This window comes from Urocitellus parryii, chromosome 9 (assembly GCF_045843805.1).
Source record: "Urocitellus parryii isolate mUroPar1 chromosome 9, mUroPar1.hap1, whole genome shotgun sequence".
Taxonomy (NCBI): domain Eukaryota; kingdom Metazoa; phylum Chordata; class Mammalia; order Rodentia; family Sciuridae; genus Urocitellus; species Urocitellus parryii.
In genome coordinates this window covers 97,012,316-97,300,673 of record NC_135539.1, presented here as the reverse complement: position 1 = coordinate 97,300,673, position 288,358 = coordinate 97,012,316, and the positions used below count along the sequence as shown (strand labels likewise).

General features: G+C 36.7%; 1 protein-coding gene and 1 pseudogene across 2 annotated transcripts; both read left to right on the top strand.

Annotated features, from left to right (window-relative positions):
* The first annotated feature begins 47,839 nt into the window (after positions 1–47,839).
* Disp1 (dispatched RND transporter family member 1) lies at positions 47,840–238,747 on the top strand. 2 transcript variants are annotated; one of them, XM_026407162.2, is made up of 9 exons: positions 47,840–47,896; positions 119,743–119,819; positions 187,854–188,379; positions 216,463–216,492; positions 222,310–222,433; positions 223,289–223,416; positions 224,066–224,163; positions 226,671–226,768; positions 235,133–238,747. In XM_026407162.2, exons 1-9 carry the CDS (start codon positions 47,850–47,852, stop codon positions 238,745–238,747), a joined length of 4,743 nt encoding a protein of 1,580 aa, XP_026262947.2. In that variant the 5' UTR covers positions 47,840–47,849. The 2 variants fall into 2 exon arrangements, with proteins under 2 accessions (XP_026262947.2, XP_026262948.2); XM_026407163.2 differs by lacking the exons at positions 47,840–47,896; positions 119,743–119,819 and adding an exon at positions 172,633–172,776 and having other exon boundaries at positions 187,841–188,379.
* Positions 189,623–189,793, top strand: LOC144257056 (NADH dehydrogenase [ubiquinone] 1 beta subcomplex subunit 1 pseudogene; annotated as a pseudogene).
* Positions 238,748–288,358: the final 49,611 nt, after the last annotated feature.

The following is a 288,358-nucleotide window of genomic DNA, read 5'->3' as shown; positions in this document are numbered from 1 at the left end:
CAAGGACCTACACAGACACTTCTCAGAAGATGATGTATAATCAAACAACAAATATATGAAATATATGAAAAAATGTTCATCATCACTAGCAATTAGAGAAATGCAAATCAAAACTATTTTAAGTTTTCATCTCACTCCAGTCAGAAAGGCAGCTATTATGAAGACAAACAATAATAAGTGTTGGTGAGGATGTGGGGGAAAAGGTACACTCATACATTGCTGGTGGGACTGCAAATTGGTGCAGCCATTGTGGAAAGCAGTATGGAGATTCCTTGGAAAACTGGGAATGGAACCACCATTTGACCCAGCTATCCTTCTCCTCGGTCTATATTCAAAGGACTTCAAAACTGCATACTACAGGGACACAGCTAAATCAATGTTTATAGCAGCACAATTCACAATAGCTAAAATGTGGAACCAACCTAGATACCCTTCAACAGATGAATGGATAAAAAAAATGTGGCATATATACACAATGGAATATTACTCAGCAATAAAAGAGAATAAAATCATGGTATTTGCAGGTAAATGGATGGAGTTAAAGAAAATAATGCTAAGTGAAGTTAGCCAATCTAAAAAAACCAAATGCTGAATATTTTCTCTGATATAAGGAGCCTGATTCATAGTGGGTTTGGGAGGGGGAGCCTGGGAGGGCCTGAGGTTGGAAATGATGGTGGAATGTGATGAACATTATTATCCAAAGTACACATATGAGGACATGAATTGGTGTGGATATACTTTGTATACAACCAGAGATATGAAAAATTGTGCTCTATATGTGTAATATGAATTGTAATGCATTCTGCTGTCATATATAAATTAAAAATTAATAAAAAAGAGAAAGAGCAAAATAAGTGATTTCAACATTAGTAGATACAACTATTAACTCGGCATTTCTTTTAGTGTTATCCTTAGAATATTAGTCCCATCAAGTGCTCCATAAACATACACATACATGCACACACATATACCACTTCCACCACTTTTCTACCTTTCATTTGACCCATAGTGTCTTAAACTTATTTGACACAGATAATAGCTATTGTAATACTATGGAACTAGTGTTCTAAAACAATGGTTTTCAAACTCTTTGGTCTCAGGGCACCTGTATCAAACTAAGTCTTGTTAGGAGAGAGAAATCACATAGTAATTTGAATGGGGAATTAAAAAAAAAATTTTATTTATTTATTTTAGTTAGGTATATATGACAGAAGAATGTATTTTGATTCATTGTACACAAATGCAGCACAACTTTTCATTTCTCTGATTGTACACCATGTAGCATTGCACCATATGTGCAATCATACATGTACCTAGGGTAATAATTTCCAGTTCATTGCACCATCTTTCCTGCCCCCAGACTCCCTCTCTTCCCCTCCTCCTCTTTGCCCAATCAGAGTTTCTCCATCCCCCCACCCCCAGTATGGACCAGCATCCACTTATCAGAGAGAACATTTGGCCTTTGCTTTTTTGGGATTGGCTAACATTGCTTAGCATGATATTCTCTAACTCTATCCATTTATAGGCAAATGCCATAATTTTATTCTTTTTTAATGCTGAATAATATTCAGTATTAAAGGAACCACAGTTCCTTAATACGTTCATCTATTGAAAGACATCTAGGTTGGTTCTACAGGTTAGCTCTCGTGAATGGAGCTGCTATAAACATTGATGTGGCTGTGTTACTATAGTACGCTAATTTTAAGTCCTTTGTATATGGTCAGAGGAGTGGGATAGCTGGGTCAAATGGTGGTTCCATTCCAAGTTTTCTAAGAGAGCTTCATACTGCTTTCCAAATTGGTTGCACCAATTTGCAGTCCCACCAGCAGTGTACGAGTGTGCCTTTTCTCCCCACTCCTCGCCAACACTTATTGTTGTTTGTCTTCATAATAGCTACCATTCTATCTGGTTTGAGATGAAATCATAGAGTGGTTTTGATTTGCATTTCTCTGATTACTAGAGACGCTGAACATTTTTTCATATATTTGTTGATTGAATGCATATCTTCCTCTGAGAAGTGTCTGTTCAGCTCCTTAGCCTGTTTATTGGGTTGTTTGTTTTTTTGGTGTTAAGTTTTTTGAATTCTTTATATATCCTGGAGATTAGTGCTCTCACTCTTTCATCATGAGTGGGAAATTTTTAACATAAAAACTATTGCTACAACTTGGGACTAGCTAGTAAAACATAAAGAGAACTCGAAAGAATATAAGAAGAGTGGGCATCAGTAGCAGTCACCAGCTGCTCTAGAGATGACCCAGGGTACACAAGGAAGAGCTCTTATACCTCAGTGCTCAGACCTTGTTGGAGAAGGAAAGACCCTGACTCACTAAATGGCAGAGCAAGTGCTGTGATGGCATGCCAATAGAACTTACTGGAAACTTCTCTGCAACCTGCTGGGAAACTCTCCTCCAAGATGCTGGAAAAAGCTGTTTATGGAGAACGGTCTCAGTGGAGACATTCAGTTACAAAACCACCTCAGAGGAGGGGTACAGGACAACTGTTGTCTTTAGGATGCTGTCGATTACACATCAGATACTGGAGAAGCTGCTTGTATTGTTGGAGTTGAGTGCTGGGGAAGCCTTGCTTGTGCTGCAGGAGTAGATAGTGGCAAAGCTGCTCACAGGGCAGGTGACAGAAGAGATCCTATCAGAACCAGGAAGGAAAACCCTTTCTTTCTGTGATGCCTCTTCAGCTTCTTTTATTGGTGAAGGTGACTGCCAACTAAACAAAGGTTAAAATAAAATGTAAAGGGTCCAAATCCATTTTCATAGAGCAGGCAAGGAAGGGTTAACATGAAAATGAGGGGTGATGAATTGATAACTAGCACATTTGCAACAATTTGAAGTTATATATTCATTTATTACTTAGAAGCTAATGTGAAGCGATCATTTGTTATCTATCAGGCACTGTGCTAAGTAATTTGCATTGGTTCATTTAATTGTCTCACAGATCTTTATAAAAAGTACTATTAATATCCAACAACTATTTTACACATAAAAGAACCAAGAAATGTAAAAATTAAAATTTTTACCCACTGTCATAGAGCCAGTGGCAGTGGCAGGTCTAACATCCATATCTAGGCCTGTGAGTTTAGAGTTTCTCTCTCACCTGAGAACAGGAAACAGTTTTATCTTATGCAGTGTTGTATCTACAATCCCCGCACAAAGAAAAAATTCACAAACATTTATTGAACATATGGTTCAATGTTTCTCAACCTTTTTACATTATTGTCCCCTTAAGGAGCCTTTTAAAATATTTTTTTTTTCTAATTGGCCTCCAATGTGAAATTTTAATGCCACAAATACACTTTATATATATTTATGGACTCTCTGTGCTTTATACATGAAATGAGCGAGATTTCTGCCCCTCCCCCTGAAACCATTCTTGCTCCTTTTGGGAGTGATATCACTCCTATTGAGAATGCTTAATAATACCTACAACAGGTGACATTCTTTCATTCTCTGCAGGTATACACAAGGCAACAGAGGTGTGAACATGAGTGAATCACTTCACCTCTGGGCCTCAATGTTCAGATCTATTTGGGATGTGAATTCAAATATCCAGAGGGTCCAAATTCATAAGATAAATATGTGAATTAGGCCAGTGTAACAATAATGTGTAGGACAAACAGTGGTAAATTAGAGATAATTAAACCTGGTTGGAGTCATACATACTACAGTTTTTAATGACCCTGTGCCTGCCAAGCAAACACTTTTGTGGGCAGGGCTTATCCCCAAAGGCTACCAGTTGACATCCTTTGAACAAAGGTCCTTTTTAGTTCTAAGATTTTTTTTTTGTCTTCAATTAAACAAATAAGTAACACATGGTATCTTTGCCACTATGGAGGTCTTAGTTGTGTGGTTTCAAATTTTGTTTCATTTTGGTATGAATAGTATTATCAGAAATATTCTTTGGCATTGCTATGGTTTGGATAAACGTTGAAGGCTTGGTTCTCAACCTATGATGCTATTCAGAGGTGGTGAACCTTTAAGAGGTGGAGGCTAGTGGGAGAGGTAAGTCATTGAGGCATGATTGTCAAGGGGATTGGGGGACCTCAAACTCTCATCTCTCTATTTTTGCTTCCTAGCTGCCATGAGATAAGCACCTTGTTCAATCATGGACTCCCCACCATGATATAGTGCCTAGACACAGGCCTGAAAGCAAGAGCCAACAGAGTGAAACCTCCAAAACTGTGAGCCAAAATTTTCTTCTTTTCAAGTTGATTGTCTTGGGTATTTTTCCAGAGTGATGAAAAGCAGACTATTACTTGATACTTGTAAGAATTTCTCTTGGGTGGTGTTGTGGTTTGGATATGAGGTTTCCCCTGAAATACTCATGTGTTAGGCAATTCGGGAATGTTCAGAGATGAAATGATTAGATTATGGGCTGTGACCTCATCAGTGGATTAATCCATCTGGTAGATAAACAGTCTGAATGAGTGGAAACTAGGCAGGCAGGGCATGGCTGGTGGAAGCAGTTCACTGGGTCGTACTTCTGGACTCTATCTTGTCCCTGGGTCATCCCTCCCTACACCCCCTCCATACTTCACTGTTGCCGTGAGCTAAACTGTTTTCCTCTGAAATGCCCTTCCACCATGATGTACTGCCTCACCTCAGGCCCAGAGCAATGGAGTTGGTTGATGGTGGGTGGAGACCTCTGAAACCTTAAGACCAAATAAACATTTCCTCTTCTAAGTTGTTGTTAGATATTATGGTCACAGCAACAAAAAGCTGACTAACACAGATGGTGTCAGTTGACTGCAGGAAGCCAACACTAAGACAAAGTTAGAGAGGCAGGAGATTTATTGAGGTCAACACCTGTGAAAGATACGGAGTACAAGAAGCAGGAAGTCAGGGAGAACCTTCAGACTCCGGTGCTAGTCTGACCTGTGAAAGTAGAAGAGGAAGACATGATGATGGGATGGGAAAAGGCTCAGATATTTCCTAGAGTGCAAGTGTTGGCCAGCCCCATGAGGAGCTCTAGAGAAAAGCTCATCCACAGAGGAATCCCTTGTTGGCTACAAATACCAGTCTCCCAGACTAGTCCTTGATTAGAGACTTCCCAGGAAGCATGTGGCCTTGGCTTGAAAGCTGAGGCATATAGAGTCACTCACAACTGGAGCCTATCTGTTAGTTGCATTCCCTGTAACAGCATCTCTCTTCAAGGGAGTTAAGAGCAACGAATCTCCACATTGGTATACATTAGCAGTGGATTATGACTTTTTGATCCTATTAAAAAAAATAGTGCATCTGGGAGAAAGGAGTAGAGGTTCACCAGATAGATAGGATAGGGAGGAATGGGAATGGGAAAGACAATAGAATGAATTGGACATAACTTTCCTATGTTCATAAAGTGAATACAAGATCAGTGTAGGTCCACTTCATGTACAACCACAAGAATGGGAAGTTATATACTCTATGTATGTATGATATGCCAAAATGTATTCTGTCATATATAACTAAAAAGAACAAATAAAAAAGAAAAAAAATAGTGCATCTATTATATTGATGAAAAATACATATAATTTTAAAAAATCGATGAAGAAAATAATCACTTAAATATATGTGCATACATATATTTTTTTTCCAGGAAGGCAGTAGACTGAATATAATACCCTGATACCCTCCTTTGGAACATCTATTCAGCTACGAACCACCTGGATAAAGGAACCATCTCAGGGAAATACCCAGGTGGGATCTGTAAAGTATAATCAGGACCTTAGATTCTGGCATATCAGGGACATGGAAAGTCTCGGAAAGCCTTATTTTCCCCTCTGGATCTTACAAAATGTTGGAGATCTACAGCAGAAAGCACTAGGGCAGAGAGCAGAATGTGATTCATGAGCTCGTAGAGGAAGGGGAGCCACAGCCTGTGTCAGTGTTCTTGAGGGCATCTGCTGGCTTCTCTGGCTCTAAGGAGCATGGAGAGAAATGAAGAAGCCGGCTGGCTCCTTACCACTCACTCCTAAGGCTGGCAGGGCTCCACCCTCTACAGCTGAAAAGACTGCGAATTGAGAGGTTTTCTCCTGGAGAAGGAACTGATGACTCACTGCTGGTACATCTTTTCTCACAGTTCACAGAATGACTACTGCTGAAGACACACTTAAGAACCAGACCCAGACTGTCATGTATAACCAATTAGAATAAAAAAATATAACTAGACCTGGATTCCAAGGGTGTATAAAATCACGAGCAGGCAAAGATATGTAGCATTACATTTATGAAGACTAGTAGCCAGGGAGAAACCAGAAATAGGGCAATTAGAATGTACAGGTCCTACAGAATAGAAATGTTTGAATAGGAACACAATGACAGTATGCAAGGTACTGTCTGGAAAAGAGGATCTCAGAAATTTAAAATGTATAGATAAATTGAAAGAAAAAAAGCATTCACTGTAGAAATCCTAATGCATTTCCTGGATGATCAAGTGAAAGCAATATCTTGAAGTATAATTAAAAAAATGCAAAGAGATGGAAAGAAAGAACAAAAAATTAAAAGATTTGTAAGGCCAAAAGACAATACCTGTGAAAAACAGGGGTGCTGGGAGGGAGGGCTGAGCAGGCAGAGCACAGAGGATGCTTAGGGAAGTGAAACCACTGTGTATGGTACTATAGTGATGGATTATATTTTTTCATTATATTTTTGACCAAATGCACAAGAGCAAGAGTGAACCCTGGGGCTGAGGGTGATAATGATGTGTCAAAGATACGTCGTCTGTTGTAACAGACATACCACTCTGATGCACAATGCAAAATGGAGGGCGGGGTGGAGGAGGTTGTGCATGGGTGGGGATAAGAGTTAAGTAGTCATCACTGTACCTTCTGCTCAATATTCTGGTGGACTTAAAACTGCCCTAAAAATTATATATATAATTTTTTTAAAATAGAAGAGTAAAAAAAAAAAGGGTTGGCAAAATAACAGATGGGAAAATGGAGAAGAATGTCCCTGACCTAAAGATATTCTTAAAACTGAAAAAATGCTCAAGTTCACCAATTTTTATATAGAATTTAAGGGGAAAAACCCCACATACACCTAGACATACACCAATTAAAGAAAAGTCTTATTTAAGACATAAGACATAAAAAATTATTTTCAGAGGAAAAGAAATTAGATTGGCATTTGCCATCTGTTGAACTAAAAACTGAACTACAGTGAAATAACATCTAGTTTCCTGACAGGAGGCAAATGATACCCAGGATGGCTTCATAGCCAGAACTTACTGGCTTAGCCACATCTTTGGTTAAAATATTGAAATACTTCTACATCAGATAGGAATAGCTGTGGCCCCAAGCACCTTCACCCCTTCCCATCCCTCCCTGCAGGATTCAACAACTGAAAAATTGCTACCCACCTTTGCGAGTGATTGGCCAATGTCTGGTTAAGTATTTGAATATCAGTTCTGCTGCCAAGGAATCACCCGACAGAGGATTGAAAGTTATCAGAGAATAAATCAGCCATGTACCCCATCTGAAGTAAATGTTTGAGAAAGAATTCTTGACAAGTTGGAAAAGACTCCAAACAGATCTTAAGAGAGAAGATTAAGAAAAAGATAAAAATAGTGATGAAGAATGAATCTTGCAATATACACTAAAATTTAAATAAAGAGTGGCTGGGGTTATATAGGGAGAATTTGGATTTTTGAAAGAGGATATTTTCTTCAATGAAAATATCTAATAACATGTTGAAATTAAGGCATCAAATTACCTCAGCAAAACCTATGGATGGAGGAAAGATAAATAAGGACATTCAAAGCAAGAAGGGGGTCTCATAGCCTTGTCTTTTGTGGTGGAGGGGTTGTATGAGGCATGTGTAATTAATATCCATTTTTTTTAGTTGCAGTTGGACACAATACCTTTATTTTATTTATTTATTTTTATGTGGTGCTAGGCAAGTGCTCTACCACCGAACCACACCACCAGCCCCTTAATAACACTCTAGAGACAGTCTTTTTGAAGAGCAAGAGCAATCACGAGTATAATACCTGAGTGGGGGCAGATAAGATCTTGTTTTCACAAAATTGTCAAAGAATATATTCGATCATAAATGTCAGGAAAGAGACAATAACTATTAGGGATGGGAAAGGAGGGTGAAATTTTTCAAATTAACCAGAAGTCAAAAAAATTATTACACCAACAAAAAACAATGAAAAGGACATGAAGAAACCACAAATCAAAGTAAATAGTAAAGATAAAGATGAAAGTGATGAAAAGGAGTACATCAGCTATTTGATTGTACATGAAGAAGATAATTTCATCCATGAAAAGATAGAAACCTCTGATACAGCCAACAATAAAAGTCAACTCAGATATTTATATATCAGTCCTAAAGTCATGAAGCTACTAGACAAAATGCAAGCAAAAATACATCAGGAATGGCAAGGACAAGATCAGACAAGGTAGAACAAAAGTGTAAAAGCATGAAACAGGTTTAAGAAGAATATCCTGCAAGAATAAGAGACAATTTACAAAGGAGATATGCAATAATTATGTATGTGAAGTAGCATTGTTTTAAATATGTGAAGCCAAAGGCAATTAAAAATTCAAGAAGTTGATAAAACACAACCATTCTGAGAAAGTATAATTCACGTTTTTCAGAGCAATATATCTGGTCAAAAGAAAGGTAAGGACAATGATTGAATCATGCAAAAGTCAATGGTTTTATGTTTAATAAATGAAGAATTTTTCTGTTGTCCATGAAGCATTTTCAAAATTGTTCTCATCTCAACCAGAAAGTCATTAGCAAATTTTAGAAAGTAGAGATATCTTGGCCAAAATTCTTTCATCAAAATTTAATAATATTAAATATAAATAAACAAAGGATGGCAATTATGTTTCTTCTACTTTGAAAATTTTAAATGTCCTACTAAAAAACTCCTGAACTAAAAGGAATTAAGTGGAAAAACTATATTTTTAATGAATTAAAAATACAATATCATAAAATATCAATTTTTCAAATGTTAATTGACAAACATAATATGATTCACTATTTATTTTCTTTAGTGAGAAAAAATGATCCTAAAGTATCTAAAGAAAAATAAATGTTAATGACATTTAAAGAAAATTATGAAAAAGGAAATTAACAAGAGAGATTTATTTTTTCAGATATTATAAGACCTCTGTAATGAAACGTTATGGTACTTATCCCTTTAACATTATACATTGACCCTCTTTATTCCTGGTAATGTTTCTTGCTCAGAAGTATAGTTTGTCTACTATTAATTTAGCTTCTCCAGTTTTCTTTGATTAAGGCTTATATAGGATGTCTTTTTCTCTATCCTTTTAGTTTTAACTTGTATGCGTATTTTTACTTAAAGTAAGTTTCTTCTTAAAAAATATATTTAGTAGGATCTTACTTTTTCAATCAATCTGATTAGTAGAATGAAACTGAAAGTTTGTACCTGTTGTCCAACATCTCCCCAATTCTCCCACCCCGAAACCCTAGAAACCACTATTCTACTTTCTGTTTTTGAGCTCAACTTTTTGAGAGTCCACATACATATAAGTGAGATCATGCAGTATTTTTCTTTCTGTGTCTGGAAGATTTCACTTAACATAATATCCTTTAGGGTCATCCATGTTGTTACAGGTGACAGAATTTCCTTCTTTGTAATGGCTGAATAATATTCCATTATATCTATGTCTATATCTATATCCCATATTTCCTTTACCTCTCCCTCCATCAGTGTACACTTAGATTGTTTCCATACCTTGGATATTATGAATTATAGTGCAATAAACACAGGGGTAGAGATCTCTGCAAGATACTGATTTAAATATATAGCGAGAGGTAGGGTTTCTGGATCATATGGTAGGACCCTCCACACTGTTTTCTGTAATGATTGTACCAATTAACATGATTACTAAAAGTGTACAAGACCTCCCTTTTCCTTGCATTCTAAAGGACACTTGCGTGTTAGTCAGATTTTTGTAGCTGTGATCAAAATACCTAACAAAAGTAATTTAGAGGAGGAAACAGATTTATTTTGAGCTCACAGTTTCAGAGATTCAGTCCTTGGTCAGCTGGCTCCATCATTTTGAGCATGAGGAGGCAGAACAAATCATGGTGGAAAGGGGTGACAATGGGAAGCTTCTCCTGGCTCCCAGGAATCAGAGGGAGAGAAAGTGAGAAACCAGGGTCAAAATATAATCCCCAAGATGGAAAGACCTCCCATGTTCTTGGATAGGCAGAATTAACATTGTTGAAAAGATCATTCTACCAAAAGCCATATACATATTCAATTAGATCCTCTTCAAAATACCAATGACATTCTTTACAGAATTAGAATAATCTGTCCTTAAATTCATTTGAAAGAATAAGAGACCAAGAAAAGCCAAAGTAATTCTGAGCAAGAAGACTGATACAGGAGGCATCACACCACAGTACCCAATCTTGAATTATGCTACAGAGCTATAATAACAAAAACAGCATGGTATTGGCATCAAAACAGACATGAAGACCAATGGGATAGAATAGAAATGGCACAGAAACAAACCCACACACTTAAAACCATCTGATACTTGACAAAGGTACCAAAAATATGCATTGGAGAAAAGATAGCCTCAGGTATTAGACCAGAAATTTTGCAACTGCTAGAAGAAAGCAGAGGGTCAACCCACTATCGGAAAGGTACAGGCACCAACTTGCTCAACAAGACTCCTAAAGCTCACAAAATAAAACCAAGAATCAATAAGTGGGACAGCATCAAATTCAAAAGCTTCTTCACAACAAAGGAAACATGAAGAGTATAAAGGGAAAGCCTATAGAATGGGATTCAATTTTGCTTCCCTGCAAGGGATTAATATCTAGAATATATAATCAACACACACACAAAAAAACAACAATAAAAACCAACCAATAAATAGGCAAAATAAACAAAAAGATATTTTTCAAACACAAATTGCTGACAAATATGTAAAATAACATTCAACATGTCTAACAATCAGGGAAATGCAAACCAAAAATTAATCTAAGACTTCATCTTACTCCCGGTCAGAATTGCAGTTATCAAGAATACAAATAATAATAAATGCTAGTGAGGTTATGGGGAAAAAGTTACTCTTGCATTGTTGGTGGGACTGCAAATGAGTACAACCACTCTAGAAAGCTACATGGAGCTTCCTCAAAAAACTAGGAATGAAATTACAAGACCCAGCCATCCCACTGCTTGGTATTTATCCAAAAGAACTAAAATCAGCATACTGTAGTGGAAGAGTCACATCATTATTTGTAGCAGCACAATTCACAATAGCCAAATTATGGAATCATCCCAGTTGCCTATCAATAGATGAATAAATCAAGAAAATGTTGTTTATATACAAAATGGAATTTTACTCAGCTATAAATAAGAATGAAATGATGGAATTTGCCATTAGATGAATGGAACTGGAGAAAATTGTGCTAAGTGAAATAATACAGACTCAGAAAATCAAGCTCCCAAAGGGAATGTCATTTTTACGTATATGTAGAAAGTACCAATCAAAAATAAATAAATAAATAAATAAAGAAAGAAAGAAAGAAAGAAAGAAAGAGTAAAAGGGAAATCAGTAGTGTAGAGGGAGGGAATAGGGGAGGGAAAGGGGAAGGATGGGGATTAAAATAAAATTCCAGCCATGTATGATTTTGTCCAAATGAGCATAACTACTATGTATAAATAACTATGATGCTCTAATAAAAAGCAATATATATTCAAAAATATGTGTCTATTTAAATGTGTTATCCACTAATGAGGTTATAGCTATCATAATCAATCATTTTATCTCTGAACATTCCTGCCTTGCCTAACATGATCTTTTGGGGGGACACTTCATATGCAAACCATAACAATTTGTTATCATTTATCTTTTTGATAATAGTCACTCGAGTAACTTTCCATAAACCTGTTGGTGATTTGTATGTTATATATATATATATATATATATATATATATATATATAGAGAGAGAGAGAGAGAGAGAGAGTTGTAGTTGGACACAGTACCTTTATTTTATTTATTTATTTTTTATGTGATGCTGAGGATCGAACCCAGAGCCTCACATGTGCTAGGAGAGCGTTCTACCGCTGAGCCATAACCCCAGCCCCTGTATATTTTCTTTGAAAAATTTTCTATTCCAGTCCTTTCCCATTTTCGTTAGGTTATTTGCTTTTTGTTTTGTTTTGTTTTTATTGAGTTATGTGAGTTCATTATTAGTTGTGAAGATTAACCTCTTGTCAGGTATATGATTTTCCATTCTGTATCTGGTCTTCTCATTTTGCTGTTTCCTGTTTCCTGTGCTGTGCAGAAGGTTTTGAGTTTGATGTAGTCCACTTGCATGTATTCGCTATGTTGCCTTTTTTTTTGTGCCATATCCAAAATGGACAGTAAAAATTAACCAAATGACAGCAGTAACTCCTTGCTTTTCAATAATTACTCTAAATGAAAATGAATTGAATTCTCTAGTCAAAAGGCAGAGTGGCTTTGTGTGGATAAAACAAACAATATTCCCCAAGATGCTGCCTATAAGAGACTCACGTTAGCTACAAGAATACATGTGGACTGAGAATGAAGAAATGGAAAAAGGATATTTCATGCGAATGGACACCAAAAGAGAGCAAGGATGCTGTACTTACATAGACAAATTAGACGTTCATTCAAAATCTGTCATAAAAGAGACAAAGAAGGTCACTATGATGATAGAGGAGTAAATTCATCGAGAGGATATAGCAATTGTAAGTATATCTGCACCCAACACTGGATCACCCAAATACATAAAGCGAATGTCTACAGAATTGAAATGAGAAATAGACAGTATATAATAAAGCTAAAGGACATTAGTATCACACTTTCAACAAGGCATAGCTCATCCAGACAGCAAATCAATAAGAAAACAGTAGGCTTGGCTAACACTATAGACCAAATTAACCTAATAGACATACAGAACATTCTGTAGAATGACAGTGAATACACATGCTTTTCAAGTGCACACAGTCTACACATCCAGATACATAATATTTTGGGTCACAAAACAAGTCTTAAATCTTAACAAATTGAAGAGGTTTGAAATAATAAGAACTCTCTTTTCTAACCACAATGAGGTAAAACTAGAAATCAACAATAGGAGGAATCTTAGAAAATTCACAAATATGTGAAATTAAACAACACACTCCTGAACAACCAATGGATCCGAGAAGAAACCAAACAGGATATCAAAAACTATCTTAAGACAAATAAAAATGGCAACAACATACCAAAACTTATAGGACAGAAGAAAAGCATTACTAACAGGAAGTTTACTGATAAGTGCTTATATTAGGAAAAAAGAAAGATCTTAAGTAAACAAGTGAACCTCACACTTGAAGAAATTATAAAAGAAATGAAATAGAGATTATAAAGGCAAGAGGAAAATCAGTGAAACTAAAGGTGTTTTGTTTTTGATAAGATGAACAAAATTGATAAAACATTAGCTAGACTGACTATGGGAAAAAAAGAAGACTCAAATAAATAAAATGATAAATGAAAGAGGAGACATTATAACTGATACCACAGAAACACAAAGGGTCAAGAAGACTGCTGTGAACAATTATGTACCAACAAATTGGGATAGTTTAGAATAAATTAATATATCCCTAGAAATATATAATATACCAAGACCGAATGATCAAGAAATGGAATCTCTAAATAGGCTGAAACAAGTAAGGAGATTGAACCAGTAATCAAAAATCCTCCCGACAAAGAAAAGACAAAGATGGTGTCATGAGTAAATTCTACCAAACATTTAAAGAGTCCATGCTAATCTCTCTCCCATTCTTTCAAAAAAAGGAAGAGGAGAGAACAGTTCCCATTTCTTTTTAAAATAATAGCTTGAGTGCTATGTTAGTCATCTTTTCTTTGCTGTGACAAACTACATGAAAAAAACAACTTAGAGGAGGAAAGACTTACTTTGGCTTACAGTTTTAGAGTCCATGTTTGGCTCTCTCTGTTGCTTTGGGCCTGAAGTGACGCAGGACATCATGGCAGAATGTCAGAGCAGAGGAAAGTTATGATTAACTCATTATAGCTGGAAATCAGAGAAAGGTCCAGGGATGAGATAGGGTCCCAAAGTGGATGCTTCCAAGGACCCACTCCTACAACAGGTCCCACCTCCTACAGTTTCAACCACCTCCCACAAATGCCATCAAATTATTAATCCACTGATGAGGTCAGAGCCCTCATGACTCAATCGCTTCCCAACTGCCCCACTTCGGAACATTGCTTCAAAACTTCAGTCCCTGGGGAAACATTCCAGATCCAAACCACAACAAGTGCCTCTCAGCAGGACTGTAGGAGCATGTGCAGATGGTTAACCTGGAAAAAGCATGTGCGTGCTCGCTCGTTGTCAGCTCTCACTTGCCCAAATCTTGATGGCTAGGATGATTTTGACCATAATATAGCTTAAATTAAATTATTTTTGATCTCTATAATGTTTATACTTATGATGAATCACTCAAGAGGAAAGTACTAAGGAAATCTGATGGGAAAATATATCAAAATAAGTTAGATAATAAAACAGTTTAGTTTAATAAGTTTTACTCAAGAAAATGACCAACCCCTGGTTTGACTAGGATAGCTAGACCAGCACAGCTCCGAGAGTGCGAAGTAGAGATGACAATAATGCCCAAGGGAGAGAAGAATCTTATCCATCAAAGCAAGATGAGGACCAGCAATGATAGTTTCCAGTGTCTGGCAACTGGGGCTGGCGACCAGATGGAACAGGAGGCTCCAACCACAGGATTTCCTCTTCCTCTTGGGAGTTCTCCATGGTGGGACAGATGGTGTAGGGAAGATCTATAGAAACCTTGGGAAAGAAAGGAAAGCCAGCAGAGGAGGACTAAAGAATCTGGGCTTCTACAGGAATGTGTTGAGGAATTTCCCACCTAATTGTGTCAAAAATGCAGGCAACATATGTTTCAGGTCAAGACATGGATTGATATAAGTCTTTGATTCCATTTGACTATTTAGATGACTCATAGCTGTCTTCCCAGGGTGCAAGGAATAGGAAGTCTAAGTATCCAAATGTCACTTCTAGTGAAGGCTTTTGGCAGGGGGTTGGGGGGTGGGATTCTCCATCATTCCAAGATGAGGAAATTAAGGCAGTGAACTTTAGTGTTCTGGCTAGCTGCTGGTTTCCAGTGTACCTACATAGAATTCAGTTGGGGATAATAATTCCTTCCTTCTCTTGAAAAGCAAGGTAAAGACTGTCTGTTGGCTTATAAGCCAATGATCCTTTTTTATATATTTTAAATCTCAGTTTTCGAATTCTTAAATGTGTGAAAAGAGAAAAATAGAACCAGACCAGAACTGCTGCCTATGGTGGTACCTAACAAGGACAATTCTAAGGAGGCACTAAGAATAGGATATAAAGGAAAAGCAGACTCCCAGGATGTGGGCTCTGAACATCAAGTAGGAGATAACTATTGCTGTGGATACTGATTGTTATACTGGCATTCGTTAAGTGTCTACTGTGTGCCAATGCACAGTGCTAGGAACCTGTGCTGTTGAATCATCAGACCACTGTCTGTCCTTTGTCCAAAGCCCCTATGGAGCCAAGAACCCATAAAGGTCCTATTTATTTCCATTTCAGTGTTTTGTTTCTCCATCAGAAAGATGCATTTGTAAAGGTAGTCATTTAGTTAAGAGTTTCTCTAGTCCAGGTCAGGACCCAATACACTTTGAAATGGATTAAATAAATCTCCAACATCATTTTTTTAAAAATGAAATGGGGTTTTAAAAAAGAAAATATCAGAAAGCAGGCAGTCAAACAGATAATTTCGTAAAGCGTTTGTTTCAGTTTTGTAGATGTGTACTGGGTCTCTGAAGAAAATGTATTTCTTTCTCTGGGTCAAGGTTAAAAGGTTTGCAGAGCACTGATCTATTTCACTGATCTATTTGCACTGAAATGTACAGTAGTTTTCATCCAATGGACATACCAGAAGTGAATTATGTGTGATAAAATTTCGTTAAACGAAGGGGTCTTGCTCTTTAGGGATATTGCCAAAGACATTCTCAGAACAGAGAGAAAAGGACAAGTAGATTGAAAGATTTCTGATCAGACTGAGTTTTTATGAATAATTATTTCCCAGAAGGGTACCTATCATGTATCAGTTGCTGAAGCTCAGAGTAAACTATTTGTTCAAGCATATAGCTTTCTTTCATTAATTACACCCATTCTTGTGTCATTTGTTACATTTGGTGGTCATAAATCACTTTATTCCTCTTCTCCCAAAAGACATCTTTGCTATATTTCTTAAGCCCACATGCAATCATCTGAAAACATATTTTATAAATCTCTGGAGCAAGGAATATAGTAGGGACAGATGATAGAATTGTGTTATGAATTATTTAAGGCAGCATACATTATGAGTGCCTGAAATGAGAATTCAGTTGGCAGTTTAAAACCAAAATCCCAAGAAAGGTAAAATGTAAAGAATGATACAATTCCTGTGCATGGTATTTTCAAATATAATGCTGACTTGGTTGTTTGTAGAAATCATTTTCTGACAGGGGAAAGCAACAGAATCTTGCAAAGTGTGCAAAACCATTTTTTTTTTAGTCTTTTAGCGTGTGTTTTGGTTTTGAAGAAGGGAAGGAATGGTATTTTTGCAATTTCAAACAGATTTTAAAGCTTACTTTGGGAGCTCCAAGATGATAAAGTGAGCCCATTGTAAGTAAAGGGGTCAAAGACCCTACCGTCTCAGAGAAATGGACGAGAAACATAAGATCTAAGAATTGAATTGTGCCAGATATCTGACAGTCTTTTTCCCCCCTCTTAGTCCTTTAATTTATTATTTGGAAAACTATCAAACCTACAGAAAAGTTGAAAAAAATAACACAATAAACATCCACGGAGCCTTCATCCATCTTGGATCACTGATCATTAGCATTTTGTCACATCTGCTTTCAAATGTATGTATAAAGTAAGTTGCAGACATTGCCAAGTACTCCTAAATACTTCAGAAACTATCTCCTAAGACAGAATAAGAATACTCTCTTCTATAACCATAATATTTAACGTTGATTCAGTAATGTCTCCTAATTCAGAGCTTAATCTAAATTTTTCCAATTGTTCTAGCACCTGGTATTTTTGATTCTGTGCCAAAATTGCATTCCTCAGCACTTTCAAATCCCAAACTGAGCAATTCACTTAAGTCAGCAATACATCTTCCTTACTCCATATAAGAGGCCAATTCTGTAGCTAGAACTATACATTAATATTCCACTCACAACCCCCCTCCAGCATTAAGGAATGGAAGGACCATGACTGACATAGCAGAGGGGCTGTGGCCAGTCTGGAAGTCCTCCTGGGGGAGCAGTGTACTTCCTTTAACAATGAGTAGAGGAGCTTGGAAGTTTTGAGATATGGAATTTTCTTTCCAAACAAGCCCCTACATTAAAGGTCTACTGCATTGAATGGGAGTATGCATCTAGTGTGAGATCAAGTCCATTCATGGCCACTCAATATGTACTGCTCTTCTTGAACTGCCTTCTGCTTATCTCTCCAACCACATCTTCCTCCCCTCCTTACAACCTACTTTCTGACCGCCCTAACAAATGAAGTATTTATTCAATGGAGATCCATCTGGTGAGTGAACTCTCCTTTGTTGAGAAATTAGGTCCCCTGTAGTTTACACATTCCTGGACCCCTGTTTCACTATTAAGTGGCTATTAAGTGGCTATTAAGCATTGTGTAACAAAATGCCCACCCCCAGGAGTTATACTCCAGATAGGGAAGTAAGAAATGATTATCATGGTTGAATCCTCAGATCTGATTGTGCATCAGAATCACCTAAGGGAACTTGCTAACTGTACAAATCTCATTCAGATTCTCAATATTGCTTAGAGGTTTTAATTGAAAAGATCCAGGGTTCTCTTGATATTAAGCAATGCAGGGAATTCTGGTGCATGTGGACCATGGACTGATCTTTTGTTTTTTATTTGTTCTTTTTAGTTATACTTGACTGTAGAATATATTTTGACATATCATACATACATAGAGTATAGCTTTCCATTTTTGTGGTTGTACATGATGTGGAGTTTCACGGGTCATGTATTTATATATGAACATAGGAAAGTTATGTCTGATTAATTCTACTGTCTTTCCCATTCCCATATACACTCCCTTCCCCCTACTCCTTCTTGTCCGATCTGGTGAACATCCATGCCCCTGCCCACCCCCATTGTGAGTCAGCATCCACATATCAGAGAAAACATTTGACCTTTGGTTTTTGGGGATTGGCTTTTTCACTTAGTATGATAACCTCCAGTTCTATGCATTTACCAGTAAATGCCATACTTTCGTTCTTCTTTATGGATGAGTCACATTCTATTGTGTATATGTACCACATTTTCTTCAGCCATTCATCTGTTGAAGGGCACATAGTTTGGTTCTATAGCTTATTTATTGTGAATTGAGCAGCTATAACGTGATGTAGAAAATTTTGATGTGTCCAAGTCAATATAGTATGCTTATCTTAAGTCCTCTGGGTATATGCTGAGGAGTGGGATAACCGGGTCAAACAGTGACCATTTGACCACTGGGTCAAACAGTGGTTCCATTCCAAGTTTTCTGAGGAATCTCCATACTGCTTTCCATAGTGGTTGCACCAATTTGCAGTCCCTCCAGCAATGTCTGAGTGTACCTTTCCCCCCACATCTTCATCAACATTTACTGCCACTTGTGTTCTTGGTAATTGCCATTCTGACTGGAGTGAGATGGAATCTCAGTATAGTTTTAATTTGTATTTCTCTAATTGCTAGTGATGTTGAACATTTTTTTCGTGTATTTGTTGACAATTCCTATTTCTTCTGTGAAGTGCCTGTTCAGTTTTTTTTTTTTGTCATTTATTGATTGGGTTATTTGGTTTTTTGGTGTTAAGTTTTTTGAGCTCTTTATATATCGTGGACTGATCTTTAGGAGTCGTTGTCCTAACTATGCATTAAAACTTTATTGATAGAATATACACAGTTATAGCCTCTTTACCAGACTTTTTGGTACCTTTGTGTGAATGAGAAAAAGGGACACCCTTGGAAAGATGCACCCACTGGCATGCAGTCCTGTGGCTGGAAGCCATGCTGCACATCATCCTTGCTTTACCTCATGACTGGGTGACACTTTAGAGGGCACAATCTGTGTAAATGTACACAGAGACTCAACATAGTGAGACAGGAGGAACATAAGAGGGGTAAGAATTCATTGGGGCTTGAAGAAGGTGAGATGAAGACAGCATAGCAGATACATGCAGGCCCATGTTTATAACAGCACAATTCACAACAGTCAAACTATGGAACCAGCCTAGGTGTCCATCAATGGATGAATGGACAAAGAAAATGTGGTATATATACACAATGGAGTTTTATTTGGCTGTAAAGAAAAATGAAATTATGTTATTAGCAGGAAAATGGATGGAACTTGAGATCATTATGTCAAGCAAAATAATCCAGACTCAAAAAGTCAAGGTTTGTATGTTTTCTCTCATATGTGGAAGTTAGAGAGGAAAAAAGAAAAGAAGGTGGTGTGTGTGTGTGTGTGTGTGTGTGTGTGCGCGCGCGCGTACATGTGTGCAGGAATCTCATGAAAATCAAAGGGAGATCAGTAGAGAAAAGGAACCAGGAGGTAAGAGAAAGGGGAGGGAGGGGGTAGAGTTGGACTGTGATATTGGACAAATTATTTTGTTATATTGTATGCATGTATGAATATGTAAGGAAAAAAATCCCATCATTGTGTACAACTATAATACACCAATTAAAAAATGTGGAGAGAGGAGGGAGGGAGGGAGGGAGGGAGAGAGAGAAAAGAAAAGGAGAGAATAGCAAGTTGACTAGCCTGGCTGAATGCCAGCGTCTGGTACTGGTGCTTGACCCCATAGGTAATCTTTTGATGGATATTAAGCAGGATCCTTCCCTGATAAGAGAACACGATGTGTGGAATCTGACAGCACTGAGTACAGATGTGGGGAGGGGGAGATTCTTTCAGGCAGAGAGGATAATATTGTGAAGGCCCTGGAGTGGTGAAAAGTAGGACATGAAAGAAGACAAGTAAGGCTGGAATGAACATATAATTTACTGTGCAAACCAAGAAATGTGTGTTATTAACAATTATGCCAGGACAATAAGTACAAACCAAGACTGTCCTGGGCAAACAGGAATGCGTATAAACACAAAGACGAGTAATGCCTGATGATTTGGGACATGGAGATAGGGTCACATCATGCAGGGCTGATAGCCCATGGGAAAGAGTTTGAATCTTGTCCTAAAACCGATGGGCAGGAAACCTCTGAAAGATTTTAAGTCAGGCTGTGTCATGTCATGTTCCATTTGATGCCTGTAAGAGAGTCTCTTGTGAATGCACAGACTCAAAATCTCCAGAGCTGGAACATGAGGTGCTAATGTTAATCATTGCCTTGTTTTGGATGCCCCTGAAACAGCATTTAAGCACTTCTTCACATGTCTTCAAAGAGTTCTATAGCTGCACTGAGGGAAATAAACAAGGGTCATTATAGTATATCGCTGCATCTCAGAACATGTAAGAACAGTTTTCACTTTGGTTTGCTTGGCAAATCCCAACACAGAAACCACAGAAAACAAATGAATAAGACATTATGATTTGCCTTTTACTTCTCACTTCAAGGTAGTTAAATTCTGGGATGGAGTCATCCAACAGGGAGAGATTATTCCTGATGTAAGAGCCCTCAGTGAGCTGAGTGAGCTCTCTGGGATCACTACATTTGTAGCCCTGAAAAGTGAATATCTGATTTTCTGATGTGTATTTCCACAAGGCTCCCAAAGTCACACATTGTGTCCCAGGGTAGCCAACTAGCCACTTTCCAAAGAAGCGAATCCTGGTGGCACAGAGTTCCTTAAATAATCCCCAATGTTCAAGTCCATCACAGTTTACTGAGTACAATAGTATCCAAGGCAGTATGCTCAGTGCTGGTGGTGGGTATAGATAATGAATTATGATAAGTTTTTATCCTCAAGGAGATAAAAACACAGTAAACAGGAAACCCCACATAAGTAAGATGGTGTTGTCTTAACTCTAAAAATGGTCCAGACACAGTACAGAACAGAAAAAGAAAGATACTAATCTACATAAGGAAGAGTGACAAAGGCTTAATGAAACAGGTGGAATTTGACGGGGAAATTGCACTGAAAAAGACATCAGCAGTGCTGGAATCTTGACTCTGCAACCAATTAGCTGTGTAACCTTAGACAAGTCACTTAATCAGCTGCATAGTGGGGAAAAAAACGAAAACACAAGATACTATAGTCTGAATGTGTCCTTCCCCAAATTCGTAAATTGAAATCCTAATCCCCAAGGTGACGGTATTAGGAGGTGATTAGGTCCTGATCATTCCCATAACGGGATTAGTGCCCTTAAAAAAGAGGTTCCAACAAGCTCCTTTGCCCCCTCCATCCTGGGAGGAAGCAAGAAGACACCACTCTGTGAATCAGAAAATACATCCTCATCAGATACCAAATCTTCTGGGCCCTTAATCTTAGACTTCCAGCCTCCAGAACTAAGAGAAAGAAAATTTTGTTGTTATAAGCTACCCAGTCTATGGTGTTTGTTATAGCACCTGAGTGGACTAAGACAAAAGGTTGTTGTGAATAAAAAAGGAAATGGTGTGTGTGAAAGCTCCTACTGTAGTGTTCAGCACCTAGCAGGTGCACCCAGACGTCTGTTCAGCTGTTTGTGTATTTAAGAGGACGAAATAGAGTTTCCAGGTTCTAACACATTGCATCGCCATTGCTCTCTAATGCCAGCACTACCTCTAGCTCTGGAGCTCCAGGCAAAGGAGAAGGGGGGTAAGTTAGGAGGTCTCTATGCCCTGAGGGTAAGTAAGGAGATCTTTCTTCCAGGGCTCCTAAAGAGCAGACTGCACACTAACCTACCAATGAAAAAGCACTCAGGAAACAAATAGCTACAAAAGCCAAGAGTGTACCTTCTATTGGAGGGGTAAAAAAAATCTCAGCATTCTGGGCCTGGTTCTGTGGCAGAAAAGAAACCTCAGCATTACAGGCCTGGTTGTGGAGCATGAAATTTGATGTTATCAGAAGTCCACCAAAATTCTTATTCTCAATTCCACATCCAGTGTCTGGTGGGAAAGTTTGCTCAGGACTTTAAAACAGGCAAGTGAGGCTAATCTGTTTGGCCTTTTTTTTTTTTTTTTTTTTTTTTTTTTTAAAGAGAGAGTGAGAGAGAGAGAGAGAGAGAGAATTTTTAATATTTATTTTTTAGTTCTCGGCGGACACAACATCTTCGTTGGTATGTGGTGCTGAGGATCGAACCCGGGCCGCACGCATGCCAGGCGAGCGCGCTACCGCTTGAGCCACATCCCCAGCCCTCTGTTTGGCCTTTTTGAAGACAACAATCTGTGTGCTATTCATGCCAAATATATAGAAATTATCCTGAAAGACATGCAACTAGCATGCCCCATGCATGTCACATAGATGGAGAATTCTGGCACTTGCTATAACATGGAAGGACCTGGAGGACATTATGTTAAGTGAAAGAAGCCAGGCACAAAATGATAAATATTGTATGACTTAACTTATATGAGGTCCAAGTCGTAGAGACAGAAAGTAGAATGGTGGCTGCCATGGGGTGGGGGAAGAGGATAATGGTGAATTATTATTTAATGGATAGAGTTTCTGTTTTACAAGATGAAAAGAGTTCTGGAGATTGGTTGCATAACAATGTGAATGTACTGAACGCTGCTGGACTACTACATACATGGTTAAGATGTAACTTTTATGCCAGGTGTTTACCAACAGTTAAAAAGAAAAAAGAAAAAAAAGACTTAAAAGTTTGGAAAAGCCCTGCAGAGCTAAAACTTGAAATTGAAAGTGTTGATATCTCTGAGTTCACAGGAAGGGGCTGTGAATCTGCATGCTGAACCATGCAGGGCTTGGGAGGAATGGACTGGTTGGTGCTGATGTCTCTGAAGGGGCCATAATAAAGCTGGCTCTTTAAGTGTCAGAAAAGGGCAAACTGGGATCAGGAACTGATATAAGAACTAACGGGAGGCCCCCACTGGCCACTGAAGCTTGTTTGCTAGGGTGTGTGTGGACGCATAAAGAACCCTTTGTTCTTCAGTTTCTCTCTCTCGCCCCCTGTTGGCAGAGCTGAGCTTGGAGCCAGGCCACAAAAAGAACAGGTCGTTTTTTGCAAAGTCCAGGTTCTCAATAATGCAAAGCAGGTTATAGAAAGGCAGGCTTGAAGCTGAGACAGTGGCTGGCACAGTGTGCCACAGAATGTTCATGAGCAAGAAAGTGGTATAATTAGAGTTTAAAAGCAAACTCTGAGAGCAGTGTGAGAAAGAACAGGAATAAGAGAGACTTTGAAGACTGATGAATCAGTTCAGCAAATTTGCAGTGAGAGTCCAGCCTTGGATTTGCTCCAATGCTGATATCAAGGTTGCTGCCCTCTTCCTGAAACCTGAATCTTATTGCTCACTTAATCCTTAAGTCTGGTAAGTGGAACCCTTTCCAGGTTCCTGTCACTGTGCCTAACTTTTTCACCCTACCCCACTCAACAAATTGGGGACAGTTCAGAATTCTAAACTGACAGCCTGCCTGAGTCCTCTGACATGTCCTGTTTAAATAGCTTTGTGTTCCAGAAAACTGTTCAGACAGCATGCTATTCTGAATGCTCTGAGGCTAACTATTACCTGGACCCACTATGTGCCACACAGAAGTGCTGCAGCTTTGAAGATGAATGAGACTTTAATAGTTGAGAAAACCAGAGTCCAGGGGAAGAGCCAAAAAAAACATAAATACTTAGCTACAAAACAGTGCTAGAAAAAGAATTGCTAACATTATTATAGATAGGTATTTTTAACTGTGTGAGATATATTAACTGACATAATCCTTATAATAAACCAGGCGTTATTATTATTATTATTATTATTATTATCATCATCATTATTATTATTCCCATTTTATAGAGGGTAAAACTTAGATACTGAGAGATGAAGCAACTTTTCCCAGGTCATACAATATTGGAACTGGCATTCAAACCCCGAAGAAGTCTGCCTCTGCAATTCAGACGAGATCGGGCACGTTCAGGGTGGTATGGCCGTAGACTGCCTCTGCAATTCAGCATTCAGAGTTTCAGAGTGGAAAAGGTTTAGAAAGGTTGCTGAGGGAAATTCAAGTGGAAATCAATAGAGGGATTGAAAAACTGGATACAGTTCCTACCTGAGTTTGGGGACTGCGGTGTGTGTATGTGTGTGTGTGTGTGTGTGTGTGTGTGTGTGTGTGTCCGCATGTGTGAATGTGTGTGCTTGGCTCTCCTTGGGACTTTTTTCTAATAGTGGTGAGAACTGAGTGAATTATCTCTCCCCCTGCTTGCCACTTCTTATGGCCCACCATTTCTGCCACAGAGGGCAGAGATGGAGAACTGGTCTACACTCTGTTCCAATTCTTCAAATAAAACTTGTACAGAAATCAACGTTCCTCTCTGGCTGCCCTGATACCCTGCCATATTGCATCATGCCAGACCGCCCGGACCCCAACTCTCTTCTCTATGTCAGCTTTAATTTTATTTAACAACATTATTCATCTTGGTTACTAAATGAGATAGAGTATAGGAGAGTGTCTTTCAAATTGTTAATATTCGTTATCAAGGTTGCTACTAGGATAAGAACTTGGGAATAAAGGGAGAGTTGCTGAGACTCAAAGAAAACATCCATGTGCCATTGAAATGCAGAAAACACCCATGCACAATCCCAAATCCTGAGCTACAGGCCTTAGCCCATGCCTTTGATCAATGCCCTTGTAACCTGAGGGCAATGCACAAGCACAGGGAAAATGGATATGAAATTTTGTAGTTCCACCCCACCAGACCCCAGCAATCATCCCTTGATAGTCATTAACACCCCACACCAACAGGTTGCTTTTTTTCCTTCTGAGGATAGCCTGTATTCTTCCTTAAATACTATATTCCTTGGTTTATCCCAAAGGTGTCTCTCTTGAGGTCACCCCCATTCGTTTTGAATTTGTATCTACTCTCCTAAATAAATCTCTGTCTATGCCTTTGACATACGTGTGCTGAAATCCTTCGACACACATTAAGAACCCTGCTGATCCTGAGTCAATTTCCCCCTTCTCTCTGGTAACTCCCTGGACTCTTCTTTGGAGATATCTCTTCTCCTGTGACACAACCACAGCAGAACTGCTCAATTTCTAAAAATTTCCTGCCTCTCTAGTTTGAGTACTGAGAAAATCTTAAGACATTCAAAAGTCCCCATGTGGTTTTGGAACTGGTCACTAGGTGCTGCTATTTGATTACACATTTTTAACATCCTCCCCAAGCAACATCAAATAGGTGTATTTTCTTGTAGATACTGAAATTGTTTTTTCTTTATTTGATTTTTAGGATTATCTATTGTGTTTCACATAATTTACTGTGAGGTCATTTAAAATTAAGTAAGACTAATTGGTCTTCCTCTTTGCTTCCCTTCTTCCTCCTCTTTCATGCAATGGAGATCATTCTTGGATCTTCATTTCATCCATTTGACAAATATTTGTTAAACATTATACATGTGCCAGGCCTTGAACTAGGAGCTAGGGATGTAGGAGTGAATAAAATAGATAAAAATCTGGCTACTGTGTCACTCACTCTGCTGTCTTTTTCATGGACAACAGATTCACATTTCCAATACTCTGCTGTAAAATAAACTAAACAAACTCAGGACCTTTCTCTACCCCACATTGGAAATCACCCCAGGGCAGCATCCAGATAGCCCACCTACTTGTCAAGCTCATCGGCTTGATTGGAAACTTTGCCAATTCTGTCAATTCACCAAATTCAAAAACCTCAGTTTTCTTTCGTTGCTTCCTGTCCTTGTCTCCTAATCCTAATCTATTGTCACATTTTAGCTTTGGAATAGGTCTTCCCCTTCTCTGTCTTCTTCCCCAAAGCCACCACTAACATTCAAATCTTTAGTACCTTTTGCCTGAGTCACAGTACTAGACTCCTAACTGGTTTTCTTAACTCCTGTTCTTCTTGACTCCAGCACACGGTCCACTTTGCTCACAGAGTAATTCTCTTAAACAGTACTTCTCACCATATACCCTCTACTCTCACTCTTCATTCTAAAATATTTAAATACCTTTTCTTAGCATTCATCATTTGACTTCAACCTACCTCGTTAGCACGCTACCTCTTCAATCCATAAAAAGAGGATCAAGAAATATTTATGTGTCAGGCTTCAGGGTAAGGCTCGTGGAATCCGAGACTAGATCTCTTCCTTATGATAAGCAGAAGAAGGTTATTTAAGTGGTAGGGATTGAATTGTGTCTCCACCCTGCCAATTTCATAGGTTGAAGCCCTCACTGCCAGGATGGCACAATGTGGCTGTAGTTGGAGATAAGTTCTCTAACGGGGTGATTAAGGTTAAATGAGGTCTTAAAATCAGGCCTCAGAAAGACTGGTGTCCTTATAAAGAGAGGAAGAGATGCCAGGGATGTACACACACCCAGGAAAGGTGATGTGAGGACACAAGGAGAAAGAAAGCAGTCATCTGCAAGGCAAGGAGAGAGGTCTCAGGAGAGACCAACCCTGCCAGCACCTTGATCTTGGACTTCTACACTCCAGAACTGTGAGAAAATAATTTTTTGTCTTCTAAGCCACCCAGTCTGTGATAGTTTGTTACGGCAGGCCTGGAAAATGAACGCAATAAGTAAGTGCAATACATTTTTGGAGAAATGGTCCAGTGTACTCCAACCACGAGGAGGAAGAGTCAAACTATCTCTCCTTTATAAGCCTAGTGATGCATTATTATGGGATGCATTATTTATTGTTCTCCTCCTAATAAACACAGATTTGCCTAGTCTCCATGGCTTTGTCTTGGCCGTTTTCTTTACTGAGCGTATCCTCCTCTCCATTTTCACTTTACTATCAAAATTCTGTTCATTCCTCAAAGTCAAAGCCATAGCCAATTTCTCCAACATCTTTTCTCTGTTTAGAACTTTATGCAGTTGGTCTTTTCTTTTGGTTCTCATATGTATCTATTTATTTATGTGTGTCTTTTTTTTTTTTTGGCAGCTTTATTTATTGTTTTACTTTTCTTTTGGTACTGGGTTTGAACCCAGGGGTGCTTAACCACTGAGCCACATCCCTAGTCCTTTTTATTTTTTATTTTGAGACAGGGTCTCAATAAATTGCTTAGGGGCCTCGTTAAGTTGCTAACCCTGGCTTTGAACTTGCAATCCTTCTGCCTCAGTCTCCCAAGCTGCTGAGATTATAGGCTTGCACCACTATGCCTGGTTACTTGTTGTATTTTTTTGTTTGTGTGGTTTGTTGATTGGTTTTGGGGATTCAACCCAGGGACACTCAACCGCTGAGACACATCCCAGCCCTTTGGTGTATTTTACTTAAGAGACAGGGTCTGAGTTGCTTAGGGCCTCACTAAATTGCTGACACTGGCTTTGAACTCTCAATCCTTCTGCCTCAGTCTCCTGAGCTGCTGGAATTATGTGTGACACCACGCTCAGCTACCTTTTGTATTTTTGACTCATTCATTCTTCCCAATATGAAGTAACTCAGTAGAAGAAAAATTCTCTGATTTATTTAGATATCCATCATAACATCTATTATTAAGATTTATATATAGTAGACACACGATAAGTATTTAATTTGAACAAGGGTGGAGAAACTCTGCTAAAACAAAGAGAATTATATATTTTTTTCTTAAAATTTTAATGAGACTATATTGTGTATTCTCTTCTGAAAAATGATTACTGGGTTCTTTTTTATTCTCTTGCAAATTATGAATTCAGAGTAGGTAATCAGGAAATGCTGACCATCCAAATTTTTAAGTCTTCAAATGCCAATTTATTTATGGGTTAAATAGACACACTCAGAATCAATCTTCAGTATACCACACTGTATTGTGTGAGCTAGAAAATAATTGATATTGAAGAGTCATCTGGAAGTTTAACTTTTAGAGAATGGGACACTTTACTTGAAGTTTAACCTCATCTTTTCTCCCATCTTCCCATCATCTTCTTCTTTTTTTTTTTTTTTCCTGTCTTTTGTTAAACTTTGTTAAGATCCAGGCTTGTCCTTAAAACTTCAGGGAGGGACTGAGGCTGTAGCTCAGTGGCAGAGCGCTTGCCTAGCATGTGTGAGGCAGTGGTTTTGATCCTTAGCACCACATAAAAATAAACAAATAAAATAAAGGCATTCTGTCTATCTACAACTACAAAATAATAATAATAATAATAATAATAATAATAGCAACAACAACAACAACAAAATTTTCAGGGAGCCCAGAGAAGAGCCTTAGAATCATCCCCCACCCCCACTCTTTTAAAAAAATTTTTTTTCAGTTGTACATAACATAATACCTTTATTTTATTTATTTATTTATATGGTGCTGAGGATCAAACCCAGTGCCTCATACATGCAAGGCAAGCACTTTACCGCTGAGCCACAACCTCCCCCCCACCGCCAATCACTCTTGATTACAAAATACTCTCAACCTCAAAAGTTTAAGTTTTCCTTTTCTATCTTTTGGCTAAACCTTAATTTTTATAGTGTAATTAAAATATCCCTAAAGAACTTCAGTAACTCAAGCTTGAGTAATTCTGGAACTAAATAGGAAAAAAAATATGTGGTGTTTTCTGTCTACATATACACCTAACCTAGAAATTCCTGTTCTCATTTTCTCAGTTGAATGCTACATATCAATGAAAAAGAATGAAATGTTGTTATCAACAATTTGAATGAATCTCCCTGACATAATAAGGGGGAGCCTGGCAATAAAAAGCAATAGGAGCCATTTTCTGGCTTAGGCGAGGGGTCCCACAGGTGATGGCTAGCAAGTTATTTCTGAGAGAAGGACAAGAAAGTAGGAGAAACAAGAAAGCATGTATAATAGAAGCTCCCGAGAGGAACTTAGGGCATACCCCACACAAAAATTTCCATAAACTTATCTAAATATTTCAAATAAGTACAACCTATGACCAATGCTTTTTATAGTTAAAAAGGCAATCACAAGCTTGCTTTGGGAAGAGCTTCAAGAAAAGTACCTTACTCCTATTCTAACCAGATTACTGCAAGTCCCCCACCCCCACCCCATTCTCCCAAATATGGAGCAACCCTTACATCTTTGGTCCCTTATTCCCTAAGACAACAATCTGATCATTCATCCTGCCTGAGATGCTCTGATGAGGCAGATGTGAGATTTAGGCACTCATCCCTTTATCTGGTTCCAGCATTATGTCCCGCAGCTGTAGACTTCATTGTACTCAGTCTGGATATATTTTGAGCCCACAAGTATGCTCTTGATGCTTGGATCTCTTTTCAATTTCTGTGGGAAGAATGCATGCATGCATCCTCAGAAATGTTGAACACAAATACTTCTTTAAAAAACAAATTGCAACATATCTACTTGTTTCTTTCCCTTTCCACCTACTCTCTTATTCAGGAATTTCCACATTCAAAGTAACATTAGTAATGGTTTAGGGGTTTATAACAGATGTTATAGTGCTTTGAAAGTGCTTTTTAAATACTATCATCCTTATATTTCAATATATAAATGCAAAAGTATCTCTTTAAAGAGCCAAATTGCACTTAAACTGTCATCATCAAATTAATGGACAATCATAATCCAAAAGTAATTATAATCCTCAGTAATTATAATGACACCATTAAGTTCTTCAGGTCTCAAGATTTGTTCTACATGAGAATAATTGTAACTCCATTATGCTTGAACAAGCTAAGTTGTTACATAGTCTCTCTCTGAAACTCATGAACAATGCCACTGTAGATATTTAACAAATGCTATTTTATTTCCACATTCTTTCTTCCCCACCTTTAAAAAAAACAAGATGTAGGGAAAATATAGGCATGTCAATGAAAGCATAGACTATTTGTGTTTTCTTTTTCCTAAAGAAAGGATAATTCAAATCATGTTTTGGGTAATGGAAAAATGGAGCCTTAGGCAAAAATTGTAGTCTAATTGGCATTCTTCCAGCTAAAATAAGTGAAGCCTGAATCTTTGACTATATAGATCTCGAATGTAGCGTAAGATGAGGAGATATCAGTAATAGTGTGGGTTTCCAAAGACGAGTCCCACGAAACTTGTTCCCCAAACATCTAAGCTGAGCTGTACCATATATTTGAAATACTTGATAAGTTTAGGGTATTAGAATTTAGATATGAGATGTCCCCCCAAAGCTCCTGTTAATGTGAGAATATTCAAAAGTGAAATTATTGGATTATGAGAGCTGTAACCTCATCCTAGTTTAAATAGACTGATGAGTGGGATGTGGCTGAGGTGGGCCACTAGGGGAATGCTTTGGAAGGGTTCATCTTCCCTGAAGACTCTCCCCCTTTTCCTTTCTCCCTCTGCTTTCTGGTCACCATGAAGTGACCAGCACTCCCCTGCTATGTCCTTCTGCCATGATGGTCTGCCTTACCATAGCCCCAGAGCAATGGGGGTAGGCCCACCACGGACTGAACCGTGGAAACTGTCAGCCAAAATAAACTTTCCCATCTCTAAGTTGTTCTTATTAGGTGTTTTGGTCACAGCAACACAAATCTGACTAACACACAGAGTAAACTTTGTTTTTAATAGATAGGGCTAACTTTTTCTCTGTAGTTTTAATCAAAGTTTCCTAATATAAGGGTTCTTAGACGCAAACAGCAGAACCATCCATGAGCATACTGAAATGGTATGTAAAATCGTGTGTGTGCATGCACAAATCCTGTGACAGAGATAGGTAAGAATCACTGACATCTGGTCGGGCGGGTGTCACCAGCCTGTAATCCCAGCTACTCAGGAGGTTGAGGCCGGAGGATTGAAAGTTTGAGGCCAGCCTTGGGCAACTTCACAAGACTCTGTCTCAAAACAAAAGAGGGGGGCTGTCTCTGAGCATGTGATTCAGTGGCAGACTACTTGCCTAGCATGCACAAGGTCCTGGGTTCCAATCCCAGTACCATCCACCCAAACAAACAAACAAAAGAGCAAAATGCTAATCTAATACAGCTGAAGTGGTGGGTGGAAAAGAAGATATAGGCAATTGTTCTGAAGCATTAAACTCAGAAATAACTGTCCAGGAGCAGAGAGAACCCGCCATCACTGAAAGATAGGGTCTATTTATTGTAAATACTCTGATCTCAATTTGCCAGCATTGATTTTTTGGGGGGTGAGGCTGGGCTCAGGCATATCATTCAGGTAAAAAGACTATCTACCCACAGTCTTTGAAGAAGGTGAAAATGCTCGATGTGGACTGAAGATGGGTGAATACTTCAACAGACATGCTGTGAGTCAAGGAGGAGGAAGAAGTAGACTGGCTGAATTCACATGCTTAGACCCCAGCTAAGGACAGGACAAGGGGCTCATCACTTAAGTGGACCATTTCAGGTCTTTTCAGTTTATTTGTGATTTTGCCAGAAGTCATTCTTTTCCGAAGTAGCAGTCTTATTAGCAGTTTATTCATCGAGTGTTGGTAGGAATTGGAAGGCATGGTGACACTGGAGCAGCTTCAGGGACATAAAGGAAGAGAGGGAGGATGGAGGGAAAAGACAGTGTTGGTAGATGTCAGCAGCTCCATGGAGCTTCATATCTCTAAGTAGGAAAGGGGCAAAATCCTGGGCAGGGTGCCAGGCTGGTAAATTGAGGCCTTTGTTTTCCAATATATCCACTAGTATTGCTTCATTTCATGAATTCTTAAGCCTTCCAAATTTTTAATGGACTATTTTCCAAGGAAATAAAAATATTCCTGAGAGGATCAATGGCGAAACTCTAGAGCTAATATCTTGATATAATTTAATACCATATCAAGAGGGAGGAACAGAGAAGAAATAGGAAAGGGCTGACGATTATGTTTCATAATTTTGCCTAAGGAATCTACTTTTCTGAAAATTTCTGTCCCAGCAGCATTAAAAATCATTAGTAGAGGCTGGGTTTGTGCCTCAGTGGTAGAGCGCTTGCCTAGCACTTTTGAGGCACTGGGTTCAATCCTCAGCACCACATTAAAAAATAAACAAATAAAATAAAGTTTAAAAAATCATTAGTGGCCTACATGTCCAAAGCTCACTGATCATGTTTACAAAATAAAAATATCCCCAAGTGATCTGACAAATATAAGTGTACTTATACAGATATAGGCTCTTTGAGATTATAGGCTATTTGAGATTATAATGAACTTTAGCCAAAGTTGGCTGACTCTCATTTCTCTGATGGAGTTACACATTTTCCAACTTATAATTAGATCTGCTGGGCTTATGCCACATAAAGTGTTAGGCAAGAATTTTTCTTCCCCTTGAAAAATTGTAGAATAATTTCTGGTCAAAAAATTTGGGTAATATTATAAGTTTTATATGGATGCCTGCATTTAAGGATTTTCATTTTTTTTAAAACTCTGTATTTTATTTTCATATATGTTAGATGTCAAGAAAAATTATTATTGGTCACAATGAATTTATTTGGGTGGCTAGGGATAAGCTTAAAGCCTAAGTAAGTTTGCATTTGAGATTTTGAAGGATAACTGAGCATCTGGCATTATGGGGGATTCTGAGGGGAGTCTGTCTTTGAAGATAAACTGATGCTAAGATGGTAGAGAAAAATGTTATCTCTCTTTGTAAATCAAGATCTCTTTGGAACCTTCAAAAACAGCAGGAAAGTTATCTTTCTCTTTAATCTATGAATAACAAGGAAGAAGAAGGTAAAAATGAATGAATTAGATGGCTCTCCAGTATTTTAAATGTGTTGAGTTGTCTAAACAGTTAATTGTTTTTTTTTGTTTAGCAAATCAACATTTAACTTGGAGACTGAATAATTTTAATATTTTAAACATATATTTGTTTTGTTAAAATGACTAAGAGTGACATTTTTTTCCAGAAATATTCTTTGACCTCCATTTCTAAAAAATGTTTTCTGTTACACTGACATGTAAGGAACTGGAGTCTGAAAGAGGAAGAAACTTCTTAAATGAAAAGAGGTATTATTTTGAGATAGGTATGCTACATATTTGTTAAGAAAAAAACAATAGTAATTTTGCTGCTTGACTTTGTCAATTTTATATATTACTGAAATAAACATTGCAATTTTTAATTTGAAGTTGTTTGGACAGTTAGCTTTTCTGAGTCATCTAGGCCCTCTTCATCTAGGACCTCTCACTGTTCATCTTACTGTTAATTTTTTTACTGCATTTTTTAGTCCCATTGGCAGTTCCTTTATTTTCCTGTAGCACCCACCTTTCTTCACCAATCACTTTATCATGCTTTCTCTGTTTGACTTTCTTTGGTAATAGGAATAGCTTAAGTTTACATTTTTCAACTTGAGTAGCAAAAGATTAAATCGGAGTCCAATTTCAGTTTATTGATGTCCTGCAAAGTACACTAACAGCTACACACAAACTTTCTCCCAGATTCTCCTGGACTCATACAGTCAGAAGACAAGACATGTGGTCCAAACTCTCACCTACTTCTCCTTAAAAGCAATGATGAAAGATTGTCATTCAGTTGTCTTTTAAGGTTCCGAATAATGGACAACTCCATCTTCACATTTCAAGTGGCTTTTTAAATCATTGGCTTGTCTTTTGGTTCATTTATTCATTATTTATCATACACAACTTCATTGATCACTGAAAAACATAGTCATCTGTTTTGGTGTATTTCCTGCCCTCCAGGGAGACTAAATTCCTGTGAGAAGAAACAGATACGTAAGTATGTGGTATTGTGTGTACTGTGATCATGAATATGGCAGAGACACGCAGTCGTGTTTAACGCCAGAGGACAAGACTAGGTATGTCTTCTTGGAAGAGCATCAGGAGGCTTCATAAAGTCAGGTTTGACAGGTCTTGAAGGATGAGGAGGAGGTGTCAGATGATGAAGAGACAGAAGGAAGGCATTCCAAGTGCACGAAAAACACAAAGACATTAAGACCAGAAAGTGGTAGCGGTGGCAGTGACAGGTGGTTTGAGGTCCATTTCATGGGATCTTCCAACAAAAAATAGATTTATATTAGAGGGGGTGAGGAGACAAGGGATTTGGGGAGAAGTAGAGTGGGAAAGGTGGAGGATGAGTCTGGAAAGGTCACTAGAGGTTTGAGTGGGAAAATCATATCAGCTATTGGATTTTTATCCATAAGCAACATGAAACCAACTGGTATTACAAATGTAGTAATTGCAGTTATCACTTATATTGCAATGTCTTTGGGGGTGTTTGAGCCTTCTTATATCTTTCCATTTATTTCAGCAATATTTTGTGGTTTTTCAGCAAAGAATCTAACACATCTTTTGCAGGATTTATCCTTTTTGGTAGGTTGAATGCTGTTATTGATTCTATTCTTCATTTAATTTTAATTTCCAACTTTTGGTGATAATATATTGAAATGCAATTAATTTTAGGATTTTGATTTTATGTATAACAGTCTTACTAAGTCATTTATTGATCCTAGTATATTTTGGTAGATGCCCTGGGGTTTTCTATATACACAATCACATCATCTACAAATAAATACATTTATTTCTCCATTTCAAAACTATGTGCCTTTGGTTTCTTGTTTCTGTCATATTGGCTAGGTTATCTATCTATGTATCTATCTACTTATCTATTGATCTATCTATAAATACATATAGGTAGATCAATAGATGTCCTTCTATATGAGTGAAAAATTACAGAGTCAGGGTGGAGAAGAGTGTCTCCCCCCACCCCAGACCAAATACACATATAAAAGGGGGCCATGGCAGAGGTGCCTAGGAAGGCGATTGCTGAAGGGAGAGGAATGAAAAATGCATGATCAGAGCAGTCAGGAGAGTCGGTGACCTTGACTGCAACTTCCTGCAGAGTGCACTGGCTATGCCTCACTTGTGTGGGAAGGACAGTGTTCCCCAAGAAGCTTTTGAACTTGGCTCTAGTTGGGCATAATCAAAAGCTGGATAGGGCTGGGGTTGTGACTCAGTGGTATCGTGCTTGCCTAGGGTGTGTGGGGCACTGGGTTCAATTCTCAGCACCACATACACATACATAAAATAAAGATCCATCAACAATTTAAAAAAATATTTTTTTAAAAAAGCTGGATAGTTCCACAATGACGGTTTGCAGGCTAGAGACCTGAAGGAACCAGAAGTTTCTCAGTCTGAGAAATTGGAAACTTGGAACAGAAGGGATCAATGATGCAGCTCCAGTCTGGGACTAGAGGCCTTGAAACTCCTTGGAGAATCACTGGTGAGATTCCACATTGGAAGAGTGTTGGAGCTGAATGTCCTCCGGTGATGGCAGCAGCAATAGACTCATTCACTCAAAAAGAATTGAGCTTGCATTTCTATATTACACGTTTGCTGTGTCAAGCATTGTCCTAAATGTTTTAGATGCATTAACTTACTCGGACTTCATGCCAGCACTATAAGGTAAATACAATTATCCTCTGCATTTTTTAAAAAAGATTGAAACCAAGTCACAGAAAGGTCGAGTAAATTATCTAAAGCCATGCAGTGAGTGATGACAGAGTTGGGATTGAATGAAGCAAGGGATGTTTGGGAGAATATATGATAGCAATGTGGAATATGATCTAGAGCCAGTAGCAAAAAGTCAAGTCTATAGGCTATTATAATTGTTTAAACAAGAGAGTTTATATTGAAACTGTGGCCAGGGTGGAAAAGTACCTCAAAAAGTATCCGTGTCAAATGTTCTCTCTCACCTGCTTGCTATCGGATCCAAAGCAACCAAGTTCTCTAGGATAATTTAATCACAGATTAGAACTTTGGTAACAAGTGTCCATAGAATAATTTAACAAATATTTATTGTATGCTCACTACATGCAAGGCCCTGTGCCACTCCGTTTCTACTTTCATTTGCTTCATTTTTATTACAACCAAATTTCCTTGCAGGAATACAGCTTAGCATTTGAAATGTGGTTTGGTATTTCCTCAGTGCACAGGCATCCCCAAAGAGATGCTCTTTTATATTTTCTGACCAGACTAAAATAAGCTGCTCAGTGTCTTGCTATGAATCCCTGTCAGTAAGTGGCCCATGTTTTGGCAGAGCTTGGGTGGGCGGTGGGCCAAACTCTAATGATTTTAGTAAATCATTTTAAGCCAAACACTCTCTTTTTGTTTCAAAACCTCTGTGGACTCATGGTAGCCTGCCCAAGGACTTGGTTATTCCTGACTGTGTTCTCCGGGTGCACCCTCTTCCCACCTGGCATAGACTCCCTCTGTGTGTTGGATGGGAGCAGAGAGTGGGGGTTGCTGTTCATATTCACTCCCTCCATTTAGGCACTCTTGCAAGGCAAACGAAGGGAATTTTCTGAATGCTTTATGGGACAGTGGAGGTCAGGAATCAAGCATGGGGGAATTTGTCTTACTTTACCATGCCTGTGAGTAGATATGACTTTGTTCATTACTCATTCAACAAACCTTCATTGCGCACTAGGATATGCTAGGTTTTCTGCCAAGTGTTTAGAGTCAGAGATGAATAAAATATAGCTCGTGATGTTAGGAAGGTTACATACTAGCTCCCTGTATCAGTCAAGTTCCAGTCAAGAAAAAAAAAAAAACCCACTAGTGACCTTGGCAGAGAGAATTCAGTGTTGGGAATTGGTCAAATGTGTGATGGACAACTGAAAAGGCCAAAGAACAAGGACACAGGGAGACAGCAGGAGCTGCAAGAAGCAGCTCAGGCCTCAAGGGCAGTGGGAACAAAGGGATAGGCAGAATTAGCAAATGTGGACTGCGGACTCTGAGGTGCAGCTGCTCTATGGTAGCAGGTATTCCAAGGGGTCCGATGGGGCTGGCTTTGGAAATAAGATAAAAGCTGAGACCTGATCCTCACACCTAGTTATGATTTGGATGTGAGGTATCTCCCAAAATCTCATGTGTGAGATAATGCAAGAAAGATTAGAGATAAAATGATTGGATTATGAGAGCCTTAATCCAATCAGTGAATTATAGTCCCCCCCCCCATAGGATTAACTGGGTGGTAACTGAAGGTAGGTAGGGTATGGCTGGAGGAGGTGGGTCATCAGGGTATATATTTTGTATCTGGTGAGTGGAATCTCTTTCTCTGCTTTCTGATCCTCATGTGAGCCACTTCCTTCCACCATACCCTTCCACCCTGATGTTCTGTCTCACCTCTGGACCTGAGGAATGGAGCTGTCAGACAATGGGCTGAGACCTCTGAAACTGTGAGCTCCCAAATGAACTTTTCCTCCTCTACAATTGTTCTGGTCAGGTCTTTTAGTCACAGCAGTGAAAAAGCTGACTAAAACCCACCTATTCCCAACGTGAAAGGTCATTCATAGGTGATGCTGACAGGAAAGAGCAAGTAGCCAGAAAAGAGCAAATACCTTCTCTGCCCCTTGGCTTCCAGACTACTTCTGTCACCCCTGTTGGCAAAGTCTTGCAGGGAGCAACTGGCAAAGGAAAAATATCTGCAGAGCTGACACGTGGAGCCAGAAACACAAACAATTCAATCATCCTAGAAGGGGGTTCAGTCTAGATCTAAAGTGGAATTGAAATGTGGTTAGCATGTTGCATGCTAGAGAACTAGAATTAGATTTAGAATTAGAATTAGATTTGCATGTTTCTGCCTTGGGGCCTTTGCCCCGGCTATGCTTTTTTTTCCTGAAACACCTTTCCACAGACATATTTCTCCCTCTATCTTCAAGATTCTGCTTGAATATCACTCCCCCCCACACACATTTTTTTTTTTACTGGGGCATTTTAGTTGTACATGATGGAAGGATTTGTGGTTACAAATTCATGTATGCACACAATATAACAATATAATTTGGTCAATATCATTCTCTAGTATTTCTCCTTTGCCTCTTCCCCACCCCACCATCCTTTTCCTCTATTTACTATTCTCACTTTGATTTTCATAAGATCTCCACCTCATCTTTCTTCTCCTTTTACCTCTCTAGCTTCCACATATGAGAGAAAACACAGGACCCTTGACTTTCTGAATTCGGTTTATTTCACTTAACATAATATTATCAAGTTCCATCTATTACAACTGTCACTTTTTTGTAGGGGGTGGTGTTGGGGATTGAACCCATGGCCTTGCACATGTGAGACAAGCACTCTACCAACTGAGCTATATCCCTAGTCTCTCAACTGTCACTTCTTAAAGAATGTAATCACCACCCAATCCCTGCTGCATGCCCATTTATCAGTTCCATTTTCTCCAAAATACTTACCATGATGTCAAATAATCATGTTAAGATACAATAAATAAATATTTATCATCATGTTAAGTACATAAAAATGTTAAAAATAACATATTCATATGTTGGTTTATTGTTGATTTTTTTGTCTTCCCCTAATAGGATGAGTAGTTGTATTAGTTTGGCCTTTTCAGAGAAGTAGAACCAATGGGGGTGGGGGGAGGGGAGAGAGAGAGAGAGAGAGAGAGAGAGAGAGAGAGAGAGAGAGAGAGAGAGAGAGAATATGAGAATGAGCTAATTATTAGGGAAAATGGCTCATATAATCAATTTTGGAGGCTGAGAAGTCCCACATCAGGCCATTTGCAAGCTGAAGACCCTGAAATGCTGTTGTTGTGATTCAGTCCAAGCTTGAAAGACTCAAAACCAGGAAAAATGTGACTCAGTCAGAGGCCAAAGGCCTGAGAATCTGGGGGAAAGGAGTTGGTGCAAGTCCCACTCTAAAGGACAGAGAATCTGGAGTTCTGATGTCTGAGATCAGAGGAATAAGGACATCACAGATCCAGAGAGAGAGAGAACATGAATTTATATTTCTTCTGCCTTAATTGGATGGTGCCTACCCATGTTGAAGGCAGATCCTCCTCAGTTATTCAGTCGACTTGTATACCAATCTCCTCCAGAAACACCCACACAGATAACACCCAGAAATAATGCTTTTACCAGCTATCCAGATATACCCTAACCCAAGCAAGCTGACACCTAAAATTGACCATCAACCTGGAATCTGGATCAGCAAATTCTCTCTTAATATTCATTGAATGATCTGATAAATTAGGGTATGCTTAGTTGAAGAAGCATAAAGAAGATCTTTGGCAAAAGACTAACATAAGTTATAGACTGGATCATCAGTGTACCTCAAAATCTTATGTGTTAAAAGGGTTGGTCACCAGCCTGCTGCACCAATGGGAGGCTGTGTAAATTTAGGAGTTGGGGCAGAGTACAAAGATGTTATGTCATTTGGAAGGTGGTGACCATAAAAAGGATATTGGGACCCCAGCTCCTTCTTCTCTCTCGTTTTCCTTCCTGGGTGCCATGAGATGAGAAACTTCCTCTATTATATATTCTTGCCATAACATACTGCCATCCACAGGCCCAAAATAGATTTGGATAATCATGGAATAAAACTTTAGGAATCATGAGCCAAAAAAAAAATTTATATATACACACATGTGCACACACACACACACACACACACACACACACACTCCTTTAAGTTGTTTTATCTTGGGTATTTTGCTGCAGCAATGGAAATACGACTAATGCACAAAGCTAATAAGGATAGGATGGCATCTGCCTTAGATCTAGCCATCTCTAGCCTATGTGGAAAGAGGAGCTGCAGGAAGAAAACAAAGAAGGTATTTTACAAACATAGGCTTCATTAGAGGTTTGTTGTGCTCAGGTGAGAAGATGTCATCAGGTGGGGAAAAACATTTGTAAGTACCTTCACTTTGGAGACTGGAAACTTAGATGACATATATAGACAGGACCATGGGTCTGAGAAGCAGTGATGTCTCAGATATGTGCTCAGCTTGACCCTGCTGGAGTGAATGTAGAAAAGGATGTGAAGAGGAGGTCTCTCCATATGTATTTGTAAATGAAGGCCCACGTTCCATTTTCCAGAAATGCCATATAAATTCCTCTTATATTCTTTGGGTTGTACTCCTCAATTGCCAAAATTCTACATGACTTCCAGGAGAAAAAAAATGGGTTAAGAAAAAACAAGATATATCCTTAAAAATATTAAAGAAAAATTCTGTGAAAGTAACAATGGTGAAGATGCCTATTTCAAATCACTTGTTCACTATGAGAAAGCCAAATAAAATTCTAGACTATACTAACTAAATAACATCCAATCCATTAGTTATTAATCTTATAATCATATGGAAAATTAGATCAGTTTCTCTGGCTCAGTCTTATTCACTTTAGGTTTAGTTCTAATATCCTCCAGAGCTCTTTGGTTTTGTTTCTTTTTTTTAAATTTCAAAATATTAATAAAACCATACAAAGGTAGATAGATTTTATACAGTATTCTGTTAATCCAATGCCCCTTTTGTACTTTTGTCAATTGGGAGGAGTTGCATTAGATGTATTTAAGGAAACTTTCCTTTAGAAATATTTAAGAAATCTTGCTGGTGTGCAACTAGGGTCGCCAGACTCTAGCAAATAAAAATGCAGGATTCCCACTTAAACTTGAATTTTAGATAAATAATGAGTAATTCTTTACTATAAATATGTCCCATGCAATATTTAGGGCATAATTATTCTTTAAAAAAACCTGAAATTGAAATTTAACTGACTGCCCTTTATTTTCTCTGGTAATCCTATGTGCAGGAAATTTTTCTGGGCAGTGAGTATTTGTATTTTTAAAAATTTATTCTAATTTATTATATATGACAGAAGAATGCATTTAATTCATATTACACATATATAGCACAATTTTTCATATCTCTGGTTGTGCACAATGTAGAGTCATACCATTTGTGTCTTCATGCATGTACTTAGAGTAATGATGTCCATCTAATTTCACTGCCTTTCCTACCCCATGCCCCCTCCCTTCTCCTCCCTTACCTTTGCCCTATCTAGAGTTCATCTCTTCTTCCCATGCTACCCCCCACCTCCATCATGAATTGGCATCCTTATATCAGAGAAAACATTCAGCATTTAGTTTTTTGGGATTGGCTTACTTCACTTAGCATTATATTCTCCAACGCCATCCATTTACCTGAAAATGCAATGATTTTATTCTCTTTTAATACTGAGTAATAGTCTATTGTGTATATATGCCACATTTTCTTTATCCATTCATCTACTGGAAAGCATTCTAGTTTGGTTCCACAGTTTAGCTATTGTGAATTGTGCTTCAGCAGTGACTATTTGTCATGGGGAGGAATCAGAAACAACCCATTATAGTTCTATCATGTCTATTCAAGGTACATATAATTAACCTGTACTATATTGTGTGATTTTAAAAGTTCTTAATACAGTTTTAAAAACAAAGGAAGTGACTTCTCACTAACCAATTAGAATACTTTTGTAGAGAAACTATATCCATCTTAAAGGCACAGAATTCTTGTTACTATAGAAAAATAAAATTCCTAGCCTTTAATTGTTTCTTAGGAAATATGCAGGGTTGTTTTTGTGTGTTGCCAGCACCTTACTCATACTAGGCAAGCAATTTACCATTTAGTTACATCCCCAGCTTGGAAATATGTTTCTTATCATTAAGATTCAGAGCTGAAAAGTCAAGCTATTACTTGCTTAGTAGTGAGATTTTTAAGTTAGTAGTAGAGCTGTGGTTTTAATTTAGTTACCAAGCCATAGAGTGAAATTTTTACTGGAGAAGAAAGGCTCATTTTATTAGTTGGAACTTAGCAGGTGAAGCTTTCCCTGGCAGAAATATCTCTGCTTAGTTTTTATTTTGTTGGGAAGAAAACAAAGTAAGGCTGTGTACCAATCAGACATGTGGAAATGCCCACTGTTTATGCAAAGGGACAAATGGAATTTGAGTTTAAAATTATTAACTTGGTGTTAGGAACCCACCCAAACTTTCAGTTAATGAACATCAGACCAAGTTTCCTTGTAGTGTTTCTCTTTTACACATGGAATTTCCATTGGTTTAGGTCTTAAAGAAATCTGAAGCAGAAATATCTGATTATTATGCAATGTGTCCCCATGGAAATCACGTTTCCTTTGAATTCCACAGGAGAAAAGTGTTGGGTAAGGCACTATTTTTCTTTCTACTTACTAATTTGTTTACTTCAAGAGGATGTGAATCAATGTTAAAAATGTTTTTATGTGCTATACAAACCTTCTCATTTGGATCAAAATACTGGAGGGTGGGGAGAATTACTGTTTAGTAGATATAGTTTCATTTGGGGAACATGAAAAAGTTCCAGAGATGGATAGCAGTGATTGTTGCACAACATTGTCAATGTATTTACTGCCACTGAAGTGTGTATTTAGAATGATTAAAATGGTACTATGATTTGAGTCTTGAATGCCCTGAAAAGGCCCATGTGTTAAAGGCACCCAGCCTGTGGTCCTATTGGGAGGTGGTGGGACTTTTAGAAGGCAGGGATGAGTGGGAGTCAGTTAGGTCATTGGTAGCATACCTTTGAAGAGGATATTGGGACCCCAGTCTCTTCCTCTCTTTTTGCTTTCCAGTCTTTGTGAGATGAACAGGCTTCCTCCACCAGTGCTCCCTGCTATGATGTACTGACTTTCCACAGGCCCAAGGGCAACTGGCTCAAATGACCATGTACTGAAACAACTGAAACTGGAGGCAAAACAAAACTTTTATTTTTTATATGTTGTTTATCTCAGGTATTTTTTTCTCCCTAACGCAAATTGAATATTTTATGTCATAGTTTACCACAACAAATAATTAGACCAAAGTATCAAATATCATGTTGTAAAATGTTTCAAGTAAACTATTTCTGTACCAGCTCCCCTTTTAGGAAGGAAACAACATCCTAAATCTAGTAAGATCATCTTTCACTTCGGTCTAAAAGACAGTAGATCACAGAAAATTGAGCTCTTTGTAGAGGATACCTTATCATTGGAAAATGAGTTTGAAATTATTAATCATAGAACACTAGCTGATCTCAGTTCTCAATCAATTTATAACCTGTAATTAATGCAACTTTTCATCAAATGATCACTATAGCCAGAAATAATAGGCTGTTGATTTTGCCACAAATTATTAAGTTATTGCATATGCAAATGAAGAGGATGTGATTTTATTTTTTTCAGAAAATTTGTCTTAATGAAGGGAAAAACATGAAAGTTATTTATGCAGAAAATTACAAATTATTCAGGTTATATTATGACAAACATCTCAGAAGACTGACTGCTCAACTTGTGCCAGTTACTTTTTCTTTGGTTAAAACTTTTAATTACATTATTGTAATTGTAAAATTTTTATTACTCAGTATTTTTTCTAAAACCACTTTCAATGCACAATATTTTCAAGTGCAAGAAGATGTATCAAACTACATATATATGCAATGTTTATAGGCCATTATGAAGCTGTATCTTAAAAATACCTTTAGGAAAATAAAGATTCAACCAGTTTGCTCAGCTTTAGAAATATGATTAGAATAGAAATAGGCATTTTAATGAAAAAAATCAAAACTAATAGAATGCTTATTAATCAGTTATGTTTAAAAACTTTTAATAATCTCTACATAAGTGCAGGTTAGATAAAAGTCTACAGGTCATTAATATAAGATTGCAGTATTCTAATCTGTCTGTTTTATGAAGTAATAACATGTACTGGATAGTCTCAAACCAGCTGGATTTCAACTGTGAGTTCCCAGATACCAGACTTTCTTGTCTAATGGCTTCCATGCTTTTTATTTATTTATTTCATGCATAGTTCATAGATGTCTTTCAGCAGCTCCATCTGACATGCACTGCTTCATCTTTCATAGCAACAGGGATTTTGACCAGTCTCCAAGTTAAAATCCCAGAAGATCTATGCATTTTGTGGTTTGGGGTAGGATGATGTTTCTTCTTATTCATAGGAGAAAAAAACTTTCCAAATGTGTGACCCAGAGACTTCCTGGATCCTATACATGTCCCCAGTAAACTTAATCCTGTTGCCATTAAATTTTGCTGAGGCCCTAGCACTACTCATCTGTGCATCTCAAGGAATATGTTTTCAACAAATCAAAAGTATTCTCTAACTGATTTCAGTGAGCTAGTTACATAGAAAAAATGTCAGCAATACCCACAGTGATAGATATTTTAGCTGGAAAGTTGAGCAGCCCAGCTCAGATGCAGCTTGCTTCTTGGCTTAATGAAGGCACATCAGGGCCATGATTATTTCCCAGCACCTGCAGAATCCCCAATAAAGAGTAGGTTTCTATAGATCTCTAACATCACATCTCCATATAAAGTCTGCTGAGAAGGGTCCAGGCATTTCCATTCCTCTTCAGAAAAATCAATGACCACATCCCTTAATGTCAGTGGTTCCATTTCCTGGCTTTCAGCATGCTTACTTCCCCCCCCCCGCTCCCCCCCCCCCAGCTTTATTCAGCTCCTGTGTAGTACAGAAACCTGGGTCTCCTGAACAAGGACTGGAAGCATAGAAATGGATTCGAAGAATGGCAGGCTCCAGAAACCGAGGATATGGTTTTAGACATAACTGATAATGATACAAGTATTCATGTTGGTGATGAAAAATAAGACAAATGTCCATGTATGAACTAAAAATACTGTGTAATGTGTAAATGGCCTTATAAACAACTAAGCTTCTTGGCTCTGCTAATTAACCCATTCACCTGTCTGAGCTAGTTAGAACTGAAAAAAAAAAAGGGAAAACTTTTCATTAAAATTTTCTCTTACGGTTCAGAATAACATATCTGTGTCTGTTATCACTCATAAATGTCTCCTGAGTGGTTCTTACAATTCTGTAGTTGGCTGCTGTCATGATATAGATATGGCTAAACTCTGAAGTCCAGGAGGTAGGTGGGAGGAGGCTGAAGAGTAAGTACTGGGCTAAGGATTTCACAGTAACTTCCCAGGGCACTTCACTTTTTCCACATTAGAAGATCCATTAATTGGGAAGATCAGGAAAGAGGGAGAGAGAGAGGGAGAGGGGAGAGAGAAAAGATGATTTTATTTTTTCAAAATTTCTTACAGATTCTCTCTCTGTAACTATTGAGCTGTTAGACCTAAAAAAAAAAAAAGAGGAAAAAACCATTATGATTAGCTAACGATTATTTTCTCCTATGTTGTAATATATGGTTTCCAAAGTCTGTCTTTAGCTTTATTGTCTGCATGATTCTCCTTGCCCACGACATTTGAACACTAAATTGATCAAACTTCTCGGTAATTGTGGAAGGACTGGGAATAAAATACTGGAAAGATGGAAACTATGATTGGCATCTCTTAGAAAATTCTTCTCTTCCCCTTTTTTTCTCTCTTCTCTATTTCTATTTTCTCTTCCTCCCTTCTGTTTTTTTTCCTTTTTGCTCAACCAACTTTGAACATTTTGCTTATACTTAACCCAATTCTAGATTGGCATGACTTTTCTAGGTAAGCATGCAAAGAGAGACCAATTGGAGTTCTGCATGTGAACTCTAAAATCAACACATAAGAGACCCCACACACACCCAATTTGGATGAAGTGTTAACACATGGTCCAGCTTTGCTGTTAGAATGAGTATGTCATTGGCTCAGTGACTATTCAGTTGAGCAGACTGTCTTAAACAAGAATGTGATCTAAATACATTCCTTACAATTATTATGGTCACAAATAGCTGAAATGTTTTGCCTCTCTGGCTAGCCAGATGTAGTGGTATATGACTGTAATCCCAGTGACTCAGGAGTCTGAGGCAGGAGGATCCTCAGTTCAAAGCAAACCTCAGCAAGTTAGTGAGGCCCTGAGCAGCTTAGCAAGACCCTGTCTAAAAATAAAACATAAAAAGGGCTGGGGATGTGGCTCAGTGGTTAAGCACCCCTAGGTTCAATCCCTCGTCCCCCCCCCAAAAAAAATTGTGTAGGAAATATACAGGGTTACCTCCTATAATCAAAGAACATAGGTCAGGTTCTATGTCCTTAGCAAAGGGTATTAATAGATCTTTTCTTTAGGGTACTGGTATTTGTATAACTCAGGGGATAATGGAGGTCTCCTCCCTGTGCCACATTTAAAATTCCTGATGAAAAGTCTAAAATTGTCTGATTTAGGTTGTGCCACCTTTGGAGGGGGTATGGTAAGGAGTATGCCAATTTAAGCAGCAAAAGTTTAGTATCCTGGGATCCCCCTTAGGCCTGGAGCAAACCACATTAGCTGGTTACTCTAGGATATGGTCACTGGTGCATATATGACCTTCAAGGGGCTGCCTCTATGTATTTCAGCCATTCATATAAACATTTTTTTTGATGAGCTATAGGGAAATATTTAAGCGTCTTGGCAACCCAGTGTACACACTCTCTCACCACAGGCATCACACCACAGACTCTTCTTTCTCTTCTCTCAGAGACATATTTCCCACTACATGATTCATTTATTTCTTGTACCACCACAAATCGACTGCTAACCTTCCCAATGGGAGAAAACCTGATGCCATGTCCTCCCACTCCATCTAAAGGTGCTGTCATGCCCTCTATGCACAGACTTTTTACATGAGGCCTTTTGCTCCTTTTCTTCTACCATAATCTTAACTCCATATAGTGCAACATATCCTGTTGCTGACAAAAGGGAAAAGAAAATGAAGGCAAAATTATACGATTTTGTTTTAAAAATGAAAAGGGGGTGTTTGATACACAAAAGTGGGTTTACTGAACAGTAGCAGCAAGCAAGAAAACAGTAATAGATGCAATGGTCCTCATTATCCTGGTTGGTAATGAATTCTTCTCTTCTGGGCCTTTCCATGGTTCCTTGTGACCTTGGTTGACACCTCGGTTGTTTCAGATGACTTGCCAAATGAGGCAATGTGAAGGGTATGAACTCCGTGGTTCTGCCTTTATAGGGTTGTAGAAGGCATCCCTTGCCTTCGCTTTTGGATATGACACTTTGAGAAAGCACCAGCCAAGAGTGAAACACATTCTATTCATGGCATTTTCAGGTTTGTATTTTTGTTTGATGACTAGGACAATCACCCTGGTCACTTTCAGGACTCATTATTTATTCTCTGAAGTGATCCCACTGATTATATGATATGGAGTCTGAAGTCAAAATTCCTTAGCACAGGTACAGCAGTCTTCACTATCTGGCTTGGACTCCTCTTACTGTGCTTGTTCTTGCCTCCAGTGTCTTGGACTTTGTAATTTTGACTGTATCCCCGCCCTGCTGGGTGTACAAGCTCTCACTCCCAGACATCCTTCTGCTCTGTTCCACTTTGCCTGCCTTTTAATCCTATTCATCCTTTATTTCAGTTTCAACTAAAGTGATTATTCCTAGAAGGCTTTCTCTACCTACTGTCTACACCTCACCATTCCCTATAGCACTGCCACAATTCCTCCAATGATTGATGGTTTGGTTCCACTTGTTTGCTCATAAACCCGTATCCCTGTACTAGACCAAGCTTCTGGAGGGACAGTCCGCTGTTTGGTTTATTCCATGCGTAGTTCATTGCCTTGAATTTAAGCTCCAAGAGAATTTAGGGTTTTCCTGCATTCACTGTTATAGCCTCAGCATTCACAGCAGTGCCTGGTTGTTGCATAAGTGATATATACATAGCATAAACATCTGAATTAATGAAAAAAAGAAATAGTGCCTTGCAGTGTGATTAACCTGTGTTTTTGTTTATATCAACTTTCAAGTAGATTGTGAGGACAGAGTTCAGTGAGTCATCTCGCTCCTCAGAGGACCTGAGCAGAATGACACGCTTGGTCCTCCTGCTTCGCAGATCGGTTAACTAAAGCACTGGAAACTGCAAGAGCGAGAGAAAAAGGAGCCTTTCGCCGCTCGCCTAGGCCTTCCAGGTCAGGCTGAGGTGCCCTCTCCGCGAAATCCTTGCCACGCTCCCACCGAGACGCAGCGGTGCGGGGCCGCGGAGCCGCAGCCTGAGCGGGCAGGGGCGGGACTTCCGGTCCCGCTTGCTAACGCCGACCGCGCCAGGCGGAAGCCCGGCTCCCGGCCAGGATCCGGGAGCCCGGACTAGAGGTGAGTTCGGAGCCGGAGCGCCCCGGGCACTTGTCTTCTCAGTGGATGCTTCTTGCGCGCTGTCGCGCCGCGCGGCGGGACTGGGAGACCGGGTAGGGAAGGGAGAGTCGGCGCTCCCCGCACGGGTGGAGGGACTGCTGGGACCTCTGGCTTGAGGAGGGGGGCCAGGACTGGGAATGGGGATTCGGGAGAGCCCCCAAGGGTAGCCGTGAGAGTCTGGGAAGGAGGCACCGGGGACCCTGAGGCGAAGAGGCCTCGAGACAGGGGGCTGCAATGACACTGGACGGAGATGCACGTCGGAGAAATGTGGGGGTGTGTCCCGGGTCCTGGCGGATTGTCTGGGATGGTGGCAGGATATGGCAAAGGTTGGCTTCCAGCGAGAGATTTAGAAACGGGGTGCGGGGTGCGGGGGAGCTCGCTCCTTTTCTGAGGGTCCTAGATGAGAAGGACGTCTTGACCTAAGGAATCAAGAGAGATGACCGGTTACCGATTGGATGCTGAACTCGTATTGCTTTATTTGCAATTAGTCCTGCTTTAAAAAAAAAAAAATGTATTCCCGCCCACCCAGGTAGATTTCGGGAAAATATTTTATATTCTTAGGAAAAGCTTGAACTCGTCTTCACCCAGATCCAACTTTGCTGCCTTTGTCAGACTGATAGTATTTTAAATCTCTGTTCAGACAAGTCAACCAAAGTTTTCCTTTTGGACTCCTGTCTACCTTGCAGAGTTTAGTTTTTCTTATTTCCTTTGTCATGGAATGAACTTCTAAATGTGTTTAGGATGACTGTGATAATCACCGGAGGAACCCGTGCTGTCAACATTACAACTTAATTGTTTTTCTGCTCAACATTGTAACATATTTTTGGATGTTAAGTGACTTGGATTTTCGCCACCAACGGAGCAGCTAGGGAAAGCTAGGGAAAGTCTTTGATGGAGGGTGATAGTTGATAATAGCATCAGGTATTTCACATTTCCAACGTTAGTTTTTTTTTTTTTTTTAAGTTTAAAAAAACGACTGCGTTGGTACAGGTAACTCTAAGATCTGATTTGCTGGTCAGATTTGAATTATTTCAAATAAACTAGAAAATTTGTATTTATTAGTACCCTGGTGTCTTGCTATTTTATATATAAATTCTTGATAGCCTTGAAAATCTATATACTTGAGTGATATATACAAGTCCTTATGTTTAGGAACACAGTTGATATTAATTAGTGTAAATCAGTATCTAGTCATAAACCAATTGCTTTAACATGTAGATGAGCATATTGAATAAATTTTCAAATTAGATAATGAAAAGATGACAGTCATCTCCAAAGTTACTGCATTAATTGCTATCTTGGTTACTAAATGTATCTTAATTTAATCTCATTTCTTTAAGTAGACTGTATGGTTATCTGATGAGGCTTGATTTTATTTTTGCATTCAACTTTGGTTTAAAAAACTGTGTTCCTTCCCTTGTGTTTTAGAGAGGTGCACACTTAAGAAAGCATGCAAGTCTTCACACTTTAGTTTATGGTTGGAGGAAGTGCTTCTTGTTGAAACAGAAGAGCATCTACCTTCTATAGCAAGTTTCTAGTTATATTTCTGAATGTTTTGAAATTTGATTGTCTGATGTTTTGGAAAATCTTTGGAATGTTTCTTTGTTCTAATTGTTGAATAAATCTCTTAGCTTACTCTTTAGATAAATTGTTATTCTGTAGGATTGAGATGTATTTTACAGTGTAAGCAATAATGGCAATTTTTGATTAGATGCAGCAAATTGGTTGGTTTACCTTGGATTCACTGTTTAATTTTTTCCCTGCTGCAATGGAATATGTATCTGCATTGTAAAAACTACCAAAGCAGTGCTAACCTGAACAGTGTCTTTGTATACACATACTTAAACATTTTGTTTTTCTTAATCACCAGTTTGTAATATATCAAATAATTTGTTATATTTAGTTCTTTGGTTTCATGCCCTCTGGTGATCAGTTTTATTATTATATAGTACCTTCTTAGTTATCTGCTTCCCTATAGGAAGCTATTCCCTGCCGATTGGTAGAATCAAGAGAGTTTGATACAGCTGAGGAATATATATCTTTTGACTAGGGAGCTTCCAGAATGCTGATTTTGCCAACTTACCATGCAGCTGCTGTACTGCTAATGATACAGAGTGTGGCCCTCATCCCTTCCTTTAGGATCACTTTCTGTCCCTTTTTCTCTTCTGAGTTAGACCTTTTCTCTCAGTGACTAAGATGACCTGGGCCTCAGGGTGACTCAAAATGGGATCAGAATGGTCAAATAAGACAGCAGTCCTGTTAGAAGGATCCTGTCTATTCTGTTCAATATGATCCAATAAATCTTGGCAACTTTTCCTGCCTTTTGGAAGGAAGTTATGACTGTGAGCCATGGGTTTAGATAGTTATTGTTTTAAAAATGATTTTAAATGCTAAATCATAATTTTCTGATTATATAAATGGACTCCATTAAGTTTTGCTTAGAGGGATCACATTAAATTATACTTTAACTTTCATATCAAAGTAGTAACATGTCTCACAATTACAAATACTGTAAAAAAATACTCCCATTCTTTATTGCTATTATTAGTTAATTTTTTTTTCTCTGAGATTCTAAGGAAAAAAAAAAGAGCTATTGGATAAAAGATTTGGGCGGATGTAGGAAAATTGACCATTACAAGTTACACACTAGAAGCTGTCTGCTATGATTTTAAGGGGTAATTTAGTAGTGAAGTGGTTTAGAATTGCCAGCTCCTTGTGATAATATAACAGAAAGACTTAGAGTTGAATTTTATTATAGTTTTAAAATAACAATAATATCTATGTGTGTATATGTGCACTCTTATTTATTGCCTGCAGGTGATGGGTATTATCTCCCAGGAGAATGAGGGGGCAGAGCTTTTGAAGTTGAAGTTTATGTGGTTATTGGGAATCATGGAGAGATTTGAGGGAGGGATTGAGACAGTGATAGTTTATTTTAGCACTAATATTTTCAATATTGAGAGGAGGAAGGCATGGAAACTAGTGAAAACATTATAGATGGGATAAATCAGAGGACTGTATATATTATATATCAGTTAACTTGTTTTTATCTCAGGAGGGAAGTGAGAGCAGGCCCTAGAAGGTGATAAAAAGTTAAATTCTCAACTTTCCCATAATAATGACTATGCAGATAGTATCAGAGTCAAGTCCAAATATTTTAATCCCAAAGTAATTGAAAAAAATTGCAAAAATAAAAAAATAGTACAAGGGACCACGTATATACCATTTATTCAGATTCACTTATTAATATATTATCCCATTTGCCTTATCATTTGAGAACAAGAAATGTACTTTTTCTTGTTTATTTTTCACAGTGCTGGTAATTGAACCCAGGTCTTCACAATGTTAGGCAGGTGCTCTACCTTTGGACTTCACTCCCAGCCTACAAAAATAAAAATAAAAATTGATTAAAGTAGAATGTTCATATTAAATATACTCCCAAGTTGAATTGCTAAGTTTATTTCTTCTCTAATAAATATTTATTAGCTCTAATTTGCTGAGTTCTGGAGCAAGAAAATTCCTTGGGAATTAATCTGATTTAATTCTCTTAAAGATTATATATATTGACCAATCGAGGACAGGTGAGTTTTGATTCCTGAACTCCCATAGACACTGTCAGTCTTAGCATCCTCACAGGTAGGAATAATAATTTCTTTGTCTGTTGTTTCATGCTTACACATTTTTATTTGACCTTAGAGAGGTATGTAAATATTCTTCATTGCGCCTACTTGAAATCTTACTTACATTCATTACAAAGACCACCTTATAATCTCTTTTTAGTTATAGAAAACAACAAAACAGCATATTTTTTAACGGGTTTCATTCACTTTATTATTATTATTTTTGTATAAAAACCCTATGTTGTAGCCACAGCAAAACAGCATCTCTTTTAAGAACACTTAACCTATTATGTATTAAGTATCTTGCTAACTTATCTATGATGAGACTATTCCTTTAGGATTTCTATCTGAAACATAGTTTTCTTTAGTCTAATTACAAGGTCTTGACTGATCTTTTAAGATTCTAGGTTTTTATACCCTTTTTAAGTGGGTTGAACAAAGCCTAAAAGAGTCTAATGTGTAATAACAATGATAATTTATGTATAAATTGTTTATGATATGGTTTTCTTATGTAGTCATAGGGCAGGAAAGGTGGTTTCTTTACTTCAGAGATGGAAAATCCTGAGTTCCAAAAAGGTTAAGAGACTTCCCAGTGCTGTTATGGAGCTCCACGATATTGGACTAAAATGCCATCTGCCCTGAGATGATGATCTGGCGCTATGCTGTTTGGACTTTCAGCCTCTAAAATTGTACATAATCCCATGTCTTCTGACCCTAAATCTAGTTATCCTTTTGATTGAATCTTATTTGTATGTCCTTGTAGAATCTATCTACTTATCTAGGAGATAGACATATAAAATGCATATTCAGTAATAATATAGAATTGTGTTCACCTTATAAGAAGTAATGGTCCAACAATGCCTTCATCAGACATGTAAAAGAGTGCAGACAGTTATAAAAGCTATACTAACAATGTAGTGCATCCAGAATATGATTAGAATGGTGAGAAATCTATGTACTAGTATTATGTAACCCAGAGAAGAGACAGTTATCTTTAAATACATGACAAAATCTTGTGTAGGGAAGAGAAAGTAGATATTTTGGATTGCTGTGGATGACACATTTGGAGAATGGATATATATATCTCCTACACTACCTATCTGTATCTATATATCTGTATCTATAATATATCTATATCTGTTTTTTTCTTTTTTTTTTTTGCTCTTGGAGATTAACCCAAGAGCATTCAACCTCTGAGTTACATCACAGTTTTGTTTTTTATTTTGCTTTGAAATGTGGTCTCACTAAGTTGCCCAGGCAAGCCTCAAACTTTGTAACCTTCTTTAGCCTTTTGAGTAGCTGGGATTGTGAGTGTGTTCCATCATACCTGGAAAACATATTTTTAAACCTTAGAATCCATTGACTTTCTTATTTCGTCTCCTCTGTTACCACCCTGACTTGTTATTAGGGAAATAGATTATTTGCTGACTGAACTTGTTCTCCAAACAGGCTTGTCATCCATTTTCTGAATTTGTTATCCATAGCAACACAAAATATCTGTTTTCTCTTTGCTATGCAAGATTCTGTCATATATTTAAAGATAACTATTTCTTCTCTGGGTTAAATAATGCTTTCTCATCATCCTGATCATCTCATTTTGGAAGCACTAGGTTTTAGTATGGCTTTTGTAATTGTCTTCCCCCCTTTACCTGTCTGATGAGGTGACAAATGGTTGTACCATTATTTCCTATAAGATGGATACAATTCTATACTCTTATTGAATATTCATTATTATTGAAGTTCCAAATTGCCTTAACATTTTAGCAGCCCATCTTGTTCCTATATTAAGTATTTGGTGAGCCAAAGCTTCCCCAATTTTTGTGGGAACTCTCCATTAGTCTGACCCTCAGGTGCTAGTAATACTGATTTTTAGGTTGCAATGCAGGACTTTTACATGTATTCCTGTTAAATTTTATCCTTCCTGTGTTTTAAAAGTTTATTATTTCAGCCTGAGAAAGATACTTTGGTGTCAATTTCTTACTCATTTATTAGCAATTCTTTTAAGCTTTGTCTTCTATATTTATCCCTTAAAGCTTGTGTTGAGTCAAGGCTGGTTTTGGATTAATAAGGGTGATTAATGATTATAATGAGAAAATAGTATTGCTAGTTTGTTGGCATTGTGTAGAAAGTACTAACCTAAAAAATAACAATCTGGCATTTATTTAAAATGCTGCAATATTTTAAAGAGGTTATAACGTACAGGCATTTGTTAACCTTTAAGGAAAAGTACCTATTGGACTTTTACTGTGTTAGTATTTCAACTAGGCTTTCCAGAAAAACAGAACCAATATCATATACAGTATATCTGTGTATTTTTAAAAAAGATTTATTATAAGGAACTGGCTCAGGCATTTTTGGTGGTTGGCAAGTACAGAATTTGTAGGTCAGGCCAGCAGGCTGGAAATTCAGGCAGGAGTAATCTTGAGGCAAACTTCTCTGGGAATCCTCAGCTTTTGTTCTTAATGTACCTTCATCTGATTAGATGAATCCAACCCACATTGTTGAGGTTAATCATCTTTCCTTTCAAGGCAACTAATTGTAGATATTAGCCACATCTACACAGTACTTGCACAGCAACATCTAGACTAGTATTTGATTAAATAACTGGGTCCTGTAACCTAGCAATGTTGATACATCAGACTGACACAATTAGTATTTAAAATTTGTTGGTGTATTAAACAAATAATGTGGCATATAAAATACTGCATAATGATTAGCAAACAGAAGAGTGTATATATCCATAACACAGTTAGCCTTTAATGGATTTAAAAACAACAAAGGCCAAGTTTTCATACATGTGTCAAAGAATGGAAAATGGACAAAGTAAAGGCCCTTGCCAGTCTTTGAAATTTGTTATTCTCTTTTATAGGTTACTATATTGTATTTTTTAAATTTAGGGAGCCTTAAATTACTTTAAAACTTTATAAGTTTTTCTGTTCTTATAATTCCATGCTCCTGCTAATATTTTTGCATAAAAATTCTTAGAGCTGGGAATTAGCTTTGAACTTAGTCTAATAACTCTCACTTATGTTTGAGAAACTGGTCTCAGAAAGGTGAATGATTTGCTCAGGTGACACAGCTAGTAAAGAACCAGGACTAGAGTTTTGAGATTTCTTGGTTCTTAGTCCTAAGCCCTTTCTGTTATAATAGTGATTACAGTTAAGTGAAGCCAATCAAGGGCAGGCTTTATGAGGAGAGGATGATTTTGAATCTCAACTTCAGAGGATATAATTGGTAATTAAGAGAATGGAGGTGATTATTCAAGCCATTTAGTGATATTGGTGGGAGGGAGGATGAGCAGAGAGAAGCAGATGTGTCATAAAATATCCAAATGAACCACATATTTACTTGGGGAATACAGTGACATGATACCCATGGAGCTTAAAGAAATTTTGCAAGTAGCCAGACATTGGGTGATTCATAGGGGATGGGAACAGACCTTAAGGATATGAACATAGGTCCAAGAGATGTCACCAAGAGAGCTTATTTTCTGGAAGAAGTTAAGGGTAGATGGTGCTGATTTGGAAACCCTTTTGGACAAAATTATAAGAAATTTCTGGGACATCAAGAGAACATTGTAGGATGTAAGTGGATTCTTTAGAAGGTTGCCTGGTTTCAGGGATTAATTTGAGCTGAATTTAGGTAATAACAATAATGTCATTTGTTGATCACTTGCAAGCTCAGGAGAGTCCTTGATCAAATTACCGCACTTTTTGCCTTACCTGCAAAATAAGCACAATAATGGTCATTATAGGGAGTAAACATATTGAATATAGGATGTGCTGAGTATAATGTCGTACTCAGTAAAGTGTAGCTTTTATTATACTCTACATAGCAATTGGCTGAGGGTCTTATTAGAAAGTAGCACTAGAATGAGATCTTTTTTCCCCTTATTTTTGCCACTTCATGCCACCTCCACAGATCTTTAGTATATTGTTGTCTTCACATTTACTCTTTCCAGGCAGGTGCCTGTCTCTGACGTATGTATAGTGCTTCTCTATCTTTGTTGTTAGAGGGCCTGATCTTCGAATAAACTATGCAGTTTTTTTGGGGGGGGGACACATTTCAACTGCAAATTCCATTTCATCAAATTGAAATTACAGTACTAATTCCAACTAATTTTATAACCTTTCTCCTCCTTTTTTTTTCTTTTTTTTTTCTTTCTTTTTTATTTTTTGCACTTTGGAAGATGTAGCTGAAAAAAGGAATGGAGAACACAATCCTTTCCAAAGGGTTCTTCCCTTCAGGATTGGAATAAAAAAATCTATGAATGTCAGCTCTAGAGATAATTGGTTAAACAAAAAAGACATTTTTCCATGATAACTGCATATTAAGGCAGTAAAGCACTTCAGTATGTGACAGATTTTTTTTCTTATGTATAGTCTCAATATCCAGTAGTGAGATTACTAAGTATGAAGCATAGACTATCTGCCTCAACTTTGTAATGCAGTTATTTCTGAACCAGACTAGGAAACCATTTAGCTTATATTCAGAGGGTTGGTAGAATTTGCATTGACTCAGAGTGATTTGGTGATTAGTTATCATTTTTCCGAACCTTTGCCACATTTGAAGATCTGTTAAGAAAGGTTCATTCTGGAGCCATTTCAGCTGGAAGACAGTGTTTTTGCATAGCTTTGTATGCCAGCTTTTAAGTTGAGAAATTCATGAATTTCTACATTTGTAAACAGAAGGAGTTCAGAAATGCTTAAGCTTAAGAAACGACTTTTAACTTTTTTTTAAAGAAGTAAATAAACATTAAATTTTGAGTGATATTTTGAGTGATTTGTGTTTGAAGTGATTTAATAAGATAAAACAATTTATTTACAGACCTCAGTGTTTCATGTTACAAGTTTTCTACTTCACAGTCCTTCAGTTGATAACTTTCAATAATCTATAGTAACATTTGATATTCAATGAGAAATGCTGGCCGTTATTACCTCTAAAAAATCAGAGTAAGTTGTGTGTGGAACATTGTATTTGTTCCATAGTCCTTAGTGCATACTGTCTTGCAATTTCCTTTTTTCTTCTGCTCTTTGACTTCCTCCTGGATAATGATACTTTCTTGTTTTACAAATGCTGATGTATTAAAGTCATCCATTTTTCTTTCTTTTGTCTTCTAATGCCCCTGCTCCATGAAATCTTTATTTTTCTCATGTTAGTCTGAATTTTTGATTAAATAAACTCAGTAAAGTGTGGAATTCCTTTAAAATACACCAATTCCAAAGTGTATTTTATAAATTTTACATGTATACACTCACATACATCACACATTTTATATATTAATATTATACATGTACACACACAATTTTTTTCCATTACTGGGGAAAAATTACTGGGGATTGAACCTAGGTTTTTGTGTGCAAGAGCTCTACAGTGATCTATGTTCTCAGCCCTTTTATTTTTTTGTTTTGAGATAGGGTCTCACAAAGTCACCAGGCTGACTTTGAACTTTCAATCCTGTTTCAGCCTCCTGGAGTAGCTGGTATTACAGTCATACAACACTGCACCTGGCAAATTTTATGTGAAAAAAAAATATTATATATATATATATATATATATATATATATATATATATATATATATAAAGTGAAACATGTTAGCCCAAAGAATTAGTGGGCGACTTAATATGTTTACATTGTTACTTCAGATTTTCTTTTTTTTTTGGTGGGGGGACTCCCAGTATCTAAGAGAACATATTTCTTCCATATAGGAGTTGAGAAGAGCAGCAAGAATAATGGGAGGAGACTGGACCTTTTCCAACTTGACAAATAGATATAGCGTGAACTTTTTGCTTCTGCAAGTCCTTAATCTCATTATATCCATCTATCTATCTTATCTATCTCTGTTTCTATTGTTTGTTTAGATATTCTTCTTATGAAATATTACTTGCCTCTTAGTTGCAGTTTACTATCTCCCATCTTGCCATAAGATAAATGTTCCTAATTTATATATTGTCAAGTTACATGTTCTTCCATGAAACTTGTGATTTTGCTTTGCTTTTCACAGAGTTAATAAATTTTGTTGACAGAATGAATTGTTTTCTACCAAGGACTAAATGCCACCCATAAGTGTATACCTTTTGTTGAAAGTGTCTCTAATGATATTGGCTTCTATTTATTGGTCCTATACTATGGTCTAGACACTGGGATTTTAATATATTACCCAATCTTCACAATAACCCTAGGTAAGGTACATATTTATACTTCACGTTAGGAGAGATTAAGTATTTTGTCTAAGTTTGTACCACTTAAAGATAGTGTAGTTGATTTTAGCCCCTTTCTGAGTATGCTTTGTTTTCTTGTACATTTTAGAAGCCCCTCAAGTGTTTTGGTGCCCATACATAAAGTACTATTTAGAGTTTGTAGCATGTTGATTCTAGATTTTTTTATCTGTACACTCCAAAAATGTTTTATTCTACTTGTTTTATTGCAATTTAAATTTTTTGTTAAATGCAATCAGTTTGTTATCGACCACTATTTTCCCAAGGATGATACCATAATTAATGTAGCATTTAACATAGTTGAAAGTAGTATGTGCTCAAGAAATATTTGTTGCATGGATAAAAACAATAGCAAAAAGAGAGGTGGCAGTTAATGTAGAAGGACTGTTCACATAAAAACTCATTGCTATTGGAATGTGAGGCTGGAACATTTCTCATATTACAGCATGCTGCAGGGCAGGGCTAGAATCCAAGCTTTGATTAAAATCACCCCAACTCTTTTTTCCCCTTGCTTTACTGCCACAAGTTATTGCCAGCTGAAAGGGATAATGGAGGGTAATGATGAATTCATTTCCAACTGCTGCAAAAAAAAATTGTTTTTAAAGACAGTTTTGTTCTTTAAACATAGATAAAAAGACCACTTTGAAATGAAGAGAAAATTAGTGGCTCCAAGTAAGTAGTTATTAGATTCCTGCTCTGGAGGCCTATTCAGGTGATGCTGATGGCAGTTGCTGCCAGTTAGCAGCTCATTCCCAAATAGTTTCTCTCCGGTAATGGGAGTGGTATAAGAATTCAAACATTCTTGGGTCTTGACTTTTCATTCTCAACTCTTAGGTTTTAGACATTACTTTCTCAGAGACTGCTTAGATTTTCTTATGCTGTCATTTCACAATGCATACATATTTCAAAACATCACGTTGTAAACCATAAATTCACACAATTTTTATTTGCCAATTTTATGTATGCACGTGTGTATTTTTGAGTATAGGAGTAGGATTTATTCAAAGGGGACCAGGCAGGGGTTTCCTTTATTTGCCAATTTAAAAGCTAATTTTAAAAATAGTCAAATGCAAATTGAACTTTCAGAATTATCTGCAGTAGATTCTTACTTTACTCAATGGAACCTGAGAAAACTAAGCTGTTTTGAACTAAGCCTGTATCTCCAACATTTTGTCACCCTGTTTGCTTCTCTCCAGCAATCAAGCTGTTGGGGGGCAGATTAAATTACTGTGCTTACCAAATAGTTGGTATTGTTTTGTTTCTTTTTTGACTTTAACTGTGGTTGATTAACTGTAATGGTTATCCTCAAGATCACTGTAGCAACAAATAGTATTTTACAGAAATATTTCATTAGTCCCTTAATACGGTAACCTGAGTTTTATTAATTAGAACACTGGGCTCAATTGCAGAGATTAGTAGTCCTCTTTACACTAATATTTTTTTAATGATTTAATTTGTGGTCATTATTGGCTTCTAGGCTATTGTTATTTGCTGAATGCTTTGTGATGGGCATTAGGATTTATTTACTTCTATCAGGGAATGTGTAATTAAAATGTAATTTCTTTGTTTAACCACCATTAAGGTGCTTTTTGACATTTCTCCTAGAGTCTTGTTGTAAAAAAAATTCAGAGAATAATAATTATAAGATTACTAACAATTATTAAATATTTACTATGTTTTTATCACCATGCTAAGTGTTTGATGTTTCTTATATCTAATTTAATCTTCACTATAATTCTTTTCTTTTGTACTAGGGATTGAACACAGGGTGCTCGACTACTGAGCCATATCCCCAGTCCTATTTTGTATTTTATTTAGAGACAGGGTCTCATTGCTTAGCCCCTCACTTTTGGTGAGACTGGCTTTGAACTCACAATCCTCCTGCCTCAGCAGGAGGATTTTTTGTTTGTTGAACATACTTCAGTGTCATGAAGAGGGAAGAGAAAGGTTTTTATATAGCTTTGTGCCAGGCATTGCACAAGGTATAGTGTATTTACATATCAGTTTAAATCATAGGCTAAAAACTTTCTGTTATTGTCCCTTTCTTGAAGATGAGAAAACAGAAACTTTAGAAGTAGATGATTTGTCTGGGGTTAGAAAGAACATACACAAAACTGGAATTTCAATCCAGGAGTATCCAACTGTAGGCCTGAATTCTTTCCTACATCATATGCTTTCTTCTCTTCTCCTTTTCTTTTTTTTCCTCTTCTCATTTCATATTTTTTTCCCCTTCATCTATATTGGAAGTTTTCAGGTCTGTTTGTCTGTCTCTCTCTTTCTGTTGGTGCTTATCTTAGAAATGTTATATATGCATTCTTAAAGTCTAAATATAAATACTATCTTTACATTCCTCCTGAACAATAAGATTAACCTCTTTTTGACATTATTTAACTGTTTTTGCTCTCTGAGCATTCCCACATGCTTCTCAGCAGAAAGATGAATTATTGTTTTAATTTACTTCATTGTGGAGTTTTATGTGGGGTGGAATCTAATCTCACTTTCCATCTTGTATAAGATCTGAAGTTTGGCTTCCTTTTACCTTATTTTCTATAGCTTCCTCCCTATCAAATTCATGCCACCAGGACTATGTAGATGCCCCTAGGCATGTTGACTTCAGAACTAACTCATCTTTTTAGATTTGTGCTTTCTTATTATGTATGCCCTTGGAACATTTCTTTCACTATATTTCTGGCTCTGACATACATTTAAAAACGATTTTTGAAATATTTAACCTAGCATTTTTTAGGTTATCTTCATCCGTGAATCCACATTGCCAGAAATATGTCTACTTTGTTCTTGTGTTTGCCTGGGGTGTTTTGCATTGAACCAGTGGGATGTGAATCAGCTGGCCAGAGTACTTTTTTGATTTATTTTAGTCTAGTGTGCTCATTCCTAGTAACTGGCAAAATTCTTTCGCTGAGTGTTTTTAAGAAATAAACATTTGTTTCAAGGGGAAACAATAAGTGCCTTCTAAAAGAACTTCTTGACAAAGTGGGGGGGGGATGAGAAAGAGAACACATCTTTAAATGGGATATGAAATAGTCTTTTTTTCTTGCACCTTATTCTAAAATAAACAGGCTCCAAGGATTACTTACTTTGTGCCTGGTATGTCATGTTGTAAAGCTCAGGTAGGAGCAGATGCTCTAAGAAGATTTATGACATTAAGGCTAAAATTACCATGAGCATGTCAAAACTTATTTGTAGTAGAATTTTGAAAAGTTTGTTCTGAGGACTTAGCTTCTTAAAGAAGCTTTAAAAAGATGATAACCTTCATCAGTTCTCCATAAATGGGGTTTTAAATGTGTTTCTTGGGGCATCTTAGGCTTAAATATCCTTTTCCTTGGCTATAAAAAAGTTTCTACCAGAGACTTTCTCCATGTGTGTCTTCATTTTAAGTGAAGAAATTGTTATTTGTTATTGAAAATGGTGCCTGTATTATTATTTTTTCTTATTCTGCTAATTTAACAACAATTTTTAGGACATTCAGAGATAGAAAATAACTTCAGAGCAGTGTTTCCTGTAATCTTTTTTTTTCATATAATCTTATAATACGATTATCTACATAGCATATATGTGTTTTGCTTTTGTTACTAATTACTGTTTAAAATAATATTTTAGTTGAAAAGATACTTAGCACACATTTTTAAAGTGGGTTAATGTTTTGAGTTATTATTTTCATAGTAGATGATGTTAATTTGTATTTTGGGCCATAGTTTTCAGTTAGTGATGACAGAAATGATGAACATTTGAAGGGAATCAGTTGCTTGCTTTGTAAGTAGTGACATTGAATAATGACTAAGTACATTCATTTGCACAGCCAGTATAAACTCCAGATAGGTATTTCTATGCCTTTTTCTTAAATGGCCCATTTTATTTGGTGTGTATCACTGCTTGATCTTCACACATAACATGCATGAAATCAAACAGCTATTCCAAAGGTAGATTTAATTTTTAATTTTTAATTAATTTATTTATTTGGGGGTAACAAGCCCAAAGCCAACATCATACTGAAGGGGGAAAAAACTGAAAGCTTTTGCTCTGAAATCAGTGACAACACAAGGATGTCTATTCTCATTATTTCTATTCATTATGGCTCTTGAAACTCTAGCCAAAGCAATCAGGCAAGAGAAGGAAATTGAAAGGATAAAACTAGAAAAGAAGAAGTCAAACTGTCACTGTTTGATGACAACATGATCCTATATCTAGAAGACCCAAAAAGTTCTACCAGAAGACTTCTAGAGTTGATGATGAATTTAGCAAAGTAGCTGGATACAAGATTAACCTTCACAAATCAGTAGCTCTGTACTCCAACGATGACTGATTTAGTTGCGAAAGAAATCAGGAAAACACCCCTTTAACAGTAATCTTAAAAAAAGATAATTAATGTAATCAAGGAAGTGAAAGAACTCTACAATGAATACTATAGAACACTAAAGAAAGATATTGACAAAGACCTCAGAAGATGGAAAGACCTCCCTTGTTCTTGGATAGACAAAATTAATATTGTCAAAATGGCCATACTACCAAAAGCAATAGACACTTACAATGTAATCCCCATCAAAATACCAATGACATTCTACACAGAACTAGAAAAATTTGTCCTTAAATTCTTTTGGAAGAATAAAGAGACCTAGAATAGCCGAAGCAATTCTGAACAAGAAAAGTGAAACAAGAGGCATCACAATACCCTATCTTAAATTACACTACTAGGCTATAGTAACAAAAACAGCATTATATTGACATCAGAATAGATATGAAGACCAGTGGAATGGGAGACACTGAGTATCATCTGATACTCAGCCATAGAGAAGAATGAAATAATGGCATTTTCCACTAAATGAATGGAAATGGAGAAAATCATGCCAAGTGAAAGAAGCCAGACTCAGAAAATCAAGGGTCAAATGCTTTCTCTCATATGTGGAATCTAGAGCAAAATAAGCAAAATACCTGGGTATTTATCCAAAACAACTAAAATCCACATACTGTAGTGATACAGCCACTTCAGTGTTACACTGAAGTGGGTAGAAATATGGAATGAATTTAAAAATATCATGTTATGTACATATATAAATGTACCAAAGGGAATTTAACCTATATGTATGTATTTTGGAGAGTTTTCCGAGCACCACTTGTTAAAAAGACTGTCTATATAGAGAATAATGAAATTAGATCCCTATCTTCCATCCTGCACAAAAGTCAAATCAAAATGGATCAAAGACTTAGGAATTAGGCCAGAAACCATGCAATTGTTAGAAGAAAACAGTGCCAACATTTCATCTTATAGATGTAGGAACTAACTTCCTAAACAAGACCTTAAGAAATAAAACCAAGAATCAATAAGTGGAATGCCATCAATTTAAAAAATGTCTGCATGTCAAAGGAAGTGATCAAGAGTGTGAGGAGAGAGCCTACAGAATGGGAACGAATCTTTGCCAGCCACTCCTCTGATAGGGGATTAGTAACCAGAATATATAAAGAACTCAAAAATTCAACTATTCCTTCCCCCCCAAAAAACCCCCAAACGACAAAAAATACTATCCAATCAATAAATGGGCCAAAGAACTAAACAGATATTTCTCAAAAGAAGAAACACAAATGGCCAAAAAATATATGAAAAAACATTCAACATCCCTAGCAACCGGGAAAATGCAATTCAAACTACACTAAGATTTCATTTCAGTCTAGCCAGAATGACAACTATCAAGAACACAAGTGGGGCGCTGTGTTCGATCCTCAACACCACATAAAAAGAAAATAAAGATATTGTGTCCACCTAAAAACTTAAAAAACAAAACAAAACAAAACCAAAAAACCAAACTACATGCTGGTGAAGATGTGGGGAAAAAACCCCTTGTACATTTCTGGTTGAACTGCAAATTGATGAAACCACTATAGGAAGCAGTGTGGAGAATCCTCAAAAAACTAGGAATAGAACTACTGCATGAAACAGCTATCCTGCACCTGGGTATTTATCCAAAAGAACTAAAATCAGCATACTATAGTGATACAGATACTTCAATATTTATAGCAGCACAATTCACAATATCCAAATTGTGGAATCAACCCAGATGCCTCTCAACAGATCAAGAAAATGTGGTATATATACATGATGAAGTTTTACTCAGCCATAGAGAAGAATGAAATAATGGCATTTGCCAGTAAATGAATGGAAATGGAGAAAATCATGCCAAGTGAAATAAGCCAGACTCAGAAAATCAAGGGTCAAATGTTTTCTCTCAAATGTGGAACCTAGAGCAAAATAAGGGAAAGAAGGGGTGGAGGAGGGAATAGAATATCATAAACACACAGGGCAGATCAGTGGAGTAGAAAGAAGAAAATAAGAGGTATGGAGGAAAGAAGGGAAAGGGGTGGAAATATGGAATGAATTTAAAAATATCATGTTATATATGTATATGATACCAAAGGGTATTTCACCTATATGTATATGTAGAAAATATTATAAAGAAGTAAGGAAGATCAGTAGAGGAAAAGAGGTAGAATAAGGGGAGGGAAGAGAGTAGGGAAAGTGGAGAAATGGGGGTTGAAATCAAATTCCTTGTGCGTATTATTTTGTCAGAATGAACCCAAATACTATGTATAATTATAACACTCTAAGAAAAAGATAGTTTCAATGCAAAGATTTCTATAGTATTTTTCGGTTGATCTTCATAGGGTTCTTGCCATCAGCAGTAGTTTTTTAGATAAAGCTAATAGTATCTATGATATTTAAGCAGCTATTTTTCAGAGATGAAAGGCAGCATCTGTGAGATGGTCATCTCTGCATTTTATTTAGATATGGTCTTTGTCCTTTAGTTTTAAGGTAATGGGGAAAGAGCCTAATCCCTAAAGAATGCTATCAAAGTTTACAGAAAATCTGCCAAAGTTGTTATGGAGGCACCTGTGATTGGAGGATCTTTGGTTCTGGATGTTTGGAATGTTTTCTTTTTTTAAAATTAAATTAAATTAATTAATTAATTAATTATTTTTTTTTATTGGTTGTTCAAAACCTTACAAAGCTCTTGACATATCATATTTCAAACATTACTTTCAAGTGAGTTATGAACTCCCATTTTTACCCCAAATACAGATTGCAGAATCACATCAACACATGTTTACTATTAAAATTTTTCCTGGGTCTGGGGATGTGGCTCAAGTGGTAGCATGCTCGCCTGGCATGCTACTGGGTTCGATCCTCAGCACCACATAAAAATAAAATAAAGATATTGTGTCCACCTTAAAAAAAAAACCTAAAAAAAATAAAAATTTTCCTGAGTCCATCTTTCTTTGGAAAGACATGTATAAATATTAGTTGTATAGAACCTTTTTTTCCCCTCTGTTTTCATTTCTTAATGATACCATGTTGTACATTAGCTTCATTGTATAGTTTTTCTATAACCTATATTTGTGTGCCATACATTAGGTTACAGGACTCAATCTTGCAATTTAAGAAGACATTAATAGAGTTTTAAGAGGCTCAATGACTATGGATATATGTTGGGGTTCTGATTCAGAAGCCTGTGCATTTTAGTTGTGTAGAATCTTTAATGTGTTGTTCTCCTGTTGTGCAAATGTGAAATGCTTCTCTGATGATTATTTTAAAAAGTGGGTGGTTTTGGGTTGGGGTTGTGGCTCAGTGGTAGAGTGCTTGCCTGGCACGTGTGAAACTCTGGGTTCTATCCTCAGCACCACATAAAAAAATAAATAAGTGAAATAAAGGTATTGTGTCCAACTACAACTAAAAAGTAGATATTTCAAAAAAAGTGGGTGGTTTCAACATTGAGAGTTTCAGCATTATCTGGTGAGAAATATTATCCATTTTAAATATTGCACAGTTTATCATATATATATACACACACACATGCACACAGACGTGGAATAATGGATTAAAGTTTGACGATGACAAGTAAAAATGGGGAGTTTATGTCACAGATATATAGGCTTATTTTTGGTGATGGAAGTATCTAAAGTTAATACATTTTTTTTAAAAGAGAGAGTGAGAGAGGAGAGAGAGAGAGAATTTTTAATATTTATTTTTTAGTTCTCGGCGGACACAACATCTTTGTTGGTATGTGGTGCTGAGGATCGAACCCGGGCCGCACGCATGCCAGGCCAGCACGCCACCGCTTGAGCCACATCCCCAGCCCAATAGTATGTACTAAATGCCTTTTATGGTAAGAAACTGTTTGATGCTAGGTAGAATTTATAGCCAGGTGTAAGTTCTTATTTCTTCTTCATAAAGACCCTATAATCTGTCATTGTATAAGTATTGTAATATTTCAGATGAGAGAGAGATTATCACAGGACAAAATGTTAGAGAAAACTTTATGACATAATGACTTGGGGTTGGATAGGATTTAAAGAGGCATAGAGGTATAGAGGAGGGTATAACCAGTGGGGGAGCCTAAGAGAAAGTGCAAAGTTACACAATATGTTTGAGGGGCTGGTTTGGTTGCAGTTTATGGAATACTTGTTAGATTGGGGCTGAGGAAACTCTATAAATTAATCATTCATTCATTTGATAACCAATGAATTATCAATTGTGTGCCAGATACCACATAGGCTGAATAGTATAGCAGATAAGCCCTGGGGGACCTAAACTTCCACATTTAAGTTCTGGTTTGCTGTTTGATGGCTGAATGACTTTGTTTAAATCTCTTTAATACTCTGATAGCTCTAGGTCTGTATGTTGATAATTTTTTCAAATCACCCATTGATTTTTATAAAATTTTATAAATTTTCTAATGTAAGGTTTAAGAAGCTTTTATAAGAACTTACAATTTTGATCATAAGATACTTAGAAAACTATTTTATCATTACTAACAAAAATTTTAGTGTTTCACACAGAAGTTTTTCAGCTGGAAGACTGTGTGTGTAGTTCAGTGGTTGGGCAATATGCTAGTACATGTGAGGCTCTGGATTCAATCACCAGCACCAAAAAAAGAAGATTTTTTTTTCAATTAAGACTTTTCAAAATGCAGCATTGTTTAAGCTATTATTATTTTTAGTTTTTTAGATTTTACTATTGAATTTAATTTTAAGTTAAATTTGAACTTAAAATTTAAATAAAAGTAAGTTAAATAAGATTAAACATTTTATGTTAAATTAGAATGAGTTAAAATCCAAAAGCATCCCCCCCAAAATCACAGTTAATTCAAACAACCTTATACCCGTCTCTGTGGCTTGAGGATGGAATGGAGGCCTTGGGATTTCTGTGTTCAACAACTATCCCAAAGCAACATGAACTAAGGGATGATTTCTACCAAGATAAGGGGAGTGTTTATTTGTTGTTGCTGTTAATTTCTTAATCAGAAAAGAAGTTTAGAAAAGCCTGCTGGGTAGGCAGGATTGTAGCTTTCACATATTATTAGAGTCAGGGTGGGATAGATCACTGATACTCTTTAAGAATAGACTTTTAAACCATAAAAATAAGTTATAAATACACCTCACAGTGATTCATAATAGTGTGGTAAAAGGAAGGGTGTAAGTAGGTACTTGTGGATACTGTACATTTTTGTTCAGGGACACTTCTATAGGTTTTGGTCTTGGGTTGATGGTATTTAATATTCAGAGTACTCCATAACTACCTGCTAGGACCTTACTTATTGCCACAAACTATCTTTTGATATGTGATAGTGTTGAAAAATTTAGTTTTATATTCAAACACTATTGCAACATTTGTAATACAGTGTGGGATCAGGGGCTGGGACTGGGCAGAAGGAAGTGAGAAAGGCTAGGGCCTGTTGCTCTGCCTGGTACTTCAGAGTCTATTTATTAAATAGTCCCTTTATTTGCTGATCACTTTCCTCATGTGATACTGATTTTGCATGACTTTATGAAACTGTGATGTGATATATGGGTTATGAAGGGTTCCTTTAAATTCACTTGACAGAAATCAGACTTATTTTTCCTCAGAGATTTTGGTGTAGTAGATGAGGAGCTAGAAAACCCTGGCTTGAAAAACAGGGCTAGAAAATAGGGCTCTTTATCCTATTATTTGTGTAATTTGGAGTAAGAAACAGTTTTTCTTAATCTGTTTTCTCATTAGTAAAAGGAAAATAGAACATTGCAGGTTGTTGCAGTGAGGCTTAAGTGAGATGCTGAGAAAGCAATTTATAACATTTTGAAGAGGTATTTAAATGCCAAGTGTCATTGGAGCATTGTGATTGGAAGCAGCCCCTTGTATTGTATCATTTGACATTCAGGTTGAGTATCCCATATCTGAAATGCTTGGGACTAGAAGTGTTTTAGATCTCATTGTGTTCTTTTTTTTGTCTGATTTTGGAATATTTGCCATAAACTTTACCAGTTGACCATCTCTAATCCAAAAATCCAAAACCTGAAATCGAAAACTTTTTGAGTACTTAATCTGTGCCTACAATGCTAAAGCACAGATCTTGAAGTTGTAAGCTCTATGAGGGCAAGACCTTGTCTGTATCACTGTATCCCCAACATTTCTAGTATTTTGCTTGTTTCATTTTCTTTATTTCTAAGTTGAAAAACTTTAATAACATTTTTTTCTGTTCACAGATTTTTCTTAGAAGCTTGATTATTCCTTCTCCATCTTAGGAAAAAATGGTATAAACAGAGTATCCCTATCTTATAGATAAGTCAGCTGTTTGTGGACTTGTCCTTAAAATTAAAGAAGGAAGAGGTTAGCAATGGGATTCTCTTTTAGTTCTATGTTGGCCAAAAAGGAACAAGATAATAGTTAGAAATATGGAGGACACAACTACTGAAAAGAAAAATGTTTGGGTAAAACATTCCTGAGACAGCCAGCCAGGAATTCAGGCATAGCTGTTTTTGTTATGCAAACATCATAGAGTGTACTTACACAAATCTAAATGGTATAGCCCACTCCATGGCGAGGCTATGTGGCATATAATATGGTTACAGATATGTAGATATATATGGTGTACATTATTGCTCCTAGGCTATGACGAACAAAACAACCCAGAGAAGGAGTTTGGCTGGGTACAGGGCAACATGATACAGACCACATGGGGCACATGAGGTTTTAGGGTTGAGACATTCTGTTGCAACCAGGTAGTACACGAAAACACACACATGGAACATGCCATCCAGAATGTGCTTTCAAAATATAAAAATATTTACTTTTTTATATTTGTAAGTCAGCATTCCTATGATGACAGGTAATAGTTAGAACTTCACATTTTTTGATAATATCCCTGTAAGTATTTTCAGTAGGTTAACTTTTCCTTCAAATTTGTTTTCCTGGGAGAACTATTTTGACTTTTCCTGACTCTTTTATTTGATTTTGGGCAAGGTAATTAAACTTATTTATTTGTTATATGGGCAAGGCATCCAACTTCTTTTGAAAAAAATTGTTTTGGATCAGCTGTGAAGTAGGAGAATACCTTGCAGGGTTGTTATTCTAAAGGAAAATAATACACATAAAGTACCTCGTACAGTGCTGGGTATACAACCTGGGTTCATTTAATGGGGGGTATTATTTTTTTATCTATTTGCATATCACTTGACAGTAAGTTCCAGTGGTATAATATGAACATTCCAGGTTTCATTCTTGTCAGTTTCAGTATTTGTTTTTGAACTAAATATATGTTATATTTTCCTTTCAGAATTATTTGTAATCACTTATATATCAGCTGTCAGAAGCAGCTTTATTGAAAAAAGGTAATTTTAAATTTTGCCAAGCCACTTATTTTTTAAATTTTACGTGGGCGATATTTGTATCCTTGGCATAGATAAATAATAGTCCTCTTGAATCAAGTTGGAGTCATCCAGATTGTATTTGTGTCCTTTGCATAGATAAGTAATAGTCCTCTTGAATCAAATTGGAGTCATCCAGATTGAACAACATACCAATTATATTATATTCACTCTTTAAGTTTTTCTTTTGTGGAAAAAAGTTAATAATATAGTTGATGTTTTAGCCCCCAAACTACAACTATACTATGTGATATGGACATAGGAAGTAAAGACTGTTATCTGGGCTGGGGCTGTAGCTTAGTGGTAGAGTGCCTGCCTTGCATGTTGAGGCACTGGGTTTGATCCTCAGTACCACATATAAATTAGGAAAGATATTGTGTCCAACTACAATATATATATATATATATATAAAATATAAATGTTTTAAAAAGGACTGTTATTTAATAATTATATGATGTGGACAAAGTGAATAAGTTATTGACTTGTACACAATTAAAAATTTTCCCAAATGACTTTAAATATACATTTATGTGTTGTTTAGGGCTAGGGATACATTCTGAGAAGTGCATAATTAGGCTATTTTTTTTGTTATGCAAACATCATAGAGTGTACTTACACAAATCTAAATGGTATAGCCCACTCCATGGCGAGGCTATGTGGCATATAATATGGTTACAGATATGTAGATATATATGGTGTACATTATTGCTCCTAGGCTATGACGAACAAAACAACATGAGATTAAATCAAGCACAAGAGAAAAATGATGTAATAAGAAATGTGATAAACATAAGATGTATGAGGCTGCTGCCAGTGTAACATGGCATCCTGTTTTACAGTATATAAGTAGAAGAAGTACACTGTAAAGTAATGATGAAGTGATAATATGATAAATGTATAAACTAGTAACAGTCCTTTGTTATCATTATCAGGTATTATATAGCATACAAAATTATGTTATAACTGTAAACTACTGGCAATGCAGGTTTGTTTATACAAGCATCACCACAGACATTTAAATTATTCATTGTACTACTGCTTTGACTTATGATGTCACTAAGCAAGAGGAATTTTTTAGCTCCATTATAATATTATGGGACCACTATAATATATGTGGTTGGTTGTTGATCACAATGTCACTATGTGGCACATGACTATTTTCTGTTTAGTAACAGAATACCATGTGCATTTGGAGTGATCTCTGTGGGGAGTTAGGTGCTGGGGTGTGAAAAGATACAATAGAAAGAAGTTGTGTGCAAAAGTTGTGTGCAACTTTAACATCAATGTAAAAATTTAGCTTAATTCAATGGGTTTCTTAGATATCTTTTTGTATTTGATATGGTACTAGCAAATGGAGCTTGAGTAAACTATGAATGTTTTGACTCTGGGTATAGAAGACATTAAGTGTTTTGTTTTCTGAGTGCAAACTTGGTACTTGGATATTTTAATGACTCTGAAGGTAAACATAGTGAGAAAAAAATTGGTCTTAAACTCCTCTATTTTTGTGATGTTTGTAAATGAGCATGCTAGATTTTAGAAATATTCATACAAAGAAAATATGCCTATAAAGGTTTCTTCTTTTAGCATTACATTGGTCCAAAGATAACATTACTTGATGAATTTTCAATAAAAGTACAGAAGTGATAATTTATGACCAAACTTTAATGTCTACTTGGGACTAGTGGTTTATTATCACTTGGAAGACCGTTTTAAACCATTTAACATGTGGGAATGACTCTTGTTATGGCAGAATAAACTTTACTTTCACTAGGAGATAGACTAGGATAATGAAAAGAACAACACTGGAATGAAATCAGGAACTTAGAATCACTAACCCTTTTTTTTTTTTTTTTATACTAATTGACTGTAGGACTTAGGCAACTCATCTAATATCTGAGTTTTTGTTATTTTACCTGTAAAATAATAAATTTAAAATTAAATATCAAGAATTCCTTCCACATATGAAAGGAAGTTTTGTGATAAAACAAATAGTTTTAAGAAAGACACCTAGGCTGAATCTAAAATCAATTTCTTCTTGTGCTTTACAACATTGGATGGTGAGCTCATCCTCAGGGAGGAATTCTTTTTTGGTGGAATTCTGTAGGTCTAATATCTATATATGTAAAGATATAGATTAGAAAAGATTAAATCTTAGGGATAAATCAAATAGAATTTTAGGTTTACTCCATGCGTGTTGAACAGACTGCTTCTAGTTGTAAATAACAGGAAACCTAACTATTTAAAACAACAAAGGTGATTTACTTATGCAAATGGAAAGTTTAGAGATAGATCAGTCTTTAGGTGTTGTTTGTCCATTTCTATGGAATTCTCTCAGTTCAACTCTAATCTACATATTAACTTTGTTTTTAGTCTGGCTTCCCTTATGGTTGCAGAATGGCTACAGGAGATCCAGGTAGCATTGTTTTAAACTACATCATTTTCTTTCCCAGAAGTTCTCAGAAACATATCCAGCATTTATTGACTTGAATTTAGTCACATGATGATTGCTGATGCAGTAATTGTGTGGGACAAGATGGGGGATTTACACCAAATAGCTTGCATCTAAGCTTTGTGCTCCATATCTAGGAGCAACCAGGGTCCTTCCTTTTCAGGGTGTTAAATATTGTGTCATAAGAGTGTGCCCCCAGTTGGATATACGCTCTATTTCTTTTTATCTAATGTCTTCAGGATCCCATCCTAAATATACTTTTTTGGCTTCTGCTGGTAATATTGATTGAGCTCTGCATCTCTTTCAGCATAAATAGTCCCTTGCCATCTTCACAGATTCAGCATGTTCCAAACATGGTTACTATGATTTAGGATGGAGATGGAGATAGATCCTGGAGGACACAGGTTGTATTTTGAGGTATTGGCCTCTGTATTATCTTCAGGCAAGGGAAAGGCTAATTTGTACAAAATCAGATAGCTCCTGGACTGGGGAGATTGAAGTCATTTAAATGTTCTCTTCCCAAGTCTCAGGGTTCCATGTTTCCCAACCATAACTTTGCTTTGACGTGGCTGACTTAGGGGTTGAAAATTCAATTTGGAGTTCAGCTACCCTTGCATTAAGTCCTGGGCCCAAGTCTCAGTTTTTACTGCCCTTTGGTTGTTGGAGTTGAGTTTCTATATGCTGCTGACAAAAGACTCCCCTACTTCACCTTAAGTTGGTAATTATCATCTTCAGCCTTTTACTACCTTTGGCTGTTGCTTTAATAGCATTCAGCAAGGCATTCAATTCCATTGTTCTTTTAATTACTGCTTTGCCCAGACTTCTTAAAGTCTGAAATGTAGCCACTAGTGCCTTCCCTTTTTACCAGTATTTCATCCCAGCTAAAAGTTTTAACAGTTATACTATAGTGTACCAGGGGCTTTTAGTACTCCATTTCCTACGTGATGGAGTGCTTCTGGTGAGAGCAATTTGTGGTATGAGTATCAGTTATGAGCCACCAGTAGCTGACAACCTCAAGCAGCTGGGGAATTTGATTCTTAGGGGCCAGATCCGGCCAGTGCACCATAGTGACCACTGCAGGGGATTTTCAGGTATTCTAGTGTGCTGTATTGCCAGAAATAAAAACTAGCCCAAGCATGTAGGATATGAATTCTTATGTAAATTCTTTCCTAATAGGCAGCAAGTTTGGATATGTTATTTTGAGTCATTCAAGTCTTTATCTTAGCCAGAAATGTCATATTCAAAGAACTACATGAATTATTATTCATGACATGGAGAAATCGTGACTTTGATATAAATCTGGGCATTATTGATTTGTTACTTTAAGGGGAGGATAAGACTTTTTGGTAATACTGATAAAATTTCTGTTTTTATTGTCATTAATTTATTTTTTTTGTGTGTGTATGTGTGTGTGTGTACTGGGCTTTGAATCCAGATCTACTCTCCTACTGAGCTACATTCCCAGCCTTTTTTTCACTTTTGAGACAGGATCTCACTAAGTTGCCCAGGTTGACTTCAAACCTGTGATCTTCCTGCTTCAGCCTTCTAAGTAGCTGGGATTATATGCATGTGTACCTGTACCTGGTTCATATTTTATTTATTTTTGTGATCTGGAAATGGAACTCAGGGCTTCACAAATACAGGGCAAGCACTGTATCACTGTGTTAAATGAAAAAAAAATACTAAGAGAACAAAGTCCAATGACTTTACTGTCATTTATGAAAAAGAAAAGCCAAAATTGATTGATCAGTCTATTTATAGCTTTTTTGAGATGTATTTCACATATCATAAAATGTTTACCTATTATAAACATACAGTTTAGTGGATTTTAGTATATTCATGGAGTTGTGCAACCACCATCATCACATTTGATTTTGAAAAAGTTTTTAACACCAGTAAAAGAAATTCTTATCCATTAGTAGATACTTCTTTTCATTCCTAGGCCCTCTCATCTCCTCCCTACCTCTTCAATCCCCACAACAAATAATCTATTTTTATCTTACAGATTTTTTTATTCTGGAAATTTCACATGACTGGTTTCTTTCACTTAAAACTAATATTTTTTATTATACTTTTTGTTAATTCTAGAAATAATTTTTTCGCCTATAATAAAGGAGAGTTAGAACATTGCAGAGAACAAAGGTGAAATGCTTCCAGTCGTATCTCTGCTTCCTGTTGCTCCATCAGTTCTGGCTTTTGAGAATTTTCTAGTTATGGGTGGAAACCACATTATGTTGGGGATATGGCTATATTTCAGTAGTTGGTGAATTAATCAGTAATACATGAAGTGATTTCCATGTTTGTTTATTCGTTCACTCATTTGTTAAAATTGTCTTTGTGGTATGATAGGAATGGTATATCATATGTTTTAAGCAGTTCTCAGGGAGAACTCCATTCTATGTAATAAATTATTATTAGTTGTTGGTGGTTTTTACTTTTTTTTTCCAGTAAGAAATAAGAAATAGAGCATCTTGAGCCCATCTCTTTTGTCATTCAATTGTAAAAGAGGAAGTGCCTTATTATCATTTATTGTCTGCTTAAATTATGTTGGACATGATGCTAAGCATGTCACATTAATTATTTCTTATTATTTTAACAGTCTTGTCAGGCAAATGATATTACCCCCATTTTAGAGATGTGGAAAATAAACAGAGAGAGGTTGCAACATGTTCATATCTGTCTACTAAATGACATTTGTTTTAGTCGGCTTTTTCGCTGCTGGGACTAAAAAACTCTACCAGAACACTTTTAAAGGCGGAAAAATTTGAGGGCTAACAGTTTCAGAGGTCTTAGTCCATAGAAGGCTGACTCCGTTTCTTGGGACTTAAGGTGAGGCTGAACATCATGGTGGAAGAGTATGGTGGAGGGAAGCAGCTCACATGATGATCAGAGGGCAGAGAGAGAGACTCCACTCTCCAGATACAAAAAAATACAAGAGCCATGCCCCCAGTGAACCATTTCCTCCAGCCACACCCCACATGCCTGTAATCACCACTCAATTAATCCCATCAGGGATTAATTACTGATTATGTTAAGGCTTAACCCAGTTATTTCTCCTCCAAACCTTCTTACGTCGTCACATATGTGAGCTTTTGAGGGACACCTCACATCCAAACCATAACTTTCCATCTCGGCCCCCAAAAGCTCACACTCATCTGACAATGCAAAAAAACTTTAGTCCACTTCTAAGAGTCTCCATAGTTTTAACTGTTCCGAGATGGCTCAAAGTTTAAGTCTGAAGTCTTCTCTGAGGCTCAAGGCAATCTCACGTTGTGAGCGCCTGTAAAATTAAAAGCAATTTCCAAGTATCCAGTATATAAAGGTGCAGAGTAAACATTTCCATTCACAAAATTAGGGGCATAGAAATAAGGGGTAGAACCAAAGCAAGGCCGAAATCCAGCTGGACAAACAAGTCCTTTAACTCCAGGTTAGTCACAGCAACAATTCCACTTCTTGGTACCAGTTTCTGTTTTAGTCACTTTGCTGCTGTGACTAAAAGGACCTGACCAAAACAATTGTGGAGGAGCAAAAGTTTATTTGAGGGCTCATAGTTTCAGAGGTCTCAGTCCTTGTGGACAGCAGGCTTCATTCCTTGGCTTGAGTTGAAGCCTAACATCATAGCAGAAAAGTATGGCAGAGAGAAGCATCTCACATGCTGACCAGAAAGCAGAGAGAGAGAGAGGGACTGTACTTTATTTATGCAAATATATATCCTATAGCCATGCCTCCATTCTGGGGTCCTCCAGCCACACCCCACCACTTTAGTTACCACTCAGTTAATCCCTATCTGGGGATTAATTCATTAATTGGATTAATATTTTTAGAACCCATCATTTCTTCTCTGAACCTTCTTGCATCATTTCACATGTGAGCTTTTGGGGGACACATCACATTCAATCCATAACAATGTTCAAGTTCAGATCTAGAGAAAAATCTAAAAAATAAGAAAATTAAAAAAAAATTGGATCTGTGCTAGTTTTACTGTTTATACAGTTCAACATTCATGTTATAGCTGTCTGCTTGTTGATTATTCTTTTATATTCCATAATATTAGTGTTAGTCAAAAACATTATGAACAAAGCTTCTGTGTGAAACATTGGTCATGGTTTAAATAGTTATCTTCATGAAAGCCAGTACCGCTTTGTACCTGCATTCCCTATAGCTCAGCAGTTCGTACATGGGAGTGGGACTGAAGAGCTGTGCAGGCTCAATTTATTTCCACATATTAATATTATATCTTTGTTTTTAAGCTAACATTTATTGGGTGTGTGTGATGTGCCAGCTTCTTGGCTAAAGGCATTATCTCATTCGATTCCTTGAACCTTAATCTTGTGATGGTGACTTTCAGTATCCCCATTTTCCAGGCAAAGGTGCTGAGTCTGATGATTAGATATTTGCCTAAGTTATATAACTAAGAAAAGAAAGAGTTGAGATTTGAATCCATGAATTCTAGCTCTCTAGTTCACATGGTTAAGCTATAGTTGTATTGACTTTCTGTCCTTGAACATTGGTATATATATATGTGTGTGTGTGTGTGTGTGTGTATACACACACACACACACACACATATGTATATTTATTTTGGTGAACATGGTGTTTCTTTTTTTTAAGATTTAAAAAATTTGTTCTAATGAGTTATATATGATAGTAGAATGCATTTTAACACAACATAGATAAATGGAGTATTACGCCTCATTCTTCTGGTTGCATGTTAGAGTCACACTGATCATGTAATCATATATGTACATAGGGTAATGATATACCAATCACTCTACTATCCTTCCTTTTATCCCTTCCCCTCCCTTCACTGCCTTCTACCTAATCCAGAGTGCCTCTATTTTTCCCTAGCTCCCCCCATTTATTGTGAATTAGCATCTGCATATCAGAGAAAACATTCTGCCTTTAGTTTTATGAGATTGGCTTATTTTGCTTAGTGTGCTGTTCTCCAGCTCTGTCCATTTACTGGCAAATGCCATAATTTCATTCTTTAAGGCTAAGTAATTTTTCATTGAGTATATATACCATATTTTCTTTATCCATTTATCTGTGGAAGGGCAGGCATCTCTGTTGGTTCCATAGTTTGGCTATTGTGAATTGAGCTGCTATAAACATCTATGTGGCTGTGTCACTGTAGTATGCTGATTTTAAGTCCTTTGTGAGGAGTGGGATAGCTTGGTCTAATGGTGGTTCCATTCCAGCTTTTCTGAGGAATCTCCATACTGCTTTCCTTAATGGTTGTACCAATTTTCAGTCCTACCAGCAATGTATGAGTGTACCTTTCCCCCCACATCCTTGCCAACATTAATTGTTGCTTGTATCCCTGATAATTGCTATTCTGACTAGAGTGAGATGAAATCTTCCAGTGCTGTTTCCACTTAATAATGATTTTTATCTTGCCACTAGTTTTGTCTTTTCAGTTTTGACTGAATGATGGATTGATTAATTGTATTTTAGTAAGAAAATTAGAAAGATTTCAAATGCTTGATTAAGCCAACTTGAAAAGTATTTATTGTATATTTTCCTTTTTAGAAGCAATATTTGGTAAAAAAATATAGGGAAAAGTTAGGCTGTTAAATCTACTGATGTACTAAAAAGTTCTATTTGACATGTTTCCTATTTTTTTCCTTAAATAGTTATTGTATGTTTTAGATAGATTGGGCTTGAGAATAGAAGCAGTAATGAATGGTTCAGGAGTATTTATCCAAACCTTTTTTTTTTCCTTTTCTCTGGATTCTTGTTATTTACAATTTATAGTATCCTCTATCAAACTTTAGATGGGCTGATTAGAGGTAAGTACATCTTTTTGTTTCTTAAGATTTAGGAAAAATTAAAGTATGTTATATATATTAAAATTAAAGTATGTTATATACATGTATGAATATGCTACAATGAAATCCATTGTTCTGAATAATTAAAAAGCACCAATAAGAAAGATTTAGGAAAAAGAAATTGCAATTTAGTCTATGTATGGAGGAGAGTGATTTTATAATAATATAAAAGAATAATGAGTATGATTGTGGTATTACAATTTCATGGACCCAGTTATCCCACTTTCAGGCATATACCCAAAGGATTTAAAATGCAGCCACATTAATGTTTATAGCAGCTCAATTCACAATAGCTAAGCTATGGAACCAACCTAGGTGCCCTTCAACAAATGAATGGATAAAGAAAATGTGGTACATATACACAATGGACTATCACTCAGCCATAGAGAAGAATGAAATTATGGCATTTGCTGTTAACAGATGGAACTGGAGATTATCATGCTAAGTGAAATAAACTAATCCCCCCAAACCAAAGGCCCAGTGTTTTCTCAGGTACGAAAAAGCTGACTCACAATAGGTGGTGGTGGGGGAAGTGGAGGTTTACCAGATTGGACAGAGGAAAATTGGAGGAAATGGGCGGGGGGATAGGAATAGGAAGGACAGTAGAATGAATTGGACGTAATTTTCCTGAGTTCATATATGAATACATGACCAGTATAAGTCCATACCATGTACAACCAGAAGAATGAGAAGTTATACCCCATGTATGTATGATATGTCAAAATACATTCTATTGTCATGTATAACAAGAACAAATAAAAAAAAATTACGTGTGAGTATAATTAGGGAAAAAAATGTCCAGAGAAGCACCTTAGGGAGGTATGATGAAAAATTGTATATAAATATCTAGATATAGATAACTTTTACTATGGTTTCTAGTATTTAGGTACTAACAAGCAGGAGCACCTGTGCAGGATATCTCTCGTTTTCTATATACTGTGCATTTTTTTATTCTGGATGCTAGCTGCTGACATCAGTGGCAGCACTGTCTCTTCCTCCTCCCCCTCCCCCTCCTCCCCCCTCCCTTCTCCCCTCCCTCCTCCCCTCCCTCCTCCCCATCCTCCCCTCCTCCCCTCACTCCTCCCCATCCTCCCCTCCTCTTCTCCTCCTCCTCCTCATCCTCCCCTCCTCTCCTCCTCCCCTCTTCTTCTTCTCCTCCTCCTCCTCTTCTTCTTCTTTCTCCTCCACTCCTCCTCCACTCCTCCTCTCTTCCCTCCTTCACCACTCCTCCTCCCCTCCTCCACCCCTTCTCCCCTCTTCTCCTCTTCCTCCTCCTCCTCTTCCTCCTCCTCCTCTTCCTCCTCCTCTTCTCCCCTCCTCCTCCTCTCCTCCCCTCCTCCTCCTCCCTACTTCTCCCTCCTTTCTTTCCTCCTCCTCCTTCCCTACTCCTCCTCCCATCCTCCACTCCTCCTCCCATCCTCCACTCCTCCTCCCATCCTCCACTCCTCCTCCCATCCTCCACTCCTCCTCCCATCCTCCACTCCTCCTCCCATCCTCCACTCCTTCTCCCATCCTCCACTCCTCCTCCCATCCTCCATTCCTCCTCCCCTCCTCTCCTACTTTTCTCCTCCTCCTTCTCCTCCTCTTCCTCCTCCTCTTTTCCTCCCCCTCCTCCTCCTCTCTTCCTTCTCTAACTCTCTTCTTCCTCCTCCTCTTCCTTCTCTTTTACAGTACTAGGGATTGAACTTAAGGGTGCTTTACCGCTAAAGTATATCCTAACACTTTTAATTTTTATTTTTGTTTTGAGACAGGGTCTCACTAAGTTGCTGAGGCTGGCCTGGCACTTGCAATCCTCCTGCCTCGGTCTCCCAGGTTACTAGGATTATAGGCAAGCACCACTGTGTCCAGCTGGATGCTAGCCTCTATAAATGGCAAAATAGCTCATTGAATGAAAGACCTGCAATTTCATGCCTACCTTGATTTCATCTCCCAAATCTATATTAATTGTGATTATTTAGAGTTCTGAACATCTAAAAAAATTGTTTCTCATAAAAGAAATACTTATTATACTTTTTTTTAAGTTACCAATTTTCATTTTTATTAATTGATAGACTGTATTTTTAGAACAGTTTTAGGCTTCCAGGAAAACTAAGTGGAAAGTACAGTGTTTGCGGGACCTTTGTTGCAATTGATGAAACAATATTAATATATTGTTATTAATTAAAATTCGTGGTTGACATTAGGTTTCATAGTAAGATTTGTGTTGAGAAATTGTTTGTATTTTGACAAATATAATGCCATGTATCTATCATTAGAGCTCATAAAATAGTTTTGCTACCTTAAAAATCCTCTTTGGGATTTTGAAGTGAAAATAAAGTCTTTCTCTGTCAGCCTTCCCAGTCTAACCCCTTTGAGAAACTACCATTAGTATTTTCTTTCTTATCTTTTCAGAATTGTTTTATTTTTCTAACAAAACAGTGATTTTTAAATTCCTGTCTATATAAGTACATGGAGATAATTTTATATATATCATATTTCCCACATATCAGATGTCACATTTTTTTTTTTTTGTGACAGCTTGGTAAACAATCTTGAAACTTCTTATAGGAAGAACTTTCATCCTTAGATAAATGTAATGGCTAGGCCCATAGTGTATTTTTATGAGCAGTGCTCTGAGAAAAGGAATACTATAAGGTAGCATATCTAATGCTATACAATAGCAACACTTTGGTATGGAAATTGAATATTATAACATATAATTTAAGCTTTTGGGATTATTGAACACATAATAACATATTATTAACTACAAGATGAAGCAAATGCTCTGACATGGGCATATGTATATATTATGTTCATTTCATAAGTACTTTTGTTCAGATAGAAAAGCTTTTATTTAGTATTATAGAAGACTTAATAATTCCTCATCCTTGATATTTTAAACCTTTAAGCGGCTTTATTGATTTTGTGATTAGATGCTCTTAAAAACAGGTATATTATGTTTCTCTTTGAAAAATGGAGTTTGGAAAAAAATGTGAATTAGTGAAGTTGTAAGGAGGTTTTGTGAAAAAATCAGGCATAGTTTAAAGCTTTTTTATAAAATTGTATAATTATTTGCCATAGAAAAACATTTCTAGAAATTCCTATATAATATAAATTTTTTTTTCTAAAATATTTTTTAGATGTTAGTGGACCTTTATTTTATTAATTTATTTATAGGTGGTGCAGAGAATCAAACCCAGTGCCTCACACATGCTAGGCAAGCGCTCTACCAGTGAGTCACAACCCCAGCCCCATAATATGAATTCTTGAAATGTATTCATTTTAGGAATAAAAACGAATTACCACTTAATTGATGTGGAAGAGTTTTAAACCTCTTGTGAAAGAAATAGAACTTAATGACAATTCAAATAAATAAGTGGGCTTTTTTGTGGTTTTTTTTTTTGCTATTTTTCTTTCATTGCATGGAAAATATCATATTTTATTATAAAACCATGTGATAAAATCTGTTTTCTTGCCTTTTCCTATTCATTATCAAAAAATTCTGATATTTTTAACTTCTGATGAATTCTTTATAAAAATCAGTTTATACCCAGATTATTCATAATAGCCCAAATGTAGAAGTAACCTACGTGTCCATCAGTGATTGGCTAGATAAACAAAACATGACACAGTGGAATATTATTAGCTTTTAAAAGGAAGGTATTGTGTATAAACTGAAGAGTGGGATAGCTGAGTCAAATAGTGGTTCCATTCCAAGTATTCCAAAGAATCTCCATACTGCTTTCCAGATTGGCTGTCCCAATTTGCAGTCCCACCAGCAATACATGATGAGCCTTTCCCCCCACATCCTCGATAACACTATTGTTTGTATTCTTGATAGCTGCCATTCTGACTGGAGTGAGATGAAATCTTGGAGTAGTTTTGATTTGCATTTCTCTAATTGCTAGAGATGTTGAACATTTTTTCATGTTTGTTGATTGATTGTATATCCTCTTCTGAGAAGTGTTCAATTCTTGGCCCATTTATTGATTGGGTTATTTGTTTTTTTTGGTGTTAAGGTTTTTGAGTGCTTTATGTATCCTAGAGATTAGTGCTCTATCTGATGTGCTTGTGGTAAAGATTTGCTTCCATTCTATAGGCTCTCTATTCACCTCACTGTTTCTTTTGCTGAGAAGAAGCTTTTTAGTTTGAATCCATCCCATTTATTGATTCTTGGTTTTAATTCTTGTGCTATAGAGTCTTTTAAGAAAGTTGGGGCCTAATCCAACATGATGGAGATTTGGGCCTACTTTTTCTTTCATTAGGCGCAAGGTCTCTGGTTTAATTCCTAGGTCCACTATCCCACTTCTGGGTTCATACTCAAAGAACTTAAAAATAGCATACTACAGCACAGCCATATCAATGTTTATAGCAGCAAAATTCACAATAGCTAAATTATGGAACCAACCCAGATGCCCTTCAGTAGATGAATGGATAGGGAAACTTTGTATATATACACAATGGAATGTTACTCAGCATTTAAAGATAATAAAATTATGACATTTGCAGGTAAAAGGATGAAGTTGGAGAATATAATGCTAAGTGAAGCAAGCCAATCCCTAAAAAAAGGAAAGGCCAAATGTTTTCTTTGATATAAGGATGCTGACTCATAATGGTGATGTGGGGAGCAGGGGAGGAGTGGAGGAACTTTAGATAGTACAAAGGGGAGGGAGGGGAAAGGAGGGGCAAGGGGGTAGAAATGATGGGGTAATGAGTTAGAAATCATTACCCTAAGTACATGCATGAAGACACGAATGATGTGAAAATATTTTGTATACAATCAGTGACTTGAAAAATTGTGCTCTAGATGTGTAATATGAAATGAATTGCATTCTGCAATCGTGTATAACAAATTAGAATAAATAAATAATTTAATAAAAAAGAAAGGGTGACACATTCTATAACATGAATGAACCTTGAGAACATTATGTGAAATGACAGGCCAGTCACAAATACTGTCATTCCACTTATTCAAGGTGGATTAGTCAAAACCGTAGAAACAGAAAGGAGAATGGTGGTTATCCAGGACAGGTGGAGGGAGGAAATGGAAAGTTGTTTAGCAGGTATAGAATTTCAGTTTTGCACTGTGAAAAAGTACTGGAAATTGTTTGTACAACAGTCTGAATATACTTTAAAAAACTGGATTAGATTCTAAATTTTACATATGTGTGTTTAAATAAAAATAATTTAGTAAAATTTATAGTATATAAATTTATATATTACAAACTTATAATTTATAATAATAATTTAATAAAAATTATGAAAAATCAATTTAAAGATAAATTAATGGAACTAATTTTGTCCACTGGAATAGCTAGCAAGGAATGGATAAGTCTGGAAGTTTGAGAGTCTTTTCCTAAGAATGTATTATCTCATTTCCTAAATATTTAAATTTATGAATATGCTGCTGATTCCAACTCCAAGACCTTGAAGAGGAAGAGTCATTTTGGTAATTATTATTTGCTCTTAAAAGGATCATAGATTTAAAATTTTTGGTTTCTAGATAAAAGTTTTCTTTTAAATGCCATTTGGTCATTGATTTATATTGACTGAAGTTTTGTGTATATGATTCCTACTTTTGTAACCCAAGTTAGAGTTTATGAGCCTAGGTAGATTAACTGGCAAAGTTAGAAAGATGATATCTATATCATAGTGCTAAGAGGCAGGTTGAAAATTATGTCTACCTGCAACATGGAGGAATGTGAGAGCCTCCATGGATTTGCCTTAAAGTCAAGAGGCAACCACATGCTTAAAATTACTTCTGTTTATTTTTCTCAGAATGATGAAATTTTTTGATATCAGAGAACAGCATTTGTTTCTTTTTAAGTTTAGCCACCAAACCTAAACTATAGTTTCCAACATTCCTTAGTTAATAACTGAGTTTTAAGCAACAAAATGACTAGCTTATGCTTGTACCTCCCTATCACCAGCCATGGTGATACATGTTGCAGTATGTTTAGGAAGGTTCTTAAAAACACAAAGCCAAAAATTATTACAAAAGCAAGCTGTTGGCATTTCTATACATAGTTTTACTATTGACTTAAATAGTATATTACACAATGTATTTTCATTAAATTATTAATAAATGTAAAGGTAAGCGGGGTCCTTGATTCATTTTGGGCAGAGATCTTATTGATCACTGTGACATTACATAGCACAGTGTCATGCATCTAAAATGCTTTAATAATTAAATGAATGAATGTCTAAATGAATGAATATGTTTCAGTTTATGAAGTGAGATAAATAGCATTTTCATCTGTAGATCTTTCTTATATGATCTTAATGTTTTTTGCTTTCTCTGCATATTTGACTTTTAGAACTTGCTAAGCATTATTTTAAGAAGTTTTCTTTTTAAGTAGCATTTCATAACGAATAAAGGTATATTTAACATACATTAGTATAATGCTTCCTATGTGCTTGGTACTGTTCTCAAATCATTTAATCCTCACAAAATCCCTATGAGGTGGTTACTGTTGTTTTTCTGTTTATATAAGGAAACAGGCACAGAGAAGTTAGGTAACTTACTAAGGCTTATTCAGCTAGTTAATCACAGCTGGGATTTGAACCCCTGTCTGGGTTCCAAAATTAATTTGTATAACCACTATACTATTTAGACTCCTACTTTAAACAATTACCAGCATACTACAGCAGTTATCTCCAGAAAACTACCCGAGTAAAGTGGGGCTTATCTTATTATTTAAAGTAAACTTTGTTAAAATAGAATTTTTCTAACAGTAATATTCACTGTTATTTTGTTTTATCACTAAGTTCTTTAATGAGTATACTGTTTTATTTTAAAAGTAATATTTATTATAAGCATCTTTGATATTTATATGCTAATAATTATATTGATGAAGTGTTGATATTGGTAAAGTTTGGAATCATTTTAAAATATAATGGTGTAGTATGAACAACTGTTGGGGTACTTTTACTTTTCATTGGAATTGATAAAGTGTTTGTTGTGTTTGTAACATCTTTTAATAACCAAAGAAAAATGGCAGGTAAAATGCAAAAGAATTGGATTTTTAGATGTTTCACTATTAATTTTTGTATCTGTGCTAGGTAACTAAATGTGTTTTGAGTCTATTCCTGTCCTTGCTATGCTAATTATTTTGGTACCTGAGGTTTTGAGTGTTTTTTGCTCCTTATTTAATTCTGTGGTCCAGTAAAGAAGTCTAAAGACTCAAATCTACTCTATTTGAGTTTGATACTTCAAATATTGAGGCACAAAGATTCACATTTATTTACTTTTATATGCAACTCTTCTTTAAAGTCTTTAAGGATATCCCTTGATTGGATTATTTACATGGCCTATATGAAAAAAAACAAAAACAAAATGTCTAAAATCACTGAAGCATTTATTATACAAAATATGTCATATAAAAAAGACGTTATATTCTATAGTTACTGTGGAAGAGTTGAATATGAACAGAGCACTGTTTGTCCTTTCAGGTGTTACCAATTTAGAAAGAGATTGTAACTACACTTTCTTTTTATGTGTACTGCATTTCCACAAATAACTAGTTTTTTTTTTCAAATGCAATATTAGGTGGAAGTTGCTTTATGTTAAAGATTAAAAACTGTAACCAACAGTGGCAGTGTTTTCCCTATATGTTAGTATTTTACAAAGTATATTCCATGGAACTCTAGTCTTGGTAGATGCCTTGCTGGAATATGCTTTTGTTATCATAAACTGAGGAAAAAATAGATAAATGTTTCCCAACATATATGCACATATATGTGTACACACATGTTTGGAGAGTTATAGTATATGCCATGGTTAAAATAAAACTGTTTTATTTTTGTTTCCCATATTTATTTGACTTCAGAGCCTCTTTTCCTTGCATAATCCTTTAATTATCTGAGGTACTTTGTGCACCACAGAATACTCTTTGGAAAATAAAGCTGTATACTATAACAGTGTAACATTATATCTGCTTGTCTGATGAGATTTCAGAATAATGTACCATTATTAGCTCATTCATAGTAAATGGATTTCAGGGAATGCCATTTAGAAATGGTTACAAATTTAAAATGCAATGAATTTGCCTTGATTTTATATAACATAGAACCTTGTATTTATAGACATATTACTTACAAAGGACTTTTAGTCTCTACTTGATAAATAAGAGTAGAATGATAAACCTCATTAGTTCTAACTGATTGGAGAAACCATCAAAATCAAAGATAGTGAAAAAAAAACTAAGAATTTTTTTAAGTGTAAATTATTATTGTTAAATAATGCATATAAAATTATACTAAACTAAATAGTCCCAAGAAGTGGTGGAAATTCTTTGAAGAATAAATAGCAGTGACTGGTAATTTTTTTAGTTGAAAATATAGGTACTTCTGAAATAATTGAGATATTTAAAAGCATTTCTTTCAAAAAATTTAGCTTTCATTATAAGAATCTTATTTACATTGTTCATTTGTTAAGCCATTTCTTTATGGATTAGTATCTTGTAAATTTGTAATATGATATGCTTATAAAACCTTAGTTATTTAGTGATCTATATTCTAATTGAGAATAGAATGAAACTTCGAAATAAGGCACAGGAGAGATCTGTAAGTAGAAGGGGGAAAATTCCCTTTTGCTATTTTTAAATAGCAAACTATTCAGATAAAGAACCAAAGAATTGATTATTGCAGCTAAAAGGAGGGATTAGTAATCAGTAAACCAAAAGGAAAGACATCTGAATGTTGAATTCTGCAAAAGTCCAGATTGAAGGCCAAGAAATGTGAAATCACAATGGTAATCCAAAGACAAGAAGGAGGAAAATGAAAAGATGCTGGAAAAGAAAGATGAGATTGACAATGATGGGCAGCCAGGAACCAATGCCATTGCACAGAAGAATCAACATTGGAAGCAAATACAGCAGCAAAAGTAGATAAATGATGTCATCATTGTTGTTAACACTGAACATATTGATAATGCCCTATTGGGTTATGGTGCTAGGGCTAGGACAGGCACTCATAGATTTGAAATGGCCCTTAGTGCCACCTTTTTTCTTTTACATGCTTAGAGTTTATCTCTAGAATATGTTCAGAAGAGCTCATTTTCCAGTCTTTGCTTTTGTATTTTAAAAATAGCATTCCCTCTACTTCTTTCTTTTCTTCCTTCCTTTTTTTTTTCTTTTTAATATTTTTTAGTTTTAATGCAATGCTGGAGGTCTAACCCAGGCCTTATGCATGCCAAGCAAGGGCTGTACCACTGAGCCTTGTCCCCAGCCCTAAAAATAGCATTTACTTTGTTTCCTAAAATCACATCTAATCAATAGTTTTTAGGAACTCTAATAGATCTGATGAGTTGAAGTTCCTCTCGCCCACTTTTTGCTTCCAAAATATTTGGTACTCCTTTGTGGGATAAGAAAGTATAGTAGTACCACTTCATTTTAGGAATAGAGAAATAAAGGTGAAAGTTAAGTGGCTTGTGCAAGGGATGAAAGGAAGGACTTTTAAGTGTGGCTTGGAAACTAGGAGTTGGTATTTTTATAGGAAAAATAAGATGACTAATTGATCAGACTTTCTGAATTAAACATTTTTATGCTTGATTGTACACTTAAGCATTAAATCTTTCAAGTATATCTATATCTGTACTGACTAATCTGCCTTTAGTTGTATAATGGATAGATGATCTAGCCTTTCCTTTTAAGAAAATCCTTGATGTACTAGACCACTAAAACAAATTCCAGCATTTGGTGTTCATTAGTGTCGCAACCGAAACAAAAACATTTTGATGGTTGATCCCAGAGTATTTTGAAGTTAGTGTAACTTTGCTGGGAAGGTATTTAAGCTTGAGTATCAATTGCAAATAGGCCACAAGCCAATTTTCAAAGCTGTTTCTAAGTAAGACATTGAGTTTTTCTGAATGCAAAAAATATATTAGTGGCATGGGGCCATGTGGCAAGGAAACAGAATGAAACAATTGGGATTTGTATTGATAATTGTATTTCTAAGTGAATAGTTTAAGATATTATGAAGTGGGATTTAGAATCCCTCCCCAGTTGTTAAAAATTGCTTAAATTTAGTTGCAGATCATGAAGGAGGTATTTCACGTATAAAAAGAATGAGAATTGTTGAATTTCAAACTCAACATTTAGAACTTAGTAATTGAATTCACTAAAAATGGGATATTTAAGCTTTTTGATTAAATTTTAACAAAATGACTGTTGTTTATTAAAGTAAAGGACTTTTCATAATCCAGCTATTAATAAGGTAAAATCTCCACTTAAGATATAGAATTGTTTGTTCTGGGCAGGTCAAAAGAGTTGAGTGAAAATGATTTGTCTTTTAAAGAATATCCAAAGTATTTACTTTGTTTGTGGTAAATGCCAAAGGAAAGGCACAGTGAAGTACTACTAATATTTTATGTGCATTCAGAATTGATTCTGTGGTTCATTTGTCATTATAAAGCAAGACAGAAGTAGAAAATGAGATAATTAGATTGATAGTAAATATTGCCTAATAATTTACATGTTTATTTTGACATTTAATCATAGACACTATTGATTGCAAGGATTTTCTTTTTAAAGTCTCAGTATAGTTTTTATTCAGAGTTGTTTTGACTTATGTAATTTTTCAATGTAAGATAAAACACAAAATTCACACAAATATTAGATCTGGTTTCAGCAAGTGTTTTTGAAACATATAGATTTGTAATGCAGTACACATTAGTGAAGTAAACATTTATTAACCATGTTTTATAAATGGGAATTTGAATAATATGTTTTGGTCATTTTAAATTATTTTTGTTTTAATTTTGAACTTACTTATTTGTGTATATTTATGTGTTTTAGCTCTATCTGGACCTCAATAAGACAGTTAAATGTCAATTCTAAGATAAGGTGATAATTTTGAAGACTTATTACCTTTTTCCTCTCTCCATAATATACAACTTTGGGCAAATTTGTTTTGGTAATGTATTCATCATGCCTAAATGTTCAGAATAATTCATAATGAGTCTGAATTTTCAGTAACTAGTCAATGTCCTTTATGGGATAGTGGCTTTTTCAAAAGCAGGAATTGAAGTAAAATTTAAATTCATTAGGTTTAATTTAAAGCATGTTTGGAAAATATATTTTAAATGTTGGTTTCCTACTAGTTTAATTTTTAACATTTGAAAAAATTCAATTAAGAATAAAATGTATTTTTTTAATTGATTAACTTATTTTTGTTTTGGCCTATATTTTGTTTTTGGCTTATTTATTTTTTTCTAAATCCATATTGTAGAATCTTGCTATTAAAACAAATCATCATTTGATCCAAATAGGTTTAAGTAACTTTTAAGATTATTCTAGTGATATTTTTATAATTTTGTTCTGTTTTTCTTGAGCCTATGTTTTTGAGACAGTATTGTCTTCTGATTTTTTCTGATTATGCCAGAATAGTTTGTATGGTAGAATAAGCTGTGGTTGTTCATTAGGAAGAAGAGAGAAGATAGGTAGATTTGTCTGGATACTGTGTCAGTGATGTGAACAGCGATGTTCCATAAATCCAGATGTCATTTTATGTGATAAGTATAGGTAAAAGTATAATGATAGAATTTAAGTCTGTTTTCTGCTGCTTATAAAGGAATATCTGTGATTGGGTAATTTATAAAGAAAATGGATTTATTTTGCTTATTGTTCTGGAGGCTAAGATTGGGGAGCTGCATCTGATGAGAGCCTTTGTGCTGTGTCATCACATGGCAGAAGGCAGGACATTCCCTCATTCCCTCTGTGGTAACTGAGCCACTCCAGAGATAACATTAACCCCTTCATGACCTAATCATCTCTTACTAGGCCCCCACTTCCCAAAACTGTTATATTGTGGATGGATGACATTTCCAGCACATGAGCTATAGAAGACATATTCAAACCACAGCAAGGATTAAGTTTCAGTTTTTGACACTTTTTACTCAAAGGTGTAATAAAGTTGAAAATCAGTAAAGTTATAAGCAAATATGATCTCTTAGTTTTCTTTTGCTTTGCTAAAGTTCATTTTCTATTATCATTTCACATATAATAGCTTATTTACTAGGTTACTCTTAAAAATGGATACCACATGCATATGATACAAAATTCAAAAGATATTAGGGATAAGTCCCTCTATGATTTCCCTTTACCCACCCAATTCCTATACCCGAAGGCAACTTTTGAGACCAGTTTCTTTATTCTTTTAGAGATTTTATGCATATATACAATATGTATAATATGTATTTATTGTTCAAATATATAGTGCACTAAAACAGTGTTGTATGTGTATCCCATTTTTCCTATTGAATAACATATCCTGGAGACCATTCATTAGAGAGGTTTATTGAGTACCTAGTCAATGTAGGCCTCAGGAATACAGCAGTAAACAAAACAGAAAAGGTTTCTGCTGGAGTTCAAATTCAAGTAGAGATAGACATGAGGTAGGACCAGAGAGTGGGGAGCCAGAGGGAGAGAGAAAATGGAAATGGGAATGGAGGAATTAAGGTAGAATTATGTGGTAAAAAATGACTAGCTAGTCTTTTGAATTGGGTGTTCAGGCCTCTGAGGAACTGACCTTTAAATGGAGACTTGCATGACAAGAAAGGCCCAAAGGAGAAGACATATTGATTCAAGTAAAAGAGAAGGTCTCTCAAGTTAGTCAGACAGAGGAAAAGATTCAAGTAAAAGAGAAGGTTTTCCTGAAGAGCTGTGTGGTTTGGTGTGTGTGTTCTAAAAATAAAGTTCGTTTCTTTTGACAAGTGGCTCCTGAATTGTGCCCAGCCAGACTGTGGCACTCATTAGCCTAATGTCTCCCTCTACGGCATCATGGGCAAATACCCGGTATTCTACTCTGTTGATACCTAGTTTTGTTAAACCCTCCTCCTATGGGGCAATTCCTTTTAAAATGTCCTGTTTGTTCACAATTGTAGCATGTTTTTGGCCTGGCATCTAAAACCTGTTGTACTGCAGCTGCCACAACTTGCCCTTGTTCATTAATGTCTCTACATAATTTAATATATGTATTTAAATCTTCATGTTTCCATGGTCTAATGACTTCTCTGCACCAACGATTCGCTTGCTCATAAGACAGTTGTTTTATTAATGGCATTGCTTGTTCTGTATTTCCAAAAACTCTGGTAGCTGTTTGAATAAGCCTATCTACAAATTCAGCGTATGGTTCATTAGCTCCTTGTATTAACTTAGATAATTGACCTTGTAAACCTCCATATCCTTGTAAAGTCTTCCATGCCCTAACCACATCTACAGCAATTTGTAAGTATACGCCAGGATCATATGCAATTATTTGCTGCTGATCCTCATAAGGTCCCTTTCCTAACAACATATCTAGATTTCTCTGAGGATAACCAGCTGCTGCATTTCGCCTAGCCGACTCCTTGCAAAATTCCTCATTGGCAACCTTCCATAATAGGTATTGTCCTCCATTTAGCACAGCTTTACACATATTAGCCCAATCTGCTGGCATCATGTTCAAGTTGGTAATGGATTCGACCATGCTTACAGTGAAGGGTGCTTGAGGACCATAGGTTGTTACAGCCTCTTTTAGCTGCTTCACTTTTTTGAAATTTAAAGCATGGTGAATTCGTTGCCCTCCTGCCTGCTTAAATACAGGGCATGTTAATATTTGAGATCCTGTCTCAGGATCCCAACTATCAACTGCGGTGGTTGGGAGCCTCCCAGCATATGGAGGTAGCACTGTTGGTTGGACACTTATGCCCTCTGGTGATAGAAAGGTGTTAGTAGCAGTGTCCTGTAGAGGTGGCGCTGTTGGTTGGATACTTACACCCTCTGGTGATAGAAAGGTGTTAGTAGTAGTCTCCTGTTGTAACTTTTCCCCTGATGGCTTTTTCTGCTCTAAACTTTCTTCCTCTGTCTGACTAGCTCAAGAGACCTTCTCTTTTACTTGAATCAATATGTCTTCTCCTTCCTCTACCATTGTCTGAACTACCAACCAAGTCAAGATCTGGGGAAAGAAGTTACAGAGACCTAAAAAGAAAGGCCACGATAGTTGAAGCACAGAGGGATAGAGGGTGAAGGGATAGGTAGGCAGGGGTTAGGTCTGAGTACAGTTTCAGTTTTTTCTTTAGTGTGATGAAGGTTGCTTATTTGCTTATTTTATCAAGCAAGTGATATCTGTTTCAGTTTCTTTAAAAATTACTCTGGCTGCTGTGAAGAGTGTAGTGTAGGGCTGGGGATGTGGCTCAAGTGGTAGCGCGCTCACCTGGCATGCGTGCGGCCCGGGTTCGATCCTCAGCACCACATACAAACAAAGATGTTGTGTCCGCTGAGAATTAAAATAAATAAATATTTAAAAAAAAAAAAGAGTGTAGTGTAGATGATTCTAGATCAGTATATACAGAACTGCATTGTATGTTTGGACAACAATTTATTCACTTAGTCCCTTTTAATGGACCTTTAAATTATTTCTCATTGTTGGATTTTGTAAACAATACTGCAGTGAAAATCCTTATATACAAATATTTAAAGTTTTTAAAAAATTTGAAAAATGTTGAAGCATGATGGCTCTTAGAAGGGAGAACTAATGATATGCATCTAAACTTTGTACTGCAGAACAAAATTTTGCAGAAGGCCGAATGTCTTAAGTATGAACAGTGGGGAAAGAATGTCACAAACATTGTATGATCTTGGTAATCAGTGTTCAATAAGAATTTTTGTGCCTCTCAATTTTAGTTTCTGTTTAAGTTAACTTTATTAAAGTTTAATTTGTGTCTAATAAAATATACTCATTTTAAGTGTACAGTTTTAGGCATTTTGACAGATCTAAACAGCCATTTATCCACCATCCCAGTCAAGATGTAGAACATATCATCCTCCCAGAGATCCCCTTGTGCCCTTGTTTGTGCTTCTCGATCTCCTCACATTAGCTTCAGGTGACCACCCATCTTCTTCATTCAATATCAATTTTTTTTTTTTGGTAACAGGAATTGAACTCAGGGGCACTCAACCACTGAGCCACATTCCCAGCCCTATTTTGTATTTTATTTAGAGAGAGGGTCTCACTGAGTTGTTTAGCACCTCGCCATTGCTGAGGCTGGCTTTGAACTAGAGATCCTCCTGCCTCAGCCTCCCAAGCCACTGGGATATCAATTAGTTTTAATACAAATGACATCATACAGTATTATTGTGTCTGGCTTCTTTGCTTAGCATATATATATGCTTAGAAATATATATGTTATTGCTGTGTAGTATTCCATTGTATGGATATTCCACAGTGTACTTATCTATTCATGTATTGATAGACATTTGGGTAGTTTTCTGTTTTTTGGCTTTTATGAATAAGGCTTCCATGAATATTTGTATACCAAGTTTTGCATGGAAATATGTTTTCATATCTCTTGGGTTAATATTTAAGAGTGGAATTTCCAAGTCATATGGTAGGCTTATGTTTAATTTTATGAGAAATTGCCAAATAATTGTCTGAGTTGTAACTTTCACATCCCCACCAGTACTATATGAATGTTCCAATTGCTCTACCTCCTCAACAACACTTAATACGGTATTCTAGTGGATTTGTAGTGGTATATCATTTGGTTGGAATTTGCATTGTGCTCATTTACTATTCGTATAACTTCTTTTGTGAAGTGTCTATTCAAATCTTTTGCCCACTTTTAAATTGAGAAGTATTTTTGTTATTGATTTTTTATAATAATATTCTAGATATGAGTCCTTCATTGGATAAATGTATTTTGAATACATTCTCCACTCTATTGTTTGTCTTTTCATTTTCTTCATGGTATTTTTGCAAGTAAAAATTCTAATTTTGAAAATCAAAGTTCAGCTTATCAATTATTCTTACATAGTAGTTTGTGCTTTTTTGTACCTTGTCTAAAAAATTCTTTGCCCAGCCTAACGTCTTGAAGATTTCTTTCTAGATTTTTTTATAAATTTTATATATTTTAATTTTTGCTTAAGATCCTTTGTGAATTAATTTTTGTTAGTGCTTGAGTATGGATTTTTTTTTTTTTAGTGTGTGTGTTCAGTAGAAATCCAGTGAAAGTGTGTGTGCAGGGAGATAACTTTCACGATAGTGTGGAGGTTGCAGTGAAAGGGTGAAAAGACAGAGTGAGTTGATGATGACCTGAGCTAGGACAGCATCTCTGCATATGGAGAGAGCAGGAAAGAGGACAGATTTGATGGCATTTTGAGATAGAATGTGTTGGATGGAAAGTGAGCATGAGGATAGAAGTAAAAATGAGATTAAGGCTTATGGTTCCAGGAAATAGTATGGCCTGTGACCAGGACTGGAATATAAGACCAAGATAAGATTTATGATGAATGGAGAAGAGTTCTGTTCTGTTTTCAAACTGTTAGTTTTTATGATAGCAGGACATTCCATCCTCCTCCACATGCACACATTTTGGGACATAGCCAGCTTTTAAGTAAAAACATTTTTAAATTTAACTTACTGTGACTAATTTTCTATATTGTAATATAGTCTCCATTATGATAGTCTTTATTACCAAATTTTGTAGTGAAACTATTATATCTGCTATACAAAAGAATCGCCAAATGATGATACCAGAATGGTTTCCACTGCATTTCCCTCCCATTTCCATCAACATAAATATTAATAAGGATATTCTTTCAGTTTTTGTCAAGATATGCAGACATATTATTCTTTCCACATAAAATTTTACTGTTCTTATTCATTTTGATGCCCAAATTGTCCCAGGCATAGTTATAAACATTGCTATGAAAACATCATGCCTTTCAGGTCTTGTCAATAGACAGAGGTTGGAAATTATACATTCACACATATAAATGTGTGTGTATACAAATATAGTTATGTATATATTATACATGTATCTATATTTATTTCTATACCCATCTGTATCAGTAACCATAAGTTCACTTCTGTATCTCTAATTCTAATTAATTATGATAGTTTTTTTCCTAGCCTTTTCCCTTTTCATATTTGTAATTTCTTTATTTTATAGTGAGAAAACTGTAAGCTTAATATTATTATTATTATACATATAATATTTTACTTTATCAGTTCTTTTTGTATAACAAATCTCTTGGCTGCAACTTGCCAAACTCTTGTTGTAGGAAACACTCTGCACCTTCCCCAACAGCCATGTTCAGCTCAGAGGGAATGGAGAAGGATGAAAGGAAGAGAGAGGGAGAAAGAGTTGAAGTTTTGACTGAATTAGTCCTTTGGTTGAAAAGAATAGAAGGAAGGAAGGAAGTATATAGGATTTTAAACTTTTGAATAGTTGGGTTTGGCAGTCTCCCTTTTTTTGTAGTTTTTTTCATGTTACAAGTAAAGGCCATTAAAATACTTTCTTATAGTACTTGCTCTGCTTTTTGTTTTGCTTTATATTTTTTAATCTTTAGTCCACCTGAGGTTTATTTGAAGGGCATTAAGTTATATATTTCCAAATGCATAGGTAGTTATTACAGTATTAATATTGACTAATTCAAGGTGGGTGTGGTCGTGTGTATCTGTACAGATCCATCACTCAGGAAGCTGAGGAGAGAGGTTATCACTTGAGCCCAGGAGTTAAGAGTCCAGCCTGAGTAAAAAGAGAGACCTCTCTCTCAAAAAAAAAAAAAAAAATGATTAATCCATCTTTTCTTCACTAGTTTGAAAGACAATCCTCCTTCTGTCCTGTTCTACACCATTCTGTTTCTATGCTCTTTTTTACCCCCATCTAACTATTTTTTTCTTTTACTGCATACCTGTTAGGGAGCAGTGTAGCATAGGGTAGTTATGAGCCTAAAATTAAAAGTTTATATAAGATTATTACTATGTTGTCAGCCATATGGCATGAAGTAGTCAGCACAGTAGCTATTCTTACCATCTTAATGTAAAAAGAATCAACTTTTAGAAGAGTAAATTACAAAGGCAACACACACACACACAAACAAATATATAAAGTATGAGTAGTGGCATTTTTTTTCTATTAAAAACTTGAAGCTCTTAATATTTATACTATGCTTTTGTACTGGCAAGAGTTCAAATACTTTTAATACACAGATAAGTTATGTTGAAAATATAGCCTAGATTAGATAAAGTTCAGTTATTTAGAAATACAGATGTTCTAGATTATAAACTCTTTGAAGGCAGATATTATGACTTATTTCATTTAACAGATACTGTTTTGCACCTCAATGTGCCAGACACTGAACTTAGAATAAAATATAGTATCTTCCTTGGGCACCTCACAGTCCATTTGGGGAAACAGACATAGAGACAAATACAGATAATGGGCAAAGGCCTGACATATATACCAATATACTTAGTTGTCTTCCACTAATGTGGAACTATTTGAATTAGAACTGTACACATTCACTGAGGTATTGTCAAACACAAGAATGGGATAGGAAAATATTTAAATAGTGTTTTTATGCTAACTTCTCATGAACTATATCTCAAAGTGCTTGTTTGTCTTTTAGGATTTTTTTCTTTTTTTATGTTTTCTACTTTTAAAGATGTTAATTCTATGTACAACATGCTGGTAATTTAAACACTTTGTTCTAATATTATTTTTTTGTCTTTTAGCTCTGTGACTAAAGTCAGATAATTTATATTTTATAAGATCAAATTAATGCATTTTTAATCCAAGCATCTTGTTTTGTATTTGTTCCACACCTGTGACAAGATGTTTTCAACCATCTACTTTATAAAAGAGAAACACGTTTTCAAGGGTACCCCAGCTTTGAAGTACGCATTCTATTTTTTTGCCCATTAGCCATGTGAAAAATACCAATTACTGAAACTCTAAGAAGAATGAAGTTACTTGTAAATCTAGTATTCATTCCAAAAAGGCCTTTTAAATGAAAACCATACTGAGATGCAATAGACCAAATCTGTATAACATAAACCTTTCAAGATCAATGTAGCTAAAAAAACGTATCCATGATTTGGAAAGACAGCTTTAACAAAACAGTATTGTTAAACTAAAGCGAAACAGCTGGCAACCAGTCTGACAGATATGTTCTGTGACAGGAAACTGTGGAACTCAAAGTGCTTAACTCAAATATTTCTAAGTATTAGTGGACTGTTAAAGACCATATTTCTATGTATTCTCTTAATAATATTCTAATGCACATGAAGTATTTTGACAAGTGAAATTGTGAAATTTTCAAAAATTGAAATCCTGAATAAAGGTACCATTTTAGTTGAAAGGAAAACCATGATAACACTAGATCTTAATTGAAAATATAATTTAGATTTTTGGAACAGTATTTATTAAGAAAGACAATATATTGCAGTGTCATTTCCATTATTAAGAAATTGCCATTAGGACTCCTAAAGTGCAAGAAGTAAAATCAAGAATCAATAAATGTGATGGTATCAAACTAAAAAGCTTCTTCACAGCAAACAATCAATAACATGAATAGAGAGCCTACAGAATGTGAGAAAATCTTTGCCACCTGTATCTCAGATGGAACATTAATCTCCAGAATATATGAAGAACTCAAAAAACTTAATATCAAAAAACAAACAAACAAACAAACAAACCAGCCAATAAATGGGCAAAGGAACTGAATAGACACTTTACAGAAGAAGAAATATGAGTGGTCAACATGTATGAAAAATGTTCAACATCACTAGCAATTAGAGAAATGCAAATTAAAACTATACTGAGATATCTATCTCACTTTAGTCAGAATGGCAATTATCAAGAATATAAATAACAAGAAATGTTGGTGAGGATGTGGGGGAAAGGTATACTTATATATTGCTTGTAAGACTGAAAATTGGTGCAGCCCACTCTGGAAAGCATATAGAGATTCCTCAGAAAACTTTGAATGGAACCACCACTTGATCCAGTTATCCCACTTGTCAGCATATACCCAAAGGATGTAAAATAAGCGTATTATAGTGATGTAGCCACATCAATATTCATAGCAGCTCAGTTCACAGTAGCTAAGCTATGGAACCAACCTAGGTGCCCTTCAACAGATGAATGGATAAAGAAAATGTGGTACATATATACAATGGAATATTACTCAGCCACAAATAAGAATGAAATTATGGCATTTTCCAGTAAATGGATGGAACTGGAGGCTTTCATGCTAGGTGAAATAAGGCAATCCCCAAAACCTCAGATATGTGGATGCGACTCACAAAAGGTCATGGGGGGAGGGAGGAGTGGAGGTTCATTGGATTGGACAGGGGGATGGGGAATGGAGCGATAATTTGAGTGGGAAAGACAGTGGAATGAATCTGACGTAACTTTCCTATGTTTATGTATGAATGAATACATGACCAGCATAACCTCATATCATGTACAACCACAGGAATGGGAAATTATACTATATGTATGTCTGATATGTCAAAATACATTCTACCGTCATGTAAAACTAAAAAGAACGAATTAAAAAAAAGAAAACTTCTTTCAGTGGAAATACAAACATGATGTCTAGAGATGCCTTTAAGGGTTTCAGGAAGGCAGATCATATAGTGGACTTTTCTAATAAAGTTTGAGAGGCTGGCTTTGTTTGAATCCTTTCTGTCACGTACTGAGCTATTGAACAGTGTACCAAACATGTCTCCATCTCCGTTTGTTGTGCTATAACACATATAAGACAGGCCCTATTAAGTTTTTGTGAGATTTGAGTTAATACATGAAAAATGCTTTAACATGAGAAATATTTAATAAATGCTGGCAATAAATTTCAATGTAAGTAGACATTCTCTCCTCATGCCTGGCTAAGAACCTTTGCTCTGTCTATAGAGTGTAACTACCCTTCCCTCCCAAGTGATTCGTTGGGCTTCTTTGTCATTTACCTCCTTGATATTACAGAACCTCTTTATCCTTGAAAAGTTGCTCATCATTACTGTCTTTACTCAGAGTATACTCAAGATATACACCATTGTACTATAAAATAACTTACTCTACCCCAGGTAATTAATACCTTGTGGCATCATTGTGTGTGCTTTTCTGTTTGCATGCAATAGCTTTTTTTCCCCTTATTTTTAGTTTCAGAGATACAATGGTAACATTTCCTAAAAGTTATTTTTCTCAGTTTCAAATATTCAGGCCAGCTCAATTTAAAGCAAGGTACATATTTCTCATTTTAATTTTGTTTTTTATTTTTCCATTCCTGTGTGAAATGTTTAGCCAACTTGGAACCAATGCATTCAATATTTTAGAAGCTAATTGTCCATTGAAAAAAAATGTTTTGGAATTAGTTATAAATTCACTGGGAAAAAAATCTACATTGACAGCATTTTGGGTTTCTTTTAAGTCTTTGAAGGCAGGCATGTCAGCTGTAACAAAACAGTCATGTAGACTTTCTAGTTGGCCAAAAAGCCAGTTGTTTCCTTAACTAAAACCATCATCCACATGAATCATCATGACAGCCTGAAAAATATAGCATTCCTCTAGGAAGAGGAGATAACCAAGTAAGGAATTCTTCAGACATCTTATCATGGGTAAAAGACTAGAGAGGGAAACCATTCCTTTGAAAGTAGCACTGCTATGAAATTTATCTCTGCACTGATACTTCTGAGAAATAAAATCTACATTCTCAAGGGCTTAGCCTCTGCTAGGTACCAATCAAATGAATATGTACAAGCCCCATGTCTGATCAACTGAGTTAGGGTGAAGAGCACCAATGATACAACAGCATATTTAGCAAAAATGACTGAGTGCCTCGCATGTGCTGGGCTCTTGGTGTAAATAGTAAATACAGCATCAAAGGTCATTGCCTTGGGAAAAAGAGATAAATCTATGGATATATACTGTATGCATTCCTATACAAATAGGAATAAATTCAATGAAGGAGTGAGTAGGGTCTGATGAGAGAGTAAATTTTGCTTTAGAGGGCTGGGGTTGTGGCTCAGTGACAGAGCGCTTGCCTAGCATGTGTGAGGCACTGTGTTCACTCCTCAGCACCAAGGTAAATAAATAAAATAAAGGTCCATTGACAATTAAAAATTTTTTTAAAAAAATTTGCTTTAGAGTGCTATCCACAAGTAGTTATTGCATAGACAAATTAGAGCCCTTCATTTAGTCTCTGTTAATCTGTTTAATGAAGTTGATGGTAGGCTATGATTTTGGCTGTTCATAAAAGAAGCAGCTCTTGAAGTCCAAAATTTTCATACCTTGAAAAAAAATTTGCTGTAAAATGAAAGCATAGCAGTGTGTGCAAGAGAGGTTAGCTACTGCCTATTAAAAGGGAGTACAATGAAAGAGTTCTATTTTTTGTAATATTTTTCCTGATATATAGATCCTTTAATAAGATGGAATCATAGAATTAGAACTCCAGAGTCCCTTGGAGATAGCTGTTATGTCTGGGCTGTTAAGAAAAGCAGTTTGGATGCTAGGAACTAGTCTGACTCTTTTATTTTAAATATTATGAAATGGAAAGCTTCATGCCTTTCTTTCAGTTGGCTATTGAAGGATTCTATAGTTGGCCGTAAACTTTTCCATCTGCTGTTTTGCTTTTTTCTTCTTCTTCTTTTCATTGTAAACAGCTGATATTATGCATGCCTCAAATACCATGCTTTAAAGATTGAGTGGTTGGGTTAATGGGTGTACCTAGCTGCTTGAGATGAGCAAGATTCTGGGGAAAAGGAGAGCCCTAACAGTTTTTTCTGTGTCTTGGGGAAGTGAAATGAATAATTTTCATTCTTATCCAGGGAACTTAGGGGTCTTCAGAGAAGAGGGAATAGGGTTGCCAAAAAGGGAGGGGTTTGTAGCCTGCTACTCCAACTGCAGAGCTCCTACTGGATACAAAGCAAAACAGAGAATTTCGAAATAACAAACTAATTTTTGCTTCTTTGTCGTAGAACCTTTCTGAGCTAGTGTTTGTTTACTATCTCCTGGAAGTTCCATCATGTGTGACAAGAAACTGCACCACGTTCTTTTCACCTGTGTTCTCCTATGTTTTCCTTCTATCATTTCCCCTCTGTCTCTGTTTTCGCAGGAAAGTAGGGAGAAATATGACATTTGAGTTTTAGGCTTTGGTAGTTAAGATCTATTAGAAATGATATTCAAACAATTAACAAGTGTTTGAAAACCCTGCATGTTATTAAATCTTCTCCCTAAATGGAAAGGTATATTGTCTTTATTAGGAAGAATGCAAGGAAGTAAACAAACTGAACTATTCAGAAAGCAACATTTTAGCCAATAATGAACCTTCACCTTTGCAGGGTTAACACATGGAAATCATTATTATGGACCAGCAGATAGACCTATGTCATTATACTTCTTAAGTCAAGGAACTTTGTTATATCATGGCATGCTGATTTTTATAACTAATTTTATTTGGTTGCTAACTGCCTTCCATACTTAATGAAACAATATGAAGAAAGACTAGCTTAATTTTGTAGCCTGAAATGATTCTTTACTTCAAAAAAATTATTCCCCTAACGTTTGAAGATTTTTGATTAATTCAACTTTCACTTAAAAGTACCATAATTTATACACAAGCTATAAAGATATATGATTTAAATGCTTCCTACCTAATGCAACTGGAATTTTTCTCCAATTATAGGCGAGGCAAGATCATTATTCTCTAGTTTCAAAAAAAAAAAACTGGATTGCAGCTGCTTGCAAGAGGAGAGCTAAACTAAAATAACAGAACATTTAATATTTTGAAAAATATGTCCTGGAGGAAAGGATTTTTCTGCTCAAAAAGATACTAAATTATTCAGTTTGGCAGCTCCAGGGTGTGCATATTTTGAGTCCCATCACTGTCATTTATTTTCTATCAAGTTCAAATAGAGAAATTGAAAACTTTATTTTGACATATAGTCCTTTATATAAACCTTTGACTTCAAGGGCCTACATGTTACTGTGATCTGCATAGGCACATTCCACTTTTAGTGGATGCGTGTTTAATTTTCAAAATTGTTAGCAAATAGAGCTGCAGCCAAAAATTCCTGTGTTGAGATTCCTTCCGGCCCAGATGAAACTAATAGTTTCAGGCTGTGTTGCTGTCATTCATTACTAATCCAGGTATGGCTGGTCACTGTTTTTAATTTTCTTTTTCTGAACTTAAAAAGGCATTGCTTGCCCTTTTCCCATGAGAAGTCAGTGATAATATGCCTGAGATTTCAGTAACCGGAGATAGTGTGTCTTTTCCACACTGACACGATTAGGCTTTGTTGTAGGGCTAGTATAGATATGAGATTGATGCTAGACATAAAACAGTGGAGAATAGGCACCTAGTAGATCATGAAGGGAAAATAAGAGAGTATTAGAAATTTGCTCTAAGTTTTAGAAATTGACATCCTGGGAAGCAACTATTCCCTACCACAAAATATCTATTGATGTCACTCACCATTTTGGGACAGACTGTTAAATTAAATGGACAATATATTTTAATGTTTATTATAATTTTATGTTTAATAATAGAACTTCAAGAAACATTGAAAATGTTGTCACTGATTATTTATTCTGTTTAAATTAGACCATAATGGTTTCATTTACATTTTAAATTGTTAATTGATTTGAAAGTATGATTATAAGTGACAGAATAAAGGTCATAGACCTTGAAATTAGATGGTTCTGACTTCATAATTCTACTAGCTCTGTGACCAGAAGTCAGTGATATAAAATCTGACTCTCAGTTTGTAGTTTTTAAAATGGAATAATAAATTGTAGAATTGGTGTAAGGAATAATACTATGGTAGAGACATTAAGTGCTTTTCACATATTTGTTGCTCAGCAAATGATAGATTTTATAGTATAAGTTACCTGCTTGCCTGCTTGACTACTGATCTTTTAGTTTTTTTGAGGTCTCCACCTGTTTTGCCAATTCAGTTCTATTCTGTTGAAATTGAAAGTATGAAAATACTCAGCATAATAGATAGATGAATAAAAAAACTAAAGATTTGCTGACTAGCGAGACTTCTAAGTTAACATTAATTTACTATGACCTTCAGTCTGATGGCGTGTCAGCATCCTAAGACTTGCTCTTTTTCTGGGATATTGGATCTACCAAGGTAGACTGATGTATATACAAATTCTACCTGCTAAAAGGAACAAATACAGACTGTCTGCTAGCCAGCACTAGTATATAACTACGCACCACAGTAATCATCAGAAAGTTTCTTGGAGTGTATGGAAGTATAAAAAAAAATGAGGTAGTTACAGGGTTCTAAAATTTAACAATGTTGGTAAATATGGTAGATTGATACAGACTTCCTTCCCTGCTTCTCTTTGAAATTCCTCTGAAATTACTTTAATAGAATGAGGAGATGAGAATAGTGGAAGAAGGCTGAACAAAATTTTTGAAGCTGGAAAGTTGATGTTTACAGGGTAAAAAAAAATAAGGACATTTGGAAAACCCTGGAAAGCCACAGAATTTGGGGCACTTGATATCCCTGAGGTAGGCATGTTAGAAGAGATAAGAACTGAAGGAGAGTCAGAAGCCTGGATTCTCATTCCTACTCCATGCTGCCAGGTGATTGCCACACTGTAACAGAAAACTGGAGGTTCTTTTCTAGAATTGTTGAGGTACAGTTAAGGACAGGTGAATTCCTATTATGTACTTAGCACTGTTATAGGTATTGGGAGTACATCAGTGATGAAAACTTACCAAAAAAGCTCCATTATCATGGAAGTTAGACAACAAACAGAAGACGAAATAAAGTGCTTTATATATTATGTTGGTGACAAACAGGGAAAAAGTAGATAGAATAAAGTAAGGGAGATTGGTCATGCTGAAGGGAGTGTCATAGTTTAAAATGAGTTGATAGAGTAGACTCATTTTTTTAATTTTTAATTTTAAAATTTGTTCTTTTTAGATATACATGACACTCACGTGTATTTTGACATATACACATGGAGTATAATTTATTTTAATTAGGATCCCATTCTTGTAATTTTATGAGATGTGGAGTTTCACTGGTGGTGTATTTATATATGAACACAGGAAAGTTATGTCTGATTTGAGCAGTGACTTGGAAAATAGTGAATAAACTACAGAGATAGAGATGCGGGTGTGCCAGACAGAGGAATGACTGGCGTAAAGGCCTGGAGAAGGAAATAGGCTCTTGTGGTTGGAGGAGGTGAGATGATGTCAGAGGTAATGAAGGGACTTGAGTGAGTGGTAGAGATCAGGTTGGCCTTTCTGGCCATTTGTAAGGACTTTTACTGCGATTTGAATTGGGTAACCTGATCTAACCAAAAATTTAATGGGTACAAATCGGAGTTTGCATACTGACTTTTGGTGTTCTCTATCCTTTTTATAGCACACAGAAGGATACCAGGCTTGTTACTACTGCACCCCTCTATCCCCACCCACCACCCCACAACCAAATATACAAGAGAACAGAGGATCTCTCTCTTAGGGAAATAAAATAGCTAAAGGAAGAAGGAGAAAAAAAGAAAATACAATTAGAGTACAACTAGGCTCTCATTTGACTAATAGGGGATGTTCCAATAAGAGTTTGGAATGAATCAATGTTCTTCCAGTTACTTACATAATTTAGACTCTATTCTGTGAGGTTGGGGAGCAAGTTGTTGGTCCTACTCATTATTCAGTGCAGAGATGCAGAGAAAACTAAGCAAATTTAAAAGGCAGCTAATTAGAAGGAAACTTTTTTTAAGAATGGTAATTTAATCATTCTTAAGTGATTTAGTTGGGAATAATATCTAGATAGTCATAATAATGGAAAACACTAGATATTGATTTAATTGACAACTGTGATGTGACTATATTGAGAAAAGGGGGAAAAAGAATGCTCTAAGCGAGCTAAATCCAGAGTGCTTTCAGCAAAATGTCAGCATGAGAAGTTTGAGCTATTAAATTTTAAAAAGCAGTTATAAACATATTACCTAGAAATAGCTGAAATAATTGAAAGTGATTGCTGGAAAATAAAGGGGCAGTGAACCATTTCTCCCCTTCTTTTTGGTCATATAGAACTAGTTTTAAACTATGTAGATGAATTATTTTGATAAAAATAAAAAATTCAGATATTAAATGGCACCAGACAACCTCCTTCTCTATATTAAGCCATACTTGTCACTGGAATATGGCTGTCTTCAGCCAGGGAACTCTTTAGATAGGCCTTCTCCTTTCTCCTTGTTTCCTTTGCCAGCTCACCTGTCTTCTGAATTGCTGTGCTCTTTATTCATTAGTACAATGAATCGAATCATGGCCAAGTATCTAGGAATATTCTGTCTCTTTGTTCTCTAGTCTATTTTGTGGTGACTTTACATTTTAACTTGGATTTTTTTTTCCATGCGACTTTTAAGTTAGTGATGGTTACTTTATTGTAGCTGCAAATATGGAAAACACACTTCATTATAATGAAGGCTTCAGTATTGTTGTAGTTAGTTCTATATTCTAGACTCCAAGTTTCATCAGTTAAGGATTCTTGGTTTTATTCATAATTTATTTAGTAGCCATTACAGTTTATGCATATAGTAGTTTCTTAGGTATTTGATTGATATTAACTTTATTTCTCATTGAGAAGGAGATTATGTAGTGTTTAAGAGTGTGGCTTTTGAGTTAGACAAACTTGGATTTCAAGCCCATCTCTACCACTTACTGGCCATGTTACTCAACCTCTTTTGTGAATCCATTTCCTCATCTGTGTAATGGGAATGGGAATTGTTCCTATGTAGTGGGGATTGTTGTGCAGATTAAATGAAATAAACCAGATAAAGTGCTCTACACTTAGTAAATGCGTAAATATCTTCATGGTGTTATTTCTACCTTAGATTTGAGTGATGTCATTGCCATTGCTAGCCTTTCAAAAATCCATTCTGATTATGAAGAATTTTTCCTGTTCATAAGGATTCAACAAGTGTAAATTACTCTTGAGTATATTTCTTCAATTCTATCCTTGTAGTCTATATAGCTAGCTTTCTCATGTATTATCTCTCTTTGCTTCCAGTTAACACCTAAAGACTCCCTACTTTACAAATGACTTTCTTATAATCATCTTGCTGTGCTTTCCAATCACCAAATAAATTATTAATTTTACATTAAAAGTAATATTTGGCATTAATAGAGCCAGTAACACTTTTCCCCTGAAATCTCTGGTAATATTATCACACTATAGATCATATTAAAACTCACATAGTTTTAAAGCAAAAATTTTATTTCTAAGAAGACAGAAATATTTGTTTTAAACAGTATTTATTGTAAACTTCCAGTACAATGGGAAAAATGTTTATGTTCTTCACAATACATTTCTTCATGAAGTAATTGGGCTACATTAAAAGAGAATAGTGATAAGATAATTCTTGTAATTTGTGTATTCTGAAAGGATAAACGACCCTTTCAAAACTGGATTGTCCTCAAAAGTAGGGTTCTGTTTTAGTCAGCTTTGGGTTGCTTTGACTTAAAATTAGGAACAATTAGAGGAGGAAAAGTTTATTTTGGCTCATGGTTTTAGAGGTTTAGTGCATGGCCAGCTGACTCCATAACTCTTGGCTTAAGGTGAGCAGAACATCATGGTGGAAGGATTTGGAGGAAGAAGGCAACTCAGAACATGGCAAATAGGAAGGGGTGGGGGAGGGGAAAGAGAGAGAGCGAGAGAGCGAGAGAGAGAGAGAGAGAGAGAGAGAGAAAGCGAGCAAGAGCGAGCTAGCTCTGCTCACTAAGGGATACAATATAAACCCCAAAGGCACTCTCTTAGTGACCTATTTCTTCCAGCTACACCCTGCTTGCCTATAGTTACTGCCCAGTTAATCCAGATCAGTAAATTAATCCACATCAATGAATTAATCCACTGATTAGGTTATACCTATTATCTAATAATTTAGCCTCTGAAAATTCTTGCATTGTGTCACACATGAACTTTTGGGGAACACCTCCTATGTAAGCCCTAACAAGATCTTTATTCTGCTCATCTCATTGTTCATTATCTGGCATATAGTCAGATTTTAACTATGACTGACTGACTATAGACATGAATGAATTAAATATATTATTGTTTTGTTTGTATCTTTTTATTTTGAAATAATTTCAAACTTATAGAAGTTATAAGGGCAAGCAAATTTCATATACTGTTTATCCAGATTTACTAAGCTTTATATACATATGCTTTTCTGAGCCATTTGAGAATAAGTTGTTGACATTGTACTTTACTTCTCTTATCTGGAACAGTTCTTTCTGTAGTCTTTTCTTTTTAGCTTTAACATTTTTTTAAGAACTTAGGTCAGTTTTTTGAAGAATATCCCTCTATATGAGTTTGCATAATGTGCCCTCTTAATTAGTTTGAGGTTTTGCAATTAGGGCAGGAAAGCCTATATCAGTTTGTACAAGTATTAGTGATCGTCCAGTTGGTTAAGTTGTATCCACCAGGTTTTCCTACTGTGAAGTTACTGTTTATCTCTTTGTAATTAATGTGTAATTTGTAGAGAGATACTTTGAAACTGTAAATATCTTTTTCTTCATTAAATTTTCATCCATTAGTTTTGGTGGTCATCATTCCATCCTTTCGTATTTATTAGTTGACATTCTGCTAGGAGGAAAATATTCCCTTTCTTTTTTTTTTCATTTGTTGGTTGTGAACTCATGGATTCATATTTTATTCAATGAGTTATATTCCATTAGTGTCATTAATTATTTTGGTGCTTAAATTATTCCAGATTTAGTCAGTGAGAGTCCCTGTAATCTGCCTCTGTTCTTTTGGTATGTTTTTACCATTATTTGAGAATGTCTTAACATTTTTTGCTGTATCAAGAAGATCTAGGTTCTTTTTGTACTTCTTGGCCCCAGACCTGAATTCAACCTTTTTCAAGTGCCTAATTTCCTTTTAATGGAGAATGGTATTTTAAAACCAAGATCTGAGTGCTTGTAATGTCATTACTAATAATATGTCATTGGTTGTAGACCCTCTCAGATCTCAGATTTTTCAGGGACTAAACTAAGAAATGTGTGTGTGTGTGTGTGTGTGTGTGTGTGTGTGTGTGTCTGTGTCTGTCTGTGTGTGTCTGTGTGTGTATAAATAATCTTTGTCTCAATTATAGTTCTGTATCTAAATTCAAGGTTCATATTGATTAGTTCAGTTCTGATCTAGCACTCAAGTATTCGTTCTAGTTTCTGTCCATGTTTATAACTCTCATCTCCCACAGTGAAAAACTTGGCTCTATAGCATTTTTTTTTTATCCCTAGCATCTTGTCCAAACTTTGGCAGTAAATGATAAATATATGTGTTTTAAGCATTTGAACGAATGGGTGAGTGAATAAATAGTTATGGTGCTTTGTATTCTCACTGCATGACCAATCCTTGGCATGAGGTAGATATGGAATGACACTTGGTTGAACAAATAGTTTTCTTCTTGCCAGTTTCTTAATTTTCACTTTGAACCACATGAGGTATAAATGCTCTTGTTTTTTTCCATTTACAGCATGAATCTTATAAATTATTCAATTAATATGAACAATTTAGCCTTTTTCCAATAAGAAAAAAATCATAAATAAAAGTAAAATTGCTCTATAAGGAAAATAGTTCCTTTGTTTTTACTTAAAAAATCTTGGACATGGACGGCACTATAGAAAGATTTCAGCATTTCTAATTACAAAAATTGTAGCTTGCAGGGTTTGTCTGGCACATTTTTCACATTTGTCAGCTCTAGTGATGTGAAATATGTTCTTCATCTGAATTCTCTTCCTATGCCTCCTGCTGCCAGACAAAAAGAATTTCCACTTCACTGCTGCTTGTTATTAAGCTGCTATAAATAAGAATGCATGAAGGTAACTTATGAATCAATGACTAGAAAATTCTGATAACTTTAAGCTCATTCCCAAATTACATTATTAACTCTGTGAGTAATCTAGGGGAAAACAGTAGGGTTTCATTCACCTATTCCCTCAAAGGTTGTAGATTTACAACTTAGGATAGCCATTAATGACAATACCTCTTGGAGTTTTTCTTCAATCTTCAGGAAATGTCTCCTTTTTTTCTCTGATGTAATTAAAACTCACACCTCTGTGCTCATAAACTGTTATTTTATTTGTATAAATATGCTTAAAATGACTCTATGCTTTTCTATATTTGCTTTTTCTATTTACCCAAGTATGTTAAATGTAGCATATGCATTTTAATATCTTGTACAGAATTCATAATGGATAGTTTCTTGTAAACTACAGAAAAATAGCAAAGGGAGTTGGTTTTATATTCAGTAAGGCTTTTCCACAAAATTGAATGGAAATTGATTATTTTTTGTTTCAATAAGTTTTTCTCCAGCATAGCTTCTTTTAACTCTGTATGGAAATACTTATTTTAAGTTTTCATCTCCATGTTTACAAGAGGGAGTGGGTTTTTAAAAAATATGAATAGAAAAATCAAAACATGTAAAGCATTCATCTTAAAAGCCTTCCCTGTTTAAACAGAAATTTAAATGGCCGTTCATATACAGAGTCTTCTTTTCCTAGATTAAATTTGAGGACAAAGCTCTACTTGTAGACATTTAAAGCTAAATTTCAAAAAACATTACTTACAAATGTGTTTTTGTAGGACAAGATGTTGTTGTAATATCATGGATTCCCTGATTCCTATTTTGGTTTATCTCTACAAATAGAATTTTTCCAGCATCAGCCCAGTATTCCTGATTTTACATACACACACCCCTCCACGGGCAGGAGAGAGGGATGTATAATTGGCATATTTCCAAAAATGTCTTGGTGCTTTTAGCCAGTTATGGCTTTGTTTTCTCTTTGAATATTCAGTTAGGTGCCCCTGCTGGGTTTTATGACAGTGCAGTAATTTCTTAGAGGAGTACAGGCACCCCAGGAATATGACCCAGATGAGGACTGGTAAAAATTACTAGGGGAAGGGAAATTCCAGTGACTCTAGGTCATTGAGGTTCAGTGTTGACCTTTATGGGTGTTGTCTGATTCTCCCTACTTACCCTTTCCCCTTAAAAAAAAAAAAAAAGAAAGATGAACGTAGGAAGGGGCAAGCAGAGAACACTGAGGTACTCTTCCTCCAGTTGTTCTTTTGTTTGGAGCGAGTGACATTTTCTTCCCTTCATTCCCTTCATCCTCACCCTCATTCTTTTCTGTGTCTTCCTTTATTTTTGCTCCTTTCTTTTACAGGAAAATTGAGCCGTAGAAACATGACCAGTAGTTGGATTCCTTGGGATAGTTTCACATCTCATTTCTCTTTTCATTCTTTTAAGATGAAGATTAGGCAAATTAAAATGCAGATATGTTTTAATATCACTTATAAACTAAAGGTAGTTATGGATATTAAATAACTCATTGGATTTCCTGTTTGCAGTTACACAAGCTTCTTTACCAGTTGAAGTGAAAACTGATATTCTTTTCAGTCTTTTAAGAATGCAGCAGAGGCCTGGCGCAGTGGTGCATGCATATAATCCCAGCATCGGGGAGGCTGAGGCAGGAGAATTACAAGTTCAAAGCCAACCTCATCAAAAGTGAGGTGCTTAGCAACTCAATGAGACCCTGTCTCTAAATAAAATACAAAATAGGGCTGGGGATGTGACTCAGTGGTCTAGTATCCCTGAGTTCAATCATTGGTACCCCTCGCCCCACCCCCACTCCCCACCCCCCCAAAAAAGAAAAGAGCGCAGCACAATTGATCATTGTAATCCCTGCTATCTGGTAGCTGAGGCAGGAGGATTGCAAGTTCTAGGCCAGCCTGGGCAATTTATCAAGACCTCGTCTCAGAATAAAGAAGTAAAAAGTAAAAGATCTGGGAATGTAGCTCAGTGGTAGAGCAACACCCAGGTTTAATTCCTAGTACTTTAGAAAAAAAAGAGAATGAAATATGCAAAAAAATTATATATGAATCTTTTAAAAAACACATAGTAAAATTTAACTAAATTTAGTCCAGTTACTGGGAGGGTCAATTTGAATTAGAAAACAATCTGAGGTACAGAACCATAGAATTATACATCCTCATAATAGAAGACTAGAGTAGTTTCTTTTTCTCAGTTGTATTCCTAGTACCAAGCACAGGGTCTGTCTGTCATATTGTAGATGCTCAATAAAGATCTGTTAAATGCATTCATGAATCTTTGAAGCTTTTGACTTCTTCATTTTACAGATGAGAAACCTTAATCTAGAATCTGAATGGTTAAAGCAGAAGTAGAGTCCAAATTACTTTATGGACCATTCATCATTTACTACATTTTTAAAAGAAAATATATTATTTTCAAGATATATAATAATTGGAACTTAGCAGAGCACTTAATAACTTGAGATGTTTTTAGACAAATCCCTTCAGTGAATTGACCATTATAGTTGTGATTAATATATTCTTTGTCTCTAAATAGCAATCAAAATATTCCTATGGAGGTAAACAGTTGACTTTCTTGAGTTGTTAAAATATTTTTTTCTTTTATGTTCTTACTGTTAGTTGGTTCATAAACCCTTTGTGCAAATAAAACAAAGGTTCTTGTAGGAATCCTCTGTGGGCTGTCATAAAGTTTGCATTTGTTGAACAATACAGTGTCATTGACTTCAGGGTGAAGAGACTTTAGACATTATGTAGCTCCAGTGATTCATGGTTTAGAAGAGGAAATGGACCTCCCAGCAGTTAAGTAACTTGTAAGTGTCACATCAGTTGTTAGTGGCAAAGATAGAAATAGAGCCTAGGTTTTATGGCTCCCTTTTCAGTGTTTTTTTTTTTTTTTTTTGTAAATAATTGACTTGTTACTGCCATACAAGAGTCAGTGTCTTGGTGCAGATTTTTCTCGAAATGATATATGTTAAATATAGGGCACTGAGGGGCAGCCTTATAAACAAGATTGTTAAAATAAGTTTTTTGTTTTGTTTTTCCCCGTCTTCTGTATTGCTTAGGCCTTGTGCCTGTTGCAGAGTTAGTGACAAGGGGAGGGAAAGGGGAATCTTACGGTGTCAGAATTGGAGCACACATTCAGAAAAGATTTGAACCTCTATCAAGGGCAATGGCAAAGAGAATGATTATGAAGAGAATAAATTATGGTATGTCCATACTGTGCAATGGTTTTGCAGATAACAAGAACACTGGCTTAATTCTGTGTCTACTGAGATGAAGCCATAACCATGATAGAAAAGTCAAGTAGCAGAGTACTATGTATTATCCCATGAAAATTAAAACCTGTATCCATATGTATACACACACACACGTGTTGCATATATGTGTTTATGTATAGCTCTATATGTGTTTATAGATGTTGTTTGTATATATTTGAATGTGCCTGGAGGAATCAGGTTAGCCACATAGATTATCTAACAGAATGGGATTTGTGGCAGAAATTAACTTTTTCTTCATTTACCTCTGTATTATTTAGTTTGTTAAAATAAGCATCTATTACTTTTGTTATTAAAGAGATCTAATATAAGGAAATTAAAACTCACTTCTAGATTTTTATATTTATGACTTGTTTTTGAAAGTGAACATAAAACAGTGATGCCAGTTAATAGAATTTCCAACAGGAGAAAAATACAAGTGATTTGGCTACTGATTCTGCTAATTTTCTTATATATTGAAATTCTTCAGTAATAACATGTATATAAAAAGGATCATCGTGAAGTTAATTTTTAGATGTGCTTTCCCTGAAATGAAAGTTTTAGTATGCACATGTTTTTTTCATCCTATTTTATTTCAAATTTCTTGTACTTAGCAGTGAGCTGGTTAAAGTTAGTATATTCACCAATGAAAGAGGAATATTGTTTCCATGCAAAAACAAGGTTAATAAATTCTCATCCCTTTGATTTAGTTAAGACTTGAACCATTCTTTTGCCTAGAAATGAATTGCTTGAGTGTAATTATACTTTTTATTTAAAAGAGAAAAATACACTCTTTGTACCTTGTGGGTTTTCATAAGTTCTAATGTTCTTGAGTCTTCTATAACTTCAAATAAGAGTAAATGTCTTGTAATTTTCCTAAGTTAGGGATGCCTCTGGTACTTAGAGGTTGTTTGTTTGCTTTAAATCATAGGTACTAATAAAAGAAAAATATTTTTGGATGTAAATATTTACTGGGAACCTGTTAGTCATAGGCTTCACATAGCACTTACAAAGCTGTTCTTCATATAAAATGAAAACTGGGTAATTTAAAAATTGTGAGAAAATACTGGTAATAATTTGAGTATATTTGGAACAGAAAAAATATAAACCCTTTTCCTGGTTGAATTATATGTTATAATCAGATCCTTTTGTTATAAGCTTTTTTCTTCCATTACAGTAGCAACAAATTAATATTTCTAGTTTGTAACCAAGAGCAGATCCAAACACTGCATTTTAACAAGGAATTCTTTCATTCTGAACTCAACTTTGAGGAGCTAGTGAAGCTTGTAGAAATCAGGAGGATTTTCTACTGTAAAAGCTCCTGATAACTTTAAGATTAGCTGATTCAAGCTTCAAAAGGTCAAAACAAATCATGCATGATGAAACAATTATAAAGAAAAATAAAGGGATTTTATTTTCCTCTTACTCTTTTCTGTGTTTTAAAATGAGATTATGAAAGTTGATCCTTTGTGAAGAATTCTGATCCCTCTTACACCTACTATTATTATAACTCTGAAGGGAAAGTTAAATAATTATCACATCAAGTGGAATTATTATTATTGCTTTAGTTAACTAAGTTTGTGGAGTCAGTAGGAGAGGATAGAAAATTAGAATTCTGGGCTTGTAATGGGATGGAGTTAGTTGGTTATTCAGGTTGATTGAGCCTTTATATTCATGAAGGATCTTAAATTTAGATTTTAAAGCATTATATACCCAATTTTATTTACAGACACTGTTATATGTTTTCTGCATATGTTCTAAAGAAACTAAACTTTAAGAGTTACTATAAATTATTTTAACTCCTCCTTCTCCCCTGTTGCCCCAATCAATATACTGGGAGCTTAAAAAGATTGAAAGTAGCCAGTACCTTTTTTGATCTCTTGGAGGGACAAAGAGTATTTTAAGTAGAAACTGCATCAGAAAACATTTATTAGATGTCTGTTATGAATTAAAATTAAAAGAGTTCTTGACTCTTGCTATTGTATTTTAGATATGTACATGACTCTGTAAAGTTTTCCTGGGAGAAAAAAAAATACGCAAAAACAGCTTGGAAAGTTCTGAAAAGCAGAGTTACTAAGGGAATTTGATGTATCAGATGGCAAAACTGAGTATTAACAATATCTACCTCGTGGAGTTGTCATGAAGATTAAAAGATATTATTTATTTCAAGGTCTTAGGATATCAGTGTTTGACATAGAACAAACATTTAATAATATTTTCAATTGCTGTTCTTCTCTGGTTTAGACATTCTGTTTATTTCTTGAATATGAGTCGTGCATATGGAGGTCTGGCTGCTGTTCATCAGGGTGTTAGAAGAGAAGTTTCTGGAGTATAGGCTAGGGATTTTCTTCAATCTTTAATACACAGGCCAAAATGAAGACTGTGCACCAGTACTTTGGTGAGCAGTTGCGCATCATCTATACACATATCCTTCTTCCCAACAGATATCTACTTAGTGAAATATATGGGAATAATTCCCACCCATGTATAAGGAGACAGGCATCAAAAGGTTTACTGCGTACTGTATGTAATTGGAAATTATAAAAACTGGCTAAATGTGCATTAAATAAGTATAGGTTAATCTTAGTGTCTTTATACTGTGGAACAAAAATTGGCAGTTACAAAGGATGAAGTAGGGCTGTGTATGACCCTTTCTCAAAAACAGTGTTGAGCAAAAAAAAGCTGTGGAATGATAGATGGGATATGATGGTATTTACATAAAGTTAGTGAGGTCCTTTTTCAAAATAAAAAATAAAAAGGGTTGGGGATATGTCTCAGTGGTTAAGTGCCCTTGGTTCAATCCCTGTTACATAAAAACAACAAAAACAAAACAACTCCCCTCAACCCAACCAACCAACCAACTAACAAACCAGCTAACCAGCCAACCAACCAAAAACCAGTATGTGCATTGTTTATGGATACAAATCTAATAATAGTAAAAGACATGCGTGAGAAGATACATTTTAAATCTGGGGTAGTGGTTACCTCCTTGGAAGGAAGAAATAATTAGATCCCAGAATGTTGCATAGGGGTCTGCATTCTACTTGTGATGTTTTGTTTAAAAAAATAAATAATAAAGCCAAATGTTAAGGTGTTTTTCTAAGTTGGGAAGCAGATACATGGGTATTCATTGTATTATTTTTTTATCTCTCTTATGTTTGAAATATTGTACACAAATTAAGATAGATATGTGAACATGTTAAAATATCAAGTAGAGAGATAAAGTACAGGGTCTCTGGAGTCAGAGGGGAATGAGTTTGTCTTGTTCCTGCTTTTTCCTGCCTCTGACTTTGGACAAGTTAGTTTCCCTCTCTTACCTAAAATGACTTTTATAGTTCTTGGAATGCAGAAGTATCAAGCATTGAGAATAAAACATCAGCCAATAGGTGTTGTCCTACCCTTACCTAACTTCAGTGAGGGAGATAGATGATTATCTGTAACCTCCCAAGTGTAAATGGTATATGTGACCAGTGTCTTGAGGGCCAAGTGCAAGATACTCTGAATTTTCTAATAGGGAATTTAAGCTGCTTGGGACGGTCTTGAAAGGCTTCCCTGAAAACCCTTAAGGATGGGCTTTGAAGGAAAAGAGTGGGGTCTTAGTGAAGAAGGGAGGGTAGAGTGTTTCACCCCAATGAAACAGCATGGAGATGTTGTAGGAAGGAGCATAGCCAATAGAAGGATCTGAGAGGAGGCCAGTGGATTGGATGGAGAGCCTCTGAGGGAGAATGAAGATGCTGGAGAAGGAGGTATGAGCCAGATCCTACAGAATTCTAGACCTGGTGAGGGAGTTTGGGGTAAATGAGCAGTTGGAAACCACTGATTAGTAAGCTAGAGTTCCTTAAAATCAAGGTAAAAAAAGAAATAGTTGAAGGACAGTTGAGATTGTAATGGAGTCCTAGAAAATGATATGGTAAACTGACTTGGAGCAATCAAAGCTGGTATTGATGAAATTTTTTTGTTGTTTTTTGTTTTTGTGGTGCTGAATATTGAACTCAGGGCCTTGTGCATGTGAGGCAAGCACTCTACCAACTGAGCCATATTGCCAGCCCATACTGATGACTTTTTAAAAGAAGACAACACTTAAGTACAAGCTGCATCAGTGGTTAGGCACCATTCCTTTTTTTTCATTTGGTACTGGGGATTGAACTCAGATGCACTTGACCACTGAGCCACATTCATCCCCAGCTCTTTTTTTTTGTTTGTTTGTTTTTTGGTATTTTATTAGAGACAATGTCTCACTGAGTTGCTTAGTGCCTCGTCATTGCTGAGGCTGGCTGGCTGGCTTTGAATTCGTGATCCTCCTGCCTCAGCCTCCTGAGGTCCTGGGATTACAGCCATGTGCCACTGTGCCTGCCTTTTTAGAAAATTCAACACAATCTTATTGGACACAGAATTAGTTATTTCCATAATAATTTATTTCAAACAAAATTTATTAAACAGTAACAGTTCCTGTGGGTCAGAAATTTGTACACAGGTGAGCTGGGTCTACTGGCACAGTGAGGGTCTCTCACAACAATTCAATGAAGGTGTTGTTCAGTGCTGCAGCCATCTTAATGTTTAACTGGGGAAAGATCTGCTTTAGAGCTTACTTAGGGTAGCAGAATTGAGTTCCTGCTAGCCTGTTTGGGCTGAGGGACTCAATCTCTTGATGGTTGTTATTCTGAAGCTGCTCTTAGTTCCTTACTCTCCACAGGTCAGATCACAACAATCTATTTCATCATAGGAAGCAAGTGATTAGAAAGAGGGGGATTTGGGGGATGGATAGGAATCAGTGTTTCAGTCAGCTTGGGCTGCTACAATAAACTACATGAACTGGGCTGCTACAATAAACTACATGAACTGGGCTGCTACAATAAACTACATGAACTACATAAATAAAAATATTATTCACAGTGCTGTTGGCTAGAAGTCTGAGATCAGTATACTGACATTATTGAGTTCTTGGTGAGGGTCCTTTTCCTGGTTTCAGATAGCCATCTTCTTTTTGTATCCACACATGGCAGAGAACAAAGAAAAAAGGAAGCAAACTCACTTATATCTTTTATAAGGGCACTAATTCCATTCATGAGAGCTGTAGCCTCACAACCTAGCTACCTCCCAATAGACTCACCTCCTCATTCCATCATATTGGAGGTTAGGATTCCAACATATAAATATTAGAAGGGGGCATAAAAATTCAATCCATAACAACCAGAAAGAGGGACGTTACATTCTTGTATAATCTTGTCAAAGTAGTGACCCTTCCTCACTTTTGCTATAAACTGTTTTTAGAAGTAAACCACTATTTCTAGCCTATATTCAAAGGGATGAATTACATAAGCATATGAATCCAGGAGTGGGAATCACTGGGAGCCATTTATTACAGGGGCTAGGTATTGGGCAAAGTTCCTCTTGCCATGGAGGAACACCCAGCTTATTAAGGGAGATATGGATACAAATTGCAGTAATTTGAAAGGTGATGTTGTATTCAAGTGCATTGATTAGGAAGATGCTTGGCTGCAAGTTACAGCAAACGTAATCATTATAGTTTAAACCCATAGGATTTTAGTTTTCTCATATACTATGAAATCTAGAGGTAAGCTATTACTGCTGTTAGTTCAGTGACCCTTGGCAGGAGGATCAGGATCATTATATTCCTCTCAGTTAATTAAGTTAATTAAATTAAACTTGTGCTTTCACCCCTCATGGCTCCATGACGACCACTGTCCCTCCAGACAATTATGTCTTAAATTTAAAGACAAAAGAATAGGATATGGAATCATTATTTTTAAACCAGTGATCCATCCCCTAAAGTTGGATAGGGGTTTAATCTTCCTAAGATTAAGAGATACTACTTACCTGTTGAATAAGTTGGGTTCTATTGCCAAAGAAAAAGAAAGATTGTTGGAGAGTCCTGGATGTCTTAGGAGCTGTGACAAGCAGAATAGCTGTCAAAGGTATTGACATCCAAATCCCTAGAACCAGTGAATATGCTACCTTATGTGGCAAAAGAGTCTTTGGAGCTGTCATTAAGTTAAGGATCTGGGTAGATTGTTCTGTATTATTAAGGTGGGCCCAGTATAAAAACAAAGGTCCTATTAAATGAAAGAGGGAGGTGGGTCAAGCAGAGTCAAGGAAGGAGATGTGGAAAAGGGCACACATTCCATTCATGAGAGCTCCAGCCTGGGGTTGATGGAGTTGCTGCCTTTGAAGAAAAAAGGGACCCTGAGCCATGGAATGCAGGAAGTCTACAGAACCTGGAGCAGTTGAGGACACAGATCCTTCCCTGGAGCCTCCAGAGGGCATACAACGTGCCAACACCCTGATTTTAGTCAGTGATACACATGCTGAATTTTTCCTCTTCAGAAATATAAGATAATAAGTTGTTTTAAGCCAATAAGTTTGTGGGAGTTTGTTATAGTAACGATGGAAAACTAATACAAGCTGGAAAAATGGAACTCCAATGTGGCTTCTTTCTCTTCTCTATAGACATCCTGATTTTACTTTCACTGGAGCATTAGCACAACCCTCTCACTAGATCACCATGTCTTTGAGGGGAAAAAATGGTCTTCTTTTAATATTTAAATTAAATTGAAATTTAACAATTATATACAAACATAAAAATTATGCATATTAATGGAGGGCCATGTGATGTTTTGATACATGTATACACTGTGTAATGTTCAAATTAGGTTAAATATATCTATTCCCTGAAACACCCATTACTTCTTTATGGTGATAACTTTTTAATTTTTATTAAAGCATGTAATTATACATAGTATTTGGGTTCATTTTGACAAAATCAAACATGCAAGGAATTTGATTTCAATTCCCATCCTGCCCTCTTCTCACTTCCCCTATTCTCCTCCTCTACTGATTTTCCCTTTATTCCTTTATTTATTTTGATTCTACATATACATAATGAAGGTACCATTTCTTTTGCCAATAACTGCTCAAATGCCCATGGTTATCTTCTTTAAATATAATGAGATCCTACTGTGATACAGATTCTATTTATAACTTTCACATAAAGTTAAAGTCTAAAATAAATATAACAAACCACCAACAAGGAGCTGAATAGTAATTTAAGTAGATTCCTGTATGTACAACCACCATCACTAAGATGACCAATGATATTTCTACTCTCCCCATACAAGTGCTTGATAATCAACACTAGTGTTTTCCATTCTTTAATAGATTAATGAATGTTCAGAGTTTACCATGTCCAGGGCTTCATACTCAGTGTTCTCTGGTGATGATCAGTACCATTTCTCTTACTAGTTGGAGTTTTTGTGTGGTACTTCTCACTGTGTATACCTCCTTTCTCTCTTCACCCTTCAGTGGAGCTGTACCCCTTGGTTTCTGAGGCATTTCACACTCTCCTCTAGGAATAAAGGAGCAACTTCTAAACTGCTGTTTAGAAGTTGAATGAGAGAATGTGGACTGGGCTTTAAAAATAATTAAAAGGAAAAAAAAAAAAGAAAAAACCCAACTCCTCTCTGATTAGATTTAGGGAATGTTAAGGAACTAATTGATTATTCTGAAAATTGGCAAATAAAAGTAAAGGACTTAAAATATAGACAAAAATGAGGAAATAAAAACATTTTTTAAATGGCTTCATCAAGTTCTATTAAATGATGGACCTTTGTTTATACAACCAGTTCCCTATGGATGGATACTTTGCTTCTGTTTCCTCTTTTTTAAAAATATTTATTTTTTAGTTGTAGATGGACACAACACAATGCCTTTATTTTTTATGTGGTGCTAAGGATCCAACCCGGGTCCCGCCCGTGCTAGGCGAGCACTCTATCGCTGAGCCACAATCCCAGCCCCTCCTCTTTTTTTACTAAAGAAAAAATCTGTAACAAATATCTTTATATATGCTGTTTTGATGAATGTTTAGGTTTAGTCTTAGAATAAAGTCCTGTGGCAGTGGGATTGTGGATTAAAGGATTTTGAAGGTATATTTAAAAGAATACTAATAGATTACTGGTTGTCCTCTATAAAGGCTGCACCAGTTTACTTTCTCTATGTCATAGGATAACTGTACATTTTCCCACACCTCTGTCAGCATCAGGTATCAGTTAACTTAAATTGATTAATAAAAGGTCCATTCTAGTGTTTTAATTTGAATGCACCTTCATTATAAGTAAGTTAATTTGAGCTCATAATTAGTTTTGCAAGTTGTTTCTTTTTATTTTTTGGCCAATGCTTTTTTTATTATTTATTTCTAACCAGTAGTCCTTTGGTTTAATACTTAGGTTGATTCCCAGCTGCTCAGCTGCTTCCCTTATGCACACAGACATCTGGCTTCGGAAGGAGGCAGTGGGTGTGAAAGGTAGGGATTGATCAACTCTAATGTTTGGATAAAGCATTTTTGTAAACATAAGCTATTATAGAAATGGAAGTATAACATGCTGTATGTTGTTTAAATTTACTCTGAGAACAAAACCCTCAGATGTTCTTATTAATTTTGAAAAAGAACTTTAGGGAAGGGTCTGTAATCTTACAAATTAATTTGAGGAAAACTGAGGTCTACCCATTAATATTAATAGTGTAAGTTTATGTGTAAAGAGATTAAGTGTAAATACTGTTTGGGGGGGTGGTATAAAGCCAGCACTTTAATTAATGTATGTTTATTTAGTAGCTTCCTCCCCACCTACTTTTGAGTAAAGAGTTTGCATTGTAATAAATTAGGGGTCTAGCAGATTTTCTGTGTACTGAAACTGGCCTTCTCAGGGAAGCAGTTTTGAAGACTATTAGATTTTAAATCATACTTGTTAGTAAAACATTTGCTTTAAAAACAGTTATTTAATATCTTAAGTAACAGTTCATCCACTGGCAGTAAGATGCCTGGCTTAGCTGTTTAAGGCCAGTGAAATATTTTTACTTTTTCATGTTTGTTGCCACATAAATGTTGAGTTGCTTGAAACCCAAACAAGCACATGTGATGTCTGTTTTTCACACTTGAGTGTGTTTAACATTGGCTGTTACAAATTGAGGAATGCTGCAATGTGAAAGAGATGATAAAGGTGAGATGGGTGATGTAAGTTCTGTTTGTTTTTTTAGTGACCTCATGAATGACTGGTAAACTTTGTAAATTATATAAAGAATTCATATATTGTAGAATTTTCAATTTGAATTAAATATAGTTGTTTACATCTATCTTTGTGAATGATGAAGAATATATTCAAATGTAAAATTTTCTTTTTGATATGGGTTCGATGTTGCTCAGACTGGCATCCAATTCCTGGGCTCAAGTAATCCCACCTGTCTCCAGAGAGGCTGGAACCACTATGCATGGCTAAAATAAAATTTTTAAGACACGTTAAACTTAAAGGCAAAGATGAAAAGCCAGCTAGTAATAATTAGTTTCATGAAAAAAATGAATCTATAAGAAAAAGACCAAAGTCTTTTTAAAAAAATATTTTTAGCCAGACATGGTGTTGCAAGCCTGTAATCCTGCAGCTCAGGAGGCTGAGACAGGAGAATTGCAAGTTCAAAGCCAACCTCAGCAACAACAAGGTGCTAAGCAACTCAGTGAAACCCTGTCTCTGAATAAAATACAAAATAGGGCTGAGTTTGTGGCTCAGTGATTGAGTGCCCCTGAGTTTAATCCCTGGTACCAAAAAAAAAAAAAAAAAAGTGTGTGTGTGTGTGTGTATTTATAGATAGAATACCTTTATTTTATTTATTTATTTTTATGTGGTGCAGATGATCAAACCCAGTGCCTCACATGTGCTAGGCAAGCACTCTACCACTGAGCTACAATCCCAGTCCCAAGACCAAAGTCATAATAAACAAAAATTCAATTCAGAGAAGAGAACATACACATTACTAGTACATATAAAAAATGATTTAATTTCCCTAATAACAAAAGAAACATAAGTTTGAAATAAGATACTGTTTTTAAATTAAAATATATTTAACAAAAAATATGTAGCAGTGTGTTGTTATTAGAGATTTGTTGACATGCACATTCATACATTGCTATGGAATATAGATGAGTATAACATTCAAGAAAGCAATTTTGTAATATGTGTCAATATTCCACTTTTAAGAATGTCTTAAGGAAATAATAACATGCCAAAACAGTCATGCATAAAGTTATTATCCTTTATGGTAGTTCATGATTGAGGTAGTTTTAAAAAATCAGAAGCAATCTAAAAGTTAAATCATAGAAACTTGTTTAAATATATTTTGAGCTCTGGATGATGTAGTCTTATGCAACCACTACCATGTATATTTATGAAGTTTAAGCTAACTTGAGAGAGTAATTGTTATGATATTGAGTGGGGCAAAAGCAGGGTGAACAATCTCATATTTTGAAAAGAGAAACAGATATGGGTACATGAAAAAGACTGGAAATATATAACCCAAGATATTAACAGGTTTTTGGGCTTCAGGATCATAGATAATTGTTACTTCACTGTTAGTGCTTTCTTGTGTGACCCACTTTTTCTTCAGTATGCATGCACCAGTTTTGCAGTCAGAAAGTTAGTGAACATTATTTACTTAAAATCGCTTCTACAATAACCTTTCAATGCTAGGGAATGCAGAATGCTCAGGCCTTTGTAGCAGGTTCCTTTACTATGGGAAGGCTGTTTATCACAGGAAAGAACTTAGGTCTTTTAAAGAGGGCAACAATTATTCTTTTTAATTGAACTACTCAAGAACAAAGATGGTTCCATGCAAAATGTGGAGAGAGGTCTACATGGAACTTGGTGGATAATCGTCCTAAAATAAAATGTCTGGAAGAGTTTTAGAAAAATTTTCTATATATAGGAAAATTAGTTTTACTTGTTTGACTTTGAGAAACTTTCAGGCCTATTGTATATCACAAGAACAGAACTTGTCCATATCTTTTAGGGTTGTCGATAAGGTACTATTTCAGTTGCTTACCTTAATGGATTTTTCAGATAAGTGTTTATTTTGTCTTCCTTCCTGCAGTTCTCTTTACAGTGTCAGGCCAAGAGCCAGGCTTGCGGCATCATAATGGATTTATTGGCAAACACATGTTGGGATTAGGCATAGTTTGAAATTGTAAAATTAGTAACACAATATTTTCAGTTGTTATGGTTTCTTGAAGGTTTTACAAGTCATTTATACCTTTAGTTTGACTTAAAAGAAAATTATTACCTTAATCTTTATTCTAGATTTTTGAGGAGACATAAAATATATTCCTATTTGAAAAGAACAGAGTAGAACAAATTATTGAGTAAATACCTTCATATATAGTTCTGTGTATGGCTGTATTTGTCTATCCAATATGTACACATAACTTAAGATGTTGTATTGAATCAAAACATTTTAAAGATGGTTAACTCGACTGAACAAAAGGGGAAATTTGAGATGAGGAGGGTTAAGGATTTTAAGAATTAACATTTAGAAAAATAGCCAATTCTTTTCTATAGAATTTTGATGAATCTTTTTGAAAATATTTTTAGTTGTAGATGGGAAATAATGCCTTTATTTATTTATTTTTATGTGGTGCTTAGGATCAAACCCAGTGCCTCACATGTTCTAGGCAAGTGCTCTACCACTGAGCTACAACCCCAGCCCCAAGGTTTTGACAAATCTTGAAAGAAATACTTTATGAACAAACATATAAGGAATTACCTCAAATGGCCATGAAGATTTTTTAGGTTTTAATTGTTTTTCATTATTTCTATTTACTGTATGTATTTATGTTGTGAGATAGTCAAGAATAAAATAAATATACATTACAAAGAATACTAATTTATTTTTTAGTAATTTTTGTCTCATCTTTAAGAGTCAGTTTCTTAATTCCTCCTAGAAGGCGTGAGAATTTTGCTTTACTACTAGGGCTATCCCAGTCATCTGCACTACAAAGGACTGGCCTCTCTTTCTGTTTCAGTAATCTGGGAATGGCAAATATTTAGAAGAACTCTAATACAATGGGACAAGGAAAGGAAATTAAAGTTTGGTGGGTTCTTCTCTTGTCTGCATTAGATTTAAAAGTATCTTTGTCTAGAGAAGAAAGAAGAAATATTGCAAATATGCAGGTCAAGTTAAAGGAACTAAATTGTTCTCATTATAGTTTTGTGAATGAATACAGAAGAATAATTCCTGTGTTTCCTTTGTTCCAATTTAAAACTTGCTATAATATATGTTTTAAGCCATTTCCTCTTTCTCTGACTTGGTTGTCTATGGAATTTGGTGGAGCAAAGAAAGCATTTTACAATGAAGTTATATAAATTCCTTATTTTCTTATGACAGCCTATTGGAAAAAATGATGATAATTAAGAATATATTAAACATCAGCACAGTATGTCTGTATAAATGTTTAGAAATTAATATACAACAAAAATTAAAAAAATTAGAGATAAAATAAAAAGAAATTTTTACAAAAGAATTTTTTTCAGGAAGACTACTAAGATCTATTGCATGTAAAGAGTAGTGAAATATGTAAGTTGGTTTAGATCAGCCTTTAGATTACACACACACACACACACACACACACACACACACACATATCTTATGGGATAGTACTAGTAATTAAATAAATACCAGTTAAAATAATTTAGGAGAATAATTTCATGTCTTTTAAACTTTTTCCACAGTTTTTTCAAAAGACCATACGTTGTTTAGAGATAGACTGTACAAGAGTTACATAAATAGTTACACAAACATAAGCAGGCTCAGTTTTGTTAATCACACACATGGTTGTAAATATGTTTGCAGAAGGTCTGTTGGAAACATAGGGCTCTGTCGTATTACAGTTCTATACACATAAAACAAGGAAAATTGACAGTATGCTACATTTGCTTACAAGGAGACAAAACGCAAAATACACTTTATATTAAAAAATGGAAGTCATTCCATTCATACTTTATGAGAAGGACTTATACTGACAGCTCTTTGGAGACAAGGATTCATCTTAGTAGCTTAGTACAGTCCTATCCTATAGTTGGCTGTCAATAGACAATGACCATATGGATTGGATATTCTCACTACTGATTAGGATCCCCAAACTCTTGTGAAGTGATCACATTCGAATAACTTGTCATTTAGAAAACAAATTCCTGGGTCTCTCTGTCCTGGAATTCTTGTTCATTCACCTGGGTCTAGAGATACTCTCTTTCTCTATTTTTAAAAACTTTTTATTATAAAATAATTTTATTTATTTTTTTTCTTTTTCCCCTTTCCCCTCACTTCCTCTTATATGTAATTTTGTATAACAATGAGGGTCTCCTTCCTTTACCATGCAATTTCCAACATACGCTAGTATGGCAGTAGGTAAAAAAGTGGATGTGTAACCGATGTGAACCTGCATTATGTATATAGGGTAAAAATGGGAGTTCATAATCTGCTTGAATCAAATGTATGAAATATGATATGTCGAGAACTTTGTAATGTTTTGAACAACTAATAAAAATAAAATAAAATACATAAAATAATTTTAAACCTTCAGAAAATTCAAGTTTCTTTTAACTCTTCACCCAGTTTTTTTTCATGTTAGCATCTTATGTAACCATTGCAAAGTTCTTAAATCAAAGAACTTAACATTATTGTACTATCAATTGATACCTAAACTTTATTTAAATTTTGCCAATTTTTCCACTTGTATCCTTTCTCTGGCCCCAACTCCAACTCCAGGATTCCACATTGCAGGTTTTTGGTTTCTTTAGTTTCTTCCAATCTGTAATATTTCTCCACTTCTTTATTTTCATAACTTTGGCAATTTTAAAGAGATTTTATCATTGTGTGTGTGTGTGTGTGTGTGTGTGTGTGTGTGTGTAACTGAAGTTTCCTCATGATTCGATTGAGCCAGTGCATATTAGATTATGCATCCTACAGAAGGGATGCTGTACCTTCTCAGTGTATCATATCAAGGGTATATGATATCAGTGTATCTTATCAGTGATTTTCACTTTGACCACATGATAAAGATGACCCAGGTTTTACTCTGTAAAGCTGCATTTTCCTCTTAGTGATTCGTGAATATTTTGTGTGGTGATACTGTGAAATGATGCAGATATCCTGCTTCTCACCAAACTTTTGCTCACTGATTTTAGCATCCATTGATGGTTCTTTCCTAGAGTAATTACTATGGTATTGGCCTAATGGTGATTTTTCTTTTTTCTATCGTGTTTACATTGAATAATTGGAAGCTACTAGAATGAAAACTGTCTCTTTCCCCTCATTTACTTATTTATATCAGTATGGCCTCTATTTATCTTTTTCCATGGGTTATAATGCATTAGTGTTATTTTGTGTGTTTTGCTGCTCATATGGTTCTATTTCTGGCCATTGAGAGTACCTTTGAATTGACTTTTGTGCCCTTTCCAGTTCGCGCGCGCTCTCTCTCTCTCTCTCTCTCTCTCTCTCTCTCTCTCTCTCTCTCTTTTTCTTTTTAGCACTTCCATACTTTGAGGCACCAAAAAATAGTCAAAGCTCTCATTATATTTTGCCTACATTGGTCCTAGAGCTCCAAGGAGCCATGATTCTTTTTTTTTTTTATTATTTTAAAAAGAGAGAGGGGCGGGGAGAGAGAGAGAAAGAGAGAACTTTAATATTTATTTTTTAGTTTTTGGCGGACACAACATCTTTGTATGTGGTGCTGAGGATTGAACCCAGGCCGCATGCATGCCAGGCGAGCGCGCTACCGCTTGAGCCACATCCCCAGCCCGAGCCATGATTCTTTTATTGAAGATTATATTTAAAAACCAAGATCTGGGTGCCAGTTGTGCCCCATACTGCATGGGTGTCATTCCCTGTGCTCTTTAAGTGGGCAGAGCTAGGAATTATATATACCAACACATCCACTCACACATATATTTGTTTCCATATTTGTATGTATACATATTAAACATGGTTTTCATACCTATGATTCCAGTTCAACAGGACAGGCTCTGACCTTCCCCTTTTTCTAGTCTGTAACTCCTTTCTCCAGCAGAGAGAAATTTGATGCTAATTATCTACAATATATTGACTAATTTATTCACATGTAGTATCACATAAAGCAGTGATTCTCACCTGGAGGCTGTTTTATACTCCAGGGGACATTTACTGATGGCTGGAAACATTTTTTGTTGTCACAATTGGGAGAGGACTAATGGCATCTAGGAATAGAGGACAGGAATGCTTCTAAACACCCTACCAATGCACAGGGCAGCCCTTAAAACAACAAATTATATGGTCCAAAATGCTAGTTGTGCCAAGTTGGAAAGTTCTGACAAAAAGAAGTTTCCAAATTATAACATTTTTTGACAGTTGTTTTTTCTTTCATCTTACAATATGCCACCAAACAATGTTAGAGTTTATTAGGTCCTGTTCCACCCCCTTCAATATGGCTGGTTATTCAACTGCAATATAATTACTTATTACTCTATGTATTGAACTTTGGGTTCATCCATGTGTAATAGCACTACTTTTATTATATTAATATATGAATAATTAATAATAAAATAGTCCTGGTGAAAGTTTTTGAGCCATTAATTAATAATTTAGAATACTATATATATATATATATATATATATATATATATCCCTACTGCATTTATTTTTTTTATCTGATTCTGAGGATTGAACACAGGGCCTCGCACATGCTAGGTGAGTGCTCTACTGCTGAGCCACAAACCCAATCCAAATTTGGAATATGTTAAAATATCATTTACTTCATATATCCCTTTAAAATTTCTAGTGTGTGTGTATATATGTGTATGTAGGTGTGTATTTATGAATTTACCTAATTTTGGTATAGAGATATATTGCTATAATTTCTACACTGAGCGTATGGTATTCAAGAATAGTTGCCCAATGAGGGCTTGAAAGTTTAGACTCTACCACTGTGTATTATGGAAAAGAGACTGACTCCTTTGAAATAAAATATTGAGGGTAGATTATTAATAATTTATCACTTTGATTAAATAAAAATCTTTTCAGGATTTTCCCAAGGTGTCTGATATTTAGAAAATGTATAATCACCAATATAGCTTAGCTTGAATTAGGGCCTCTTCATTTTGGGTTATGTATGGCAACAAAAGATCCCCTTGTCACCAATGTTAGTAATATAACACACTAATTAGTTACTGTGAAGTAACTAATTAGTGTGTTATATTAGGTATATTGACCTAGTCCCAATTAATTAATGGATTCTGTGGTCTTCAAAACACACACACGCACGCACGCATGCACACACGCACGCACGCACTATATAGAGATATAGTTATAAGTGAATTAACTCACCCAGGCACTATGGAAATGAAGGCTTTTTAGGCCTCATTTATTCTAGGCCCACATCTACATCTCTCATATATGTTGCTTCCCTAACATTTTCTTATAGTCTTGTAGTAATTTTCTATATCCTAAGCCAGTGGTTCTCAAATTTTATAGTCTGTAGAACTCTTTACAATCTTGAAATTGAGGACCTCTAAGAACTTTTGTTTGTCGTCTCTACCCATCTTGACTGTAGTAGGAATTAAAACAATTTCAGAAAAACTTATTAACTTTTTTAAAAAAATAAGCCTATTGCATGTCAATATGGACATAGTTCATGAAAAATAACTAATTTTCATAATAAAAAATTAGAAGAGTGACATCATTCTAAATTGTTTGCAAATCTCTTTAATGTCTGACTTAATAGAAGACAAGTGGGTTTTCTTATCTGATTTTGCCCTCAATCTGTGCAATACCATCCATCACCTGGCCTCCGGAAAATACCACTGGACATCAGTGAGGGAATGAGAATGAGAAGGGCAACATAGTGACTTAATTTTGTTTTAAAAATATTTTTTACACTGTAGATCCCTTGAAAAGGTCTGTAAGACCCCAGGGGATCTTCCTTCCTCCTTAGCTCAGGAAGAAAGAGTTGTCACGGCTATCTGGGGCCTCCAAAAGGCTCATTTGCTTCTCTGGAGAGGTCAGGCAGGGACATAATTAGGGACTCTTTGAGGGGAACAGCTATCCCCTCTCTCTTCATTTCCTGACTTCTGTCTTTTATTTTCATCCTTGGGATTCTCAAGCTTCTGTGGCACTCTGGTATTCCACAAGCTGCCTAGGTTGTGTCTCTGCAGATTCTAGTAAAGGTAGATTTTTTTTTTTAAGTTGACTAAAACAATGATAAGGTAATGGATAGAATTTGCTCAGGTCTTATGAATTGTTCATATTTATTGTTACTCTCCATTAGTAAACCTTGATAACAAGACAAATGTACAATTGAAACCTATTATTAATGAAAAATCTTGAAATGATCATGTAAACTTGTAAGTTTATTATAATAGCCATGTTTAGTTTTAAAAATATTTACACAGCAATATTTTTCTAATGAAATTATTCATAATTTGTATGACAGAATTAAATATATACCTTATTTTTTGGGCATGCTATCTCACGAAAAGCCAGCATGATATATATTTAATAAAAAGTATTGTTAACCAGTTTTCTGTCACTGTGACAAAATGGATAAAAAACTTAAAAAGAGGACAGGTTTATTTTGGCTCAGTATCAGAGGCTTAAGTTCATAGTTGCTTTGCCCTGTGGCTTTGGGCCTGTGGTTGTATGGTATGTTATGGTGGGAACATGTGGTGGAGAAACATGTGGTGGCCAGGATACAGATAGAAGGAAACATGGATCCCAATATCCCTCTGAAGGTCATGTCTCCAGTGACCTAACTTCCTTTCTATTAAACCTCACCTCCTATACTTTCCACCATCTCTCAGTAGCATCATGGGCTGCCCATCAAGCCTTTTAGAATATGGGCCTTGGGGAATATTCAAGATCCAGTCTGTAAGAAGCACCACAATTTTCGGTGCTTTGTCATATGAATAAGTTTGAAAACTCCTGCATAGGGCAACTTAGAAGGAGACATATTAAGTTAAACTGGTATATATTATTTAGCATGTAGACTGTGTCCATGTCATTGATGTTAAAAGATAAATTTAGGGGGAAATCCTATTCAGTGACACCTCTCCAACCCAGATAATGCAATTGATAGCACAAATTCCTTTTTTGTGTCTTTTCTGTTTTTCTGATGCTAATGGCAAAGAAAGCTAGGCTGTAAAAAAAAATCTGAATGGTGGATGCTGAGAGAACTCCAGAAAAAGGAAGGGGAACACTATTTTGAAGTTTATTGGGCAGCAATCCTGATAAAAGGAGCATCTACGGTACCTATTTACACTTGCTTCTTATGCTGTCAGATGCAGGCATTCATGTATCAAGATATGTTTATTGAGCACCTAGTATGTGTCTCAAAAAGTCTGAAAAAGTCAGCAAAGCCTTAAAATGTATTTTCAGATAAGCTCCACTGATTGTATGAAGACAAAGTTTAGATCTCCCTGGTAAATAATACCTGCATTTCTTCCTTAAAGAGGATTAGCTTAGTACAGAAGGCAGTTGAGCACAAATGTGGCTGGCTGGGGGCCAACTCTTTGAAGTTCCTTAACTCACATAGACTAACCCTGTCAATTCCAAAGGTATAGGAAGTTGTAGTGTACTTTGATGTCAGAACTATTGTGAGAAACCAACTTATGTTGTATTTCCTTTGAAGAAGAGTAATTCAGGGTAATCTTTGCTTATAAAGGGCCAGTCTTTTGACTGGAAAAGCCTTGAATGAAAAATCCTTTGTCAAGAGAGAGCCAAAAGAAGCTACAGGTGATTTGAAACATCATGTTTATTTAAAGAGTTTTGAGATCATTTGGAGTTAATCTGGTTTACCTATAAGCAGAGGATTTGTTGTTCAAAATGATTCCTTATGGGAATTTATAGTTTGATGTAATGTATCTCAGAATTCTGTGAGCACCATTATGTTTAACTGCAGAGACATTTCTGGGAAGGACCAATTTTTTGATAAATGCACAAGTTTACATAAATTCAAAGTGTGTAGTTGAAACATTTGTAAAAGCCAGCTAAAAAGGATTTTGGTTGGGGGAAAAGTAATAACAAAAGCTTAAGGTTCAGTTTCAGAGATACCAAGTTATCAGGTTTCTTCCCTGATGTCAGATTAATGGGAAATTAGAAACTGAAAGCTGGTATGTGTTACCCTCTTACACCTTAAAATGTTGCTTGTTAAGACAGGCACATATTTGAAATACTTGTTTAATACCTAAAGTATAAGGCCCTTATTTTCCTTCCTGCTAGTCAAACTTCTGATTGGCTGGTTTTTTTTTTGTTTTTTTTTCTGATCATAACCAAAATATGTGGGCATTTTTCAGGCAGTTAAGATTAAAAGAAACTTGTCAAAGCATTTTTCCATTACTCATATATTCATATTTTAAAATACTTATGTTAATTTCAGGCATAACAATTCCTGAACTTGGTTTTTTAAATAAATATCACATTGTTTTTGTTTTTAATAACTTTGCATTCAAAATGTTGATGTCCTTGAGAATGGTAACAACTCTTTGTCTTAATTTGGCCAGTTGGAACAAAGTGTGTGGGGATCACATCAGCAGAGTTGAGCCATTATCATTTGATTGTTCAGTCACTAATATCAAACTGGGGTTCAGATTAGTACTCTCCTGGGTCCCTGGCTGCCAGTTGGTGAAATATTGATTAGAAGTTTCAGAAGTTCATAGTTTTGAGTGGTTTTGCAAAATAGATCTGCCTGACTCTTAAGGGCAAAGTATTTCATACCAATTATTTCATTTAAGACCATTCCTAGTAGGTGGATAGCTTTTTAGAATTTCTTGAAATATCACAGAGTGGCCCTACTTCAATTTCCCCATTTACTTCTAAGTATAAGTACATAATGGAGAGAAAGGCTCACTATGATTTTTTTTCAGATATACTGAGCATTCATAATGAGTATCACATATGAACTATTAGGCTGTACTCACGGCATGGATTTTTTTTTGTTGTTGTTTTTAAATTTGTTCACTTTTTGGTGCTGAAGATTGAACTCAGGGCCACCTACATTCTAGGAAAGCACTATACTACCTAACTACACCCCCAGCTTGACAAAGATCTTTTAAAAACTTAAAACTTTCATATGGCTAGCAAATCATTTCTTAAAAAGGGAAAGTTTTTTTAAATTAAATTTTCTTTGGTATTTTTATTGGGTAAAATGTTACTTTCAGTAATTTTTTTTTCTGGAGCAAGGGAATGCTAAAAGTGTGGTAGTGTAAAAACAATGAAATTAGAATGTCCAGGATAATGGGAAAGGCTATTTGAAGTGTTGAGTTTTTCTTTGTTTTTATCAGAATAACAACATAAAACCTCGTGTACATGGAAGTTAACAGACAAACCAGAAAGTGTTTAGAAAGTCCATATTTTCTCCCATTAATTGAAGAGAGTGACTCAATATTCCTAAATATTAGTGGTGTTAATTTTTATTAGAACTATGAAAATTTTAAAGTTATTTTAGTGACAACTTTATCTTGGGTATCTGTTTATGTCCAGTTTTTCTGTGTGTACTTTTTCCCCCTACTCAAAAGGATTTTAAGAGATCAATTCTTAGTAAGTTTACTTCGTTGTTTACATATTTTTAACATTGAAAATAAACAAGGTAAATACTTTTTATAGTTAAAAAATAAATAAAACACTTTTTACCCTGGAATTACAACTCTCTTTAAAAATATATTTGATAATTTGTGGGGTGTATGTTTTTTATTTCTACTCAGCATGTTTTGGGAAAAGGTGTTTGGATCCTTTTGAGGTCAAGAAATTTTACGTGAACAATGAAAGAAGAAATGCCTCTCAAAATGTAAGCAAGCTAGTATTAAATCAATTGATGGTTAATCCTTTGAAAGCCAGGGCTTTGCTTGGTATCCAGTTACCTTGTATAGCTTGTCTGTTGAACTGATTGATGATAGGTGAATCTGGTTTTCCCCAATAAGTACTTTTTCTGCAATTCCTTAAGGCCCCTGTTTAAAAGTAGCTCTTTTAAGAGATTTCCTGATTAATGGTGATGGAATGTAAACAGTAGCACTTGGGATAGTATCTTTTGGCTTTTGTGATACTGTGTTTCTTTCAAATGGAAGTGTTTCACTGGCTTATCATTTTCTCTATGACTATTTTCCCTATAGTTATAGCCACATATTATCAAGTTTCATGAACTTTATAGACTTTGAGGCAAAGGCTTTAAGAAACAGAAAAAGGAAATACCTATTATGTTAGAGATGTAGATAATGGGTGAAAATAAGTTAAAAAAACTTAATGTTGCTAGTATTACTTCAACAATATACAATATTCAAAGGAAGGCAAATTTTTATTTATCTTGAAAAAACTCCTTATAAGCCTTTTCCATTTTGCTCTTATAGAGCAGAAACCTTAACCAAGAAAGTTATATCTTTGTTTCATGAATTTAAATCATTCTGAGGTCAGTCATAGCTGAGAGCTATGCCTTTCAGTCTGTCTTGTTGGGATTTGTACTTAAATATTAAATATGAGTTAGAAAGTAGAAGTAAATTGAGGATATCATTATTTCTAAAAAAAGATTTCCTTGAGCATATAGGTCACAGTTTCCAATCTTTTAATATTTAAGTGATTTTTTAAAACAATAAATATTCTTATAATGAAACACCTGCCATTATTAAATAGTCTCATTAATTAATTTATTCAACATGCATAATTATCAAATGCTTTTTATATAATCAGGTTTATATATGGTAAGCACCAGATATTTAATAGCAAAACAGTTACAGTTTCTCCTCTTTGGGAGTTTATTTATGCATTAGGTCAGTTAATAGATAATTACTGAACACCAATTATGTATCAGTCACTGTTTTATATCCTGAGGTTATGCTTTGTGGAGAGACAAGCAACACATAAGTACTTAATGATTCAGATAACTTCAAATGAGGATCAGTACTTCAAAGACAATAATACAAGGAGAGCTAATTACCTGGGCTGATCTACTCTACAGATTAATAGAGGTGAAAAATATTAGTATTAATCCCACAGATAAATATAATAATCACCATAAAGGAAAAGCAGAGTGCTGTGATAGCGTATAATTGAGAGAGATGGGACTAATTTTGGGGGGAGACAATCAGAGAAGACCTCTTGGAAGAAATGACATTTGAGCTAAGATTTAAGGTATGATTGACAATATGTAAGAGTTTGCTAGGGATGCTGTAACAAGTGTAGCAAACTGGATTATTTAAATAACCAGATTTATTGTTTCTCAGTTATGGAGGCTAGAAGTCCAAGATCAAGGTGTCAGCAAGATTGGTTCCTTCTAAAAGATGTGAGAGAGAATCTGTTCTATATATCTTTTGGCGATTTGCTGGTAATCTTTGCTGTTAATCTTTGCTGTTACTTGTTGTATAGACATATCACCTTGATCTCTACCTCTGTTAACGTTGTGTTTATTCTATTCAAATTATTCAAATACTATCTCTAATATGCTGTGTCCATATTTTCTTTTCCTAAGGACATTAATCATGTTGGATTAGGGGCCTGTCTTAATGCAGTCTGAACTCATATAATTACATCTATAACATTGTTTTCCAAATACATCACATCCTGAGGTAATGGGGGTTAGAACTTTAAAACATATGAATTTGTAGGAGATACAATTCAACCCACAATATTAGGAGTTAGGTGAAAAGAGGGGGAATTAAAAAAATAAAATTTAATTAATTATCAAGAGAGACCAGAATGTGTGAAGGTCTTGTGTTAGAATCAAGGCTCCTTTGGGAGTAAAGTACAGGTGAAATAGAAACTGAGAGAAATAGTGAAGTGATACAGTTCTAGAGAAGGTAGAATAGATAGGGCCCCAAGACCAGCTGAAAGTGGTGTGAAGGAAGGAGTAATCAAAGATGAGTTCCTAGTTGCAGCTGTGATGAGTTAAAGTACTTTTGCCATTTCCAATCAGAGATATCCAGGAGACAGAAATTTCTTTCTGCAGATCAAAAGGAAGTAAGAGGCTAGAAATAAAGATTTGGAGTCAACTGTATTATAGGTCAAAGTTAGCTGGAATTACTCAAGAAGAATGTTTTTAGATGAAAGGGCTGGGACCTAGAACCTTGAAAATCACCCCTACTTACAGAAGAGGCCAGGACAAAAATCCATAAAAAGTCAAAAGGGCATGCAAAATGATTCAGTAAGAAATACTGGAGGGAATACTGTTTGGAACACCAACTTTTGAGAAAGAGATATTGATTGATGGATCCAACACTGCAGGAATCAAGCAGGATGAGACCTGAAAAGAGATCTCATTTGCTGATTTGAGGTCATTAGTGAGCAGGCCAGGCTCATGGAATGGTGAAGGCGGAAGCCAGGTTTGTGTGTGTTTAGGAGAAAAAGGCAGATGATGAAGCAGAAGTAGGAAGTATAAACTGCTCTACTAAGAGTTGACAGTAACAGGAAGGGCATCGGGGGGGCATGAAAATTTTCGAAGATGAACCTAAAAGTATTTGGAGAAGAACTTGAGTTATGATTGAGAGTCAGAAGCAGAAAATCACTGAGGCCAAGGGAAAGAGAACTTAAATTTAAGTAATGATACCTAGGAGAAGCATTTCTATAGGGGATTTATATCCTGGCACTTCTTTGGAATTTTCCATTTTTCTAGATCCTAAATGCTAAAAGAAACTTAGTGGAGAAATTAGGAAAACGGAAAATATTTTAATTCTCCTGCAAGGTTAGCAATCAAGCCATACATTGCCAATTCAGAGGAACCTATTGACATCAAGTGCAAAGCAAGAGCAAAAAACGTGCACAAGTGTGTTGAAAGTTAAGTGGTTTTTCTAGGAAGCTGGATAGGAGCACATAGGACAGATGATTTCACAGTGGGTCATGCTGGTGGCATTGCCATCTACAAGTATGTATTTCTAGCCCTGGCTAGATGGTGAATCACTCTTGCAAACCAAGTATTAATAAATCTGTTCATGTAGTATAATACTGTGTTTGATTCCAGTGAGTGGTGTACCAAGAAATAACAAGTTTGGACAAGAAAATAAGTTCTTATCTTGGCAATTGGGATATATGATTCTATTAATCTTAGTAGGATATCTAAAAGTTACATTATTCAAATACTATCTCTAATAATGCTCTCTGAGGATTTCTTTTTTTTTCTTTTTGGTATTTTTTTATTGGTTCATTTTTGTTGTACATGATAGTAGAATTTATTTTGATATATTGATATAAGCATGTAATATATCTTATTTTAATTAGGATCCTAGTCTTGTGGATATTACGTGATGGTGAGATTCTCTGTGTATTCATATCTGTACATAGGGAAATTATGTCAAATTCATTCTACTGTCTTCCTATTCCTATGCCCTCTCCCTTCCTTTCTTTCCTCATTGTCCAATCCATCGAACTTCTTTCCTCACCCCCCTCCTTATTGTGAGTTAACATCTATATATCCGAAAACATTCAACTTTTGGTTTGGGGGGATTGGCTTAGTTCACTTAGCATGATAGTGTTCCAGATCCATCTATTTACCAGCGAATGTTATAGTTATTCTTCTTTATGGCTAAGTAATACTCTATTCTCTCTATATACCACAATTTCTTTATCTCTTCATCTGTTGATGGAAATCTAGGTTGGTTCCATAGTTTAGCTTTTGTGAATTGTGCTGCTATAAATATTGCTGTGGCTGCATCACTATAATATGCTGATTTGAACTCCTTTGGATAAATAACCACCAGGAGATAACTGGGTGAAATGGTTGGTCCATTCCACATTTTTTGAGTAATCTCCATACTTCTTTCCACAGTGGTTATAATAATTTGTAGTCCCACAAAAAATGTGTGAGTGTATCCTTTTCCCCCACATCCTTGCCAACATTTATCGTTACTATATCCTTAATAATTGCCATTCTGGTTGGAGTGAGGTGAAATCTCAGTATAGTTTCAATTTGCATTTCATTAATTGCTGGAGATGTTGAACATTTTTCATATATTTGTTCAGTATTTGTATTTTTTTCTTTTGAGAATTATCTGTCAGTTCCTTTGCCCATTTATTCATTGGGTTATTTGTGGGGTTTTTTTGATGTTAAGCTTTTTGAGTTCTTTGTTTATCCTGGAAATTAGCACCTTATCTGAGGAGCAGGGGGAAAAGAGTTTTCTCCCATTCTATAGGCTCTTTCTTCATGATTTTGATTGTTTCCTTTGCTATGATGGAAGCTTTTTAGTTTGATACTGTCGAATTTATTGATTCTTGATTTTACTTCTTGTGCGTTAAGAGTCTTGTTAAGGAAATCAGTTCCTAAGCTGACATGTTGGAGTGTTGGGCCTTCATTTTCTTCTCGTAGGTGCAGGGTTTATGGTCTAATAAGTAGGTCTTTGATGCACTTTGAGGTTGAGAGATAGGGGTTAAATTTCATTCTATTACATGGATTTCTAGTTTTCCCAGCTATTTATTGAAGTGGCTATCTTTTCTCCAATGTATATTTTTGGTGCCTTTGTCTAGTGTGTGATAACTGTATTTATGTGGGTTTGTCTCTGTGTCTTCTATTCTGTTTCATTGGCCTTCATGCCTTTTGTGTTAATACCATGCTAATTTTGTTACTATAGCTCTGTAGTATAATTTAAGGACTGGAATTGTGATACCTCCTGCTTCACTTTTCTTGCCAAGGATTGTTTTGGCTTTTCTAGGCCTCTTATTTTCCAAAATGAATTTCATGACTGCCTTTTCTATTTCTATGAAGAATGGCATTGGAATTTTAATAGAAATTGCATTAAATCTGTACAGTACTTTTAGGTAACATGGTAATTTTGACAATATTAATTCTGCCTACCCAAGAACATGAGTGATCTTTTTATCTTCTAAGGTCTTTTTCAATTTCTTTCTTTAGTGTTCTATAGTTTTCATAGTAGAGGTCTTTCAACTCTTTTGATAGATTGATTCCCAAGTAATTTATTTTTGGGGGGGGGTATTGTGAATGGGGTAGTTCTCCTAATTTCTCTTTCTGTTGATTCATTATTGGTGTGTAGGAACACAATTGATATATGTCTTAATTTTGTATCCTGCTACTTTGCTGAATTCATTTATGAGTTCTGCAAGTTTTTTGGTGGAATTTTTGGGTCTTCTAAATATAGGATCATGTTGTTGGTAAACAGATATAGTTTGAGCTCTTTTTTTTCCTATTCACATCCCTTTAATTTATTTCTTTTGCCTAATTATTCTGGCTAGAGTTTTAAGGACTGTGTTGAAGAGAAGTGGTGAAAGAAAGCATCCCTGTCTCTTGTTCCAGTTTTTAGAAGGAACACTTTCAGATTTTCTCTGTTTAGAATGATGTTGGCCTTGTGTTAATTGTATGTAGCTTTTACAATGTTGAGGTATATTCCTGCCATCTCTAGTTTTTCTAGTGTTTTGAAAATGAATGGATGCTGAATTTTGCCAAATGCTTTCTCTGCATGTATTGATAATCATGTGATCCTTTTCTTTAAGTCTATTGTGTGTTAAATTACATTTATTGATTTTCGTATGTTGAACCAACCTTGCATTCCTGAGATGAAACCCATGATCATGGCACACTATGTTTCAAATGTATTTTGTATGTGGTTTTACATATTTTGTTAAGAATTTTTGCATCTGTGTTCATCAGGGATGTTGCTTTGAAATTTTCTTTCCTTGATATGTCTTTGTCTGGTTTTTGTATCAGGCTGATACTAGCTTCATAGAATGAATTGGCAAGGGTACTCTCATGTTCTATTTCATGAATAATTTGAGAAGGATTGGGTGTTAGTTCTTCTTTAAAGGTCTGGTAATACTTGGCTGAGAATCCATTTGGCCCTGGACTTTTCTTTATTGGTAGGCTTTTGATGGCATCTTCAATTTCATGACTTGAACTTGATCTGTTTAAATTTTCTATATCCTCCTGGTTCAATTTGGATAGGTCATATAGCTCTAGAAATTTGTAAATGTCCTCAATATTTTCTAACTTATTGGAGTATAAATTTTCAAAATAGTTTCTTATTATCCTCTGTATTGCTATAGTATCTGTGGTATTATTTCCTTTTTCATCACAAATTTAAATAATTTTTCCCACTTTTTTTTTTGGTTTGGTTGGCTGAAGGTTTATCAATTTTGTTTAATTTTCAAAAACCCAACTTTTTGTTTCATTAACTTTTGAAGTTTTTAAATAAATTTCAATTTCATTGAGTTTGGATCAGATTTTAATTATTTCCTGTCTGCTACTGATTTGGGTGTTGACTTGTTTTTCTTTGGTAGTGCCTTGAAATGTAATATTAGATTATTTATTTGGTGTCTTTCTGTTTTTTTTAGTAAATGCTATGAATTTTCCTCTTAGAACTGCCTCCATAGTGTCCCAGAGATTTTAATATGTTGTAACACTATTCTCATTTGCCTCTAAGTATTTTTTTTTATTTCACCCCTGATTTCTTCTGCTATCCATTCATCAATCAGTAGTATATTATTTAATCTCCAGGAGTTAGAGTAGCTTCTATTTTTTTGTCTTATTTTTTTATTTCTAATTTCATTTCATTATGATCTAATGGAATGCAAGGTATTATCTCTATTTTTTAATATTTCCTAGGATTTTTTGTGTCCTAAAGTATAATCTATTTTAGAAAATGACCCATGTGGTACTGAGAATAAAATGTATTCAATCATTGATGGATGAAATATTCTATATAGTGTCTGTTAAGTCTAAATTATTGATTGAATTATTGAGTTCTATAGTCTCTTTGTTTAGTTTTTGTTAGGAAGATCTATCCAGTGGTGAAAGAGATTTGTTAAAGTCACCCAGTATTATTGTTTTGTGGTCTTTTTGTTTCTTGAGGATAAGAAATTGATAAGGATTTGTTTGATTTTTGTAGATGCTCTATTGTTTGGGGCTTACATATTTCTTCTTGTATAATCACTTTAAGCAGTATAAAATGACCTTCTTTGTCTCTTCTGATTAACTTTGGCTTGAAGTCCACTTTATCTGATATGAGAATAGAATTCCTTCCTTGTTTACTAGATCCATGTGAATGGTATATTGTTTCCTATCCTTTCTTCAGTCTGTGGGTATTTTTGCCTATGAGATGAGTCTTTTGGAGACAGCATATTATTGGATCTTGTTTTTTAATTCAACCTGCCAGCCTTTGTCTTTTGATTTGTGAGTTTAGACTATTTTCATTCAATGTTGTTATTGAGAGTTGATTTTTATTCTCTATAATTTTGATTTACTTAGTTTTAATTTGTATTAGTTTCTCCTTTTATTAACTGTTCTTCTAGTATAGTTACTCTTTCTGCTAGTTTTTATTTTTATTTTTCATTTCTTCATGAAATATTTTATTGAGTATGTTTTGTAATATAGGCTTTCTTATTGTGAATTCTTTTTGTTTATCATGGAGGGTTTTATTTCATATTCAAATCTGAAGCTTAATTTTGCTGAGTATAGTACTCTTGATTGCTATCCATGTTCTTTCAGAGATTAGTGTATATTATTCCAAGATCTCCTAGCTTTCTGTGTCTGGGTTGAGAAATCAGCCGAAATCCAGATTGGTTCACCTCTCATTGTGACCTTTGATATCTAGCACTCTTTACAATTCTATTCTTATTCTGTATATTAGGCAGTCTTAAAATAATGTGCCTTGGTGTGGGTCTGTTGTAATTTTGTATATTTGGAATCCTGTATGCCTCATGTATTTTATTTTCTATTTCATTCTTAAAGTTTGGAAATTTTCCAATATTATTTCATTGAAAAGATTGTACTTTCCTTTAGTTTATATTTCAGAGCCTTTATCTATTCTGATAAATTTGTTCTTTTCATGTTATCTCATATATCTTGAAAGTTCTGTTCATGGTCTCTTAATGTCTTTATTTTCAAGTTATAATATTTTGTCTTCGTTGTCTGAAACTCCAAATGGTCTTCCAAATGGTCTAATCTTTTGGTGATGCTTTTCATTGAATTTTTAATTTGGTTTATTGTTTTCTTCCTTTTGAGGATTTCCATTTGTTTCTTTTTCAAAATCTCTCTCTCTTTCCTGAAGTGATCTTTCACTTTTTGTACTTTCTCTCTGATTTTACTCCCCATATCATCTTTTACTTTGCAGATCAGTTTAACTATGAACTTTATAAATTCCTTCTCTCATATTTCCTCCACTGTGATGTCATTGGATTTTGTTGTTGAGGTATATTGGTTTGTTTGGGAAGGTCTGTTCCCTTGCTTTTTCATAATCATTTGTGTGTCTTCCCACTTATCAGTATGAATCTGAGGTGGCAGAGCTTCTATCCTATGAACTTATAATATACCTGAAGGTTTCTAGTACCTCACAGTTTAGGGGGAGACAAATAACAACCACTACCGATGCAAACAATGCAGCATTAAACTGAATTCATAATTCCTTTTATGACATGTACAGTGTCAATTTGCATAAACAAAAATGGTGTGGTAAACAATTGCCAATAGTTAAAGCAGTAAGTTTGCAAAAGTGTTTGCTATTTCATAAAGTGAACAGGGAGAATACAGAAGGGATATAGGATGGGATGATTATTGCCGTAGTCTGGCTGCAGCAAACTAACCGGGGGGTGACGAGCAACTTGTGTACATTGATACAGCAGGAGTAGAAGCCGTTTATTGTAGGACAGGAGGGGTATATATACATTCCACACAGCTTATCTTAATTAACATAAACTAGATACAGCAGTCAACCAATAAGGAATCTCCACACTTAATGGCTCGCTGGCATTACTTCACAAACCACTCCCTCTGGCAAAATGCCAGGCGCCATCCTGACCTGTTTACAGACCCTAACAGATTATGAGGGATGAGGAGAGAAAATAGAAGTAAAAATTAAAGGAAGATTGAAAGAGAGGATAATAGAATTTGGCTGTTAGCAAAAGAAAAGGAGAAAAGAGAATCAACGAGATGTATACAGGTGAAAAAAATACAAAACAAAACCAAAATATTACTAATCAAAAACACTTGCCCTCAAAAGACAGAGTCATGAAAAATAACTACCTTCAAAACTGCTAGAAATGAGAAAAATGAGACAAATATGCATACATACAAATGTCCATGAAACTTTCACTACACAATAAAAAAAAAAGAAGAAGAAGAAGAAAGAAGAGATGGAAAAAAATGTTCTTAAAAAATTAAGGAATTGTTTTTTTGAGGTAGTCAAAATTGTCTCTATAGTTTTTGTTGTCTGTTCCCAAATATCTTTTCATTTCTTATTGAGGTATGTACTGTGCACTAGGTAGTGGATGCAGGCTGTCAATTCCTTCCTCTTTTTTTACTTGCTCATCAAGTTGCCCATTGAAGTTCAGAATTTTTCGGTTTCCCTTCTAGGTAGTAGGAAGTAGATCAGTTTGGAGAATATTGTCTGCTCTATTCTCAGGGTGTGGTCACTGTAGAGTTCTGTGAGAGGAATTCCCAAAGATAGGGCTCCTGAAGGCAGGGTTTAGATCTAAGTAGGCCCCAGGTGCTTCCTTGAATGGCCATTGGACTGGAGATTTTAAATCAGTGCACCTTCAGGGACTGGCAATTGTGGATCCATGTGGAGAGATTCTCTGAAGTCTCAACTGTGTTCCACTCCTGCAACAAGGAGTCAGTTTCTGCCCTCACCTGCTTCTGCCAGCCCTACCCTTTCTGGCCTTCCAGGTTCAGTCCCCAAGCACACAGTCACACCTGCCTGCCCATTCAAATTCCCTGCCTGCCCCAGCTGGGCCTTGAAGCTGCCAGACTCAAAGACATGGAGGGGCCATGGGATCTCTCAGGTTTCTACCACCATATTCCCCTGAGTAAAAAAAAACTCTCTCTATGCCTGATTTTCTCCTAGGCACACTCTGGGTCAAGTGGTAGTGTCTGCCAGATCTGTTTTTCATACTCAGCTCAGATTTCCCAGGTCTCTGCTCCTGGACTTGATCCCACAGCTGACAGCCACAGTGCTACAGCAAGATGTCTTGTGCCTTGGCTCTCCGTGAACAACTGGGAGACCAGTGGTGTCTTTCCTGCATGAGGATACAGTGTAGCACACCCTCTGGATTAGTTTGGCAGTTTCCTTGATCTCTGATTTTTCTGTATCATGACACACCATAGTGCCACCGGAAATTCAAGTTCCCTTTGTCCCCCTACCTGCTTTGCCTACAGTGGATCAGCTCTGGCTATTGTGGTAGTCAGCTGTGAGCTTTCTTCTTTATTTTATTGTATCTAACCTTCTGAGTCTGCAATTTGTTCTTTTAGTCCAGTATGAAATCCCAGTAAAATCCCTCTTTCACCCACCTCACTGAGAATCTGTTTATCCACTTTATTGGTTTCATGTCAGGGAGCAGCTTGGAAAGCAAGCCCTTCTACCCCACCATCTTCAGAGAGTCTCCTCTGAGGATTTCTAGTGTTTGATATTTGCTTCTGGCAGGCTACAGTTCTTTGTAAATACTTTAACAGGACAAATGCAGGAGATCAGAATGTGTGGAACACTCTGAAATAACTGATCTATAATCTGAATTAGCAACGTAATAGGGACTTCAATAGTAAATCCAAAATCAGGTCAAGCATGCAGAATATTTCCATTGTTAAAGAAAATTAGCTCAAAAGAAGCAAAACGTATCCTAATGTCTAACTTGGAGAGCACATCAACATCTGTTTGCAACATAAAAGAAAGTTTTCTGTGTCTGGAATATCTGTCATATGGCAAAACTTTCAGATAGGGAGTTAATGTTTGATGTGTTGTAGGTTGTCATTTTAAAATGGTGGCTTTTAAATATTATTTCTGATGTTTCAATTTTAAAATCATTTTTATTTGACAATTTGTGTTAACATTTATTTCATTTAATGTTTTTTCATATTACATGTCTATATCAGGTATAGATCATTTTACATGTTATTAAAAGATACAATTTATACAAATATAAAAAGATATTGGTTGATAATAATAATAATAAATTATGCCTTTATTATGAAATCTTTTGTTAGAGAAAACCTCTGAAACTTTTTGTATAACCTTATCATGAAAAATTATTCACTGTACATGAAAATTAGTATCACTCATTATTTAAAAACAGATAAATAATCTGTGAAAAATACTGAATAATGCATGATATTGAGAATTCCTACAGATTCCAATTTCTTTGCTAAAGATTCAGAGAAACACTTAGGAAACTGATTTGACTGAGTGGTAGGTTAAAGGAGACAGAAAGATAACTCTGAGTGAGGTACACCTCTTTTCCTTACCTTCTTTCCTGGGAAGGATTTAAGGATGAGTGGAAATTTATTTATTTATTTATTTTTTTTTAATGTTGGTTGTTCAAAACATTACATAGTTCTTGATATATCATATTTCACATTTTAATTCAAGCTGGTTATGAACTCCCATTTTACCCCGTATACAGCTTGCAGAATCACATCAGTTACACTTCATTGCTTTACATATTGATATACTCATGTCTGTTGTATTCTGCTGCCTTTCCTATCCTCTACTATCCCCCCTCCCCTCCCCTCCCCTCTTCTCTCTCTACCCCCACTACTGTAATTCATTCCTCCCCCTTGTACTGTTTTTCCCTTTCCCCTCACTTCCTCTTGTATGTAAATTTGTATAACCCTGAGGGTCTCCTTCCATTTCCATGCAATTTCCCTTCTCTCTCCCTTTCCCTCCCATCTCTCATCCTTGTTTAATGTTGGTCTTCTTCTCGTGCTCTTCTTCCCTAGTCTGTTCTTAGTTACTCTCCTTATATCAAAGAAGACATTTGGCATTTGTTTTTTAGGGCTTGGCTAGCTTCGCTTAGCATAATCTGCTCTAATGCCATCCATTTCCCTCCAAATTCTATGATTTTGTCATTTTTTACTGCAGAGTAATACTCCATTGTGTATAAATGCCACATTTTTTTTTATCCATTCGTCTATTGAAGGGCATCTAGGTTGATTCCACAGTCTTGCTATTGTGAATTGCGCTGCTATGAACATCGATGTAGCAGTGTCCCTGTAGCATGCTCTTTTTAGGTCTTTAGGGAATAGACCGAGAAGGGGAATGGCTGGGTCAAATGGTGGTTCCATTCCCAGCTTTCCAAGAAATCTCCATACTGCTTTCCAAATTGGCTGCACCAATTTGCAGTCCCACCAACAATGTACAAGTGTACCCTTTTCCCCACAACCTCGCCAGCACTTATTGTTGTTCAACTTCCTAATGGCTGCCAATCTTACTGGAGTGAGATGGTATCTTAGGGTGGTTTTGATTTGTATTTCTCTGACTGCTAGAGACGGTGAGCATTTTTTCATGTACTTATTGATTGACTGTATGTCCTCCTCTGAGAAGTGTCTATTCAAGTCCTTGGCCCATTTATGAGTGGAAATTTAGATGCATTTTATAATCTAGAGCATGGTCTCAGTTTTTTTTTCTCTAAATCAGGAGTAACTCATACTTCACAGCTGGTGGGCAGTGAGCTGGTCTTGGCTAGGAGAATGGGGCTATATCTTTATGGCTTTGAATAGCTGACCAGGGGTGATCCTGAGAGTACTGTCCAGGTAAGGCTCAGCTAAAGCATATGTGGGAAATTCTGAAAGGTTTGTTAGGGACTTTTTATAGGGCTAACCTGCTTGGTGAATTTTTGCCACTATACTCTTCCAAGTTGTCTACTGAATAGGGTTCAACTTAGAAGACTGATTCAACACGTTTTATTGTTACCTTGGCTGATATTTATTATTTTAAGAAGTTATCTAGAATAATAATAATAAATATGAACCAAGGTAACAATATATTAAATATATCAAAGAATAATGAAATTACTGTTACTTTGTGAACAGAATGCTGGGGATATATCACAGTTGTCCTAGTTCTAACTTCTTACATAAAGATAGGAAATAATGTGCATTTAAGAATATTATCAGTAGACAGATCAGTGGAACATAAGAGTGTCCAGAAAGATCAACACGTAGGACTAATTGATTTTTCAATAAAGGTGCCAAGATGATTCCATGGAGAAAAAAGATCAGTCTTTTCAACACATAATGTATTCCTTGATCTCTTTTAGGGGAGGGAGTAAGAATCTTGATCTTACACAGCAAATATAAAAATGATCTGAAAATAGCCCATAGACTTAAATACTAAAATTTTAAAACTATAAAACTTTTAGAAGAAAGCAGAATCTTTTTGACCTTGGTATATGCAAAGGTTTCTTAGGATAAGAACAACATTATTCATAAGATTAAAAATGTTTTGATAAATCAGTTCATCATAAGTACAAATTTCTTCTCTTCAAAAGGTACCATTAGTGAAAAAGCAAGGCACAAAGTCAGAAAAAATTTTAACAATGTTTGACAAAGGGCTTGTATCTAGAATAAAGAACTTTTATAACACAGTAAGACACTACTTAGAAGAAGGGGGAGGAGAAGGAGTACAAAAAAAGGAAGAGGAAGAAGAGGAGGAGGAAAGAGGAGGAAGAGAAAGAAAATTAGCAAAGACTTACAAGACACTTTAAAAAAGAAGATATGCCATAGCCAGTAAGGACATGAAAAACAATGAACATCATTAGTCATCGGGGAAATTGCGTAAAACCAGCAACAAGATACTCGTGAAAACCATCAGAATAGCTAAAGTTAAAATGACTGAGAATACCAAGAATGGAGAGAATACAGAACAAATGTAAAATGGAATAACCAATTAGGAAACAATTTGTCATTTTCTTAGTAAACATGCACAAATCTTTGACCCGACAGTTCCATATCAACATAATTTAATTACCCAAGAGAAATGAAAACATATGCCCACAGAAACACTTATATATGCATGTTCATATCAGCTTTTATTGTAACAGCTCCAAACTGGCAACAACCTGAATGTCCATCAGTAGGAAAATGGATAAACTACTTGTGATGTAATCATTTAATATGTGTATGAATCTCATAGACATGTTGAATGAAAAACTTAGCACAAAAGATTATGTGTTTCATGATCCCATTTATTAAGGATTAGAGAAGGTAAAAATAATCTTTGATGATAGAAATTACATCATAGGTTGCCTGGTGGGGAGAGTAGGTACACAGGGGTGTAGGAGAACTTTCTGTGGTGGTGGAAATGTATAACTTCATTAGGGTTGTTGGTTTTTGGATGTATCTATTCATTTGTCAAAACTCAATAAACTATATGTTTAAAATCTATACATTTAACTGGATGTAAATTATACCAGTAAAGTTGCTTAAAAATAAGAACAGGGGTCTGAGGATGTAGTTCAGTGGTGCAGAACCTGCTTAGCATGGTTTTTTTTTTTTGGGGGGGGGGCGGTGGGGAGGTCGCAGGGTTGTACTGAGATTGAACCCAGGGGCACTTAACCAGTGAGCCACATCCCCAGCCCTTTTTTATTTTTTATTTTGAGACAGGGTTTTGCTAAGTTGCTGAGGCTGGCTTTGAACTTGTGATCCTTTTGCCTCAGCCTCCTGAGCTGCTAGGATTACAATCATGCACCACTACACTCAGAAAGAACCTGCTCAACATGTGTATAGTCCTGGGTTATATCCCCAATAATATATATAAAAAAGGAACAGGATGAAATTATTTAAAAAAACAATTCAAATATCAGTAGCATCTAGTTTTGCATGTTTTCAAATACGCTTTTGTCAATTAAGTTTGTGGGGTGTTGTTCTGTTTTTCTACAATGGTTTATTAAACCTTCTAAAAAACAATTCAGTGAACCTGTCATGAATGATTTCATTTTGCATCTAATAGTTCTGGTTAAGTCCAGAAATAATGAAGTGGGCCCCATTCCCTCAGGAAAATACTTCTCAATGTCTGTAACCTCCAACTTTCATTTGAATGTTGTTTATTTTTAAAATATATACCAGTTTTCTTATACTTACTTTTTTGTATTTAGAATTTTAAAGTACTCGTCATTTTAATTGTGTGTATGTGTGCCTTTAAAATATGTGTATGTATATTTTGGATTTACTTTCAGATATATAGTTATTATCTAATCCAAATCATAGGGATATTATCTTTTTCCATCTAAGTCTTAAATCTTCACAGAAGTAGAACATTTTTACTGTCATTTTTTCCCCTTCTGCTTTGTGTCTGGATGTCCTACAGATGAACTGTTGACATCAGATATTCACTAGCTACATTCTTTGAGAAAAAACATAAACCTTCTTCTTAATCCTCTGGTTTGTAAAGTTTTGGTTCGTTTCTCAGGGCTTATAGCTTACACTTTATGGAAGAAAGTTAACTGCAGGTATATAAACATTGTTTTGAATGGAAAATGTCCATACTAGCAAATATATTATAAAAGTTTAATCCAGTTTCAAAATGTCTTGTTCAGAAGTAGTAAGGAGAATTATTATTTTTTTTAAATCAAGGTCATACATCAGATTTTTGGGGGAGGGAACATTATTCCTGAGGTGTCAGCTTTGGTTTTGTGAGAGCCTAGAGGGAGATTCTTAAGTAAAAGTGATAAGGTTTAAAAAAAAGAAAATTCTTAGTTTTTAACTCTTGAAACCCTCTGCCAAATTTTTAGTTTAATAATAATAGGAATAATTTTTTTCACTTAAGATACTTAAGGATTTAAAACATTTTCAAGTGTCTCATCTCTTACGACCCATATAATGCCTTACTACAGTTAGCAGGGAAGGTATGGCTTCCATGGTAACAGATAATGTATGAGGTTGCATTTATGATTTGACTTTACTACATATTTTCATTCCCTTACATCATCTGTATATCTGAACTCAACTTCTTATCTAGTTTAAATTTAACTATCTAGTTTGTGTATTTGCATCCTGGTCTGCCTTATCTAAGTACACACTTAGCTGATTTATTTTAACTTTTGACTACTAATCTTTAATGTTTCTGGAAAAAAATCTTTTTAGAAAATAAATTATAAATACCTTTTTAAGGAAATTCTATATGAATAATACTTTTTTATGAACATAGGCCTCAAAATAGAATTTATATAGATGTAGTCCTTAAGGCCTTGAGAAAAACAGTGTTCATGGAAGTTATGTTTAATACATTTTCCCCATGTCATCAGGTCATTGTCTGTCTCCCCCAAATTTCAATCTGCTTATTTTCTGTGAGGTGGGTGTCAAGAAAACACAGCCTCAGATTTAGATATAGGGTTCCCCCCGCCCCACAGAAGGTGGCGTTCAATGCCAGTTTTATTATTTATTTTTTTTTAGTTGTAGATGGGCACAATATCTTTATTTATTTACTTATTTATTTTTATGTAGTGTTAAGGATCGAACCCAGGGTCTCACACCTGCGAGGCAAGTGCTCTACCACTTAGCTACAGCCCAAGCCCCAGATATAGAGTTTTTAAAAGAGGTTTAAACATGAGCTACTTGTGAGACTGAGGCAGGGGGATTACAAGACTGAGTTACCAGCCTGAGCAACTCAGGAATACCCTGTCTCAAAAACAACAACAATAACAACAACAACAACAACAAAAAAAAAAAAAAAACAGGGCAGAAAGTATAACTCAGTGATAGAGCACTGGATTCAATGCCAAGTACTCCAAAGAAAAAAGAAGTTATTTGCTTTTATTATTTGCTTGAAAAAGAATTAGAACATGTCTTCTTAGTTGGTAAATTTTCATGGGTGATTTCAAGCCGGTGAAATGGTTGAGCAATTTTGAGCATTGAATCCCAACTTTTATGTACATCTGGCAGTCAAAATATTAAGTCTCTTTAATTGAGTCCAGAGTGTAAGGGCCTTGTTTTATATCATTTGGCCTAGAGGAATGAGATTATTTAACCAGAGTAAGAGGAAATTAAATGTCAAGTTCTAAGTAGAGCTCTCTGTCTGACTTCAAGAGTTCAAATAATTGACTCAGGAGGCTGAGTCAGGAGGATTGCTTATGCTCAGGAATTTCAGCACTGTTTAGGCAACAGAGACTGTTATGGTTTGGATATGAAGCTTCCCCGAGGGACTCATGTGTTCAAAGGCAGAGCTTTTGGGAGCTGATTGAATAGTATAATAAATCTCTCTCTGGTAAGTGGTGGAAACCATAGACTTGTAGGACATGGTTGGAGGTAGTAGGTCACTGGGTATGTGTCCTGGAAGGATATTTCTTGTTTCCAGTGTCTTTCTGTCTGCCCTACTCTATTTTTCTTTCTCCCTCCATCTTTGTCCTTATCTGCCTCCACGTCTTTCTTCCTTTTCCTCCCCTTCTTCTTTCTCTTTCTCTCTCCTCCTTTCTTCCTCTTCCCCCTCCTTCCTGGCTGCCTTGAACTGAGCAGTTTTCCTTTGTCATGTCCTTCCGCCATGATGTTCTTCCTTACCTCAGGCCCAGAGCAATGGAGCTGACCAACCAAGGACTGGAACTTCTGGAACTATGAGCCCAAAATGAATCTTTCCTCATCTAAATTGTTTATGTCAGGTATTTTGGTCACAGTGAAGCAAAGTTAACACAGAGACCCTGTCTCCCCCGCACCTCTTTTTTATGGGTCCAGGGATCTAACCCAGGGCTTCATGCGTTCTACACAAGTACTTTACCATTGTGCTACACCCCTGCTACAAGCCACAAACCCAATCCCTGTCTCTTTAAAAGACAGAGGGAGAGAGTGAGAAAAAAAGACGAGTTCAAATAATTTTACTATACAGTTTGATAAACATATTAAAACAAGTAAACTACAGGTAGTTTATTTCTTAAAATCATAGTGTACTTTTCCTTATTAATCCTTGGAATTGACATTGAATATAGCATAGTGGTTAAGAATTTAGGCTCTGGGTGCTGGGATTGTGGCTCAGAAGTAGAGTGCTTGCCTAGCACGTGCAAGACACTGGGTTCGATCCTCAGGACCACATAAAAATAAATAAAATAAAGGTGTTGTGTCCAATGACAACTAAGAAAAAATTAAATAAAAGAATTTAGGCTGGATTCAGACTGTCAAGTTTTGAATGTCAGTGTTGCCACTTTCTCATTTTGTAACTAGGGACAACTTTTATAAGCCCTAGTCGTCTTATTGATGAAATGAGGATAATCATACTACTTGCCTTTTTAGGTAAGATGAAAATTAAATGATGTAATATATGTGAATATAATATATGTGAGTATAATATGTGTAAATATATGTTTGTTATACTTACATATTGATGATACAGTTATTTGGATTTGTCTCATGTCAATATGAGATACATAAAAAAGAAAATCTGATTAAGTGGTTTTGACCTCACAATTTACTGATTTTTAGTGTTTCCATGTTCTTTTTTTTTCTTTTGGAGAGCCTATTGTGCAATGAATTATGATATGGAAAAATTGTGATCCTCAACAAAATTGTGAATTGGATAAAATATATATGGATAGTCTGGAAGATTGCCACTTAACTCTAGTTATGCTTTTAATTATAACCACAACAATCAAATAACCCAGAACATACTTTTAAGGTAGAATAATACCTCACCTGAATAGTTAGGGATAGTGAATGAAGATGAAAGTAGTAAAGTTAATGATGATCTTACTTGATTGCAATATAATTCCAGTTGAGTTACCTAATATTTTATGATCAGAATGCTGGGTAGGAATTGAAGTTATGTACTTGGTTGGGAAATTTGGGCAGTATTCTAGGACTAGAGAAAGTATTTTGTTGTTATTTTTGAAATGAGAAAAATAAAAGCCTATTTATAAGCTGATGGCAATTATCCAGTAGAGAGGGAAAAGTTTTATAAGAGATAAGAAAGATAAGAATTATTTGATAATCTTATTGAATAGGGGAGAGGGAATAGAATCTAATAGTGGAGGGTTGGGCCTTCAAAGTAAGGAATAGTTATCTAAAAGGAAAAGTATTCACAAAAGATAGGTTCTTTATCAAAAATGAAAATCAATAGTGATAGTAGTTCTGGTAGATGCTGAAGGCAGTGAAATGATATCTTCAAAAATAATTCAAGAGTCAAAGTGAAGGGGAAAAAAAAAGACATTTTAGGACCTGCAGAAACTGAGGATAGATATTTTTGCTGAGGCTACAAAAGCATGTACTCCAACTAGAAGTAAATTGGCCATATGGAGGAAATCACAGGCATGAATCCATATGAGCAGAGAAATGGGATTTTGGTATGTTAAATAAGTATTAATTATAAAAAGTACATATTAAAATTCAATATTAGAAAATTTGAAACAATTTTAGTATAACAAATTGCTTTAAAGTATGGTTTCACTGTTTAGGAAATTCAGGTGTTTTGTGATTTTAATCTATACTGTATTTTCATCATGTGGGATTAGGCCCCAACTTTCTTAATAAGACTCCTTTGGCACAATAATTAAAAGCAAGAATCAATAAATGGGATGGATTCAAACTAAAAAAGTTTTGTCTCAGCAAAAGAAACAATCTGTGAGGTGAATAGAGAGCCTACATCTTTGGAGCAAATCTTTAACCCTCACATATCAGATAGAGCAATAATCTGTAGGGAATATAAAGAACTCAAAAAGCCAAACACCAAAAAAAAACCATATAATCCAATCAACAAATGGGCCAAGGACCTAAACAGACACTTCTCAGAAGAGGATATACAATCAATCAACAAATATATGAAAAAATGTTCATCATCACTAGCAATTAGAGTGGTTTTGATTTGCATTTCTCTAAGATTTCATCTCACTCCAGTCAGAATGGCAGCTATCATGAAGACAAACAACAGTAAGTGTTGGCGAGGATATGGGGGAAAAGATACACTCATACGCTGCTGGTAGGACTTCAAATTGGTGCAGCCAATATGGAAAGAAGTATGGCAATTCCTTGGAAAATTGGGATTGGAACCACCATTTGACCCACTTATCCCTCTCTTCGATCTATACCCAAAGAACTTTAAAACAGCATACTACAGGGACTCAGCCACATCACTGTTTATAGCAGCACAATTCATAATAGCTAAACTGTGGAAACAGCCTAGATGCCCTTCAATAGATGAATAGATAAAAAATGTGGCATATATATACAATGGAATATTACTCAGCAATAAAAGACAATAAAATCATGGCATTTTCAGGTAAATGGATGGAGTTAGAGATAATGCTAAGTGAATTTAGCCAATCCCAAAAAAGCAAATGCTGAATGTTTTCTCTGATATAAGGATGCTGATTCATAGTGGGATAGGGAGTGGGAGCATGGGAGGAATAGGCAAACTCTAGATAGGGCAGAGGGGTGGGAGGGAAAAAGAGGGGGCATGGGGTTAGAAATGATGGTGGAATGTGATGATCATTATTATCCAATGTACAGGTATGAAGAATTGATGTGAATATACTTTGTATACAACCAGAGATACGAAAAATCGTGTAGTAAGAATTGTAACACATTCTGATATAATATATAAACAATAAACAAATAAATAAATACACAAAAAAAGAAATGTAAATGAAAAATATTCAGAGTATTATGATAAATTTGATGGCTAATTCCATTTTCATTGTTGAGTTCTCAACTTTCTGTTTGTTGCTAAACTTTATAAATCTTAAACTTTGGCAAAATGTGAAATCAGAAGGCATTAAAATAAATAAATACTTAATGAGATTTTCATGAAACATTTGGCATAAATCAACAAAAAAACATAAAATAAAATTAGAAGGTACTAGATATATTTGACATTACCTTCCAAATATACCAAAGACTAGCACAGTCCCAAGCACTGAGATGCTTGCTCAAAGGCTGTGGAAGACATCTACTCTTAAAAGACTTTTATGGTTGGTTATTCCTTTGAAAGGAGACACTACAGTGAATAAATATCAAATATGTGATTAAATGTATTTTAATTCTCCTCATCTTATTTAGTGTTTGTATGGCAATAGTACTCATTTCAAGTAAATCCCAGCACTTGAGCTATGTATTTCTGCAGTTCAGATCCCTTTTGTAGAAAAGTAGTCTGCTTATTCATTTTCCTAATCACAAAGGATGAAGCAAAAGCTGAAGACTATTCTCATGTCCATTATGTAAAGATTTAAATTTAAGCATATTTTAAAATCATTTAGATTTTAAAATCATTCTGCCAATGTAAGGTTTGTTAATGTGTTTTTATTTCCAAAAGTAAAAAGTGTATGTCTGAAATGCTTGTTAGATAGAAAATATATTTGTGTGAGCTTCCTGAATCTGTGGCTCTTAATCATTTAGCCTTTGATATAGTACAGTCATTTGTTACCAAGCCATTTGTTCCAAACTATAACCAAGATGTTATTTATATATTAACATATTTATAGACATTTCAGTATCACTTAACGTCTTAGTAGTAATGATATTCAAAAGTGGATGAAGTTCATTTTTAAAGCCTTTCCTCTTAATATGATACTTTATATAAAATCTAGAAAACAATTTAGCTATTCAGTGACTTGTGTTTTAATAAAGTGAGTTCTACTCATTCAGTTATAGTATTAGAATATTTTACTTTTAACTATAGTAGAAAAACAATCTACTCATGCTACAAACATGTTTGCTGGTAAATGCAAATCAAAGAATTTATTTCAAGACTACTTTTATTGACTTTTTAGATGAGGTTTTTATTATTGATATTATCTAAAATAAAAAAGAATTAAACAGCATACACCTATTTAAGAAGCATAAAAACACAAAAATGAAGTGGGTTATGACATAGTAAGTGTTTTGTAGGGTTAACATTTTATTTTATGAATAGTTAAATAATTTAAGAAATATTGCTTTTCTTAAATTTTAGTTCTAAATCAGACTAGTCTGAAATGCATATTAGTAATGCTTAGGATGGAAAATATACACCTGTGGTAGAAGAGTATGTCATAGTAAATATGTTTATACAGCTGTGTGGTAATGTTAGTTATTACACAGTACATTTACGGAATCATGTAATGAGCCTCATTTTCAAACAATCATTAACTTTGTCTTATAAATAACTAATTAAAGAATAACTTTGTTTCTTAAATTCAGACTGTGCAAACAATATATAGCATCATTGTAGCTGTCCTCTTACCTGAATGCATAAATTTGATCGTAAATATATGTTGCCTGATTTCTGAACAAATTCAGATGTCTTCAAAGACTGTTTTCTTATTTATAATTTATGCTTTCATTGCTTATAATACCTACTCTTTTAGTACCAGTCTGTGTTTTCATTAAACTTTATTGCTCTTACATGGACTCTTCTGTCAGGCTTTAATAAAATTATAAAATGGACTTAATGTGGTCTGTGTGAAAGCTTCCTTTATCATTAATAAATTTCATTTATTCCATGGGGTTATTGGTTTTGGATAACTTGCATGACTTCATTCAGACCTGCACTAGAATGTGAATTAAATATTATTTAAAAATTAAGCAAGAGTAAAAGTATTTTAAAATAAACTTATAGGACTTTGAGGATTTACAAAAATATTTGATTCAAAAGAGCAAGTAAGGGACTGGGAATGTAGCTCAGTTGTAGAGTATTTGTCTAACATGCATCAGGCCTTGGGTTTGATTTCCAGCCTAGCAAAAGAAAAAGTAAAATGTATCATTACAGTGTTGTCTGTATGTGTGTGTGTATACACACACACACACACACACACACACACACATTTTTTTCCTCTGAAAAATTTAACAGACTGTAGATGGTTTCTCCTTTTGTTTAATTTCTGGGCACTTGCCATGTATTGTATATTCAAATATAAACCAGTTTTATTTCATGCCCTCAAATATTTTAGTTTCCTTTTACTTGGAGAGAATATCAAGCATCAACTTGTAATTACCAAAAAATACCTTTTTAGAAATCTGAACGAGAAGAAGATAATAAAAATCTATTCAAATCTATAAATTTGCAAACATGCAAATATAAAAGCAGCTACCAATCACCCATTTAAGGACAAAGCAGAGCATAAAAACACAAATAAAAATAATGTGGATTATGATATATTAGTGGCATCCTTAACTCTTTAGAACTCTCTAAAATGCATACTAAATTTTAAGAGGTCCAGTAAAGAGAATATAGTAAAATCATTACATTTCCATTTCTATTATGTAAGTATGGAAAAAAAATCCAGTTCAGTGTGCTTTGGAGTCAGTACTTTTTTTTTTTGCTTAAACAAGTTAATTTCTAAAATGGACACAGAGCCATGGAGTATTTGGAGTTGATTTAAGGTTAATTTTGGAAGATTTTGACCTGGATCTTTTTTACATCACCTAGTACAATGAATAATACATGACAGGTACTTCATATGTATTTACTGAATTAATGAATGAATAAATAGGAGTTGATAAAGAAAATAGTGGCCATTGATTTGCAGATAAGGAGAACCTTCTAGCAGAGGGAGAACTAAGATGAGATTTTAGTGGAGGCAAGAACTGTGAAAAGATTTGCTAGGCTGGCCAAGAGAGAAGGTCCAAACAAATGAGGACTTTAATTATCAGATAACCTACTATTAAATTCAGTAGTTTGAACTTTGTATGATTGCTCTAGGTTATTCAATGAATGAACTGGAGAGAATTAATTTGATTAACTGTAGTGGATGTAGTAAAAGAGGAAAGAAGCTAGACTAGTGGTTCTCAAGGTGTGGTGTTCCAGCTAGTAGCCTCAGCGTCATCTGGATGCCTGTTGGAAAGACAAATTTCGGAGCCCCCAAGAACTACTGAGTCAGAATTTCCCTGTGAGGAGTGGAGAGAGGGCATACCTAACAACTGTGTATTAATGAGTTCTCCAGGGGATTGTGATATCAGCAGGCTCACATTTGAGAACTACTGGGCTGGAGGAGGAAAATAAGATAATGGGTAACAGCAGTGAGGTTGGATTCTATAGAAACTGCATGATTTAACAGTTTGATTACATAGCACAGCTATGCAGGAATGATTAATCACTGGATATACTGAATTTTTAAATGAAAGAGATGTTTGTATTTTGATGGAATAAAGGACTTATTTTATCAGTTACACAGAGGTAACTGGAGATTTATTTGGAAAGTACAGTATGAATGTTAATAATAGAAACAAAACTAGCTCAAACCAGAACAATATACTTTCATTTTTATTTCTACAAGATAAATTTATAAGTCAAAAAGGTTGTGTGGTAGATAGAGTTAAAGGCAACTGGTTGTTCTTAAGCATTATTTTTATTGAAATCAACAACCTAATGTTTACTTTCTCTATGCTATCAATATTTCAATGTAAAATAAGTGGAAGCCCTTTTCAGAATCAAGATTATGTTCTCTTAGTCACTGCTGAAGATACCTTCATGAATTTTCACTTTGAATCTCTCTCTCTCTCTCTTTTAAAGTATTACTCTTCTCTTTGTGGTGTCGATATACTACACTTTGCAAGTGTATATATCCTGATGTGATTTGGGATTTTGGGATTCACATTATGTTTCCTTGTGGTATATATCTCCTACAAAAAAAAGCCTCTTAGGATATATTACTTCTAAGGATGATATGTGCTAGATGGGTCAAAACATCCATTTTCAGTTGAGTCATATTAACTTTTTTTTTAAGAATTGTATTATCAATGACATATGTAGACTACAAAGGAAGTCTGAATTAAGTCAGCACCATGTAGTAATTTCTGCCTCTTTGCTCACTGAGTTTCTTAAAATTTTAGTTGTTTTAGGCTCATTATGAATTACCTAGTAAATTATTATATTAATGAGACTAACATAGTGTGGCTGTTTTTAATCAAAGCAAATTACACCTATATCCCACCAGGATTGCTTATGAATGTTATAATTCTCATGTTACTCGGGATTCCATTGACACATTTTCTTATGTGCTTATATTTTGACACTTAGCATGTTAAAGTTATTTATCAAGAACCTATTGTGGTGGGGCATGGTGGCACACCCCTTTAAACCCAGCAGCCTGGAAGGCTGAAACAGGGGGGTTGTGAATTCAAAGCCAGCCTCAAAAATTTAGCCAGGCACTTAGCAACTCAGTGAGACCTTGTCTCTAAATAAAAAATACAAAATAGGGCTGGGGATGGTTGAATGCCCCTGAGTTCAATCGCTGATTAAAAAAAAAAAAAAAATCCTGTTCTGCAGTAGCCACCATGCTAGGCACACTTATGTGTAAAGAAGAGGTACAAAAGAATTCTAGATAGGATGGCTCCAAAAAATGTCTTGTTCCAATATCATTCCCACAAAGCAATGAGACAGTGTAAAAAGAGAGAACTAAAATGATACAGCAGTCTCTGAATCAAGACAGAGACTTTTGGGAACCCTTTTTGTAGGCACTGTGGTATCTATATTGAGAGAAGTGAAATGGCACCTATTTCAGTTTATCTTTTTTTTTTTTTTTCTAGGCAAACTCTGGTAATCTGTCTTCTCTAAGTGAGCAACATATATTTCTTTAAGAAGTTAAAAGTAATTCATTATGGAGCTTTCTTTTTTTTTTTTTTTTTTTGGTAAAAACATGCTGGCTTCTCAAGTTGTGTGTGTGTGGCAGAGGGTGTTTTCTGATATGTTTAGTTTAGGTAATTTGAAAGGTTCCACCCTTTGTCTTAAATTAACTCTAAGACCCTGCCTTTTTTTTCACTTTGTCCCTTCATTGGTCTTCAGACAAAAAAAAAAAAAAAAAAAAGGCTGATTAGACATTAGTATAAAGTAATGATAACATAATAGCAGAGAGAATCTTCTATAAACCGAAGCTTGTTGTCTGCTAACAATTTGAATTATCTGTGAGACAAAGGAATCCCTCGAAGAGGATGAGAGAACTCGGGATTTACTGTGATGCAAGTATAAGACTGTGTAGAACAAGCGGGAGATCTTGAAGGAGGGATGCGTTCTAGTATTTTCTGAATTCTTTGAACAGAGCTTATTTTAATGAGGGAGTCAGGTGGCAGGTGGCAGGTGCCAGGTCAAAAGAGGAGCAAGGAAAAGGTACAGAGTTGTACATAGTTGGCTATTGCTACATCCAACACTCCTAGGATGTGAACATAGGCCAGAGCAATCTGAATATCATCTCTGGGATCCCAAGCACTTGCACTTCTCTGGATTTTTTTAATTTTAAACTTTACTAATTTGCTTTAACCAAGTTCTGTGTGTCCAGAAGTTAAATGGATGCTTTGTGGTTATAAGGAAAAAAGAAAAAAGGGACAGGGGTACAGTTCAGTGGTAGAGCCTGTGCTTATTAAAGCAGGCATGAGGCCTGTAGTTTAATCACCAGTACTGCCAAACACACACACACACACACACACACACACACACACACTCTGGAACTTTAAGAAGAACCATAGTTTGCTGCAAGAGGGGTTAATCTTACCATTGTAATTGATCCATAGTTATATACAGTGTTTCAGTTTTCCCCATTTGTGAGTTTTTAATCCTCCTAATAATTGTTTCAGAAGCTAGATTACTGCTCTGCATTAGATTATAGCATGAAGCACCCGCTTTTTCTTGGATTTGCCTATGCTCAGTGTCATATTTCGTCTTCTCCCTCAGTTTCTGATTTTCCTTAGATTGCCTTGGTTTCTGCTTTCCTTCTTTCCTTCCTCGTTATTTGTTGTGTGTCATCTTTGTACTGCTTGTGGCTGTTTTCCATTTCCAAGATCCCCTTTGCCATTTGCTTTCTGTTATTTCCTCATTATTCTTTTCTCTATTCCTGTGTGCCTTAGTTTCCTCATATGTTGAACTCTTTTTCTAGAGGTTAATTACATAGGATTGACTCATGAATTAATCAAAGTGTTTCTTTTTAACTTTAATTTATTCTCAGGGTTTATTAGCAGAAAAACAAAAGCAAATCACAGTATATTCTTAAGCTTCAGTAAACTTTTGTTGAACCTATTTGGTTATTTGAGGTTTCACTAAAGAATGTAGCCTAGAAAAATAGCATGGTTGGGACGTGCTTTCATGTCTGAGTATTGACACATGATGTAGTGGGAGCAAGAATGAAGCAGAGTCACCATATGCAGTGATATAATCTAGGGATATGAGACAGTTTATGTGACTTTCAGCCCGTTTCACTCGCTAGTTATAACAGGAATGATAAAAACAACCTGTAATCATAAAGACTTCTGATTGTACTTTAAAGTCTTGAACATAGGAAAAAAAGTGATTGGAACTTAGTACATTAAAAAAAAGGTTTATTTTGATAAGAGACATACAGCCTCTTCCCCACTTCCATGGTACTTGGTAGCAACTTGTGCTCTCTTAAAAGGTTTCCCTGTGAAATAGTTAGAAATGAAGTATAAAGTTAAGACTAAATTATTTTATAGAATATTAAAGAATGAAGCAATGATCCGCTGAGTTTTAATTTGCTTTTATCTATCAAAATATTGGTTTACATGTATTAGTAGAGATGTTAGTATTAGACCCATATTATCTAAAATATGAACTTACAGGTTAAGAGTTTATTTGAAAAAGAAGTTGATCTATAAGGTGTTTAAGTTTCTTGAATTATATTTCTTTTATAATTATTTATTTATTTAGCAGTAAGTTGTCCTTAATGAACATCCTTCACTTTGCTTTTTCTCTTTCTTCCTTTTAGTGTTTAACTTTTAGTATATATATAAAAAAATAAAGTCACAAGTTATTAGCGTCAGTGAAGGAGTAGATAAAAATAAAATACGTAGGTTGGAGGTTTATCTCAGTAGTAGAGCACTTGCCTAATATGCATGAGGCCCTAGGTTTGATCTCCAGTACTGCAAAATAAATAAATCGGAATCTCTTATTAGTATTTATTTGTGGGATAATTTTTATAAAATCTGAGTTTCAAATACTTCTTGTTTCTGTACAAATTTGTGATTCAAACTCTTTGTTTGATACACTTTAGATCCAAATGGGAATAACTTGTTTTAGTTTCGAATTTGTATTGGAGAGTGAAAATATTTTATTGTTTTCAAAGACTTTCTAAACAACAACAAAAAATTCGGTAAGTAAGATCTGCTTATATGACTAATACTGTTATGTATTTGTATTAGTCAGCTTTTTATCATTGTGACCAAAATACCTGGCAAGAACAACTCAGAGGAGGAGAAGTGAATTTGGGGCTCACTGTTTGAGAGATTTCATAGGTCTGGTCTGTGGTGGACTCCATTGCTGTGGATTCCATTGCTCTGGGCTCAAGGTGAGGCAGAGCATCATGGTGGAAGGGCATGATGGAAGAAAGCTACTCAGCACTTGGCAGCTAAGAAGCAGAGAAGAGAGTACTTGAGCATTTGCAGAAGAAACCAGGGACAAAATATAATCCCCTAGGGCACAACCTTGGTGTCTTGCTTGCTCCAGCCGCATCATTCCTGTAGCTTCACTTTGGACTGGAAGCAGAGAGACTGGCTTGCAGGATGGCCGGATTGTTACCAGAAAAACAAGAGGGAAAGGGAACCAAAAAGTTGCCAACCTACAGAGCCTCCAAGACCTTTTATGACCATGGAAAGTAGCTTTACCCCAACTTTCATGAAAGAGTTACAAATAATAATTGCTATCCAGTAGTCTATTCAGATTGTTAATCCATCAGCTGGATTAATTCACTGCTGGGGTTATACCTCCCATAATCTAATGATGTCACCTCTGAAATTCCTGCATTACCACATGGACTTTTCAGGGTACACATCGTATCTAAACCATAATAGTCTTTTTCTTACCCAGGCTTATGTAAGCTTTCTCTGATGCCTGGTGATCCGAAGGATATCATTAAAATCTTGGGTCGTGTAAAATTCCTTGCTCCTCTATTTAAAGTTAGTCTTGATCAAAGGGACCAAGATTTAAGTTTTTAAAAGAAACTTTTAAAAAATAGAAACTCTTTTAGGGGGATTTGTGCAAAATCTCATTTGAACTTTTCAAATATATAACCAGAATCCAGAAATAAATGTGTATTACTAGACACAGATTTAATTGCCTTGGAAAATATATTACACTGAAGGGATATTCATTTTATGCTTTGAAGTTAGGTTCAGCAAAAAATTTTTTTCTTGTGACCTAGTGAGATCTGTATATTATTATTATTAATTTGGATTGCAAGTTTTCTCTGGAACAACTCAAGGGTTTTGCCTTCAGAAACAAGATGATACAGGCACCAGGACCTTAAATCCTGATTCATTCTGTTCACCTCCCTATTTGTTTTCATTTCCCCTCTTGAAAGGGGTGCAGAATCATTTATCACTGTGATAATAGATACCACGGATACTATTAGTCATGAATATAAATAAGATCCTCCCCCACCAAGAAATCTAATGAGAGATTCTATAAAATTTAGATGTAAAGAAGTTGAGATCATGGTACAAAGACTGAGAATCTTTCCTTTATTGGCTTTCTAAAATCTGAGTTCAGTTGTCCTGAACTCTGTTTCTGATTGTTTTTTTTTTGTCAGTCTATTCCTATCAACAGTGACTGTTGTAGTTTGGATCTTAAGTGTCCCCAAAAGGCTTGTGTGCTGTAAGGCATGGTCCCCACCTTTGTGCTATTGGGAGGTGGTAGAACCTTTAAGAGTTGGGCTAACAGGAGTTTTTCAGGTCATTGGGACGTATCCTTGAAAGGGTAGTGGGACCCCAGGCTTTTCCTCTTCCTCTTTTTTGCCCCCCAGTCATGAGGTGAGCAGTTTTACCACACTGTCTGCCTTGATATGCTGTCTCATCAAAGGTCCAAAAGAAGCAGAGCCAATTGATCATGGACTAAAACCTCCAAAGCTGTGAGCCAAAATAAACCTTTTCTCTTTGTAAGTTAATTATCTCGGGTATTTGTTTTAATGACAGAGAGCTGGCTAATACAGTAATCATCATTACAAATATAATCAGACATTGTGAAAAAACAATTGTTTCTAAAAATTGCACTTTGATGTAAATAAAAGGTACATTTTTAGCTTCATACAAGATTAGGGATTTTATTTTAGAGATTCATGATAATTCTCCTTGTTCTTATAAGGGGATCTAAGCTTGATCCTTGAGGCTGGATACGACTCCTTGCAAAGACAGCAGGGTGTTGATATGTATTACTAAAGCATTGCACTTGGCAGAAGAAGGAATGAATACTGTATTGCTTAATATCCCATAGGGATGGGAAGGGGGTGCATAATGTTCCTTCTTAGTGATTGAGAGCTGTGTAATGCATAAGGGAGTGTGACTTGAGAATAATAAGTAGAGTACATACTCAGGAATTCCTGATCACTGACTGAAATATACAGGAAAGCAATTACTGTTGAGTGACTCAACAAGGCAAATAACCTTAGAAACAACAAAGAACTTTCTTATTTTATTTCTGTGGCTCCTCGACATTTTTTTCATCTTTCATTTTCTTGTATTATAAGGTATTGTCAATGACAGACCTTTGCAAAGTATAAATACTGAATGTTATTAAATATTGTTAAATATTAATAAGCATTGTGATAAATGTCTCTTTTCTATTTAAGACAAAGATCATCTTGGTGATATCCTGTTTGTTAGTATAACTCAGAACTCTAATACAATGATCTCCATAGTAGATAAAGTGCTTTCTTGCTACCAATAATGGCATAAGATTATTTTTTGTTGTTATGGCTTTGTAATTTTGATACAGAATGCATATCTATCTCTTTGCTCTTTTTTACATTCAGTGCCTGAACCAATGCTGGTTACCCATATCACGGTAACTCTCATTAAGATTATGTTGTGAGTTTTTAATAAAGGAATATAGATATTTAAACTCACCTTATATATTTTTCATTTATGTTTTTTGTCAGAAATATTGCCATCCTAGGTTATTTGAGTAATGCTTAATGTATGTTAACAAAGAAACCTGTGAAATTTTCCTCTCCAAAGTTGTTTAAAGTTGAGGATCCTTTAAATGATTTCCGGAGGCTTTATCTTGCCCTGGTTATAGCATTCTGAGTCTTTTGGGGATGCCCAAAAGACACATATCATAGTACATGAAAGATGGCTTGATATGGTCATAAGAATAGCTGACTTGTCATGTTCATGCTTCACAACACTGGGGCATTTACTAGGTGTATTCTGACAGATGACACTGAAACATCTACCATTCATAGGTGGTAATGTCAACTAGGACTTGCCTAGACTTTCAGTATTGGGGTTTACAGTGAAAATGCCAAAGATTCCCTGATCTTGAAAACCAGTCATTTTGATGGGTTTGTTTCTATGGTGTTTTGTTTTGTTTTGTTTTGTTTTAGACAGGATCTTACTATGTTGCCCAGGTTGGTTTTGAACTCTTAGGCTCAAGTGATCCTCCTGCCTCCTCAGCCTCCCATGTAGCTGGGGCTGTTGACATGCACCATCATGCCTGGTGCCATTTCAGTGTTTTTGAAGTAGCATTTCTCAAGTGGCATTTCTGAACTTCATAACATGTTGCCCTTAAATATATTGAGATACCCTTTTGCTTTATGGCACTTAATCCTAATTTCTAATGTATTCCATTTATAAATGAGTTCTTTCAGCCAGGCCTTTGTTTGGAGTCTTAACACTGCTAAGTTGGGATATTTTAAAAGAGTTTTTAAAAAAGACTGAGGTAAAATATTCTATTGAAGTTCTCATATTCTTAAATTTTGATATAAATAAATATCCTTACTCCTTTCCCATTTATTATTTCATTTCTTATCTTTTTACAGCCATCTCACAGAATTTTATTTCATATAAACAAGTTTCTGAAGCTGGACCTAGCATGACATTTATAATTTTGAACTGTTTGAACTTCACAATAACGAATGCATGTGTTTTCAGCATATAAAACAACTCCCTCTGCATTTGTGAAATACCTTGCTCTGTGTCTTCTGTCTTAGAGTTTTCTTCCTTGCCAAAAATAATATTACCACATATTACAAAAAGAATAAATGAATAAAGGGGGATTTGAATTTTATTTCTTTTTTCTATACAACTTCATTTTACATCAGAGGAAGTGATGAGACACAGTATTACTTAATCTAAGCCTTTAGCAATGATGACAGGTGTTTGTATGCAGATGACACATTTATTTTCCTCTGAAGTCTAACTTTTGGAAAATTAATTTACATGTATTTTTATTTCATGACATAAGAAAGTAAATGTAACTTTTCCTATAAATATTCAAAGTTTAGCTTATGGAAATTTTGAGTTTACTAGTCATAAACCCTCTTTATATATGAATACCACATTCATTTAGATTCAGTTTAGTTTGGTAACAAAATACAACTAAAACCATTAAAAGAATGTTCTAATTAGATTAGAGTCAAAGCAGAGTGGTCTTCATTTTAGGAGTAGATCTTCTGCCAAAAGCTTCTATTGTAAAAGTAAAATATCACATTTTGAAATCCTATATTGCAAACCAAAAATATTTTGGAAACTTTCCAGAGCCTGTGAATGCATTGTGCTTTGTTTTTAAATCCTCATGCATCACAGGATTATATTCTTATATGATCTATCTATAATCTCACTATTTTGTTATGGCTGAGATGATTCAGCTCATTTTTTATATAAAGCTATCAAATCTGAGCCACATAACACTATGCTTTTTATGAAAGAAAGTTCACCTGAATTCTAATATGAAACCTATAATAAAGTGACCTGCTTGAGTTAGTTTTCCCTTTTAAAACAAAGGTTTTGTTTTTAAGTACTTTTTTGGCTTGTGTAAGTGGGGGACTTTTATTTTTGCCTTTATTTTAGTACTTTTAAGTTCTTTTTCTTTGCAGTAAAATGAAAGAATACCTCTTCCCCCAAATCTACTGATGTTCATACTTTTTGCTTTAAAATATGTACTACAGTTTCCAATCTGTTAAAATTTTTGATAGTTTAAGTAAAATACATTCTACATGACAAAATACATTATTGACAAAATGCATGTTGTTTCCTAGTTTTTAATCTAATCAAGCTAAGGATATAGGGAATAAAAGCTAAGATTTCCAGATTCACTTGTTTCTAAGATGCTATTAAGGAAAACATATTGATGCAATAAGATTAATTGATTATTGAGTAGAAAGTTTGTAGGCTATTCCGTGTAAATGTCTCATTATAGGAGAAAACTTTATTTTATATTTTCATTGTTTAAAAATGTTTCTGCTAATGCCAAGGAAAATCCTGCCTAAGAGACAAAACAAAATAAAAACTGCCAAAGAATAAGCTTGTATATTCATTTCTGAAATGACTTCTACTTCTTTAGGGATAAAAAGGTGAAAAGCCAGTTACTGTCATTCCTTATTAATTTAGTAGTGGTTTAGCATTCAGAATTTAAAATCAGAGAATATTGCAAAATAATGATGTCATATTTAAAATATATTGAATTGTGGCTGTTGTTTTTTTCCCACAACCATAGTCAAAATGGTTCCTGGGGTCCATATAAGTCAGCAGGAAAATAGTATTTTCTATATTGAATTTTATTTTGCAAACTACATTTCAGTACATTTATTCTGCTGAATAAAAGATATATGTGATAGTAACAAATTATAAAATGTCATTTATTCAATGAGCTTGTAAAGTATAAGCATTTGACCTACATGGTATAATGTACTTTATATCACTTCCTGAGAGGTATGAAGATAATAGAGCCTGTGCCTTTAAGTGTAGATTAAGAAGCCAAAAGAGAAATTTAAGTGACTATGATAAAAACTAAAAAATTCACATTTGCTAAGTACTGCAAGAAAGATCTTACAGTCATATGATGTAGAATAGGACCAGGGAACTCTGGTTTGGATAATCAGGGAAGGCTTTGTGGAAGACATGTTATTTGCCATGTGCTAAAAGGAAAGGATGGGGTCGTGACAGTTGGAAATGTGATTAGAGGCCAGTGCTGGCCGGAGGAATGGTGTTAAGTATTTTAAGTGTGTGTGAAGCTTGTTTGGAGTAAATTCTTTTTGCAAGGGCACTGAGTAGAAAGGGGAAGAGTGTAGGGAATGGAGGGTTTTGTGCACAGGCTAACACATTTAAACTTTGCTGGGGAGACATAGGGAAGCTGTTAATGTTTTCTGGACTATGGAGTAATTTGATCAGGTCTGTCCCTTGTAATGATGAATCTAGAAGCTCCATGTTGCTTAGATTGGAAAGTTATGAAACTATGCATAGGGTCACGTCTGTTAGAGTGTTGCAATAATTCAGGGAAAAATGAACTAAGAAGCAGAGGTAATGGAATGGAACGGATGAGTGTATGTAACAGTGGCTAGGTTTGGAGGAAGAAATGAACAAAGTTATACAGTGGTGTAAAGATCAAAGATGACTCCTGCTCTAGCTCAGAATGCAGCATAGATCAGGTGTTTAATAAATAAATATTTAAGTGAAGATTATGGGCTCAAGTGCCTGAGAGAGTGGATAGAAATAGGAAAATCAACAAGTTGTTTGATAATTAGATTATTGAGTTTAAGCTACTAGAAGGACATATAACTGAAATGTTCTTAGCAGAAGCTGCAAAATGGAATTCAGAAGTTGTGATGATGTAAGCAGGGAACAGCAGAGAGGATAAAGGACAAGATTGTTGAATATTGCACAAAGTTTAGAACAAGAGAATCTAAAAGATCTGCTTAAGAAAATGGAATAGAGATTAACAAAGATAATGGGAACTGAGTAGGAGAAAAGTATTACCAGCAGAATTGGGAAATGAAGAAATGTAAAGAAAATGAGTATGGAAAAGGACCTTTGAATTTCATTTTTGAAGGAAGAGTTTTATTAGATGGTGGGTAAGGAGATGGAGCAAGGCCTGAGTATTGTCTTGCAGTGAAAAGAAAGGAAAAGTAGCCGGAGAACTAGCAGACTGAGGAAAGGATTTTTTTTTTTTTTTTTAAAGACTGGAGGAAAACTTTTACATTTTTTTGTAAGTAAGTGAAGAAAGAGTTGACAGAGAGGAAAAGATGAAGATGGGCTTGGGGAAGGAGAATGAGACAGTAGAAGAACATGGTAGTCAGTGTCTAGAGCTGCACTGTCCAATAAATCTAGTTGCAGTGATGGAAATATTCTCTGTCTGCACTGTCCAGTTCAATACCCATGAGCAACACATGTGACTGTTGAGTGCCTAAAATTCAATGCTGACTGCAACTGGGCACTAAAATTCTAGATTTATTTAATGTGAATTAATCTAAAATTAAGTAGCTATATGTGGCTTGTGGCTGCCTTTTTGGGTAGCAAAAATCTAGAAAAAAAAATCTATCTAGGGTAAGTAGTTAATTTACCAAAGAGGGTCAGACATTGTGAAAACTAAGGGACAAGTTCCAGAAAAAGTTCAAGGTAGATGGTAGTGTTGAAGAAACTAATGATCAGATAGTTTCCTTCTTTACCACAAGATATATACTATTACTTTCTGGGAGGGTTCAGGTAGGGAACTTGGGGGGGGGGGGCGCGGGATTTTTGGCAATGTCTGTGGGGATTTCCAGTGGAGAATCTGTGGCAGATGAGATGAATGGTAGCAGTGTGGAGCGCCCTCCAGAGGTCAGAGTATGCACCTCACTCTGCTTCTTGGGGTTGGGAGGGTGAGGATAAATGGGGAGATAGGGAGAGCAATTTTAGGGGAAATCTTTGAAAGGCTGAAGTGCTGGTCAAGTAAATCAATACTCAGCAAGTAAAAAAGGAGAAAAGACATGGATAAAGACTGGAGTTGGAGATCATGATAAGGGTAAAGAGCCAATTCTTTAGGTGTCAGATTGTGGGAGATAAATAAGGCCATACAGTTTTCATTTTTAAGAATTGTATATTTGGTATGTCAAAATATATTCTACTGTCATGTATAACTAAAAATAACAACTTTTTAAACGTTAAAAAAGAGTGGTATATTCTGGAGGTAGAAATTTCAGTGGGAAATGGGAAAAGAAAGAAGCAATAAGATTAAGAATGGTCAGTTGTCAGATGAGAGGCATATATAAGATTGATGCACACATTTCTAAATTCAGGGGAAGAAATTTAGCACACTATGATTATTTTGGTTTTGTTCCAGTTAATTTGCAGTATGGTATTTGCTCCAAATTTGTTAACTTAACTTTGAATGTGTAGTTTTTTCTTAACCCAAATTTGAAAAGTAAGACTTGGATTTATTTTATATGTTTGTAGTGACATCCAAATTCATAAAAACTGAATGCAGAGCCTGTGAGATCATATTTTCTAGTGTTTGGATTTTGTAGATAGGAGCATATAACCTCTGAATTAAGTGACTAATTCTAGGTTATATAGCCAGTTGAGTGGTAGAGCTGAGATTGGACTTGCAAGTCTACATTGATTCCCTGTTCTAGGCTATGAGTTGAACATCATCATGTTCCGGTCTGAAGCGTCCAAGGGTAGATATCATATGTTACTCAGAAACATTAAAATGCAATATAGAATATTGTCTGTAGAACTTTCCTAAGATTGGTTTTTCTGAACTCATACTTCCAAATAACTGAACTATTGACTTAACCCTACTGAAAGAAGAAAATCTTGCTGAACCATTCATCTACTGTCTACTTTAGACTATAATTTATTTGTTCATAACTGTTTTGACATTTAACACGAAGAAAATAGACAACAGACAGAACTTCTAAATGTTAATAACCCTAACAAAATCTGGAATTGAATTTTGGGCTAGGTTCAGCTGGGAAAGAGTTTGTTAATCAGCAGCTGTTTTTGTACTTTTTAAAAAGTACCAAATGTGTCTCTCCTATCAACTCTTATTCCCTTCTTCCTACCCCTTACCCTCTGTCTCTCTGATAATGAAGACATATATCTAAGTTAAACAATCTGAGGAGAAAAAAAAGAACATTGTTTTCAGAAAATTTTAGAACCTTGTAAGCTCACTCACACTCTTCTTTTTACTCTGCCTAATATACTGAGAGACATGTTGAAGTGATTAGAAATAAACATGATTATTTATGAAGTAATAATGTATGCCATGTAAAAATACTAGAAGTTTACTTTAAATTGTCTATTTTTACATGGACCTCATGTTTCAAATCAAGTAATTATATGCACAAATCAGTAACTTTGCTAAAAATGTAAATAAGGATTTACAAGTTTATGAGGTAGAGAGAGTTCAGGTCTTTCCTTTCTGTGATACCTTAACTAATTAAGGAGTTTCCTCTAGTAATTTATGGAATCAACAACTCTGGAATCTTTGTGTTTCTTGTAAGGGCAAACAAAATTAAACAGGATAGCTGCTTTTCCAAATTCAACCAGAGTACCTTTGAGATGACCAGAGAACATTAAAATACCTTCATTTTCATTTTAATTCTTTAATTCCTTTTTGTCTTGTGGATTTTTAGATTTTATAGCATTTGGCATATGTATGACATGAAATCACCATACTCTAAGATTTCAGGACTGACATCATTACATTTTTACTCCAGTAAATAATTTTTCTTTTTATTCCCTCCCACTCCTTTTTTCTTCTCTAAGACTGGCTCTGTTTTTAGGTATAGTTAGGAGATTAAGAAATGAAAATTACTTTTCTACCTTTGAGGAACTCAGACATGATTTTTAATACAGCATTCTCAAAATGTAGTACAGTGTCATCTGAGGATTTCCTAGAAAAGCAAATTCCTAAGCCTCACCCCACACCTTCAGCATCAGACTTGGGGGTGATGGAACCTAGTAATCAGTGTTTCTGTGGCCCTTCTGGGAATTATTATAAATGCTCAAGTTGAGAGCCACTGGTTAAATGCTTAGAACTTCAAACCTTTTTATTTTTTTATTGAACTATAATTTACATACCCCAAATTCAAAATGTACATTTTAAAATGTACATTCTATTCAGCAGTTTTTAGTGTATGCACAAGATTATGCAACCATCACCACCATCTGGAACATTTTCGTTAGTCCAAAAGAAACTACATACCTATTACCTATTAGCAGTCACTCTGCATCCTCTGTCCCTACCCCCAGCTTCTGGCAACTACTAATATACTTTTTGTTTTAATGAATTTGCCTGTTCTGCATATTTTATATAAATGGAATCATGCAATATGGGGCCTTTTATTTCTGGCTCTCAGGATAATGTTTTTAGGGTTCATCCATTTTGTAACATGTATCAGTGCTTCATTTTCATGGCTGAATAGTAAGTATTGCATTGTACAAATATACCAAATTTTGTTAATTAATTGATGAGTTGATGGATATTTATGTTGTTTCTACTTTGTGGCTGTTGTAAATCTGCTGTGAACATTTATGTGCAAGTTTTTGTATGAACATGTGTTTTCAATTCTCTTGAGTATGTAGACTCAATTTTCACTCTTTGTTACATCCATAAAGTCACTGCAAACACTGAATTAATTAATACAGAATCATTTCTTCTAGGACAAATACACGATTAGATTCCTGTGAGCCTCTGGTCATATTTTCATCAGATGATCAATATATAATATTGCCTTTTGTGTGATTTGGTTTAAAGACACCCTATCTAGTAAATATTGTTGACTCATTAACATTGAACCCAACATTTAACAGCACTATAACTGATGCCTGAAAAAAGTTTATTTTGTATTTTCCTCTGAAAGGCACATCACAGCCTTCTTGCATTTAGAAACACTAGGCAGCACTTCAGCACTATGCTTGGGGGCCATTTAAGAGCAATTGAAATCACCACCAAAAAAGCACAAAAAATGTAGAGGTTCAGGGTTTAGCTCAGTAGCTGAAACTTGTATAATGTGTGAGGCCCTGGGTTCCTTCCCTAGCACTGCTACGAAAACAACAGCAACAAAAAGATGCAAAAAGTGAAAAAGTGTGGTGCTAAATTGACCAGAAAAGGGGACCTTGTTTACTATATGAGAGCCAAACAAGAAAGTGTTGTGTTGTTTGACCTCCAATGGGAATATGTGCATCTAGCAACTTAAATTTTTTACTACTCTGCACATTATCTTTTCAAAATAAGTGTGAAAAAACCCAAATATTTTAGGATTACAAGTAAATTATAGGGCAAATTTGCAAAAATGAAATCTGCAAATAGTGAAGATCAACCATACCTAGTAGTAGAATTGCAAGGTATATGCTAATTCTATGTTAAATTTTTTTATACCCTTATTTTATTAATTTATTTTTATGTAGTGCTGAGGATAGAACCCTTGCACATGCTAGGTGAGCACTAAATAAATTTTTGAGTTTTTCACAGTGGCTACATAGCATTTTACATTAGCACCAGCAGGGTATAAGGGCTCCAGTTTCTCTATATCCTTGACGGTACTTTTTTTTTTTTATTTTGTTTTTGTTTTTCCTTCATTATGGCCATACTTAGGGGTGTAAATTGGTAACTCATTGTGATTTTGATTTGTGTTTTCTTAAATCACTCAGGATGTTGAGCATCTTTTCATAGGCCTATTTGTCACTTGTATACCTTTGGAGAAATGCCTGTTTAAAAATTTGTCTCTTAAATTAGATTTAGTGTTGAGTTGTAGGAAGATTTTTTTAAACATATTCTGGATATTAGATACTTAAATATATGATTTGAAAATATTTTCTCCCATTCTGTGATTTTTTCCCCACTTTTTTGGTAATGTTTTTTGATATAAATGTTTATTTTGATTAAGTTTTATTTTATCTCATTTTCCTTTGTGCTTTTGATGTTTTTGAAAGCACAGTCTTTATATAATTAACTAGTCAGTGCTAAGAGAACTGTTCACACATTTTATTATTAAAGTCATGAAGAAGTTTGGTGTGGTGTGATGGCACAAACCTATAATCACTGCTATTCAGGAGGCTGAAGCAAGAGAATCACAAATTTGAGGCCAGCCTGACCTTGTTTCAAAAATAAAACTTAAAAAAAAATGGCGATGTAGCTCAGTGTTAAAAGAGAACTTGCTTTGCATACTAGAAACCCTGGGTTTAATCCCAGTACCACAGGGGAAAAAGGAAAAAAGTCATGAAAAGTTGGATTTCGTGGTTTTAATAAATTATCACTTATTTGCTAAGGGATGCCTCTTATAAAGCATTGTTTGTAGGTATTTATGAGGTTTTTATGTTGTAATTATAGAATCTTAAATACTGGCATCATCAGGACCATCCATTTATAAAAAGTGTGTTGGATCCATTTAACAAACTGCTGTTTTTGTTTAGGATAATTGAGGAAAAACACTTATAACTGCTTCAACTAATACTTTCCTCTTTAAAAAAGAACACTCTGGTTCTTCTTTAAAAACTATGAACTTTCTATCCCAAAAGCAGAGTCTCAAGAGCCATTTGTGAAAGAACACAAGAATCCCCGGAACTTGGAAATAAACACGGATTGGTGTTTATTTGTGTTAGTTTAAATGTAGTAGCCCTATGTGTCAGAAAACTGAATCTGTAACACTTAAGTGAGGCTAAGCAAGCAAATAATATCAGCTAATGTGGCTTTAATCTACTAAGTAACTTTAAATCCAAAAGATCAAAGGAAGTTATAACTAAAAACAGTCCTTGGTGCTATTTCCCTGTAGAAGCAGGAAAAGGCTAGAAATTACATGTCACCTTCATATCCTGGCTTGCTGACCTTGTGCTCAGATCAAGTCCCTCTGTATGCCAGCTGTTACCATTATTAAGACCTTGCCCCGAGGGGTTAAGTAGAAGAAAAACTCTCCTGTCCTATAGGCTAGCAAACACCAAAAGTTCCAGCCCCTAACATGCCTAATTCAAAGCAATCTGCATGTGCTGTCATTCAGTCTGTCCCGCCACTCCGTGGAGCTGCTCCTGCCAACTCCTTGCTTTCTGTTGTGCTCTGTTCCTGCAGCCAGTTACAGCTGTGGCTACTGCAGTCATTTGCAGACCAAACGGAGCCAGAGAAGTTTCCTCTTGTAACAGAAAGGTAGTATATTTATTCTTGCTTCAGTGTGTGTGCATTTGTTATTTTGGAAGAATTTATTTTAAAACTGAACTTAGTTTCGAGGGTTGTATTTAAAATTCCAGCTTACTGTTTTATCAATGTAAACTTTGAACAGCATTTTAATGCATTAAAATCTTTCGAAGTTTATCTGAATTTATAGTCTAGTACAGTAAGATAAGGTCAGCTATTTCTTAAGTTTATTAAAATGTGGTGCTTGCTTTAGAAAGTTGGAAGTAAACCTAAGATTTCAATTACTATTTGTTTCATAATTTGAGATTCTTGTTTAATAACCACAATCTAAATCAGAAAATTTTGCAAATATGTGTTTCTATGATGACCAGTCGATAGAAAAAATAGCTTTAATCACTTTGTGAATTGAATATTTTAAGAAAGTAGCAATTTAGCATCTTCTAACCTATAAAGAGAGAAGTTTGGTGAAGATACCTACTTACTTGGGAGCTAAGTTTCAACAGCAGGTTTAATTCTTATCAGTGTTCATTTCAAACACAGCTTGGTGCACACCCTCATGCTGTATTTGAGTTGATTAAATGTTTCTTGCATTGCATGCATTTTACTTGTAACGATGATAGCCACATCATGATTGGATTTACCACTTACAGTGCAAGTTGGAATGTAGTTGCTATATTGACTTTTGTGTAAAATGAGAATGGATACATTTATATGTTACTGGTAGAACAATTTAAAGGACTTCAACTTGCAAAATGTTTTATGTCTGCTTATGAAATGTGAATTTAAAAACGTAAACAGAAAAATTCACTGAAAATCAAAGTATTTCATCCTGATTACTGATTGACCAGAAATGCCTTTCCTAATGATAGTACAAGAAATAACGACCATGCTTTACAGTTTGCTAAAAATTTAACAAGTAAATGTTCCTGTTGAAAGAAGAATGAACTATGCTCTTTTTGCCCATAAGAGGATTATTGTACATCATAGAATTTATAATTAAGAAGACTCCAGGGCTCTTTGATGGCTGGGAAATTACTAAACTAGGTAAATAAGCTCTAAACTAATGAATGTTACACTAGTGGGCAGAGGTTTACTATTTCCCATGGTTCAAGTGTCTCCTGACATATTTCTGCCTTTTAAAATGTTAAAAACAGTCTTTTGCATGATATTTTTTAGTTTTTAGTTTTTGCATCTCTGGTAGACTATCCTAGAATGTTTTCATTGCCAAAATATTGAATCTTGTAATATTTTATGGATTATACTTCATTTGGAACTTTTTGCTTTAATATAGAAAAATAAGGGCAGAATATTTTTATGTATCTTCCATTCTTCATATAACTTACATCAAGACCTGAATTTCAGAATTGTGAACATGAACTATTTGCATTGATTATGAAAACTATATGTTTAAATATCTGAACTGATTGACCTACAAAGCAGTTTAGAAAATACATGTTAACCTTGCCTCAGTCTAAAAGGTAATTTGTCTTATGAAACTGATTCATCCAACATTTAGCTTTAATCCCACCTGTGTTTGTCACTTATATTGAACCAATTGAGCAACTCTTGGGAAATCTCCTTTCAGTGTTTATTACTATGCCCCAGTTCTTTACCTTCCACCTAACTGCTTTGAGTTCTGGGATTGGATCCGAGCATTCTCACTGCATGATTCTTTATATTGTGGATGATGTGATGGACAACCTTCACCTACAGAAGATAAGAACATTTTCCAAATTTTTTTAAAAAATGTAGTTCCTGATCACATCCTAACATGAAATAAAACTGAATTGTTTAGGATCAAGACACATGAACAGCTTAGCCTATCAGCTTTTGGTGGTGGTGGTGGGGAACCACCAAAAAACAAATAAGCAAAGAAAAAAATGTGCATATAAAACAAAGCAACTGAAGGCTAAAAAAGCTACCCTTGGTGAATAGAGTGGCTCTTTGTTCTCTCCATCCCAGTTTCTATTCTCTTATTTTAATCACTGTTATATAGGCTCACATTTAGATATCAAGAAAACTATTCACAAGAAACATAGTAGGTGCTTCTTATGAGATTGCTAAATGTTTATCTACTTAACTGAAAAGTATGTCTTAATTGTAAGCAAACAAGAATCCCATATCAACAGTTCATGCAATTATAATTCATCTGAAACATCCAAGAAAGCATACAGCACAATTCACAGACATTTGTAGTGATTATTTAAGTAAGGGATAGGAAAAGATTTGTGAAAATTGCATCCAGGCTTTTACTAAAAAGTTAATTTATTGGTTCAATTCAAGTAAGAAACAAATCTTGACAAATTTGATGTTTTTCTAAGCTTAAAACAAATCCGAGTCCTTCAAATAAAAGGATGTTTTTAGTTGTGTTTCATGCGAATACCTTAAGTGATGTTGCCTAAGTTGCTCTGTAGACTAAAGGATACCCTTGAGACATTATTTGCTGGACTCTGCAGGGAAGAACCCATTCGGGAAGCTGCTCTAGGAGATTTGATTTGCTACTTCTCAAACTTCACAAAACAGCAGGGAGTAAGGCCTGGTATCAGATACTTAACATTTGTGGGAAAAGTTTAGATAATTCTAAGTGTAGTATTAAAACAAAACACATTACCATCTAAATCAAACAACTTTTAAGAGCTTTTTTGTGATTGATCTCAGTTTTGGGCTTTATAAAAGACATTTTTGAAATTCTCTCACATTCTTTATCTTCACAATAGGTGGGAGGAAAATGTTCTTGGTTTGATTTACCTCAGTGATGGTTTTTTCCTTTGAGCTGCTAAGTTTTGAGGTTTTTAGATGTGTGAAGTATTAAACATCATGGTGTCTTTAGATATGCTTGTGATCTGTTTCACAAAATTAGTTAAGCTCAGAAATATGATCCTTTTTCTACCAGGAAGAGAGGTATATAGTGATACAGATAAATTGCTCACTTGTAAAACTGCCCATTTTGTGATTTCAGTAAGGGTAAACTGGATTGAGATGAAATCTTATGACCTAAAGACAGACTTACATCTTGATGGTCTTGTTCACTACCAAAACATCTTGGAATTCTTCTTTGTCAGGGATGTGAAGCTAGAGAATAGACTTGTCATCTGAAGACTGTCTTACCTTAGTATTAAAAGTTTAAAATGCTTAAAATGTAACCAGAAATCTTTTTCCCCCTTCCTGACATGAAACTTGAGGGAGCGTGCTCTTCTATTAGAGAAGCTTGAGGCTTCATTTTAAAAACTGACCAGAGGTTAGGGACATACTTTTGCTTGAGTGATAAACAAACTCATTAGTCAAATTAACTATTTCCTAAACGTTGGAAAGATCTGCAAGAAATTGAGGTTATGTGGCAGCTTATGTCACGTTATTCCATATGAATTCTGCACAGCTATCTTGCTTACGAAGCCTTTCCCCTTACTACATCCTTGCCCTTACCCTTCCAACATAAGAATTAGGTTAACCAAGAAAACAACTGGAGATAGCTTCAGTACTATAAACCACATGTAACATGGAATACCAAATCCAAAGTTTTTAAAATAGGCAGCAGTATTTTGCATTTCAAGCAATATTGTCTGAATGCTGACTATTTTGAGTGAGTTATAAATTGATGAGGATTAATTTATATGAAGTATAAATCAGTAATCTCAGCCTTGGCTGCATATTAGAGTCATCTAGGGATCTGTTTAATGAAATTAGTTAAACTCAGAAAAATTCTTAAAAAATACTTATGTCCAAATCACTACAATATGAATTAAGTAAGAACATCTGGCTAGGGCCCTGTGTCTGTAAAACTTAAATACATATGTATATTTTTATACATTATAAAACTATAATTTTATATAATACATATCACAATATAGAATATAATATTATATATAATACATAAAATATATATGTAAAGATATATAATCTACATCCAAAGTGATTCTAATGTGCAGCTAGGGTTGAGACTGATGTAATAAATCTGAGATTTTGTGAATATTTGTTGTATTTATTACATTCCCTTAAAGACTAGTAGCAGATTCTAGATAAATTTCTTGGTTGGCTCTTGATTAGATGATTACTTATAGAATTCTTCTATAAGTAATTTTTCTAGAATTTTTTAAATGACCATAGTTTGACATTTCTGAGTATAGACAGCTTTAGTTTTACTTTGTGTATTCTTGGTTATACAAATTGGTGTCATTCTCCAGACATTGGATTCAAAAATAATTAATGCAGCTAAATAGAATTTAAATTCATCTGAAATACAAACTCAGATATCCCCCCTCTTCTCATTGATGCTTATGGATACAACACTAGTGTGGGGAAAATTGAATGATAATTTCTGTAGATGAACTTGGGAAAGGAATCTCTGAGAATTGCTCTAAATGCAGTGCTCTTGAAATACATATTTAGGAAGTTAAGTGTTTATGCTAAATATATATGCTATTGACATCATTTATTCCAGATTGGAAAAGACAGACTTTCTATTAGACCTATATGTAACTTCCCACAGGGAACTAGTAGAAAAAAGTACATTAGACATAAAACAAACAGAAACGTAAGATTGATATTTCTATAGCCCTAAAATTCTTTATATTTAGCACATGTATAAATTTCTGCTTTGATAACCCAACTAATTCAGTGTTTTCATATTTGCTATTCTACTTGTGTTATAATATCTTTCTAAGGTTATTTTACTTTTATAACTTTTGTTGTAAATATGGGTTAGAGATTTTGATTAGCAATTTAATTTTTCTTCTGTATCATTAAGCTGTTTGTAAATTCCAGGAACAGTTTTTTTTCCTAAAAAGTGAAAAAAAGATTAACATTAAATAGAGACATGAGGTGGGAGGGAAAGGGAGAGAAAAGGGATATTGCATGGAAATGGAAGGAGACCCTCATTGTTATACAAAATTACATATAAGAGGTTGTGAGGAGAATGGGAAAATAAACAAGGAGAGAAATGAATTACAGTAGATGGGGTAGAGAGAGAAGATGGGAGGGAAGGGGAGGGGGGATAGTTGAGGATAGGAAAGGTAGCAGAATACAACAGTCACTAATATGGCATTATGTAAAAATGTGGATGTGTAACCGATGTGATTCTGCAATCCGTATTTGGGGTAAAAATGGGAGTTCATAACCCACTTGAATCTAATGTATGAAATATGATATGTCAAGAGCTTTGTAATGTTTTGAACAACCAATAAAAAAATACTAAAAAAAAGTAACATGTAACATTTGCACTTTATTCTCTTTGATGCCTTTATCATTTTATATATATGATATATATATAAATATATATAAATATATATATACCATGTATATAATCATATTTTTCAAAATTATAGAAAAGTATATTTAATTTTCAAAGGTGGTGCTTGTTATTACAAATTGAGACTATCTGATTATAAAGAATTATGATCCTTCACTTTCAGAATTCCTAGAGCTTGGTGTGGGGAAAAGCATACTAGTATTCTTAAGAAATGTAGGGTTAGTCGTTTGGATCTCCAAAATCATAATGTTCTTTCTTTGGAAAATGGCCTCTAATTTGTTGCAACTTATGCTTATGGGGGATAATAATATAATATTTTATTTTTGAATGGTTCTTTTCAATGTATAAAATGTTTATAAATGATTAGGTAAAGATATTTATGAGTGTTCTTATTGAAGGAGAATTTAATGGTAAAAAGTTCATGAACTCAAAGAAAAATAAAATTTAATTTGTCTCAGAAGGGAAGAAGATTATATTTCCCTACTTAAAACCATCCTTTTAGTTGAAGGGCCTGTTTCTTTGATTAAAGATAAATATTTTTCTGTCAGGTCTGTAGATTATATTATTTTGAAAAGTTCAGATACTTCATGACAACAGTGATCATTCCATTGCCTTGCTTTGTCAAGTTTGCATAACAATACATGGATGAGTAGCACCTCCTTAAATTAATGAAAGATGTCTCTGATACTCTTGAGTGTGGAATTGTAACTTTTTAAAACTATCCTGGGAAATACTGAATTCAGAGGCTATTTTTCACATGGGCCTCAGACAGAGTTTTATATCAGTAGTCTCTAGTGATCCTATAAACACCAGTTGAACTTGGCTTTACCCTGAGGTAATACCATCTTGAGGTAGTGGAAAAGCTTACCTTTAGAAAAGTAAAGCCGGCCTGGGATTGAATCCCAATCACGTGATTTGGATAAATTACTTTAATATTTTTGACCCTCAGTCTTCTCTGTAATGGGTTTAATGGGATCTTCAGAGAGGGATTGAGAGGAAAGTGCTTGACATAGTGAGATGATAGAAAACATTTTTAATAGCATTTTGTGGGAGAAAATATTCCTAGAGACAAAACCTGGCTGATGTCCTTCTGTCATCCAGCTTTAATAGCCCCATTGCAGAAAATGCCTGATGTATATGCCTTTGTCAGTTTTTCTTGTCATTTAGAGAAACTATTTCACCAGTTATAGCCCTAAATTTAATAGGGTTCTGGTGATTGGAAGTGGGACCATCATTTTAGGATAAACGTCAAGCAGTTTTAGAGGAACCCTTTCATATAAAAACAGAATTGGTAAATAGTGATAGGTACTTCCCACATTGCCTTTATACCTCTTTTGTATACCCATCTTCTTATATTTAATACCATGTAAGAGGAAACAAAATGTGTCTCACCCAGTTACCTGGGCAAAGTGCTTCAGTCCGTTTACATCGATTGCACCAAAGATTAAAATTCTATCAACTCTAATTTTCATGCACAAACCAGTGTGAGAATCATGAGATAGATCATAAATAAATTTGATTATCAATTAGAAGTTCTGCTAAAGGTTGTTACTTTTCTCTGCTCTAATTAGAAAAATGGACCTTTATCTCTCGGCTACTGTTATTATTTCTCTACTTGTTTTGTTCTTCCTACTTTAATTATGCATTATCTTGTCACTAGTTAGGCCCAATTCTTTTGTAGCCTCCCCACCTAGTTTGTTGTTTTGCTTTGCTATGAAAAGTGTGTGCTAGGGACAACAGCACAAGCATGTTGTTGGAGGCTTGTGTCCCCACTCCAGGTGGAAGCATCAGAATCTGCTTTTATCTTAATTCCCAGGTTAACTTTATGTTTGGAATTCCTGGATTAGTGCTTTCTATTTTCATCTAGTGAAACACTGCTATATGTAGCTTTCTTCTGGAAAAAATGGTTGGCTATATAGCATGGAGTCTTCTTGGTGACCCATTCTTGCCTTTTATTCTTAAATGTATTGCTATGAATCTGGTGAAGCAAAGTATTACTGTAAAATACATCATCTGAGCTTACCAAAAGTAGCTTAACAGAAAATTCTCAGCCTTGGCATCAGGATTCCTGGCCTCATCATATGCCATCAGTGTAACTTTGGGCACCTTACTTAGAGTCTCTGTGTCAAGTTCTCTTTTGCAAAATGAAGTGGCAATGCCTGCCACATCTGTTTTTCTGAGGGCTATTAAGAGGATCAACTCAAATGAGATCATGTGTGTGAAAGTGCTTTGGCACTACCAAAGAGGTGTACTATTGTAGCTGTTGATGAGGATGAAGATGTTGTTCCTTCAGGCTATGTAAGCCCTATGTTTGTTAAGGATAGTGATGGCTTTGCTAAGTGGTTACTGTGGTAATTGGAACAGGTCTGTGTATTCTCTTCAGCGGTACATTTAGATTTTAACTTGGCAGTTTTCTGGCCAGGCTAGCAGTTCTGATTTTCAGTTCCAAGTAGCTGATGTGAGGTGTTTTTTTTTTTTTTTTTTTTTAATGGGCTTTAGATGATTTGTATTCTGGGAGCTACCTAAATGGTATGATTACATTCTTTGGATAAATTATAATTATATTTTATTACCATATGTAGTATAATCTATGTTCATGAATAAAATTTACAAATACAAGCACATTCCGTCATTAACATTTTTAATGACTTGCTCTTTTTTGTCTTTGAAACATGATGATTTTGTATATTTTATAGGTTCATACTTTCTGAGTTCCAGACAAAAGTAGGATGTAATTCTAATCACATGAACTCTGGTGACTCTACACACACACACATACACACACACACACACACACACACACACTCACTCTGGATCCATACCACGTAGGTTGTTCTACATCTAAGTTTTATTTGCACATAATGTTGTTTTTTGGACTTCCTTCCAAATATTATATCCTTATCTAACCCACTTTTTTATTGGGCAGAATACATAAGTTGGAGTTAGGCAGAAATTGTCTCCTGTTGCTGATAAGTTCAGTTGTTTCTTGTTTTCACTGTTACTATGCTGCAGTCAACCTCCTGATGCATACATGTATCGAACACATTGTTCAAGTATATCCAAAGGATAAATCTCTAGTTAAATTGTGGGTCAAAGGATAAAAGCTTCTTAAATTTTGATAAGTAGTATCCCTGTCACTCTCTTACAAGGTTACACAAATTGGCATTTCTAACAAATTTAATTCTAAGAAGAAACCAAGACTTAGAGACAGTTTAAGTAACTTGACCCAGGTTCTCAAAGTTGGTGACTTGTAGAGTCAACTTTCAAACTCAGACCTGCCCATGCTATCACTTCTCAGCCATGAATATTTCAGTTGCCATTTTAAAGCATAATTTTGGCTTTAAAACTAGGAAGCATCATTCCATGTCTTTTTATATGCTCATAACTCAAATAAATAAAAAAAGCAGGGTGCAGTGGTGCATGCCTATAATCCTAGCAGCTCAGGAGGCTGAGACAAGAGGATTGCAAGTTCAAAGCCAGTCTCAGCAACTTAGTGAGACTCTGTCTCAAAATAAAAAATTAAAAGGATGGGGGTGTTTCTCAGTGGTTAGGCACCCCTTGGTTCAATCCCTAGTACCAAAAAAAAATTTTTTTTTAATGTAATAAAAGATGCTTCTTGCCAAAGACCAGATAGCCTCCAAACTGCTAAATCATTCAACATAAAAATAATACCTGAAAAGGTATAATGTTTATGAGTGAGAATAGTAGCTTTGGGTATAATTATATTGGTACATGATATTCATGGACAGCAGAAAGTACACCAAAATATGGTTTCCATCCCACCTTGAGCCAGTGACACAATAAAGCTTTCCTTTGGCATCCCCTGTGTGTTATGGCCTAAGGGAGAACAGGTGGCTTCATCGTAGTTGCCTTGGAAAGTTTTTCATTTTGTTTGACCCAGAACTTATTTCAAAATTCCACCAAAAATACAATTATTAATGCATTTGTAATCACATACCATAATATTTATTACAAGTGTTTGACATAAGTAAAGGGTATTAGCATTTTCTTTCAGGACTTCCTTTTTTCCATTTCTTTTTATTATGTGTTTTTTTCTTATATCTTTTTTTAAATTTTTTTATGAACTCCCATTTTTACCCCGTATACAGATTGCAGAATCACATCAGTTACACTTCCATTGATTTACATATTGCCATACTAGTGTCTGTTGTATTCTGCTGCCTTTCCTATCCTCTACTATCCCCCCTCCCCTCCCCTCCCCTCCCCTCCCCTCCCCTCTTCTCTCCTCTCTCTACCCCCTCTACTGTAATTCATTTCTCCCCCTTGTATTATTTTTCCCTTTCCCCTCACTTCCTCTTGTATGTAATTTTGTATAACCCTGAGGGTCTCCTTCCATTTCCATGCAATTTCCCTTCTCTCTCGCTTTCCCTCCCACCTCTCATCCCTGTTTAATGTTAATCTTCTTCTCATGCTCTTCTTCCCTACTCTGTTCTTAGTTACTCTTCTTATATCAAAGAAGACATTTGGCATTTGTTTTTTAGGGATTGGCTGGCTTCACTTAGCATAATCTGCTCTAATGCCATCCATTTCCCTCCAAATTCTATGATTTTGTCATTTTTTAATGCAGAGTAATACTCCATTGTGTATAAATGCCACATTTTTTTGTATCCATTCATCTATTGAAGGGCATCTAGGTTGGTTCCACAGTCTTGCTATTGTGAATTGTGGTGCTATGAACATCGATGTAGCAGTGTCCCTGTAGCATGCTCTTTTTAGGTCTTTAGGGAATAGACCGAGAAGGGGAATAGCTGGGTCAAATGGTGGTTCCATTCCCAGCTTTCCAAGAAATCTCCATACTGCTTTCCAAATTGGCTGCACCAATTTGCAGTCCCACCAACAATGAACAAGTGTACCCTTTTCCCCACATCCTCGCCAGCACTTGTTGTTTGACTTCCTAATGGCTGCCAATCTTACTGGAGTGAGATGGTATCTTAGGGTGGTTTTGATTTGCATTTCTCTGACTGCTAGAGATGGTGAACATTTTTTCATGTACTTGTTGATTGATTGTATGTCCTCCTCTGAGAAGTGTCTGTTCAGGTCCTTGGCCCATTTGTTGATTGGGTTATTTGTTATCTTATTGTCTAATTTTTTGAGTTCTTTGTATACTCTGGATATTAGGGCTCTATCTGAAGTGTGAGGAGTAAAGATTTGTTCCCAGGATGTAGGCTCCCTATTTACCTCTCTTATTGTTTCTTTTGCTGAGAAAAAAACTTTTTAGTTTGAGTAAGTTCCATTTGTTAATTCTAGTTATTAACTCTTGTGCTATGGGTGTCCTATTGAGGAGTTTGGAGCCCGACCCCACAGTATGTAGATCGTAGCCAACTTTTTCTTTTCTTCTATCAGACACTGTGTCTCTGGTTTGATATCAAGCTCCTTGATCCATTTTGAGTTAACTTTTGTGCATGGCGAGAGAAAGGGATTCAGTTTCTTTTTCTTATATCTTGTCTGCTTTACTGTTAGTTCTGTTCATCCTAAGCTTAGACCACATTTTTTTTCTCATTTATCTCAGTTCTAAAGAAAAAAAGTGTTTCTCTGTGTGAACCACAGGGTCAGCTCTTAACTTCAGATTGAAACTGAACCCCTACACAAATACACACACTGATAAGTCAGAGACATTTCTTAACTTTCTGTTTTTGCATTTGTGTGTGTGTGAGTGAGTGTGTTTCCTTACTTATGAAATTATATTGGTTTTTCCCATTTTATGATTAAAGAAACTGAATCAGAGAAAGCTGTGTTTCTTGCTTCAAACACAAGCCAAAATCAGAGTTCAGATTATTCTTTATTATCCACTAGTTCCTGCTTCATTACAAGAAATATCCAACTTATAAAATAGGTTAGGCTCAAGAAGTTTGTTTGTAAGTCAGTTATTTGGCACTTGATCTGCATTTTGCCATGGTGGAAAAAAATGTTTTAAATGGTATTAAGTCCCTCAGCTAGCCTACAAGAATCTATTTAACTCTTGTGTAACTACAAAATGTGTATTTGCACTAAAAATAAAAAAGAATGGTAGTTATGAGTCTGTTTAAAAATAAAAAGGGAAATTATTTTCCTTAGGGATGCATAGACTTAATTAGAAGGTAGAGAAAGGGGTGAAAATAGTGGAGAGTTTAGGAGAGATTTCAAGGTACTTCTAAGGGTGTAAGAAGTTGATAGCACTGTCCCAGTTTTTCCTTTAGAACTTTGAAGATGTTTGTTGTTGTTAGATGCTTCTTACTAACATAACTCACCCAACAATTGTGATTAGAATCAATGGGATTGACTGAATTAAATTAAAAAAAATAGATGATCTGAGATGGTGTATTAGCCAACCTGAGATGGTGAAAAATAAACTGGCGAACCAGAACTTCTTCCTTCTATCCTGATAGAAAAGGCAGGAGTTGTTTTTTGTTTTTTGTTGTTTTTTTTTCTTTTAGCCCAGCAGGTCCCATCAGTGGGGCTAGCTTCGCTGAGGTCTAGAGGCAGCTTTGGAACACAGGTTGCAGGTGGAGGCTGGAGAATACTATGCTTTCAGTAGTTTCTGTGTGTGAAGTGTTTGTACCATGGCAGTTTCTAATTCTGGACAATCATTTCATTGATCTCATCTAGCCATTGCTTCCTACATTGTCTATCATAAAATAAACATTTTAAATTTCAGTTAACTTTTTAAAGAGGCCAGCCTTCTCTAAATGTCCTTTAATTTATATTTTATTGTTTTCAGAGGATCAGCATATAGCTCATCCTTTTAACAGCAAAAGGGAGGATATGTTCTTCAGTAAACAGAAGCTTAAGTGAGGGGCACATTTGGGAAGTGAATGAAGAATGATTACTTTGTGCCTCCTGGGCCAGATTAGTGTTCTTATTGGACACTATGCCTACTCTGCTCTCCAGCGAGTTGCACAATTCATTTAATTACTTTTGCTTTGTGTTGGACATATTAATTGAGTATTTTATACTGGATATGTGTACCCAAGAGTGATTTTATGAAGGTGAAAGCAACTTTATGTACTGCAATTCAGAATTCCACTAGGTAGTCATTATAAGAGGAAGTTTGGGGATTGGCAGGGAAAAGTAATTGTAATTAGGTAAGTAACACCTATTTGATTTTTAAAAATACTTTAAAATGTTTTTGTCTTTCTACTGAAATGATATTTAGGAAAGTTTCTAATACATACCTTAATTCCTGTATTTTTTATTATGTGATGCTTATTTAATTGAATGTGTGTGGGTTTTATCTGAAAGGTAAATAAACTAATAATGCTAAATTCTCATCCCAGTACAATGATATTTCCTGGGTGCCAGTATTTAGATTAAAGTTTTTTGTATTCTTCTCGTATACTCTGCTCCAAAATGCTCTAGTTGAGTAGTTGACACAGTGGGTAAAAATGTGCATTAGACTCCTCTTCATAGGTTTTTTGGTTTGGTTGCCATGTATTTAGACCAAAATTGGCTACCGTGTTTATTTGTTTTTAATATTTATTTTTTAGTTGTAGTTGGACACAATGCCTTTTTTTTTTTTTTAATGTGGTACTGAGGACCAAACCCAGGGCCTTGCATGCACTAGGCGAGCACTCTACCACTGAGCCACAATACTAGCCCCTGTGTTTCTTGTCAGAGGTGTGGAGAGACTGGAGAAAGATTTCTTCAAAATCTGTTTTGTCTGCTTAGAAGTAGTGAGCCCAAAGTATGTACCCAAAGTACCGTGCCCAAAGGGTTCGTGAACCAAAGTATGGTTTTCTTTTTTTCTTGTTGGCTTTTGTGTATAGGTTAAGTAGACCAGTGGCATTTAATGACTTGTTTTTTTTTTACTGTGAATTTGCAGATTTTGTTTTTATGTTTCTTAGAGGAGGTGGGGTGAACTAGCAGAGAAGAAGGAGTTTGTCTGTTTTTGTCCTTGTTTGTTGACTAGACAAGCATCCTACTAGTAATTTGAACATGTAAGGGTTTTCCTTTATATTGAATGCCTGAAGCCTTTGGTGAAAGGAAAAAAAAATGTAAGGAAAAAACTTTCATCTGAGGCAGGTCTTACAGTAGTATTGTCACAGAAGAAACTAAAGGAGTCCTGGAGAGGGAAACCTCAACTCAGAATGAGTTGGGTCCTGGACAAACATCACAAAAATGAATTAAAGGACATTAGTTAGAGGCACAGAGATTTATTTAGGAAAACAAAGAATACATGTTTGAGGGAAAATGTGACCCATCTCCAGAGTGAGAGATACTCTTGGGATCTGAGATTCTTTTTTTAAAATGAAACTTGGTGAGGGATGGGAATGGGAAGTTTTGTGAGGATGACATCAGTCTGGTGATCACAGGATGGTTTAGGTTGGTCTGGTCATGCCCAGGCTCCTTAGGTTGGTATGGTCTCCATTATCGGATCAGTAGATAACTGGTAAGTACCCTAGATTATAGGTTTCTTAAAATATCATATGTCTCTTTGTTTAATCTATTTATTGCATGGGTGAATTTTGATTACACTGAGTGATTTTTGGAAGTGAATGAATTTATGGTAACTCTAAGATTTATGTATTTCCCAGAAATGTGGGAGTGACAGGCCTGGGAGAAGAACTAATTTGGGGAGTAACAGGCCTGGAAAGGCATGTGAAACTTCAGTTTAAAATTACACTTCCTTGTTCTTCCTTTTGTCTCCTTTCTACCTATCTTTTTATTTCTTCTATCCTACCTCAGTATCATTTTTCTCATGTACGAGCAATGTTACCTATTATGTATAACAAAACATGTTAATACATTTATGGACAACTATGTAATATGGTTAAATTTTTAGCATTGTAGTCATTGATGGAAAAAGAAGGAGAAAACTTGTGCATCTTGTATTTTGATTGTAAGAATTCTTAGCTAACTAATTTTCATTTTATTTATTCTTATTCTTTGACTTAAGTAATTTGGAAGAAAAGTCTATGGTTTGGGGGCTTTTCTAAAGCATAAAACATTTGAAGATTATTCACATTGTTTTAACCTGTTCAACTGATGCCTTCAGGTCCTTCATTTTGCCCATCACTCTTCAGTCAGAACACCTAAGCATCCCTAAATATTCTGATTTCTTTTTTAAAATCTTGTGACCTGAATGCATAATCTTTTTTATTTGTTATTTTTAGTTATACATGACAGTAGAATGTATTTTGACATATTATACATATACAGTATGTATAATATGTCATATAATTAATAAGAGTACAACTTCTTATTCTTCTGGTTGTACATGATGTGGAATTACGTTGGTTGTGTATTTATATGTTAACATAGGAAAGTTATGTCCAATTCATTCTACTGTCTTTCCTATCCCCATTCACCCTCCCTTCCCTTCATTTTCCTTTTCCTAATCCAAAGTACTTCTATTTTTACACTCCCCCTTATTGTGAGTTAGTCTAAATATTCTAATTCTTAACACATTCTTGCATGTCTAAAATGAGAAGAGAAGAAAGGCACTGGGGGGAGAGGTGAGGTGGCAGAAGTGATAGGTGGGGATAGGAGAATGTTCTTTTTTTTTAATTTTTTTATTAGTTGCTCAAAACATCACAATGACATATCATACATTTGATTCAAATGGGGTATGAATTCTTATTTTTCCACATGTACAGATTGCAGTATCACATTGGTTATACAGCCATGTGGAGAGTGTTCTTAAAATGCACCAGTATCTGGAGGAAAGAACAGTGCCTGAGTGTGGCTGGTTCCATTGCAGATGCTGCTGGGTTTCTACCAATGGTGGAACAACTTACTGCAAAAACCCTTGTGTTCAAAAAACTCTTTTTAGATATCTTTCTTTTGTTTTTTATGTATTTGCTGACCTGCTTATGACTAGATGATTTTCTATAGTTTTCTTTCATAGGGTCAAGAAATCAGAGCATGGCTATGAGCAATGGAAACAACGATTTTGTGGTTCTGAGCAATGGCAGCATCACAACCAGTGCTACCAATCCTGGTCCCCTCACCCCCTGTGATGGAGACCATGCAGCCCAGCAGCTCACACCCAAAGAAGCAGCAAGAACAAAAGTGAGTCCAAATGGATGCCTGCAACTTAATGGCACAGTTAAATCATCCTTTCTGCCTTTAGACAACCAAAGAACGCCTCAGATGTTATCCCAATGCTGCCATCCTTGCCCATATCATCACCCTTTGACCAGCCATAACAGTCACCAAGAATGCCATCCTGAGGCTGGCCCTGCAGCACCCTCTGCTTTGGCCTCCTGTTGCATGCAGCCACACTCAGAGTATTCTGCATCTCTGTGTCCAAACCATTCACCTGTGTATCAGGCCGCGTGCTGTCTTCAGCCCTCTCCATCCTTCTGCCTGCATCATCCGTGGCCTGACCATTTTCAGCATCAGCCTGTGCAGCGGCACATAGCCAACATCAGGTGAGTCTTTGAAAGTTTTGCTTGCCTTTAGCATTCAACTGATTCCACCTGGATGTGACTGCTTATATTTATTTCCCCAAAAGTAGGAGAGGAAAATGTGTTGGGAAACAAAACTAATAATAATGCTTATTTTATAGATTGTGTGAAGCCTACTAAAATGCAAATGAAATAATATATCTTATCCATTGACTTCTTGGTCCATTAAATTCTTCCTTCCTTTTTCCATGTCTACAACCTGGCTATACCTGAGTTACAAAGTTCAGTAAGATGTTTTATTGTTAGCAGTTCACACAGAGAAATGCACAGATCTTTAAATATGCAGTTTGATCAGTTTCAGCAAATGTGTACACTAGTATAATCCATATCTTAGCCTGGTGTAGCTAGCATATTTCTGTCCCTCTCTCAGTCATTCCCTGCCCCAGACATCATCTCTGCTCTGAGTTCTGTTACCACTGATTTGTTTTGTCAGCTCCTAGAACTTCATACAAAGTCATATGCAGCATTTATTCTTTTGTTTTGGGCAATTTTTGCTCAGCATAAAGTTTTTGAAATTGATCTATTTCTGTGTGTATTAATTTTTCTTTTTCTTACTGAGTAGTAATCCGTTTGTTGCATGTAGCAAATTCTCTTATAACTAAAGAGTCATATACAGAAAGAGATTAAGTGATAAATACTTTTCACCTTTATCAGATTTTACATATTGAGATTATGTATTTTAATCTTAGAGGAAGAAAAAAAATGAGAGAACAGGGTAAAGTGGGTTGGGAGAGGTGTAGAAGGGACAGTCCTCTGCAGCATGTTTCTGTAGTTTCTGAATACATTTCCATATGGACATAAGAACCTCATAGTTCTAGAACTATGATAAGAAATTCACCAAATTCATTATATTATATGATATAAATGTGATATATGTTATAATGATATATATATAAAATCACAAATTAAATGGTTGCAGAATGTGAGATGAGATGAATTGTTCTGTTTTAAAGCTGAACTCTCCTTTAAAAAGTTATAAAGTTAATAACTATGAGCAAATAACCAATTCTTTCAGTATGCCAGGTTGTGCCAAGATTCTCAGGATTTTTTACTTAGCATTTCTTTAATAATCTAATTTAAAACATGATCTAATTTAATTTATTGAGAGTGCTATGCACACTTTAAATAATATGGTATTAATAAAACAGAGAAGTGGGTGACTGAGCTCACCACTGCCTGTTTTTTTGGCCCTGAGGCCTCAATAATCATGGTGAACTTACTTCAGATTGTGCATGACCACTGGGCTCATATACTTGTTCCTATGAGATTTGTCTTAGGATTTTAACTGGACAAAAAGAATGAAGAAAAGCTTACTGCCTTCTGGAATAAGAGTCTGTTATTTAAAGTGAAAATGAAACCTAATGAAGAAGTTACCTGAAAATAAAAGATTATAACTAAATTACAGAATGTTCATATTTTAAAACACTAACAGTATTTAATTTGAATGAACAAAAACTGATAAAAACACCATATTTGTCCATCCAGAAAACTTATTTTAAAAAGTAGAAACTGATGAAGGAAATTTTTCTTATTTCAAATTTTATCTCAAAAATTTGAGCCTTTTGATTAATTATTTGTTTTAGTCTTTTAAAGGTACTTGCAAAGGAAAGGTACATGTCCAGTTGTGTATATCATGCACTTTATTGTGTTCAAGCATTACTTTCCTATTTTGTATATTTATTTGTTCAACAGTATTTAGTGAATATGTACATGTGCCAAGCACTGAGGAGATAATTCTAAACAGATTGAGGCTTTTTTCCCCTTCATTCTATAAACTAGTAGGAAAGAAGACAGTAAATCAAACAGCTACAATATTGTGATAAGTACTACCAAGAAGGAACACACAGGGGTGCAGATGAATAGAAGTCAAATGAAGAGAGAATAGGGGGGTTGTCTTTCTTACAGGTAGCAGGAACAGTTCCTGCCTAGACTCATAAGGAAGTGTGGGCCCAACTACAGCAGACTTCACTGTGCCTTGACCTTGATGGAAAAGTAGTAGCAAGAGGAAAGATATTCTGGGATCAAGTGTGGAGAGAATTTTAACCACTTAAGGACTACTAGGCCTTTATCTGCAGGCCATTTGTGGACCTGTTAGAGATTTGTTGCCTAGCATGCCGGAGACCCTGAGTTCAATTCCCAACACTGCAAAAAGAAAAGAAAAAACAAAAAGGAGGGGTGTGTGTGTGTGTGTGTGTGTGTGTGTGTGTGTGTGTGTATTTTCATAATGGAAAATATACATAACATAAAATTTATCATTTTAACCATTTTAAGTGTTCAGTTCAGGGACGTTTAGTGCATTTTCACTATTTTGCAACTGTCACCACCACCCATATCCAGAACTTTTTTATCATCTTCCCAAACTGAAACTCTGAACCCTCTGAACACTAATTCCCCATTCATCTCTCCTGCAGCACAGGCAACCACCATTCTACTTTCTGCCTCCATGGATTTGACTATTCTTGGTACCTCATATAAGTGAAATCATATGCTATTTGGTTTTTTTTTTGGTGTGTGTGTGTGTGTTTGTGATTATTTTATTTCACTTAGCATAATGTCTCCTTAGCCATATTATACTATATGTCAGATTTTTCTTCCTTTTTAAGGCTGATTGATATTTTGTTGTACCTATATATCACATTTTGTTTATCCATTCATTCATTGAGGGCAACTTGCATCTTTCACCTATTGTGAATAATTCTACTATGAATATGAATATGCAAATATCTGTATGAGTTTCTGCTTTTAATTCTCAGGGGCATATGCCCAGACTAGAGGTAAAATTCCTGGGTCACATGGCAATTCTCTTTTTTAACTTTTTGAGGAACTACTATACTATTTTACAAAGCAGCAGCACCATTTTATATTCCCACCAAAGTTCCAGATTTTCATATCCCCATCAATATTTGTTGTTTTGTCTGTTTCATCTTATTTGAAAATTATCACACTAATGGGTATGATGCTACAGATTTTTGAGGAGAAAAGGAATACTGTCATCTTCATTCTGGAAAATGGATTGAATCAGAATTGTTATGGATAAGAACACCATTAGAAGGCTTGCTGCAGTAATTCAGGTGAGAGATTGTGGTGACTTGAACCAGGATTTAGACGTAAATTCTTTCCAGGGAGATAGAATAGACTGGATTTGGTGAATAATTGGATATGAGGTGGATATGGGAAGAGAGGAAAAATCACAATTGATTTTCAGTTTCTTGGCCTGTACTGGAGGGATAAATAGTAATGTCATATACTAAAATGGAGAAGAGAGGTAAAGGGTCCTAAGTAAACAGAGTGGAGTCATGGAATTTCCTGGGGGACTGGAATTTGGTGATAAATGGTATTAAAACAGGGTATAAATTATAACAGTGAGATTCCTTCAGAGAATTAGGATGCTATGTAATATATAATGGCAACATTGAGGACAATGATCCTGGTAAGGGTTATCTTAGACTAAACTCTGAAGAACTTAAACTCAAGCCAGCAGGTATTTATTTGCAGGACTGTGCTCTGGGCCAGGACCTGAGCCAGATGCTGGCTCCCTTTTTCCATCCAGTAAGATAGCCACAAAGCACATTTGGATGTGGACAGAACTGCTATGTAAGGGAAAAGAGAGCAGTTTGGGTGAGTCTGAACAGAATGTCCTTAGTATAGAAATTCTGAAAATGGGAATGCAGTGATGTTTTCTGCCTTTCATTAATTATTCTATTCAGCACTTTTAAGAATGTTTTGGAACAAACATTCTAGAAGCTAAACTCCATCAGGCATTTAGATTTCCTAATTCTTTTTAGTTTGCTTCATGATGATTTATTGCATCTTGATTTTTTAAGTTTTTGTTTTAAAATCAATAATATCAAGTACTTAATGAAGTATTTTTCAATTACTGTTTAAGGTGCATTCATGACTGCACATTATTTTAAAGGATATCTTAAAAGTTGACAGTCTTACAGTAAATTGCAGGGATGGAGGGTCCCAAGTGCTTTGGTTTGTTATTGCTATTTGCACATATACCCAAATGGGCGCATCTGTTTAGTATTTTATCTTTAATGTTTTCATTTATTTATAAAGCACTTAAGCCATAGAGAATGTTTTAAAGAGTCAGTCAAATAGATACTAATTTTAACCTAGTCTATTTGCTACTTACTTGAATATGTTCATGTTCCAATTTCTCCTCCTCCCTTTGTAATATAGTAGGGTCTTTTTCATTTCCTCTTGATTCTTTAAGCTCTAATCTTTCTAAAAGATTCATTATATTGATAACCTGTGTGTGATTTTTGTCTTTGTAAAATTCTTTTGTAACATCTGATCAATAAAATTAAGATCATTGCAGAGATCACATTTGGTATATCCTATTTTAACACTACGTATCACCGTGCTACCAACTATAAACTAGCTTAAGCTGATTTAGTTTTAAAGTTTCAGACTTTTTTCTTTGTAGATTCCTAGTCTCATATTCATTGTTCAACCATTAATTAACATGACTGAGAACAGGAGTAATTCCAAAGGCAAAATATCTTCCTATAAACATGACTTGTGCTTATACCAGCAGGTGCTAAACCTAGCTATCCATCCAGTCACCTGGGGAATTGAGGATAAAACATTTATTTTGCTGTAGGAAACAGTAAAGAATTGTAAGAGTTCAGAGTTGGAAAGGATCCCTGCAGGGTAGTAAAGCTTAGGGACAGTTGGGCTGAGGATAGAACTAAATGTGGGCCTTGAAAGATTACTAAGAATTAATAAAAGGACCATAGCAGGCAGAACATGGAAGGTGGGAGAAAATTCTTAGGAGAGAGCTTGCAAAAATAAAGACTTATTTAAGAAGGAGTAGAGAACAGGGCTGTTGGAGTGGAGGATCTTTGGAGATGAGAGTGAGCTTTTCCTAATTCTACATCCTGAACACAGTCCAGCTGTCTAAAAGGCTGCATGGTAATGATCTGTTCTTTATCCTCCAGAGTTGGAAAATGCCTCTCAGGAGCCAGTCACATTTCATATATGCTGGTTGAAACAAGTTGCAAATAATTCATTTAGGATCTTCTTATTGCTTTATTAAAATGAAAGGATAATAGTATTATTGCAGAGTTAATAAGAAGCTCTGCATCCAAAAATAGCCTGAAAGATTTCTAATCTAAACTATACTTACTTTTTAATTTGGTGTTGCAAAGAAATGTTCTTCATTGTAACAGTATCCATAAATGATCATTGGCAGTGCCACGGTCATTATGATAGGGAACCTGTGATAATTTGGGGTATTTTTATGTCTCTGAAGATGATTTCACAGACAGATGGTCACTTTGAATGTTTCTTGTGGCACAATGGAAGAATTAGAGCTATACAGACTTAGAATGCTTGGCACAGAGGGGATAAAGAACCCTATCCTTAGCTTAGTCTCTTAAAAGTTAACTGAACATTGTCCTTGCCATCCCATACATTGCAACTGCATGGTTCTTATCACCTGTATTTCTTTTCTTTTTCAGCTCTTTATTCATTTACCAATTTCTGACTCACTTTTTCCATGTTTTCTTTTTGTTTCCCCTCAGAACATTAGTTATTTTCTGTGAAGAGACAGAATCTACCACTTGAATTCTTATTCACTTATATAAATTGTATCATAATATCCAGAGGAAAAATCATAGATACCTCTGAGCATCATTTTCCAATATCTGTCTTACTTTCCTGCACCTGGCCTACAGAGACATACCTTTTCCATTTCCTTATTCCTGGTGATGGTGTTATTTTGTTTAGCCAGAAAATTTAAATAAAAAATCACTCTGAACACACATCAGCATTGTGGCCTGAACCACAGCGTTGATGTAGATCTCAGCATCTTTGCTTTACCCAGATCATCCAGAGTCAACCCCAGTGCTTCTCTAAGATGTTAGAGCAATGAACAGAGAGATTCAAGATTACTTATTCACTAATTTAGCAAGTATTTAAGTAGTAGTTAGTGTTAGGTGTTGGAGACACAGATGAAAACTACAAGCCTGGTCCACAACTTCAAAGATATGAGAACAGTGTGGACAGGTAAAGCAATAGGTTTCAACATGGGCTGACCGCAGGTAGATTATCATCTTTGATCAATACAAATTGATAGAATCACTACTACATCCTCTGGAGCATAGAAGGTAAATATCAGTGTTTTTTCAGAGCAATGGACCAGGTTTATATATTAATACAAAAAGGAAACTAAACAATACAGTTCTAAAAATTCGTATCCTCCTCTTATAGTGAAATAGTAATTTATCTTTATTTCTTAATGTAAATCATTACATCTCTTGGACTGCTGGGCAGGTGTATTTTGCAGGAAAGAATAGTTAAACTTCATTCTTGGACCTTTGCTATTCAGTAGGGTCCAATAAAATTAAAATTTTAATTCTTTGGCCACACTAGCCACATTTCAGGTACTCAGTAGTCATATGTGGCTAGTGACTACCATATTGGGCAGCATAATGTAGAGCATTCCCATTATTACAGAAAGTTCCATTGGACAGGGCTATGTGTCTCGGCTCTGTAAAGCAACTAAGATCTCTTTTCAATCTTCTTGGGAGCAAATAGAACTCATGATGTACAATAGCAATATTTGTCAGTGAATACCCTTGTGTCAATATAATTCCAGTTAATTGGGATTTGATTGCTTCTGTTTTGTTGAGTATGTAATTAAAAAATCCATTTTCTTCAAAAATTTGAAAGACTAAAGCCCTATATTAGAAAAAAAGTATACAATAGGCAAGCATATCTTTCAAAATCTTCCCGAAGCCACAATTACATCCTACAAAAGCCACCCCACATCATTATTTCGATATCTTCAGTGCAAAGTTATCAGCTTATTCAGTTTCTAGTTGCTTAGGATTTTGGTAAGTAGATCAAATATAGATCATAGTTTTTCTGAAGGGTAGATAAGTGCAGTGAGGCTCTAGTAGCAATCATTGGTGTGATATTCTAACTCTATTTTTTCATGCCTCCACTTCTTCTCCTTTCCTCACTGTACAATATACAAGAGCCTGGGCTTTGGAAGATACACTGCATTTGAATCCTGGCCCTGCCATTTATTAGCTTTGTCATCTTATATAAATATTTAATTTCTCACAACCTTAGTTTCCATCTCTGTAACAATGGGAATGACAGTAGCTGCCCTGCACTTAGCACAGTACCCAGCAGCACTGTATATTAATTTCCCTTCTCTTTTAACTTTTGTTCCTTTCTTTTCCTTCTCTTAATTTGTTGTTACTTGCTGCCTGTATTTAATCGTGCTGGTATTGTTTTAGTAACAAAGCTATTATTGAGACCTGGCTTAAATAAATACATGATGCATCCCTTTTCATTCTTCGTTATAAATTATACACTTTATTCACTCCTTCAACATATGGGAAAGAGCAAGTGGAAAAGAGGATCACTAATTTGCCTTCTAGAAAAGGAAAAGGGGTTGTTGAGAAGGCTTTCCAGCCCAAATGTTTCAAGGCCTTCATACTTTATACCAATTACATAATCTGATTATGATAGTTCTATAGTTATTTTAGAAGAAGTCTGGTAAGATTTAATCTAGATTTTATGGAAACCAAGGTTTATTTTTACATTCCTTAAAGTAGTCAAATTAACTTTTTAAAAAGGGATAATGTTTGTAAAATTTAAAACGTTCCAAGCTTGCTTGCCAAAGCCAGTCAATTTGGCAGTCAGATTGAGTGAAGGCCTGTTTTATTAGGAGGACTTCTTTTAGAGAGTTCTTTATATTATAAATGAGCTGATTTTAGAGTGCTTTGCCTCATGGAATGCACTGCACAGTCTGTAATACATTTCAGAATATGAGCCTTGGTCATCTTTTACTTTAATAATAAATGTCAAGAAACAATGCCTTCTTTATTTCATAAAATTAATTAATATAACATTTTGGAAAGAAGGGAATGTATTCTTTAATTACTCCCTTTTCTTATTGCTATTAGTTGTCTAGCAGGTACTGAAGAGTGAAGGGAAAAAAAAAGCAGTTCAAGTGATTTTTTTTTCCTTTGTGTTAAAAAATCAGGTTGTAAAAGTTGTAAAATGTTTGGCAAACATAAGAAGTAATAAAAAGACATTGTTACAGATCAGTTATATCATTAATTCCAGGAAGAAGGCAATTGTTATCTACTGCAACTTCTTTCCAAACTTAATTTGCATTGTTAGGTATAATTCAAGCAAATTTATAGAACTTAACATTTAAAGGAGAAATTTGATTGCTGTACTTTTCAGCAAAATGGACTGTACAAAATTATATATATATATATTTTGTTTTAACACAAACCAGATATTCAACTGATTGCTTGGTATTTTGGAGTTTTAAATATAGCCTAGTTCCAGGGGTCTATTTAGGCTTCAATAAATATTTGTTGAATGAATGATTATGAAAAATATTTCTTAAAATGTGTGTGTTTGAAAAATGTACAGAACTTTAAAAAACTCATCAAATTTGATCAGTGTGATCAAGCAGCTTAGGTAGTCAATTTGGGCAAAAATAACCTTACTCTCAGAATATCACAATAAGTGTTTAGAGGGTTATGTGAGTCTCAGAGAGGGTGATAGAGATAGGTGGGTTTAGAGAAAGCATCATGGGAGATGATGCTTTTCAAAAATGGACAAGGATCCAGCTGCTGAAATCATGGGAGCAAGACACCTAGAGGATCCTGGAGCAGAGCAAGGCAAGCTCTCTTCTTCATCTGGAAAAGGGCCAGAGGGGCATCGCTACAGGGCATTCATTTCATTCCACATTTAGAGATTATGCTATAGTTAGTCCGTGAAGATTGCTCCCTGAAACAGTGGATTCTGAATCTTAGATAATCATCATAAAGCATTTATTAAGTAGCTAACTACTTTATATGTAGCTATATAATTCTAATACCTTTGATTGACAGATATTGCCCTCAGTTTGTTAAACCATTTGTGTGAGTATGTGTGTGTTAGGTTGTGTTTTGTATGCTGGTGTATCTTCCAGGCCTAGTGAGGTGCATAGCATTTGTTAAACTCTCAGAAATTAATTGTTGAATGAACTGAATATATCATTGAGCATCAGTCAAGTCCTTATGGAGAGCTTGATTTTATGGCATAATAATTTGATAATGAAAATCAGGTACCACTGGTCTAATGCACATAGTGAGATATTTCCCAGATAGTGGGAGAAGGTGCAAAAGGCTTTGCTTCCTTTATTTGTTGTTTGAATCTGTCTTTGGGTTACCTCCTCCTCTCCTGTAAATCTCCTCACCCCAAATGCATTGACATTTTTTGTTGTTGTTGTTGTTTGGTTGGTTTTGTTTTTGTTTTTGGTACCAGGGGTTAAACCCAGGGGCACTTTACCACTGAGCCACATTCCAGCCCTTTGTATTTTTTATTTTGAGATTGGGTCTCACTAATTTGCTTAAGGCCTCTCAAAGTTGCTAAGGCTGACTTTGTTTTTTTTTTTTAATTTATTTTTTTAATGTTGGTTGTTCAAAACATTACATAGTTCTTGATATATCATATTTCACATTTTGATTCAAGCGGGTTATGAACTCCCATTTTACTCGAAGTCACCTGCCTCAGCCTCCCAAGTTGCTGGCACTACAGGCAAGTACCACTGTGCTCAGCAATGCACTGATTTAAAAAAAAAAAAAATCATAGCTTCCTTTGTGACAAGAAAAGAAATTACAAATAGATGTGTAGTCCACTACTACTACAGCTCTTGAGCATCCTTTTTGTTTGATTTCTGGATTCACTTTGAGGGCAAAAATGGGGATGGGCCTGGTGACCCTGGGCCTATGTCCTAGGGAGAGTCAGACTGATTATAGTCTCTCTGTTCAACTCTGGTCACCTCCATCATATTTGCAAATCTGATAAAAGTGGCTTTATAAGCAACCAATAAATTATGAAGCTGGAGGATAAATCCTAAATTCCAGAATAAGGATTTGGGCTTTTCTTTGTTCATCTGTATTCTTTTGAATTTAGAAAGTAAATAAAACAAGACAGTCAAAACTAAATTTGATGCTTTGTTCTGTGTGAATTTACTAGGTTAGTTGGTTTAGATAAAACAGTTCCTTTCCCCCGTTTGAGTGGTATATAATTTTGATAGACACTGTGTAGTTTGAGATTCAAGCATGATGCTTTCTACAGGAACATAAGCAATTTACTGTCTTTAAGCGCTATTTCGTTGTGTCTAGTAAGAAGCAAAGGTGGATAGTTTAGCATATTTATTCCTTTGGACCCTATTTGTGTCTGTGGTCACTTGGACCTCACTGCCACCTTCCTAAAACACTGCTTTCATTATGTTACTTTGCTCAGAAATCTTCCAGTTTCCCCAAACTCCTTGACCTGGCTATGAAAGTTTTCCTTTAGGGGATGGAGTAAGTTCTGAAGAAGGAAGCATTAGTTGAGGGAGGAAGAGTCTTCTAGCCCTGGACAGGAACGGGTGACTGATCTCAGTGAATAAGATTATTTTTAACAGATGATTTTCCTTGTACTTTAGAAGTTTAAATAGAAACATGACTGTTTATCTTTATTTTCACTTATGTATATAAGGGAAGCTATAGTAGGGAGATAATTCTTTTGGTCCTGGCCAATACTGAATGTTCTGGGTCTTTGGTTTTTAGCTGTTAGTTTGAAACTTTGTTTTTGAGCTGTCAACCATGACCTATCATATATATTACCAGAAACTAAAATTACTTCATTATAAAGCAATCCCTAGGAAAGATTTATTTAAATGGTATTAATTTATTATTAAAAATCTTTCTTCTATTGCATAGAGTTAATTCTACATTGAGTTCCAAATTGTATTGTCCCCCTCCCCCACACTTCCTTACCCTTGGACCTCTTCCTCCTCAAATTTCTCAGCGAGTAGCATCAGTGTCTGGTGAGTGTTTGGGCTTATGGATTGTAGAATTCCAGCATTCCATGCTCATAAGTTAGTTAAATTTAATAAGGTTTTCCTGGCTTTCTTATGGGCTTTTCTTGGATCTCATATTAATGATTACTATTCACTTCTTATTAAGAAAACTATATATTATACTCTCATTAAGCATGTTTTGTACAGGGCTCACAGCAACAGTCTGATATGGAAAGGCTTGAGTTTAAGGGTAAGTACTTTATAATTTAGTGTAACTTTAAAATGTAACACATGAGGCTGTTTGCTTTATAACCTCAACTAAACTATGCAGATTTAAATTCATGTGCTGAGGAAGAATGTTTTCTTTTAACCAAAGCTCCTTTTCAATCCTTTAAAAATATTTTTAATTAACAGTTGTTCCTTTCAGAATTCTAATTGCTTTAAAGTAGTTTCTTTACTGTTGCCAAAAAAAAAAAAAAAAAAAAAAAGGCTTTCTTAGATTACTCTTTTGGGGTGTGCATTGTATGAGACCAGAACCATGTGGTATTTTGACCTTTCATAGTGCCCTTCCTCTGCCCCCCTGATAAGTGGCAGAGACAAAATGTGTTTGAAAATGAATTTCCCATGCCCCGCTTCCCTCACCTTTCAGCAAACAGCAGAATAGCCACCTTTTAACTAGTGATCTGCTAGGCCTCAGAACTCATCTTAAGGAGAAATAATTAACTAATAGTATGACACCCCCTGCCATTCCCAACCTGTTTTGTATAATATAATTCCCTTCTTGGTGACTTGAATAGTAACAGCATTATTTCTTGCTTCCTACTTATTTCAGATCTGGATCAACTAATAAAAGTAAAAACTTTTTTTAACCTGAACTGGAACTGAGCTATTACATGAAATTCAGATTTGTTTCAGCTTTTGGAGTGGTTTTGAGTTTATGTGGTACAGGCAGAGATCATGTACAATTAAGCACAAAACATTTATTGTTTTTCTTTGGGACATCACAGAAATACTTTCAGGGGTTACCAGGCTTAGTTGCTAATTGAGATAACTGTTAACCAGATTCAGTGAATGTGCAGATTTGCCCTCAGCATTTCTGTTGAATAGACATCCTTAAGTTTCAGATGGTTGTTTTTTTTGCCAGATAGTTTTGGTTGAGTTAGCATGGTGACTTATATGTGCATAAAACTGCACATTTCTATCATTTGATGCAATCTTTTAAGCTATATTCTTAGAAACATTCTTAATGTCTTTAAGGGAAAATTTGCAAATTATTTAACAGCTGCATTTGAGGTAAGTTTTTTTTCCCCCAGCTAATTAGTAGGCATTGAATGGTTAAGTGGGCTTTAAAGTAGACGAAAGAGAGCAAATTCATCAGGAATCCCCATAATCCATAGATACTTAAGCAGTTACTTGTCATTTTGAAACACATGCATTATTTTCTCCTTTACACTGGCATATTCTCATCAGTTATAAAGAGACTATAAATTTGTTTAACATGTAGAGCTTGATTCCTGTAGGATGGAAATGTCATAATCAGGTCTGTATCTTAAGAGAGATAAATTCAACACAGTATTAAAAATGATTTTTGGTATCAGTTTAGAAACTAAATATTTAATTTTTCCTAGTTAAAATAACTAACCTAAGACACTATATTTACAAAACATGAATTAAAAGAGAAGCAATAATTCTTCATTATTGTGAATTAAGTCTGTAAAATTTAAATTATATTACAGAATACAATTAAATAGAACATTATAACTGTCCCATTGATATTTCAAGTGGGAAAAGATGAACATTTTGAAGTGATATACCTCCTCTTATCTTACTAAAAATATGTAAGTTTTCTATGAAAAATAATTAGCTATTAATGGATTCTACATTAATGAGGTATGTGATTATTTGGTTATATAAGCAGCACAAGAACAGTTAGTTTTACATCAACATTACAATTTAGGTTACATAACATTCAAATATTTACTATTCTACTATCACATGACTTTTTCATTTGAGGTTTTTGTAACAAAATGACCTTTTTAAAGAATTTTAATAATAAATTTTATTGTTACTAAAAATATATAATATTCTTCAAATATGAATAACAGTTAATCTGTGAGTTTAAAGATCTTTTTAAAATTATGATGTGGAACTTTGTCATGCACTGTACTTGTGTCCTTGGTGAAGAAAACAGACTTTAATGGCATTAAGTTGCAATTAAAATTAATAATGACATTATTACTGATTCCAGTGAGACCTTACTGCATGCCAGTCATTGTGGTAAATTTTACATTTGTTCTGATTTAATCTTGAAAACAACCCAAAGAATTTAGTGCAATTGGTGCCCTCTCCATTTTATAGAAGAAAAAAATAAGGTCTGAAATATTAAATAGTGTTTTAAAAAATTAATTTAATAGTTAATTGAGTCCAGGTCCATCTGATTTGGAAGCCTTTCTCCTAATTGCCTTTCTATGCTGTGCAAATATTTTTTTTGGTTTAGTTTCATAAGAAGTTCCAGACATAATTATGGAATGCTTACTATATAGTAGGCACTGTGCAAGTTCATTCTTGAGATCATAGAACTGAGATCATACTGATCACAGATAATACAAATAATCATGAGGGCACAAATGATCCATCTTTAACTCCTCTAGTAATTTCTTGGATCACGGCAACAAAATATTCATGGTGCCAACTTGCATAAACCCTGAGGAAAAATCCTACCTTATTTCTCTAGCCTTGTTGTATCACCTCCATGTAGTTCGTAAACATCTTCCCTGATGTGGGGCACACACTAGATTCTTGGAAGTGCTAGTAGTGATAAGTACATATTTCCAGTTTTAAAATGAAGTTTTGTTACTCATCAGAAGCCTTTTATGGACAATTTAAGATCTGTATTATGTAAGACCATATGAACAGATGTTGCTGAAATTATAAGAGAAAAGATAATTCTCATATAGGAATCAACCATTTGAAACATTATGAGAACTTTGTTTTGTGCATTTTTCTAAACTTAAACTGACCTGAATTTTAGCTACCTGAGGTTCTGTATAAATTTTATCTTTGGTTGCCCTAAAAAGGTCATGCTTTAGGCAAAACCTGTCTATGGTGATAAAAGCCTGAATATTGATTATTGACTGGGAAGAGGCACAAGGGAGTTTTGGCGTGTTCTGATATGTCATTATTTCTTGATCTGAAAAGTGGTTACATGGATAGCTACATGTATAAAAATTATCAGATTATACACTTCAACTTTGTGCCTTTGACTGAAGAATTGAGTGGAATGGTTTAAAAGAAGAACATTAGGGATTTTAAGAGCACCACCCCACCCTATCCTAAAACTTCCTTTCACTTTTTTGGCAAGTCTATATAGACATGAAAGGCAATGACAGTACTGTATTAATTTTTATATTTCTAGTATAGAGGGGAATAGAGAATGGAGGCACATGGAAGGAGAGGGGATAATGTCACTTCACAGTCAGCATACACATTTCTCCTCTTAGTAGCTTCATAATAAACCCAGCTCTGCTCTATGTGCCTCCTTTTACTATATGCATATGTTTTTCCCTTGATTTGAAGATAGCAAAATTAAGCAGCATTTTGATTTTGGAATCTAAAAAAATCTAATAGGGCTGGCCTAAATTATTTGGCAAGTGGAGGGGGACTAATGTCTAAATATGTACATTCATGTACATATCTTGCCTTACTTGCTTTCCCACTTGCATCTCTGTTACAGTCTCTCATATTCCTGTTTTGGTAATTGAGAGCAGAAACTGTATCTTTTTACTGCTCAGCAAGTGAATTGGAATTTTTAGGGTGGAGAAGAGATGACAAAAGGAATGATTTAATGTGTTGAGAAAATAAAGGGCTGTCCTTAGGCTGCCCTCCCTAGGGAAGATAGTAAGATATCTTTCCTATCTCTCTGTCAAAGATGATATGATAGAGGTAACCAAGATTATAGAAAGATTTAAGATTTCCCATATGGAAGAGCCAGATTTAAGGTCAGGAAGAAGAAATAGAAAGGGTGATTTGAACATTTATGACAAGCAAGAGCCCTTGGAGTCTTTTTTCTCCCACATACCTCAGCCTATGACATAAGTCTGGGAAAACTTAGTTGACCTGGAATTACATATGAGTTTACTTTGTAAGAAATACCTACATACAAAGAAAGCACATGGGAGTTCATGTCATATGTTGTCCTGTTTGGAAGTTGAGCTGAAAGGCTTTTGAAAAATCTTTTAGATTCTTTGTTATAGACTATAATTCAGCATATAAATGCCATGGAGAATTAAAGTTCTTATATTTGGTTGGGGACCCATTTAATAATTTTTTTTCTGGTCTTTTACTAGCTGAAAATATTTTCAAGTTGCAGATGTGCGAATAACATGGTAAACTCATTAATTCTTTAAAGGGAGTTAGGATTTTCTAAATGTAGTCCATTCCTGGGCCTTGCCTATTTGGAAGCTGAAATAAAAACAGTGTGATTCTTTGGAAAGAATTCATAGGTAAATGGATGCACTAGGATAGAGGAAGCAGACCTAGTGTGTATAAAAATGTAATCAATTGAAGCCCCTAGGTAACTTAATAGGCTCCCATTGTCGAATGGGGCCTATTCGTTATCTTATAAAATTCTTATATTTTGACAAGCTGGGAAATAATAGGCAATTCCTTTCCAGGAAGTAAGAAGACAGATATTCATATTCCCATTACTTTCCAACTCCAGATTCCCAAAATATGGCTAACAAAACAGGCACCAAAAAACCTGAGAGATTTTTGTTACTAATGTTGTACCCTGTAAAAAACACTCAGTCTCAGAATTCATGTTCATCCCCACTGCTAATTAAACCCAAGTGAACAGCTGTTACTAGATGGCACCGAACCATAGCCTGTACCCGGACAGATTTGGATGATTTAGCCAGACTCTGGAAACTCAAGCCTCCAGCTGCACAAGTGTGCCCCAATTAGCTTGTTATTCTCACAATATTGGATTCCATATATTTTGTGGAAATGGATTTTTGGATTCTACTTTTCCCTCTTAAAACAGGGCTTTATAGAAGATGGTGATTGAACTATCACAAAGTAATAGGGCTGGATTAAATTATTCGGCAAGTGGAGTGGGAAAAACTAATATCTGGATCAAGGAGGACTCTATGAAAGTAGTCATAGAAATTACAAAGGAAAATTACAGCAACTGAAAAATTGTAAATGCATGTCCAAAAAATTATGTTAACAAACTTGTGTCGCCCACTAGAAAGAGTATTTGCCACAATTGTAATGCTTCACAGTTTTAATATGCCTTTTATAAATAAATGGGAAAATTATGTGTAAGTTAAAGAAAGTAATGTAGCAGTGTGATTACAATTATGTGCTTATAAATTATAGCAAATAAAATGGAACATAATGTGATTACTAAAAAATCATGTTTTCAGGAGACTTTAATTACATGGAAAAAACTCATAATCCAAAGTGATAACACCTTATACAGCCAGTATGATCCAAATTATGTGCATATTTGTTGTCTACATTTAAGAACAAAGGAAAAAATCCTGAAAGGAAATAAATTAAAGAGATAACAGAGGTTTTATCTGTGGTAGTAAGAGTGTGGGTAATTGTTTCTTTCCTTCATAATGTTCTTTGATTTTAGACTTTAAGAAAACAAACCAAAAATATTAAAACAGAAAATATTTCTTTTCACTAAAGCATGGGTCCTTCTTTAAAAATTAAAGTTCATGCTGGATGCTGTGATGTACTCCTGTAATCCTAATAACTGGAGAAGGCTGAGGCAGGAGGATTGCAAGTTCAAGGCCAGCCTCAGCAACTTAGCAAGACCCTGTCTCAAAATAAAACATAAATAAAAGTACTGGGGATATAGCTTAGTGGTAAAGTACCCCTGGGTTCAATCCCCAGTAACAACAACAAAAATCAAAGTTCGTATTTTAGAATGGATAAAGCATTGAAAGAAAAGCCTATCAGAGGCAAAATCTTAGGATAAAAAAAAAAAGAAGGCTGTGTACTATCTTTCTGAAATAACAGATGGGTAGACTTAGGGACAAGCCCTTTCAACTTGAACACTCTTTCATGTTTATTCTTCTTCTTGTAAAAGCCCTTAGTTTAGCAAACTAGATGACCACCCCCTACTCTCAAGCACAACTGTCTCTGATAATCTGGCGTCATTTCCTACAGCGTTTTCACATACACAGACACACATGTGTTATAGGCATCACCAATTGATCATTCTCCATGTTCAACTAGTTAACAGATGGGGAGCTCTGCCCATTCTCCTACCAAGTATTTTTGAGCACTCTTTTTTTTAATAAACCATTTATCTAGCCACTTAAAAAGTCTGCCTTTCTAGCTATTCATATAAAGACAGATGGCATTATGTTTCAGTGCATTTTAAAACACTAGTTCTTACCGACCTTATGGGACAATCCTTTTTATTGACTATTCACATTAAGTATTTCAACACAGAGTTTTGATTAAAGGAACCTGGTTCACCAGCTTTTGCCATGGCAGAGTGTTGAAATTCTTCCCAGGAGGCTAAAATATGTGGTGATTTGAATTATCTAGAATTCCACAGGAAAATGCAATAGGATTTCACAGCAGGATATGACCTTGGAAATAACTTAATCCAACTCTATTTTACAAATGAGGAAATTGAAGCCAGAGGGTTTAAAACCCAAGCTTTAAAACCCAGTTGGAAACAAGTCTTCTGACTTCTTACTGGGTCTTTTTAATATATTATCCTTATAGTAAGTTCCTAAATGTTGTGTTATGTGGTATTTGGGGATCACTTGCATATATAATAGATTTTGGAGTTGCAAATGATCATGATGAATTTTAAGTTTTACCTGGGCCTGGGGTATAACTAAGTGATACAGCACTTGCTTATCATGTGTTAGCTTATCATGGATTTAATCCCCAGCACCACAGAAAAAATAAAATAAAATGAAGTTTTATCTTAGTTACCATGATGACAAAGTATAACAAGGACATCACTACAGCTTGAGAACATGTGGTCTTAGCATAGGAAGGTTTTCCTCATTTTTCTACAGAAAATTCTCATTTTTCCTTGGTCTAATTTTTTTAAACTTAGTTAATTTTTTTTTCTGTGTTAATTCTAGACTTTGAGAAGAAAATTCTTCTATCGGTGTTATTTTTATTGAAACCAGCTTTGTTAGACTTTTAATTTGACATTTATTTAGCCAAGCTTTGACTGTTATTTTGAGTTACAGAAATGTAATTTTTCAGTTAAAGAAGAAGCACAAGAAAGCCTTGTTAAGGAAGAAAAGTCAGTTTCACTATAGATTATTTTTCTGAAAAGCATAACTGAAAAATTTCTGTAGATGGTCGAGGACATAGTCTGTCCTCCTGACCACTAAGATGAAGATATCACAACAGCTGCAAGGGATTGCTTACACCGTTGGAATTCATTTTGATACAGTTGAGTTTTTATTATTTTTTTTACTTCCTCCCCAAAGTGTTTTTTGATAACAGGTGTGACTCTTAACCTTCCACACTCAAACTCATACAACATACTGAGTAATTTTGTAAAGGCAAAATAATCCAAAATATGTGGGAAATGAACTTAAGAAAGATTAATAATGTTTCTTATACTTTTGAGAGCAAATGATAATTTTACAAAATTACACATACTAAAAATTGAAAATAGCAAATATTGGATTAGGAGATAATTGGTGAATTTAGGAATTATTGATTGTCTTTATACTTTTGATCTCTGGTCTAATTGATTAAAGGCTTTATCCAGTTAATAAATGAGTAAATTTTAGACTGAATCTTAGACAGAAAATAAATTCAGAATTTGAACTTACTTTCAAAAATATAATATATCTTCACTGAGGTTGTAATCAACATACAAATTCTTATTTATGTAATTTGTATAGTTTGTACTGGAAATTCAAGAGGTTTTCTATGGATAAGATCCATACAGTTTTGAAAGTGGGAAATCTTTGTGTGTCTTTCTTTTCTTAATGAAAATAGTGAATGTATTAGGCTTGAATTAGGTTTAATGTAAGCCCCAAGCACATATAAGTATAAAAGTGTGCCTTCAACCTCCAAACTAATCATTTGGACAACCTTTTTGTGGTATAATCCAAATTATCACTAACTTCTTCAGTAGGCACTTCTACCATTTTTTATTAATATTTAAAGGTTAGACATAGTTTTAAACATTTCTAATTGTCCTTAAGATATATCATTGTATATAAACGTTAAATAGCAATGAATATGGAAATGTTATAACATTCATAGGATATATAAATCTTTGTTTATCCATAATATCAAATTTTTTCCTTATAATACCATATATATTTATGACAATAGATGCTTGTAATTTTGATTCACATCTTTATATGCTTTTCAGAGGCAGATTTCTGAATCATTAAGAGAAGATTACCATCTTTTCCATTTTTTTCTGTGACTATTCTATACATAGGTTACTATAGTCGTTCCCACACTGTTCTGTTCTTCAGTGTTTCCCCTTTCTAGTGCATCCTTCAAATTACCACCAGATCAGTCCTCCCAAAATAGTATTTCATCCTATTAATTCTTTCTTGGAAAACCTTAGCAGTTTCCTATCTGTTATCCTCTTTGGTCTCTTGCTTCCCTGAAAACAATCCCTAATCTTCTTCACTGTCTCCTCATAACAAGTCCTTATTGACCTTACTCATGTTGCCATGTGAAGGTGTCTAATATAGGTGCTTCCTTTCCCTCTCCCTTCTGTTTACCTGTCAAATACATATATAATTATCCTTTAAAAATTTTTTGTCACTCTTAACTATACAACTAGTTTGTGTATCCTCTTGAAGACATAAAAAAATACAAAGTAAAACTGTTGATTCTTTTATCCATTAATACAAGAATGAATGAATGAATTGTGGTATATTTATTTTACGGAAGGAATTATGTACAACACAAAAACAGTGGAACTGGAGTCCACATATCCACACAAGTGAATTTTAAAAACATAGAGCAACAAAGGCAGTTTTTGGACTATATATAGTATAACACAATTCTTTTAAACTTTGAAAGCATGTTAAACAATCCTACATATCTTAGTGATATATACATATGAATTAAAAGTAGAAATATATGCAGGAAATGATTTTTTCATATTATACATTTTCTTCTAGGAGTTGCATAAATTTGGGTTTAATTCCTAGGTCTTTGATCCATTTTGAATTGACTTTTGTGCAGGGTGAGAGCTAACGATATAGTCTCATTCTTCTACATATGAATAACCAGTTTTCCCAGCACCATTTGTTTAAAGCCTGTCTTTTTTCCAGCATATGCTTTTGGCACCTTTATCAAAAGATCAGATGACTGTATTTCTATGTGTTTATCTCTGTGTCTTCTATTGCATTGGTGTATATGTCTGTTTTATGCTGTTTTTGTTACCATATGTCCATAGTATAATTTGAAGTCAGGTATTATAATGCCTCCAGCATTGCTTTATGGCTAAAAATTGCTTTAGCTATTCTGGGTCTTTTATTCTTCCAAATGGACTTTAGGACTGTTTTTTCTAGTTCTGTGAAAAACGTCATTGGTATTTTGATAGAGATTGCATCAAGTCTGTAGATTACTTTTGGTAAGGTAACATGGCCATTTTAACAATGTTCATTCTTCCTATCCATGAACATGCCAGGTCTTTCTGTCTTATACTATCTTCTTCAATTTCTTTTTTCAGTGTTCTGCATTCTGTAGTTTTCATTGTAGAGGTCTTTCACCTCCTTGGTTAGATTTATTCCTAGGTTTTTGTTTTTTGAAGTTATTATGTATGGGATTATTTCCTTGATTTATTTCTTAGAAAATTCATTATTGGTTTGTAGAAAAGCTATTGATATTTGTATACTGATTTTGTATCCTGAAGAGTGACACTTCAAACTTTTCACTGTGCCTTAGAGTTCTCTCCATATCAGCATAAATGTGTGTGTGTGTGTTTTAATTCTCTACAGTATCGCCTACTGAGGACATATTGCTGGTTTTTCATATGTAGAAGAATGAGAACAGATCCTTAAACCCTGCACAAAAGTCTGTGTCCCTGTGTGAATAAAAGGATGCTTTTTCCTTGTTGTAAACTGCAGCTCAGTGAGCATCCTTGTACACATGTCTGTTTGCTGTTGAATAAGCAGCATTTCCCACTCTGCCCTCCTTTCCATTTTTGGTTCACAGCAATGTCTCATAGCCTACATTGCTATGCAGCTTCTCTTTTTCAGGGTCTAGCTTCTCTCTTCCAGGGTACCACCAACACAAACAAAAACACTCACAGAATCATTCATGAAATTTGGATTTTAGAGCTGACTCTACCACTGACTTGCTCAGTGGTCTTCTACCTTTTTCTCCTTTGTTTCATGGAAATGTTAAATGGGATGACATTCAGATTCTGACAAGCTCTTATTCTAATTAGGCTTGTGAAAGTGATACCATCAATATTTACTTATTTTTTAAAATTTTATTTTATTTGTGCTGGGAATTTTCCCAAGTCCTTGCACATGCTACACAAGACCTCTACCACTGAGCTTTACCCCCAGCCCCCATCCATTTTTATTTTGTGTTTAGCTACTAGTAAATATCACTTGAATCTTGTAAACTAAATCATAAAGGTTCACAGTTCTTATGAATCAAGGGTCATCACACTTTACTCCTCATGAGTCTTCTACATTACTTCTTAAGTGATCCTCAAATACCATTTCCAGGTAATAGTGGTGGTGGTGTTGTGTTTTTTTTTTCTTTTGAGTAAATGCTCAGTGTTTCACAGAAAGCTGTTACTTGTGCCAGCTCATTTTAAAGTATTATCCTTCTTTCACAAATTCCAAGTAATTAAATAACTTGCTTAAGATTATTCAACTAGTAAGTTTTAGGGCCTAGACTCTACTTCATATCTTTTGATTTCTAGGTTCTCTATTTTCTTAAAGACAGTTTCCTTATACTTAAAATATTTGTTGAACATGTGCTAAACTTCTTTTTTAACATTTACAAGGAGATTGGTATTTATCAGGTGCTCTTTAAATGTTTATCCCCCCCCCCACCAACCTTTTCTTTCTGCCTCTGAGTTTATTTTGTGTAGTTGTTGGGACTCTGTTTAGTTGTTTCTAGACTTCAAGATGACCAGCACTTTTGAGCCAACATCTCCTAAGCATTCAGGAAATGCATTACGCAAGTAGCTGTGGTTATTGCTATCCTTCAAATCACTTGACATAGACCATAAACATTTAGTTCTCTTCCATGAAAAATGGATTGGAGGCCAAGCTTAACTTGTCTCAGGGTATCTGTTTCATCCTCATGGTAGAACCCAAGTGTGCCAGTGATGATTCATGGAAATGCTACAGGATGAAAAATGGCTTTGCTTTTGTTGGAAATCTTTTAAAGAATGTTCATCAAAGTGGATTCTTTGTTTTCAGATACTTTTTTTCCCTAACATACCATCACAGTGAACTGAAGTTATTACTTACACAGAGTATCTTCTTACAAAACGACAATATGGCACAATCCACTGTGACTATTGAGGCTAAAATGTGCTAGTTTAAGCACTTTATTTCTTAAATTAGGCTACTATCGTAAAGCTCAAAGTATATTTTCCTTCATAACATTTTAGTTGTTCAGAAATATACAAAGCCATTTTTTCACAGGCTTGATTTTCCTGAATGATAGGAAGAGCTTCTTGAAATTTATAAAGCCAACCAGGCACTATGGCACACACTTGTAAGCCTAGCTACTCAGGAGACTGAGGCAGGAGGATTGTAAGTTTGTGGCCAGCCTGGAGAACTTAATGAGACCCTGTCTCAAAGTACCAAAAAAGGGAGGAGGGAGCTGAAGATGTAGCTCAATGGTAAAGCACTCTGGATCAATTCCTAGTACCAGGAAAAACAAGAAAGAAATTGATAACACTGTCCCTTTGTAAATTTTAATATTAATTCTGCAGCTATGTTGAGAAGAGAATCCTCCAGACAGATGGAACATTTTCATGTTGCCTTATTCTCATTACCTTCACCATACAGTCTTCCAATTCTCTTCCCAAAAAATTATTAAAAGATATTTTAAAAGATGAAGGAAATACACTCATCTTTTTTTTCAGTTTCTTATTAACGTTTCTCTTCCTATATTTTATTACTTTTTAAAAAATTTCCTTTGCCTCTGTATAGACCCCCATTATCTTGATTGCTCTGGGCCTCCCCCTTTTCCTCCTTCTGAGAACTTTACAGTCTCATTTGTTGTTCCCTTGACCGATATTTGTACACATACCACAGTTCACTGGTCATCTGAGTACAGGAGCCAAGGTTCTCAACTGCTCTTACTGTGACATGCCAGGGGCAATTTATTACTAATTATAAGTACTTGAGTTTGTAAGTGCTTTATTTTTTTAAAGTAGATTTGAGTTTAGCCCTAAAATAATGTCACTGTCACCCACTTGCATACAGAAATGCTTTCTTGAGTGGGAGAGAATGACAGTGCAGTTAGTCTCCTGTCAGGGAATTGTGCACAACCCCAGCTTTCTGTACTAAGGACTGTGGGAGTGTGTTCTGGAACATGTAAATGCTATTTTTCCTTGGACTTTTTCTTATCAAAAAAAAAAAAAAAAAAAAAAGGCTAACCCCTGGCTAACCCCCTTACCAAAGAACAGGCAAATGTTCCCACTTAGGATTATTATTACTGTTTGGATTTGTTTGTTTGGGTGGCTGGTTGGTTGGCATGTGTTTTGACCATATGGTATTAAAAGATGAATGAAACTTAGAAAAAAAGACAGTTTTCTTCTCTCTTTTAGATATCAGGTTTGTTTGTTTTTACTGGTTGTTTATCAACATAAGACTCTGAAGTTAGGGTGAAAAATCATCCAGTGGTTTGTTGTTGTTAAATATTTTTTTTTGTTAAATATTAAAAGGAACAAATCTGAAAGATTTTACAAATGGACAAAGATTGCTTTTTATCTATGAAAATATAGAGTGGGCTTCTCTCTTGTCCCTTGTACAAGTCTTTCTTGATAGGAGATGCACAGGCAGAATTAAAGAAGGCAACACTAAATAAAACCGTTCCATATTTTACCTATAGTGTGGTTTGGGTGTTTCCAGAATCTGTTTGTCATTTCCATTAGTAGAGAAACTTCAAAAGGGATCTAATGTTTTCCCAGGAGGTATCTTTGTGGTAACCTTAATATTTCTTTTCAACTCATGTTGACAATCTCTAGTTATTGTCTCAAATTCAACATAAAATGAAGTCTTTATTCAAGCAGAAAGAATGTGACAAATCCATGGTTGTTTCTGTCTCAGGAGTAAACTAGTTACAGACCCATGAATTTCTCAATTAAAAAAAAAAAAGTTAGTGGGGGTGAGTAGGAGGAAGGAGAATGTTTACATTTCTTAAAACCCAAATGTATGCAACAAAATCTTATTTCCTTGCAAATACCTACTATAATATATCCCAGAATTGTGACTCCAGGGATCATTTTAGGTCTAAAGATAGAAAAATCTATTAACTTCTCAATGGAAGTGCAAGAGATGCTTTTGAGAATGCATAACTAGGAAACTGGGCATAATAAACTAAGGCTATGCATACAAATGATTTGCTTCTTTGTTCAATGCTTTATACTCTCCCTCTCTGTAAAAATAAAAATTTCTCATAGCTTATTAATAGCTTCATCTTTGATGTTCAGATGGCATATTCTTTAAAAGTCAGTATGTAGCCAAGTGTGGCTGGGCCAGAGGATCACAAGTTGAAGGCCAGTCTCAGCACTTTAGCAAGATCTTGTCTCTAAATAAATAAATAAGCAAACCCTGAGGATGTAGTTCAGTGGTAAAGTGCCCTGAGTTCAATCCTTGGTTCGAAGAAAAAAAAAAAAAGTCAGTGTGTGATTGTGTCAATAGTTGTACAACTGTGAAAGTACTAAAAACCATTTAATTATATACCTTAAATAGATGAATTCTGTGTATGTGAAGTATATCTCAATATATATGTTCTGTTACATTAAAAATCAATATGTAGGGCTGGAGTTGTGGCTCAGTGGTAACGCTCGCCTAGCATGTGTGAGGCACTGGGTTCGATCCTCAGCACCACATGTAATAAATAAATAAATAAGATAAAGGTATTGTTTCCAACTATAACTAAAAAAAATCAATATGTAATTATATTTGAAAATATAGATTTGGAGGCTTCTTTAGCCAGTTCATCCAAAAGCCTCATAGTTTCTTCAGGAGTGAACATCTTCATAGAAAGGGCAGTTTGGGTAAAGCATGCTTCCTAGGCCTTCACCAAAGCACCAGACTTGTATACTATATTCCTCTGAGCAGTTGATGGCCCCTTGCATTAAATGTATTATTTTTAGATTTAAAAAATGAATAATTTTACATACATAAAAAGAATGCATTTTTGTATTTTTAGTAATGCCGTGAATATTTAATCTCATATTTGTTATTAAAGCAAAAATTCTATTACACTGTTCTTACTGGAAACTCAGACTAAGTTTCACATCTCCTAAAGAAAAGATACTTCTTTTCCCATATAAGAGATTGATACTTTATGATTGTTCCATGGGTTTCCTCTCATGGTTTTACAAAACACATACAGGACAGAGAGCAGCAAAAAGGCCATCAAGAGGCTCGAGTCTTGCTGGGCGTGGTGGTGCACACCTGTTGTCCCAGCAGATTGGGAGGCTGAGACAGGATAGTGAGTTCAAAGCCAGCCTCAGCAATAGTGAGGTGCTAAGCAACACAGTGAGACCCTGTCATTAAAATACAGAAAAGGGCTGGGGATGTGGCTCAGTGGTTGAGTGCCCCTGAGTTCAATCCCCAGTACCCAAACAAACAAAAAACAAAAAAAGAGGCTTGAGTTCTCACTAGAGCTCCCTTGCTGAGACCCTGAGTGACCAGAGGTAAGCTGAAGTCCATCATTAAAAGTGGGGCTGGAGGGCTGGGGTTGTGGCTCAGTGGTAGAGCCCTTACTTATCTAGCATGTGTGAGGCACTGGGATCCATCTGCAGCACCACATAAAAATAAATAAATAGATAAAATTAAGGTATCTACAACTAAAAATGTAAAAAATAAAAAGCCCAACAACAACAATCTGGGGGCTGAAATAAAATTGGAATTTATATGGATTCTCTAAGATTCTTTTCAGTGTTTGAAGCCTGAGATTTATCTGTCTCCTGGGTTGTAATATTTTTAATGGTCTTTAAGTCCATGAGGACATGTAAATAAGACATTGGATGTAGAAAGTAGGCATCTTTTGTATAAACATATTAATATAAAGTGCATTCTAGAATGTAAGCTTCATGAAGTTTAGGACCCTGTTTGTCTCACTCAAGGCTATACTAGCAGTTAGATAGATCTTTTTGTAAAAGTGAGTATATATGCCTGATGCAGTGGCACATGCCTATAATCCCAGCTACTCAAGAGGCTGAGGCAGGAAGATTGCAAGTTTGAAGCCAGTTTCAGCAAGTTAATGAGACTCTTTCTCCAAATAAAATTTTAAAAGGGCTGGGGATCTAGCTCAGTGTGTATAGCGCTTGCCTCATACATGCAAAGCCCTGGTTTCAAACTCTACCATTAAAGCAGGGAGGAAACACTTTGCAAGAAATGTAAGTGGAGTGGAAAAATAAGAAAGAGAACTTTAGATGTTTAAGAAATCTAAGGTAGGGCTTGAACTGTTGGAAGAGTAATAGCTTGAAGTAGAAAGATTGGGGGGCAGGTGTTTACATTTTGTTTCCTCTAAGTATGGTCCAACCTAATAGAAGATTTCTGGTTAAGAAAGGGTAGATGCATAGCTGGGGATCCCATTTATTCAGTCATCAAATACTTATATACTCTCTACATATTAGTGAAGTGGTTCTCAAGCTTTGTGGTCTCATTAGCCTATTATACTTCTAAAAATTATTGAGACCCTCCAAAGAGCTCTTGTTTATATGAATTATAGCTGATATGTGCCATATGGGACCTAAAACTAAGAAATTTTAAATTATGTATATAACCCATTAAAAATAATAATAAATCCATTGTATGTTAACATCAATGACATTTTCATGAAGAATAATTACATATTCAAAAAAAGTTTAGGGAAATGAGTTTCAATTCTCATTTTTGCAAAACTGTTTGACGTGTGGTTTTCCAGAAGATAGCTGTATTCTCATATTACAACCTGTTGCAATAATTGGAAAATGGAGACCCTCACAGACCCCATGAAAGGATCTCAGAAACTCCTGAGGGTCTTCAGATCACACTGTGAAAACCACTGCACTTGGGAATAGTAAAACATTGGTTCTTGCCTGTGTCCCACACAGGTGATGAAAGTAGGGTTCCCCTCAGTGGAATGGGCTGGCTGCAAAACAAAAGTTAAGAAAAACTGAACAGCGAAAGAACCACAGGACAGAGAAAATATTTTTACAAAGTGGGGACAGGATGGGTTAGCTGATCTTATGGATCCAGCTTCCATGCTTTATTTATATGTCGCTGGGGGTGGGGCACATCAAAGGCAGGGATAAGGTTTCAAGGGCAGAGTCTTGCTTTATGTTGACTTGTAGTCAGCAGGTTGATTGAAATCTTGGCAGGTCACACCCATCTCAGGTACTGTGTAGGATTTCTGGCAGAGCTTGAGGGGGAAGTTCACCTGCATCAGGTGGCCAATCCCTGTGGGGTGCTGTGGAAGGTTCCCAATGCCAGACTGATCCTCTCATTAGGCTACTATGTGCAACATAGTCCACAAACAGCCTGCAGACAGCTCATGACAATTGGTAGTGGATTTTGTTTGTTCACCAAATAGTTATTAAAAGCTTAATACAGGCCAGCAAATAGGAAAAAAATTAATCGGTTAGGAATGAAGAATTTGGAAATTGTGACTGAGTTTGAAATTTCTTTAGCAAGCTTATCCTGTATATTCAGGAGGCAGGGTGTGAAAAGTAAGAGGGAATAACAACACAGGGTTTGGGGAAGTGGTGATTTGAAATACAAGCCCACACTTGAATTGGAGCATAAAGTTAGATATTTATTTCCTTCCTGTTTAAAAAAAAAATGTTTTGGTAGGTGCTTGATAAGTAAGGATGGAGTTTTGATTGAGGTTCAAAGATGAGGATTCCTGTTGTAAGAGAGGTGAGGAGTCCAGCTGCTGTGGGTTCTGGAGCATGCTATGTGGTCTGACTGTGATCTCATCTGGGGAGTGGGACTGGGCACTTGTAAAACCTTTGTTTATATTATGATGCTTTGTTTCTGATTGTTTTTCCTTTGCTTTTGTTTCAGACGGTCCAGACCTTTCAAGTTACCAAAAAGGTAAAGTAATTTGGGTCATCTCCTTAAATAATAAACAATTTATTAGCAGGCTTTTTACTTTTTTAATATTTTCCCCACATTTTGTTGTTCTTTCCACCTTCTTCATTCATATTTTTATGGAGAAAAAAATAAATTTCCTCAGAGTTGACTGCTTGAGAAATCCTGTATCTCCACAAGCAGTTTTAATCTCAAGGTAGATTTTTAGGCCATAAATTCTGTTTTTTTCTAACCATTTACATTTGTCTGATTATTTTGTCTTCTGTCCTGTAGTAGATTGGCTTGTCAGTGTCTTACTTGTTGAAGAGAGGAATACTGTTCTGCCAATGACCATGACTTGACTACCTGGCAGTTTATTTCAAATGAGTTGTCTGATTTTCTGTCTAAAGATTTTGTTACCATATTAAGATAGTAACATCTTTCATGTGGAAATTTTTAAGGTTTATCTTTGGCAATCACCATTCTATTTTCTCTGTGAATTTGATCACTGTAGGTAGCTCATATAGTGGAATCATATAGTGTTTGTCCTTTTGTAACCAACTGACTTCATTTAGCACAATGTCCTCAAAGTTTGTCTATGTGGTAGCATGTGTCAGAATTCCCTTTCTTCTTAAGGCTGAATAATTCCATTCTCTTGTGTTAATACAGCATACTTTATCTAGTTATCCTTCAGTTTTTGCCAAAAAATCGAAAAAGATTAAGGGAAGAGATATGCAAGTAAGTATGTTATTAAGAAAAGGAATTTCACTCATCTAGAAATAATAAGGACTTTCTCAGATGACTAAAAATTTTTGTAGTTTGAAACGATTCTTTTTTTCTCTGTTATTAGATGGGTATTTTCTCTGTTATTAGATGGGTCTTAATTTCTTTTCTCTGGTGTATATGCAAATAAGTATAACCTCTTTTAAAAAGCCTTCCTTGATTCCTCCTTTCACAAAACATTTTATTTGTACTCCCCTAAAATTATGTCTTTTTACCTGATCTGGTAGATATTTGTGTACCTGTCTGATTTTCTGGATTAGGCTATAAGTTCCTTGAAGGCATCTTTGGGTTGCCAGAATAACTTGCATTCTTTAATGCTAATTATTGGATGAATGTATTACTTCATACAAAATAAAGAGTTCTATAGTATATTTTTATGTGTGTAAAATTTCTCACATTTTAGTCATTCTTCCCACCAAATTGATAGTTGATACCACTGGAAATTTTGTGATTAATAACATTTTGAAATGCCTCCCCTTAAGGGACAGGAGTGACCAGGAAGAGTTATTAAGGGAAACAGAAAGGAATGAACCAAGGGAGAAAGGATTTTTAGGCAAGAAGGGATAGCCAGATGTGTTTAATATTTCTCAAGTCAGGAAGGTGGAAACCAAGAATAGTTGGTTGATTTGGGTACAGCAAAAGAATCCTGAGAACAAAGGGCAGGCCACAAGGAGTCAAGGTTTAGATGGTTGGTCAGGAATGGGAGGTCTCAGTTCAAAGCCCGTACACTGGGAGGTATAGCTCTGCTCAGAGAAAAGAGGAGAAAGAAGACTGTTTTCAGACATGCAACAAAGAGCAAGAAGGAAAATCTTTGTAAGCTTTTAAAAGAGGAAAATTTACTCAGGGGTATTATTGTAATATAAATTACCCTTTTAAATATAGGCCCCCATTTGATATCATGTGAGCATAAGTTGGCCCTGTTTATTTGTTTTAACAGTTATTTCTGATCCATTTCCAGAGTAAACCCTATAATAAGGTGGCTGAGAATCTCTAAGTATCCTTGAGGGACTTCCCATTGGATACCAACCCAGCACAGCAGTAACACCTTGGACCAGGGTCCAATAGCATGCCCACTCACTCCGATTCACACTGCCCCCACCAGCACATTTATGTCACACTCAGTTTCTGTCTCCTTTTCCTATAGAACTTGGAAGGGTCTGTCAGATTTGTATACTATTTGAGATTTTTATCTATTGAAAAACTGATAAGAACTTATATACAGCAATGTCTTGGATGGACTGCAGGCCTCATCTCAGCTGCTGGCAGAGCAGTAGTGCCTTAGGGACAGCTGCCATGGAGGTTAAGCTAGACAGACTCCCTGCTAGAGTCCAGGTACCCAGAGGTAGATGGAATTTGCAACTAGACTGTGGTGTTACCTAAATAGTTCCAAAATTAGAGCAGGTGGGTGAAGATATATATTTGATGTGCAGAATGTATGCTAGTAAAAGGAATGGTCCTTCTGAAACTTCTTCTCATGCAAACAAATGATTCATTTTTCAAAGAAAATAATAGGCAGGTACTTTATTCTTTAATATATTCCTTGAACCCAGGCTCACTAAGAGTGAAATTAGTTGGGAGTGGGGAGTACATATTTAGAGGGAGAGATTTATAGGCCATTTTTAATTTCCTTTACTTCTCCCATTTTCATTAGATTTTTGGTGTGATATTACAACCATTGTCTGGATTTCATATTGTACATGAAACCTGTGTTTTTCAAGTAGTGTCCACAGTGATATCATATCCTAGCATAGATATCAGGAGGAGCAGAAATGCCCTCAGTAATTTTGTGATGTTTAGGAGAAATACTTGTCGGAGTAAAACATAGAATAATTGGGCTTTCCTCTTTGCTGCCTTTTATACTCAGGATGGCAATTCCATTTCTTAAGTGTGAACAGTTGTCTCTAAAAAAGGCCAGCATATGAAACATCTGCTGTGTGAGGAAGTGGAATTGTAATATAGTAAGGTTAAATGTGTTTGGAAGAAATGTGCTGAAGTCACTAATGCCATAAAGTTTCCATATGTAGTCAGTACACGTATATGGCATATAGCAGTGCTGTAAAATCAAAACCAAATGTTTTCAAAGGGTAGAAAAGCAATTATTGAAAGAGGTTTTTAAGGTTGCTATGCATGTGTGTGCAGACTTTTCACGAACACACAACAAAAAATCATTATATGGGTAAATTAAACCACAGTATGAAAACTAAGCAATTTGGGGCCCACTACCCTCTATTGATAACATGTTTGTAGGTAAAAATGCATAACTTCTGGTTCATTTGAAAGAAAATGGATCTATTTAAAATAAAGTATAATGAATAATTGTATGAGCCTAAAGCTATATTCATTTCATATTGCTGATATTTTAAAGGTCTAAAATGTAAAGGACTCTTTTAAAGTCTGAAGGAATTAACAGTTCTCATAGATGCTATAGAAACAAAGGACTTTATTGCTTCAAAACCAGTTACTTTCATCTTAGTTTGCATTTGGTGGAGGAGAAATAAAGCAAGGAGAATACTTTTGCATTGGGCATGTTCAAGAAACGTGAAAACTTCTGGCTACTTGGTGTTTACATTTGAACAACCACAGTCAGCATGTTGTGATTTATGTTCTCATTACATTCAAAATTAATTTTTAAAGGTCATTCTGACTTATCTAATAAAATTTTTCCTTAATGATTTTTTTTGGGGGGGGGGAGTTGAGGGGAGGGTACCAGGGTGCTTAACATAGCCCTTTTTAATTTTTTTTTAATTTTGAGACTAGGGCCTCACTAAGTTGCTGAGGCTGGCTTTGCACTTGGCATCTTCCTGCCTCAGCCTCCCAAGCCTCGGGGATTACATGCATGTGCCACAGTGCCTGGCTCCTTTATGTGTTTTTAAATCCAGCATTTGTAGTCAAGTAAATAATGTTCAAGCTTAGAGTCCTGTGGATCTATGTGATTTTGCACAGAGAAGTCAGCACTTGATGGGGCCAAGAATGTTTAGTTCTGAATTTGATGAAGAGGATATTTGAGGCAAGGTTACTTTTTCTATATGTCTTTAGTTTCTCTTTAGTTTGAAGAAAAAAAGGACAGCATAATAATTAAGAGCCAGAGTTTAGAACCAGACTATCTAGGTTCCTGGTGTTATGACTTGAAATAAGTTCCTTAACCTAATGTATCTCAGTTTTGTCACATAAAGTAGATGTCAGGATTAATGTGATAATTGTCTATGGAAAGCACAGGCGCAACTAGTACTTCAGTAAGTGCAGACTATCATCATTTGTTTTTAAAAATAACTTTGAAAGAGCAGAAATGAGGAATGCTTATGAGAGTCCCTTAAATCACATTTGTGTTATATTTTAATTCCCTTATTAGGATTGTGAGTTGAGGTAAATATTGCCATAAAGCCAGGTCTATGAAGTCAAGAGAGCAGAATGTAAAAATTAGTAATCTATTCTTAGAGAAATATAGTAGCTTCTTTCAGACAGTTACAGCCATCAGCTTTATTTGTATCTATTAGTATGGTTTTGAAGAAATGATTTATAAATATATGAGTAAGAAACCTATTTCAGATGAACCAGAAAGAGCTATCACAACAGCCAAATAAGCTAATATTGTTGAGAATTTGAGAGGAGTGGTCCACAAGTTAAATATTTTGAGTTTTTCTCCTAATAATAATGAATCAAGAAACCAGAAACTTTGCTGGATGTCTTTTAAAGTTTAGAAAAATGACAGTTTAGTCAGCTCTTTATTGGGCACTCAATTCATATTAAGACCAGAAGTGTCAATACATTAAGGCATGGATTGTCTCTCCCTCTGCAAATAGCCCACACTTACCTTGAGTGAATATTACTTGCTTTACCTCAAAGGCATCTCTCTTGAGATTGCCCTCATTCTCAAGGGAATGTGTATATCTACTTCCTAAATAAATTGGTCTATATCTTTGGGGGGGGGAGAGATAATAAGGCATGGTCCAGGGTGTTATGGAAGTGGGAGTGGGGAGTATGTGTATACAGAAATATCTCTTGTGTTTTAAGGTGGTACATGAGGTATGGGAAGGGTGTCTGGAAAAAAGTTCCATTGGTGGAATTTGGAAATGGACAAAAGATTCTAAGGTGTAGGAAGAGACCAAAGCCAGACTCCAGTGCCTGTAGAGTAGAAGAACCCAAGTGTGTGTTCATTTAGTTCCTGGGTATTTATTAAGCGTCTCCTTCAAGGTACTGTTTTAGAAACTGATGCTAAACCAAATAAAGATCTCTGTCCTCATGAAACTCACAGTTAGTGGATATATTCATTATAGTTTGAGCTCGAAGAACTAAGGGTTATGGAAAGTGTTTGGATTGGTTATTTGTCAGATTTACACTACATGAATCTGTTTATAGACTGATTTCTTCAGTTTACTGGACTGGTAGAGCAAAGGTGGGAGAAAGGAAATGACAGAAACAAGTTCTGATAGAGGCTACAAGGAGGATGGATTTTTTGTTAAAATTCTTTTTTCTTTCCATTTATGAAGTAGGGCTTTTTTAAAAAAATACATTTATTTTATTTATTTTTATGTGGTACTGAGAATCAAACCCAGGGCCTTGTATGTGCTAGGCAAGTGCTCTACCACTGAGCCACAACCCCAGCCCAAAGTAGGGTTTTTAAAAAATATTTTTAGTTGTATATGGACATAATACATTTATTTATTTATTTTTATATGATGCTGAGGATCAAACCCAGTGCCTCACACCCGCAAGGCAATCACTTCACTACTAAACTACAACCCCAGACCAAAGTAGTAGGGCTTTTTGATCTTTTCCAGGCATAGGTATAAAATGTTATTTTTTCATATACGGACATTACTCTTATATATGACATATTACCAGTGCTACTTTATCACAAAAATGAAAGGATAATAATATTGTAACTTTCTACAATTACATATAAATACTTTTTATCCTATAAGCTCTTTTATTGATAAATGCCTGTTCTAGGTCAAATATTGCTATAACATAAGGACTGAGCATATTGTTCTCTTATATAGCAAAAAACTCTACACTGACTCTAAGAAGCCCCCTTTGTGTTTTCTTTATGCTTTATAGTTATGCAGCCCTGCTAGCTGACTGGCCAGTAGTGGTCTTGGGTATGTGCACTGTGTTTATCGTGGTCTGTGCTTTGGTTGGAGTTTTAGTACCAGAGCTTCCTGACTTCTCTGATCCACTGCTGGTAAGGAGGACTGAATTTATCTATTTTCTTTAGCCTAAAAACATCTCCATGAATAATACCTTAATACTTATTGCATTCTGTTATTTAATGTTCCATTTCTTGTAAAACCTTCTCCAGACATCAGTGAGTATTTAACTCTCTTTCTGAAAAGTAAAAATGTGTTATCCACTTTCTCAGGTTCTCAAGAGATCAAGGAACTTGCTTACACTCAAAAATATGGAAATTTTGCTTCTGTGTCTCCATGTTTAAGTTAAAAGGCAATCTATTTAAGAATTTTACAATATGCAGATTATTTATCTATTAAGAACCTATTAAAGAAAATTATTTTCAGAAACTTTTTAAGAGTGAGGGTCTACCCCCAGATCCCCCAAATAAGTTAAAGGAATCTCAGTATTACTAATAAATAACAGAATCTATTTTTAATTAATGTTCCTTTGGAATAGAATAGTAATAATAATAATTAAGAATAATGATATGTTCTCTGTAAAACACTATAACATTGCATAATGTAATTTAATTTGACCATAACGTTTACAAGATTAAAAATAAGTATTTACTTAATACTTAGGCATGAATTAGAAAAATAAGCTTCTGATAAGTTTTTTTTTTTCCTCTTTCCTGTGACAGGTAGCATACCACAGAATCAAACTGTTTTGTCACAATAAGTAGGTGATCATTATCATGTCAAGTCATCTTGTTTTAATGCAACTCACCTTTGGAGTAGCTGTGAGGAATGTCTCTATTTTCTGTTGAAAACTATACATCACTTTGACATTGCTTTCCCAAGCTATTATTATAAACATACTTAGCCTAAAATGAAATACACTAATGAGAGCTTTTAATATTTTGCCTTAGGGTTTTGAACCACGAGGGACTGCAATTGGACAGAGACTGGTCACATGGAATAACATGGTGAAAAATACAGGATATAAAGCAACATTAGCAAATTATCCTTTTAAATATGCAGATGAACAAGCCAAAAGGTAATTATTTATTTTATATAACTTTTAGACAAAATATTGCTTAGTGAATTCTTCTTTAAAACTCTGAGCAAAAAGCTTAAATGTGAGACAAAATCTTTTGCCATAGAATTTGCTTAACTTGTCACTGTTTTATAATATTTTGTTATAGTAGGATGAAAAGATGAGGGTTTTGCCTAGGGCCCTGTGCAGTTCGTCACAGGGCCCGAACCAATCAGTTTGAATGTGTAACCCGCTTATGAATGACCAATCACCCCCGCCCGACCTGTTCCCGCCAATCACGTCTCAAAGTTGTTGTTCAATTTCCCCGCGCCTCATGATGATTTGTTCTGATGTATGCAAAGCCCACCGCCCTCTCCAAAAAGTGTACTTAAGCTCCACCTGACCTCCATTCTGGGCTCTGGGCTGCTCTCCCTTCTTGAGTGAGCACAGAGTCCCAGCGCATTGGAATGGATCCCCAATAAATCCCCTTTTGCCAATTGCAAAAAAAAAAGAAGTGAGAAAATTAAAATAGTTGTTTGTAATAATCTTTCCAACTTAATATCAAGTACTAAATAGGTTATGGCTTTGAGAATATATAGCTCCTGGTATGCTTATCAACCTCAAAATAGCTAGAACTTTATTGAAGATCCAATTGTTGTTCCATTTTCAGCCATCGAGATGATAGGTGGTCAGATGATCATTATGAAAGAGAAAAAAGAGAAGTGGACTGGAACTTCCACAAAGACAGCTTTTTCTGTGATGTTCCAAGTAAGTAGCATCCTAGATGAACAAATCCTTCAGCAGTTTCCTAGCATGCAGGGTGGAAAATGATCACAGTATAAAAGCAGTATGTGGCTAGTCATACAACTTCATTATTTCTGTCATACTTAAAGAGATTTTAGTTTAATTATTTATTTTACCCCTCTAGATTAGTCAACCACAAGTCTGAATTTATTTGTGATAAAAATCAAGATGATTAAATTATATTTAATTTTAAGAAATATATAAATCTAATAAAATTCAAAATTTCAAGTTATGTTTCAGATTCTTTATACTATTTATTTCTAGCAAGTTATAAGAACATAGTTGATTGAACCCTGAAATAATATATTGTATTATCAAAATTTTTTTGAAGCTTTAATTCACTCAAAAAACATATAGTAAGAGCCTTCTATGTGCCTGTTTTGCCACTTAGTAATAGAAACAGAGATATGAACAAATTAAAGACCAGAAGTCCAAAGCTTGAATGCTCAAGGGCCTGGCAAATAATGTGAGTGAGTAAAATGTAAGATGGTTAGAATTGATGGTGACTATGAAGTACCAGAGAACACCTGTCCTATCTAAAGAAATCAGCTGATACTCAGCTATAGCGAATTTAGGCTTGTGGAAATGAGGGTCCAAATATTGCAAGAAATTCCCTGAGGCCAGAAATCCTAATTTTAATGTGAAATTACAGATCTCTAAATATTGGCAGCACACTCATTAAATAAAATTCACTGTAACATAAAGTCAGCCTGATTATTCTCCAGCTGCCGGAGAAAAAGGAGCATGAGGAATAGAAGAAATACAGATGAATACATAAGACACTGATTAGCTGTATTGATTAGGAGCAAGTAGTTGTGGATAACTACAATTTCTGATTAAGTGTATATTACCATTACAGCTCTTCTGGTTTCAGCATTTTTTATTGGTGGTGAAGAGCCCTCTTAAGTGTGCATGTATTTTCCTGTCTTCTTAGAACACTAGAAGACCTGATAGAATCTTTGATGTCTCTAGATCTTGCCAAGACTCCAGATCTTTATTTAGAACACATTTCACTGTATAGTAATAGAGAGAGAGAAAGAGGTTAGGTAGAATCTTATAGAATCTTATTGCTTAGGAAACAATAAAAGTTTTCTTTTCTGTCTCTTCTGTTTAAAAAACAGGAGAAAAACTGAGCTTGGGTTTGTTGAATGTTCTGGCTATTTTATTTCTCTCAAAGTGTTACTATACATTACTGCTTAATCAACATCTGGTTAGTTAATATCTTAACCAGAAAAAACATTAGCAAGTTCATGTTTATATTTCAGTTGTCAACACCGAATATTTGTCTCATAAGTAATAGGTTCTGCCTTGACCAAAGCCATTATCAGTTCTATGTAAATGAAGTGTTTGTTTCTATGAGGCTAATTTTGCTCGAAAATCAATATACATAAGATTATAGCTACTTGATAAAGGCAAGAATTTACTAAAGAAAACTTGATGATCATGAATAAAACCTTTTTGTACAATAAAGCTTTTTTCATAAATTTACTGGTTAACTTTAATGCAATTTGGCATTTTAGGTAATATAAAATTAATCTACTTTTACTTGATACATACTAAATGCTTTTAATGACTGAAGAGACAGAAGCAATACTTATTGAGCACATATTTTCATTATCATGTAATTCTCACAGCCATTTGAGGTAGATGTTGCTGTCACCATTTTATAAATGAGGAAGCAGACTCAGAGAAGCACAAATAATCAGTGGCAGGACCTGATTACATCCAGATCTGACTCCAAAGACCATGCTCTTTCTAGTATATCACATACCCGCCTTACTGAGAAACATAGTTTGTATTAATCTGATTTAAAAATATTTTTTCTAGATTCTGTTGTACCAGAGACTTCAAGTACTCACCCAGAATATGCAGTATATTTGGGATCCTGGCTGGCATTCTATTCATATTTGTATTCTGTTTTCAGAACTTTAAAATTGATTACCTGCCATCTTTCCTCTGTAGTTAGCTGCCGGAGAAAATATCCTGATAATCTATTCTTGACATTCCCTAGTGCATCATTCTTCCATTTTATATACCATTATGGTGAATTAAGAGGAAGGCATTTGATTAATTTCCTGCTGAAAGTTCATATGTATGTTCTTTCCTAATTATAATCTGACCAGAAATAAATTTGTTTTATATTTACTTATTATAATTTTAAGATAGAGTAAATAGACACAGGCTTTGAGTAAAGGCAATATTAAAGCCCAGTTTTTAAAAATTTTTATTTTTTGTATTCTGATTTGTATACATGACAGCAGAATGCATTATAATTCATATTACACATAGAGAGCACTAAAGCCCATTTCTGTTGGTTTATTTAACATTTTCTCCTGGAATTCATCATGGAAAAGAATTCCCTGCTAATGAATTGTCTATGTGGTTCCCCAACTTTTGTTTCTGAATTCTGAGTCTTATAAAATAAATGAATAATGTATAAACCTTCTTCTTTTCTTTTTTTCATACACCAGGTGACCGATATTCCAGAGTAGTATTTACCTCAGCAGGAGGAGAGACATTATGGAATTTACCCGCAATTAAATCAATGTGCAATATAGATAATTCCAGGGTATGTAAAATAAAACTGAAATCTGTTTAGCACAAGTAAGGTTTATTATTGAAACTGCCCCTGGTATCTGATCAGATGAAAGTACTTAAGAGGCTTACCTACTGAGGAGGAAACACCAGCAGGCCAGCGTTAGGTTCTTTCAGATCCCAGGATCAAAGTGTCCCTGTGTTGCCCCATCTTTACAACACACTATCTTCCTTAGTAAACAGCTCTTTTCCTTTGCCACTCATGTTCTCTCTCCATGATAGTCTCTTCTGTTATTTCCCAGCATATTGCCTTTCAGGATAATCGCTAAAATTGTATTTTCTCTCTTCTCTAATCTAGTTTCATTGTTCTCTTCATCCCCTCTGCCCAGGCAGTTGTCAGCATCTTAATTATGCTATTAAATGCCTGCCTCTCTGGCAATCAGTGGGTCATTTGAGCCAGTGACCTCAAAGGAAAATTTAGGGAACAGACTAGGAAAGGGGACATCAAAGGGCATAACTACAAATGTATGTAAATGGCCCTACTAATACAAACCAGACTGCCCTAAACTCCAAACACCTTGCTGCTTTAGAAGACACCAGGATACAAGAAGACAGGCACCTCCTCCCTCAGTCTTCTCCAGAGCCAAACAGATGTCAGCACCAGAAGATATAAAGTCAATCCCCCTGGGTTTGGAAGAGCTGTCAATTTCATGTGTTCAGAGCTAGTTTCTCCAAGTAGAACCTGTTGTCTGGTATTGCTGATGGGCCTGTCCAAGCACAGCAACTTGGTAGAAAAGGAACTCATTATGTTCTTAGCATAAATCTAAATGTAAAATCATTGGTTAGTTAAAAATCAAGTCATCTGCCCTGCTATAGCTAGCCTGCCAACCCAATGCAATGTTCATTCTATCAACAGGATTTCTTAATGGAATAGAAGGTAGAAAGGACTCTTAGAGGTCATCAGACCAACAGTCTCATTGTGCTGACATGAGTACCTTCCAAGAAGTAAGTGGCCACATCCTCTAGTTAGTTGGTCCCAGCACTTCTGGCTTTACACCATTCTCCATTCTCCGAGGCTATTTATACATTTTGAAAATGACTTTCCCTTTGATTAGAACATCAATATTCTGTCAGTGCCACCTTCTCTTTATACAACTCCAAATAGACCAAAGCCATAAATGACCTAAAAACAGACCAAAGCTTCTTAATCAGTGGCCAATTTTTTATTTGCTGTATTTTCTTCTCTTCACAGCTATCAGGTACTTAGATGGAGGCTGTGAACACATTTTTCCTTGTCATGTTTTGCAACACTTCTCACATAGGAAGTTAACTCTAAAGTAGGAGATGAGTAAGGACACTATGTGTAAGAGTTTATGCTATGTACTTATACATGACTCAAAATGGACCTGTGGCTTTGAGATTTATAATACCTTTAAACAGATGAGAAGTTGAGCTTAGAGAAGTTAAGCCAGTCTGGTTACTTTATCATCACACTTAAGATGAGAGCATGCCATTAACTTCTATGTCTTTTACTCCTATACCCTTTACCTGGGATTGATCTTTAGACCCTGCCCCACTTTTCCTGAAGACTTGGAAGTTATTGAATTCATTGTTAATTAATAGCTCATGTTGTTGAGGTGTTGACCAAAGTTTTCTAAACACGGTGCTGTGAATTATTTCATTGAATCCTCATGACAGAGTTGTGAACCAGATACCATTATTTGTCCATTTTATAGATGGGGAAAGTTTACACACATGGTAAGTGGCAGATTCAGGATTTGGAACCAGCCACTTCTAAATCCAGAATCTTTCCTCACTGTGATTTGTGATTCCATAGTGAAGAAGATACTCCCAACCCCATTTATATTTAGTTTTGTTTATTGTATATGCCATTTCCTACTCAGATGAACCTTAATGAGTCAAAATGGCCTAGAATAAGTATTTGGGGTATTGTTGTTTCTGTTGTTGTTTTTAAGAGCTAGCAATTTCATGAGTGTGTGTGAGACCAAATGGATTCAAGAACTCAAAAGCCAGTAAGCAATACTGTGCCATGATAGCTTTCATTAGTGAAAACAGTGTCTGTCTATGTGTGTGTGTTAGATGATAAAAATCAGCATATAGAGGTAGCTTACAAAAAGGCATACACAATAAGAAACAAGTTAATCACATTAAGGGAAAATAATGGGGAGGAAATAATAAAGCTAAGAGAGAGATGAAGTGTATGAGAATCCATACCCACAATCTGCATTTGCTGGTGGTGAATTGCAGATTTGTCTCTAACCTCCCATAAGATGGAAGAGTTGGAGGAGGGGGGTTAAAATCAGTGTCAAAAGTCACTGATGGGTTAATAAATATGTTTTTTTAAGCTGAATCCCTGCTTTTGCTCATGCTAAAAGGGAATCATTTTTCATAGTCTTCATAAAAGAAGTATGACGTCACAAAGTTCTTAGCAGCGTGCTTATAATATTGTATCTTAACCGATTAGTAAAACATACCTTAGGTAGGCTGGTAATAAGAAAACCTGATGGCAAAAGCATTTTTACAAGGGATTAAAACAATTATTTGCTTTTTAATGATTTGGCTTGATGCATTTGCAAAAGTTATACTAAAAGAATAGATAACACTTTGCTTGGAATGTTCTCTTTACTGGATTCACAATAAGGGTTGGACAGCTATGAGTTCAATTTTGTAATCCCTGGAAAGAACAGGATGAGCATATTTTCTAGGTCACCCATACACTTTGCCATGTAATTGGGAAGAGAGTAGTATTGTGGTCTTCTTGTGGGAATCTGAGAAACAGACCCAAGACCCATGTCTGAATGAATGGTTGGTGTGGCCAGTTCCAGATCCACACCAATAAATGAACAAATAGACAATGAAAAAGTATGGTTATCTGGCTGGACATGGTGGAATGTGCCTATAGTCCCAGCTAGTGATGAGGTTGAGGTGGAAGAATTGTGAGTTCAAGGCCAGCCTGGGCAACATAGGCAATGTACCAAGACTGTGTCTCAAAACAATGTTATAATTTTAGCTTGTTAAATTAATATTTTACCAGATGTAAATATCTTTGTATTCTAGTTTCAGATCTTGAAAAAAAATAATAAATGACCTTTCTTACGATGTATTCATCTGATATCTTAAGTTGTAACTTGGGTTAACAGTTCTAGCTTTCAGATTACTGCTATGTTATTTTTAAGTCTCCTATCTGAGGCTCCTTTTAGGATTTTTATGTGTTTGGGTAGTTTGAGCAGACAGTCCTGAGACAGTCTTTCTTCTCCACCCCTCAATCCTGGCTAGTGTCCATAAGCACTTTATTATTAGCACCTCTTAAGTTCAGTGGGACACAATCAATGATAGAGAGCAGAAGAGCTTAATTGTTAGTGAATCAACGCCATAAAATGTACGGTAATCAACATAGTATCTCAGTGAGGCCAGATGTTTCACTTGTCTTCTGCTTGTTACAGGACAGGTAGTTCAAACTCATATGCCACTTGTCCTCATAATTCAGAGAGGCACAGGTTTCCAGAGTGATTGACTTCTGTTTCTGATGCTGTTGCACACCTAACATAAATGCTCAATTTCTTAGATGCTCAACAGACCCTCAGTCAATTTCCCTGATCCTCACATTACTTCCTTTTACCCTTGGACATCCTAAGGGACACCCTGGCAGATAGTCATTAATAACCAGAAGTGTGTTTCTGTAATCTCAACTCTCTGGAAATCGTTTACCCTTATTGGTCTTTGCACTTTGTAGACACTGGCATGCTGAGAACTCAGCTTGTAAAAAGGATTTGAAATGTGGTGCCTGAGACTCTGGCTTAGTAAGGTAACCTTTGAGGACAGCTAGAATTCCCCTGAAGCTTAGAGCTAAAAACCCAAAAGTATGTATTCTGGTCCTTATTTTAAAGAGGCCCATCGAGCCCTTGCCTTCTCTTTTGTCCCTAGGATCCCCTTCACCTTGTAATACATGGGGGACTTTGTTACATGGGGAAGGAGAGTCTAGCAGTCAGTTGAACCTGGTATTAAGGGCTTAATTTTCCTCCCTTTATTCTTTTCTCAGCTTCTTGAAATATCGCCAACTTTAGCCAGTAGTTTTAAAAGTTAAGGTATCATTTTAAACTCTGCTGGTTTCTTCTTTTTCTCTCTTCTCTTCCTTTACCCCCTACTTTATGTCAACTCCACCCCTGCCACTATCTAACTAGGGAAATATGCAAAGACACGTTATAACCACATAAGCAAAATGATTCCCTAAAATATCCAATTTGTGAGTAACTAGAATTAGAAGGTTTGTATTTCTCCTGAGAGTTACAAGAAATTGCTTTCATGAACTCCATTTTTATTTTTATAAACTTCAAAGATTTTGAAATTATTCCAATGAATCTTTCTAAAAAATATGATAAAAATGTAACTGCCAATCTCGTTAAGCCCCACAGTATAATACATGCCTCTGTATTTTTCTATTTCAGACACAAATGACCAAGTTAGTGCCACTGTCATACCATACTGACAGACTCTGGCACTCCTTCTGCAGTTCCACATAAGCCCTCATACACAATACACACATTAAATTATTATTTTTTTTTTTTAGTATTGGGAATTGAACCCAGGCTCCCACACATGCAAGGCAAGTGCTCTACACACTGAGCTACATGACTAGCTCTTTTATTTTGTGACAGGGTTTCCATAACTTACCTAGGTTGGCCCCAAATTTAATAATCTTTCTGCCTTAGCCACCCTAAAAACTGAGATTATAAACATGTGCCACTGCACTTGATCATTATTTATCTTTTTATGTGATTTCCCTGCTATCCTGTGACCAACTTGAGGGTAAGTACAAGTTTATTTTGTATAGGTGCTCAGTGAATATTTTTCCCTTTTAATGGATGGACAGATGGGAATACATGGCTTTATTCCCTGAAAGTGTAGACAGTTCCCTGAAAGTGTAGAGAGTTCCTGGAGCTCTGATTCCTTTAAATTCAGGATGCTGGTATCCAACTCAGGGTAGCTAGAGGGTACCAATCATGATGTCTTTTCTCCGTCCTTATTTCTTACCCTGTAAGAATCCTCAAAAAATAGTTTTTCCAAAGGTGTGCATCAGCCAATATCACTTTTAAATTTGAGAATTGGTTCCTAGTAACTAACTAGTATTTATTTTTGATAGCAGCCCTCAAAGTAATAGTTGGTCCGTATTTATTATGTCCAACTTCTTAATCTTTGGTCAAATATACACATTTAAAAACTGCACTGTTATTGGAAAAGGTTATTCAAGGACAGATTTCTGTGCATTCTTTCCCGGTTTCACCCAGCAACCAGATTCCCTTTATCTTTGACATTTGATTATTTCAGCAACTGCAGATATGTTCCTTCTAGCAGATGTTGGGTTTCATAATGAATGCAATTCATTTTCTTACTTTAGAAAACTGTCAGGCAGTAGGGTTGCATTTTCTTTTTTTTACCAGGCTGACCCCAGGAGCTTGCACGTAATTTCTTTTCTGGGTAAAACCAGTTATCTGCCATGAAAAGCAGAGAGATGCCTTCCCAGGGTTCCCTGTAATTCCCAGGGTTCAGTTTTTCCCAAATGGCAGACGTCAATGATTTTACCTGGAAACAAATATGAATTATCCTATTTTAAGAAACGTTAATTATTGCTCTTCAGAAATGAGTTTAGAAGTAAAAGTCTGTGAAAGTAAATACTATTTTACCATGTTTGAATAATAACCATCTTGCCTCATTTTTCTTTACTCCCATAAAATTTATTTTAAAAAATAGCTTTCTTATAAAAATCTTCAAACATATGCAAAAGTAGACAAAATGGTATAATGTAGACAAAATAGTATAATGAGCCCCCATATGTAGGTAACCCAGTTTCAATAGTTCCCAACACACACTCAATCTTGTTTCATCTGTACTCACCCTACTGATGAGTCCCAGTCCTTATCTTAGTAGCCAGTGTTTAGGGATCATTGAGTAACTAGGCTCTTAGATAAGCCAGAGTTCCAAAGAAGTGGTTTATGCCAACCTCCCCTCTACTTTGAAAAAAAAATATTTCAATGAAAACCCAGTCTAATCAAGGTAGAGGGTGATTTTAATCCTATTAGAAAAATAACTATTCACACCCTCCTTGAACTTTGGAGTTTCTTCCCTGGAACAGCCTTTGGTAAATAGAAATAAGGGAACACTTGATTGGACTGGAACATCTTTAGCTGTGGTCCTTCAAAGAGAAGTCTCTGGTCAGGCTCAAGAAAAGGGGGATGGATGTTTCTTATTTTTCCCCTCAAGGAAAAGGGGCTATTCATCTGATTTACAGAATAAGGTTGTACAGATTTACCATGTTCTAGCAGTATTGGAACTGCTAGAGTATGATTAAGTTGCACAACCCCAATAACAGCAGGGGTTTTTTAAATGTGTATATTTGACCAAAGATTAAAAAGTTGGACATTATAAATACAGACCAGCTACTACTTTGAAGGCTGCTATCGAAAATAGCATCCAAAAATAAGTGGTAGCCAGGCATTGTGGTGCACGCCTGTAATCCCAGCAGCTCAGGAGGTTAAGGCAGGAGGATCACAAGTTCAAAGCCAGCCTCAGAAACTTAGTGAGTTCCTAAGCAACTTAATAAGACCCAGTCTCAAAATAAAAAGTAAAAAGGCCTCAGGACGTAGCTTAGTGGTTGAATACCCTGGGGTTCAATCCCCAGTACCAAAAATAAATAAATGCTATTTAGCCACTGGGAACTAGTCCTCAAATTCAAAAGTGATGGTGGTGATGCACACCTTTAGGAAAACTGTGGGGGTTTTTTTAGTTGTACATGGACACAATAGCTTATTTATTTATTTTTATATGGTGCTAACAATCGAACCCAATGCTTCACACGTGCTAGGCAAGCACTCTATCCCCTGAGCCACAACCCCAGGCCCTAGAAAAACTGTTTTTGAGGACTCTTACAGGGTAAAAAATAAGGACAGAGAAATGACATCATGAATAGTAGCCTCTAGGTACCTTAAGCTGGATATCAGCATCCTGAATTTTAAGGAATTGGAGCTCAAGGAATTGTCTACCCTTTTAGACAGTAAGCTCATGTTACTATATGTCCATCAATTAAAAAGAAAAACCACTGAGTACCTACAAAAGATGAAATGGCCCTTCCCCTCAAAGTTTGAAGAAGTTTTCAATTTACTATAACAAGAACAACCATAAGAAGGGAACCCTTCTCCAAGAATGATGTCCTCAATGGAATACTGCCTATGCTAAGTCCAAAATTATCAGGCTAATGTACACCAGTCCCCCATTTACCAAGAGGAAGTTCCCCCAAAAAGGTTTTTTGCTGACATGATAAACTTTTAAAAATGTGAAAAAAATAGATTGTGTTTATTAATTATATATGTTATTTAAAATCAGATACAAATAATGTGTAAACCTAGAAACACTGCCCCAGTCTACCTATACTCAGGAAACAATTTTTATCTAAGTCTTTCATGAATCTTGACAACAGTTCTTTTGAATATTATCAGGGTCAATTTTGATTCACTGGAAAGTTTTTGTCTTAGTCTCTTCAGGATGCTATAACAAAATACCTTAGACTGGGTGAGTTATAAACAACAAATTTATTATAATCTAGAGTCTAAGTTCAAAATCAAGGAGCCAGCAGATTCAGTTCAGATGAGGGACCATTCCTCACAGGATGGTGCCTATTATGTGTCTTATATGGTGAAGGGATAAAAAAAGCTCCTTGGAACCACTTTTTGAAAGGACACCAATCCCATTAATCATCTCCCAAAAGGCCCTACTTTTGATATTACCACTTTGGGGATTAGGTTGTAACATATGAATTCTTGGGACATAAACATTCAGGCACTGACAGTTTTCTAGGGAATCCCATCTTTGCTTTCAACTCTTGATTGAGACTTACTGCCTTTGTCACCAAAAATTTCATGCTTCTCCAAATTGTAGGCAAAACCACAAATTTGTTTTATTTATCAATTGGACAGTTGTTTTCATAATCCTGTATATACCTAAGCTTCATAGCCTGTCTACTTTATTGCTTTTCATAGTGACTTTGAAAAGGCTTGTTTACTAAGTGGGTATTAATTTTATCTCCCTTCTTAAATCAAACTTGCATTGGTTGGTGCTACTTTACAACTTATGTGTCATTCCCAACAGCAGTTCACAATTCAAAATAAAATAACCTCTAGGTTATTTATTAGTATGTGTATTCCCTAGAGTACCAATATGAGATAGATTGTGGGGAAGAATCTCACCTCCTACACAAACTGCTACCTAATTTAAGAGGTTGACTGTTTATCTACTTCTTTAACTTTGCTGGCCCTCAAGGCAATAAGGACCTTCTCATTGGTGAGCCAGTTTAAACTCCAGTGCTTCTGTGTCTCTGTCTCTGCAGATCAGATCTCATCCCCAGTTTGGTGATCTGTGCCAGAGGACTACCGCTGCTTCCTGCTGTCCCAGCTGGACACTGGGAAACTATATCGCCATTCTGAACAACAGATCATCCTGTCAAAAAATTGTTGAGCGAGATGTTTCTCATACCTTGAAGCTGCTTCGGACCTGTGCCAAACACTACCAAAATGGCACACTGGGGCCAGATTGCTGGGACATGGCAGCCAGAAGAAAGGATCAGCTCAAGTGCACCAACGTGCCACGCAAATGTACCAAGTACAATGCCGTGTACCAGATACTCCATTACCTGGTGGACAAAGACTTCATAACCCCAAAGACGGCTGACTATGCCATGCCAGCTTTAAAGTACAGCATGCTCTTCTCTCCCACAGAGAAAGGGGAGAGCATGATGAACATTTATCTAGACAACTTTGAAAACTGGAACTCTTCCGATGGTGTGACTACCATCACCGGGATTGAGTTTGGGATCAAACACAGTTTGTTTCAAGATTATCTTCTCATGGATACTGTGTATCCTGCCATAGCCATTGTGATTGTCCTTTTAGTCATGTGTGTCTACACTAAGTCCATGTTTATCACTCTGATGACAATGTTTGCAATAATTAGTTCCTTGATTGTCTCCTATTTTCTCTATCGTATAGTATTTAACTTTGAATTTTTTCCTTTTATGAACCTCACTGCACTCATTATTTTGGTTGGAATTGGAGCAGATGATGCTTTTGTCCTGTGTGATGTTTGGAACTACACCAAATTTGACAAGCCCCATGCAGAGACTTCAGAAACAGTAAGCATCACCTTGCAACATGCTGCCCTCTCCATGTTCGTCACCAGTTTTACCACTGCCGCTGCCTTTTATGCTAACTACGTTAGCAACATTACAGCCATCAGATGCTTCGGGGTTTATGCGGGGACAGCTATATTGGTGAATTATGTTTTGATGGTCACGTGGCTGCCAGCTGTCGTCGTACTGCATGAACGATACCTCCTCAATATATTTAGTTGCTTCCGGAAGCCCCAGCAGCCAATATATGGTAACAAAAGCTGCTGGACAGTGGCTTGCCAGAAGTGCCACAAAGTACTTTTTGTCATTTCAGAAGCATCTCGGATATTTTTTGAAAAAGTATTACCATGCATCGTCATCAAGTTTCGCTACCTTTGGCTCTTCTGGTTCCTAGCCTTAACTGTAGGTGGGGCCTACATTGTGTGTATAAATCCAAAGATGAAGCTGCCCTCGTTAGAATTATCTGAGTTCCAAGTGTTCAGGTCATCTCATCCTTTTGAGCGTTATGATGCTGAGTACAAAAAGCTTTTTATGTTTGAGCGTGTTCACCATGGAGAGGAGCTCCACATGCCCATCACAGTTATCTGGGGCGTGTCTCCAGAAGACAATGGCAATCCGTTAAATCCCAAGAGTAAAGGGAAGTTGACACTAGACAGCAGTTTTAACATTGCTAGCCCAGCTTCCCAGGCCTGGATTTTGCACTTCTGTCAAAAACTGAGAAACCAGACATTCTTCTACCAGACCGATGAACAGGACTTCACCAGCTGCTTCATTGAGACATTCAAACAGTGGATGGAAAACCAGGACTGTGATGAGCCTGCCTTGTACCCATGCTGCAGCCACTGGAGCTTCCCCTATAAGCAAGAGATTTTTGAACTGTGCATTAAAAGAGCTATCATGGAGCTAGAGAGGAGTACAGGGTACCATTTGGATAGTAAAACCCCAGGGCCAAGGTTTGATATCAATGATACTATCAGGGCAGTAGTGCTAGAGTTCCAAAGTACCTACCTCTTCACACTGGCTTATGAGAAGATGCATCAGTTTTATAAAGAGGTGGACTCGTGGATTTCCAATGAGCTGAGTTCTGCACCTGAGGGCCTCAGCAATGGTTGGTTTGTCAGCAATCTGGAGTTCTATGACCTCCAAGATAGCCTCTCTGATGGCACTCTCATTGCCATGGGACTGTCTGTCGCTGTTGCATTCAGTGTGATGCTGCTGACAACTTGGAACATCATCATAAGTCTTTATGCCATCATTTCAATAGCCGGAACCATATTTGTCACTGTTGGTTCTCTTGTCCTGCTGGGCTGGGAGCTCAACGTTTTAGAGTCTGTCACCATTTCGGTTGCAGTTGGCTTGTCTGTTGACTTTGCTGTCCATTATGGGGTCGCATACCGCTTGGCTCCAGATCCCGACAGAGAAGGCAAGGTGATTTTCTCTCTGAGTCGCATGGGCTCTGCCATTGCCATGGCCGCTCTGACCACCTTTGTGGCCGGGGCCATGATGATGCCCTCCACGGTCCTGGCTTACACCCAGCTGGGCACCTTCATGATGCTCATTATGTGTATCAGCTGGGCTTTTGCCACCTTCTTTTTCCAGTGCATGTGTCGGTGCCTTGGACCACAGGGTACCTGTGGCCAGATTCCTTTACCTAAAAAACTACAGTGCAGTGCCTTTTCCCATGCCTTGTCTACAAGTCCTGGTGACAAGGGACAAAGCAAAACACATACCATGAATGCTTATCATTTAGACCCCAGGGGCCAAAAATCTGAACTGGAGCATGAGTTTTATGAATTAGAACCTCTGGCATCCCACAGCTGTACTGCCTCGGAGAAGGCTACTTTTGAAGAGACACACATCTGCTCTGAATTTTTCAACAGCCAAACAAAGAATTTAGGGATGCCTGTGCATACAGCCTACAACAGTGAACTCAACAAAAGCACCAAAAGCGAAACTTGCTCCTCCTTGTTACAGCCCTCTCTTGAAAGGCACACTATGTCTCACCTCTTCTCTCTGAATCAGAGATGTAGCTGCCCAAATGCCTACAAACACTTGAAATATGGCCCACACTCTTGCCAGCAGATGGCTGACTCTCTATGTCACCAGTGTGCTCAAACTGCTAGCAGCTTTGTGCAGATCCAAAATGGTGTGGCACCTCTGAAGGCTGCACACCACACTGCCGAGGGCTTCGTGCATCCCATCCCGCATATCCATCACTGTCCTTGTCTGCAGAGCAGAGGGAAGCCCCCTGGAATGCAGAATTCCCTGCCTCAGAATTTTCTCTTCCACCCAGTACAGCACATTCAGGCCCAAGAAAAAATTGGTAAGACCAGTGCACACAATCTCCAGAGCATAGAAGAGCATCTCCCAAGAATGGCAGATCCGTCATCGTTCGTCTGCAGAGGCACTGGATCTCTACTACAAGTGTGTTGTGACCCTGAGAATAACCAAAGGGGACTCTGTAAACACGGAGACATGGAGAATATTGAAGGCAGCGGAGGGACTGAAACCAAGGTTTCTCAGTTACCAAATCAGACTGACCAAGCAGAGAGGAAAGTGGAGCTGAGCTTGTTGCAGACGGATGTCATTGTTAACTCAGAACTTTTAAATCAGAGTGAACCAAAATTTATATTTAACCATTTAATGGGGGAGGCTGGTTATAGGTCCTGCCCAAATAATCCACAAAGTTGTGGCAGAATTGTAAGAGTGAAGTGCAATTCTGTGGACTGTCAGATGCCAAACCTTGAAGCCAATGTGCCTGCTGTATTAACACACTCAGAACTTTCTGGTGAAAGTTTGTTAATAAAAACACTATAATAAATATAGTATTAAATTCAGAATCAGTGCCTCAATCATTCTTTTGAGATGGGAATAAAATCCAACAATTTAGGAAGGGAATACAAAAACAGAAACTGGCAAGGTTCACCTTGTTAAAAATTACAGAATATTTTTACATTTCATTTGAACAGCGAACAAACACAAAAAACCTAGTGTGTTAGATTATTGGATTCATTCATTATTGGACTTTTTGTTTCAAAAGGTATAGTTTTTTTTTTTTTACATTTATACCCACCTAGGAAGATAATTGTCTGTCTACCCTTCAACACGAGTGAATTAAAGATTTCTAGTGTGAATTACTTAGATGTTTTTCACTCTCTCAGGCAGTCCTATTTATTCTGGTGTATTTGGTTGTGGTAATAAAAACTTTTGATTACTCAATATTCACACTAGGATTTACCTTCATGTTAGTAGAGCCACTTCAGTTGGGATCCAGGAATTACACAACATCAAAATTTACATTTTAGGTAGGCAGTGGCCCATGCCTGTAATCTTAGCAACTCAGAAGACAGGCAGGAGGATTGCAAGTTCAAGGCCATCCTGGGCAACTTAGTGAGACCCTATCTCAAAATAAAGTTTTTTTAAAAAAATGTGCATGGTGGTAGGGATATATAGTTCAGTGGTTTTTTGCATTTTTGGTGAGACTTTATTTAAAAACTAATTTCCAAGCACCTTAAGAATGCATTCCACTTGTTTGCCTGTGTAGACCATATATGAAGCCAATGTCTCATTGATATCCAAACTGGTATCTTTCCCACATTAGCCAAGAGGTACAATTCTGTTTGGGTTTTTTTGTTTTTTTTTTGTATTTGTTTTAAGGAGTTATACATGACAGTAGAATGCATTTTGATACATCAAATACAATGAAGTATAATTTCTCATTCTTCTGATTGTGCATGATGTGGTTAACCCAGGAGTCATGAGCATCATCTTGTCTCAGACCCAGTTATGTTAGTGAAGGAAGAGCAGGATGAAAAAACATAATCACCTAAAACAGTGTTGTACTGTGCAGGATAAATTTATGAGAACGATGGGCCCAGGTCAGATGTGTGCTTGCCTCTTGAAGCACTCAGAGTGAGAGATCCTGTATGAAACTTTGCTTCCATCTTGGCCCCCAAAGGACCATGTTCAGAAGGCTCTTCTTCCACATTAAGCTCCATCTCAAGATGGGTTAGACTGCACTGTGCAGCTAACACCTGGAAATGCTAAGCCTTCAGACAGCATCTTAAATGACACTGTGCATCTTGCCTTAGATCTGTCCGCAGTAATTGAGCTGTTGGAGCATGCTTTCTGTGCAGTACTTCAGGTGACTTGGCCTCCATCACAGCGTGTCATCTGATACTGCTTGCATTCCAGCTCCTTACAGGGAGAGCCCACTACATTCTGCTTCCTCCTGGGATTCTACCTCCATTTGGTCCTCAGAAGAATTTGGAGGGAATCTTTCTAAGTGTTTTTCAAAGTTATATTAATTATTTAGAAAATAACTATTCGTTGAATAGTTTTCCAAATTAAACCTGCATATTATTCCCAGGCCTGAAAAAAATGCTATAAGGAGCTGGAAGGGAACTTATGGGTCAGCAACTGGGGCCCACCTCCACCAAACTGCATTTCTATTAAGTAATTTTCCAGCTGGTGCTTGCCTCCTTCAGTGATAAGTAACTCACTACGTGTCTAGCGTGGTTGATCCAAAATCTGTTGTTTTTCTACCAGTTGATCCCCATTCTGTTCTCTGAAGTGAAAGCAAACATCTCTGATCTTTCTGCCACATGCTGTCTCTTTGGATACTTGAAAACAGTAATCACATCCTCCCAGCAGCATCCCCAGTACACTCAATTGTTCTTCCAGTTGCTGGGCTTTAGGCAATTAGAACACGGATGGAACAATTATGGTTTTCTTTGGATAAATTTGTCAAATTCCTTATGCAAGTGTAGTACCCAAAACAGATTCTGATAGCACACAATGAGGAAGACCAGCCCTCAGGAAACTGGATAGTACTTCTGCTAATTCACTTAGAGATGGAAATAACTTTGGGCTCAAATTTTACAGCTAGTTCGCTTGGAGCTTACGGGGGACTAAATGCACTTGGTCACTCTCTTATACTCCTGCTAAGCTGCTGCTTTAAACCAGTTTTTACACTGAAGTTCAGGAGCTTATATCTGTTCCCATTGAGTTCAATTCTGTTAAATAAGGAAAAGTGGGCAGAAGGGAACAATTGAAAATAGGACTCCCAATACCCAACTCTAATTTTGTTTTCCTTACAAAATGTGTAATCAAGTTGGCTAGTAGAAATGCAGTGATCCAAAAGCACATTTTTTTTTTTTTGTTCAGAGAGACAGACTGAATTCAAGGGCAAATAGGAGATACAAATTTCTTTATAGATAGTCTAACCTAAAAGACTTTCATGTGAGTGAAGTGTCATTAGATTTAGAAAATAGAAAGTGGAGTGAAAGAAGGCAGAGGGACATCCTCTGTGCTCTCCTAGGGACTCCTTTGGGCCTTGCTGCTATTTTCTACCCTGTCTGCACTGGACCCAGGGCCTCCAGGGGCCTTTCGTCCTCCCTAGATCTGCTTAATTACCCTGAACCAGTGAATCCTTTTTACATTTATTTCATCTGTGGACTTTGGATTTGAACTATGTTTTTTTATACAGGGATTTTTTTTTAATTTTTTTAAGAATTCTTTTGCTGGGTCTAGAAAGCTTCTTAAATTTTTTCTTCTTTTTAAATTCCTCATTACTGGACAACAAAGGATCACTATTTCTAGTTCTGATTTATAAAGAAGTTTCATCCATTATCCTTTTCTACATGATTTGTAAAGCAGAGAAGAGGATAAATTACACATTGTGAAATATTTGTTAGGTGGGAAGGTACCTGATGATGGAAAGGGCTTGCATACTGCTTATTTCTAACACAAGATACATCTTTGAGGTTTGAGTCCATGTTACCAAATTTGTTCCCAACCTCTTCCCTGCAAGGTCCCTTTTAAAATCCTATTTTTGGTTGAGAAGTGAACCAGACCAAAGCAAGAAGTTTCTCACAGGTATAAGCTGTGTTGTGTGAAATAATTATACAGCTTCATCTGTGTGTATTCATTTCTTGTGTATAATTGCTGTAAGGTGCGCACAACTTCCTAAAACAACGTCCTTTAAAGGTATGCAAAGCAGTTATTAAATCTCATTACAATAATCTATGCCCCAGCCTCAATCACTCTTAATTGTAAATCTTGGGCAAGGGGTGATGTGGAGAGTAGTTTTACCAACGTGATCTACAGGAAATTAGGAAGTTTTCAAAATTCCCATTGTCTCACATGGAAACCCTCTTTCCATCAGCAGTTAGAAGAGTTTCTGAATGAAATATGAGGAAAGAGTGACTTTGAAAACAGCTGTATCTTTTCACTTTAATGAGGAGAGTCATTTTAGAAGGAAAAGAGATTTGTATTTAAAAAAAGAAACAGACTCATTTGAGTTTTTTCATAAGGTTCAGACACAGCAAAAAGTAGTAATCTGAGGAAATCATGAGATTTGTTTTTAAAGCAAAAGGAGACATCATGTCTAAATATTTAGTGTGTCTTTCCAAAATGTTTGCTGGTAAATTTAATTTTAGTTCCAATTGTATTTTTTTAATATTTATTTTTTTAGTTGTAGTTGGACCCAATACCTTAATTTAATTTATTTATTTTTATGTGGTCCTGAGGATTGAACCCAGGGCCCCGCACGTGCGAGGCGAGTGCTCTACCACTGAGCCATAACCCCAGCCTCTCCAACTGTTTTTACACTGTTTTTTGTTAACAAATTTCATTAATGTTTAGTTTTATACACTAATTGTTTCCTCATTAAGTATATAGAAAATTGTTTTAATTTAACTGCCATAATGATTTTTGTTTGGTTTTTGGTTTGGGTGTGGGGGTTGTTTGTTTTTTGTTTTGTTTTGTTTTGTTTTGTTTTGCTACTGGGGATTGAACCCAGAGGCGCTTCCTCAGCCCTTTCTTTAATTTTTTTTTTTTTTTATTTTGAAACAGGTCTCACTAAGTTGCTAGGCTAGCCTCGAACTTGTGATCCTTGTGCCTCAACCTCCCAAGTGCCCAGCTATAATTTTCTATTTTGAAATTTCAAAAGGCATCTCTTTTTCCATTAGCTTTATAAACCAAAGGGTATACACACTTGAGATCAACTCACTGAGCAACAAGGATCAGCAGGGTTTTCCCATCTGCTCCCCTAAGCCATCAGTTTGAACGTGAAGTTGACAGTACCAGTGCTGGCTAGGATGCATTAGAGCATGAGGGACATCTCTTGGCATAAGTGTGCTTTCCTGAGCTTCACAGGGAGGGGGCTGTGAGTGCTGTTACAGGTCTTAGGAGGGGCATGGAATAAAGCAATGACATATTGCATCCCATAGTCATCATCCAAGAGAGGGCTCTCCCTAGACTGGATGTTCTTCATGTGTTCTATTGTAGCTAACCTTAAGAGCCATGTGCTTTTTTTGAAGTAAGAAGCTTAGTCAGTAGCCTGACTTGTAGAGGCATGTCTCTTTGGGGGGAATTTAAACCAACATTCAAAATACCAATCAATACCTCCTCTTCTTACCTAAGACCCCTAATGTGAAACATTTCTTGATTTTGTGACTAACAGTGAAACAGATCAACTGGGAGAGCTAAACATAGACATTTGCCTTCTCGTCTCTTTTTGTTTTCAGATAACTTTCTATAATGTAATGTACGCCTTCCTAAAACTGAAGGGCAAATTATTTTTAGCAAAAAGTATTTTTCTTTGAAACTCAATAAGGTCTTATAAGAGCTGGTTTTAATTTGAGACAAAGGGACAATAAAATTTCCTCAACTTCTATCCGCTAATTGGACATTTTTGTTTGTTTTTGTTTTTTGTTTTAGAATGCTGGGGATCAAATTCAGGCCTTTGTGCTGATTGGGCATTTTCGATCAATGAATTGAGCTTTAGTTTTCTACCATTTAAAGGGGATAGGATTTGCCAAGTAAACCAATAATCTAAACAAGATTACGAAAAGCCTACTTAGCCTAAGAAAACAAACCTCTAGAATTAAAAAAAAAACAAACTACAATGTCACTCTTTTTGCAATGCAATATAGTCATTAAATGTCCTTGACAAAGGTCTGATAGGATTATCTCCAGGCAAAACCTTACCATATGTTTTATGTATTAAGTAAGAATGATAAAATAGCATCCATTTGTAAATAGTCTTAATGTGGTATTTCCTGGTTGCTTCCCTCTCATACTCACTCCATTATTCTACCTTGGAAACTCTCTAGGGTAACTTTCTATTTCTTTATATTTTGGCACAAATCAAGTGCTAAATTCACTGTATCCCTAAGGGATTGGGTGAGTAAAGCTACAAGCTTTACCCTCCTCCAAAATCTCTTTTTACAAAAAGATCTAAGGACAGGTTTTAGAGAGCAAGCAAATCTCAGACCATATACTCACTGGGACTGAAGTTCACCTATTTGTTCTTTGCTAGAGCTCTGTCTCTTCTCTGTATTTATTTTATTAGTTGTATATGTTATTACTGTATATATCACAGGGGAATGGATACATATTGAATAATCTTGAACTGTTAAATAATTCTATCACAGATCCCAACCTGAATTTTTTTGCCCTACCCTGAGCTCTGGTTGGTAGATAGGAATTTCCTTCAATGAGTGTCTTTGCTGCCAGTCATGACAAATTACACAACACTTTGGTAAATATCTGCATGTCAACATTGGAGAGGAAGCAAAGGTTAGAGAAGCCAACTTCAAGACAAAATCCAATCCTTCCCGTAAATCCACGTGATTCAGAAAACACATTTAGGCACATATTCTTCCCTGAACACAAAAACTGACTTCTCTCATCAAGATGGTAGGATAATTCATCTTCAGCCCCCTCTGAGGTAGAGAGAAGGCTTTTATATTCTTTGAATACTAGTGTCATAGTCAGGCCTTGGGAGAATCAGGCAAGAGTCTGTTGTTATTATTTTTTTTAAGAAGTTTATTTCAGTCACCCTAAATGAACAATAGATAACCCCACTTCCTCCAACTCCACAGCGCATTAGGGTAGGAGGAGAGGAGCTATCTATGTCTTTATACCAGGGTTCACCGTCAGCACCTATTGCCATGTTATAGTCGTCTTATTCATCTACCTCCTTCACTAGGCCAGCTCATAGAGAGCAGGCACACTCTTCAGCACTCTGCCGTGTTGAAATGACAAAACTTGATTGAGAGTCCACTGCTTTCAAGGCCCAAGGGCAGGGCCACTGATGACCAAGAACCTCTGCTTTCAACAAGGCTGTTACCCTGAAAAAGCAAAATCCGTGCCCTCTGAGAAGGGATTTATAAAGCAAGCAACTGCAGATGGTTAAAAAAATAATAATAAAGAGGGAGTGGGGAAGATGTGGCCTGCAGGTTGGCACATACCTGCAGTCTCACCTACAGGGAAGTCTTAGGCAGGAAGATGGCTTGAGCCCAGGCGTTTAAGGCCAGGCTGGGCCATGTACAAGGCCTTGTCTCTAAATACTGAACAAGTAAGGAAAATGTGAAAGCTAGGATTTAAATAGTGTTCAGCATTTTATAATTACACCTGTATGCAGCAGCTACAGGATCTTAAAGGCACGGGGGGTTTGGAGACCTCGGTGGGGACCACTTTCTAGGTACTTTACTTCCTCATCTATAAACTTAAGTTGATGACACCTACTTCACAGGATTGTGGGGACAGAAAGAGATGAGGTATGTTAATGCTGCCACTGTGGATACTGTGGTCCCAGTAGTTGTTAAGCTCATCCCGTTGTTCTATTTTACCGGTCATGAGAGCACATCCTATCAGAACTTGAGCAGGCCATCCTCTGTTAGCTGCCTCACCATCACACATATACTATCTAAATATCTAAATATTGTATGTATCACTATATAAATGTGTGTATATATGTATTTTTGGTGTACATACTGACTTCAAGTTCTTCAATATTAAACACTTTATCCTTCAATATTTAACACTTTATTCCACACCAGTCTGTCTCACTGTGTTTTGTCTTTTCCTTAGCACAGCTGGGAATCGAACCCGGGGCCCTGCACATACTACCCAAGCTTTCTACCACTGAATGACACCCCCAGCCCAACTCTGTGTTGGTGACTGAATAAGACAAGGCCCTGACTTCCAAGAGTCCAGAGTAGTAAAGAGATTATCAAAGAAAAAAAAAAAAAAGCAAATGACTGCATGGAAGAAAAAAACAACATGGCCAACCATAAAACAAAGGATTAATACCTCTATCATAAAAATCTAGAAAAGGAAACCAATAGCAAAATGGACAAAAATTATAAACACTCTACTACTAGATGATTCATCATTTTAGCTTATCAGATTGGCTAGTGTTTTGAAATGATTGTCAGTATTCAGCTTTGAGAGAATGGCAGAGGCACTGTTGGGATGAGAGAAAATCAATAAAATATTTTGAAAGGGCGGTTTCAGACAACATTGTCAATGTGCATAGTCTATGAGGAGGAATCCCATTTCTTGACATCTTTCCTCCAGAAATGACAGTATGATTGTGCTAAACATATATGTGGGGATGAATTTATGAGTTTGAAATAAATGATGTACACTGATAGAGTCCTGGTGAAATAAAACTATAGAGTATTTCGTAGCCCTTAAAAAAGAAGCATGTATAAGCTAACCTGTAAGATAGCTATTATGTATTGTTAAATGAAAAATGAGGTGCAAATAAAATATTTAGAGCAATATACACAAAAACTTTTAGAAAGACTACCTCTGGGGAGTAGGGTGGGATATGGTATTAATTGCTAATGCAGAAGCAATTTCACATTATTTTATCTTTTTCAATGTGCTTGAAAAGCAAGTGACTTTAACTTTCCTTTTTGTGTTTTTAACATTTTTAAATAAAAAATATGTTGAGTTGGGCATGGTGATATACATCTGAGATCCCAGTTACTGAAGAGGCCAATGCAGGAGGATCATTTGAGCCCAGAAGTTCAAGGTCAACCCAGACAACACAGCAAGACTCTATCTCAAAAACAAAAAATACACACACACACACACACACACACACACACACACACACACACACATACTTATAAGTTGCTGTTGTTACATGCCCAAACACCATAGATCAGTATAAGTTTTATAATTGAAGAACAAACAAAATGTCACAGGAAAATAGAACAAGAGAAGGGGAGGAAGAACCCTGAGTATTTACTGTCTACTCACATAGGCCCTCTGTATCTGTGACCCACTAATGCCTCGACAAACCTGAAGTCAGTAATAGTGGCCCTATTTTATAAATGTGCAAACTGAAGATTAAAAATCAGTAACTTTCCTAAGGCCATACAGCGATGTAGTGGCAGAGCTAGAGTTAACCCAGGTTTGTCCAGCAGGTTCCCAGTCCAGGTATCGTGGGTGGCGCCCAGAGCAGAGGCTGCAGTCCAGGCAGAGGCAACTACAAGCTAAGAGCAGAGAACGGGACTATTGCTAACAGCTAAAGTTGTTAAAACTTCTCATATGTAAGACAAGAAGACTATAAAAATAGAGTGAGAGTTTTCAAGCACCAAAATCCTAATCTTTTTTTTTCTCCCTACAGATTCCCTCATATGCTCCAAAACTAAGGGCTTGAACAGGGCTCCAGCACTATTGTCACACAGTTATTAAGGGAAAGGGGAATTATGTGTGTGGTAGACCGTGATCACTCACAGGCATGCCTGCATGGTTCCTCTGTGTCGTGAATCTACTTACTTAACCAACCTAGCATCCCAACACTGATTCCCAGCCTCCCCTGCCACAAGGCTGCAGACAATTAACTTACTTTCTATCAATCAGATGGACCCATGTCAGACTTTGGTTGGAAAGTGACAAAACCAATAGGGATCAGGGCATTTTTTTGCAAACGCAGGTGATCTGGGAGGTCACTTTGACACCCTTACCAGGGCCATTCTTCAGTGTGGTGCTGGGAGTCATTCCTGGAAGCTTGGGTGCCTCTAACCCTTGCAACATGCCAGTAAGTTTCCTAATATTTCTAAAATTCTCTCCCACTGAAAACCAGCTAGAGTGGATGTTTTCTAAAGTTTTAAATGCTGACAGAAAGCCATTGTGTCTTCTAGTAATTTATAAACATTCTAAATAATCTAGCAATGATGTCTAGATCTTAAAGCCTTTGAAACACCCACTTCCCCAGCAAAATGCCAACTGTGGAAACAGCTCAGCTGAAATGCATAATTGATGGATGGAGGTGGGGGCCTAATTCCTCCTGTGACTGCCCTATGAGACCTGCCCGTCTGAAAAGAAAGAATGTGAGCCAAGGGGAGGGAAGATGGAAGGATGAGAAGACATGTTTAAAGTTTTGATTTCTTCAGAGAATATGATCTGTTAATGGAAGAGCCGCGGAGTAACAAACGGAGACAGAAGTTTGGCTGCAGTTCACACAGCCTTTGGTACTTGCCCTACTCTCTTTGTCCACATTAATAAGGGAGGTGGATTTGGAGGCCTAACATACAAAGAAGGTTCTAGTCATGCAGGTTGCTGTGCCATAGGGGAGTCATTCCTTAAGGAAAAACTCTGAGATAGATTCCCATCAGCACAGAACAATTCAGAAGAGCAAGGCCTGTCTGCTGAGGGGTTAGTGTTGGGCTGGCCTGGGGAAGTGGGGATTAACCCACTGAGGTCATGCAAGGCCAGTCTCATGGGTTCATGATTTCCCAAATCTGTGTCTTTAGAGCTAAAGGCTGAATTTTTTTTTTTCCTTCTGTAGTGAGCAAAGCTTAATTAAAGCAAAATCAAGACTAAGAGACCAATTGAAAGTTGTGGGGCAGGGAGTTTTACTGTCCATCAGGGAACTCCCAACCATTAATCTAGACTCTGGGGGATGAGGTTGCATGTAGAGAAATGGGGTAAATCTTTCAATCTAACAAGATGTGCCCTGACTCTGTGCTCTATTTAGAAGCAAAGGTTCTGAGACTGCCTGTTAGCAGTGGGCTGGCCAGGGAGGCATGCACTGGGCTAGCCAGGGAGGTCTGTTGTTTGTGGGCAGACCCTACATTGCACAGGTCTTGGACCTTGGCCCCAGCCCTGCACACCAATGCCTGGCCAGATCTGCCCAATGTCAGCCAACAGGGTCAGCTTCTTGTCTGGCTTAGCTGCAGGTTCTCATCAAGTGCAGAGGTGCAGGGTCCATGGCAGAAGAGAAGCTTCCAGTCTTCAATGGAAAGCCAAGGAGCTTTCCGTCTGTTCCTGAGGGAGAAGCCACAGGGCAACAATGTCTGTCCCCAGGCAGACCTGGCTCTCCTTGCTTCCTCCCTGCATGCTGGTGCTTCTCGAGGCTGCCTCTCCCCTTAGTGCTCACCAGCTGACTGCCCTGTAACATCCACCCCCACCCCCTGGGAAAAAGCCCCGCTAGGAAGCGGTTGCCTGGAGTCTGGCAGGAAATGCGCACTGGTGTGAGGGACAGAATGGGCAGCTTTTCCTCATCTGCCAGGAGGGAACAGAATGAGAGGGGTAAACAGGAGGCTGTCCCAGCCCTGGGAATTCCTGGATGAGGTATTTCTTTTAAACTGGAAGGAAGGGATATCCTGACATTGATCAGAAAGAGAGTTTTTTGCTAGGAATCCATCTAGACCCACAATAGGGCTGGGACGCAGGCTTTGTCTTGTGAGCCCGTGGCCAGGACACTCTGAGGACCGGAGTGAGGACCCAAATCTCCACTAGGACAGGTTTCAAGGACAAAGCAGAGGAAAGTAGAGGTCCTGGGAGCACTGGCTCAGAAGCAAATCCAGACCCACTTCTCACCAGCGAGGGCTGAGGCTGGCCTGTTACCTCTCTGAGGTCATGCAAGGCCCATCTTATGGGACTCACACGGCTCGCCTCTTGGGATGTTGGTGATAACACATGCACAGTCCTCCGTCCTCACATCACATTTGGGCCCCAGATGGACATATTATAGGGAACTACACAGGATGGAGCTGCCTGGTCCTTCTGAGGTCATAGCTTGCCTGTGAGGGTGGGACAAGGAATGGGATGCCACCTGTCCCAAAGAGCTCACTCTTCTGACACTGGCCCCTCTTCTATAGAACCCCTGGAGGTCTGGTTCTAATAATGGCCACTTGATGTCCCACCATCCCTACAGGTGATCAGGTCAGGAGAGCACCTGGGTGGAGCTGGGAACACCAGTTGGGTGTCTGGCCTACATCACTAGCTCCTGTTAGACACTGTAGGACTCCCCCAAATCCACATGCCTCTGGGAACCATCTGAGGACGCAGTGCCTGTCACAGGGCCCTGAATGAGGAGGCAGGCATCTCTCCATTAGTCTAGGCAACAGAGCAGAGCTGGACACTAACACCTCAAATGGACGTCCAGGTCTGATGGCCACCGGCCTTCTGTGCCTACTGAACATAGCAAATCTGATATGTTCGAATGAAGATGTGATTTTTAATTTTAACTTGTTTCAATCTAAGTGGCCACTGCTTTGGATGGTCCAGCATAGCTGCAGGGGGCACCCAAGGAGTTTATGGAAAAGTTGACTCAGAGATCTGGTTGCAGGAGGGGCAGGGAGAGGCTCCGGCATCACACTGTCATGAGCAGTTGAGACTCTGATTTAGGGGCCCTCTGGCCATCCTCTCCCTCCTTCTCCTTTCTCCTTCCAAAGTTCAGCCTTCTCTTCTTCCTGTCTTATTTTTTCTCTCTGACATTCCCACCCCCCCATTCTTCTCTCTGTATATCAATTTTATTGAATGGATGGACAGCGCTGGAGGACTTTCACACAAAGCTGAGGTGGGAAGGAGAGACCAGGGCATGTCATCCTGGGAGGGACAGTCAGACGGACTGTAAACATGAACTTAGTGCTCAATTCTTTGAGCCTCCGTATCTGAAAATGAGTATAGCAACTTTATTTTTTTTAAAAAAATGGTGAAGATGAAACAAATAAGCTCCTCTCTGCACCCCTCAATCCCTCACCGTCCAGGGAACCAGTTCCTAGACCCTAAAAACAAGCCACACTGTTGCATTTCTGTATCTAGGAACCCAGATCCTCTGCCCACCATCCTCTTTTGCCTCCTTGTAAATTCTACCTCAATTTTTCCTTCTTCATCCTAGAATTCCAACCTTTTGGGGTTTTCCTAAGAAAGTGCTTGACTGGTAAGCTGAGGTTTGGGCTGGGAAGAGTCCTGAGTCAGACTTTGTCCAGGAGATTGGGGTGGGGCTCATGGGAGCCTGAAATACCCAAAGACTCAACACCTCAGGACATACAGCATCTCAGGTACGTAACGTAAGTTATGTCAAGAAAATGGACACTCAGAACCCACCAACAGCTAACTGGTGCTCCAGGACATCGAAAGTGGCCACTGTCTCAGAAGCTGTTTGTGGGGTCAGTCCTGGCCTGGTAGGAACAGAAGCTCATGAAGTCCATGAAGTCCCCAGATCCACATTCCAAGAGTGAGAGAATCACTTTAATCTCAGCATCCTCCCAGCCCCCAGGGGCACTGTAGCAGGCTGCTGGTTCCCGTCTGCCAAGCTCGTCCCCATAAATTATAGGCTTCTTAGTTTTCTCAGACTGATCTGATTACCCGGTATGTCTCAGGTTCAAATAATGTTGTCCACCTTTCTTGGAAACTGGATATTGGGCTATTCTGTGTCCAAAGTACAATTATTCCCTGATGTTGGGAAGGAGCCAGGGATGGGGGGTGGGGTGTCTGCGGGCCTCATCTCTTTCTTATAAGCTCCATTGTTGCCAGGAATCAGTGCTGAGGGGCTGTGGGTCAAAGGAAACCATGGATTCTGCAGGGAGAGGCAGCCTGCAGACTCCTACTATCAGGACAAAAGTAGAGGCCAGTGTGAGGCCTCTGTGCTCCCCATCAGCTCTGAGGTCTTCTGTGGAGAAAGATGGGGCGACTCTCTAGGCTGGATACCCAGGGACCCAGCCTGGACTGCAGACCAAGTGCTGTCCTACTGCCTGGCCTCGGCCACCAAAGCCCAATTATAACTTGAATGATGTTCATAGAACAGAATCCAGCTCTATTTTGAGTACAATAGGAAGATTATTGGTGTGAAGAATTGGGCTTGTTAGAGGCTCCCTAAATGACTGGAACCAAGAAAACATCTCTCTCTTAATCTCTGTCCCTCTCTCTGGGTGACAAGATTTCTTAATTCTGTGTCAACTTCTCTATCTCCATCTCTCTCTGGGTTGGCTTCCCCTGCTCAGTTTGAACATGGCCTATTCGGGCTGCTCCAAATTGGCTCCCTCAACCCAGTGCTCATGTCCCCCAGCTCCAGCAGTGAACTGCCCCAGTGTCTCAGAGCCCCGGTTGCAAATCCGAAGAGTGGCCCAGCCTGGTCTCTGAGTGAGTCCTCCTGGGTCAGATCTCACCAGGATGAAGTTCAGTCAGGGTAGCCAGCCGCAAAGGAACTGGAACTCACAGAACAGGGCTCTGGCTTCTCACTGGGCAGGACCCCAGGGGTACGGCTGGAGGAGGGCTGGGAAGGCACCTCCAAAAAACATCTGTCACAGCAAGCTACCGACAACCCTTTCAGCTCTAAAACCACCTATAGCCTACCTACAATTACTTGTCGGCACACCAGCCAAGCCTGGACAGGGCTGGGGGTAAGATCAACAGAGCGAGGCGCTGGTTTCAGCCCCTCCTTACAGGCAGCAGGAAGCTGTCTTGCCCTGGCCTGTTGCTCCTTACTCCCCCCAGGCCCCAATTAAAGAGTGGATTCCACCAAGGGTAACAGGAGACCCACCCTGCACAGAGAGCGGGGCCTGACTCTGGTGCCAGCAGGCATTTCCCCAACCCGCCAGCCCCAAGCGCTTCCTCCTGGAGCACCATTTCATCCAGGTTGATGGACCTGGCTCATCTAATGTGCCCCTAATCCCCTTAAACCACTTTTGTTTCATCTCCTCTTGCTAATCCAATCCCAACAACTGAGCTTCCCCAAGCCAATTCCCTGGCCTGTCACCTTGACCTGGCGGGGATTGGTCTCAGGGCTTGCAAGTAGCTGGGGCTGGCCTGCTGGCTGACTGCTCCCAACCCCCATTACTGCTCCCATTCCAGCTTCCCACGGAGGCAGCTGCTCCTGCCCATCCTCCACTGCTGGTGCACATCCCTGAGGCCCCTGAAGCTCACAAAGGCAGGAAGGCAGGACGGGGGTCCCCAGGGGCACGGTGGTGTGCAGACCCAGAGTCATAGTGGCAGCTGGGCTGGAGAGATCAGGCTGGTTCCCCACATGTAACCCTGAGCCTAAGGTGTCCATCCTCTCATTTTGCAGGGATTAGGTCCCAGCCCAGCAGCCTGAAATGGTTGCATCCTCCAGGTGGGGGCTTCCCCCTCTGACAGGTTAGAATTGGGGCTTGATATGAAAAGCAGCTGGAGCTCCAGGCGTTCACACTTGCTCAGATTTCACACTGTTGTGATTTAGGATTAGCAGGAAGGAGAGGCAGATCAGATGTTGCTGTCATTAGAGGCTTTTCTCTCCTGGGACCAGCCCTCAGCCCTGCCCTTTCCTCCTCCCCCAGCAGAGCCTTCCTGCTCCTCTCCTCTCTCCTATCTGGGATGGGCCCATCCTTCCTTAGGAAGCTCCAGGCAGCCTCTGCTGGTTTGTGATTCAGCCTGCAGGATGTGCCTTTCTGAATTTTGATAGTCCAGAGCTCCTGGTCTCTCCACCAGGTGAGCTCTGGGCTGTGCCATGGAGAGACTGTGTTGTGCTGGTGACAAGCAACAGGCACTTGGGTCAATTGGGGGTGGGAGCACTGAATAAAGCAGGTATTGGGGCATTTTGAAATGCATTCTATCCACTAATCACCTCGTTCAGTCATGCATATACACATGCAACCATGGGAACAGTGCCTTGTGCAACCCACAGGGGACACAGCAATCAGTGAGGCCCTATCTTTGCCCTCAGAGTGTGGTGAGAAGGTAATGGAGTGATCACAAAGAGGATGAGAGGATGAAGATGATGTTGTATGCAGGTCAGTTCCAGATGTAGCCCAGTGCCACCCTGTTCAAAGTGTGGCTCACGGACCAGTAGGGCAGCAGAAGCAGGGTCATCCAGGTGCTTCTTTAAAATGCAGAATCTTGGGGCCCACTTCTTCCCACAAAAATCAACCCCAAGTGCTTCCTCCTGGAATTCCCACGATTCACAGACACCATCAGGTTGGGCAAGCATAAGCCTTGTGGGCTGATTCTCCTTGGCTGGGGAGCTTGGAGACACATTCCTATCTCCCCCATAGACCCCGATTTCAATGGTCAGGATGTGCCCTGGGCATCATGGAATCTAAAAGTTCTGGAATGATTCTAATATTCAGCTAAGGAGAGAACTTAGAGAGAAAAAAAAAAACCCTCTGGGGGAGATGACACCCAAGCTCACCAGCTCACGCTTGCACATTCTCTACTCCTCCCATATGTCAAATAAGTGTAACCAGAAACACCCAGAGAATGGAAGCAAGTGGCAGGTGGTATCCACACATGTGACAAAGCCCCCAAAGAAAGGCAGTGCCCCTGTGGGTTGAGGGTGATCAAGAGAGAGGTCAGGTCAGGTGGGATTGGCCTTGAAGGAAAGATCAAGGAGCAGAGGGAGGTGGAACAGCATGAGCAAAGTGCTAGCTTTGGAAGCTGGGAAGCTGGGGTGGGGATAACCGCTCCTTCCATGGAGTGAAAGTCTCTGGGGTCAATGCCTTGAGACCTGGCCTGGAGCCAATGAAGCAGTGGAATTATGGGCAGGGCAAAGTCTGGGGTAGAGGCTATGGGCTCATTTCTCTGTCCCCAGACAGGGTGGATTAGAAGTTTCCTTTCTACAGCCAAGATGTTTCTCTGATTGGAAGAAATATCCCTGGATCAGACTTACATTTTTGGGGCTGACAATGGTGTCTGTGTTTGTTTCCTTGTCAGGACTGGGTGGAGGTTATTGGAAGTGAATCACTCAGAGCACATCTTCCTTTGACTGCTCCAGCTAGTTCACTGCTGCTCTTAGGCATGGGTGGGCACACGTGCTCAGAACACAACCCAATCCACCTGTGGCCCTGGGGAATGAGTGAGCCCCAGCATGGGACAGTTGTTCAAAAAACCCAAGAGGCCAACGGGGTCTGATTGCCTCTTTTCCTGTCATTCCCTTGCACATTTTAATGCATCCTTGGGGATGGAAGGAAGGCTATTTTTAAGCTTCCCATGCTAGTAGCCCTTCTTTCCTGGAAGGAAATGGCTCAACCTATTGTGGAAAGTGAAAGTCAAGAGGAGCATCCTCCAGGCCTTTCAGCTCAGGCATCCCTCAGGATTTTCCCTCCTTAATCTTCTGGTGCCTGTGGATTCTAGTACAGACGTCAGAACCAACAACCTGGCTCCCATCCAGCAACTCCACTTGTAAATTAACCTCTCTGGGCCTCAGTTTCCTCATCTGTAAATGAGGATAATAACAGTGCCTACCTCATAGGTTTGATGAGAGGATTCTGTTAGATCAAATGCTGGGCTTATGCCTTGGCTTCATTGTGCCTACACCCAGGGATTCCATAAAATCCCTTGGAAAGGCCAGTGCACCCTGACGACGGACACCATCAAGCTCCACTAGGTGATTGCTCTCAGGAGGTCTTTCAATAGGCCGTATAAACAAATAAAGCACTGATTTAAGTTTCTTTATTAGCAGGAACCAAACATTCAAGTGCAATATGCTTTTATTTGGTCATAAGAAAGTATTTCTAAGTCTGAACGTTTACTGTTAGAAGTACCCACCAGTGGAAAATAGTCAAATTGTATTAGTCATGAGATAGTTAAAATATGTAAAAGTGGTTGGTCCCTTCTGTAGTTACTGATGTGAACTCTTTCTTTCAGAAATAAAGCCTCAGTTGCCTTATAAACCATGACAGTTGCTTGTCTCTACCAAAATAGGACAGTCATCGTGGCAGGGCCTTGAGTTCTGACCTCTGTGGTAGGTACTGGCAGTGCTGTGCCAGGAAACCACTCTCTGGAATAAAGACAGGCCCCATGTGTGGCACTTGCCAATTTCCACAGTGTAAATACTCTCACCAACACCAGCACGACATCACTGGCCTGGAGCTGGGAAGGGATATGCACCATAGGCCTCTAAAAGCTTGTGACAGAAAGACTCCAGCCCATGAACCAAGCCTTTGGGGGACACAGATTCAGTGGACTCCCCTGGTCGTTCAGGGGGCCCTAGAGCCCAAATATCAAGTGTCTAAGCAAAAAGGAGGGAATGGGTTTGCAAGCAGCATGGGAGGATGAAGTTGTTCTGGGGCACCCACTGTTAAATTGCCTTCATCTTGGCAACCCACAGGGGAAGGGCAGAGAAACCTGCTTGTGACTAGAAGCAGGGCTGTGACATCTCACTCTCTGGAGAAATCTGGATCCAGGTGGGTGGGGGAAATGAAAAAAATAAGTGTCATGTATATCAGAATGTTGTTCCAGCCAAGGGAAGGTGTGGGTACAGAGAGAAAATGGAAGGTCGCTGGGGAGAAGAGGAGAACTCTTAGATGTTCCAGGGTAGGCGTCGTGGGATTAAGGGTGTAAAACAAGGAGGAACTGGATCCCAGAGGGTGACACTTGAGCTTTGGAAAGTCATTGTTGACCCTAAGTATATCCATGGATTGTGTCACCAAGATGGAACAGGACAGCTATTAATGATGAGGAAATTAAGAGACTGAGGAACAGGTCGGTCCATGGATCATCCCATGGCCTTGGACCACCTCCTGATGAGCCAGACATGGAAGATTTCAATGAATGGGAAAGTGAAATGAAATAAACTGATGTAGCAAGGAGAGCTGGAGTTTGAGGGTTTTTGAATGAAGGGGAAAGGAATATTCTGGAGAAGGAAGCCACAAACCAAGCTCCAAGCAATACAATTTGCAGGGGCTCTGGGACGAGATCTCAGAAGCAGGGAGTGTCCAGGGAGAAACGCGTGTTAGATGCAAGTAAAGTAAAGACAGAAGTGTGCCTTAGACCCAAGCCACAGCTGCCATTACCAGCCCTCTGGCCCGCCAGCTTGCCCTCAGTTTCCAGCAGGCACCAGCTCTCCCAGGTGGAGTCCTGGGCAGAACACATCCCCAGGCTTTGCATGAATTTCCCAGGATCAGAGATCATGGCACTAATTGCTGGTTTATTCCTTTTTTCCCTCCAGGGACTTCAGATGGCTGGAAAGATTCCCTTCGATATTTTAGAAGAACATAATAATTAAGTATTTTGAGGGGAGGATGCTTGGAGAAGTTCAAATTAGATGCTATATTGGGAAATTATAGGTGCTGTCGCCAAGAGGAACCAACAAGGAGGGCTGTTAGAGAAGTTGTGTTCAGCTGAAACACAAATGGCCCACTTTGGACCAGCGGGGCAGGCATGCAAACCCTTCTTGCCACCTCTGCACAGTCCACACCTGATCCAGACCCTGCTCTGGGGCCAGAAAGATCAACTAGAGCCTCTTCCGAAAGAAACCATTGGCTGCCCCAGGAACCCTGCAATGACACCCCATAGAGTTGTTCACCCACCACAGAGGTTTCCCCTCATTCTCTCTAAAGTCCTATCCATGGAATTGCCTTCCCAAGAGACCTTTGGGCTGGAAGAGACACACTTGGGCTTGCTGCAGCCTGATCAAGTTCTAGGCTGGCATCCAGGACTTGTAAGAGCTCCTGCAGTTCTGAGGTTCTCTGGTGGGCAAAGCAATGCTTGGGGCTTTGAGAAGTGGTGGTTGTGCATCCTCTCTTTCCTCTTGTCCCAGCTTGAGGGGTGAGAGGCAGGCACCTGTCACGTTGCGACCATGAGAGCGCCACCTCCATGCCTTTCAGTCTGACCAGGCAATCACATATCACTTTCCTCAGCTGGCCAGCTCTGGAGAAAGGCCTAATCATAACTCTGTCCCCAGGGCCAGGCCCAAGGCCTGGTGCCAAGCAACGGTCTTTATACAGTATTACTTGTTTCTCAACTCCCCATCAAAGTGACCAGTCCAAGTGAAAGGGGACAGCCCGCATCTTCATGTCCTCACTCATCACAAGGCAACCAATAATGTGCCAATAATGAACACAGCGGTGGCTACTCCTTGTCCAATACCCACTGCATCTTTGATATAGATATTACTTCTGATTATTCAACCTTGCAATGGCATCCCCATCTCCTGATGAGGAGGTTGAGGGTCAGAGAGGTTACACAACTTCCTTAAAGCCAGAAACCAGTGAATCAGCTCTGGGTTTGAGTCTAGATTTGTCTGTCTTCAAAATCCACCTGCTTTCCTCATTCTTTCACGTATTAAAGTCATTAAGTCACTCCTCTCGCTGTTCCCCCATCTGATATTCCCTTTCCAAAATCATTCTCATTTTTCATGTTTCCCTGGTCTTCCAGAAAGCGCTCTGTGAATGCATTGAGCTGCCTAGAAAGCTCGCTGAATGATATACATCCAGTAGCTTTGCTACCAGGCACCTGGTTAAGAGGGGCAGAGGGACTGGAGGCCCTGCAGCTCCCCGCCAGCCATCTCATGATTAAAGTTGCCACTCTTAGCAAATAAAATGTGAAACCCACTTGTACGAGTGAATTTTCTCTTGTCTTTATGGCATTCAGAATCCACTAGGCCTTCTGCATCTTTTCCTGGTCACCCTGCCCTGGACCCCAGTAGGCAGGAGTCCTGGTGGAGAAGTGAACTTAGGGATAAGAAAGGAAGAGGGAAAGGTTGGTAAAGAAGGAAGTGGGTGAAGGCAGGTGGGAAGAGAGGGGGATAATAGTGAGGAGAGTGTGAGAGGGCAGGCCCTCTGTCTGTCCGGGCTCCTGTCCTCCCATCTGGGAAAAGACCTACTGAGTCTACTCCATGGGCCATTTGCAGGCAGGGAGGGAAGTGGGCCTGGTGGGCTTCCCCACCAAGCTGCTTGGGGGAGCTGGCAGTGTGGAGATCCCAAGGTGGAAAGATAGTGCTGCCCTCGTCCCCATATCCTGAGGAGGTCACCCTCCAGAAGGGAGGACAGAGAAGAGATTTCTGTGGGTACCCTTTGATATGTGGGTCTACATTGAGCCCAGAGCATTTGGCCATCCCAAGAGAAAGAACCCAGAAGTTCTGTTGGCCTCATCCCTTCTTTCCAGAGAAGCAGTTCTGGGGACAGAGAAGTGTCTGGGCAAAAGAGGCCCAAGGCTGTGTGTTCATGTCTCATCCCATCTGGCCTGGAGGCGTTGGCCAGTGGTGTCTTTACTGCCTGTCTGGGGGCAGGGCCACCCTTGGTGGTCTCCAGGGGAGTGCTGGGGGGAGGCCCTGCCAAGAAGTGCTGGTCTCTGCCTGAGTCTCCCTGAAACCCCCACGTGATCATCTCCTTCTCACTGAACAGTGCTTGCATGATTGAAAGGGAAGATTGCATATTTTGCTCCATGGCTTTAGACACTGTGTGTTTCTACTTTCAAACAAAATTTGGAAGTTTCCCAGCCTTCCAACCCACCTCTCTGTGTGTCACTATGTTTATGAAATTCTTGTAGCCAGGCGGACTCATTTCCAGATTCTGGGAAGGGTGGCAGCCGGCCTGTGTAAATGCCATCGTTGCATGACATGAATTGGCACAGGGGATGGTCAGAGGATCCAGGGCCTCACTTGGCATCAGCTAGTCTGAGCTTCATTCTGTAGCATTCACAGGAGGACTTTGTCCAGTGCAGAGAGCTCACAGAGCTCTTGGGCTGTGATGGTGGTGTGGGCAGGTGGATGAGGCCCCTGAGCAGTAGCAGCAAGACCTGGTCAGTGGGGCTCAGAGAAGTGAATGACATTCTGGATTAGAGCTGCAAAGTCCAAGTTGCTTAGTAAAAGACCAGGTGAGTGGACACAGGAATCCAGATGGAAAGGCCTGAGTCAGATGAGGTGGAGCCAGTGTCCGGCCATTCCATTAGAGAGGAGACCTGGAAAGGCTGGGTCTGACACCGACAGTTAGAAGACAGGACTCCTGGGAAGAATGTCTCAGGCCCCTTCACGTTCTGTTGTCAGGGCTGAGACCAGGGTGAGCTCACTGAAGGGGAGGGATGTCAGATAGATGCAGGTGTGACACCTGGGGACAGACCTGCCTTTGCATGACCCAGACACATCTCCAGTTCTATACCCAAGACACCTGCTTACTTCTCTTGGCCTTGCTGGTTGTGCCTTCAACTTAGCCAGCTGCTTCTTTGGCTGCACATGACAGCACAGGTGAGCTGAGTTCATGGACATTCTGATGGGTGGAGCTTCACCCTGGTTCAAGGCACTTGTTCTGGCAGGACTTCTCGACAGATCCACAATGGCTAACCCCCACATTCCCGTTGCAGGGAAAGGTACCTCTACTCACCCAATGATCCAAAACAGATCCTGGAGAGTTAATTCCACCTTTTCTTTTTCTTCCCTCCTGGAAGGCTTTGCCAGGTTCCTCACTGGTTTCCAGCTCTGCCCCCGTAGTGCATTCCCCACACTCAGCAGGGAGGACTTCTAGAACACAGATCTGATGGCATCACCCCCACAGGTTTTATGCTTGAAAGCCAAAGGAGGGTACAGAGTCTTCCAGAATTTTCTGGAGGAGAAAGGAGTACCATACAGTTCTTTATCTAATATAGCATTTTTTTCTTGCTCTAAATGTAGGGAACTTAGGGAAATACAGAAAAATAGAGAGAGGAGAATTATTCCTTTTGGCCCTATTATTCATTTGTGCCCACCCAGCACAGCTGTCCGGGATGGAAGGAAGGACAAGGTGGGGTTGACTCTACTTTGGGGCCCTGGGTGAACATAGGTACTCTTCCCAGTGATGGGGACATGTGGAAGTAGCCATCGTAAGTCTGTTGAAAGATCTCATCAGAATAAGTTTCTAGAACCAAGGTGAAGACCCCATCCACCCCAGAGTCTATTTTGGCCCTATGAATGCAGACATGGCCACATGACTTGCTTTGGCCAATGAACTGCCAGTGGAGGTGATGTGTGTCCCTTGGACAAAAGCTTCTGGAGTCAAGAGTCATCCTCACTTTTATCCTCTGTAAGAGTATGTCTATGGCTGACACAGGCAAGACCCTTTGCTGGCAACACCAGTCTGAACAGAGGAGAACGAGGCATGTCCCCTAATATGCCTCCTGTCCATGCCAGAAGAAAAGGCACCAAGCTCACCTGAAAGAGATGGCAATCCTGAGCCAAGAGGAGAGTGTGGAGGGTTCCATTCATGCCATTTCCACTTCTGGACACTATCTGCATCACATGACGAGGCCCTATCCCAGCTGTTGAGGGCACAAAGTGAAGAGGACAGGCAAGGTAATTTTTCTGCTTTTCTGGAACTTACTGCCTGGGGACACAGAGGTACAGGTAAATAAAATAATGTGCTAATTATAGATGGTGAAACCATTGATGAAAATAAAACTGGGGGATGGGTATGTTGGGGGTGACAGAAAGACAGAGGGAGTAGTCAAGGAGGGCCTCTCCTAAGGAGGTGGCTTGGGCTGAGAAAGGAATGGGGACAAGGAGTCAGCGTGTAAGGGGGCTGGGAAGAACGCCTCAGGGCTTAGGAACAGGAAGGGGGTCCCGTGTGTTGCTGCAGGACCACAATAAAGGGGCCGGGCCAGGGGCAAGGTTAGAGGAAGGCAATAAGGGCAGGTCATGGGGCCATTGTACACAGCCAGGATTTGAATCTGGGTACTGTTGGGAGTTCTTGAACTTGTAGCATGACAATGACCTCCTCTGGTGTATTGGTTGGTTATTGATAGGAGAATTGATATGGGGATGGCAAGAAAGAGATGCTGAAGACCTTCACTGGGGTTATTGGCAATGAAATAGACATGAACATACCTGGGAAGTACTTCCTACTGCAGAGCAGCGGAGAGTTACGAATAGAAGGCAAAACAAAGAGAAATCAAAAGATTCCCATGCTCTTTATCTTGAGGAACAACAAATGTCACTGAAGGTCAGTGGGATCTCCAAATGGAAATAACATTACGTTTTTGGCTTCCTTAGCAGTTTTCCGAAGAGGCTTTTTCTTAATGAAGTTGACTGAAGCACACGGATCCTGAGGTTTTTTGTTCCCCTTCACAATTATTTTTTTTTCTTTTGCCTGGAGGGGTGTCTATGTGACCAGGTGGTGAAGAGGAGGGCAGGGAGGAGGACAAGGAAGAGGAGGAGGAGGAGGAAGAGGGAAGGAGGAGGAGGAGGAGGGAAGGAGGAGGAGGAGGAGGAGGAGGAGGACTCAGCTCACCTGTCTGCTCCTCAGAGGTTGTGGTTTGTGCTGCTGGTTTTGACAGGAGTCTTTACTGGCATCTGATCAAGCTGGAGAAGGTCAGGGGTTAATTCTTCCCTGAGGCAGGCATTATGCCTGGCATCTATGCAAGAATTCAGAGCATGTTCAGAACTTTCTGATGTCCAGCTCTGGGAGGGGTCCTAAGCGTACACAGAAAATAGGATTTTTCATGCCCTCAAAGGCACTGGACACCCCACAGACAGACTGACAAGGGAAAAGGCTGTGCTCAGCAGTTCCGAAGCCCCAAATGAGGCATTTGTCTAGGAGAAGCCTAAGGACTTAGGGCTTGCCCAGGCTGAGATTTCTCTTTGCCCCAGAGGGAGAATATTTGTTCCTACTCCTGTTTTCAAAAGCTTATGAGGACAATGATTAGAAAACTAGTAATATGACTGGTGGAGATATTGGGCTGAGGAGGGGCAAATTGGTGGCATAGGTAAGAGGTGTTTTGTTGAGATGTATTAAAATTGTCTTTGATACCACTTATTACATTTGGTTGTTGGCTGGCCTAGTGGGAGGAATAGATCATTGGGATATGTCCTTGAAGGAGATATTGAGACCCCAGCCCCTTCCTGTCTTTCTCTCTCTCTCTCTTTCTCTCTCTCTCTTTTTTTTTTATTGCTTCTTGGCCACCACAAAGCAAACAGACCTCCTGTGCAATGCCTTTGTGCCAACTAAGAACTCAAACATGAGCCAATATAAACCTCTCCTTGTAAGTTGATTCTCTCAGGTGTTTTGTAATAGTAATGGAAAGTTGACTAACATCATATTTAAAACAAAAAAAAGTGAATAAAAAAACCCTAGGTGAAAAAAATATATATATTCTCATTTTAAAAAGCTAACAATTCAAAATGTCCCACAACTATTCAGTTTTCTTACCCAAAGTTAGTTACCAGCATTACCAAAATTTTCATGGATAAACAGTTATAGTCTTTGTACCAATTATCATACACATAGATACACATATATATTAAAAATTTTAAGATGGATGTTGGCAAACTCTGATGCTCTCTGCATCTTGGGTTCCTCACCTACCATATGACCTTTTAGAATATTCTATGTCAGCATATATAGATCCACCTTGTTTCTTTTCAGTGAGTGACAGTACTCTGTACAATATTCTACAATTTTCTTACCTAGTGCCTATCAGGGGTAATTAAGTGATTTCTAGTTCTCAGATGCAGTAAGAGTCAAATTGACAAATGCATACAGAAACACACATAAAGTATAATTTAAAAAAAAAATAAGTAAAGACTCCATTCCACTCCTTCATCAATGAGAGAACTGATAATATATGGCAGTATCACCTCCAAGAATGAAGCCTAAAAAATGAACGGTGGGAGGGGACTCAAGATGGCAGATTAGAGGAAGTCTGCATTCCTAGTTGCTCCATGGCTCCAAATTCTAGCCACAGAAGTAGTGCTTCTCAATGAGGTGGGTGAAAAAGGGATTCCACTAAACTTTAATATTAGACAGTCGGAGTGTCTTAGAGATCCAGAAGTTATGGTACATTGAAAACAGAAGAAAGAGTACCTGGGAGCCGAGCCAGGTGTGGCAGCTGCAGTGCCTCTAGTTCACCACAGAGAGAGGGGAACACAGAGAAACACAACAGACATATTTGGTGTGGAAAACCTGAGATCAGAAAACAGTCTGAACTTAGCTGACCCAGATGCTGCACCACAACTGGTGATCAAAAAGTGCTCTGCTTCCCAATTGGCTGTGGAGAGCTGAGGTGGAAGCCATCTTGAGGCAGCTACACTGCAGTTGCTGCTATGGGAGTTGGAAGACCATAGCAAACACTACCATGCCTTCCCCCAAAGCGCCTACCATTTCGCCTAGAATGTGAGCAAGACAGGCACAGAGGAGATCGTACTCAGGGGTATTCAAACCAGAAAAACCAAGGGGAGTCCAACTCACTTTCCCTTTGAGTCTGGAGGCTCACATGACCAACTGAAGTGGGTCAGAAATCTGAACAGGTGGGTGTAAATACATACAGGGCCAAGACTTGGAAGGCTGTGTTCTGTGTTATGTGTGCAGGTGTGTGTGATAATTAACATTGTAGATATCATAATAGGAATCAGATATTTATTTTAGTGCTGTATATTGTTTGCATTGGTTGATGCTATCATTTGTTTACCCCTATTCTGTGAAGGGCTAGGATCCTCCAGGGACATTACAAGTTCACAGAGTAAAGACTTTGCTGATGAGCTAAACTCAACCAAAAGACAAAGCACTTTGTTCCACACACAAATTAACAACACTCAAGCTTTAGTGATACTTTAATAGAAAGGATAGAAGAGACTAAAACCCAAACCAATGACTGCATCCCAAGTATAAGTGACTAGGGGCCACAACAGACATCCACTGCTATAGAAAAAACAGAATTAACACAAGGGCTTTGGATACCACACCTAAAAGAGGGTGTCTTTAGAAATTGAAGGGTGTGCTGTAAAAAACCCCACACATAAAAGTGGAAGAGGAATCCATCCCAACAGATTCATAAAACATAAGAAAGTTGGAAAACAAGGTAACATGACACTTCCTAAGGTTCAAAATTCACTAGCAACTCACCCCCAAAATATTGATGTGAATGAAATGCCACCACATAAAGAATTCAAAAGAAATGATTATAAAAATGATCAATGAATTACAAGAGGATAAAAAAAACAATGAATGAATTAAGGAAGTCAGTGCAGGATATGGATGAGAAATTCAATAATAGAGATAGAGAAAAATAACCAAATAAATGTTGGAAATAAAATACAAAATAAACCAAATAAAATGTTCAGTTGAAAGTTTCTCTAAAAGAGTAGACCATGCTGAAGACAGAATCTTAGAGCTGGAAGACAAAGTGGCCAGCCTTGAACATTCAGATGGTATTAAAGAAAAGAAAATAAGTAACCATGATCAGAATATACAAGAACTCTGGAACATTGATAAAAGGACCAAATTTAAGAATCATTTGAATTAAAGAGGGTTGCAGGATGCAAGTTAATGGAATGGATAACTTCTTCAGGGAAATAACAATAGAAACATTTTCTAAACCTGGAGAATGACATAAACATCTGTATAAAGGAGACATGGAGACAGTCAGAATGCCAAAAACATAAGATTTTTTTAAAAAAGGTTCTACAACATATTATAATTAGAATGCCTAACACAGAGAACAAGGATAGAATTTTAAAAGCCTCAAAAGAAAAACTAGGTCACATTTAGAGGCAAGCCAATCAGAATCACTCTGTTCTCATCACAAGCTCTAAAAGCCAAGAGGGCTGGAAATGATGTGTTTCAAGTCCTGAAAACAAAACAAAACAAACAACAAAAATTCTGTCAACCAAGATGGCTATGTCCAGAAAAGCTATCTTTCAGAATTGAAGCAGAAATAAAAATCTTCCAAGATAAGCAGGAGTTAAAAGAGTTCATGACTACTAAGCCAGAACTATAGAACTTCCTTAAAGAATTGTAATGAAAAAAAAAAGAGTACATGTATAAAGGCATAAATTGGCATGAACATACTTAATATACAGAGATACAAAAAATTGTGCTCTATATGTGTAATAAGGATTGTAATGCATTCCACTGTTATCATGTATTTAATAAATAAATACATAGATAGATAAAAAGAAGTATGCCACACAGAAGAAATGAAAAACAAACCCCAGAGATCACAAATGAACAAATCATATTTGAAAAGTAGTTTAGCAGATGAGAAACAGGACCAAATTAAACATTAAAAGTAAATCAAAATGGCAAGAATTAATAAGTATCTCTCTAAAATAACATTGATTCTGTAGAACTTAAAAATACTTTAAATCAAATGAACTTAAGGGACATCTATAGACTACTTCATTCAACAACAGCCATTTTCTTCTCAGCAGCTCGTGGAAATTTCTCAAAAAATAGACCATATTCTAAGCCACAAAGCAACTCTTAGCAAATCCAAAAAAAAAAAAAAAAGTTGATATAGTTCCTTGTATTTTATCAGATCACAATATAATATAATCAGAAATCAACATGACAAAACCCTATGAAACTATATAAATTGAAATTGAACAAAAAACTTTTGAATGATGAGCAGGTGATAGAAGAAATCAGGGGAGAAATTTAAAAATTGTTAGACACAAATGAGAACAGGGCTACAACATACTAGAACCTCTGGAACACTATGAAGGCAGTTCTAAGAGGAAAGTTTATAGCTACGAGTGCCTACATAAGAAAATCAGAAAGATCCCAAATAAGCAATCTAATGATGCCTCTCAAGGCCCTTGAAAAAGAAGGAAAAGGCCAATTCCAATTCCAGTAGAAGGAAGGAAATAATTAAGATCAGAGCTGAAATCAATGAAATTGAGTATTAAAAAATAATACAAAAGCTCAAAGAAACAAAGGGTTCTCTGAAAAGAAAAACAAAATTAATAAGCCCTTATCCAAATCAGCCAAAAGAAAAGAAAAACCCAAATTAATAAAATTAGAGATGAAAAATGAGAAATCATCACATACATAATAGAAATCCAGAGGATCCTTGAGGGAAAACTTGTATGGTAAAAAATTGAAAAACCTCAAAGAAATGGATTCATTTCTAGACACAAATGATGAACTGAATCAAGAGGGCATAGGAAATCTAAATGGACCAATGATTTGTAATGAGATAGAAGCAGTAATGAAAAGCCTTCCAACAAAGAAAATTCTAGGACCAGAGAGATTCTCAGGTGAATTCTACCAGATCTTTAAAGAAGATATGGCCAATACTACTCAAATTATTTCATGAAATAGAAAGGAATGGAACACTTCTAAATTCATTCTATGAAGCCAATATCCAACTCATACCAAAACCAGATAAAGACACATCAAGGAAAGAAAACTAGAGATTAATATCCCTAATGAACTCAGATGCAAAAATTCTTAAATATTGGTAAATCATGTTCAAGAACATATTACGAAGATTGTATGTCATGACCAAATTGGTTTTATTCCAGAGAGGCAAAAATGATTTAATATACACAATTAATAGATGTAATTTATCACATAAAGAGAATTAAGGACAGAAATAACTTAGTTATCTCAAGAGATGTAGAGAAAGCTTTTGGCACAGTTTAGCATCCATTCATGATTAAAATACACTGAAAAAACAAGGGATATGAGAAACTTACCTCAACATCATAAAGGTTATATATGAAAATTCCAAAGCCAATTCAAAGTAAATGGGGGAAAAACTAATAACATTTTCTTTAAAATCTGGAACACAACAAGGATGTCCACTCTCACTCCTTCCACTTAACACAATGCTAGAAATTCTAGCCAGAGCAATTAGGCAAGAGAAGGGATAAAAATAGGAAAAGAGGTCAAATAGTCACTGTTTATAGATGATATGTTCCAATACACATAAAAGACCCAAAAATTCCACTAAAAGACTGTTAGAGCAAATAATAAATAAATCCAGAGAAGTGGCAGGTTACAAAATCAACATACAAAAATCAATAGCTTTTCTGTATACTAATAACGAATCTGCTGAAAAAAGAAATCAAGAAAACAATCCCATTCACAATACCTGTCCCCAAAAAGTAGGAATAAATCTAGCTAAGGAGGGAAAGACCTCTACAATGAGAACTATAGAATGTTAATGAAACTGAAACAGAAGAAGATGGAAAGACCTCCTTTGTTCATAGATATTGGCCATACTACCAAAATTAACATTGGCCATACTACCAAGCACTATACAGATTCAATGAAATCCCTACTCAATACTATAAATTGAATATAAATATAAAATATAAAATAGCAATGACATTCTTCACAGAGCTAGAAAAACAGTCCCAAAACTCATTTGAAGAATAAAAGACTCAGAATAACCAAAGCAATTATAAGCCAAAAAAGCAATGCTGGAGGCATCACAATACCTGACTTCAAATAATAGTACTGAGTTATGGTAACAAAAACTGTATGGTACTGACATAAAAACAGACACCTAGACCAATGGTACAGAGTAGAAGGTACAGACAAAACCACACATCTACAGTCATCTTTAGTAAAGATGCCAAAAACATATTTTGTAGAAAAGGCAGCCTTTTAAACAAATGGTACTGGGAAAACTGGTTACCCATATATAAAAAAATGAGACTAGACCTTTATCTATCACCCTACACAAAAATCAACTCAAAATGTATCAAAGACCTAAGAATTAGACCAGAAACTATGCAACTCCTAGAAGAAAATGTAGGGTCAACACTCCAGCATATAGGCACAGCAACGATTTTCTCAATAGGACCCTAAAGCTTAGGAAATAATGCCAAGAGTTAATAAATAGAACAGCATCAAATTAAAAAGTTCCTGCACAGCAAAGGAAACAATTAGGAATGTGAAGAAAGAACCTACAAAATTGGAGAAAAATCTTTGTTAGCTGCTCTTCTGACATAGGATTAATATTCAGAGCATACAAAGAATTGAAAAAAACTTATCACCGAAGTTCAAATAACCCAAATAATAAATGGTCAAATGATCTACATAGACACTTCTTTTTAAAAAAAAAATTTTAATAGTTGTAGAAGAAATGCCTTTATTTATTTGTTTTTTTTTTATGTGGTGCTAAGGATCAAACCCAGTGCTTCACACATGCTAGGCAAGCACTCTGCCCCAGACCTAGCCCCTCAGACGGTTCTTAAAAGAAGAAATACATTTCTCAAGAAAATAAGTATAAATGGACAACAAATATGTGAATAAAATATTCAACATCTTTAGCAATCTTGAAAACTACACTGATATTTCATCTCACACCAGTCAGAATGGCAGTCATCAAGAACACAAACAATAATAAATGCTGGAGAGGATGTGGGAAGGAAAGGAACACTTACACACCATGGGTGGCATGGTAATTAGTACAACCACTATGGAAGTCAGTATGGAGGTTCCTCAAAAGACTGGGCTGGAATTGCCCGTTTGACCCAGATATAGCACTCCTCAGTATTTATCCTAAGAATTAAAGTCATTATACTATAGTGATAGATGCATACCTATATTTATAGCAGCAGAATTCAGAACAGCCAAACTGTGGAACTAGCCTAGTTGTCCATCAACAGATGAATGAATAAAGGAAATGTGGTATATATACACAATTGAGTTTTATTCAGCCATAAAGGAAAATGAAATTATGTCATTGGAAGGAAAATGAATGGAACTTGAGACCATTATGTTAAGTGAAATAAGCCAAAGTCTGAATATCATGCTTTTTTTCTCATATGGGAAAACTAGAGAGAAAAAAAAAAGGAAAAGAATGGTGATTGGGAAATCTCATGAAAATCAAAGGGAGATCAGTAAATGAAAGAAACCAAGGGGTGGGTGGCGGGGAGGGAGGACAGAAGAGCTGGGTAGTGATATTGTGCAAATTATATTGTTATATTGTGCACATGAACAAATATGTAATGATCCCATCATTATGTACAACTATAATGCACCAATAAAAAATGTGGAAAGAGGAAAAAAATGAACAGTGGTTGATTGTACTCATGGGGTGTCTAATGGAGGGAAATGTATATCCCCTGTGCAGGGTGATGATTTTACCCTGGGTGGAGTCCCTAGGAGAAAACTTACAAATAAAATTTCAAAATCTCAAGCCACAAAAATAAGCCACAAGAACAATAACTGGGAAGATGAGGAAGAAGAAGAAGAAGAAGAAGAAGAAGAAGAAGAAGAAGGAGAAGGAGAAGGAGAAGGAGAAGGAGAAGGAGAAGGAGAAGGAGAAGGAAGAAGGAAGAAGGAAGAAGGAAGAAGGAAGAAGGAAGAAGGAAGAAGGAAGAAGGAAGAAGGAAGAAGGAAGAAGGAAGAAGGAAGAAGGAAGAAGGAAGAAGGAAGAAGGAAGAAGGAAGAAGAAGAAGAATTAGAATTATTATTAAATTCCCCCCTCAGTCAGATACTGAAATATCAGATACAGATTATAAAATAGACATGTTTAAACTTATTACAGAATTTTGAAAGTAAAATTGAAAATATGGGGGGAAACCTGGTTTACTATATTTTAAAAGACCAGGTTAACTTGAAAATAAAATACTTCTAGAAATTAAAAAAAAATAGCTAAAGGAAATTTTTAAAAAACAACAGAAAAAAACGATTAGTTATCTGGAAGATAGATCTGAGGGAATTATCTAGAAACTCAGAACAAGGAAAAAAGAAGATGAAAATATGAAAAATAAATTAATGACATGAAAGATATTACAAAAACAAATTGCACATACATATAATTAAAGATCCAGAAAGAGAAAATAGAGGTTGGGAGAGAGGTAATGTTTGAAAAGATTATATTTTATCTGAGAATATACTCAAATTGGTGAAAGACACAGATTCTGAGATTCATGAAATAACATATAATAAACAGAATATATATATATATATATATATATATATATATATATATATATATATATATGTACATATACACATATGTATTTATATATATATGAAAATGGATAGCAAGATGCACTGTGGCAAAACTGTATGGAAAGATTCTGCCAAGTTCTCTGTGGAGATCCTCTGCCTCAGTCTCTAGCTTTTTTGATTCTTACACTATAGGCAGTAATAGCAGTAAGCTATTTTATTTTCATTGAATATTTTATGGTTTTTCAATGTTCTTTATAGGTGTGGTCTATAAAGACTGACAGATGGAGAATGTGCACGTCAAAGCTGAAGGGACTTGTTCAAGACCAGCTAGCTTGGCAGCAGATGGAAGTCTATATGCCTGGTCTCCTAACTCAGACCCTTTTTGTTCTGAGATTTTGGAAGAGAGTTTCTGAGCCCTTTGGAAGCCTCCTCCCACTATCGGGACAGTTGTGCTTTAGGGACTATTAAGTGGGGGCTGAGCAAGAGATTTCCTGACTTGTGGAGGGGCCCTATCTGCTCTGTCAATTACATCAGAACTTGCCTTTTAGTCTCAGGATAGTTGGAGATTCCTCTTGTCTGGCTAGAAGCTGCTGCCTATTAGGGTATAAAAGGGTACTCAGCCTATGGCAGATGCTCCTTAGCTTAGGGAATAACTAAGCCGATGAACCAATCTTACAGTTCTTTCTCTCTTACTTTCTGTCTCTAAGAGATGTTGGTATGATTGTAGTTTCTGCCACAGGCTATGTGGCATCAGAACTGACTAGGAGTCAGAAGTTATAGGTCTGGTCCTGGTTTTGTCACTGGACTTCTGGGCTTTGTTTTTTTAAGTGGGAGTTTGCTTATAAACAAAAGCAGGGTATGTGTGCATGAAGCAGGGAGGAAGGTGACTGTGGTCTGAAAAAGTGACCTAATAGAAGGCTTCCAACTTGCTATTGTAGTTGTCAGTGAATCCCTTAAAATTTCTCCCAAATATTAAAGGAAGTATGTGCTGTTTATGTTTGTGAAACTGTAACATGAAAAAAAAGCATTTAATAAAACCCCCACAAAATAGGATGATCTTGTGTAGGGGGGGGGATGTTAATGGTTTGAATTGTGCTTGCCAAAAAAGGTAGCTTCAAGTCCTAAACCCCAATGCCACAGAATGTGTCCTTATTGGAATAGGATAATTCCAGATGCAACTGGTTATGCTAGGATGAAGATGGGCCCCTACTCCAATATGACAGACACATGAAGACATAGAGAGCCACGTCAAGATGGAGGACAGAAGTGACATGTTTGTAGGCAAGGGAAGGCAAATTTGTGGGCACATCACCAGAAAGTAGCAGAGGCAAGGAGAGATGGGAATCGACAGAATGTCAGGGAGGATGACCCTTCTCACACCTTGATTTTGGACACCGGGATTATGAGATGATAAAGTGCTATTATTTTAGGTTCCTCGCTTTGTGATACTTATAATAACAACCTTAGGAGACTAATACAGCGTCCATTTATCACCATGGCTGTCTAGCATCTGAACACCTCTCCTGTTTGAGGTAAATCCCAAGGTTTGAGAGGTATCATGGCCTCTTCTTCAAAAGTTTGATGAGACCAGTTATTCTTTTACCAACTCCAAGCAGTTTGGTCATGGCGATGTCCTGGATACACAGCCAATTGGATGCTTATATCGCTATTTCTGAATATTAAATAAGTAAATCAAGTCTCCCGGTCAAAAGACAGGAGAATGAATCAGACATAACTTTCCCATGTGCCTGTATGAATACAAGACCAGTGTAACTGCACACCATGTTCAACCACAAGAATGAGATCACAATTAGAATAAGTTAGATTCTGTCTATGTGTCATATGTCAAAATACACTCTGCTGTCATGTATATCTAAAAAGAACAAGAACAACAAAAGACTCCAGATCAGAGAGAGACTTCTTTTTAAGGGTGGTTGTGGCCAAAGTGAAGAAGCTAATGGCTCAGAGCTGTTGCCCCATACTGTTAAGACCAGCACCCAGAGACAGTCATGAGGGTCCTGCTGGCTGCCACGGCAACATCTGAACTGACTTCTCCCTAACCCCTACTATTTCCTGCTTGGGTGATTTTTCTAGGCTTTCTTGACTCTGTAAGCTACTGACCTTTCTCTTCCATTAACTAGAGTCCGCTGCTACTGTTTGGAAAATAGAACCCTGACTAATGCCTTATAGTCTGTGAGATTCCCTTCAATTTTAAAGGTTGATTACTCCCCACATTTTTTTTTATTTTAAATTATCATTTAGCATTTAACACAGAATCCACAGAATGTTATTTCCTAATAAGGGAGCAATGCTCAGAAGAAGGCAAGGGGTTGATTCTCCCCAGGAGACTTGTGCAGTGTGCAAAGGGACCAGATTTTATGTATGACAAATGAGCCTTTGGGGCACAGTAATTTGGGCTAGAGGGACTCCAGAGATCATCCTGTCAGGAAAAATTATGGAAGACTAAAATAGACAAAAAAGAAAAAAATTACCAAGTGCCTTGTTTAGTGTATCTTTCTAAAGCAATCTTCCTTTCATTGTCTCAAAGTTATTTTTATAACTCTGTAACTTGTAGAAAACTGAAAATAATGCAAATGATTCTTTTTTCCCTAAAAATACAAATTGGGCCAAGCATGATGGCACAGGCCTATAAACCTAGCTATCTGAGAGGCTGAGGCAGGAGGAAAACTTGTTAGAGGCCAGCCTGGGAAAATGAGCAAAATCCTGTCTCAAAATAAAATTTTAAAAGCTCTGGGAGGGTTAGGATTGTGGCTCAGTGGTAGAGCGCTCGCCTAGCATGTGTGAGATACTGTATTCAATCCTCAGTACCACATAAAAATAAAATAAAGATATTTTGCCCACCTAAAACTAAAAAATAAATATTAAAAAAAAAGTCTGTGAGTGTAGCTCAGTGGTGTGTGTATGGCCCTAAATTAGATTAAACCACCACAAAACAAATAAACAAACAACAATAACAAAACCACACACAAATTAGTTGTATAAAGTTGAATGTAACTGATTATTGACTAGTGTTAGAACTATTGCAAGTTCAATTCATATTGATTATGTCTAGTAAAGATATATTGGTTCCCTCTTTAATTAGCAAGTTAAAACATTTAACAGGTGTTCATTTTATCCATTTTATACTGTTATTAGATTTTTTAAAAAAATATTTATTTTTAGTTGTAGTTGGACACAAAACCTTCATTTTGTTTATTTATTTTTATGTGGTGATGAGGATCGAACCCAGGGCCTTGCATGTGCTAGGCAAGTGCTCTACCACTGAGCCACAACCCCAGCCCTTGTTATTAGATTCATGACTCTATTCTTTTAATATAACAAATGGGGGTCCTAAGAACTGCAGAGACTTACCCAAGGTCGGGGTGTTAATCTGGGTCCTCTGAGAAGCAGAAGCCAAGATGAATATTAAATGGGCAGTAGAATATATTTTGACATATCATACATGGAGTATAACTTCCCATTCTGTGGTTGTACGTGATGTGGAGTTACACTGATTGTGTACTCATATATGAACATAGGAAAGTTATGTCCTATTCATTCAACTGTTGTGACCTCTTTAAAGACAAGAAGACCAGGACCTTGGAAGGTAAGACTCTAAGATAACTTTGCCACAAATTTAATCTATAATGGGATTCTCCCAATTCCCAGTCCCAATGTGCTTGTGCTCCACCATTGATTGATGTGCCTGTTCATTTATCCATCAGGCCCTCAACTCAAAAGTGCAGAGGTGACATGGATTTTGTCAAGATACCCATTGTCCTGTGAGAAAGAAAAAGACTAGGAAATCACTGAAAAATTGGGTGGGAACTAGAGAGGAGCATTCAACCCAGGAAAGGTGCTCCAAAAGAATGACATTTCAGCCATTTCAGGGAGAGACAAAGAGAAGGCTTCTGAAGAACCAGGGGTGGAGGACCAACTCGTGGAAGGGAGAAGAAGCAGAGCACTTGAAGGGAAAACGGGGCCAGTACAGGTGGAATGCAAGGGGTGAATTTGAGGAGATAGGGACACAAAGGGCTTTGAAGCCAACTGAAGAAGAGAGGACATCAAAGGATTTGAAGCACACAACACCATCAGATTGGTCACCCTCAAACTAACCCTTGACTTGCTCTCAGTCTTGACACCTTGGGCAAGCACAAGAAATAACTAACACAAAAGGGAGTTAAAACTGACCCTCTAGAAACAGCACTTCTTTACATTCATTTCTAGGCAGCTCTGACTTGACGTTGGGGGACCCAGGGCAAGAGTACACAGAGAAGCCTGCATGCCATATGTCTAAATACGAAGCCAACAGACCATTAATGGGATGTGTCCTACTCTCCACCCTTGACAAATATTCTTTTGTAGCAATCTGGAAAGCCAGGTTTGAGTTGAGAATTTTGGACTCTCTGGAGTCCTGTGTCAGAGCTGGCCATGGCTCACCCCTTCTCTTCCCAGCCTGGCTCCGTCCTGCACTTCTAGAGCCCCCATAGCTGTGGGCCCTAGACCCCCGTCTTAGTTGCTCATGTCTTCCACAAACACTGTTTTCTTGCCATCCCTTGGGAAAGATATACTTGGGGAAGAGTCCCATATTGATCCTAAAATAAAACTTGGGGCCATTTGGAAGAAATTTAAGGGTTCTGGGTCCACAAAACGTGGTCTAGATTCTAGAAGGTAGGGCGTGGGATATCTCCTTGGTCTTACAGATTCCTCATCCCATGAGAAGAACAGCAATCAGAGGAGGACCAAAGAAGAATCATAAGCACGGAACCCTGGCAGATCCCCTCTTATGTCAGGGTAGAAGGGTCTTTAGGCTTCTTTTAGCACTAAAAGAAAATGGTGATGGTGTCCTTCAGGCAGTGGCTCATGGTTCCTGCAGGGTTTTTCCACTGGAGCCCGATGGAGCACCCTGGTTGGGAATTTACATCACTCATCAAATTCTTCGGCTTTATTTTGTACTTCAAAGTGCTGGGCTCAACTCTGCTCCTCTTTTACATGCTGTTGTGACCATGAAATCCCAGTGGGGCCACCTCTGCTTGGTGCTGTCTGGGCCAGATGGTGGGGAGTGATGTGGAGGAGGAGGGAGTCACTACACCACTGCCTTCGGAGGGTCCGTCTGGTCTCCTTCATGTTTCCCTTTAACATTTGTTTACGTGCATTCTACGTTAGTCCTTTTCCTTCCTTGGGCCTGGCAGTTCTATTTTTGAAGGTCTGGGCAGGGACCAGGGCTACGCAAGTGCAGCCAAATCAAACAGAGCTTTATCTGCCTCGCTTGGCTGCTGACCATTGCTTATCTTCCTGCTCCAACCTCCTCTCTCTCCCGGAAGAGTAGATCCTGTCTTCAGGCTCTGGGCCTCTCACCAGAGAGAGAAGGGAAAGGAGGAAAGCAGGAGAGAGAGAGAGAGAGAGAGAGAGAGAGAGAGAGAGAGAGAGCTGTGAAGCCTAAGAAGAACTCCTTTGGGCCATGGAAACTGAGAGATTTAGTTATACTCCTAAAATTGAAATATTTTTCCTGGGTTCTCTCTTTGGGAACACTTATGTGTAGGATTAATTTATGACTCCATCTCAAACAAAAACAGTTCTGTAAGCCCAACACCCAATAAACTCTCCATTTAGTTTCTCCTCACATTTCCGCCCCACCTGGCAGGTTGGGTCCCTCTGGCTCCTGGTGTGTGTTCTGTGGTGCTCTGCAGACTGGCTCCTTTCTGGGTCTCCACTTCTGAGAGGAGGTGTCTGGCTCTGTCCACAGCACTGCCCTCTGACTGATGTCCACAGTTTACATGTACCTCAGCTCCAGCGCCTGGTTGCAAATACTGACTCACTCTCTGTTCTTAACTTATAAACTAGTTATCATGCTGGGTAGATGTGAGCTTTGCTTTGGGAGCTGTGAGGTCCCCCAGGGGACCCTGGCTTTGGCCAGCATTCCTGTGTAGTAAACCCCACAGAGCAGAGAGACCCAGAGGGACCAGGAATTTAGCATTAGTTATTGCAAGCTGATTCCACAGCACCCAACACATCAGTTCTCAAACTCTTCCGACCTTCATTTTACAAAGAGAGAAACCAAGAGAGAAGTAATTTCCTCAGATCATACTTAAAACAAAGTTTTAAAGCTGATGTTTTTATGGCAGAAACATCAGGTTGCACTGGGTAATGGATCCTCTTTAGTTGACCTTATGGAGTTACGTTCTCAGCCTCTGTCCTAGGGTAAGAGAGGAGTTGGTAAAAGCAGAAACCCCACTCCCAGGAAAAGCAACCAGTTCTCAAAGCCTGGAAAGAGAAGATTGATTGGCATTCTATCAGACACGGGGGAATGGAGGGAAGAGCTTCAGGCATGAGGAGTGGTGTGGAAGTAGAACCCAAGGGGTGGTATGGTGGGTAAAGTCTCTAAGCACAGGCAGGGGCAGGTGTTTCGGTGACTCCTTGCTGAGAACTTCCAGTTGATTCCTAGGTGAGACCTCCAGAATGGGGCAGGCATGCCGTGGGGAGCAGCTTCCTGGTCTTTCATCCGCACAGAGCTCTACCCAGTTCCTTATCGGACTCTATATGCTTTCCTCCCAACTATGCCCTCTGGGAATCACAATTCATCATTCCCTCTATCCAATATATTTCTCCCTGAATGGTCCCTGTGTCTTCTTGCTCTGATGGAGACCTGGTTTCTCCCTGAGGACACTGATCCCACTAGGACCCTCTCATGTGGGAACACTTTTCTACTCTCTGGGCTTGTCCCACGGAGCCTGGAGGAGATGCAGAGTCTTCCTTTCTTTATATTGACACTTATTCTCCCCCCAAATCTCCAGCTTTTAGTTTTATTTAAGCAGAGGCTTTATGAGGTGTCCCTTGAGTCATTTAGAGACCCCTTGGGTCTTTCCCTCTCATTCCTTGCAGTTTCAGCCCCTGGTTTACTGTCAATCTCAACATGGACTGACCACCTGCGGATTCTCCTTATATTCTGACCTTGAATTTCTCTCCACACTCATCTTGGCCTCCACTGAACTTCAGTCACATGCTAAGTGGGCATACTCCAGACGCTGTCATCACTAATGAAAGCACTTTCTCCGTAATCTACTGAATCTCAATTGAAAGCTGTACTTCTTCCCAACACTTTCTCCCTCTAGTACCTACTCTTTAACTGCATGGGGATTGCAATCCATCCATTGTGCCATCTTTTCAAGGGTTCTCCCCACTCCCCCTGTGTATTCAACTTTCTTACAGCCCTAGGTGTGATTCTAGAATCCCTTCTTTGCAATTGCCCTACATTTCCATAGCTCCTCTATGTTAATGATCTGGGAAACTTGACTCTGGTTACATCCAAATCCCTTCCTACTTTGTGCATCAACTGAACCTGGCTGAAGATGCCCAGCCTGCAGAGTAGGCTCATCAGGTGGGCCTTGGTGCTTCCTAGCAAGCCCAGTGCATTCACTGCCCCCCTCCCATTCCCATCCTTTCCTCATTCCTTCAATGCCTTCTTCACCATGCTGACTCTTAGCTGATAGCCCGCTGTGGGAACAACCAAGAAATGGGAAACAATAAGAAGAGAAAGACACATACTTTCACCATCTCATTGCTATTCCTCCCTCACTTATGCCCCACCTCTCAGTCTTCCTTCCTGTTGCTGTGGAAGAAACGTCCACTGAAGACTAAGTGCTGATATTTCTGTGCCGGCAACCCTTGTTTTATCGCCTTAAACTTCATCACGCTTCACAGATACCGTGCTTCTTCCAAATTGAAGGTTCGTGGTAACCCTGTGTTACTCAAACCTATTGGCACCATTTTTACAGCCGTGTGTGCTCACTTTGTGTCACAATTTGTAATATTTCAAAAATTTCATTATTATGAGATCCATTATGGTGATCTGTAGCCAGTGAACTTTAATGTTATTATGGTAATTGTTTGGGGGCATGGAGGAGTTGCACGTATTTAAGATCACAAATCCCATCTGTGAATGTTGTGTGTTCTGACTGCTCCACCATCTAGCCATGCCCCCATCTCTCTCCCTCTCCTCCGATCTCCCTGTTCCCTGATAGACACAGTTATTAAGCTAGGAAAATTAATAACCCTACCATGGTCTCTAGTGTTCAAGTGAAAGGAAGAGTCACTTGAAACCAATAGCTAGAAATGATGAAGCCTAGCAGGAAACCCCTGTTGAAAACCAAGCTAGGCCAAAAGCTAGGCCTTTTGTGCCAGTTACTCAAGCTGTAAATGTAAAGAAGCAGCTTTTGTTTTTGTTTTGAAAAAAAGGAAAAAGATGCTTATTGCCTTGCTAGCAAATGAGAAACACAGAGGACTCCTGTCCCAGAGGCTATGATGTTGCCCATCCAGGGGAAGAGGTTTTTTTTTTTTAAAGAGATGATTCAAAGGCTACATTCCAGGTGTTCTCTGTGCAGAGTTGTACTTCACTGGTTAATTTGGGAGTTAGTCATTTCTTAGATCTTCTGGTGCCATCCCCGAGACTGAATTGCTTTGTTCTAGTGGGGGATGTGTGCTCCAAGACAAGGAACTCTGCCTAGGATGGGGAAGAAAGGTAATTCTGTTTCCCCTGAGATTCAGGGAGGAGGGGAAGGTGAGGAAGGGGGAGAAATTAGGGAGGAGAAGGAAAAGTTCTTGAAGGAAATTAAAAGTGCCTTTCTAGTGAACACACAAATGATAAGAAAATGAAACACTCTTAGGCTGCTATTGGAGATATTTAAGTGGTCTGGAAAGATCAAAGCATCCATAAATTCCCCTAAACCAAAGCCTAATCAGAGCAAGGCCCTTCCTCTTTTCAATTCTATGAAGACCGAGAGAGGCCAAGAAGCTGTAGAAGAAAATGTCAAATTCTATGATTTTGTCATTTTTTGGAGGGAAATGGTGGCATTAGAGCAGATTATGCTAAGTGAAGCTAGTCAATCTTTAAAAAACAAATACCAAATGACTCCTTTGATATAAGGGGAGGAAAAAGGACAGGGTAGGGACGAAGAGCTTGAGAAGAAGATTTACATTAACAGGGGTGAGAGGTGGGAGGGAAAGGGAGTGAGAAGGGAAATCGCATGGAAATGGAAGGCGATCCTCAGGGTTATACAAAATGACATATAAGAGGAAAGGAGGGGTAAGACAAGATAATACAAATGGAAGAAATGATTTACAGTAGAAGGGGTAGAGAGAGAAAAGGGGAGGGGAGGGGAGGGGAGGGGAGGGGAGGGGGGATAGTAGAGAATAAGACAGACAGCAGAATACATCAGACACTAGAAAGGCAATATGTCAATCAATGGAAGGGAAACTGATGTGATACAGCAATCTATATACGGGGTAAAATTGGGAGTTCATAACCCACTTGAATCAAACTGTGAAATATGATGTATTAAGAACTATGTAATGTTTTGAACGACCAACAATTAAATAAATAAATAAATAAATAAATAAATAAAATTTAAAAAAAAAAAAAGAAAATGTCAAAACTAGCAGAGATGGATTCAGGAGGTTTAAGGAAAAAAATCAGCTCCCTAAGACAAAAGTGCCAGGTGATGGAACAGCTGCAACAAGATAGTCAGAAGATCTAGTGAAGATAATTTGTGAAGTTGGCTTCACCAAACAAGATTTTTTTTTAATGTAAATGAAAAAATCTTAGACTAAAAGATGCCATCTAGGACTTTCACAGCTATGGAGAAGGCTTCCAAGCTTCAGAGTACAGTCTGGCTCTTGTTGAGTCACTGGTGACTTTAAGTTGAAACCAATGCTCATTCGACTATCCTGAGAAAAAAGGATAAAAATCCTAGGGTACCGAAGAATTACTAAATCTACTCTGCCTGTGCTCTATAAATGTAAAAAAACTAAGACTGGATGACAGCACATGAGTGTACAACGTGGTTTATTGAATATTCTAAGCCCGCTATTGAGACCTACTGCTGGGGGGGGGGGAATAAAATTCCTTTCAAAATATTTCTGCTCCTTGGCAATTCACCTAAGTCATGCAAGGGCTCTGATGGAAATGTGCAATGAGATTAATATTTTCACGCCTCCTCACCCAACATTCATTCTGAAGTTCATGAACGAAGGAGTAATTTTGACTTTTAAGTCTTATTATATATAAGAAATACATTTTATGAAGCTATAGCTGCCGTAGATAGCAATTCCTCTGGTAGATCTGGGCAAACTAAAATGAAAACCTTCTGGAAAGAATTCATTGTTTAGATGCCATTAAGAACATTCCTGATTCATGGGAGGAGGTCCAAATAAAAACATTAACAGGAGTTTGGAAGAAGTGGATTTCAAATCTCATGGTTGATTTTCATAGACTCAAGACTTCAGTGGAAGGAATAACTGCAGATGTGTTGTGCACAGCAAGACAACTAGAATTAGAAGCGGAATCTGGAGATGTGACTGAATAGCTACACGCCCGGGATTGAACTTGAACAGATGAGGAGTTGCATGTGATGGTTGAGTGAAACTGTGATATCTTGAGACATAATCCTGGAGCAGACACTGTGTATGTTGTTAAAATAACATCAAAGGATTTAGAATATTATGTAAACTTAGTTGATAAAGTAGTGGCAGGACTTGAGAAGATTGTTTCCAATTTTGAAAGACATTCTACTGTGGGTACAATGCTATCAAACAGCATCGCATGTTACAGAGAAATATTTTGTGAAAGCAAGAGTCAATTGACATGGCAAACTTCATTGTTATTTTAAGAAATAAACACAGCCACCCCAATCTTTAGCAACCACCAATTATATTGGTGATGAGTCAGCAGCCAGTGACATTGAGGAAGAATCCTTCATCAGCAAGAAGACAGGACTCACTGAAGGCTCAGATGATCATGGACATATTTTAGAAATGAAGTATTTTTAAATTAAGATGTATACATAGTGTTTTAGACATAAAGCTATTGCACAATTAATAGACTACAATATGGTGTAAACATAACTTTTCGGGGCACTTGGAAACCAAAAATGTACCCTCTTGCTTTATTGCAATACATGTTTTTATTGTGGTGATCCAGAACGGAACCCCCAGTATCTCAGAGATATGCCCAGAAATGGTGTCACTTTGTTTGTTATAATCAATATCCCCTCGCTTCTGGGTCATTCCGATTGCCCAGAAACCTGCTGTAACAATTCCCATTTTGATCAACTTTCCATTGACCCTCTACCTCCAACTCATTTCTTTGCTCCTCTTCCAGCCAATCTTCAAGTGAGCCTCTACTTCCCTGTCCCATAATGTCCTCCCATTATTTTCCATTATCTTTTATAACTTTTTAAAACAGTAATAAGCATTTTTCAAAAAGTGAGTGGACCATAAGGGTGTGGCTCCATGACACCCATTTAATCCCCACTGAGATTTGGACATCCCTCCCACACTGCCAGCTCCCAAGAAGACTCCCAGTTGACCCTTCCAATTAATACCTGCTCAGTCCCTACACCAACGTTTCCTCTGGCCTCCAGAGGAACACTTTAGGGGAAGTGGCAGCATAATAAAGAATCAGCAGATATCCTTTGCAATACAGAAGAATCCCACTCATCCACAAATGAGAAATCACATGGCCCACAGATATTTTTATAAAGAACAGACAGTAGCCCTGCAGGATCCCAACATGGTCAGATGTGTGTATGGGTGGGCCCCATGTGCTCTGAAGACACCCTGAAGGAAATATGTGCAAATGGGAATGTTGAGTATTTATGGGTGGTGGAATTCTTGGAGTCATTATTTAATTGGGTGATTTTTCAGCAGTGGGTAGGTTTTTCTATCGCTTGTGCCAGCAAGGAAACACTTGTAGTTTATTGGGTTTTCCTTAATATTTAGTTTTTCCAAAATGTACATTTGGAAGCCTAACTTGGATTAATCATTGAACTAAAATAAGCAAACTCTATTATTTGTTGGATATATTAGGTAATTTGATATTGAAATGAAAAAAAAAACACATTTTTTTGATTCATGACCCATTACCTCTACATCTAACAGAATAAATTCCCACAAATATTTTACACCCTTAGATAAAAAGTAAATTCTTAGCATATTGAAATACCATTCCAAATATTTTATTTATTTGTCTATTATTTATGTTACCCTATTTTCATATTATTCTTCTTTTTACTTCATTCTTCTTTTTAAAATAGAGTTCTTTGTTATCAGTTATATTAGACATTACCCTACTGTTTTCACAGTTAGCTAGGCCTACTCATAATTTTCTAACTTCACTAAGTACTATTCCTGATATTCCATTTATTTATCTATTTTGGGTTCACTTTTGTATATTTTGAAAAAAAATATTCACAAATTACTCTTTTATCAATATTATATTTTCAGGGAAAAATTTTATAAGCTCCTGTTTATCTAATAACATTTTGACTTCACTCAAAAACATTCTTTTGTCAGGTATTGAATTCTTCTAGTAGCAAAATATTTTTTCCATGAAAACTTAAAGACTGGCTATGTTACTGACCCATCTTGGAGACAGGAAGTCTGGTGCCAGTAAGCTTATGGTTTTCTGGTGGTGAATCTCTTGTTATTATTTTGCTTTCCGCTGGAAAACTTCTCAGGGATTTTCCTTTTAATGGAGTCCAGACTGTAACAGTTGCATTTTTTGGTACCTGCTGATTTTCCCACTCCTTCATGTACTCTCCGAGACCTTTTAACAACATGTTGAAATTTCTTTAACTGGCAAAATGTATTCTTTCCTTATTTGATCATATCGTTGAGTACATACACTTCTATATATCTGTCAAGTTCAATGTTCTGAAGCTTCTAAGGGTGAGAAATCTGCTTTGGGTAGAGCAAGGATCTAGGTAACTGCCTATGCTTCTATCAGTTCACTGGAAAAGATCTGGCTGAAATGGATGATGTGTAAAAGAAGAGTCACCCATAACATGGTTGTGATGGTTTTCTGGCAGGGGAGGAAGAGGTCCTTGGAGAGTTAGCATTGGTTGAGAGACATACAGAATGTGGTCCTTTTATGATGAAGCCCACAATTCTTGCCTAAATACAGTGCAAGCTTGAAGCTCATGAAAATCTCAACAGGCTTTTCTAATGAATGTTGTCCAGGAACTGATGTTGAAGGCAGCTGAAACCAGAATTCCTAACTTGTGTGTGTGTGTGTATGTGTGTGTGTATCAACACACACACATACACACACACACACCTCAAAGGCACACCCTAATACTCACCTCCTTTATCCACACCCTTCCTGCCTACATTACCACCGGGTTAATCCCTACAAGGGGATTAATACACTGATTAGGTGAAGGCGCTCCTAACCCAATTATTTCACCTCTAAACTTTCATGAGCTTTTGGGGGACACCTAATATCTAACCCATAACAACCACAAAATCATGACTTGCTGCTGTGTCTCCTCTCGTATATGTTGTTTTTTTTTGCTGCTCAGATAATGCTCTTTTTTTTCTTAGAATTTAGTATTGAAAAATAGTGGGAAATGTCATTTTTTCCTTCAGAAGTTGTAAGCTTTCTATAAGAACCATGCGAATGCATCACCCAGGTCTTCCTCTGAGAAAAACAACAACAACAAACAAACAAACAAACAAACAAACAAACAAAACTTGCCCATCAGTACAAAAAGCCAGAGAAGGTCATCCCCCAGCCATGGTATTTAGCTGAAGCCACGCTCTTCCTGGGTAAGACCTGCCCCACAACAGTAGGGTAGAGGTCCCAGGGCCTGGCCATTTCTGCCCATCTTGGGGACCTACTAAAGGCAGTTTTTCACTGAAGCACCCCTGGGGCTGGCCAAGACTTCCTTGGGGTTGCATCAGAGTCTGAGGTCTTTCCTATCCAAACCTCCTTCCTGCCCTGTCCACTCCCCACATCACAGTCCGAAGGCCTCCTCTGTCTGCGATTGCTCCCTCTCCCCTGTGCCCCTCGCAGGCATTGTCTCTAATGCCTTTCTAAATCCATCTTGGAGTTTGTTTCCCAGAAGAACTCAACTGAAAAACCAAGAAAATAATAACTCCCTTGATTGCCTGGGATCTTAGTTACACTTTTAATTATAGAGTCTCAAGCCATCATATCCCAAAGTGTGCTTTGAAGAACACCTGTGCTATAAATGCTCAAAGGCACAAGATCCAATTGGGAAGTTTTGCCTACATCCTTTCTTTCCCATGATACTTTATAAAAACTTCAGTGTAAAACAGCTCTGAGGAATCTTGGAACAAAGGATATTTATCTTTTTTTAACCCAGTTTTTTAAAAGCAATTTATTTGAACATGGATCTCCTTTTATGTGATATACCTATTAACTTATCATACAGTGTTAGTATGTCTTAAAACACCGAATGGGGAATGCTAATCTAGGTGGTAGGCATTGTTTTTTTGGACATTCATCCTTATTATTTGCTTTTTATTGAGGTATAATATATTTAATTGAAAGGTATGTAAATATGCAATATGCACTAATCCTCTGTGTATAGTTTAATAAATGCTTCCATATGTTCACTGCATTTTTAACTACAATCCAGATCAACTTTTGGAACATTTCCATCACCTGAGAAGACACCCTTCCTTCTTCTTCTTCTTCTTCTTTTTTTTTTTTTTTTTTAGTAAATATCCACCCTCTTGTATTTAAATCCATTTTAAATGAATTTCCTGATCTTTTCATTATTGAGTTTTAGTTGTTTTCCCCTACAGTTTGGATATAAGTGTTTTATCAGGTTTATGGATTGTGAATGTCTTCTCCCAGTCTGAAGTTTGCATCTTCGGTCTCACTGAGTGGCTTAGGGCCTCACTAAGTTACTGAGGCTGACTTTGAACTCCTGAACCTCCTGCCTCAGGCTCCTGAGCTGCTAGAATTACAGGTGTGTGCCACTGTGCCTGGTTCTTCATGCTTTTAATGGTTATCTTTTGATGAGCAGAAATTCTTAATTGTATTGAAGTCCAGTTTATTAGATGTTCCTTTGTGGGTCATATTTTTGTATCTGATTTAAGAAATATTTGCCAGTGGTAAATATTGTTCTCATTTGTTTCAATTTCCCTCTTTTTGAACTTCTTACAAGTGGAATCATCCAGTAGGTATTCTTTTTCATCTGGATATCGCACAACAAAATTTCTCCAATGTTCGTCTATGTTACGTGTACCTACATTTTGTTCTTTTTTATTGCTAGGTAGTATTTCATTGTATGGATGTCCCATGCTTTGTTTTTCCATTCATTTGTTGATAGACATTTGGATTGTTTCCTGTATTGGTGTTATGATATTTAGGCTGTTAGGATATTCTTATACATTCTTCTTTGGTGGTCATAGGCACACCTTTAACCAACAAACATTTCTTGGTTATACACCTATGGGTCACATTGCTGAGTCATAGTGCATATGTATGCTTAGCTTTATTTGATAATGATAGAAATATTTTCCAAAGAGGTTTATCTACTAATTTACACTCTCATTAGAGATGGACAAGTGTTCCAATTGCTCCACATTCCTTGCAAACTCTTGATATTGCCCATCATTTTGATTTTATCCATCCTGGTTGGGATGTAGTGGTACCGTTTGGTGGTTCCAGTTTTTATTTCCCTGATGAGTAACAACATTGAGCACTTTTTTGTAATGTCATTGAATCTTTCTTTCAGTAACCTCTTTTGGGAAGTGTCTGTGCAAGTGTTTTGAGCATTTTTTAATGGGTTTATCTTTTTATGATTGATTTTTAGAAGTCTTCTATACACTTTGGCTACAAGCACATTTCTAGTTTTTCTTTCTTCTTTTCTTTTTTTTCAATGCTCTTGATGGTACTTTTGATGAAAAGTCCTTAACTTTACTGTAGTCTGATTTATCAAATCTTATTTTGTGGTTAGCCTTTTGGTGTCTAATTTAAGAAATCTTTGCCTACTCCAAGATTATGAAGACTTTTATTCATTTTTTTCTAGAAGTTTTAGTCTTTTTTTCTGTGACATTGGAACTATGATTAATCTCAAATTAACTTTTGTGTGCAGTGTGAAGTAGAGGCCAAGGTTTATATTTTTCCTTGTAGACCTACAATTGCTCTGGCTATTTATTGAAAAGACTCTCATTTATTCTACTGAAATACAGTCACAATCCAAGGGATCATAAGTATTTTGGGGCTCTGCATTTTTTCCATTGGTCTTTCTATCTATCCTTCCATTAATACTACACTCTGTTAATTACTGTAGCTTTGAAATTGATTAATAAACCTGAAATTTGGTAGTACCTGCCTTCCAAGTTTGTTCTTCAAACATTCTTGGTTAATCCTTAATGCTTCTATGTAAAATTTAAAATAAACTTCTCCAAGTTGTAAAAAGTCTGATATGAATTTGATTTTGATTGCACTGGCTCTATAGATCTATTTAGGGATTATTAACATCATAAGTATATTAAATATTTCAATTCATGACCAGAGTATATGTCTGTATTGTATTTATTTAGGTCTTTAATTTCTTTTAGCAACATTTTACAGAGTTTTAGTATAACATTCCTGCATATCTTTTGTGTTTTGATTTTATTATAAATGACTTTAATTTTTTTCTCTTTCAATTTTTGGTTTATAGCATATAGAAATACAATTAATTTTTTTTTGAAATTGAACCCAGGGGTGCTTTACCACTGAGCTTTTTATTTTTATTTTGAGACAGACTCTTGCTAAGTTGCTGAGAGTCTTGCTAATTTGCTGAATCTGGCCTTGAACTTGTAGTCCTCCTGAGTCACTGGGATTATAGGTGTGTGCCATCAGGCCTGGCTTAATACAGCTGATTTTTTAATATTAACCTTCTGTCTAATGACCTTATTAAATTCAACAACTAATTCTAATAGTGAATTTTTTGGACTTTCTACACATACAATCTTGTCATCTGCTAATTGAGAGAGTTTTACTTCTTTCTCTTGCCTTTGTTAAAAAGAAGTGCTGCCAGTCGGTATCCTTGTCTTTTCCTCAATAATAATGGTTAGAAAGTGCTCTGATGATAAAAGCATTTATTTTATGCAAGGTAAAGTAATTGCCTCTGACCCCCTGCAATCCGGTACTGAGACAGCAATTGAATTAGAACTCTTAGGTCCCTGCCAAGCATTGCATTAGCATCTTGGATATAGTTAGGGCCTTTGTCTCCCAGCAAGGGAGGAAAGGGAAGATATTTATTGTTACCACTGTTATAGATAGGGAAACTGGGTCACAGCGTTAAATCAAAACAAAACTGGGCCCAGAGTCCAAATATCCTGGCTGTTGATACCACTGCCCCTTCCCCCTGGGCCAGGCTGCCCTGAGGCCATATACAAATCGGACTGTGCTGGGGGTTTTTGTTTGGATTCAGGCCTAATCTGTGAATGGGTCTTTGGAGTTGAAATGGACTTCTTATTTGTGGCAGTCTCCATTTCAGTGGTGTGCAAAAGTCCTGTGCATAAAGTGTTCTCTCCATCAACACTTGCAGGAATGTAGATTCCACTCAACCTCTCTGGACCATTTGTAGGATGGGGACATCAATCTTTGCCCTGAGTCCTTTGCAGTAATTTCTGCTGTCAGATCCACAAGAGGGCTTCTTGCTGGTCCTTGGCTGAACTCACAGAGTAAATTCTTTTGCAATATAATAGTACCCATACCTTTGTTTCTGTGGTGATTTAATAGATTGCTCATGAAATTTAATAAAAATCAGACATCTCGTCATTGGTATCTTTCCAAAATATCTCCATTGGCCCCATTCATGATGGTGGGTGTTGGGGGAGCAGGGGCAGGGAGGTTAATTTTACACGAGCAAGCCGAATTGAGTCAGAGAGAACAGTCAGAAGACAGCTTTTATGTCTTCTGTCCAATTCCAGACTAAAGGGAGAGCAAGTGTCTAGGAGTCATCCATCTTCTCCTCTGTTGGCTCTACCTTGGACACCTCTGATTTAATCACTTCTCAGCATCCCCACTGCCAAGACCCCCATTGCCAGACCTGCTCATCTCTCCCCAGGGCCCCCTAATGGAATGGCCTCCTCACTCTTGTCACTGTTTTCCTTCTACACACATTCAGTATGAGTGACTATACTCAAAGTCCCCTGATGGTTTCCCATCTCACTCCCAGCGGGCAGAGTGAAATTCCTTACTGGAGCCAGGGCCCCTGAGGGGAGCATCCCCTGG

Bases quoted from the DNA above. Each gene is read 5' to 3' on its own strand.
- Disp1 (XM_026407162.2), top strand. From the start codon at position 47,850: ATGCTTCTTGCGCGCTGTCGCGCCGCGCGGCGGGACTGGGAGACCGG. The intron at 188,380-216,462 runs GTGAGTCTTTGA...CTTTTGTTTCAG, and splicing joins CGGCACATAGCCAACATCAG to ACGGTCCAGACCTTTCAAGT. The intron at 222,434-223,288 runs GTAAGGAGGACT...ATTTTGCCTTAG, and splicing joins ACTTCTCTGATCCACTGCTG to GGTTTTGAACCACGAGGGAC.